At 39.2% G+C, this 243,793-nt stretch overlaps 1 protein-coding gene across 1 annotated transcript; it reads left to right on the top strand.

The window, feature by feature from the left end:
- The first annotated feature begins 226 nt into the window (after positions 1-226).
- On the top strand, positions 227-220,879 carry SH3GL2 (SH3 domain containing GRB2 like 2, endophilin A1). Its single transcript, XM_054502135.1, has 9 exons — positions 227-463; positions 172,539-172,607; positions 186,881-186,953; positions 210,088-210,231; positions 211,082-211,215; positions 213,142-213,300; positions 214,988-215,091; positions 217,124-217,254; positions 219,297-220,879. The coding sequence occupies exons 1-9, from the start codon at positions 419-421 to the stop codon at positions 219,494-219,496; spliced, it is 1,059 nt and encodes a 352-aa protein (XP_054358110.1). The 5' UTR covers positions 227-418; the 3' UTR covers positions 219,497-220,879.
- The last annotated feature ends 22,914 nt before the right edge of the window (positions 220,880-243,793 follow it).

The following is a 243,793-nucleotide window of genomic DNA, read 5'->3' as shown; positions in this document are numbered from 1 at the left end:
GCAGCGACCCGTCCGCAGCTCCCGGGGGCAGGAACACCAGCCCCGGGACAGGAGGACGTCCTCGGCCCGCTCACTAGGGATCCGCCAGCGGGTGCTGCTGAGCCACATCTCCGCAGTGGGCGCCCGCATCCAGGTACTGCGCGCCACTGCACCTGCCTGGGCGTTCCCGCGCTTGGGGCGGGGCTTCCCGCGTCCCCTTTAAGAGGCCGCATCACCCGCCCTTGACGTCAGAGTGTCTCTCCGCAAGAGCCCGCGTCCCGCTGGGCTCCGCGCCCTCGCGCCCACAGCCCCGGCGGCGGCACGACCGGCGGCGGCACGACCGGCGGCGGCCAGGCGAGCGCGCCGCGCCGCTCGGCCCTCCCGTCCCGCTCCGCCGCCTCCCTCCCGCACAGCAGCCGCCAGCGCGGCCTCCTGCACCATGTCGGTGGCCGGGCTCAAGAAGCAGTTCCACAAAGCCACTCAGGTAAGGCGCGTGGCAGGTGTGTCCCGGGGCAGTCCGGGGCGAAGCTGCGAGGGGCACGCTCGGCGCTGGCGGTCCGGCGGCAGCTTGGGGAGTTCGGCACCGAGCCTGGCCCGCGCCGGCCGCGCCTCGCCTCGCAAACCAAGGCGGCGGCTCGGGGCATCCCGGGTCTGGGCGTCCGCCCTCTGTCCCCCGCCCCCGGCTTGGTGCGCGCTGCCTGCCCGCGGGTCCCCGGCGTCCTGCCTGGTAGCGCTGCTCGCCGCCCCCGCATCATCTCGCGCCCGTGCTGCAGGAAGGGGACCGCGGCTGCACTGCTGCCGCGGCGCGCAGGTGCCCGGGCGGCGCGGTGGGAGATTATGTAAAGTCGCCTCTTCACGGGTGACCTTGCGGAGTCGGTGCACCCGGCTGTCCCGGGATGTGTTGGCATGAGCGGTGGCCGCACTGGGGGTGGCGGCGCGGAGGCCGGCGGTTTGCGCTCCTCTCCCTTTCCCTGTTGTCAGAATCCTCCTTCCCCGCCGCCCGCCGGCTCCAGAGGAATGGAAGGCTGGGGGTCTTCCTTTAGGGACCCGCATACATTAACTTTTACCTGGAGAACTCGGTCGTGAAACTCCTTTGAGGCCAGGGCATGACAGGCAGTCTGCGGGTCTTAGATATTTCCCTTCAACAACCACATTGTTGAAGACTTAAAATCATCATGTATTTTAAATTGTTTTTAATGAACCTTTGGCATCTTGGATGTGCCCATTTTTCTTTATGGGGTTAATAAGCTGTGACTGTAATAAAACTGATTTAGATTCTAATAATTAAAATCATTGGACTCAAAGAATTTTACATGGGGCGAATAAGCGAATACTTATGCTGTGACCTATTTCTTACATAATGTGTATGATTACTAATTTTTTATCCTTCTGAAATAGGTTCAAATTTACGGGATCTTTAAGGATTTTGATGACTTATCTCGAAATGTTTTTCATGATTTAGTGTTAAATAGTTTTTCATAGGTTAGCCTTAATTAATGAGCTTTCTCATAATTTCTCGGAAGCAGTGAGGTTTTTCCTAGGCTACCACAGTGGCAGCCTTGTTATGAACCACATCCAGAAAAGTTGAGGGTTGTGTTTTACAGAACCTTGGTTAACTTAGGGTGACAGATGCAGCATGAAATTCCTGTCGTGTGTGTGTTTGCACGCGTCTGCATCATCTTCATCACACAAACTTGCCTTTATAGAATCAATTATGCCTGTCAACTTAGGAAATCAAGAAAAGTAAGACTATTTCTGTAAAAATGTTTCTTAATGTAATTATTTTTGCTTTTCTATTATAATTGGAGTTATCTGTGACCTCTCTGCCAGACATGTTTATGAAAGTAAGTGCTTTGTTTGTTGATGTAGTTTGGAAGGCTTCTAATAACTTTATACTGCAAGTTCTTTCAGGTTTACAGAACCAAGCATATGTGCTGCCCAGGAATTCTCTGGCAGGACTTCTTCGATATTACTAACCTTTTTGATTGCTCTACTGGTCACTTCTCTATAGCATATCTCAGCACTGCGTTTACCAACACGACATCTTTTTTCCACTTAGATTCTAAAGATTTCTTTTGCAAAGCTTAGTGCCCTCAAAGGCAATTAAGAGTCTTGGCTTTGGAGTGGGAAAGGCCAAGGTTTGAATCCTGCCTCTGCTGCTTCTGACCTTGAGAGAGTGTTTAACTTCTGAATCTGTCCTTGCTAAAGTGATGATAATTTCCGTTTCTCAGGGTTGAGGTGAAGAGAAACGAGTGTGTAGAACACACGTAAAAAGTGTTCAATAAATTATAGTTATTGACATTAAGGATATTTTTATTAGTATAAAATACTATCCCTAATGCTATGAAGAAGTTACCCAAGCTAGACTTTTTAGTTTTTCCAACTTAAAAAATAGAGGGCTCCATTTCAGCTAAATCTTGAAGTTCTATGTAGCTCTAAAGTGTAGAAAAAATAATTTAAACTGTGTTAGGAAAGAACTTAAAAGGTTGGAGAAGGTCGGCATGTGATGCGATACGGTTACTATTTATCACACCGAATCCAAATGCAGAATCACTGCGTCATTGTCTTCCTTTTACTGAAAAGCCTTTTATTTGAAAGGTGAAGCAGCACATAGTCTCTTATCCATAATTTAGTGTAGCACACTCTTAGAAAGTCTAAGGCACAGGTTACTGTTCTGTGCATATGTATATTTAGGAGAGTATGTAAAGCCCATGTTAATGTTTGCATGTGACAAAAAAATTTAGAGAAATAGTCCTGTCCTGCTTTTGTAGCCATTTTTTTCCATGCAGGTCCGTGAACCTGACGTTATCTACAGAGAAGCTTTAGACCTGGAAATACTTCCTTTTGAGAACTGATGTGCTGGATAATATAGCCTGGGTTTGTTTGTTTGTTTATTTATTTATTCATTTGAGACAAAGTTTGACTCTTGTTGCCCAGGCTGGAGTGCAATGGCGTGATCTCAGCATACTGCAACCTCTGCCTCCTGTGTTCAGGCGAGTCTCCTGCCTCAGCCTCCCGAGTAGCTGGGATTATAGGCATGCACCACTACGCCCAGCTAATTTTTGTATTTTTAGTAGAGACAGGGTTTAGCCATGTTAACCAGGTTGGTCTCGAACTCCTGACCTCAGGTCATCTGCCCGCCTCGATTACAGGCTGAGCCCCCGCAGCTGGCCTATAACCTGGGTTTATAAGTGGAAGGAGTCTGTTCAGGCAAACGTTTCTTTCTATGGAATTGAGCTTTTTTGCTTGTGTTAGTAAGGGATGATAAATAAAACAGTATATTGTTTGTACTTGGAATTTCTGATTAAATGTGTCACAACTGTTGTCTTATATTAGAATTGATTATTTCTACCTTGTTGCTGACAGTTATTTTCAATATATTTACAATTTGGAGGTAAAAAAATGCTTTTTCCAAGTAAAATTTATTAGAGAAGAAAATCCTTTCAGCATGAAAATATATAATGATACCAAAAATTGATCATCTTATTTTCATGTACTTCGTTACTTTATTGCTCATAAAGATACAATTTATGTAATTAGAATAAAGTATTCTTTTTTTTACTGTAATAAAGGGCAGATGATCTTGTGTTGCTCTTTTAGTGAGTTTTATTCATATTGAGATTTCATTTTACAAAAGTCATGTCAATTTTTTTACACTTGTTTTAAACTGGCAGCAGCTTAGTTAAAAATAGCTGTTTCCAGTGAACATGAAGCTCCTACAAAATCTGTATTTTTAAAAATTCACTCTATCATGCATATGATGTGGACACATTTTGCCTTATAATATGTACAAGTCTATTATAAAGTAAAATATATTAGGTCATTTTATGAGTTTGCTGGAGCTGCTGTAACAAAGTACTACAAACTGAGTAGTTTCAACAACAGAGTTACGTTGTTTCCCACTTCTTGAGACAGGCACACTTGAAGTCTGAGACCAAGGTGCCAGTAGGGTCATGAGCCCTCTGAAGGTATGAGACAGGATCTATTCCAGGCTGCCTTTTTAGCTCTTGTGCTTTGTTGGGAATCTTTGGGCTTCCTTGGCTTGTAGATACGTCACTTTGGTCTCTGCCTTCATGCTCACATGACATTCTCTCTGTGTGTGTCTCAGTGTCCAAATTTCCCCATTTTGTAAGGACCCCAGTCATATAGGATTGGGCAAGCCCATCCTACTCCAGTATGATTTTATCTTAAATAATTACCATCTGCAAAGCCCCTATTTCCAAATAAGGTTGCATTCTGAGCTATTGTAATTAGGACTTTAATATGAATTTTGGGAGGGGCACAGTTCAATCCATAACAGTCATTATTTGCATAAAAGGATTAACCACAGTATTCTATATTTGATTCAACATCTAAGAGGACAGTTCAGCCTGTAAATAACATATAACTTTCTATTGCATCAAAAAGATATACTTTCTCCTTTTTTAATGAGTTGGTTAGTATATTGCTAAGGTCTGAATGTGTCCCCCTAAAATACATATGTTGAAGCTTGACTGCCAATGTGACAGTATTAAGAAATGGGGCGTTTAGGAGGTGACTAAGTCATGAGGGCACTCATGATTAAGTCATGAATGGGATTAGTGCTCTCTTAAAAGAAGTTGAAGGGGTCACCCTGTCCCCTTCCACCGTATGAGGGTTTAGCAACAAGGCACCATCTTTGAAGCAAAGGGTGGGCCCTAGCCAGGCACAGATCTGCTAGTGCCTTCATCTTGGACTCCTAGCCTCCAAAACTGTGAGAAATAAATTTCTATTATTTATAAATTACCCCGTCTAAGGTATTTTGTTAGTAGTCTGAACAGACTAAGTCAGAAATATACCTATTATAAACTGTGTTTTCTGATTTTTTTAATTCAATTTATTTATTTTTTATTTATTTATTTATTTTTCTGGAACTCTCCATATTTTATTCTGTATGGTAATAGTATGTAATAATTTTTAAAAATTTTCTTTTTTTTTTTCTTTTTTTAAATTTTATTATTATTATACTTTAAGTTTTAGGGTACATGTGCACAACGTGCAGGTTGGTTACATATGTATACATGTGCCATGTTGGTGTGCCTCACCCATTAACTCGTCATTTAGCATTAGGTATATCTCCTAATGCCATCCCTCCCCCCTCCCCCCACCCCACAACAGTCCCCGGTGTGTGATGTTCCCCTTCCTGTGTCCATGTGTTCTCACTGTTCAATTCCCAGCTATGAGTGAGAACATGCGGTGTTTGGTTTTTTTGTCCTTGCCATAGTTTGCTGAGAATGATGCTTTCCAGCTTCATCCATGTCCCTAAAAGGACATGAACTCATCATTTTTTGTGGCTGCATAGATTTTTTTTAAATGATAAAATTAATTTGGGTAGGCTGGGTTTTATGATACGGTCTGGTATATGTTTATTTGTCCCACTCAGATTCCTTAACTGGGAAAATTTCATTATGTTTGTGTTCTGTGTCTTTTTGTTTTACCTAATTTCCTCTTTGAGAATGCTGTATTTTAGATAGATGCTTTGCTCAGGAGACCATTACATAAATCTTTTCATGCATTTGTTGATTTGGTGAGATGTTAAACTTACTAAGGTATTGGATTAAATATCTAATTAGTTATGACTTTATCTCAGTGAGATTTTCAGTTTCTTAATTGCCTTTAAGCAGTCAACTCTCTGCTGCCTTTAAAATCTTGGCTGTGGCTTGTTGCTTGACCCAGGATTTCTACACCTGTACCCTTTCACATTCTTAGCCAGTAGTCTCTAATAGGCTGCAAGGGGCCTATATATTTTATAAAATTATAAGTCACATTTTATACATGCATTTTTCTGAGGGAGAATGTCCTTAGCCTGTCACCAGATTCTTAAATAAATTCATAATTGCTGCCCCTTCCTCCCCTCAAAACGTAAAAATAGGGCGGGGCGTGGTGGCTCACTCCTGTAATCCCAACACTTTGGGAGGCCAAGGCGGGCGGATCACTTGAGGTCAGGAGTTCAAAACCGGCTTTGCCAGTGCGGTGAAACCTCGTCTCTACTAAAAATACAAAAAGATTAGCCGGGCGTGGTGGCAGGTGCCTGTAATCCCACCTACCCGGGAGGCTGAGGCAGGAGAATTGCCTGAACCCAGGAGGCGGAGGTTGCAGTGAGTCAAGATGGCGCCACTGTACTCCAGCCTGGGCAACAGAGTGAGATTCCGTCTCAAATAAATAAATAAATAAATAAATACATTCATCATGTCATCAGGAGAAAGTGGGTGTTTCTTACAATAATCACTCTAACAGTTCTGTTACTGGGCTTTAGGATGCCTGATCAAAATGCAGCCTTCTCTGCATTAATTTTAGCAGCAATCAAATATAAAAAACCTTTCCACAGGTGTCGGGATTGAATGAGATAATGCTTGTGAGAGTGCCATGCTTGCATAATAAGGATCACTTGAACCATGTAAAACAAAATGTTGTTAATGAGCTTGAAGTCAATGATACGGGCCTGTGGGGTATATGAAAAGAAAGTGGTGACTGAAAATGATTTCTCTGTAGACTGAGAGTCCTGTTGATTGAAGTTTGTGTTGTTGAAACAGTTATATTTTTGCAAGCTTTTTTCCCCGTAGTGATTCTTTAATGTTTTAAATTGAGTTTATATGAATTTTGGTTTCAGTCTACTTGGAAAATTTTAAAGTAACCTGCAAATTAATTAGAAGTACCCTAGAAAATGGCAAGACTTGGTTGGGGCAAATGGTGACTGTTTTGAGACAGATGTCATTGTGGAAGGGAGAGGTTTAATATTCAGGGGAAGGGAGCTGAAGCTTGCAGAGCAGATTCCATTCTGCCAAGCCTCTTGTGCTGCATACAGAGTCTCAGGGCATCAAGCAACCCGAGGGCTTTCTTCAGAGGAGTAGCTTGAGGCAGCGGTGAGAGAAGGGCAGGACACACTGACAAATGAATAATGAGAATTAGGTGAGGAGATGGAGTTTAAGACCTGCTTCATACTTTAAGGTGGATACCTGGTGGGGCTTTCTAGGGATGAGCAATTCTTCTCAATTTAAGGCCAGATAGGGGAGATGCTAAGTGGATAAGAAGTCAGTGGATTTTTTGGCCTCCTTTTTTCTCTTTTTGTTCTTTTAATCCTTTGTACCCTTGTCCTGTGTTCTTTTAGGTAATGTTCAGTGAGGTGTAGCCACAAGAGGGGACACAGGAGAGGCTCAAGAAAACAGAGTTTATTACACTCACACATCTTAGAATGACAATCACTGTACAGGAGGATGGGGGGACACGTGGGGTGGAGGTGACAGCTCTGAGAGCAGGATCAGCTAAGCAGGTGGGAAACAGGTGGGAGCAGAGAGAGAGCAAGGACTGTGGGCAAGTGCCTTTACTAGTGTTCTCAGTGCAGTTCACAGCTCAGTGCAGTTCACAGTGCGTTGCGTTGGTGCATTGGTAGGTCGTGGTCAGAAGAGGACAGAGAGGTGAACTTGTGGTAGGGGCCAACCTTATCAAACTTGTGCACCTGGTTGCCTGGGTGGGGTGTTCACAGTTAGTGTATGTGGGAATGAATGTTGACGCAGCAAGAGACAAAATGTGAAGTTTTGAAACTAATACAACCCTTCTCAGTGTTTTTGGTTTAGAATTTATTGTTTCCATAATCACTTAAGGAGCCTAAAAGCTTAAGAATGATGTACATGGTATCCGATGGATAATAAAGACTAAAAAGAGAGCTATAACTCTACTTATTAAAATGCCATGATTGTGAGACCCTGCCAAGTCTTTTGCATTCTACCAACAAAATATTTTCCTGCTATACTAAATCATTAGCTGATGACAAATGCTTCAGGAAATATTTTCACTCTTTATAAAGGTTTTACATTTAGTACAACTTCTAAATGCCAAATATGATGTTGTAGTTGCTCTACCCTAATCTCCCTCCGCCATCCCCTGGGTCAAATTGTATGGAGTAGTAATGAATATGGAGAAGCTGTCTGTAATACTTGTGAAGAACCCACAGCTCCACGGAGGTTTACTTGGATACTTAGGACACTGAAGGACCTCTAGGCAGTGTTTTCTGCCTTTTTTTGAATTATGATATATATAAAAAATAGAAATGTCTTTTTTATAATTCAAACTAACTTTTCCCCATAGATACTAATGGAAGCAGTTTTATAATGCTGAGAAATATCTCAATATCAAGCTATGTATTAGTCTGTTCTCATGCTGCTAATAAAGACATACCCGAGACTGGGTAATTTATAAAGGAGGGAGGTGTAATTGACTCACAGTTCTGCATGGCTAGGGAGGGCTCAGGAAACTTACAGTCATGGCTGAAGGGGGATCAAAAATGTCCTTCACATGATGGCAGCAAGGAGAAGTACAGAGCAAAGTGGGGGGAAAGCCCCGTATAAAACTCAGATCTCGTGAGAATTCACTCACTTCACGAGAACAGCGTGGAGGTAACCACCCCCATGATTCAATTACCTCCCACTAGGTCCCTTCCATGACACATGGGGATTGTGGAAACTACAGTTTAAGATGAGATTTGGGTGGGGACACAGCCAACCCGTATCACAGAATAATGCTTGAAAGAAGCATAAAGCAGATAGCCTATGCTTTTAAATGTACAGGAAATTGCCTGGGTGCGGTGGCTCATGCCTGCAATCCCAGCACTTTGGAAGGTCGAGGCAGGCAGATCACTTGAGGAGTTTGAGACCAGCTTAGCCAACATGGCAAAACCTCATCTCTACTAAAAATGCAAAAACTAGCCAGGCTTAGTGATGCACATCTGTATTTCTGGCTACTCAGGAGGCTGAGGCAGGAGAATTGCTTGCACCTGGGAGGCAGAGGCTACAGTGAGCCCAGATCACACCATTGCACTCCAGCCTGGGTGACAGAGCAAGACTGTCTCAAAAAAAACAAAAAAAAAAAACAAAAAATACAGGAAATAATGTCCACAGTGAATGATACCAGTGAGGAAAGGAGAGAAGGGGAGTCAGGACAGTTATTGTTCATAACAGTGATGGCATCCCGCAGGGGACATTGTGAAATCCCCTGCCTGCCGGTAGAGGAAGTTCCTTGGTTTTACAATCTGGCTCTGCAATCTGGGAAGAACTCTTTTGTTCTTTCCTATATATATTTGGCCAGGTCTAAGGAGGGTTACAGGAAATGTGCCCTCTTTGGGAACGGCATAACTTTTTCAGTCAACTTCCTGTTTATTTAAATTTGGGGATTGTTTTACAGTCACAGGCTTTTAACTATCCATGGTTGATTTGAGTAATGAAATTTCTTCAGAAACTTAGTAGGCTTCTGGCCAAGTGTGGTAGCTCGTGCCTGTAATCCCAGCAGTTTGGGAGGCTGAGGTGGGTGGGTCACTTGAGGCCAGGGGTTCAAGACCAGCCTGGCCAACATGGCGAAGCCCCTTCTCTACTAAAACTACAAAAATTAGCCAGGCATGGTGGCCTACGCATGTAGTCCCAGCTACTTGGGAGGCTGAGGCTTGAACCTGGAAGAGTTCCTTGAACCTGGGAGGCAGAGGTTGCAGTGAGCCAGATTGCACCACTGCACTCCAGCCTGAGCAATAGAGCAAGTCACTGTCTCAAAAAAATAAAACCCAAAAAACAAAAAACAGAAAAACTTCAACTTAATAGGCTTCTGATCTGTTTCCTTGTGAGTTTCATTTGCCAATTTCTATGATGGAAATTATTTTTTAGACCTAATTTTCAACCAGTAGACTTGGTTGTGTTACTCTGAACTTAACAAGAGGGCCTGATACTTTGGCTTAACCAAGAAGTCTTAATGGTACTTTGTTGCTCAAAGTCTTTTTCATTTATATTTCCCATTATTTGCTTCAGGGACTCAGGATGACCCTGGATGGGTTCTGCCATCTGTAACATATGGTTTTCAAGGTTGCCAAAGGGAAAGAATATGTTTGAACAAGCATGGGAGATGTTCATAAGCCAGGCCTGGAAGAGGAATACGGTAGACAGAATGCTATGATTGTTGGTGACTCTTGCTTTTGTGTACTCTCCTCCCCTTTGATTGTGGGTGCAATATTCAATTTGAAAAGATGTTATTCCTGAGACTTTTAACTTTGTAAGACAAAAGGGAGATTATATGATTGGACTTAATCTAATCTCATGAGCCCTTTAAAAGCAGGATTTTTTTCTGGCTGGGAGCAGAAGGAAAAATCAGAGAGATTGGAAGTATGAGCAGGACTGGACATGCTGTTGTTGGTTTAAAGAGGGAGGGACCACGTGAGTAGTAATGCAGGCAGCGTCTAGGAGCAGAAATCAGCTCTTTGGTGACCATCAGCAGGGTAAATAGGGATCTTAGACCCACAGCCTTGAAGAATCTGAGAGGAAGGGAATTCTTCCCCCAAGCTTCCAGATAAGAGCCCAGTCTAGCCAACGCCTTCATTTTGGCCTTGTGAGGCCCTCAACAGGGAGCTCACTTAAGCAGGCCCAGAATTCTAATTTATAGAATTGTAAGATAATAAATGGGTATTGTTTTAAGCTGCTAAATTTGTGGTAATTTGTTACACAACAGCTGAAAATGGAGAGAAGGAATAGTTCCTTCTGTTTATGTTTGGTTGGCTGGAACTTGTAACATGGCCCCTCTGTGGTACACCTAACAGAAATGGAAGAAGGCAAGTGTAGCCTAGCTATGTGCCCAGGATGTAAAAGTGGATTTTTGGTTAAAAAGCTAGCGGTTTTGCTATTACTGGTGCCTATAATTAATTAATTGTGTGTCTGTGTATTAATCTATTTATGAGCTTGTAAGTGTATGTATATGTGCATATGTCCATATGTACATACACAACATACATATGCACATATGAATTTTAAGTCTAGTTTACTGAATAAGTCTTTTCTTAATACATAAGGCTCAGTATGTTCCATGTGCCTTTTGAAACAGCATTTCACTCTGTCACCCAGGCTGGAGTGTAATGGCGCGATCACAGCTCACTACAGCCTCAATCCCCTGGGCCCAAGCAATCCTCCCACTTCAGCCTCCAGAGTAGTGGGACTATAGGCGTGTGCCACTATGCCTGGCCCATATGCCTTTTTAATATATTTTTTATTTTATAGATTTTTTTCTACAGTGCTTTGGCGTTTTGATATTTAGATGTTTTTCTTTGATGAGGCACGAGTTTATTTCTGTGGCTCCTGATCAGTTTTTTTTTTTTTTTTTTTTTTTTACAGTGGCAGGCACCGTTAAGTACTTGCTGAGCAGTACCTTAGCTTGGTGGGCTGGTGAAACAGTGACAACTTCACTAACCTTGGAATAGAGAGACTACAGATCTGCAAAGAGGTTTCTGAATTCTTTGTCTCTGACAGTGTGGCAGGGATTTCAGTTAGAGTAGAGGAGTTGACTGTTAACCGTGCATCTGTTTTTGTGCTTGGGGGGAAGGCTGAGGCCAACACAGACAGTGAAATGCCTTACTTAGTGCAGGCACATCAGATGGCTACATGGTACTTTGAAGTTATTCATTAAGTTGCTGAGGATTGCAGATTTGTGTAGCACATTTGAAGTGTGTTGTGGTGTAAGCAGCAGGGGTGAGGGTGGTTGTGGGCCCCATAACATGTGGGCCATTGTCTGTGATCCATTAGCCCCATGCTCTTTGACGTGATTCATGGATCCTTAGCCCTGAATGGTTTTCTAGGTACATCTGGTAGACGGTGCCAGACATAATTTGGAAGGCATGAGGTCTGGCACCCTGAAATATATTTTAGGGACTTGGTGTCAGTTGAGCAGCTTGGCCAGGGAGGGAATAGTGAGGCCTGATTTTGTATCTGAGTGGTAAGTAACCTGAAGGAGAGGTGTCCTGTAGAAATTGATTACAGGGTGGACACACCTCTCACTTCTGTTGTTATTTTCTGCATATACTGCTTACTGAGGTGACCCTAATGTGCTTCTTTCTGTTGAGTTAATGTTGTGTGCAGTGGCTTGATGGTTGAATTTATACCATTCATTATTTTACTGCTTAAGTGGCCGCATCTGGGCAAGAAGGACCTACAAACCCTTTGCCATGGCCGTTGCACATCATCATCGTACAATACACTGGCTAAAGGAAGTGTTTTCTGGAGGTGTTCATCAATACTGTAGTTAAGAGTTTACTGATTAATATTAACAGCCTGTTATCCAGAGATCTTCTACTTCTTATGATCAACCTTGCACTGAAGTTCTGTCTCCCATTTCACTTTTTAGTTAAGTTTAACAAAGAGTAAAACTATTTTCCATTATTCTCTTTTCCATTCATCTCATCCATTATGCTCTATGTATTTTGGGCCATTTGAAGCTCATAAATCTAAAATCTTTGGATTTTTCACCTTTTGGTCATTATATTCACCTTAAACCCAGTCCAAATTTTCCAGATATATTTATAGTGCTCATCGTCCCTATGTTCTAGACATGGAAAGCTCCTTTTTCCTAGCTCCAAGAAAAGCTGGAAGAATGTCATTCTTTACACAACTTAAATTGTTCAGAAGATATTTTTGTGATCACAAAGATGTATTTAATTCATTTTTGTTTTATTTTGTTTTTGAGACAGGGTCTCACTCTGTCGCAGTGGCGTGATCAGGAATCACTGCAACCTCCTCCTCGCAGGCCCAAGCCTCCCTCCTCAGCCTTCCAGGTAGCTGGGACTACAGGCTCGCGTCACCACTCCTGGCTAAGTTTTTTGTATTTTTGGTAGAAACAGGGTCTTGCTACATTGCCCAGGCTGATCTTGCACTTCTACTCAAGTGATATGCCTTCCTCGGCTTCCCAAAGTGCTGGGATTACAGGCATGAGCCGTTGTGCCTGGCTAACATTTAATTCACTTTTTACAAGCTCTTTCAGCTACTTTCTGTGTCTGAAGACATAGACATTTAAAGCATTTTGATACATTTTCACCAAAAAAATCACCTTACATAAAAGGACATGTCTTAAACAGAAAGCTTATCATAAAATCTCTATATCAATTGTTTTCCTAAATTGATGACTGTTATGTCTTCCCCTTTTGTGAAGCAGTGAGTTATACTGATATTTTGTGATATGTACTGGCTTGCCCTTTTAATATCTAAATTACCTAAATTCTTAGTGTTGTCACCCCTCCAGTGCCCACCAAAAAAGGTCAACAGGACAGAGTTAAATTAGCATTTACTCTGGAATGGGGGTTGCAACCTGGCTAGCAGTCAGAGATTGCACCACCCGAGAAGGGCAAGGGGGCTATTTAAAATAACTTATTTAGATTACATAAATTGCTTGTCACATTATTTCATTGGTGTATTAAACAAGTCTTTAATCAGTAGTAGAAGGGTAAATTTGTATCAGTTAGGAAACACCTATATACAGAGTGTTTGTAAAGATTAGGACCAGTTTTACTTGTATTGTGTAGTGTTGAGAGCACGGTTGTTTGTGAAGGAACGTTTTTCACAGTTCCTTTTCGGGTCTCAAAGTTCACCAGCAGTTTAACATGGAGTAGTAGCCCAAGATGGAGTTACTGATATAAAGCCTGGAACATTGCTAAGCTCATAGTGTCCGGTAAAACTGTGTCTACTGGTTGCTGCTGTGAATGATTCAGGTGAACGTAGGCATTTTCTGTAGGCTCTTCCCACATGATTATGGTAGAATAATTTGATTGTTTCCTAAGTGTATCATTCAGTTGTATCTTCATGACATTTTGTCAATCTGTATTCATGTTTACTGACTATATTAGGGTTCTCCAGCAAAACAGAACCAACATGATACATAGATACATGAGAGGGATTTATTATGGGAATTGGCTCATGTGATTATGAAGACTAAATCCTGCCATATGCTTTCTGCAAGCTGGAGAATCAGGAAACCTGGTGGTGTAATACAGTCCAAGTCCAAAGGCCTGAGGCCCCGGGGAGCTGCTGGTGTAAGCCCCAACCCCAAAGGCTCAAGAATTTGGAATTCTGATGTCCAAGGGCAGGAGAAGATGGAAGTCTTGCTTAAGAAGAGAGGGCAAATTTGCTTTTTCTCTTCCCAGGCCCTCAAGCGATTGGATGTCTGCTGCCCTCAGATCTTCTTTGCTCAGTCTACTGATTCAGATGCTAATATCTTCTGGAAACACCCTGGCAGACACACACAGAAATATTTTACCAGCTATCTGGGTATCCCTTAACCCAGTTAAGTTGACACATAAAATTAATCATCACACTGACTTAATTTAAAACTGAATCATTGTACCATTTTCATAAATGGAAAAATCACTATCAATTATCATGCAAAACAAAATTAAGTCCTGGATACTCTTGCCTGAGTAAATCTGAGCTTGAGGTTTATTCTGCCTTTGTTAAAACAGGAGATTAACAAATAAACAAGTAGTAGATACTCTAACAATACCCTGAGATTTCCTCCTTCACTAAATTAGAATGGAAGAAGAATAAAATGGGTATTTTAATTTGGGGATTCAATGTTCTTAAGGACCATTATATTGTGAAATATGTATTTCGTCTCCCTGTTTCCTCACAGAAAAAAACCTCTAAAACCCATGGGATCATCAGAGTGGTAACTGTCTGTTCTCTGCTATGAGATGACCAGTGGCTGGGGACTCCTATAGCTTCAGGTTGGGGGCTGTTCACCAGAAAGACCAATGTATGCTTAGAGGGTTGGGACTTTCAGCTCCACCCTCCAGCCTCCTTAGAGGGGAAAGGGGGTGAAGGTTAAGTGGATCACCAAAGGCCAGTGATTTAATCAGTCATGCCTATGTAATGAAGCCTCCATAAAAACCCAACATCACAGGGTTTGGGAGGATTTTCAGACAGCTGAACATGTGGTGGTTCCTGAAAGACGGTGGGCCTGGAGAGGGTATGGAAGCTCCAGGCTGCTTCTCCCATACCTCGACCTATGTGTCTCTTCCATCTGGCTGTTCATCTGTATCCTTTTAATACCTTTCTAATAAATGGCTAAACATAAGTAAGTGTTTCCCTGAGTTCCGTGAGCTGCTCTGGCAAATTAGTTGAATCATAGGAGGGGGTTGTGGGAACCCTGATTTATAGCTGGTAGGTTAGAAGCACAGGACTGTGCTTGTGACTGGCATCTGAAGCCAGTTGTGGGACTGAGCCCTCAACCTGTGGGATCTGATGCTATCTCCAGGTAGTGTCAGAATTGAATTGAATTAGAGGACACCCAGCTGGTGTCCAGTGGAGAATCATCTGCAGAATGGGTTGCTGGTAGGGAGAAATCCCCACACATTTTGGTGACCAGAGGTCACAGAAATAGTCCGTGCTGGGTATTTTGAGGTATATATATATAATAGGAGAAACTGCGTTTGTTTTTTTCCTACATCCTTACAAGGACACAAGAATATACCAACTGTCTTGTTCAAAACATGGCCCTTCCCATACATAATTTGACTATGGAAATGGTTGACCTTTTTCTGAGTACCAAGGAGTTTTCTGCCCTCAATGGGGTATTTAATTATATTTTAGAAAAAGGAAGGTCATTAGTTTAGAGCAGCGCTGAGTCATCTGTTCTGTGCCTGATGTTCAGAAAGGAGGTAGACATGTTTTTAAGAGAAGCTTTTGAGATAATTTAGAAAATGATGCAACACCATCTGTCATCAGGCTGTGTGGCACAAGATCAGTAGGAGCCCAGAGACTTCAGATCTCCTAGTTTTCCCATTCTGAGCACTTGTGAGACCCCAGACCGGTCACTAGTCACTTGATCTCAACTTGTTCCTCCTCACACCCACATTTTCTCTGTTGCACAGCTGAGGTAATATGGTCCTGGGCATGATTTTAGGTTCTGACATTTTATGCTTCTGGTCTCGTTCCCTTCTGGTTCATTATCTAGTGTGGCTATAGTGACTTTTCTAAAGAGCAAATCTAGCATTGTTCTTCTTCTTAAAACTCTTCAGTGGCTCCTTGTGGTTCCCAGGATAAGTCCCTCTGAAGTCCTGTTCAGGAGTCTGAAGTGTCATCTGTGTCCTGCTCAGTGATCTGCTTTCACTCTCATGCTCTAAATGTGCTCTGAGTTGTAGCTGTGCTAGTTATCCTGACACCTCGCAATTATGCCATACAATGTTTCTTGCCTTTCAAGCCTTCGCACCATGCTCTTCCCTCTCTGTGGAAATTCCCTTCCTTCCACTTTGTATTTGATTAATCACCACTTTATCAGCTTCATATTTTCTCAGAGAGGTTACCCTTCCCTCATTTAGTGTGGGTTAAATGTCCTTCCATGTGCAATGAAAATTGCTTGTTGTGGGAGAGGAACAACATACAGCAGGGTCTATGAGGCGGGGGTGGGAGAGCATCAGGACAAATGGCTAATGCATGTGGGGCTTAAAATCTAGGTGACAGGTTGATAGGTGCACCAAACCACCATGGCACATATATACCTGTGTAACAAACCTGCACGTTTTGCACATGTATCCTGGAACTTAAAGTAAAATAAAAATTAAAAAAAAATTGTGTGTTATACCTCTGTGAAGTGTATTGCTTGGCTCACTGCTATACAAGCACCAGTCTCCTTGATGGTATCCTCTAGGGTGGGTATAAAGAGAAGGACCCTGCCATTCTATACTTCATTCTGTTGGCAGTTCCTAGCCTGTAGTGGGCATTTAATTGATAATTGTTGAATGAATACATAGTTCCTGTTTCTATTGATCCTTATGTATATTTAAAAGGGGGTCCTATGCATATATTTTTGATGTATTCATTTCTGCTTAAAATACATCACAGATTTCTAAAAGTTAATGTAGAATTTAAAGCACACCCTCATAAAATTGTAAGATTGTAAGTTTAAAATAAACTTCCTTCATTGTACAAATGGCTAGCCTAGGTACTATTTTAACTCGTTTATTACTCACAGCAACCCTATGAACATTATTATCCCCCTTTTACAGATGAGGAAGCTGAAGCACAGAGGTGGTTACACAGCTTCAGTGGCAGAGTCAGGATTGAAACCACACCACCTGGTTTCAGAGCCAGTAACTGCCAGTAGTTTTTAACCATGAGTCCTATTGTCACCTTATACATCAAACCAAGACATACCTAAAAGCTCTTAGCAATCACCAAGAAGAAGACATGAACACTTTAGTAGAAAAATTAGACAAAAATATGAAAGGCAGTATTTGAAAGAGCAAGTGGCCAAGATACAAATGCAAAAATCAAGGAAATCAAACAGTAATATCTGACATTTTTCATTGTTTAGATTGGCAGAGATGAAAAGGATAACATTCTGGGTTAGCAAGAGTGTAAGAACATGGGTCCCCGTTATGGTGGGAGTGTAAACTGTTAAAACACTTCTGGAGATCAGTAGTTCTCTTCCCTGTAATTCTGTTTTTAGGAAACTATTCACAGAAAATAAATGTATAAGTATGTACAACTTATGTACAAGATTGTTCACTGTAGTAGTTATTGTGGTGAAAAATTGTAAACAACCTAAATAAGGGATAAGGAAGTAAATCTGTATGTCAATATTATGAAATCTCTACAGCTATTTTATCTATAGGGCAATATTTATTGCAGTAGGGAAACATTCATGATTATTGCCAAAATGAAAAAAGCCAGCCATAAAGCAGATATGTAATATGTAGTAAGCCTGATATTGTAAAAATATAGCTATGATGGTAGCTAAAATGCACTGAGAATTTATAGACCAGACATTATGCTATATTGTTATAGTAAGATTATTTTTTAAATGAACATTTGAACAGTGATTATTCCTGGTCAGTGGGTTTATGGGTGAGTAGTGTTACTACATTTTCGTTCTTATCTTTGGTAATTTGATCTGTTACAAAATTTTCTTTCCACTTCATCTTCTTTACTTGTAACCCCACTTTCTCAGGATAAGTTGAAAACATGGAATCGAATAATTTTAGGAGCCGTCACGGGGACTAGGAACAAACTCAGTTTCTAGCCAAGTTTTAGAACTATAAATAGATGTCAGTTTGCTTCATTAGGCATTTATCTTAAAACTATTGGAACACCTGCCCTGCCCTCCATAGAGCCCTGAATTAAATTGTGCTGCTTGGGTTTCTTCTGAATGCATGGCTACTTTTCTGGTTTCACCAAGAAGACGTGTACAAACATTATAAATAAGCAGCTGCTAATGACTTTTGCTGGCATTTCTTTTAAATGAATTTTTTTTTCAGTTCCCTAGTCTTATCCCTAGGAAAAATAGTGTCATAGCATTGACACTGTTTTTTCGTAAAGGGAAAGAGGGCAGCTAAGACATGTATAGTGTATTGGAGTTATCCTGTAAGATGTTCTTGGTAATTTGGTGTGAGCTGTTCAACCTCATTCTCCAGCCCTTAGGCCACAAGTCTCCTGGGCATCTGTCGCTTCTTAGCTTCTCAGTAAAAAGCCTATGGGCAGTGCCATTCTAGCAAAAAAAGAATGAAGTGAGGGAGAGATGCCCGAGAAGATAGGAGACATTTGCAGTGATCCCTGTTGAACTTGAATGCAGAACATTGTTAATAGTCTCTGGCAGGCTTCTATTTTGAAGACAGAAAATACAAAGTTTAGGAAGCCATAAATGGCAAAATAATATATTCTTCTCACCAACCCAAACAAAATAGATCAAAATGGAAAAAACACTACTGTGAAACATAGCCTCAGTAATGAGATGGGCAGGCCACTTTTGCCTTTCTCCCAAAGAGGACACGTCTAGCAAGATCCACTGGACTGCTGACGGTGGTGGATTGCTGGGCACAAGCATGGCTTTATGGATGGTCTGGCTTTCTCTGGGGCCTGCCACTCTTTGATGGCTTCAATGGCAAGTGCTTCCACCTCTGAGATGAATAATTTCTGTGAAATCATTTCTAGAGTGAAGCTTACTTTTCTAGCCTCTGCAGCATCTTGTGATGTTTCTGGGGATAATATTAACTTGTAAGTTGAGAAACAGTTGAGACTGCTTCAAGAGATTTGTTTTTTTGTGTAGTAATCTGCTGAAGCATATACTAAATTGATGTTTTTATTTGCTGCAAAACTTCGGGTTTTGGTCCTTTTAAAGTAGTTTCAGATTTCAACATTTAAAAATAATTGTCCTGGCACAGTGGCTCACGCCTGTAATCCCAGCACTTTGGGAGGCTGAGGCGGGCAGATCACTTGAGTTCAGGAGTTCAAAGCCAGCCTGACCAACATGGTGAAACCCTGTCTGTGCTAAAATACAAAAAAATTAGCTGGGTGTGGTGGCACATGCCTGTAATCCCAGCTACTTGGGAGGCCAAGGCAGGAGAATCGCTGAAACCCAGGAGGTGGAGGTTGCAGTGAGCCAAGATCGTGCCACTGCACTCCAGCCTGGGCGACAGAGTGATACTCAGTCTCAAAAAAAAAAAAAAAAAAAAAATACTATATAACAATGATTTTTTGAATGAACGTAGATGTAGCATAATTGAACTTTGTTACTTATGTATTCTGTATTATGTGCTTCTTAGGTGGTTCTCTTAAGAGTAAGGGTTTTGCAAGATGCTTCTTTCATAATTGGACGCAACTTGTAGAAAGTGAGGTGTGAGTTTGTTTGATTTGTATGTTTTTCTTATCAGATTATGGAACTATCCGTTAATAAGCTACTCTATAAATTATTTGGATTTAAAAACTGTCTTTGGAGAGTTGCAAGGGCCTGCCTGATCTGACCCTGGCCTCTCCACCCTGATTGAGGGCCGGTTTTCCCCCTCTTTATGCTCTGGTCATCCATCTTTCTTACAAACAGTAGGCATTCGTCCATTAACCGCCAGGCTCTGTGCTGAGTGCTGAGTTTTAGGTATAGAGAGATGCATAAAATACTCATTCCTGCCCTCGTGGAACTGGCAGTGCAGTGTGGGAGACAGACCAATGATTATGCAAATATATAATTAGAATTTGTCACAGGTGCAGCAAAGAACAATGCTAGGGCACTCTCACATGGAGGTCATACCTGACATTCTGTTGTGGAGAGAGGCCATGTTCTTTTCAGTTGTAGAAAGGTTAAGGTTGTCTATGAGGTGCAGCTGGGGAAGCTCTCACCAGCTGACATCATTCAAAAAGTGAACAGGGTACTACTATTTGCACATAAAAAAGAGCAGATTATGGTTTCACAGATACTTTAGATTCTTATTCAGAGAGGATAGCTTTGAGGATAAATGACTGCTTCTCATGTCTTACTGAAGCTAGGGTCATGGAACATCTCCAGCTGGAATAGTTTCTGTTAAATAAGATTGTATGATATGATTTTACATCATTATCTTTCTTACCAAAGAGCATAACTCTGTCTCACAGAAATGTGTGGTCATGCAGTGTTTCCCTGAGGATGTGTCTTTAAACTGAGAAATTGAGGCTGAGAAGAAACCAGGCCTTTGCAGAGTTGCTGGCCAAGGGGTTTGAGCCGACCCCGCCCCCCGACCTGCCCACTTCATGTCATCTGGGAGCTAGTCCACTCCCACTCATCCTTTAGGCCTTAATCCAGATGATACTTATTGGAATCCCTTTCTCTGACCTAGTAGGTTGGATCAGGTTCCTTTTATTACATTCACCGTGGTTTGTGATTGTGCATTAATTTTATGGCCATTCGATTAAATGCCTGTCTCCTTCAATTGGTCTCTAAATTCCTGAAGGGAGGGATCAAGTCTCTGCTGATCTCTTGGGGTAGTTACCATTATGCCCATTTTACTGATGAGGAAACTAAGGCACAGAGAAGTGTAGTGACTCATCCAAAATAATACACGGTATTAATGGTGGAGGCAGAGTTTGACACTGGCAGTCCATCCTTTCGAAGTTGGAATAGACTTTAAATGAATCATTTAATTATTTAATCGGTCAATGGAACAAAATAGAAAGTCCAGCAGTAAGTAGTATGTTGTGGTGATTTGGTATACAATAAAGGCAGTATTTAAAATCATCAAAAAAGAATAGATTATTTAGTAAATGGCATTTGGACAGTTAGCTATTCATTTGAGAAATAAAATTTAATCCTTTTTGTCACATCTTAAAATAAATTTTAACTAGTTGGAAAATATGAAGGTAAAAGAGTGTAAAAAGAAAATATGGTTTCTTTTGAACTGGGGAATACTTTCTAAACATATCATGCAGAGACTATGCACTATGGATGAAGGCTGGTGAATTTTTGCTACTTGTAAAAATGAAGAACTGCTGAGTAGCAAAGGATCCTAAACATGGTTGAAGTGACTAATGGGATTAAGATTTACAGCATACAATTAAAAATAAAATTTACAAAACCCAGCCTTGGCAAGGGTACGGTGCCAAATGGCACTGTATTTCCTGCAGGTTGTTCTTTCTGGGATCCAATTAGGCAATATGTGTCAATATGCAGATTCCCTTTGATTAAGGTACTTCTTGGAATTTATCACAAGTAGGATAATTGGGGATGTGCAAAGATGTATGTTCAAAATTTATTGCTGTGTTAATGGTAGTGAAATATTGGTCCAGTCATATGATGGAGTTTTATGAGGCAAATGATGTGATCTACATTCACGTGGAAACCTTTCTTTGACATGCTTACGGTTGGGGGACAGATTCTAGCCAGGCATTTGTAGCATGAACCCATATGTAAAATTATGGGTGTGGCCTGTGTATGTACTTTTGGATGGGTGGTGGTTTGGAACTAGGGTCACAATGTTAATTATCTCTAGATGTGGGCTTTCAAACGTTTTCTTTTTCTTAAATTTTTTTTTGATGTTTCTTTTAAAAAATATAAACGGTGAACATATACCTATTGATAATAAACCTATCCAGGAAACGGGAATAAATATCTAAGACTGCCTATCTTTTTTTTTTTTCTAACCTGAACAGTTATTTTGCTTATGAAATATAAAATTAGGACACTTTGTCATTTTGTATTTAAATTCTTATAACACTTATTTTGGGCTCCTATTACATGCTCTTCCTGCGTTTGGCTTTCCTAGCCACTGTAGTTGGGATGTTTGAAATATTCAGAGTATTGAAGAGCAGTTTAGACACAAAAAAGTACCTGGGTGCAGAAGCATTTTCATTAAAATTGCATGAACGCTGGAGTTTATTCTACAGCACAAAGCCTTCCTGGATGAACTGGATTAATGTTTGATAGAAACACATCCTCTTAAGCATCAATGTTCTTAAACTCTTTGATTATTAATTAAATGTCCTATGTTCTTTAGCCTTAAAAGGTAGGAAAAACTAAGACAAAGGAGAAAAAAATCAAGATGTCAAAGATAGGAATGTAATGTCAAAGGGAGAATTTCAAATAACCCACCTTCACACATGCCTTTCTCAGAGAGAGACTGTTAAACAGAACAGCTGGCTCTGATTCTGATGTTTTCTCAGTTAGATCTTCAGAGAACAGTTTTAATAAAGCATTAATTATGGAGCATCCCTACACACACTGTAGACAGGGATCATTCAGCTGCATAATGTTGCTAATGATATATTTATGGAATGCTATTTCCATCCTAGTTTAAGGTATCTGTTGCTCTTAGTTACTGGGGCTATGCTGATTTCAGAACTACAAACAGCTTTTAATATTCAACACGCTAACTGGTTCAATGTATATGTTGTACTACTTTAGATTTTGTGGGGAATGGACTTTAAAGATTAGTTTCATGCTGATCCACAGTGTGGGAACGTGTTTGGTATTTTTAAAAACTCTTTGCTCATTGTCTGAGGTGAGAAATTGTTGGAAGACAGAGCAGAGGGGAGAAAGAGATATGTTATTTACGTAGGTGAAAAATACCATGTGAGTTTAGAGTTTAGAGTTTAGGATATGGCAACCTTAATGAATTTTGGAGCTGCAGTAGGTAATGGATCTCTAAATTTTTTTCTGCAATTTTTGTTGTTTTCCATTAGCTCAGTGACAATCACTGTGATCCCCTCCCTTAGTGTATCCCTCAGCATTCTCAACCATTGTGTATGTGCACTACTGAGTTTTTCCCTGGGTGCCTCATGTGTGGTGGTGTTTCTACAGCTTTATTGCAGTGCTTGACGTCTTCACCTAATAGGTCACGTGGTGGCTGTGCCTGACCTGCACATGGTCATTTCTTTTTGGTTGCTGAAGCCCAGGTTGTCTTAAGAGATACCGTTTTTTTTTTCTTTTTTTGGAAACCATTTTTTTACTAAAGGACATACAGCAAGATGGGTGAAAGGTGGAAAAAATAAACACAGGGCTTAATGTTGAGAGGGTATTTTTAGACTTAGAAGCAGCTTGCTGCTTTCCATGAAATAGTTGAGTGTAATTCATGACTCATGTTTCCGTTTTTGGTGGTTTTTCTTTAAAGGATGAAGGCTGGATTAACTGTATTTATGTGTGCCCCTGCAGTTTGGTTCTCTAGATTCATAGGAGTGGGTTTCTTTTATTTAGTAACTATGTGCATAATTTGCTTTTGTCCTTTGTAAAATATCTTTTTAGTCATAAAAATCAAATCATCTTCCCATGTAAGCTTCAGAAAAGGTGAGGTTATATATTGAAACAAACCATGACAGCAGTTAAATTTTTTATAGGGATAGCAGAGGAAGCCAGTGAGTGTTTCAATAACATTGTTAATTTTCAAGTTCTCTGGAATGCTTAAATAGAGCTGAAGTACGTTTTAGGTTATTTTGAGTTGGTACACTTTATTTGGTGACTTGCTGTGTCCCAAAAACTTGGGGTATGGTCACTGGGGGAGAGAATCCTGTTGGTGGGAAATCTTCATCTGTCTGTGGTGGGTTTGATGCTGCCAAATAGTTAAAAGTAATTACAATTCTGGTAGTTATGAAAGAGAAATGGTCAAGCTTGGGAGTCATGGATTGTACTTTTGGGCTGTGAATCTTATAGATTGCTCATATATGGAAAGCATTTTAAGGGCATTGCAGAAAGCCTTCTGGTTGAACTTCATGAAACTTAACTCTTCCTTCCTGACTGTCTCTCCCACCTTCTGAAAACCACAGAAACAGCTCTATTTATTGGGTTCTATGACTTAAAAGAAGAAAAGACTGAAGAGTGACAATCAGACGTCTTTAAAGTTCTCCTTTGGACCCAAGGCAGGATGCTCGTGGCATTTCAGCACCTTCCTCAGGATCAGAGTAGGGAGAGACAGAAATGATCTTTATTTTTGGGACCACAGCTTGAAATGGGGCTGCTGGGCTGTATTGGATTTGATTCTGTCCAAAAGGTGAAAGTAATGATAGCTGCTGGGCTCCCATCCTCCATGAAAACCCAGTCAGTTCACTGTCAGTTTAATTGTTTTCTGAGCTCTTCTGTTTTGAACATTTTTAAAAAAGACTTTTGCTTTCTTCTAAGTGTTTTGTATCATACCCCAATGCAGAGGCCACCAGCCACCTTGCCTCTTTCACCCCTGTCTCCAGGAGATTGGTAGGTCTAATGGCTGTCACTGTAGAACAGACCTTCCAGGTGACTCTTGACCCCTCGAATGAGGAGTAGCCTGATCCCGTGTAGACCTGGCAGTATAAAAAAACTTTAATATTACTGATTTGCAAAAGAAGGATTATAAACAAAACGCTAACAAGACAGTTGATTGTCAAATTTTCCTCTTTATTTCTCCATTTTTGGGGAAGATGGAGTGGGAATAAGGTAGGAAACACATGCACCAAAATGAAAACATTTCTTGTAGGTGGGAATAACAAGGACTTCTATCACTGAAACATTCTCTTTTTAATGTTTAACTGCAGGATGGTTAAAGAAATCCTATAATTATTGTAGACATTGATGTGCTATCAAGAAAAATCCATCTTAAATCCCCTGCAAAGTTCATTAAAATCTTCCTCATTGTGGTACTTTACTTGAGATTGATTTCTTTAGGTAGCATGTTTTTACTTTAGACATAGCAAAGAGCCACATTTACAACAGGAGCTTGGGCCCAGTCATGAAACAGTGCTGTGTGTGCACATTCTGTGGGGCTGATTCTGAGGACATGCCACTGAGCTTTTGGTCTGTGTTGGAGAGGTCATCTTCATTCCAGAGCAGCAAAGAGTTTTATTTATGAGAAATGTCCTGATATGTTAAAATATGTTTTTGAACATATTTTGGATCAGTTTGTCTTATTAAAAAGCCAGCATTATTTGTACGCCGGTGTTCATTGCAGCATTATTGACCATAGTCAAGAAGTGGGAGCAACCCAAGTGTCTGTGGAGAGATAAATAGATAAACAAAATATGGTAGATCCTGCCACATGCTACACCATGGATGAGCTGTGAGGACATTAAGCTAAGTTAAATAACACCGAAATAAAAAGACAAAGACTCTGTGATCCCACTTATAAGGCACCTAGAGTAGTCAAATTCATAGACAGAAAGTAGAACGGTGGTTGAGAGGGGAGGGCAACTGGGGAGTTGTGCAATGGGTACAGAGTTTCAGATGGGAGAGATGAAAAGGGTTCTAGAGATGGACGGTGGTGATGGTTGCATAAAACATGAATACACGGCTGGGCACGGTGGCTCACTCCTGTAATCCCAGCACTTTGGGAGGTCAAGGCCCATGGGTCACCTGAAGTCAGGGGTTCGAGGCCAGCCTGGCCAACATGGAGAAACCCCATCTCTACTAGAAATACAAAATTAGCCGAGTATGGTGGCGCATGCCTGTAATCCCAGTTACTCGGGAGGCTGAGACAGGAGTATCATTTGAACCCGGGAGGCAGAGTTTGTGGTGAGCTGAGATCGTGCCATTGCACTCCAGCCTGGGCAACAAGAGTGAAACTCCTTGTCAAAAAAGAAACAAACAAAAAAAACCATGAATAAACTTATGCCACTGAATTATACACTTACAAGTTAATATGGTAAATTTTATGTTACATATATTTTATTACAAATAAAAGTTAAAAAATAGAAAAAAGGGTGAGGCAGTCTCCGATGTGTTGTTTTTAGTTTCTGGTCATGGTGGGGTTTGGCTGCCCTGGTCCTATGCTTGTTACAAAACTGCTGGTGGGAAGGGTCCTTAGACCTGTCATCTGCTCCAACACTTTCACTTCATATGTGAGAAAACTGGGTCTCAGAAGTGAGGTATTTACCCCCTCCTGCGTGGGCTTCTTCCTTCAGTTTCCTGGAGAGGCTGTGCAAAGTGCAGCAAGAGCTGGACACTGGACTCTTAGTGAATCCAGTGAATTCACTAAGACGGTGAATCTTAGCCGTTTGTTATTGCTTTGTTATTGCTGTTGTTACTGGCATGTGCTGCAAAGAGCCTTTAGGGACAGAGGTTTGGGATTGAGGCTCAGTGGCAATTACTTGTTAGTTCTCTGTCCTTAGTCATGCTGCTTAATTTCTCCTTGTTACCCAGTGCATGAAGTAAGGATGGGTGAAGTACTTGTCTTGATGTGGTGCTTGTGAAGGGAGAGAGTGGAGTACCTGACAGAGCACTTGGTGAATGGTAATGATCCAGGTCAGTTTTAGTGGGTAAGAGGATGTCACTGCAGCCTGGAGGGCTGGCATCTACCAAGGCGTGGTCTTCAAGGGTGCTGAGAACAGGCATGCCCAGCTCTGACCTTGGGCTAGGGTGGAAGTGTGTTCTTCTAGGCCCGCTTTCTAGGGCCTCCTGAGAAAGGGGTCACCGGACTTCTCTAGGTCAGTTGTCCCTAAAAGTAGGTCGGGGACCTGCAGGTAGAGCCTCGTATAGTTTGAGTCAGTGACAGAGGTATTAGTGTTCTTTCACAAGTCACTTTTTTTTTTTTTTTTTTTTGAGATGGGGTCTTTGTGTCCCAGACTGGAGTGCAGGGGGACAGTCATGGCTCACTGCAACCTCAACTTCCTGGGCTCAAGTGATCCTCTCACCTTAGCCTCCGGAGTAGCTGGGAATACAGGCATTCACCACCATGCTCATCTAACTTTTTAAGAAAAATTTTTTGTGGAGATAGGGTCTTTCTGTGTTGCCCAGGCTTGTCTTGAACACCTGGCCTCAAATGATCCTCTCGTCTTGGCCTCCCAAACTACTGGGATTACAGACACGATCTACTGCAGTAGGCTACAGTTACTTTTGTTTCCCATCCCAGGTAATAAACATCCCCTCACTACTGACTCATCATCTTGCTGACTGTTTTTTACTAGCTTAGCCTTACCTACTTCCAGAGGAAGACTTCATCCGAAATTGTGATGACCAGGGAGGTCATTTGTGCTCAAGAAAAATTCGTCTAGCAGGCATGTATTGAGAACCAATATATGATGGAGGTAAGAGGCTAGAAATATAAAGGGTAATGAAATGCTCCTGGCATGCAGGGGCTCAGCACTTTCAGTATATAGTCCTAGTACCTGAGAGCTAGAAAAAAACAAGCAGAGATGTTTCTCTCTCAGCCCAGGCAGCTCCTCAGTGTGGGGGTCTGGTGCCAACACTGCAACTGTATTGTGTATTATTTAAATGTGTCTGTATGTTTGTGTTCAGTGTACATATGTTTTCAGATTTGTGAAAAATACATAATAAACTGCATGTCATAAAATTCATGGTGTGAGATTTGTCATAGTCTATTATATTCCTAAAGACTCTCAATATTGTGGACATTCAAACTAAATGATTCCAGAATGACTTTAAAATGCTAATGTCAGAGCAGGCAGTAGGGATGCCTTCCTGGATGGGTGTGGCCATATTCACCTGTATGGGGCCCAGGCAGTAACTGAACTGATAGTTCCATCAAAGTCAACACATTATTTTTTGAACTCTGACACTTCTATGCTTGGTATGCTTGAGCACATGATGCCTTTCATTAATGGCTTATTTTTTTCAAGTAGTCTCATTCTACCCTTCTCTACCTTGGTGGCGGGGTTAGCTTCACTTGTGTGAGGTTGGTTTGTTTGTTTATTTGTTTTTGAGATGGAGTCTCACTCTGTTGCCCAGGCTGGAGTGCAATGGCGCGATCTCGGCTCACTGCAACCTCTGCCGCCTGGGTTCAAGCGATTCTCCTGCCTTAGCCTCCCCAGTAGCTGGGATTACAGGCACCCACGACCACACCCAGCTAATTTTTGTAGTTTTAGTAGAGATGAGGTTTCACCATCTCGGTCAGGCTGGTCTTGAACTCCTGACCTCATGATCCACCTGCCTTGGCCTCCTAAAGTGCTGGGATTACAGGTATAAGCCACCATGCCCGCTCAGACCCCACAACTCCCAAGGCCAATTAAACCAGAAGCTTCCCAAGTGTTACCAAGATGCAGCCTGGCTTGGGAATCATTAGCCTATCCAAAAGTTTGACTAGTATCTCCCTTCCCTTTTAATTGATGTGAATGATGCTAATCTTGCTTTGATGGTCCGTGGCTGTACCAGTTCAGTTTCTTCTTTGTAGCCATCATGAGAGATCTGATCTAGGAAACAAGGCTAAAATCAATTTTAAAAGTTTTTACAGAGTTACTTGATGTTCTCTGATGAAGTGAAAGCTGGATATCCTTCCACTACCTGAGCTGCCTGCCACCTTCTGTTTTCTTTCTCTTTGCTTCATTAGGAGAGTAAAGGTGAAACTTAATGTTAGTTGTTCCATATCCTGCAATGCTGAAAACTACCACAACTAAGAAATAAAATTACGAAATTCAAGATGTATTTTGGCTAGCTTCACTCTTTTTCCAGGCAGCTTCAGTGAAGTGGCAATTTAGAAATAGAGGATCAGCAGTAGAAAGTAAGACCCCACTTGTGATTTACCCTGAGTTCTTCTGAAAGATGCAAGCCCTGCTACAAACACGCAGTGATTCAGAGGAGCATGTTTACTAGCTGAAGCCCTTTTTTTCTCCTCTTCTCATAAGGCCGGTTATCGAGGGAGTTTGTGTGTCTGGGGAAAGGACTACTTTATGATAGTTCCTTAAAATTATGACATACAGTCATACATCACGTAACAATGGGATATATTCTGAGAAATGCATCATTAGGTGATTTCATCATTGTGTGAACATCCTAGAGTGTAATCACACAGACCTAGATGGTGTAGCCTGCTGCAAACCTAGGCTATATGATGTAGTCCATTGCTCCAAGGTAATGAACCTCTACAGCATATTACCATACTGAATGTTGTAGGTAATTATAACACCAACATAAGCATTTGTGTATCTAAACATATTTAAATGTAGAAAAGATACAGTAAAAATATGGTATAAATGATTAAACATAGTATAACTGTGCAGGGCACTTTCCATGAATGGGGCTTGTAGGACTGGAAGTTGCTTCTGGGTGAATTGGTGAGTGAGTGGTGATGAAATCATCTAATCAATTATGACATAACTGAGTTTTTCAGGTCTTATAGTCTTATGGGACTACCATCATGTATTTGGGCCATCGTTGACCAAAATGTCTATGCAGCACGTGGCTGTATTTAGCTGAACGATTAAGTAGAAAAAACCTATTAAGACGTTTTTCCAAAGTATTTTTTACAGGGTTCATTGTTCACATTCTGTATATATTTACATCATACTGTATGGTCTGCAATTGTATTTTTGACTTTTTCTTCAAATTTTGAATGGCTAAAAATTCCGGCAGGGTTCAAGAGCTTGTCCTTTTTGATTGTGTTTGTTTCATCCATAGCAGAATTGCCTAGATTGAAATGAAATGAAAATAATGGTATGACACTTGGTATCATCACAAACTGATCACTCAAATGAATGAGTTAAATACTGTTCATGTCATGATGTATGGAATGCTTTCTTGTCCCAAATACTTGTGCTTGGTGCTAGGCATACAATTATATGAAATGTTTATTATGGTGAAGAAATTTAAGATTTTCCTTCACCTTACTTCATCTGTTCAAATGAAAATGGGATCCTTGTGTTTGGGGGGCTGATTTGCACTTGTATATAAACAACTGAGGAAGCTGGATATTTAGGAATAAAATCTCTTTTTGAATTTAGAATTTGTAAGCTTTCCTCTTTTTTTTTTTTTTTTTTGAGATGGAGTCTTGCTCTGTTGCCCAGGCTGGAGTGCAGTGGCACAATCTCAGCTCACTGCAAGTTCTGCCTCCCAGGTTCACGCCATTCTCCTGCCTCAGCTCCCCGAGTATCTGGGACTACAGGCGCCCGCCACCACACCTGGCTAATTTTTTTGTATTTTTACTAGAGATGGGGTTTCACCGTGTTAGCCAGGATGGTCTCGATCTCCTGACCTCGTGATCCACCCGCCTCGGCCTCACAAAGTGTAAACTTTCCTCTTAATGGTCCAATCTTACTGAAGAAATCTGTTAATGGAAACTTTGATAAACACAATGAACAGATTTGGTTCTTCCTCATCCACGTAGGTTGGAAGCAACAAGTATTTTGATTGTTGACTCATACTTTCTCAAGTGAAGTGACAATGTGTTGATGGATTAAGCACAGTTATTTTTAAGCTGCTTTGACATTCTCTAGGCAAAGTATTATCAGGAACAGAGCCCTGAGATTTGAGAGTCGCAGATGCTTTCATGATTCTTCACTGTCTGTCTCTCCTTACATAAGTGTTTCGAGAAAGCTAATAAAATTATTCCTCAAGGTTAAAAACAAGGAAGTTATGAACTGGATTTGAGGTTGAAATTAGGTGGGGGGAAACATGAATTATTTTCTGTAATGTACAAGTGGAAACAATTTAATCAATCCTTTTTATTTTTATTGAATGTAGACAGAAAATTTCGTGGAGGTGGCTGCGTTGCATTTCATTTACAATAATTAAAAAATGTTTGAGTAAAGCAGCTCTGTTTTGGTGGACAGAGATCCAGGAGACCCACTTTCACTTACAGGTGATCCGCTCTTTCACTGATCCCAGCATCTGCTGCTTCTGTGTCACACCACTGGGGGGGGATGGGGGATCCAGAGCTAATGAAGGCATGGTCCTGGCTCTGCTTTGTCCAGCTAGTGACAATGTTAGTAACCCGCATTATTGAACACTTAATAAACAATAATTCTCACAGCCTGATAAAGTAGTTTTTTATGGCATCCTCATTTCTAGATGGGGAAATAGAAATGCAGAGATGTGATAGCTTGCCCAAGATCAGTCTTTAAGAGGTATAATTAGAGTTTGAAGCCAGGTAGTCAGAGTTTTACAGCCCAGGCACCAAATAAATAGTTAAGGTATAATTTTTTTTTCTGGATATTTTGCAAAGAAAGTTTGAGGCTTAAGGAAAGAGCAAAGATGCTCTTGTGTTTAAGCAGATCCATTGAGCACTTTTTGGGTCATGGTCTCTCTACCCATAAAACTCTGAAAAGTACAGGGGTTGCAAATCATATGCGTGCGTAAGCCAAGCAGGTAGAATAGAGGTGTGAAGTTGGCCAGATGGTCTGTGGTGAGCAGGTGAGCTCTCCATGGGGCCACCTCCCTGCAGCTGTAGCCAGTGAGAAGGTGAGCCCAGTATGGCTGATCTGTAGAAGGGAAGCTAATTAAAGGTTTAACAAAACATCTCTGGGTCATAAAAATTGATCTTTACATCACGTCAAGTTTGTGAGTATACAACATGAAACCTTTAGATATGTACTTGATACAGCTTTGGGGAATTTATTGAGAATGTGGGAAAACATTTGTTCTCTAAAAGAAAGTTGCAGATCATACTGCAAAGTGACAGCTGAGCAAAGGCTCCCCCTTGAGAAGGGCATGTGCTTCTCAGCTCGTGGCATCTGGGCTGCCATTGATAAATGGGGGGTAGGTTGGAAGATTCTTGGAAGCCACAGCAAGACACACCACACCTGGGCTCTCATAATCATTTTGCCACCCTTGAGAGCTCCAGACACACGATTGGTCCTCTAACAGAGGAACATTTTAGTATAAGTGTGTACTGCTCAAGGACTCATTTGCTAAGTTAGGGGCAGACTCCTTGGTACCACCAAATCCTATTTTTCCTAAATTGGTCAATGTATTGTCATATTCCCTGTGTGCAGTTTTAACTCTGTGAGTCTGGATTTGAATGGAGGCCCAGCTTTATTCTAGCTGTGCAACTGTGGGCAAGTTCCATCTTCTCCAAAGTTAGCTTCCTCAGGGTATTGCAAGAATTAAATAGCAAAATGTACATAAGGGTCTGGTGTAGAGTAAGTGATAGCTTCCTTTCTTTTCCTCATTTTAATCAGTTACCCAGTTTGTGGATGTGATAGCAAATGAGCTTCCTGAAGATCAGAGCTGTGTGTTAGTGTAGGGCTCAGATCCTCTTTATGTATTCAGTGAACACTATGTTCTATCTAACAGGCACCTGCTCTAGGGCATTAGGGGCATTAAAGGCATGTTATATTCTCAAAGACTATACAATTTAGTAAGAGACACAGGAAAAACTGATGTTCGATTGTTAGGTTGGTTTAAGTGGTTGATACATACTTGGAATGACTAAGATCATTGTTTAACACTGGTGAGTGCACACTGCAATGGGAACTTTGCAATGGAGAAACCCTCAACTGTTAAACATATACTTAAAAAATCAGGGTGTAAGGATCCCTGGCTGAATAATGTTGAATTTTTTTCATTTTCCTTTTTTTGATGAAGAAATTTAACACAAAATTATTAAGCAAAGCCGTTCAAGAAGTACAGCAAGTTTTCTACAGTTTTTTTTAATAAAAGCTAATATCTTCTCCTATAAACTAGTTTGCTGACCCAGAAACTGAATTGTGATTAAAAAATAGGGCAGTGCCCCCTCAAAATGAGAGTTCTCTTATGTTGTGGGGCACTTTTTTGGTGAATACTTTATATTTAGTAATCTCATTCTAAAGGTTGTAGGCTCTCTATGCTAAAATTAATACAGTGAAAAATTACAGTCTGAGTATAGAGAAGATGTGAGTGCCAAAGTGTTAAATAAAACCCTTATTTCTTCTTAGTGAAGTTTCTTTTTTTCAATTGACAATTAACTGGATTTTTCTATATTTCTCTGAGAGTTATTCATTGTGACAGATTTTGTTTCATGAAAGATGTAAAGAACTTCTTTAATTTTTGATGTTCATAGAGTAGACATCATACAATAATAACCTTGCAAATAGGAAGTATCCGTCCTTCGTCTTTTTTATTTCATAAAGCCTAACAATTATTTTACTATAGGGAAATATACAGGTTGAATAACTTTATAGTTTTCATGATCATGGAGTAACTTCCAAGTTATTTCATAGGGTAAACGTGGGTATGTGATAGACATATACGACATTTTGGTTTCTTTTTTTTCATTTTTGCTTTTGGTCGAAATTGTTCATGGAAGCTCAAATGCATTCTAAGGTGAAATAAATTTTCACTTATCCTTGGGGCATTACAATTTAATAGAAAGAGAAGCTCATTTAGAACTTCATTGGCTTCAGTTCCTTCTGGCTACAGAATAATCAGAGACCTTTTCATGTCATTGCATTGGTGTGTTTGAGATGTGTGTGACTTGAATATGGCATGTATCTGAGACTCTGTGACTGGTAACTGAAGCTCCTTATTACTAAGTTCATGATCTCACATTACTGTTTTCATGAGAAGCCAGTGGATCCCTGAGACGTGGACTAAAGCTTTTAATGCCTCTCAGAATATGTCTGGTTAACTTTGGTCACTGCAGTCTTCTTGCTCTGGGAACTGGCCTTGCCCTTGCTACATCCTGTCAGGAGAGATTAGAGGTGATCATTGCCTTGGGCTCTGTCTTCAGAGCCAACAGAAGGAGACATCAGGACTTGCTGGCCCCAGGTCTGCCCAACTCCTCTTGTCTTTGGTGCCCATTATGGGAATCGTAATGACAACTTGCCTATCTCAACACTCTTTCCCACCATAAAGTAATAGAATGCTTTATGGTTCTGTAAGCTCTTTTTGTGTGCATCATCTTCTTTCATCCTGAAAATGACTTTGTGAAGTCAGTAGCTAATAATATTGGGACTAGTTGTACATGTGGGGAAATTCTCAGAGAGAGGAGGTGCCTGGGGGAAGGTTGCCCAGTGGCAGAGCTGGCATAGAAGGCAAGCCTGTGACCTGTCTCTATGGGGGAAAGTCCGGCTCTTTGAGGGTGGCATTGCCTGTCTGTCCTCTCTCTAGTTCTGTGCACAGGAGGAACAGGGAGGAAAAGCTCTTCCCAGGAGTGTGCCTGAGTGTGGCTTGTGGTGAATTTGTGGTAGTAGCTCTGGTCAGATTTTAGCACTTAGAATATGTTTTGAATCCATATATGTGGTACAGTCTTTTTGTGTGGGACTGACACAACCCTCTTAACCTTACCACATCTGGGAACTTGCTTGAACTGCTGAATCTCAGACCTTATCTCAAACCTAAGAGTCATAATTGCTCTTAAGCAAGGTTGTCAGGTGATTCTTATGTACATTAAGTTTGCAAAATGCAGCTCTATTGAAATACAGAGGACCAGAAATTGTATAATTGAGAATAAGGTGAGGAGAGGAAGGGGTGCACATGTGTATGTGTGAGAGACTGGGAGGATGCATTTCACTTGTGTATGTAATTGTGGGAGTGTGTTCTCATTTTACTTGAAAAAGCAGCTCACTGAGATATAATTCACATACCATGCAATTCACCTATTGAAAGTGTACTGTTTAAACCACTTATTGGTTTTAAGTGTGTTCACAGCCTTGGGCACCCATAACCACAATCAATTTTGGAATGTTTTTACACCTGGAAAGAAACCCCATGCCTATAAGCAGTCACTCACCATTTTTCCACAGTGCCTACCTTGCTTCTGAGAAGCCCCTGATTATCACTAATGTACTTCTGCCTCTGTCTTTTGGATTTGTCTATTCTGGTCATTTCTTGTATGACTGAAATAATGCAATATATGGTCTTTAGTGTCTGAATTTTTTCACAGTTCATCCATCTTGTAGCATGTATCAATGCTTCATTCCTTTTTTACTGCCGTCATTTTGTTGTCAAGTTTATTTTGAGCAAGAATGCAGAGATTCACCTTTATCCTTAGCTTTGATGAAGCTGAGACTTTGATGTCCTTAGGCTGTCTAAAGACAGTCTTTTGTAGTACAGTCCTTTGTAGTACAATACTATTCAATAAGAGTAATGTCTTAGTGTGACCATTGCTTTTCTGATGCCACATACTCTAGACTCCGAAAACTGACTGAGATGGTAGAAGTATTGTTAATTGCATTCAATTAAAGATGCGAAACATTAGTATTTTCCATATGTAAAGTTTTGGTTAGTTAATTTCCAACCACTTTCTCTGTAAAAAGCAGTGGTATGCCATCCATGCTCTGCTGAAAACTATGCGTGCCTTTATAAAATATCCAGCTGATGTTGCTGAAAATCAAAATGACAAAATATTATGTTTAGATAAACAACAACAATGGCAGTATTTTTGGCAAGAAATCACATATTGTCCCTCCCCCAAGCAGTCTGTTCCCTGCAATTCTGAATGTTTGGTAATTTTAAGCACCCTAGAGGAAGACAGCATTCTTCCCTTGGTGTCAGTGCTAAGCTCTGAGATTGTTATTTGTCAAATAAAGCACAAATGTGTTTTCCTCTAGTTACGTAAAGACCTTTTAAGAAATTTTTCGTGTGGAATGCCTTACTGTTTGGAGAAAATCTTGGTTTGGCTCTTAGGCTCTCTGGTGATCATTTTATAATGCTCATCATGGGGGGTGACAGGGGAAGAATGGTTAGCAAGATGCTCCAGCCTGCAGAAAAGTCACTTTAGCATTTCCCTACTTTGACTATGGCACACGGACGTTTGGAAATTCTTATTCTGGTTTTAGCAACACAAAAAGCTTTCCTTTTTCCCCTTCCCTCCTGGCTGACTAAGCTCATCTTAATGCCACTAAATTACCAGTGCCTTATTTGGCAGGCTGCCTGTTAAATCAAATGAATGACGACAGTACTGGAGATCTTGTGTGGTCACTTTCTAAAGGGTTTTGTGCCTCCTTTATACTCTTGTCTCCTTTTCCCTCTTTGGCGGGTCGACTCAGTTATTTGGCTCTGTTTGGGAAGGCTCTGGGAAAAATGCCATTTATCTATCTTTTCAACTTGAGGGGACATGCTTTCTTCACAGATTTCTTTGGGATGGAAAGTTCTTTCTTTAACCTGATTACTGTTTCTAGGTGCTGTAAATTGCTGATCATTCTCAGTAAATCACCAGCATTCTGTTCTTTCTCAGTTTTGACAAAGTTGCCGTTGTGCATATGTGTATTTGTGTGTGTGTGACAGGGAACATGCATGGTTTCTGAAAAGAGAAAAAATAAAAATCCTTGCCCCTTTTAGATTTGGAAATTAGCACAGCTAGGCTAGCCAGATCCCTCTTTTGGAGGAAATGGGAAGGATTGGATTGAGCCGTTGTGTCAAGGAAATTGACTTGGCTGGATTTCAGGGAGCAGAGTGGACTGGCCCACTAAGGATCTGTGTCAGTATCTTTAGTGGCACTGGAATTGGGACAGCGTAGCTATTTTCTGTCATAGGGCAAACTCAGGGGGAAAAGGGTAGGCACCCAACATTCCATGAGAACTTCCATGTGTCAGAGAGTGTTATGTAAATGCTATGTATATTCTTGTGTAGTATGACAACCTTGTGAGCTGTATATTACTACTATTGTTATTATTACCATCACTGCTTCACAAATGGAGAAACTGAGGCCCAGGGAGGTCGTATTTCCTAAAGTTCTACAGCTGAGAGGTGGGTTGTGGAGGCTGCTGTCCTTTTCTACCAAGTGAAGTTTGTCTTTGCTCTTTCTCTGCCATGTTCTTTAAAGGGGCAGATGTTACAAGGTTGATGTGGCTGATGGAAACACTAGCATAGGACAAAAATATAAAATCCCTTCACAGACTCAAGTTTCCCCACACCCAAAAGGCTCTACAACAGCATTTCCAGGTACAAGGGCAAGCTTCTGTAGCCTCCAGCAACCACAGAGGTGCCCAGATGCCAATGACACCCTGACTAGAGTGAGCATGTCCTCTCTGCTCTCAGAGTCCTCTGTCACTGGGCCCCTCCCAACTGCTGTGGACACCTGGGCTGTGTGCTGCCCGCTCCCAGGTGTTAAGTTACTGGTAGGACCCATGGCTGTGTGTTTATCGCACAATTCGGTGAATTGAAGGCTGACTTCCTGGTGAGCACTCCCTAGCAGGGTAAGGTATGGACCTTTCTGGAGTCTGTTTTACAAGAAGTGTTTACTGGGATATTTTAGGAATTCTCAGATAAATCCATATGATAGCCTACCTGTATTTCCTATGAATAAATTGGGTATTTAAGATGTATATTCTTTTCATTTGTCATTTTCCCTTGATTTTAAAATTTCCCCTCATTGGCCGGGTGCGGTGGCTCGCACCTATAATCCCAGCACTTTGAGAGGCCGAGGTGGGCGGATCACGAGGCTGGGAGATTAAGACTATCCTGGCTAACACAGTGAAACCCCGTCTCTACTGAAAATACAAAAATTAGCCAGGCATGGCGGTGGGCGCCTGTAATCCCAGCTACTCGGGAGGCTGAGGCAGGAGAATTTCTTGAACCCAGGAGGCAGAGGTTGCAGTGAGCCGAGATTGCGCTACTGCACTCCAGGCCGGGCGACCGACAGAGCGAGACTCGGTCTCAAAAAAAAAAAAAAAAAAAAAAAAATTCCCGTCATTAATACGTGTTTATTGTTAAAAAAACTTAGGATGAAAGTTAAAAAAAAAAAAAAACCTACACTACTTAATTACAGAGATCTTCATTAACATAATTCTGTATTTATTTTCTATAGGAAAATTTTTAATGCTAACCTTCTAGAGCTCAGTCAAAAAGTACTGTAATCATTTTAATCAGCTGATTAATTTGCTCTAGCAGCTTAAAATGTTTTTGCTCCATTTTACTTTTTCTACTGCATGATAGAAAAATTGTTGTTCTGTGAATGAGAAAGTTAAAATTTGTGCTCAATGGCAGGACCCCAGAGAGATGTTTCTGGGAATTGAGATTCAGAGGCAGCCTGCATTCAGCTTTCTCCAGGTTACCTTTATTAATGATGCCCTTGATCAGTAAGGTGGATTACTTACCCATTACACTTATTCTACATCAGCCTTAGTGTTTTAAGGAAAATATATTTACTAAGCTGTTTGTGTACAGGAGTATCACACAGTAGATGAAGCACTTATGTTCCTGGAAAAAAAAAAGATAAATTAGGAAGCTTTCAGATTTGTTTATAAAAGAAATACAAGGCTAGGAAAGAAGCATGATGACTTTTGTGATACACACAGTGAGTCAGCAACCCATTTTCCAGAAGTTAGCAGCTGCGTTTTTTTCCATTGAGGGCAAAACATAATATATGAGTATAACTTTAGTGCTAGCTAATTACTTCTATTGGTACTTAAAAAAATTAAAATCAACAAGGAGAAATCTACCCAAACTGATCCAATATACACTGAGCTAATGAAAGAAGGTGATGTACTTTTTGTGGGATGGTATTTTTATTTTGATTATATTGAAATGGTAGAGAAAGAAGGGGAGAGGTCTGGGGGTCTGAGAGTCAGAGGAGGCTACAAATGATATAGCAAAGCAAATAACTAGATTATGAATCTTTTGAAATCATGCAGGGGAACAAAATATTGTTACTGCCTTATCAAAAAGTATTTTCTCCTGTATAATTTAAAAAATCAAGAAGGTATCAACCTTAAAAATCATATCATTGAATATATAGTAAGTCCCTTATTTTTTTGTTAATATAGCCTGTTGGTTTAGTAGATTTTTGCATCTTATTGTCTGATTTTTATACCATGCAGACTGATAAAAATTAGTTTATGCACTTATTTGTTACTTTTATTTCTGAATATATGATACAGTCAGCGTAGTATAAAAGGTTAGACAGTGATGTCTGAATTCTACTCCTTCCCCTAGCTAGTTTCCTTCCCAGAGGCAACTATTGTTATTGTTACCATGTTTTTCTGAAGACAGTTCCTGCAAATGTTGGCAAATTTGTGTGTGTTCTCTTTCCTTGTCTCTCTCCCTTCCTTTCTTTTAGGAATGCTAGCATACATACTATAATATTCTGGGTCTGTCTGGTTGTTTTTACTTCATGTACTCTGTAGATTATTTCAGTACACCAAGAGCTTCCTCATTGTTTCATAGTTGGATAGTGTTCTGTTGTATTATTATGCCATGGTATATTTAAGGAATATGCTATTGGTGGACATTGAAAATGTTTCCAGTTTGCTCCTTTGAACAATGCTGCAGTATATAAAGTTGTACACATATGTAGGTTTGTTAAGAAATAAGTGGAAACCCATAGCTGAAAGATGGTTTTAGGATTGTCCGTGGGAGTTAGGTCTCTGTCATTGTTTCCCAGTGCTCCTTGGAACCCTCATCAGGGAAATAGGCATCATTGGAGCAGAAGGCAAATGGGATTTCATGGCCAAATAAATTTGGAAAATGCAGTATCCTTGATTATTCCTTGGAGCTTCCTAAAATAACTAGCATGTTAAAGGCTTAATGTGCTTATGCGGTTTTAACAACAACAAAAAAACTGCCAAAGATAAATTTTCAGGTTTACTTGAGTATCACATATTTGAAGATGCCTGTTAACATCTTTCAAGACAGTTTCTGGGAAAAAATAGTGTGGGAAATGTTGACCTATGTGATTACTACCTGTCTCACCAATTCCATAGATACTGGAAACTAGCTAACTGAGTTTTCAGCTGACAAATTGCTTGCTTTTGGAGTCAAGTTTCTTGACATCTGTAACTTGTTCACCTCTCTGGTCCTACTGCTTAAAGTGAGAAATAGTGTATTTGGAAGGTTGTATGTCAGGACCATCTTCTGTTTGTGAGCGTGAGAGAAGGTAGGATCAGGTATCTTGGGTGAAGCCCAGTCTCCAGCTCAAGACCTGAGTTGTAAAAATCGTGTTGTATTTTGGGGCAAAAATCAAGAAGTTCATTTTGGCTAGGGTTTAGGGGATAGAAATGGGTGGAGGAGAGTCGTAAGGCTTTCTAAAATAAGCCGCACTACAGCAGAAGTTGCAGTTTGGAGTTCTGTTGTAGAAAATGGAGAGGAAAGCAGTAGATTTTTTTCTCTCCAGTTTGCATTGGTTCTCAACCAGGGATGATTTTGCTTTCCTGCCAAAGGGGATGTTTGGCAATGTCTGGAGACATTTTTGGTTACCACGACTGGAAAGGTGCTACCAGCATCTGGTAAGTACAGATCAAGGATGCTGCTAAACATCCTGCAATGTACAGGACAAAAAACACCTCAGTAAAGAATTATCTAGTCCAAAATGTCAGTAGTACCTCCATTGATATACCCTTCTCTAATGGGATTCTACCAGGGTTGGAGAGTTAGGAAATTGTTACTTTTTTTCTTCGTACATGGAGAGGAGCGTAAGTGAGCCATGTGCCCTTCTGGACTGAGGTACCATCGTGATGCCAGCATTTGATAATAGTAAACTCATGACCCCTTATTCATAGTTTGGAAATTTAGAAAAACGCTGGAAAATGTGATGTTTCTTCATAATTCAGTTAGCAGTAAAACCTTGCCTGTGTTGATGTAAAGGTATTTATAGTCTTGATTTACCTGGTTTTGTGTGAATGTTAATGCGCTTGACTGTAGGGTGCTGGCCTAGACCTGGCTTGGGGTTTTAAATAGGAAATATGCTGTATCACTCTTCTAAAGTCTGTAACATTCTATACTTGGAGACACTTTGGTCCCCAAAGGTTTCAGAGAAGAGATAGTGAACTTATATATTGAACTAAATTTTTGCCAAATTTGGCTTATTTTTTTTGTGTGTGTGTGGTTTAAGGATTTGAAAGTTTAATAGAAGAAAGGAGAGAGGAGAGCATCTCCTTGCGAGAGAGAGAAACGTCTGAAAAAAGTCCAAAGTTGGCTTATTTTTAAAAATTCAGCACTTTTAGTAATGTTTATTGATTTTTTTTAAATTCCAAAAATGACATAAGATCATTGTGAAGAGTTTAAGTACAAAAAAGTAGTAATATTATCAACCATCTGTGTGGTACTTAACTGTGCGCTAGATACTATTCTCAGCACTTTATGTGCAGTAACTAATTTAATCTTACGAATCCCATTATACCTACTTTAAAAGTGCACAATCCATGACATAGTAACTTGCTCAAGATCCCCTAGTTGATGGCAGAGCTGGGCTTTGAACTCTGGCACAGAGAAGAAAGTGATTCATCATCTCCACAGCTGGAGCGGGCTGCTGTGTGTATGTGGGTGTATTTCCTTATAGCCTTCTTTCAGTCTCCCCTACTCAACTATATTTGAGAGTTTCCCCTGTTGTCTTAAATATTTTCAAAAAACCTGATTGTTGAATGGCTGACTACCTATTTAAAAGAATAGGTGAGGTGGGACGTGGTGGCTCACGCTTGTAATCCCAGCACTTTGGGAGGCTGAGGCAGGCAGATTACCTCAGGTCAGGAGTTCAAGACCAGCCTGACCAATATGATGACACCCCATCTCTGCTTAAAATACAAAAATTAGCTGGGCTTGGTGGCATGCACCTGTAATCCCAGCTACTCGGGAGGCTGAGGCAGGAGATTCGCTTGAACCCGGGAGGCGGAGGTTGCAGTGAGCCGAGATTCACCATTGCACTCTAGCCTGGGCAACAAGAGTGAAACTCCATCTCAAAAAAAAAAAAAAAAAAAAAAAGCGAGTGAACCATAAATTATTTAAACATTCTTTTGTTGTTGGGCATTTAGGCTCTGTCCATTTTTTCACAATAGAAAATTGACATGAACACATTTATGTATAAATACTTATCCATATCTGATTATTTCTTTAGAGAATGTTTTAATGGGGCGTTTTAATAGACTCTTCATATATACTGTGAAATGTACCAGTTTATTCTCTCATTAGAATTCATTGTCATCAGCCTGGAGTGTTAAATGCTTTTTCCTTTGATTTCTGATTCTGTGATGTAGTATCTTGAAGTTTTCTGAGAAAATCAGACAGATGATTGGAAATTTAGTATGATTTTTTTTAAATTGGTCAGGAAACAAGTAGATGGAATAACTGATTTTATAAAATTTTATATTTCAAAAAATTCAATTTTAGAACCATTTTATTTTCAGGTTGACCCATGAAGTTAAATCAAGGCTCCATTTCACATTGTTATGAAGAGCTGGTAGAAATAAGGATAGTGCAGCATTAAGAGATACTCTGACCTGAATCTTACTGGTATGTGATCAGTATGTGCCTAAAACAACCATTCAGTAAACATTTATGGAGGATCTGCTATGCACCATACACTGCATTTTGCACTGGGTATCCAGTGAGGAACAAGTTTGTAAAAAGAAAAATAGCAAATACTTACACAGTGCTTTTTAGGTGTCAGACACTATTTTAACAGCTTACGCATGTTACTTAATTTATTACTCCCAACAACCCTATGAGGTAGATACTATTATTGTATCCATTTAACTGATGAGACTCAAGCACAGAGAAGATAAGTAATGGGCTCACAGACATGCAGCTACTAACCAGGCAAGCCACTGACTGTTCTAGTTTGGAAGGGCAGACAGAAGAGGGTTGGTGCAGTACTCTGGGCATGAGAAACTGGTGGCTTTTGTCACCAGCAAATTGGTCAAGCACTCCAGCAATGGGATTGGAGAGAAATGGAGGCATCAGAAAGATTTTTCAAGGTAGAATTTGTCAGACGTGGTGATTGAATGTGGAGGGAGAGGGAGAAGTCAAGGGCAAAGCCTAGGTATCTTGGTATGAGTGACCTGCTAGATGATGGAGCCTTTCAGCGAGTCCAGGAACAGTAGGAAAGAATGAGGAGCATGTTTTAGATTGGTGATATCAGAGGGGTCTGAAAGGGGGAGGTAAGCAGAGGGGCATTATCTTCAAAATATTTGGAGTCAGTAGCTTTGAAGCTCACCAAATATACCCTGGTAGTTTACTTATCAGAAAATGAGTTTTTAAAAAATACTTATAATGCATAGTTCATGAGAAAGTTTTCGTGTTTAAAGATGTTGACAAAGTTTCAGTTGATTGCTGTGGTTTTCGTGTATGAAAAACATGTAAAATTTGTGTCATATTAATGCCCTTTTAAAGACTGATTTCAATGCCTATAGACAGCTTTCTAATGTAGTTGTATCATGATTTGGGTTATCAATAATCTGTGAATGTATAGACTGTTGCCATTTTCATTCATTGTAGATAATTTTACAATGAATGTCTTTATGCATAAAACAGTTTTGATATGCAGGATTATTTCTTTGGAGTTATAGCTGAACTACAATTACCGAATCATACATATCACGAAATTACTTTCTAGAAAGACTGTGCTAATTTATGTCCGCAACTACGTGCAAGACCTGCCTCTTAATCAGCCATTGAGTTGAATTGTCCTGATGATTTTTGTGGCACCTTCATTCACTTCCTGCTTTTTGTAACATATCCCATGATCACAATCATATGGTGACTTTGTATCCTGTGTCTTTATTTTATTGTAATCAATGCCTGATTCATACAGAATATTGCCAAGAAGTTTTACAAGTATAATCAGATAAGAGAGGAGAGATCAAGATCATGTTCTTTAACTGTTTAAAGTATTGATGTCAGGATGACACTTCAAGTTTGAGATGAAGTTTTTGTGCCAAAGCCTGGTTCATGGCTGTGAGGGCACCTAGCACTCACTAAAAGATGCCTGTTCTTCAGTGTGCACATTACCTGCCTCCATATGGTAAGTGGTGGAGAGTTAAAGCCATTACATGGATCACTCAGGACAAAAACAAATTTTACTTTAAAATTTCTGGTGATTTGGGAGCAAAACTAGGATAACTCTTTTGCACTTGCAGTATGCCATAAGTGCCGCAGGTTTTGACTTTTTCTACTTTGCCCAATAAAAATGTTGCTCTACAACCCTTAATTTTTATAACTGTTCTGGCCTCAGTTTTCCACAATGAACGTTCCTAGTTTGTGTATTGTTCTTTAGGTTGCTAATTTCTGCCTCCAGAACCAGGAGATCTGTCTTCTTTTGATTATTCCCAAAGGTAAATTTTGGGAAAACTAGAATCAGGCTATTTCCCTATTTTTCATTTGGAAATTTCTGCATTCATAAATAGTTGCTTGTAACCTTTTAATGAATATGCATTAGGAGTTGTTTTGAAAATTTATTATTTAGGGATTATTTATTAGCCTGGTTACTTGCCAGAGTGGTACACTAAAAAAAAGTTTGTCCACCCATCTGCTTCATCCTGTAATCCCCCCAAACAGTCATCAACTAGGAGAATCGTATATGCAAATAAGCCATCTGCAGTGTCTAAATGGGAGGATAGCTTCCAATTTTTAGTCAGAAACCTGCCAGGGGCAGGGGAATAATTTCAGTAGCATTCTTCCAAGGGGGAGGATCTCCTAAGAGGCAGCATGATTAAAAATGCTTCCATAGTAAATAAGGACACTAGAATATGGGTGTCCAGGCCACTTGTGAGCAAAAAACCTCGTATTTCCAGATTCGGCCCCACCTGTGGGATACTCATGTTTCATCATAGGTGTCCACAACTTTATTCTTTTAATACCTCAACAAAGACAAAAAAAAAGTGATACCAATTAAAAAATGTGGAAGAATATTAATTGGGACTGAACAGTACCTGTGGTTTTCTCATGTGACCCTGGGTTTGTCTTATTCTCTGAGAAAGTGGGCTGGTAGGTAGGTGCTCTCGATGTCCTTAATTTCAAAATGAGGAAGTCAGAGCAGGCACGGTAAGTAAAGAATAATGGATCCTGAACCTGACCTTTTGGTCACTCTGTTGGCAGGGTATGTGCTTGGGGAATGAAAACCAAGACTTAAAGACTGCCAATCCTCTGCCGCGGTTTTTGAGAGTAAGAACTGTGCTTGCTGTAATATGGCAGAATGAAATTATACCTGCTCCTTCCTTCCTTCTTCCCTCCCGTCCTCCCTCCCTTTTCCTTTCCTTTCCTTTCCTTTCCTTTCCTTTCCTTTCCTTTCCTTTCCTTTCCTTTCCTTTCCTTTCCTTCCCCTTCCCCTTCCCCTTCCCCTTCCCCTTCCCCTTCCCCTTCCCCTTCCCCTTCCCCTTCCCCTTCCCCTTCCCCTTCCCCTTCCCCTTCCCCTTCCCCTTCCCCTTTCCTTGCATTCGTTCTCCTTTAGTTCACTGTTTGGAAGGGTGAAATAAAGCCCTGGTTCTGTTCTTTCCCCTTGTCCTTCCATCTGAGTGGGCCCCTTAGTGGTAAGGGTGAGGGATGAGAGGTTAGTCTCTGGTGTTTAAGGTCCCTACGATAGTCTGAATGTTGCCAGATGTAGAAGATGTGTCCTGTCCATAGGAGGAGCTTGTGGGAAGCTAGCTGGCGAGGTTCAGAAAGTAGAGTTGTGGGATATACGGCCTTAGGTGTTGTATACGTATGTAGTTCAAATGGAATTAGATTCTATATAGGGTAGTGTGTAGACTGAGAACAAAATGACCTATCAATCTTAGGGAATGAATTAAGAAGAAGGTTGCCTGTGAAGGACAAGTCAGAGAGAAAGTAGGAAATCCAGAAGAGATTGATGTTCTGAAAGTTAAGACTGGACAATGTTTCAAGAAAAATGTAATCAGAGAATGAAGGTTCAATGTGTTTTTTGTTTGCATTTTCTTTTTGTTTGGAAATCATTTCAAATTTACAGAAAAAAATTACAAAGAATACCTGTTCATTTATTTATCTAATTCACCTTTTCTTATATTTAACCCTATTTACTTTATAATTTCCTACACACACACACACACACACACACACGCACACACACACCACCCACCATATATTTTTCTGAACCATTTTGAGGATATGTTACTATATCATGGCCGTTTACTTCTAATTACCTAAGTATTTATTTCCTAAGAATTGGGATATTCTCTTATACTATAACCACAGCACTATTATCAACTTGAGTAAATTTAACATTGATACAATTACAAAAATCAGATCTAATATTTATATTCCAATTGACCAGTTAACCCAATTACATTTTGAATAATATTTTTCTCTCCCATACAGGTTCTAGTCTGGGGTCAAATACTTCATTTTATTTCATTCATTTGTTTCTTTTAACCTGAAACATTTGCACAGCCTTGGTTTATCTCGTTTTTAAGACCGCATCCTGCCCGTTAAAAATGCAGTGGCTCTCAGTTTGAGGTTGTTACTGCCTCATGATTAGATTCAGGGTAATGCCGTCTCAGTTGGAATATTGCATAGTGATGTGCCCTTGCCAGGATGTCCAACCTGCAGGCACCTTATGCCCATTGGTGGCGATGATTTCGAATATCCCTTCACAGTGTTGTCTAGTTTCCTGATTATATAATTATTGTTTTCTCCTTCTTTCCTTGCAATAAGTGGTCTGTGGGGAGCTACTGTAAGGTCATATAGATATCCTCCTTCTCCTCAAAGTCAGTGCAAGATTTAGCATCCATTGATGATTATTACTGGGTTCAGTCTTTACAATGATAGGTGTGCAAACATGATTTTCCATCTCCATGCTCTTTCCATGTTTACCATTCAGCCTTTGACATTCTGCTCTAAGCAAGAGTCTCATATCATTTCTATTTATTTTTTGTGTGCACTCATGAGTTCCCATTTTCCGTTGGTTCATAATTTACCACAGTACTCAATTTGAGCCCTCAATCAAATTTGAGTTGGCTAGTGGGGGCCCCTTCAAGCTGGCTCATGTGTCCATGTGGCGTGTTCCCATCACTTATTTTTGACAAATTTTTCACTTTCTGGCATAACAATGTGATCAGGCTCATCGTGTATATATTCTAGCCCTGGAGCCATCCGTTCCTTTGAGGATCCCAGATTCCTTTTAGTGGAGAAAGGGTATAGGCAGTATAGTCTGTGTTTTCCATGAGCCTCTGTGTTGTGGGAAGTGTTAGGCCCAGGCTTTGGGAACTATCCATTTCTTGGTAGATGTTGGGTCAAGTGGAAATGTTGGGGTACTGAGGAAGAACAATTTTGATTTGCAATTGTTAAATGAGGAATATCTGTTCAGAGTGTGAGTGAGATGAAAATTGTTCTTCTATTTAATTTGTTTGTAAACCTTGGCTAGAGTTGGCCTGACAGATTGTGTCCCTTTCCCTCTGGCCATACTTTTTTGGGAGGGGGCTGGCCTGCATTTTAATGAACACGCACATTTTGGCACTCTCTCATGCTTGCATTTTTAGTTGTGTTCTTGTCTCACCATGCTCTGTAGGTGCCCCTTTAACATTGGTTCATCCTGTGTGAATGGGCAGGGGGAGGTGGTGAGTGGTTGGTATTCTGGTTCCCTTGGTGGGGGCAGCCTGCAGACGCCACATAGTCAACATCTGTTGTTGATTGAATCCTGGTCCAGAAGCCCCACTTTGTATTGCTGTGTGGAATGAGCAGAATTACTACTGTGGCAACACACAGTTCGTTTTTTGCAGTCCACCTCCTTTCATTGCCTCCTAACTTGCAAGTCACCTGATAATTTCCGACACTTTCTTACCAGTATGGAGCTATTGAAAACGCATTCCTCCTTTTCTCATCTCATGGGATCCTCTGGACAATACCTTGTGTGATAATCAGGCAGAGATCAATTCTATTTTACAGACAAGGAAACAAGGCAAAGAGAGTACGTTTCCAATGGGGAAAGTTAGTCTCTTTTCCTTAGTAGCAAAGAGCTAGTAAGTGGCAGAAGCAGAACTTCAACTTGGCACTTCTGCCTCTTTGTTCTTTCTTCTTGTCTTAGTCAAAAACTGAAGAAGAAAAGTGAGCCCTGTGGAAGCAGCTTAGGTACAGGAATTGGCAGGGTAGGAGGTGGGGTAGATTTCTTACTTCTTAATCAGTTTCCTGTCTGAAGCTTCACATATTGGGGATATCGTTTTTCAGTGTGAAAGAGAGGCTGAGGTCACTTTGTGTCTTCATGGGAAACCTGTCCCAGCAGGTATTTCCTAAACCCCAGGCTTACCTCAAGGCAGTTAGAGAAAACCGTGTGACAGCATCGGTCTCACTGACTGTGGTTGATGAAGCAGAGCAGAAGAGCTGTTTTCTTCTCCTTGTCCTTTACTTCAGTCTTCCTCATCTCATCTTCCCTACCTGAGCTGATGGACTGTCTTGTGAGGCTGGGGAGGTGTCCACTTGGCTCTCTGGTTTTGGTTCGCAGAGGGAGGCTCTGGCCGCAGGACACAGCAGATGGAGCCTGTGGGAGCCCATGTTTGTGCCTCGGCAGGTGTGGGTCCGGGACGGGTCTGACCTCCACCTGGCACCTGCTTCTTTTATTGCCTCCGTATGTCAAGGGGATATGAGCCCATGTGAGTGCTTTCAGATTGCTGTGGCCTGAGGCCATGGTGGAGAATGGCAGGAGCATGTTGCGGGGGACAGGGACCTTTGTGAGGGACAGTTGAAGAGCCAGTCTGAGGCTAGAGGACCACACAGCTGCCCCTTCTAGAAGCCTCGCTGGGCCAGAGGTGTGGCTTCATTAAGGTCCTAGTTGGACTGTGTCCTCATCTCTCTCTTATTTCCTGCTCTATTTTTTATTTTGTTATTTTGTTAAAATCTTCATGCTCATGGATTTTTTAAATGGCAGTAATGATTTTTACTTTTTTAAAGAGTAAAACAATGGCAGTCTAGTGCAGTTACTTTAAGACATATCGGGTAACCTTTACCAGTAAATCGAAGGCCATTGATTAAGGAATGTGTAAGGATCTGTGGACTCCCTGAAATTAGATGCAAAATGTTACATGTTTGTATGAATGCATTTTTTGGAGGAATGGCTCCCATAGCTTTCTGCAGATTCTTGTGGACATTTGACAGTCCCTCTCCAAAGCATGGCCTCCAGTATGTCTTCTTCACATTCCTTTGGAGAACTGCCTTTACCTCCTGTGTCTCTCATAGATATCTGAGCACTTTAATTTGTGGAAGAGTCGAGGAAGAGGAGGCCTTGAAAATAGTCTCCTTTCTAACTGCAAAATTTGGGGGCTGGCCCAGCGTCCCCTCCCCCATTACTGGTTCCCTGAGCAGGTCTGAGCCAGGATAATCTTCTTTAACCTCCACTTTCTGTCAGGCCCTGGTCGTGTGCTGGATGTACCTCTCCTCATGTAATTGTCACAACTACCCTGTATTGGAGGTGCCAAAGACTGAATAACATGTTTAACTTACTAAATAGAAGAATTGGGACTGCAGGTAAAAACTGCCGGATTCCAAAGCCAGAGTTCTTTCAATATGCTCAAGGAATAAAACGTCAGCTGCTGTTTTTATTAGCACTCACCAATGGGACACCATCCTGTCCTGTTCCCTCATTTCATCCTGCAGCGGCATATATTGCTCCAAAGCTTAGATAGTGCCCAGAGCCCATCTACAGCTCATCTTCCTATGAGGCAGAGAGCTAGCTTGATCTTTGGGGAATAATGGCAGAGCTCTCAGAAGGTGCTGGATCCCTAACCGCTTTGCTGGGTTCTTCATTCCTGGTCCACCCAAGAGCTCTTCTGGAAGTAAAGGCCTGAAACTGTGACCTTCTTGGCTACGGTGAAAAGTAACAGACGTCAAGTGTTAGCAAGCAGACCCTATCTGTTATTTGACTTTTAAAATTACAGATAATAAAGTAATCATTATTACAAGGTATTTTTAATGTAGTCACATAGGCATGAAAAATTTTAATTCTGAGAGTATAATTTCTATGAATTGCTATGAATATAGTAAATTAAAAAATAAATTGCTGTGGCAGTGCTCTGATGGCATTTCGAAAAGGTGTTTGTCATCCTACCCTGCCTCTTCATCCCTCAGTGATAACTGTGTAGACAAAGGATAAAACCCAGGTGAACCTCCTGAGATAGAGGTTCCAGATGGCATTAGCTGAAAAGACACCTGGCATCCACAGAGGCCGTGTGGCTCTTTGTACACAAACCATGGGGATTGTTTATTTTTACTGCTCTAGTGACTCAATATAACAGTGGTCTGGGAAGATTTGGCTTTAGCCTCCTCTCTGTTGTGTTTTAACCTCTTCATGTCTCAGGCTTCTTACTTTTCTCCTAGTGTTGTTGAGTGTAGAGTGGTTGTGATGATGAGTTCACAGAGATTTAAGAGCTCTAAGTTCTTTTGGGTCAGAGGAGTGATTTCTCTTTTTTGCAGTGTAAGGTACAAAACATTAAATATCTGAGACGTGACTGTGAGACCCTGTTGAAGTTACCCGGAGTCTCAGTTTCTTCTTTAAAACACCATTATATCATTCAAAATAATAGACTGTATCTTAAATGAGCCAGAATGGATCAAATGTTTAGCATTGTTACTGGCACGTGGGCATTCACGAAGTATCTTAACTCTTCTCTGTACCCCCTCACTTCTGTATACATGCCTTCTATCTAAATACAATCTTTTGATTGGCTGGAATTAGAGTAGGAACATTAATCTATTTCTCAAATGCAGTGCCAAGCTTAAAAATGCATCTCTAGTTCTGGAGATGCCCAGATAAATATATCTTGGGTGTGTGTGTGTGTATGTGCACGCACATTTACCTATTTGTGTAAGTATGCGTAACTGGGTCTACCAGATGAAATGTGGCTTGCCTTTGCTGACTTCAGACATTTTGATTTAAAGATCTTAAGAGAAGTAGAGTTAACAGCATGCATTTAGAGCTAGATGCCTTAGCAGCTGGCTTGGAGGCTTTTTTTTCTTCTTTTTAATGGATAGCTTATTTATTTATTTATTTATTTTAATGGGTAGCTTTAATTTCAACCAAAAAGTTCTGGGTAGATTTTTTTCTAGCTCAAGGGAGAACTGTATATTGGGCACTAAGTATTAACGGGTAAAATCCTGCCAGCTGCCCTTTTATAGATCTTCAGTGTGAAGGAAGACTTTGCATAGGTTGCCAGCCAAAAATTGATATTGTATCCAATTCTATCAGAGAAGCTTTAGTATTTTTAGAAGTAACACTCACCCTAGCACAGCATGCGGTGATACATAATACCAACTGTTTATAAAGATCCATGTTTTAGTTAATTTCTAGAAAATTAAATTACCTTTTTTTTTTTTCCTGATGCCTTCTATCAAACAGAAGGAAACTGCATTAGAGTTCAAGATGTGGCCTTTGCAGAGGACTTAGATGAATTGGGATGTTGACCTTTATAGTATGAGGATTGCGTGGAGTTTGGATGGCTGGGAGGCAGGAGACCTGGGTTCTAGCCCCAGTTCTGCCTTCCATGAAGTGTGTGATCTGGACTAGTCACAAGGCCTTTGTGGCCCTCAGATTGTGTGGTTATTAAACAAAGGGGTTGTATGAAATTCCCATTGTGTTTTAATTTTGATAAATTATTATAATTTCATGATAGAAATGAAATATAGTGTGCAAGTATTTTTCCTAAAATTGTGAGATCATGTCTGTTAGATCGATGCAGCTTGGGTGGATCCACCAGCCTTTTCTATAATGAAGGCTCTGAAATACTTATTGAATGAATGAATGTTGCTATTAAGGTGATGGAAATAATTTTTCATTCACAAATTGCTAACATACTGCCTTTCATTTCATAACATTCTTCCAAAAAACAATATTCTTGTGACTATTATTGAGTATAAACTGGATACTTCTGGATACGGCTCTGGTTGTACATAAGTGTTTTCCTGACTAAAGGATAGTTTGGGGAAAATGAGATTTAAAGAACCAAGATATTGATTTTTGGTTATTTAGCACTATATCCTTGCCATTTTTCATGGATTCCCTTGTCTTATATTCAGAGAACATTTCCAGATTGCCTTAAGCCTGTTTGTTTCCTGTTTATCCAGGTTTCACTTTTCATTGATGGGCTACTACAAGGCCTAACTTCGGCATATACCTGTGTCCAGGTGTCTCAGTCCAGGAAGTTCTGTAGTCCTGTTTATGCCATGGATTTGGACTTTCAAATATTCAGCAACTATTTTTTTCTGTGTATATTTCGGGTTCTCTTACATCACTGTTTAAAATGTGGTTCCCAGGCCACCTGTAATGGAATCACATGGAGATGCTTGAAAAAGTGGCACGTTTCTGGTTAATGTGCCATTCTTACTGGAGCAGAATCTCTTGGAGACAGACATAAAAAGCCTCATGTTTTGCAAGTGACTTTCAAATTTAAGCTGGCCTCATAATCACTGCTTTTGGAAATCAGGGTTATAGCTTTGTTCCTGTTCTTAGAATCTAACATATAATTAGAATTCAATGAATATTTTTGAGCAATAAGTGAGCACATGAGTTGCTGGGTTTGTGGTAGTTAGAAAGCTATACAATACCTTTACCAGTCTTTTTATAATGAAAGCTCTGAAATATTTATTGAATGAGTGAATGGTGCTGATAAAAAGGTGATGGAAATAATTTTTCATTCACAAATTGCTAACATACTGCCTTTCGTTTCATAACAGTCTTCCAAAAAACAGTATTCTTGTGACTGTTACTGAGTATAAACTGGATACTTCTGGATACTGCTCTGGTTGTACATAAATGTTTTTCACCTTGTATTACACACACACACACCCCCCACTCCATTTGTTGGAAGCCTGCAAGTGATCACACGTATCAGTGCTAGGAGTGACATCAAGTAGACTGTCTGGGAAGGGCAGAATGTGGTAGGCGGTTAAAAAGCAAAAGGCACATGCTGTATGACTTTTTGCCTTTTCTTGTTGTCTTAAGACTTTCGTGATGGTTACATAACACCAGTGGACCAGAGACTAGGGCAGGCCAAAGATGCACTGATTAAGGATATTACTGCTACCTAACAGTTATTCTGGTGCTCAAATATTTCCTGTTTATTATGTAATAATGTAGCCTTTCGAGTCTCCAAATCCTATTTGGTAGAAGAGGGTGGGGGAGTTGGAGGTAGTAGGTTGGATCTGAGGCTCAGTCTCTTGCCTGCTGTTTTACGGGCAAGGTGGGGCAGGACCTGTAAAAATTGCTTCACCCATGGCCCTTTTCTCCTACAATGACTGTAGAAAATTAGAACCCTTTAACTGTTTAGGAATGTGAGTGTTCATCATAAGGATCCAATTAGGATGATGGGGAGGAGAGATAAGTAGCAATAGATTTAATATGTGATGTTTGATAGCATTAAAAATATCCCGAGCCTATGCATGCAGTGATTGCTTGATACTCTAGTTTTAATTTGAGTTATAGCATAGAGATGGTGACGCTATAGAGGAAAAAGCCCACAATTACTTTTGCACCAACCTAATATTAAGTTTTATATTTCACATTTGTAGGCTTCTTTCATCAACAGAGCGGTTTCCAAGGGTTCAAGGAAACATTGTTGTATGTTTTCTCTCATCCATCCCCCTGTGGAGGGATGTTGAGAGGAGAGTTGCTTTTGAAGGTGCAGTTCTTGCTTTCATAGCATGTAGTTAAAATAAAAACCACAGTGTAGTGTTCTGACATCCTCTCTTGCTCAGGCATAGGGCATATTTGGTGAACCTTGGCCATTCTAACAACTGTTCCTGCAGCTGTTTCTTGTGTCATTCTTTTCTGGGCTTTATTGTAATGTAAACCCACCAAACAAGCTTTCTGGCAGTTCTGTATATGGAAAATATAAGGACTCAATTTGTAGGTAAGTGGTTTCTATCCTGGAGAAAGCAAAGCCCATCATACTGGATGTTCACATCAGCTGGGCTATATGACAGTGTTGGTGAGTCATTGCTTTGAAGGCCCTAAGGTTAAATGTTTTGAATACCACCTCCATGCATAGTATTTTGGCTTCAGTGGGGCTTTAAAACATCCTTTATTCTCCCCACGTTCCATCATCTTCTGCAAACTTAACAATTTTCTATACTTTTTCTGAAAATGAGCCTTTTAATCTCCCAATCCGTAGCTGGAGGAGGCTCACTTTGAAAAGTAAAGAGGTTGGCTTATTGATAACTTCAGGCCTGCTCCTTGCTTACATGCTGATGTTTACTTTTTGAAATCGACCTAAAAAATGTCAATACTTTGTTATGGTTTTGAAATGTATCTGATAATTCCTTTCTGGGCATGTTAAAAGTCCTAATTTTCTTGGCAAAAGAATTTTCCTTTTAGGGTTCAGTATCTGCTTTTCAGGGTTATTTCTGGAAAGATTTTAAGATAGCTTCAGGGCTTTCTTAACCACATAAAACATAATTTCCTCAATACATTTTGGGGGAAAAATCAATGATTAGTGTTAGTGTAACACTAATTAGTGAATGCGATTTGCTTTAATGCTGGGTTAAAATTGTCCTTGAATTCAAAAATTAGTTAAATCTTAGTACCAAAAAATAAAGTGAAATATTACAAAGAAGTTGGTCTTTTGTCATAATAACAACCTATCCATGGCAGTAGAGAAAAATAATTAAAAAATGCACAATCTCTAACACAACTATTTTTAGTTTTGCATGTTCTTTCCATCTTGGCCAACATAGCTACAAAGCACAATTATTGGAACTACAGTAATTATTTTGATTTTTGATTTTTATTATGTATGTAATCACTGTTTTCATTTTCCCATATACTATACAAACGTCACTGTCAAAGCTACATATTGGGCTGTCCAGGTGATTTACTGTGAGCATGCCCATATTCTTAGAATTTAGATGCCATCCAGTTATTTGAAATGGTAGATGATGTTATAGGGAACATATTTTTGCCTATGTTTTTCTTTTAATGATTACATCCTTTAATTAAATTTGGACTTTAAATTTAGAATTTCTGGGTCACAGTTGTTTTTATGGCCCTGAAATAATATTCTGTTTTATACTTGTAGAAATAGTTTTTGTTCTTCTAACCAACCAGAGCACAAGTGACAGGCAAGCTTTTAGCTTTAGTGCATGGATGTTCTTAACGCATCCTGAAGATTTTGTGCTCTCAATGTGTCCCTGCTATTTGGAGCTTCCCTGAAAAAGATTCTGTCAGGAGCTTCTGCTAATTAAATTGAATTGGTCCAGTTTTGTTGTAAACAGGTAACGGATTGTGGTGTTTTATTACTTGATACTTACTGCTGAAACAAGTTTTATGAAAAAAGGAGAGTATTAGCCTGAGGACAAAAGTAGTTTGGAGTTCTGTAGAGGAGCTGCCAGTATTAATGAACTATCACTTGGAGCCTGCAACCTGTCAGCCTTGACTTTTCCTCTCCTGGGTCAGCCATCATTGGTCTTCCACATTGCCTTTCACTTTGCCAACTAAGGCTTTTCAGTGGCTTCTGATATAGGTCTTGTTTCTCAAGTGAGTGTGCCCTCAGGAGGGGAACTGGGCAATCTGGGAAGAGAACTTTGATTTCGCAACCACGTGGGAGTGCCAGTAGAATGAGACGACATGATGAGTGTGGGTACCTGCCCTTCTTGGCAGGAGTGGACTAGAAATCACTTGGTGTTACTGCAAGCCCAGTCCATTGATGTGCACATCCAGTGTGGGAGGATACTACTCTCAATGGCTGCACTGCTGCCAGTGATGTTAAAAAGTCATCCATGTAAAAGCATGGGTAACTGCTTAACATGTATTAAATGAAAAAGCAAAATACGAAATGATCTAGGTACTGCACAAGTGTCCTAAATTTTTTGCATATGGTCAAAATAATATAAGAAAGTGTAAATAGCTATAATAAGTTATGGTGAGATTAAAAGCCATTTCTTTTTCTTTTTTGCACCAACGTGTTCTTTAGTGTTTTAGCACATTTGTAGTAGAGTTTTGAAGTTATTTTTACAAATCAGATATGTAGGATTCTAGGTCTATGAAATGAAATTGAATGAAGAGGATTGGACAGTCTTAAACTTCTGGGAAATAAAGGCTGAAAACAGCAGGCTTTCATCTGTGTATCTTCTGAAGCTGAAATGAACACTGTGCCCATTTTGCTGTATGTCCATTTGAGTATTTTCTAAAACCTTTTTGGGGAGTAGCTGTATCTTCAGCTGAAAGAATATTTCTAAGTATCCAAGTCCTTAAGGAAGCTAAAAGTTTTGAGTTATGCAAGTGTGCCTTCAGTGTCCTTTGGCAACCCCTTTCTGCACTTTCTCCACTGCCGTGATGTGTATCTTGAATGACCATGTCCCTCTTCCTGCTCACAAAAGCCTTGAGCTTAGTTGTGTATACCTTGCATAAAGCAATAGAGCGCGGAAGTAAAGAATGCCGGTTCTGGACTCAGACTCTTGATGTGGAGTCCTGGCTGGTTTTGGGACTTTGGGCTCTTGAAGGGAGTATCCTCATCTGTACGGTGGAGACCACTGTTATTCTCAGGTGGCTGTGGAGGTTGCATGGGTTAACACTAGTGAAGTCCTGAGTGCAATGCTTGGTCCATACTAACTCAAAACTGCAGTGATGATGACACATATGGTACATCTTCTTGGGTAGTTACATATTTTCTTCTTGTTACAAGTATTCCTTTTAACTATGAGAAATCAGAAAATACAGAAAATCACAAAGAAGAGAATAGAAATAACCCAAACTCCACAACAGGTTTTGCTTTTTGTCTTCTCTGATGATGAAGTAAAAGATGTTGGCCATTTGGAGAAGTAAAGATGTTTGTAAGTGGGGTGTTTCCAGACCCCCTGAAATATATGCCTCTTTTCTTGTTATGCCTAGTATAATACCTCACTCATTGTCAACCACTAGAGACTTAGCTTCTTGTTCTTGGTTCTACTACTAAATTTTTTGACTTGGGCAAATCATTTAAATATTTCTAGGTGTTCTTTAAGGCTTAAAAACCAAGGTTAGTTTAGCTTTGTCATTCTTTCTTCTCTTAACCTGTGACTTGGTTTATTTATTGTTTGTTCATTTCCTTTATATGTCTTCAGTGAAAGGAGCACAGAAGATGACTTTGGCCACGTCAGTCAGCCAACAGCTTTTGAGCAGACACTCTTCTGGCCCTGGGAATTACAGAACCACACAATACATACATGATCTGTGGCTCTTGGAGCCTGTGGCAGGGCCCTGGATAGGGAAGGGTAAGCATTCTGATGCTATAGTGTGATGGAAACTTCTGTGGGGAAGCATAGGATTCAGTGCCAGTACTTGTGATGCAAATAGTTATTTGAGAGTTCCTTTTGTTTGTTTTTAATTTTAAAGTTCAGGGATACGTGGGCAAGATGTGCAGGTTTGTTATGTAGGTATATGTGTGTCATGGGAGTTTGTTGTACAGATGATTTCATCACCCAGGTATTAAGCGTAGTACCCATTAGTTATTTTTCCTGGATCTTCTCACTGCCCCCACCTACCACCCTCCTATAGGCCCCAGTGCATGTTGTTCCCTCTGTGTGTCCATGTGTTCTCATCATTTAGCACCCACTTACAAGTAAGGACATATGGTGTATGGTTTTCTGTTCCTGCATTAGTTTGCTAAGGATAGTGGTCTCTAGCTTCATCCATGTCCCTGCAAAGGACATGGTCTCATTTTTTTATGGCTGCATAGTATTCCATGTTGTAGATGTACCACATTTTCTTTATCCAGTCTATCATTGATGGACATTTAGATTGATTCCATGCAAGTTCTTAGAGACCTTCAAAGAATATTTGAGCATTTCTAACAGGAAGGAAGTGAAAAAGAAAGGTGTAGTGAGTTGAGCACGTGGCTGACTCATTCAGGAGCCCTGTGTTTGAACTGCTTTATCTGTAAGAGCTCAATTTAATTCAGAGTTAAGTGCCTAAAAGGTATCCAGCACATGCCTTCTGGGGTTCGGGATGCACTGTTCTTGACCTCACAGAGCACCTGTTTAAGCTGAAAGGCATGTGCCTGCTGTGAGATTGGGTGCTCTGAGTGTACACAACAGAGGAAATCTGGCTGGTCTATGTTGTCTCCTTGGAATGTCTCTTGGAGTCAGCTGTGATGCTCCCAGGGGTTCAGGCACAAGGGAGAAAAATGAGTGGACATCCTAAGGCTCTCTGAGGATTTCCTGGTTGCTTCCAACTCAAGTTGAGGAGTATTACTGGAAGGTTTGGAAGGATAAAAGCCACGTAGATGGCAGTTTCTATTTTCTCTAACCTCCATTTATCAGCCTCGTCACAGCAGCAAGTAACCAAGAGGTCCTAAATGCAGTGTCCAAACTGTATGTGGGCCCAAGACCTGCCAAGGTATTCAAGTAGAGCCACGCTGAAGCTTTGCTTTCTAGGCACAAAGTTTGATTATCTTATATCTGCTTGCCTTGCTTTTTAATATAACTGGAGCTAGATGTTGGAGTTTCTCAGTGTGTGGACAAATATGCAGGTGCTTGTGTATGGAATATTAATGATGGAGTTTAAAAAAAGTTACTTAAGAAGAAGTATCTAGCACGGGATAACCTTGGATTGAGAAGCACCAAGTGCATCTTATGACTGCATTTCTAGGTCCTAGCACAGAACCTGCCACTGTGGGCAGCATGGGAATGTTAGTTAATGGATGAATGGTCTGTGTTCTAATAACCTGCCTGACCTATCTGGAATTTCCAACATTTATCCCACACCCAAAACTCCCATCTTTCCAAACAATATTATATTGCCCTTCCTGCTAAACTGTTTGTGTAAGGAAACCTTATGATGTATAACAGCATGGCATAACCTGATCCATCATTCCATTCTCCACGTTGATCATAGCTTTACAAAATGACCTTCTTCACTACTGGAGTCATGCCGCAGTACAACTTCCAGCAGTGTTGCTGTTTTGATAATGATAAAGGAAATTAGGTATCATTTTCTTTTGACCCAGGAAGATTATTTTCCCATTGTGCAAGTTTACTAGCCGTAGAGTTAATAACCCTCACCTTGATGTCAACTGGAATTTTTATATTATTCTTGGAAATGATTTTAAGTGGATATTTGATTCAAATCTTGTTACTCTTGTGTCCACTGAACGTACTACTTACCTAATCCTTGGTTTAATCTTTAATGCCCAAACCAAAATTAAGGCCAGTTCTCTACTTATTGTTATAACAATTGCCTGCCCTGCGTTTCCTGGGTGGTTTTCTTTATTGTTTAAAATTCATTACAGTGATCCTAGTGTGTTGGATACTAGCATAAAAAGAAGTCCCTTCATGTGTGGTGTGTTGTTATTGCTAAATTTTCTTACAATTTGCTTGTAGTAGGATACTTGCTCTAACCTGCCAGTTGCCTGGCAGGGAAAGGAATATCAAAGGTGAACGTAGTGCATGAAGTATTTATGACTCAGATGGTCTCTTCTGGTCTGAGAAGAACTGAAGTTGTTGAGTCGAGTTTGCAGTAAATGGTGGTATCTTGGTTTGATAGCTTTGGGACAGGAGCACAAACATTTAATGGTGAATTCACGGTATGATATATTTCAGCCCAAAGTTAAGACCAAAGCACAACTTTAGCCACACATATTTTATTAATGAAGCTTATTAAGTGAGTAAAGGAATGAAAATGGAAATGGTTGGAATATGATCATCAGATTCAGGCCCAATGAGAGTATTCTTAAATTCCCAGTCTTACATAAGAGGCTGTTTTGGAACTCTGGGGACATTGTCTGAATTCCCATAAACGTCTGGTTATAGCTCCCTTGTAGCACTTGTGCTGTTTATTATTGCTTTTATGTCTGTGTTCTTAGTCGGGAACTCCTATAGCTAGGAACTGCATCATAACATCTTCGAATGAGTAAATTCATATAAAAGACAGAGTTCCACCCTGGCCTTCCTCAGGACAAGGAAACAGTGGCAACAACATTATCTTTGGACACACAAGTGTGGTTTGAATCCTGTTTCTTTTGTTTACTAGCCATGTGCCTTTAGGCAAGTGTCTTGTGCTTTCTGAGCCTTAGCCTCCTCACCAGTAAGAGTGGGATAATAACCTCAGAAGTTATTAACATATTCAGAACAACCTAAGTGGGTGCTTTATGGAGTCGTAGCACGTAATGAAGTGCCTAGCATAATGTCATGATTACTGATAAACTCAGTCAGACACTTGATATCTATTCCTCCATCCAGCTTACCTTTTGATCTTAAAACACTGATTTCATAGCACTGATGTTTTGCAAGATATCCTAGAGAGGCCCTTAAAAATTTATCATTTTTCATTTTCAAGTCAGTATCAAAAAAGTCCTATTTTGTTAGCTATTCATTTATGTATCTATTATCCAGATATTTATTGGGTTCCTGCTGTATTCCAGGCCCTGTGCTGAGTGCTAGAGGTATGTAAACCAGCAAAACAGATAATGTTTTGGGTTGATCTACCTGTATCTTACTTACAGTAGAGAGAGACAAAAAAGTCAACAAGTAAATGAAAACATTGTTGTGAAAGTATCATGAGGAAAATCAAATGATGAGGTGAAGACTGGTTGGGAGTGATAGAAAATTGTTTTGGATAGAATGGTGAGAGAATGCCCCTTTGAGAAATGATGTATAAGCTGAGGCTTAAAGAATGAGACACTGCCACCAGGACTCTCCTCTTTGTGGGCTTGGGGGATGTGCAGAACAAGGACTTCTTGCCTTGTGGGTTAAGGCCATACCACCGGCCTCTACTGTGGTTACCCTGCCCTTGGAGCTAATATCAACAGGTAGGTGGGCCTCCCCTCAGCTAAGCTGCCAATCTCTCCTCATCAGAGGGTCCTTACCACCCACCCCTCCTTGATGTCTTATAAGCTGATCCCTTCAGACTGGGAGAGGGGTAGTGGTGTCTGACTTCTCTCCATTTCCCTGGTTCTGGAACTTTTAATGGACATCTGAATTACAGGGGTTTTGTGAGAATTACATTGTTGGATCCCACCTCCAGAGTTTCTGGTTTAAGGAGGCCTGAGAATTTTCATGACTAGTAAGTTCACAGGTGAGGTTGATGCCCCTGGTGTAGGGACCACACTTTGAGAGCTACTAGTGGCTTTTTGCCCTCAAGTAAGTTATGTCTGTCGTCCATTTTATCTATCTATAAAGTAAATATTGGGGAGGTCAAAATTACCTAGTGCTAACTTTACTACAGGCACTGTCCTAAGTGCTTTGCACATGTTAGGTCACTAATGTTTGTGGGATCCTTTGAGGTAGGTGAGTTATTAATATTTTTCTCTGTGTTACTGATGAAATTGAGGCACAGAGAGATTGCAAGTCTTTGAGGACACTTAGCCAGGAAATGGTAGAGCTGGGATTTGAACAGGGGCAGTTTAGCTCCAGAGTCTGTGTTCTTAATCATTAGGCTAAAACAGAAGTAGTGATAGTATCTACTGCCTATGATTTTAAAATGATGATTATGTTAGATAATCTAGATAGTAGGCTGAGACGTGTTTTTTTTTCTTTTTTTTGGGGGGGGGTTTCCTTCCCTTATCATTATGCTATATGTAAAAATGGAGGCTAATCTATCAATTATTAACCCTAGTTGTACTTTAAAATTCTGATTAAGAAATGATTTTTGGCAGGAGAGGCTACTAGTCAAGTATAATTTATGTAACACTTACTTTATAAAGGTATGTTGAATGAATGTATGAATTCTAAATTGTAAGATTTGAAATGAAACCATTGCCATTTTCTCTCATGACATTAGATTATGGAAAGATTTATTTTAAAAGACATGGAAGGCATGAACTGCAAAAGAGAAAAGTGGTAAATTTTAATCCAAATTTAAAACTTTTGTTCTTTGAAAGATAGATCTGGGGGAACAAGGCAAGTCATAGACTGGGAGAAAATATTATTGTAAAACAAAAATCTAATGAAATGTGTGTGCTTAGAATACGTGAAGAACTCTTACACCATACAAAACAGACAACCCGATAAAAATATGGACAAATGGTTTGTATAGACCTGTTATAAAAGAAGATACATAAATGATCAAAAGTATGTGAAATTTCAAGGAAATGCATATTAAAGCCACAATGCGATACAACTGTATACCCATTGGAATGGCCAAAGTTAAAAAGAGAATACCAAGTGCTGGTGACGATGTAGAGCAACTGGCACCTTTATACATTTTTGATGGGAATGCAAGTTGGAAAACATTATGGTTGTATAAGATAACATAAAATTGCCATGTAATTCAGCAGTTCAACTCCTTGGTGTTAGTCGAAGAGAAAGGAGAACATGTTCATACAGACTTTATGTGAATGTTCATGGCAGTGTTATTCATAATAGTCTTAAAAACTGGATGCAACCTAATTATGGTATGTCCGTACTATTGAATATTATGTAACAACAAAAAGAATAAAATATTAATACATGAAAAGACATGTTGAATCTTAATGAAACTTTTTTTTTTATTTTTTGTATTGCTCTAATACTTGAGGATATTTTATTTTATTTAATTAATTTATTTATTTGTTTTTTATTATTATACTTTAAGTTTTAGGGTACATGTGCACCATGTGCAGGTTAGTTACATATGTATACATGTGCCATGCTGGTGTGCTGCACCCATTAACTCATCATTTAGCATTAGGTATATCTCCTAATGCTATCCCTCCCCCTCCCCCCACCCCACAACAGTCCCCAGAGTGTGACGTTCCCCTTCCTGTGTCCAGGTGTTCTCGTGTTCAGTTCCCATCTATGAGTGAGAACATGCGGTGTTTGGTTTTTTGTCCTTGTGATAGTTTACTGAGAATGATGATTTCCAATTTCATCTATGTCCCTACAAAGGACATGAACTCATCATTTTTTATGGCTGCATAGTATTCCATGGTGTATATGTGCCACATTTTCTTAATCCAGTCTATCGTTGTTGGACATTTGGGTTGGTTCCAAGTCTTTGCTATTGTGAATAGTGCCGCAGTAAACATACGTGTGCATGTGTCTTTATAGCAGCATGATTTATAATCCTTTGGGTATATACCCAGTAATGGGATGGCTGGGTCAAATGGTATTTCTAGTTCTAGATCCCTGAGGAATCACCACACTGACTTCCACAATGGTTGAACTAGTTTACAGTCCCACCAACAGTGTAAAAGTGTTCCTATTTCTCCACATACTCTCCAGCACCTGTTGTTTCTTGACTTTTTAATGATCGCCATTCTAACTGGTGTGAGATGGCATCTCATTGTGGTTTTGATTTGCATTTCTCTGATGGCCAGTGATGATGAGCACTTTTTCATGTGTCTTTTGGCTGCATAAATGTCTTCTTTTGAGAAGTGTCTGTTCATATCCTTTGCCCACTTTTTGATGGGGTTGTTTGTTTTTTTCTTGTCAATTTGTTTGAGTTCATTGTAGATTCTGGATATTAGCCCTTTGTCAGATGAGTAGGTTGCGAAAATTTTCTCCCATTTTGTAGGTTGCCTGTTCACTCTGATGGTAGTTTCTTTTGCTGTGCAGAAGCTCTTTAGTTTAATTAGATCCCATTTGTCAATTTTGGCTTTTGTTGCCATTGCTTTTGGTGTTTTAGTCATGAAGTCTTTGCCCATGCCTATGTCCTGAATGGTATTACCTAGGTTTTCTTCTAGGGTTTTTATGGTTTTAGGTCTGAGGTTTAAATATTTAATCCATCTTGAGTTAATTTTTGTATAAGTTTTAAGGAAGGGGTCCAGTTCAGTTTTCTGCGTATGGCCAGCCAGTTTTCCCAACACCATTGATTAAATAGGGAATCTTTTTCCCATTGCTTGTTTTTGTCAGGTTTGTCAAAGATAAGATTGTTGTAGGTGTGTGGTGTTATTTCTGAGGGCTCTGTTTTTGTTCCATTGGTCCGTATATCTGTTTTGGTATGAGTACCATACTGTTTTGGTTACTGTAGCCTTGTATAGTTTGAAGTCAGGTAGTGTGATCCTCCAGCTTTTTTGTTTTTGCTTAGGATTGTCTTGGCTATATGGACTTTTTTGGTTCCATATGAAATTTAAAGTAGTTTTTTCTAATTTGTGAATTTTCTAATTCTGTGAAGTAGAATTTTCTAATTTTGTGAAGAAAGTCAGTGGTAGTTTGATGGAAATAGCATTGAATCTATAAATTACTTTGGGCAGTATGGCCATTTTCATGATATTGATTCTTGCTGTCCACGAGCATGGAGTGTTTTTCCATTTGTTTGTGTCCTCTGTTATTTCCTTGAGCAGTGGTTTGTAGTTCTCCTTGAAGAGGTCCTTCACATCCCTTGTAAGTTGGATTCCTAGGTATTTTATTCTCTTTGTAGCAGTTGTGAATGGGAGTTTGCTCATGATTTGGCTCTGTATTTGTCTATTTTTGGTGTATAGGAATGCTTGTGAGTTTTGCACATTGATTTTGTACCCTGAGACTTTGCTGAAGTTGCTTATCAGCTTAAGGAGTTTTTGAACTGAGACAATGGGGTTTTCTAAATATACAATCATGTCATCTGCAAACAGACAGTTTGAGTTCTTCTCTTCCTATTTGAATCCCTTTATTTCTTTCTCTTGCCTTATTGCCCTGGCCGGAACTTCCAATACTATGTTGAATAGGAGTGGTGAGAGAGGGCATCCTTGTCTTGTGCCAGTTTTCAAAGGGAACGCTTCCAGCTTTTGCCCATTCAATATGATATTGGCTGTGGGTTTGTCATAAAAAGTTCTTATTATTTTGAGATATGTTCCATCAATACCGACCTTATGGAGTGTTTTAGTCATTGGTTCTGTTTATGTGGTTTTTGTCATTGGTTCTGTTTATGTGATGGATTACGCTTATTGATTTGTATATGTTGAAGCAGCCTTGCATCCCACGGGTGAAGCCGACTTTATCGTGGTGCATAAGCTTTTTGATGTGCTGCTGGATTTGGTTTGTCCATATTTTATTGAGGATTTTCACATTGGTGTTCATCAGGGATGTTGGCCTGAAATTCTCTTTTTTGTTGTGTTTCTGCCAGGTTTTGGTATCAGGATGATGCTGGCCTCATAAAATGAGTAAGAGAGGAGTCCCTCTTTTTCTGTTGTTTGGAATAGTTTCAGAAGGAATGGCACCAGCTCCTCTTTGTACCTCTGGTAGAATTCAGCTGTGAATCCGTCTGGTCCTGGGCTTTTCTTTGGTTGGTAGGCTATTAATTACTGTCTCAATTTCAGAACTTGTTATTGGTCTGTTCAGGGATTTGACTCCTTCCTGGTTTAGTCTTGGGAGGGTGTATGTGTCCAGGAATTTATCCATTTCTTCTGGATTTTCTAGTTTATTTGCATAGAGATGTTTATAGTATTCTCTGATGGTAGTTTATATTTCTGTGGGATCAGTGGTGGCATCCCCTTTATCATTTTTTATTGTGCCTATATGATTCTTCTCTCTTTTCTTCTTTATTAGTCTGGCTAGCCATCTATCTATTTTGTCATTTCTTTCAAAAAACCAGCTTCTAGATTCATTGATTTTTTGAAGGGTTTTTTATCTCCTTCAGTTCTGCTCTGATCTTAGTTATTTCTTGTCTTCTGCTAGCTTTTGAATTTGTTTGCTCTTGCTTCTCTAGATCTTCTAATTGTGATGTTAGAGTGTTGATTTTAGATCTTTCCCTCTTTCTCCCGTGGGCATTTAGTGGTATAAATTTACCTGTAAACGCTGCTTTGGCTGTGTCCCAGGGATTCTGGTACACTGTGTCTTTGTTCTCATTGGTTTCAAATAACTTATTTGTTTCTGCCTTAATTTTGATATTTACCTTGTAGTCATTCAGGAGCAGGTTGTTCAGTTTTCATGTAGTTGTGCGGTTTTGAGTGAGTTTCTTCATCCTGAGTTCTAATTTGATTACACTGTGGCTTGAGAGACTGTTTGTTATGATTTCCGTTCTTCTGTATTTGCTGAGGAGTGTTTTACTTCCAATTATGTGGTCGATTTTAGAATAAGTGTGATGTGGTGCTGAGAAGAATGTATCTTCTGTTGATTTGGGGTGGAGAGTTCTGTAGATGTCTATTAGGTCTGCTTGGTCCAGAGCTGAGTTCAAGTCCTGAATATCCTTGCTAATTTTCTGTCTCGTTGATCTGTCTAATATTGACAGTGGGGTGTTAAAGTCTCCCACTGTTATTGTGTGGGAGCGTAAGTCTCTTTGTAGGTCTCTAAGAAGTTGCTTTATTAATCTGGGTGTTCCTGTATTGGGTGCGTCTATATTTAGGATAGTTAGCTCTTCTCGTTGCATTGATTCCTTTACCATTATGTAATGCCCTTCTTTGTCTTTTTTGATCTTTGTTGGTTTAAAGTCTGTTTCATCAGAGACTAGGACTGCAAACCCTGCGTTTTTATTTTTCTTTCCATTGCTTGGTAAATCTTCCTCCATCCCTTTATTTTGAGCCTATGTGTGCCTTTGCACATGAGATGGGTCTCCTGAATACAACACACCGATGGGTCTTGAATCTTTATGCAATTTGCCAGTCTGTGCCTTTTAATTGGGGCATTTATCCCATTTACATTTAAGGTTAATATTCTTATGTGTGAATTTGATCCTTTCATTATGATGCTAGCTGGTTATTTTGCCCATTAGTGGATGCAGTTTCTTCATAATGTCGACGTTCTTTACAATTTTGTTTGTTTTTGCAGTGGTTGGTACCAGTTTTTCCTTTCCATATTTAGTGCTTCCTTCAGGAGTTTTTGTAAGGCAGGCCTGATGGTGACATAATCTCTCAGCATTTGCTTGTCTGTAAAGGATTTTATTTCTCCTTCATTTATGAAGTTTAGTTTGGCTGGATATGAAATTCTGGGTTAAAAATTCTTGTCTTTAAGAATGTTGAATATTGGCCCCCACTCTCTTCTGGCTCCTAGGGTTTCTGCTGAGAGATCCGCTGTTAGCCTGATGGGCTTCCCTTTGTGGGTAACCTGACCTTTCTCACTGCTTGCCCTTAACATTTTTCCTTCATTTCAACCTTGGTGAATCTGTCGATTATGTGTCTTGGGGTTGCTCTTCTTGAGGAGTATCTTTGTGGTGTTCTCTGTATTTCCTGAATTTGAATGTTGGCCTGTCTTGCTAGGTTGGGGAAGTTCTCCTGGGTAATATCCTGAAATATGTTTTCCAACTTGGTTCCATTTTCCCCATCACTTTCAGATACACCAATCAACCGTAGGTTTGGTCTTTTCACATAGTCCCATATTTCTTGGAGGCTTCATTCATTCCTTTTCCTTCTTTTTTCTCTATTCTTGTCTTCATGGTTTATTTCATTAAGCTGATCTTCCATCTCTGATATCCTTTCTTCTGCTTCATCGATTTGGCTATTGATGCTTGTGTATGCTTCACCAAGTTCTCGTGCTATGTTTTTCTGCTCCATCAGGTCATTTATGTTCTTCTCTAAACTGGTTATTCTACTTAGCAATTCCTCTAACCTTTTATCAAAGTTCTTAGCTTCCTTGCATTGGGTTAGGACATGCTTCTTTAGCTCAGAGGAGTTTGTTATAACCCACCTTCTGAAGCCTACTTCTGTCAATTCATGAAACTCCTTCTCTGTCCAGTTTTGTTCCGTTGCTGGCAAGGAGTTGTGATCCTTTGGAGGAGAAGAGGCATTCTGGTTTTTGGACTTTTCAGCCTTGTTGCGCTGGTTGTTCCTCATCTTTGTGGATTTATCTACCTTTGGTCTTTGGTGTCGGTGACCTTTGGATGGAATTTTTGCGTGGTCATCCTTTTTGTTGATGTTGGTACTATTGCTTTCTGTTTGTCAGTTTTCCTTCTAACAGACCCCTCTTCTGCAGGCCTGATGGAGTTTGCTGGGGGTCCGCTCCAGACCCTGTTTGCCTGGGTATCACCAGCGGAGTCTGCAGAACAGCAAAGATTGATGCCTGCTCCTTCCTGTGGAAGCTTCATCCCACAGGGGCAACCGCCAGATGCCAGCCAGAGCTCTCCTTTATGAGATGTCTGTTGACCCCTGCTGGGAGATGTCTCCCCATCAGGAGGAACAGGGGTCAGGGACCCCACTTGAGGAGGCAGTCTGTCCCTTATCAGAGGTCGAGCACTGTGCTGGGTGATCCACTGCTCTCTTCAGAGCCGGCAGGCAGAAACGTTTAAGACTGCTGAAGCTGTGCCCACAACCACCCCTTCCCCTAGTTGTTCTATCCCAGGGAGATGGGAGTTTTATCTATAAGCCCCTGACCGGGGCTGTTGCCTTTCTTCAGAGATGCCCTGCCCAGAGAGGAGGAATCTAGAGAGGCAGTATGGCTGCAGTGGCTTTGTGGCGCTCAAAATTCTTGTGTTCTAATGATCTGAAGTTAACAGAATGCAGATGACATATCTAAATTGACTCGTAAACATTTATTTTAGGAAATGATAGTATATTCTCTCATCACTAATGTATTTCTGTTGCTTCAATGTGCAAAACACTATGCTAGATATTGGGGGGAAGACCAGAATGAATAATAGCTAATGCTAGGCAAGGTCACATTGTATGCCAGATGCCATGCTAAATGCTAGATGTGGGTGATTTCATTTAGTGCTGAAACAGCCCTGTGACAGAGCTCTTGTTAGTTTCTCTCTCTCTCTCTCTGTGTCTCTGTCTCTGTCTCTGTCTTTCTCTCTACCATTTGAGGAAACTGATGCTTTAGGAAGACATAAAGATACAAATGGTGGAACTGGGATTCAAATTGAGACCACAAAGCTGTTGTTCTTAAGTCGGTAATGTACAAAGCCTCACCTTTCTCATCTGAAAGTGAGGATAACAAGCTAGCTTGTTGCAAAGGTTAAATAAAGTAATGCTGTAAAACACTTGGTACCACAGAGTACTACCATTACTTCTTAATGGTAGTAATTATTATGGCCACCGTAGAGGAGGGATTATAAAGATTAAAATAAATGATATGCATAAAGGATTTAGCATGGAGCATGGCATGTAAGCACTCGCCAACTCAAAGAGGCATCCTTTAAATTGGACTGTGAAAGTTGACAGAATTTTTACAGTTGAACTTTGAACAACACAGGTTTGAACTGTGTGGGTCCACTTATGTGCAGACTTTCTTCCATCTCTGCCACCCTTGAGACAGTGAGGCCAATCCCCCCACCTTCCTCTTACACCTCAGCCTACTCAACATGAAGATGAAGATGAAGATGAAGACCTTTGTGATGATGCACATCTATTTAATGGACAGTAAATATATATTCTCTTCCTTGTGATTTATTAATATTTTCTTTTCTGTAGCTTACTTTATTGTAAGAATACAGTATATAATACATATAACATACAAAATGTGTTCATAACTGTTTGTGTTATTGGCAAGTCTTCCAGTTAATAGTAGGCTATTAGTAGTTAAGCTTTGGAGAGGTCAAAAGTTATATGTGGATTTTCAAGTACTCAAGGGGATTGATGTCCCTAATCTCCATGTTGTTCAAGGATTCCACTTGTATATAGAGAGATCTGTGCTTGAGGGAAAAGAACATGATCAAGATTAGGGGAATGCATGTACAAAGGTGCTGTACAAAGATGAGATTAACGCTGTTAAGTAGCCAGTTTATATGTACACAAAGGTACAAAGGAAGAGTAAAATGTTGGGTTGGAAAGTAATTTGGGGCCAAATCTTAACAGATCTTCAAGGCCTGGCAAAGAAGTTTGGCTTTGTCTATCTTTTGGAAAGCCAGTGTGCTGAGTTAACTCACTCAAAAACATCCCGGGTTTATTTCTTAGCATTGGTGAATGAATTCTTTAGACACTGAAAAAGGAGGGTTCCCTTTGAATATTTTCTTGTTGTCATTATTATTTTAATAAATTTATTTTCTAAAATGTACTGAGGTAGTGACTTGACAGAGTCAAAGCATCTCAGAAAATGAGTCATTGGCTTCTTTCTAATAGCTGCTTAGGATTCTAAATTTTTGTGTTGGCAGATCTCACATAATTTTCTTAAGTCTGTGTGAAATGTTCAAAAGAGTTTCCTGTGATAATGTTTGGTTCATTCAGGTTGAAAATGATGAAAACAACTTCTAGAAAGAGATGACAGTGTAAGTTACATCTGACAACCCAGAAACAAAGTTCTGTAGACTACTCATCATATCAATCATTTTTTCCCAAATTATTATGGTGAAACCTAGATACAAAGAGCACTGTTCCATCAGGGATCTTATGTATCTCTGAATAGAACTGTGTTTCCTGTATGATGTTGTGTGTGAGTGCATGTGTATAAAAATAAGTCTGTCAATGTGGGCTTTTTTTCCTTTTTCTCTTAACTCAAGGATTAATCGTAAGGTTCTATAGTGTACACTTTTCATTATTGTTTTGAGAAAGAGTCTTACTCTGTCACCCACACTGGACAGTGACATGATCTCAGCTCACTGCAACCTGCGCCTCCTGAGTAGCCGGAATTACAGGCATGTGCCACAACACCCGGCTAATTTTTTGTATTTTTAGTAGAGACAGGGTTTTGCCGTGTTGGCTAGGCTCGTCTTGAACTTGTGACCTTAAGCGAACTACCTGCCTTGGCCTCCCAAAGTGCTGGGATTACAGGCGTGAGCCACCATACCTGCCCTGTTGCGTACATTTTTAAAGGCACAATTGAAACCAGTGTTCTGAATTAAACCACTCACATTAGCTTACAAATACTGCATTCTGATTTGGTTGGATCTCTGTTTTCAGTATAATTTAAGTGAAAAAAATAATAATTGTATGATAAAGATACATCGATGTTACCACAGTATATTTAAAAGGGCATTGGGAAATGCCACAAAACTTGTTTTCTATTTTAGATGGAAAAAAATAGTTTACTATGTGCCTATTTAACTTACACAAGTGAGTTTGCTTTATTAGAGTAACTGCAAATGAGGCAACAAAATTTTTCTTTTGGTAAATACATGTATTAGGTCTCATTTCAGGTTTGAGGAAAATAGTGAATGTTTTTAGTTATTTTGAATACAAATATATAATATTCTTTTTCTGAGAAGTCAGTTTCTTGCTATTCCTGAATTTTGGCAGATAAACATGTCAAACCAATTTGTTATACACCTGTTGTAACAGAAGTGACAAAGAAAAACCACAGTTCAGAGATTTGACAGGTTTGTACCAAAATGGTGTTTAGTATATCTAGGTGTTCTATCTAGAAAAAAAGTATAGAATGGCTCAACTTTAAATTAATTAATCTAAAAAGAAAAGCCTTCATAACCACCAGTTTTTATTTAGTGTTCCACACATTTCTAATATTCCAACAAGGATATCTTCCCTGGAGAGAGTAGAGTTGAGATCATACCAACTCTGATTAGAATTTTCACTTAAGAACAGCAGTTGAGATGATGTTATCTACATTCAGATTCCCAACTTAGTTATGGAATAAAATATTGCACATGCTGTGTTTGATATAATAAAAAGTAAGTGAAATGTGAGTATTGTCAGGATTTTACTTAAACTAGAAATAAATGATATCCTTGTAACAGTTTGAAGTACACGAAAGAACGTGATATATCCTCTTTCTCAAGCCTTAATAATCATGTTATGGATTGGTTGAAGATTATTTGAGGTGATATCCACTTGAGGTTTTTTTGTTTGTTTTTTTAAGACGGAGTCTCGCTCTGTCACCCAGGCTGGAGTGCAGTGGCGCAATCTTGGCTCATGGAGACCTCTGCCTTCTGGGTTCAAGGGATTCTCCTGCCTCAGCCTCCTGAGTAGCTGGGATTACAGGCGTGTGCCACCACGCCCAGCTAATTTTTGTATTTTTAGTAGAGACAGGGTTTCACCATGTTGGCCACTGCTGACCTCGTGATCCGTCCGCCTCAGCCTCCCAAAGTGCTGGGATTACAGGCATGAGCCACCACGCTCGGCCTTCACTTGAGGTTTTTATGGCTGAAGCATATTTTTGTAAATCACGTTATTGGTGATATGATGGCTAAAGCAGACCTGAATACATTATACAGTCTTTCCTATTGTGAACATATTAATTAACTTGTGAGTTTGCTCATGATAATTCTTTTTAGAGCATCTTGAGACTGCCTTCTGCTGTATTAGGAGAGTTTATTGTTTTATGAAATACGTGTTTTCTGCCCATCACTAGTCATCCTATGTCCTTAATGCTAGAACAATAAGAATTTTCCCAGGGCTGAATTCTGGCACAATTTCATACTAGACCTTTTCTCTATTTCTCCCCTTTTCGTTGTGTGTGTGTGTGTTTGCATGTGTGCACACATGTATGTGTGGTGTGTGTGTGTGTGTGAGAGAGACATAGAACACCTATTTTGTTTCTTGGCTTTCCTTTTGATTGTTTTTTCATTAGTTTTTACTGTTCTTAATTCCTAAGACATAATTAATTTTAATATCTGGCAGGATAAACTTTCAGCTTTTGCTTTATTTTCTTGAAAAAAAAGTCTAAGCCATTAATTTTCTTTTTTTCTCCATGTATATTTTTAGATTTACTTTGTTAAGCTTCCTCAGATTCCTGATGGGATGTAATAGGAAATCCTCTGAGACTATAAATTAATTTTACAGGGATTTGACATCTTTAAAATGTTGACTCATCTCATCCACGAGCATCTTCTTTCTCCATTTATTCAGGGGATTTTAAATGTCCTTTAACGTTTTGACATTTTCTCCTTGAGAATCTTGTGTGATCTTTGTTAGATTAATTCCAAGATGTATTGTTTTTGTTGCTCTTATAATTAATGCTGTGTTTGCCTTTTTTCTGGTTATTGCAGAGGAATACTCTTCACTTTGTGTATATTGGTTTTATATTTGACAGCGTTGCAGAATTGTGTAGTTAGTTCTCCATTACCTTATTAGCTGTATATCTTTGTTTTAGCAGTTTGTGGGTGATAAATTCTTTTTGCTTTTGTCTTTTTAAGGAAGTCTTTATTTTGCTTTTTATTTTGAAAGAGATTTGTGTTGGCTAAAGAATTCTAGGATGACTTTTTTTTCCTTTCAGCACTTTAAAGATGTTGTTTTCATATTTCCAATATTTCCTCATCTTTAGTATTGATATTGCTTAACTTGTTTTAAATTCTTATTTTGTCTGTTTTCTCACTCATTACTTCAGTAGTTATTTTTCCTCTATTTTTATTCTATCTTTAAACTGCCTAGGGTTTGCTTTTACTTATGGTGTGAGTCAGGGATCTTTGCCAAATCATTGCCTCCTCTCTCTTGTCAGTCTTGCCTGAGACTCTTCCAAATTATTAGCCTTTTCAAAATACCACTTAGTGGTTCATTAATCAGTCTGAGTGATGAATTGATTGACTAGTTTTTTTTAGTTCATTGATTTCTGCTTGCATCTTTATTTTCTGCTTTCTCATTTCTGGCTTTATTCTCTTGGATTTGTCCCCTTTGGTGGATTTAGTTATCAGCTAATTGTAAATCATTATTATTTTCTATTGAAGGCATTTAAAGCTCATAATTTACCATTGTTACTGTTTTAGGTGCATGCCATAAATTTTGGCATGAGTTCTTCCCTTCTTATTATACTTTAAGGATTTTATAGTTTCCCTCATTTCTTCTTTAAATCATTATTATTCATTATTATTTTTACATATATGTGTTTTTATTTTATATTTCAGATATGTGCAGTCTCTTCTAGTCATCTTTTTTATTGTTTCTACCTTTATTATATTGAGGTAAGAACATAATTTGGTGGAGTTTTTGTAATTTTTTGAGGCTTCAGTTTTGGTCTATGAAGTGATTAAGTTCTGTGACTGCTCCATGAGTGCTTCAGAAGAGCAGCTAGTCTATGTCACAACACTATTAAGTAGTGTATTTACATTTTCTCTGTCATTTCTGAGATGGGTGTCTTAATACTATATATTATATAGAGTGAGTATCCCTAATCCAAAAATATAAAATCCAGAATGCTCTGAAATCTGAACCTTTTTGAGCACCAACGTGACACTCAAAGGAAATGCTCATTGGAGCATTTTAGAGTTCAGATTTTCAGATTACAGATGCTTAACCTGTATTATTAATTGATGTAAATTTTCTGTCAGTTGCTATGGGAAACATACTGAATTGTCCAATGAAAATAGTTGAATTTGTTATTCTAGTAGATCTGTTACTTACTTACTTCTATATTTTGTGGTCATATTTTCAGGTACATATACCTCTGTGATTGTTGTATTTTTGTTCTACAGCATTTCCTGTAGGTAAATTTCCTCTTGGTCCTTTATGATGTTTTTGGCTGCAATTCTATTCTGTCTGATAATAAAATTGCTACATGGGGTTTCTTCCATTTTATCCCTCTCTGACGTAATACTTTACATACACTTAACGTTGACTGGTTGAATCATGGTTTTCTCAAAAATCCAATCTGAAAAGTCTTTCTTTTGGTATTTAGTTTCATCCATTTATAATATTTTCATCATGATTACTTTTCTATCAGGCTTATTTTCACTGTCTTGTTTTCTGTCTTCTATTTATCATAACTATTTTGTCTCTTGCTCACATTGCTATTTTCTTTTCTGCCTTCCAGTGGAAACTCTTTAAATCAGATGTCTTATTTTTTCCCCTCAGTTCTGGGAAATATTTGAGTGTTATTTCAATGCTTTCTCCCATCTGTTTACTTTCCTCTATTCTTTTGAGATTCCTAATACTTCTAGCCGCCAGATTTTTTATCTTATATCTCATTCTTTTTCCCTTTTAGATGCTGTCTGGAGAGATTTTTGGCCAGGTTTTCTAAGATACTGTGTAGGTTGTTTGAGCTGTTGTCTTTTATTGATGGTGCTTGTGCTCCTCCTTTGCCTCATAATTTTCTCTGGACTCATCTTTAATTCCCCTGGAGTTATTACCTGCTTCTGTGGTTGGAATGTGTCCCTTCCCAAGTCCAAGTGCTGCCGATGTGATAGTACAAAGAGGTAGGACCTTTAAAAGGTGATTAGGCCATGAGAGTTCCTCACCTTGTGAATGAGACCATTCCCTTGTGTGCTTAAATGATTTGTTGCTCAGAGGAACTTAACTTTTACATGGAAGCCTGAAGGGTGAAAGCAGTTCAATTTGAGGGTGGCCGAATTGGGCTAGTCTTATCAAAGAAGAAGACAGATACTGCCTTGGTGAACATTCATGGAGACATTAACAAGGGGCTGATGCAGAAGGTATGTGATGACCTATCTTCAAACAGGTAGAAAACATCACATCTGTAACAAAAGAAATTACTAGGCAGATCTTCTTTTAAACTCTGGGAAGAGCAGTTGTGTGCTGTATTCACACAGCAGCTATCCTGTCATTATTCCTTCAGCATTTTAAGCTTTGATTTTACTCCCCTCTCTCATTAGCAGCTAGCTTCTAGAAGGTGTCAAGACACGGAGAGAGCTGCAGACTGGGGGAGGGCAAGAAATCTGGAGTCAAATGGTCATCTTTCCCAGTTAGAAGAAAACCAGATTGGAAAAACTAATACTTTGGCTGCTCCTTCTTCTCTCCACTGACCACTCCTGTGCTGCCGAAGACTGAATCATCCTTTCTCTGTCTTTGCTCATGTATCATTCATAATATCGCTTTACTGTGGTGATTATAACATATTACCCTGTGGTTTTCTGTGCTGCTTCCCCTGAATAAATGGACTCCTCGAGGGAAGGGGGATTGTCGTATTGTTTTGTGTGTTCACTGAAGATTTGTTAATTAAATAAATGAATTAGCAGTCATTGAAAATGTAGCCGTAGATATGAATCATGCCTGTTGGCTAGACCATTGAGAGTTTTAATTTATTTATAGGAGAACTCTGTTCTGAGCCAGTATGCCTGTCAGTAAGACTAGTCTGTGAAAGCATAGATTAGGGCTTGGAATGAATAGAATTTAAAGATGAAAGTTAATCTTTATCATCTATCTGTATCATGTCTAGGAGTCTTAGAAAATCAATGCTTAGAAAAAATTATGAAAATAAATTTGTAGAGAAAAATGAGTTTAATTATCACTGACTGTATTAACCAGTAGCTAGTGTGAACAAGAAATAGCATGCTGGCAGGAATGAGAACACATTATCACGTGACAGGAGTATAATACCCAACTGCAAAGGTGCTATAGGATCAACATGCATAGAGGAAATTGAGTAATAGTACAAAATAAAAATAACCAACTTCTGGTAACATGTAGACATTTTCCATCTAAATTGTTACTTTTAGTGACAAAGTCATGCTGCTCCTGGAGGATGTGATGGGAGCTGTGCAGTGAGATTAAATAGGTCCTGGAAGAAACCATAGTTTGGTGTTTTGCAGTTGTTCATAGATCAAATAGTTTTTTGCTTTGTGTGAAAAATCCCTCAGCAGAGAGAGATGAGGAGGAGGAATTAGATCAGCATGAATTTTCCTTTTCCTCTAGAAATGCTTGGGACACCTAAGGGCCTCAAGCCATGGTCCATAAGTGGAAAGCTGTAAGGGAAAAAAGAAACTTCACAATCCAACAGGTGAGAAGACTGTAATTTCTGATCAAATAAATACCTAGGTGTTTCATTGTCTTGTCTTTTTGAATTCATGTAGTACTTCCTTTCTGAAATAACCCCAGAAGGATGGCAAGGAGCGTACATGCTATCTTTTGTCCCTCCCTCTTCCTATGCCCAACTGGTAAGGAAATTGGATGTTTTACTACAATCTCTGGCTCCCCACCCCTGCCCCCTGCTCATATAGCTTGGGAAGTGATGATATGCGCTGAGTCCATTCTAATAAAACACACAACATGACTTACTGCTTCATGATATGTTTTATAAGATGGATTGATTTATGCACCTTTATAAGTTGAGTCTGAATAGTCAGTTTTCGAAGTGAATTAAGAATAAATTTTTGTTACATTGCATCTTATCAATAAGCATTTTTAAAACCCCAGGCGTATTTATTTAAACATACAATTTAAAAATAAATGTTTTGAAATGGTGGTTGAAGAACCTTTTCTTTATTTTTCACATTTTCTGATGTACTTGCTGTTCTCATCTTCTGGTTTCATGCCCTCTGGCCTTCTAGCCCCATGCATCGTTTTTGAGCACATTTGAACATGTCCGATCCATGTAGTCTGAACCTGTTGCTCTCTGAGGGTTACCCTACTCATCCCTGCATGCTTGCCTTCATCTGGAACCAGCCTGATGCATTCCAAGAAGAGGACAGAGATGGGTCCAGGTCACTTTGCACTGGGATCTGCACTTCGTGATCCAGAAGAAAAGTGCTTTTAAAGCCCAACTTGGCACACTTTAAGTCAAAATTAGGTTTGTGGCAGTTGGCACGTCTCTTAAATTCTCTATTTTTTAGTCCCCTGAAATCATATTTGGAGTGAAAGAGCTGAAAAAGTTAAAAATCAGTCCCTTAGATTGGCTTTCTATAATTGATTTATCGGCTACTTAGGCAATACTCCAATTTCTTTATTTTCTATGTAAATTGTGTTGATGGATCAGTACACAATATTATATCATTTATCATTTCTATTGGAATGTTTTTATTTTAATTACTTTGGTAGACTGATTTGCACTAAGAAAGTTACCCATGGATAAATATATTAGGGGATGTTTTAATATTCTTTAATATATAATATTCTTCAGAAGATTAACTGACTAATGTATCATAAAATCAGTAGAGTAACTGACTAGCTTTATGAAATTGTAAGTTTGTTGAAAATTGATTTTTTTTTTTTACTGGAGATAAGAATTCCGTAATTGAAAAAATATCCCATGCCAGTGCTTTGTAGATTGCAAGTAACGTGGATAATCTTGCCTGTAGTTCCTTGATGAAAATGATCTGTTGCATTTACAATATCACAAGTAATAAATTATTAAAGTATATGCCTGTGATTGGTATGTTTTATCTTAATTCTACTTATTCTCTTAGTCATGCAAAGAAGAAATAACTGCCAGTGGTAGCTGTTGAAATTATATTCAGATCTTTTGAGGAGCATGTTTTGAACATCTTTTATGCTTATTTAGAAAGAGACGGAGCTTGTAGTGAGCCGAGATAGTGCCACTGCATTCCAAGCCTGGGTGACAGAGTGAGACTCCATCTCAGAAAAAAAAAAAAAAAAAGGCTTTTCTATGAGATTCTCATTTGTTTAAATTATACATGTGATTACTTGACAAGTTAAAGTGTACACAATTTAGGAAAATGGGATTAAAAATCTAGAAACACTTAAAAAGTTCTTATAGTGAAGATTAAAAAAGTGATTTCATTTAATGACTTTCAGAAAAAAAAATCACTGGGTGGAACATAAATGTTTGAAGTATTCTTGAACAAAAGTGCTCTCTGATACTATAGACATAAAAATTCTTAAATTACCCATGAAATGTGCTGTTCCTAGGGAATGGTTGAGAAATACTTTTTAGTCACTCACCTCATAGAGAAATGTAGTCTGAAAAGCTCATACACACTGAATTACTACTTCAGTTTAACTTTTTTTGTGCCTACTAGTTAGTTGCCAGGCACTTTACATTGAGTAGTGAATAACAGACACCTGCTTTTCAAGAGCTGCTTCTGTAGTATGAGAAAGAGATACATGAACAGACAATTTTTAATATACTGTAGTGAATGCTGTCATAGATGTACATGCACATGACCTGTTGTAAAATCTGGAGCATGATAGGAGAGAGAGAGATTTGGGGGCAGGTTGTCTTTTAGGTCACCCTTCCCTCAACACCATGTAGATGTGAGCTCTCTGGTCTTGGCAGTAGTGTGGTTGTACCACAAACAGGGGCAGGCTGATGAGGTTGACTTGGATTTTGATGTTATTCTAATTATTCCTTTAAGCAAGTCATTTATGTTTCTAAGTCTATTTCCTCTCTGTGAATTAAGGAAAGTAGTAAAACTACGCTGCCTCCCAAGGCAGGTATGAGGACTAGCTGGGGTCATGTGCCTGAATGAGCTTTGTATATAGGGAAAATGTATACAAGTTAATCGTTAGTATTTGTGGCACTCACTCTGTGATTTGGCCTATTTCACCTCCCTATGCTCTGGATTTATTATCTGTAAGAGGGAGACAATAATGGTTGTTCTTACAAATGGTAATTGTGAGGATTAAATGAGTTAAAATATGTGAAGCCCTTAAAACAGTTTCTGGCATACAGTAAATATTAGCTCTTATTTTAATATTTTTATAGCAGAAGAAGTTGACCCTACCTCTCTGTTACCCTGGCAGAAGGTTTTCAAGATACTCATTTTCTGGTGCCCTGGACATTAAGATTCCATGTAATTTTGATGGCATAATGAAAACTTTCTGTTGTTGGACAGTTGTTGTAGATAAGCATCCAGAATTGGATTAACTGATCCACTGCAGGTAGGAACTTATGAGGTGAGCAGGTGCTCCCTGTTAGCTCACACTATTTGATGAATAGTTTGGAAATGCCTCTTTCTGGCATTCAAATAATGTACTCTTCTTTAGTTGCAGAAAGTCAGTTTAATGAGCAGTGATTAAGATGCTGCGTTTTGGACAGTCATTAATAAATGTTAATTAAAAACCCTAGTCTAGAGCATCTGCCGTTGTCCCCTCAGATGGGTAGCTACTATTTCAGATCTGTTTTGTTTAGAGAACTACAGCAAGCTGAGTAGCCATTTCTGATACCTGTTTTAGTAGCAAATTATAGTGCTTCCTGTTGGTTTGATTTCTTCCGGGGACATATTTTATTTTCCTTCCTCTTTAGAATGTCTGGCAAAAAGCTTTATTTCATCTGAATTCTGCTGGGTCATCACATTGGACTTGTGGAAGAAAATGGATTTATAATAGCAATTAATAAAAAATAGTAACAAATAATATTGCTTAATAGTAAATGTGTACTATATGTGCCAGCCACAGTGCTAGGCATTTTAATACAAAAGCTCAATTTAAATCATAAAATAACATTGTGAGATTTCCCCTAGCAATTTTAAACTTAAACTAGATGTTTATTTGAGGGCAGCTTTAAGCTGCATTTGCATAGCAGGTTTTTTGCAGTGTATTTATTGGGAGGAGAGCTGTTGGGAATTACAGAGCTGTTGGAAATAAACCCTATCTAATTCTCAGGGTTTCTTCCAGTATTGAACTTGTCTGAAAAGCTGTTGGAAATTAGTGTGCACTGACTCCCCTAAGATGCCCCTGGAAATCACCACCGCTTGTTCTACCAAGGTACCAGAAAATCTGCCCTGGAAAATGAGTCCTTTGGATTAAATCTTTCCATCTTTAGGACCTGCTTGAAGTGCAGGTGTCCCTGGAGAGGAAACTAATTAAATCATTTACCACTTAAATAGGGATTCAGTGATGAAATTATCTTCTGAGGAAGAAAGGAGCTGAAGGCTCAAGTGACTTTTAATGGGAGAAGAAAATGGTGATGGAAGATTTCTTGCTAGTGGTACTTCCTAGGGAATTAACTGGAGATAGAACTGGGAGGCCAGGGAGAGAATATAGAGTGCAGAAGAAGAATGGGAAAGGGCAGATGGGAGTGAGCTAAGCGGCCACTAAGGTCCCTTCCTGTGTTTACACTGGGATCCCATATTATAGAGAAAGTCCATTTGGCTCTCTTCCACATCTCAGACAAAGCTTTGGTTCCCTTTGGTCTGCAGCGTTGTCTGTGTTCCTGGGAGAACTCTTCAGTTCCATTTATTGGCTCAGCAGTAGATGCTGTTGCTATAGGATGATGGCTGGCAGAGCCGTTCCTGAGAATGGCTCATTCTATGAGCTGGTGTCATAGAATTGTCCTTGGAATGTCAGCCATTGAAGTAAGTGGTGTGTGTGTGTGTTTTCTCACGCCAGTGTATCTTGTATTCCTGGGTTGGAGAGAGATTAATGAATTTGTGGAGATGAGGAAGATAGTTAACCTCTAGATTGTCTCATTTAGGTTCAGGGAGAGAAGTCTTCATCCTTGTAACACAGTGTTGTACTTACACGCTCTCTGGAATTTGAGTTAGAAACTGGTGGTATAACCCAGAAATGCATTTACTCTCAGAGTTTACTGATTATTTCATCAGATGTGGTTCAGAATTAGTGTTCCATAAAAGTTGAAATTGGTTCACTTTAGAGGCACAAGAGTCTTGACTTTCAAGCTGAACAAAAAATAATTGGGAAGGTAGGAAGTATCTTCTAGTTTAAGACTCACTGCTTGAGAGTGCTTCATCACCATTAAAATGGGAAGACAAAAATATTTCAATTTTCATAAAACTGGGTTCTTGATATGACTTTTGGCTGGAATTTACTAATATCTGAGATTACTTTCCCCAGTCTGTAAACATGGATAATGGTAACTGCCTGTAAGGGTAGTTGTAAGTATAGTGGAAGTATTAAGTAAACAGGCTTAGGTTATGACTCTACCACCTATTGGCTATGCAGACAACTTTATTTAGTGTCTTTGAGTTAGAGTTGCCTCATCCAGTAAAACCCTGGCAGGGTGAGAATTTAATAAGATGTATGCTAAATGCCTGGCGTGCATTAAGTTGGTTTGCCATTCACATGTGCTTTCTTTGGCCAGGGCTGTGTTAAATTTGAAATAGTTTCTAACCCTTAAGCATCAGATGATTCCACTGTAATAATCTGGATTTCAGAAAGCAGAAGATCTGGCAGCTTTGTGTCTGTCCCTCTGGCTGCCTGACTCCTCAAGCTGTGTGTCTATGGACCTCTTTGGGTGGGATGTGTTCTCCAGTTTTCCACAGAACTGCTGCTGCCTACAGCCTTCTACCCTGACTGTTCATTCCCATGTGTTCTGTAGCTGAGCCCGTAGACATTTATTGTTCTGCCAGTAAATGAATGTTTTGGTTAAAAAGTATGTTGCACTGGGTGTGATATTTGGTACACAATAGATGGTCATTAAATATTTCCCTTTTTCTCTATTAGGCTGCTGCTGATGTAGTGAAGAGAAGGTTTAAATCCAAATGATTTCAGGCCTTAACTAGAAAGTTCTGTCTCAGTGGGCTGTATGATCTCAGAAAATCACTTAATTTCTCCAATGCTCAGTGTTTTTCTAGGGACACTAGAGAATTTGGACTAGCTGATTCTCAGGGTTTCTTCCAGTACTGAACTTGCCTGAAAAGTGATACATAACCACACGCAAACTTCCATGGGGTGTTTGAATAAAAACTTATATCCTAAAAATAAAATCGTGAAGTATGGATTGTAAGAACAATTAGATTAATTACAAAGTGGCTTCAAATTAATGTTCAGGCTGGGCACAGTGGCTCACACCTGTAATCCCAGCACTTGGGGAGACTGAGGTGGGCGGATCACTTGAGGCCAGGAGTTCGAGACCAGCCTGACCAAGATGGTGAAACCCTGTCTCTACTAAAAATACAAAAATTAGCTGGGCATGGTGGCAGGCACCTGTAATTCCAGTTAGTCGGGAGGCTGAGGCAGGAGAATCGCTTGAACCTGGGAGGCAGAGGTTGCAGTGAGCCGAGATTGTACCACCACACTCCAGCCTGGGCAACAGAGGAAGACTCTGTCTCAAAAAACAAAAGCAAAAACAAAATTAATGTTCAGCGTTGTTGGTTAGTACCAATCTCGAAAACTGAAGAATTTAATCTTTTAGCCCTGTGCTGTTGATTTGGATAAAGCTATGGAGGGCAGGGATATCAATATAGGAGCATTTGTGAAGCTGGGTGTGACAGTCATATGATAGATGACAGGCTCAGGATGGAGAGACATCTTGATAGCATGGAGCAGTGGACACAAAATTGAACAGAGATATGTACACAATGGTGTAATTTGGTTTGAATAAACCAACCGAAAAAGTAAAGATGAAGAAGGAAATAACAGGTAGAAAAGAGCTAGGGTTTTAGATGAAATGTTCAACCTCAAGTGATATATATACATGGCCATCAATGTGTCATATGAAGAGAGTATTAGGATTTCCATTTATATTTATTTAGATAAGCAACTTTTCAATTTGTGTGTGTGTTGAATTACATAGCAGTATGGTACTACATAAATAAAACAAAACATGCCCTTGGGGTATTTATGTAATCTTTTTTTAACTAATAGGAGAGTGTGATCAAAAGTTTGCAGGCTGCTGGATTGGAAGTTCTGTTTGTTGAAAGGTAGCATAGTATAGTGGAAACTACAGGCTTTAGAATCAGATAGTCCTGAATATAAACTTTAACTTTAACATGTAATATTTATGTAACATAACTTAATGATCCTCACTTTCATTGAATGTAAAATGTGTGTTATAATGCTTCTCTCATAGGTATGTTGGATGGTTGCAATGGGATGATTTTACTGCTGTCTTTTGGTTAATTTCTCTGTTTTTTGTCTTTCATGTTTGATTCTTTAGGGCTGGAGAATATACCTAGTATAATTTTACTCTTTTAAATTTGTTGAGTTTTAAAAATGACCCTTAACTGTCCAATACAAAGTGTATCTTGCTGAATATTCCGTGAGTGCTTGATAAGAACGTGCGTTCTTTGTGTTCTGTAAATGTCAGTTAGATCCTGTTGATGTCTTATTCAGTTCTTCTGTATCTTTGCTAATTTTCTATTTAGTAGTTCTATCAGTTGCTGAGAATGGGATGTTTGGTCCTCATGGAGAGATGAGTTTTTACCATTAATTTTTAAAAATGTACATCTGTGTCTGGCCTTGTGTGACCCGGAGTGGTCAGCATAGTATGGAAGGAATGCAAAGAAGCTGTAGTGAGAGAATAGCCAGCTTCATACAGGAGAAAATGTTCTCATGCTATGATTTCCCATGAATTCAGAAGCAGAGTCTGTCACCATTAGCTTTCTGGGGTTTGTAGAAATACTGTCATGCCTTTGGCCTCGTTGTTATTATTGAGCAGCCTTGCATAGTGGAAGCTCCAGTGCCGCCTTTATACAATGAGCTGGATTAGGTTAGTTTTCTAGTATTTAGTGACTCTTTCAGTCAGATACAGACTCATATTTGAGCCCCTCTTTTGGCATGTTAGCATGCAGAATTAACCTGTTTTCACATTTCGCAGCAGCACGTGTAAAAATACATGCTTTCAGTTTTTTGGCCAAGTCCTTTTTTTTTTTTTTTTTTTTTTTTGAGACAGAGTCTTGCTCTTGTCACCCAGGCTGGAGTGCAGTGGCACGACCTCAGCTCACTGCAACCTCCACCTCCCGGGTTCAAGCAATTCTCCTGCCTCAGCCTCCCGAGTAGCTGGGATTACAGGCATCCGCCACCATGCCCGGCTAATTTTTGTATTTTTTAGTAGGGACAGGGTTTTGCCTGTTGGCCAGGCTGGTCTCCAACTCCTGACCTCGTGATCCGCCCGCCTCCGAAAGTGCTGGGATTACAGGCGTGAGCCATCGCGCCCGGCTGGCTAAGTCCTTTTTAAAAGTAAACCTCTTGGGGAAGATATATTCTAGTGGAAAAGGAAGGACGTTAAGTGACAAAAAATATCCTCAGGCTTTGGGTCTTGAGAAAGCAGTCATTCTTGAAAAGTCACTTTTTATTTCTCTGTTCCTCATTTTCTAGAGTAACTCATCAAGTTCTTTTAAATAAATGTGTCTGTTTTAAATAACAGATGGCTGGAAAAATACCCCAGCTGAGAATTGATCTTTTAGTTGTTGATTTTAGTATAAAACAGTTACATTTACTGTGATGATTGTTATGTTGGGATTTATATCCTTCAGTTTTTTTGTATTAGATTTGCTTTTTTACTGTTTATTAATGCTTTCTTTTTTTCTGCTTTCCTTCTATTAAAATTTTTTAAAATTATTTTCCCTCTACTGGTTTGGCCATTATGCATTCTGTTAGACTGAAATTTTAACACACATACTCTGATTAATTTTACAAAAGATGTATCTGGGTTTTAGTAATTTTGTGAATCAAAGAACTAGGAATTTATTATCATATCAGAAAACATGACCACTCAGGGTTCTGAAATAAGGATTTATTGTTGTTCTTTGACTCTAGTCCGTTTCATAGCTACCTGCGAATTGCATTATTATTAATGGTTCTGGAGAATGATCCATCATAGAGATGTCAAGGCTGGTATAAATTTACTGAGGAACAATTTAATCCATGCTTTAGCACCGCAGACTTTTTGTTAACAGATCCACAATTAAAGTGAAGCTGCTGCCAGTTGTTGAACTTGAGTTAGAAACTGCAATAAGCCACAGGAAAAGAAGCAAAAATAAACCTCTTTTCAGATGAAATTGAAAAATATCTATTGGAATAACATGAATTAAAGACTTGTCACTTCATGAACTTACTGTTCTTTTTTTCTTTTTTGTTACGGAGAGAGACACTTCTCTCCATTTCTTGGTTACTGTCACCAACAGTGGCAGTTTTAGATAAAATAATGTCAAGGGAGAAGAATACTGAAACGTAAAAATGTGATGGTGGTAGTTATGTTTTTAAAAAATATATATCCTGTGGAAATAGTTTTCAGTTTTAGCTTCACTGTATCCACCCTCCTAGCATTAATTCAGTATGCCTAAATGAAGTTGCTAGCTGCTAAAGAAGTAGTTGGAGTGCTGTGAGGCTAAAAATCTTGAACTAAAACATGGAAATTGTTTTTATAATTTCATTTGGGTAAAAATGAACTCCCGTGAATACATGTTAGCAAAGCAGTCTTCCTTTTATTGTTTCTCATACCACAGATACAATATCCAGAAATGTGTTGATGTGAAATAAAATCAAATCAAGGTGATTATCATGTGGACATTGGATCAGGATTCTGGAATGTTCATTTTGTGGGTTGCTTTGCATTTCTCACTTGGAGATGCACTCACAACTTTATATCTCTTTGCCTTAGTTTTTTGCACTTTAAAAATGAAAAGTATAATGATCTTCAGCTCACATGGTTGTCAGACAGTGAAGAACTTTGAAAAAGGCAAGTTTTTCATTTAAGTACATTACATATTAAGAAATTCATATCAAACTTTTGAAAAACAAGTTTGACAAAAAAGCAAGTGATATTGGCTCTACAAAATGTACTTCTGAACTTTCTATATTATGTATTTCTATAATATATAGAAGTATATAGAAATATTCTATAATATAGAAATATATAATCATATAGAAAATTCAGAAGTACATTTTGGAGGGAGTCTGGGGATATTTTTCAGCCACTTTCATGTATAATCTTTCTTTCCTAGCCCTTCTTTTTTCCCCTTTTAATTCACTCGTCTGTCCTAGAGGACAGTGATATTTTAGGGGAAATTTATTCAAACCACAAGGGAATATTTACGAAGAGTTTCTTTGCTTGAAAAAAAATTCTTTGCTTTGATATTTTAAAGAAATTGATACTTTTAAAGTAACTTTTAATTTTAAAATGATATCAAACTTACATAAAAGTTCCACAGGTAGCGTGAGATACTTCCATGTGTACTCTTTACCTTGATTCACCAGTGTTCATCTGTTTGCTTCATTGACTTTGTCATTAGTTCTGTCTCCCTTGTACACAAACTGTTTTTCTCTGAACCATTTAAGAGTTCGTGTAGACTAACCCTTAACTGTTTCAATGCATACCTCCTAAGAATAAGGACATTTTCTTATATAACCATAGTACAGTGATAAGAAACAAAACTTTTTATATCCAGTCCACAATCTGAACTTAAATTTTATCAGTTGTCCCAATAATAACTTTTATAGCATTTCTCTCCTCCACTGGGTCCAGGATCCATCTACATGTATTGTGTTTAATTATTATGTCTTAAGTTTCTTTTAATCTTGAATCATTCTTCATCCTTTTCTCTTTCGTGACCTTGATGTTTTTGATGAGTACAGGCAAATTATTTTGTAGAATGTGTCTTAACAGATTTGTCTGCTGTTTCTTCATAATAGTATTCAGGTGTTTATTTGCTTATTTATTCATTAACATTTATTATGTTCTCTTGGATTCTCATACAGTGTTATAAACTATTACTGTCAACATTTATTCTGATGCTCAAATTGTTACAAATCTGGCCAGTAGGAGCCCCGTCAGCTTAAAGAATGATGTCATCATCGTTCTTTACATCATACATCATCTTGTACTTTTTCTGCTGCATCCTTGGAATCAGCCAGTACTCTAAGGACCCCTTGGTGCTAGATGTGCTTATTTCTACCAGAATGTCATAACTTTTAGGTCTTCCTGGAGATCAAAGTGAGGGGAAAAATACACACAAATAAATATGCATCTGTCTGTTCATCCATCCGTCCATCCATCCATCTAGTTGTCCGTCTATCCATGAAAAACCATGACTTTATACTGATATGTTCAATTTCAGTCTAGTACCGCAGGGTTCATTGCAGTAGTCCTCCTTTCCATATCTGTAACTCCACCACCTAAGAAACATGGCTTTATTATTCTTAATATACCTACTTATTTGCTCACTTTTAACAAAAAAAATTTGAAATTTCTACCCTATAGCACCATGAAAAAATAACCTAATGACTAGAGTTTAGTGTTTGCATATGGTTCTTTTTGTCTTAGGCTGGGGGTATGTAGTCAAAGTACTGCATTCACAAGTTACTTGGGTTAGTTCCTTTTTTCCTCTCTTCAATGTTACTGTGTTCTTTATTTGAAATACAGTAAAGTTCATATGTTTCTGTTGTATTCCTTTTACCATTCCTTCACCCATGCTTGTTGATTTTATTTATTTGGATATATGAAACAGTATGGTTTCAAAAATGAAAGATGTCCCCAGAAACATTATGACTCTAATTCTTTCAGTTTATCTGCTCTGTTTATGCAGCTCCCACCCTAGTTCCTGTTACCTATAGGTAACTGGTATCATTAGTTTTTGGTTTATCCTTCTTGTACTTCTTTTGCAAAAACAAGCAGATTCATGTGTTTTCTTTTCCCAGTCTTTCATACACAAAGGTAACATTGCGTGTGTGTGTGTGTGTGTATATATACACACACACACACACACACATATATATACACACATACACATATATATACACATGAAGTTTGCTTTTTTCATCAGTTCATAGAGAGCATTCTCATTCATCCTAACAGCTTATTCAGACAGTTTTCTAAATATTGGCATTTCACTTGTTTCCAGTAGTTTGCGATTCAGAAACACTGTAGTGGATAACCTAGTGGATATATATGTTTATAATATTGGAGGTGAATATTTTGGGTAAATTCCTGGAAATAATATTGCTAGGTCAAAAGGTAAATGTAAGTACTTTTGTTAGATTTGTCAAATTCCCATCTATAAAGGCTGTACCAGTTTTCATTTGCACAAGCCAAGTTGTGAGAGGACCTGTTTCTCCACAGCTTTGTCAACAGAATGTGTTGTCAAATGTTTTAATTTTTGCTGATCTGAAACATGAGAAATGGTATTGCAGCATAGTTGTAATTTGCTTTTATTATGTGTTAAGTTGAAGAGTTTTCACGTGATAAATACAGTTTTTAGATCTTCTTTTGTGAATTGTCTGTGTCTTTTGGCTGTTTTTTACATGGTGTTTTTTTATCTTTTTTTTCTTTTAAACATTCTTGGTATATATTATTAGTGTTATTGGCTTTTTAACTGTGATACATGTTGCAGTAAATATTTTTTTCTAGCTTGTCATTTATTCTTTTTTGATTAGGATATAATTCACATACCATAACATTAATCCTTTAAAAGTGTACAATTCAGTGATATTTAGCATATTCACAAGATTGTACAGCATCACCACCATCTAATTCTAGAATATTTTCATCTTCCTAAAAAGACACCCCATGCTCATTAGCACCACTCTCCTCAACTCACAGATCCCCTGACAATCACCATACTTTCGGTCTCTAGGGATTTGACTACTGTTTTTTATGTCTGGCGTCTTTCTCTTAGCATAGTGTTTCAAGGTTCATATATGTTAAAGATGCATCAGTACAACATGTGTTTTTATGGCAGAATAATATTGTATGGATATAAAACATTTTCTCATCAGTTGTTGGACATTTATAATGTTTCCACTTTTTGGCTATTAAGAATGATGTTGTCATGAACCCTTGTGTGTACATTTTTGTGTGGACATAAGTTTTCTTTTTTTTGCATATACCTTGAGGTGGAACTATTGAGTCATATGATAAATTTATGTTTAACCTTTTGAGGTACTGCCAGACTGTTTTCCAAAGCAGTTGTACCATTTTACAATTTTGGCAGTGCTTGAGAGTTTCCATTTCTCCACCTCCCTACCAACACTTGCTGTTGTCTGTCCTTTTGACTATAACCATCTTATTGGGTGTGAAATGGTATCTTATTGTGATTTGATTTGTGTTTCTCTTAAGACTAAGGATGTTGAGCATCTCTTCATGTGCATATTGGTCATTTGTATGTTTTATTTAGAGAAACGTCTTCTTTAAATCCTGTGCCCATTTTAAATATTGAGTTGTTTTTATTGTTAAGTTTATGTATTCTGGACACTAGACTCTTGTCAGATATATGAGCTGCAAATATTTTCTCCCATTCTGTGGGTTGTCTTTTCATGTTCCTGATGGTGTTCTTTGAAACACAAAGTTTTTATGAGGTCCAGCTTACCAGGGTTTTTGTTTTTGCTTTTCTTCATATCTAAGAAGCCACTGCTTAATCCAAGTTTACAAAGACTAATAACGATGTTTCCTTTTAAGAGCTTTATAGTTTTAGCTTTTACATTTAGGTTTTAAATTTACTGTGAGTTAATTTTGTGTAAAGTATATGGTAGTGTCCAGCTTCATTCTTTTGCATGTGGATATCCAGTGTCCCATCACCAGATTTTGAAACGACTGTTCTTTCCTCATTGAATATTCTTGGCATCCTTGTCTGTCAACAATCAGATGCCCAAAAATTTATGGGTTTGTCATTTGTCTTTTGAGATTGCTTATGATTTTTTTTGGCCATGCTCAAGTTTGAATATTCGTGTAGCTGAATTTATCAACATTTTGCTTATCTTAATTTTGAGTCAAAGTTTTTTCCTACACTTAAGTTATGGAGGAATTCACCCATGTTTTCCCCTTATAATTATGTCATTTTCAAAATGGCTGTTCTTTTGTCTTAGAACCATTTATTTTATTTTATTACTTTAGAAGCAGGGTCTCATTTTGTTGCCCAGGCTGGAGTGCAGTGGCACAATCGTAGCTCACTGCAACCTCAAAGTCCTGGACTCCGGTGATCCTCCTGCCTTAGCCTCCTGAGTAGCCAGGACTACAGGTGCATGCCACCATGCCCAAGTAGTTTTTAAAATTTTTAATAGAGATGAGGTTTTGCTATGTTGCCTAGGCTGGTCTCAAACTCCTGGGCTCAAGCAGTACCCCTGCCTTGGCATCCGAGAGGGCTGGGATTACACAGGTGAGTCACCATGCCTGGCCAGAATCATTTATTAAAAATCCATTTGGCTCAGTGATTTCAGGTGTCACTGTAGCATATACTAAATTTGCATATGTATGTGAGTCTATTTTTGGACTTTCAAGTCCGTTTCTCTGTTTATGTAATACCATGATTTTTTTAATTAAAAATTTTATTTTGTGTTAGTTTTAGATTCATATGCAGTTGTTAAGAAATAATACAGAGATTTTCTGTAATCTGTATCCAGTTTTCCCCAGTGGTAACATCTTGAAAAACTGTAGTATGGTATCAAAACCAGGATATTGACATTGATAACAGTCTACAGGTTTTTTGCAGTTTACTTGAACTCATTTATGTATATATGTGTGTATTTACTTCAGTGCCATTCTGTCACATATATAGGTTCAAGTGTTCACCACCACTGTCAAAACATAGAGCAGTTTCATCACTGCAAGGATTACTTATGTTGCTCTTTTATAACCGTACCCACTTCCTCTTTCATCTTCCCTAGCTTCTGGCAACCACAGAAATGTTCTCCATTTCTGTAATTTTGTCATTTTAGTGGCATTAGAAAAGCAGAATTATACAGTATACAATCCTTAGGGATTGGCTTAAAAAATCTTTTCTCAGTGCAGTTTCTTGGAGATTTACTCAAATTATTGCGTGTTTATTGTTGAGTAGTAGTGTATGGTATGGATGGACCAGTTTGTATAATTGTTTAGTTTTTAAAGGACATTGGGGTTGGTTCTGGGTTTATACTCATAAATAAAGCTGCTGTGATCACAGGTTTTTGTGTGAACATAAGTCTTCCACATTCCTCTGAGATAAATGCTTCTGAGGGTGATTGTATTGAAGTGGCCTTGTTTTCTGGGGTGATGCTCAGAATTCTTGGTCTCATAGCCAAGGAAATCAAGGACATGGATACACCAAGGGTGAAGTTCAGAGCAGAAATTTAATAGGAGAAAGAAAAAGAACAGCTCTTCGCTGTAGAGAGGGGTCCCAGAAAAAGGGTTGCCATCCTGTAGTGAAATACAGGAATTTTTACAGACAAGTTAGTGAGGAGGTGGTATCTGAACATAGGGTGTGAAAAACCGGTTAGGATCAGGTGTGTCATCTGCATAGGGTGCAAATCTCTGGAAGCCCCTACCCTAATCTTTTATCATACAGGCAGGTCCTCAGCCTGAGCTACTCCATGTTGCTTCTTTCTTACTGTACATGTGCTCAAAAAGGGGAGGTAGAATCCCCATGGTGGACATGCCTGGCTCCAGCTAGCCCTTTCTGTCCATGCAACTGCTGGCATCCCCCAGTGCAAGCTTCCAGGTTCCTTATCTATGTTTGCAGCCTAATCTTCCAGGCTACTCTTTGTTAGAAAATAAGTAATTTCTTGGGCTGCTTTTTGTTAGAAGGGAAGTTCTGTCAAGGATGCTGTGCCCTCACTATCTGCCTAAATAGTTTTTTCTACCTCCTGTATCATGATAATGGCATGTTTAGTTATATAAGAAACTGCGAAAGTGTTTTAATTATAGGGGCTTTTCAGCATGTTTTAATATCTGGTGGGGCCAATAGCTCCTAATAGCTTTTCAAGTATTTTCCAACCTTTTACACAAAACAGTTGTATTATGCCAATGATATGTCTTTGTCTAATTTATCCTACTTATAGGATTGCAGATGGAACAAGTAGCATTTTCTTTGTTTTCCCAACTTTAGCTCTTGACTATCTTTAGTCCAATTTGGCTGGCAAATTGTCATTTAAGTATGTCGCATTTGCTTGCACCTTTTCTGAATTTCTCAATTATTCTTTTTAAGGAACTAAAATTATGAAAATTTTATTCCTCTTTTTATTCATTTCTTATCTACTTGAAATAATGGGACTTATTACATATATACATCAGTGATTCTCAAATGTTAGTGGGTAACAGATTCGCCTGGAAGGCTTATTAAAACACAAATTGCTAGGCCTTAGCCCCAGAGACTTTAATTCAGTAAGTGTGGGTTGGGGCCTGACTATTTGCATTTCTGCAGCACCAGATGATGCTGAGGCTGCTGGCCTGGGACCACATTTTGAGGACTACTAGGCTATATTAGTAGAATGGCTTATGGAGTGTCTCTGGGAAGATTGCTGGGTCTTAAGATTGACACTATATTTGAATGATTGTGTAGGACAGATGTCATTATATCTGTACTGCTAAAGAAACAAGATATATGATGCTGGTATCTAACAGACTTTTAAATCTTAGTACTGAAAGGAGATAGAAAAGTTCAGCTTTTAAGTCATTCATTTATTGAATCTTTCATTTATTCATCAGATTTTATTGCTTCCAACTACATTTGCTAGGCAGTGAAATGGATTCTGTTTTACACAGTGAGGAATTTTTTTAAGAAGAGTTAAATATATTTTCTAAAATTCTATATTTAAGAATCAGAAAGTTACTAGAGATTAGGAAGGGTAGTGTGTGGCAGGGTGAGGGGAAGGTTACAAGGCGATAACACAACAAGGTGACTGTAGTCAATAATAACTTAATTGTAGATTTAAAAATAACTAAAAGAGTATAATTAGATTGATTGTATCACAAAGGATAAATGCTTGAGTGGATGGATATTCTATTTTCCATGGTATGATTATCACTCATTGCATGCCTGTATCAAAACATCTCATGTACCCCATACATATATACATCTATTATGTACCTACAAAACTAAAAAAAATTATAGAAGCAAAAAACAAAAACGAAAAAAGCCCTTGACTTTCAGAAGCCTCTGAATAACCTTTGCAGTATTGTGCCTCTGTTCTACACATAATTAACTGTGTTGAAACTGAGAATTAAAGCTGAAATGTAATTTCACAAACTTAATAATGGCCTTTATAACTGATAATGACATCTTGGTTGCCTTGAGACAACAACCAAGGACTTGATTTCTTTGAGATAAGGACTTTGGTTGAATCAGTATTTCTTTAAGTATTTAATCTTGTCTCATAATAATTGTGTTACCTCAACAAAGATTGTACTCATACCTTGACAAATGAAACCATACCAGTAAATTAATTCTGTTTAAGTCAGAGTAGAATCAACTAGTGGTTACCCACTGACTAATATCAGAGCTCAGTGTATTACATGAAACTAAACTGGAAACCGACCTCTGGAACTCAATGTTTTGTTTTGACCTAAATCTACTCTGCAGTGTGAGGTACATACAATGGTTTAAAGATTCTTAAGCTGTCGATGTTGAATTTGCTTATTTTGTATTTAATTAAAAAGGTACATACAGATATGTATGTAGTGTGGTTTGGCAACAGTTAAAATTGGGAGCAGGGAAGGAAAATTTTAGAAATCTTGGTTTCCAAGCAACCAAACACACAATATCAGATCCATGTACCAGTTGCTTCATGTTAAGATGCGCTAAATGTAAATAATTGATTGAGCAGAGACTAAAAGAATCGTTATAGTCAGCTGAATTCCAAGGTCCTTGACCTGAGCTCATTATGCTCAGGTTAGAGAATAGGGTGGCTGAATTTTCTTAGAAAAGGAGCCCAGATAATTTCTGGCATATACATAGATCTCGAAAATTAGCTGGACTTAAGTAAGCATTTAGTTTTCAAGCTTTAGTTTAGTGAATGTGGGGATCCTGATCTGTAATCCTTCAGGAGGCAAATGAGCTGCAACAGAGCCATGGTTTCTCTCCCTCTTTCTGGGAGCCACCCACCCCCACCACCCAATACAGAGGACCTAAGGAATGATTGATTTTATAAAAGATAACAGAGTAACACACTCTGTATATTCATCAGACCGTGTAAATAACTCACTTCTAGACCTCTCAGATATAAATACATCTCTTTTTACTTCAGAAGCTTTCCACGGGTGATTTCGTCCTTGTTCGTGGTTTTAACTCTTGTGCTTATATGGATGACTTCCAAATGCATACCTCCAGCCTCATTCTGTTTCAGAATTAGATTTTCATACATTCATAGGCCCAACTCAAAATGTCTAAAATGAATTAATCTCTTAGCTGTCTTCTCCTCCAGAGAAGACTATACTGCCTGCTCTGCTCTGTCCTGTCTTGGGTAGTATTTGGCAGTATCACTCGGCTCTTTCATTTCTTGCCCTGTTACCCTTACATGTGGCTGTTTGCCATGGTCTGTCAGTTCTGCTTCAGTAGTCCTCCCCAATAAATCTTCCCTCTCTTCTACTCTTAGAGTCTCTCACCTTGACTTTTTGTTTGTTTGTTTTTGAGACAGTCTCACTTTGTCACCCAGGCTGGAATGCAGTGGTGCGATTATGGCTCACTGCAGCCTTGACCTCCTGGGCTCAAGCAGTCCTCCCACTTCAACCTTCCAAGTAGCTGGGACTACAGGCACGCACCACCATGCCTAGTTTTTAATTTTTTTTTTTGTAGAGGCGGGGTTTCACCATGTTGCCGAGGCTGGTCCTGAATGCAGGCTCAAGCGATCCGCCTGCCTCCCAAAGTGCTGGGATTATAGGCATGAGCCACCACGCCTGGCCTTCACTTTGATCTTGACTCATCTCCCTGTCCCTGATCTTTGCCTGCTCAAGTCCGTCTTCTATACACAACCATGATTTTCTTTAGAAACACGTTTCTGACCACATTGTTCCCCTTTAAACACTTGGATGATGCTTGGTCACCAGCAGGATAAAGTCTAAGCTCTTTGACTTGACCTACTAGCTGGCCATGATCTCCTTCTCCATCTTGATGTCTTCTCATTCCCCAAACATGACTTTAGAGTACAGCAATTCAGAACTGCTTTTAGTTCCCTGAAACCACCATAATGCTTCACACACCCTCACCTGTGATTGTGCTATTCTTTCTTACTCACCCTTGAGTCTTTTTTAATTCTTTTGCTTTCAAGACTTTGCTCTGGCTTTTCTAGGATGCCTCCCTTGATTTCTTTTGCTCACCCATCTGCTGCCATCCCAGATTATGTCAGTTGACTCTACCCTAAGGTCTCCATAGGGCATCTTGTGTCTGTCTCTGTGGTAGATCCTTGCCCACTTTATTGAATTCATCTTTAAGCTCCTTGAATGGAGGGTCTGTGTTTTATTTCTCTTTGTTGCCCTCTTTCCTTGTGTGGCTCTTGAAATCATTATGAATTGATCTAAGCACTTCCTTATGGAGGTATGCAGAATTAACAGCATAATTGTGGCAAGAAATGTCTTTGCCTTTTCTTTTTAATGCACGTGAGAGTTAGTAACATGTTCTTTGTATTTATCTTGGGTATCCATTGCTGACTACCAGATCACCAGATCACCCCAAAACTAAGCAGCTTAAAACAATAAACATTTTGTGTGTATGTGTTTGATTTTTTTTTTTTTTTTTTTTTTTTAAGACGGAGTCTCTCTCTGTTGCCCAGGCTGGAGTGCAGTGGTGTGATCTCAGCTCACTGAAACCTCCGCCTCACAAGTTCAAGTGATTCTTTTACCTGAGCCTCCTTAGTAGCTGGGACTACAGGTGTGGCCCACCATGCCTGGCTGATTTTTGTTTTTTTTAGTAGGGACAGGGTTTCACCATATTGCCCAGGCTGTGTCAAATTCCTGACCTCAAACAATCCGCCCACCTTGGCCTCCCAAAGTACTGGGATTACAGGTGTGAGCCTGCCCAAAACAATGAACATTTTATTTGTTCATGATTTTGTTGGAAAATCACGGACTCATGATTGAGTTGGGCTCAGCTGGATGTTTCCTCTTTTTGTCTTTTTAGGGGTCACTCATGGGTCTTCATTCATCTGGTCGCCCAGCTGAGGGTAGAAGGTCTAGAATGACCTTACTCACATCTCTGGCAATTTGTTGCTGGCTGTCAGCTCTGCCTCCCTCTCTCATCCTTAAGGGGACTGGCCAGGGTTTCTTTCCATGGCAGTCTCAGAGCAGCAAGAGACTAAGGGTGAAAGTTGCAAGGTCTTTAGAGGCCCAGGCCCAGAAAGTGTACAGTGGCAGTTCATTAACATTGTCTTGGCCAGTGCAAGTCACCAGACCAGCCCAGATTCAAGGGGTGGGGAGTAGACTTCATCTAGATGGGAGGAGTCACCAAGTTACATTGCCAAGGGGTATGCATACAGGGATGGCAGGAATGAGATTGTTTGTTGTTGTCAGCACAGTATACCTTACTAGAACTGAATTGACGTCTTTACTTTTTGAGCATTTTTTGTACATTGTAGTGTTATTTCTCTGTGGTAGTCGTCCCACATGCTTTAAACTTCGTATGTCTTATTTCCTTCCTTAGTAGGTCACATTGGGAGCTCATCTTCCCCCTCACTTAAGAGAGTGCAATAAACATTTATATCTCTCATAGCACATACCAGATTTTTAAAATTTGGCAGGTTTTAAATCAGGACTTAAGGGGTAAATTATGTTATTAAATAAATAATTCAAGTATACAGGGAAGTGAAAGACAGTCATTTACCTAATGCTCTGAGCATCTTTCTTGAGATAAAGTAGTGCTGTGAACTGATAGCTAAAATAACATTACCAAATTTAGTTGAGTCATAATTTGGGGCTTGCCTTTAAAGCTAAAGAAATTCCTTTATATATGAATATTACAGGCATTTGTGTAATATCAGTATCTGTCTGAAAAGAATGCATTGATTACAGAACTCTTTAAGTTGTACAGAGGTTATTTTTCCCTAGAACTTCAAAAGTCTTTGCTCTGCAAGAGAGGGGAGAGTAAAAAAGGTGCCTTAAGGATGTAGACATGCTGTATCTAGCACTGTTATTTATCAGAATAAATACTGATAAATAACAGTATATTATTTATAAATATATCAGTATAAATATATCAGTATATTATCAGAAATATACTGATAAAAATGCTAATGCCAGGCCGGGTGCAGTGGCTCATGCCTGTAATCTCAGCACTTTGAGAGGCTGAGGTGGGCGGATCACGAGGTCAGGAGATTGAGACCATCCTGGCTCTCACGTGGTGAAACCCTGTGTCTACTAAAAATACAAAAATTAGCTGGGTGTGGTGGCGGGCGCCTGTAATCCCAGCTACTGGGGAGGCTGAGGCAGGAGAATCACGTGAACCCAGGAGGCGGAGGTTGCAGTGAGCCGAGATCGTGCCACTGCACTCCAGCCTGGGCAACAGAGCGAGACTCCGTCTCAAAAAAAAAAAAAATAAAATAAAAAATAAATAAATGCTAATGCCTTTCTTGCATATTGGATTTGTTCTACTGATGACTTTTTTTTCCTGGAGTTCTTAGAAGCTGTGTGTAACCAAAGCGGGCTGGAGAGTGAGAGAAAGCAAAAGATTTGGCTAGAAGAAGGGAGAGAAATACATTCTGGTTTAGGGGCTATGGGTAGACCTAAGTTTTTACCCTGCATTGTATCTGAAAAACATAAATCCCTGCTGTTAATCTTAATATCTAACTTAGTCTTTAGTGTCTCTTCCTTTTCTTTTTTCCTTCCCTTCTCCTCAACTTTGCTATAAAAATATTTATGCATCTAAAATGGGAAGAATTATTTTTGCTCAAACTTTAAAAAGTATATCACAGGCTGGGCACGGTGGCTCACGCCTGTAATCTCAGCACTTTGGGAGGCCAATGTGGGTGGATCATTTGAGGTCAGGAGTTCAAGACCAGCCTAGCCAACAGGGTGAAACCCTGTCTCTACTAAAAATACTAAAATTAGCTGGGCATGGTAGTGGGCACCTGTAATCCCAGCTACTCTGGAAGCTGAGGCAGGAGAATCTCTTGAACCCAGGAGGTGGAGGTTGCAGTGAGCTGAGATTGCACCACTGCACTCCAGCCTGGGCGACAGAGCAAGACTCTGTCTCAAAAAAAAAAAAAAAAAGTATATCACAAATATTGTTACATATTCTTCTTTAATACATAATTATGCATCCCTGAAAGTGGCATTTTGCTACATAGCCTCAATATAGTTTTCACAACTCAATTTTGCCCTCTTAAAACAAGATTGTTGGCACCATCTTCAATGATGAAAGGCTTGTGGCTAAGAAGGTCTGAGTCATAACAGATGCTTCTCCATCTTGCTTTCCCATCTTTCTTAAGTTTCTTTTTGTCCTTTTTATCTTGTTATATTATTTTTCTCTTCTCCATAATTCTGCCTTCTACCCTCTTATTGGGATGTCTGCTCTATGTGCCAAATATGCCTTAAATTCCTTCATCTTGGCTCCACTCGGGAGAGACTAAGAGAAGACACTGCAGAACTAGGTCTGCTCAGAGGAGATCATGGCCTGCCCTCATGGGACCATTTGGCGATGTCTTCCTCCATCACGCCTGCAGTCACTCCTGTGGACTTAGAGGTTGAGCAAGATCTTCTGTCCTGAGAGAACCCACGTTCATATTCTGACTTGGTCTCTGTGAAGATTTGAAAAACACTTTTTTTTCCTGAAAAGGTACAGCTGTACCAATTTAAGCAAACATGGAACTCTGTTCATTATTTTCTCCTTTTTATTCATTCTCATGTTAACATTCACTGTATAATCTTGTTTTTGGCTTATCTTCGACTTTTATACATACTACATAGATTGGACAATTTTCCTGATGATACGGTACTCTGACATTGTGAAGGGATGGCTCAATATTAATTTTAGAGTGGATGCTTTGAAATATTATCAATGACAAGATTTTAGCATTTTATAGCCTTCAACCAAGCACTTATTTGGGGGTCTGCAACATTCCCCTTATGCATTAAATGAATGAATGATTATTTTATACAACTCGTACCAAATTTTTTTTTAACTCATGTTTTCACTTTTATTTTTTGCTTACTTGTAAAGGAATTCTATTCTTGATCTACTATTACGTACTGTTTAAATTGTATAGTTTTTATATATATATATTTTTATTATACTTTAAGTTTTAGGGTACATATGCACAACGTGCAGGTTTGTTACATATGTATACATGTGCCATGTTGGTGTGCTGCACCCATTAACTCGTCATTCACATTAGGTATATCTCCTAATGCTATCCCTCCCCCCCTCCCCACCCCACAACAGGCCCCCATGTGTAATGTTCCCCTTCCTGTGTCCATGTGTTCTCATTGTTCAATTCCCACCTATGAGTGAGACACATGCAGTGTTTGGTTTTTGTCCTTGCAATAGTTTGCTGAGAATGATGGTTTCCAGTTTCATCCATGTCCCTACAAAGGACATGAACTCATCCTTTTTTTTATGGCTGCATAGTATTCCATGGTGTGTATGTGCCACATTTTCTTAATCCAGTCTATCATTGTTGGACATTTGGGTTGGTTCCAAGTCTTTGCTATTGTGAATAGTGCCACAATAAACATACATGTGCATGTGTCTTTATAGCAGCATGATTTATAATCCTTTGGGTATATACCCATTAATGGGATGGCTGGGTCAAATGGTATTTCTAGTTCTAGATCCCTGAGGAATCGCCACACTGTCTTCCACAATGGTTGAACTAGTTTACAGTCACACCAACAGTGTAAAAGTGTTCCTATTTCTCTACATCCTCTCCAGCACCTGTTGTTTCCTGACTTTTTAATGATCGCCATTCTAACTGGTGTGAGATGGTATCTCATTGTGGTTTTAATTTGCATTTCTCTGATGGCCAGTGATGATGAGCATTTTTTCATGTGTCTGGCTGCATAAATGTCTTCTTTTGAGAAGTGTCTGTTCATATCCTTTGCCCACTTTTTGATGGGGTTGTTTGTTTTTTTCTTGTAAATTTGCTTGAGTTCTTTGTAGATTCTGGATATTAGCCCTTTGTCAGATGAGTAGGTTGCAAAAATTTTCTCCCATTCTGTAGGTTGCCTGTTCACTCTGATGGTAGTTTCTTTTGCTGTGCAGAAGCTCTTTAGTTTAATTAGATTCCATTTGTCAATTTTGGCTTTTGTTGCCATTGCTTTTGTTGTTTTAGTCATGAAGTCCTTGCCCATGCCTATGTCCTGAATGGTATTGCTTAGGTTTTCTTCTAGGTTTTTTATGGTTTTAGGTCTAACATTTAAGTCTTTAATCCATCTTGAATTAATTTTTGTATAAGGTGTAAGGAAGGGATCCAGTTTCAGCTTTCTACATATGGCTAGCCAGTTTTCCCAGCACCATTTATTAAATAGGGAATCCTTTCCCCATTTCTTGTTTTTGTCAGATGTGTCAAAGATCAGACGGTTGTAGATGTTTGGTATTATTTCTGAGGGCTCTGTTCTGTTCCATTGATCTATATCTCTGTTTTGGTACCAGTACCATGCTGTTTGGTGACTGTAGCCTTGTAGTATAGTTTGAAGTCAGGTAGCGTGATGCCTCCAGCTTTGTTCTTTTGGCTTAGGATTGACTTGGCAATGCGGGCTCTTTTTTGGTTCCATATGAATTTTAAAGTAGTTTTTTCCAATTCTGTGAAGAAAGTCATTGGTAGCTTGATGGAGATGGCATTGAATCCATAAATTATGTTGGGCGGTATGGCCATTTTCATGATATTGATTCTTCCTAGCCATGAGCATGGAATGTTCTTCCATTTGTTTGTATCCTCTTTTATTTCCTTGAGCAGTGGTTTGTAGTTCTCCTTGAAGAGGTCCTTCACATCCCTTGTAAGTTGGATTCCTAGGTATTTTATTCTCTTTGAAGCAACTTTGAATGGGAATTCACTCATGATTTGGCTCTCTGTTTGTCTGTTATTGATGTATAAGAATGCTTGTGATTTTTGCACATTGATTTTGTATCATGAGACTTTGCTGAAGTTGCTTATCAGCTTAAGGAGATTTTGGGCTGAGATGATGGGGTTTTCTAGATATACAATCATGTCGTCTGCAAACAGGGACAATTTGACTTCCTCTTTTCCTAATTGAATACCCTTTATTTCTTTCTCTTGCCTTATTGCCCTGGCCAGAACTTCCAACACTATGTTGAATAGGAGTGGTGAGAGAGGGCATCCCTGTCTTGTGCCAGTTTTCAAAGGGAATGCTTCCAGTTTTTGCCCATTCGGTATGATATTGGCTGTGGGTTTGTCATAGATAGCTCTTATTATTTTGAGATACGTCCCATCAATACCTAATTTATTGAGAGTTTTTAGCATGAAGGGCTGTTGAATTTTGTCAAAGGCCTTTTCTGCATCTATTGAGATAATCATGTGGTTTTTGTCTTTGGTTCTGTTTATATGCTGGATTACATTTATTGATTTGCGTATATTGAACCAGCCTTGCATCCCAGGGATGAAGCCCACTTGATCATGGTGGATAAGCTTTTTGGTGTGCTGCTGGATTCAGTTTGCCAGTATTTTATTGAGGATTTTTGCATCGATGTTCATCGGGGATATTGGTCTAAAATTCTCTTTTTTTGTTGTGTCTCTGCCCGGCTTTGGTATCAGGATGATGCTGACCTCATAAAATGAGTTAGGGAGGATTCCCTCTTTTTCTGTTGATTGGAATAGTTTCAGATGGAATGGTACCAGCTCCTACTTGTACCTCTGGTAGAATTCGGCTGTGAATCTGTCTGGTCCTGGGCTTTTTTCGGTTGGCAAGCTATTAATTATTGCCTTAATTTCAGAGCCTGTTATTGGTCTATTCAGGGATTCAACTTCTTCCTGGTTTAGTCTTGGGAGGGTGTGTGTGTCCAGGAATTTATTCATTTCTTCTAGATTTCCTAGTTTATTTGTGTAGAGGTGTTTATGGTATTCTCTGATGGTAGTTTGTATTTCTGTGGGATTGGTGGTGATATCTCCTTTATCATTTTTTATTGCATCTATTTGATTCTTCTCTCTTTTCTTCTTTATTAATCTTGCTAGCAGTCTATCAATTTTGTTGATCTTTTCAAAAAATCAGCTCCTGGATTCATTGATCTTTTGAAGGGTTTTTTGTGTCTCTATTTCCTTCAGTTCTTCTCCGATCTTAGTTATTTCTTGTCTTCTGCTAGCTTTTGAATGTGTTTGCTCTCGCTTCTCTAATTCTTTTAATTGTGATGTTAGGGTGTGAATTTTAGATCTTTCCTGCTTTCTCTTGTGGGCATTTAGTGCTATAAATTTCCCTCTACACACTGCTTTGAATGTGTCCCAGAGATTCTGGTATATTGTGTCTTTGTTCTCGTTGGTTTCAAAGAACATCTTTATTTCTGCCTTCATTTCGTTATGTACCCAGTAGTCATTCAGGAGCAGATTGTTCAGTTTCCACGTAGTTGAGTGGTTTTGAGTGAGTTTCTTAATTCTGAGTTCTAGTTTGTTTACTGTGGTTGAGAGACAGTTTGTTGTAATTTCTGTTCTTTTACATTTGCTGAGGAGTGCTTTACTTCCAACTGTGTGGTCAATTTTGGAATAAGTACGGAACTCACACCAAATCTTTTAACTACCCGTGCTTCTAGAAGCTTTCAAGGAATCAAAAAGGGGCTATATTAAAATGGGAAAAAATAGGAAGAAGCTTAGAAATAATTTTAGGGAAGGTATTACCTTTAAGCATAGAACTAGGGAGGAAGAGGTAAGTGGCAAAACGACAATAACAACAAGAAAAGAGTCTAATCAGTATGTGGTTTGGAAGACTGTACTGCAGTCAGTAGTACTTTACAATATTACCAATTAATGCTTGTCCTTTTTTGTTCTCTTTTTCTTTGTTGTCATTGTATTTTCCGCTGTCTCTTGATTTAGCGGCAGAAATACAGGCATATTTTTAAATTTGTGTTAGGGTTTCCTGTAGCATGGTCATATGTCACCTGTGAGTCCACTGACTCTGAATTAAGAAAACATGGGCTTAATATGCAGAACACTGAAACTGGACCCCTTCCTTACACCTTATACAAAAGTTAACTCAAGATGGGTTAAAGACTTAAATGTAAAACCCCAAATCATAAAAACCCTAGAAGAAAACCTAAGCAATACCATTCAAGACATAGGCATGGGAAAAGACTTAATGACAAAAATGCCAAAAGCAATTGCAACAAAAGTCAAAATTGGCCAATGGAGGATCTAATTAAACTAAAGAGCTTTTGCACAGCAAAAGAAACTATCGTCAGAGTGAACAGGCAACCAAAGAATAGGAGAAAATTTTTGTAATCTACCCATCTGCCAAAGGTATAATATCCAGAATTTACAAGGAATTTAAACAAATTTACAAGAAAAAACCCCATCAAAAAGTAGTCAAAGGATATGAACAGACACTTCTCAAAAGAAGGCACGTGGCCAACAAACATATGAAAAAAAGCTCAGCATCACTGATCATTAGAGAAATGTAAATCAAAACTACAATGAGATACCTTCTCACGCCAATCAGAATGGCGATTATTAAAAAGTCAAGAAACAATAGATGTGAGCCTTTGGAGAAACAGGAACGTTTTTACACTGTTGATGGGAATGTAAATTAGTTCAACCATTGTGGAAGATAGTATGGCGATTCCTCAAGGATCTACAACCAGAACTACCATTTGACCCAGCAATCCCATTACTGGGTATATACCCAAAGGATTATAAATCATTCTACCCTAAAGACACATGCATGCATGTGTTTATTGCAGTATTATTTTCAATAGCAAAGTCATGGAACCAACCCAAATGCCCTCAGTGGTAGACTGATAAAGAAAATGTGGTACATGTACACCATGGAATACTATGCAGCTATCTAAAGGAATGAGATCAGATCCTTTGCAGGGGCATGATGAAGCCAGAAGCCATCATCCTCAGCAAACTCACACAGGAACAGAAAATCAAACACTGCACGTTCTCATAAGTGCGAGTTGAACGTTGAAAACACCTGGACACAGGGAGGGGAACAACATGCACCAGGGCCTGTTGTGGAGAGAGGTGAGGGGAGGGAACTTAGAGGATGAGTCAATAGGTGCAGCAGACCACCATGGTACACATATACCTGTGTAACAAACCTGCACATTCTGCATATGTATCCTGGAAGCTAAAGCAAAATTTAAAAAAAAAAAAAAAAAGGGAAAACATGGGCTTCAGTAGGACACAAGATCTATTCCTCCTTTTAAAAACCCATTAAGTTTGGATAAATTCTAAGAGGTAGCATTTTAACTAGCATCCTAAGCACCTCTTCACATTCTTATAGTTTGCACGTTAATATGATGTATGTTTGTATTTATGTATTTTAAACTCCGGAAACTTTTGTATTATTGAAACCAAAACTGACAAGAAACCTTCTGTGAACATGCTTCTGCTGGGGTGTAGAAAGCTCATAGAGTGTTGCCTTCATGCTTACAATAGTAAAAAATCCAGATAGTATACAAAATGACTTTTCTTGGTCTCATCAGAGAATTTCGGTCATAGAGCAACTAGCCTGAAATCTAAGGAAAAGGTGTGAGTTTCCAAGTAGACAGGACATTTGCTTAACTGGAGTAAATGCTGATGCTGATGTCACATAAGCTAGTAAGAAAAAAACTGAGTTACGTTTTAAGTACTAAAAGCTGAATGTATCTCAGCATGGGACCTGCAGCTGCAAGGAGAGTTCAGTTACATGCAGGCAGTTCTCCACAGACCTCACCTTGTGCTTATGGGGAAGACTGGGGGCAAGGCAAGTGATGGAAAAATGGCATTCTTATGGAGGCAAGCAGCAACCACTGCAAGAAAGGCATGAAGCCCTCTGGATCCTTCTCTAACCCCGTTTCTCTTATGGAACAAAAGCCTTAAGCTCCTGGGGGAAGGGCGGCAAACTCTAGGCTCAGGGGACAGGTGGAGACCTATTTCAGCTGGGGGAAAGGAACAGGAAAATTGCTCTACATTTGGAGGAGGGTCAAAGAAATATTATCCACTGGGACTACTAGAGATCTCCTAACGTTGTGGGAGGGGGTAGATCACTTGGAACATTCTACCCCTATACCCAGGCAAATGGATCCTGCCTAAGACTGAGGTTGAACCAGAACAAGAGAATACTTTCTCTCCACACACGCAAGGATGCTGAGCTCAGAGTAAGAAATGCTGATGGTCTACTGCTAGGGGAGTGGGGAGAACATGGAGAAAGACCTCCCTAAGGTACAGGCACAAAGGGAAGACCTAAAGCTGAGGGTGAAGCAGACATTGAGAAAAACACTGTGGCAAACCAGCCCCAACTGAAGAACAAGGGTAATGCCAAGGACACATGAAACCTGTGATGTGCAGAGGCTAATAAGCCTAAATTCAGCTCTCAACTCCTGACTCCTGACTAAATTGAGTCAACTCCCCACACTTAAGACTAGCAGGATGCGAGACATGTTCATTTCCAGGCACAAATACTACATACCTCAGTCTCTATAGTTCTGCACAAGAGGGCTGGCTTTTAACCAGAAATTACTGAGATGCACAAAAAGTGAGGTAAAACAACACACATAAAAGAAACAAAGCAATCAATAGAACCAGACTCAGATATGAACCCAGATGTTAGAACTATCCGAGAATTTTAAATAACTACAATCAATATATTAAAGGTTCTAAGTGGGAAAAGTGGGTAATATGCATGTACAGTTGGGGAATTTCAGTAGGAAAGGTGAGATTATAAAAAAGAATGAAATGGAAATGCTAGAAATGAAAAACTTAGTAACAGAGATAAACGATGCTTTTGATACCTCCTTGGTAGAATTGATGCAGTTGAAGAAGTAATCAGTATATTTGAAGATTGGTCAGAAGAGATTTATGGGAAATCTGAAACACAAAGAAAAAAGAGGGTGTGACAAAAGATCCAAAAATATTAGAGCCCCTAAGAGCTGTAGTACAATATCAAAAGTTCCAGTGTATAAGTAATTAGAATCCCAGAATGAGAAGAGAGTGAATAGTGTGGTATAAAATAGTGCAATACAAAAAAATATTTGAAGAGATGATAGTACAGTTTTCCCAAACTAATGACACATACCAAAGAACAAATCCAAGAAGCTCAATAAACAGAATGAATACCCCGTAACACACATACAGTCAGACATAATCATATTCACACTGAGAAAAAACAAAATTTCAAAGTCAACCAGAGAAAAAGACACATTATATACAGAAGAAGAAAGATGAGTCAAAGCAGACTTCTCATCAGAATTAGGTAAGATTATAGTGCTAACAGAATAAACTGTCAACCCAGATTCGTATGTCCTGCAAAATATCCTTCAAAATGAAAGAAAGCAAATATAAGTGATCTTATTACTCTTCATTTCACTGCCAACATTTAAATATCTATGGAAATGAAGATAAGGCTCTGGTCTCAACCACACTGATCTGAACTGACAACTGCTATAAATAAGCTATGTGTCTTGATTTATGAATTTGTCTGTGATGTTTGAATTTTGTTTAATCCTAGTCCATGGTGTAGCTTTGATGGTTTTTAAGGGTGGTGTACTTGGTACCTATATCAGCCAAGGTTTTCTAGAGAAACAGAACCAGTGGAATGGACAGGTGTGTGTGTGTGTTTATGTCTGTGGGTATATGTGTATTTATGAGTGGACGGAATCAAGAGATTTATTTCAAGGAATTGGATCCTGTGATCTTGGGAACTGACAAGTGCAAAATTCATAGGACACGTTTGCATGAAAACCCCTCAGGCAGGAATTGATGCTGCATTCTTGAGGCAGTTTCTTCTTCTTCAGGGAAAATATTAATGCTTGCTTTTGAGGACTTTCAGTTGATTGGATGAGGTCCCCCCACATTACTGACAATAATCTTAAAGTTGCTGAATGTAGATTTTAAGCATATCTACAAAATACCTTCACAACAGTACCTAGATTAATGCTTAATTGAATAACTGGATACTATTGCCTAGCCAGGTTGACATATAAAACTAACCATCACAGGATCCATTATTAGAATTGTGGGAAGATCGACAGCGGAATCTTTGCAAAACAATGGAATTGCAACTGTGAACTACATTTTGGTTGTTTGTATTTTTAGCGTGGTGGTAAGAATGATCCCAGACTGAAGATGCATATTAAATAAGCTGGTAATAGTAAGAATTTAAGATGTAAACTAGCTTTAAAAAATTCTAAGCCTTTAAATATGCTCTCTCACATTAAGTGTATGCTTGATTTTTCTTATAATCATTTCATCAGCTAGAACCATTTAAATTTATTTTGAGTTTTTTCAATCCAATTTCACTTAAGCGGTTACCTTTTCATTGAAATCATTGGATTAACAGAATTGGTACCAGGTATTGAAAGTTTGCAGTTCACTGTGACTTCATTTGCAAGTGAACAAGTATTGGGATTTTGTGAGAACAGGAGAGCCTTAAAAGTCATTGAAGTACAGTATTGTTGCAGATATTGGAGGAGGAGTATGCTGAATGGTAACACTGAGACTGTTTTTGACTCTGTTTGTAACAGGGTACATAGGTTCAATACAAACTTTTTTAAGTGCAGCAAAAGAAATTTCAATTGTAAATACAATTGTAGACATACAGTGTAGTCGAGTTAAAAAGCGTGTTCTTCATAGTATAGCCGGAAGTTCTAATGATAAAAATCAGAATGTTAAACTATAACATACGTATAGTTGAATTGAAAATCATGTTCCCTATAGAAAATAATGATATTTCTTTGTCCTGGTGATAAAGTTTGAATCGAGGATTTGTCTTTGCCCCCCGAAAACATTATTTTGCTGACTCTAATAATCATACTTGTTAAACCAGAGAGAAACAATGATGGATGTGAATCTCAAGGCAGTATGGGGAAAGGGTCTCAAAGACCACTTATGATCTGGGGCATATAATTTAGAAAGTAATTTTCATATTTGGTACCATGGCAAGGATTGCTGCCTACAGCCAGTTCTGTTATGTAACAAAATTAATTTAAGAGATGCCTGACAGTATGTTTCTGTAATGCTCTAGTGTTTAAAAAGTAAGGACAAAGATTGTGTTGCATAGTTCAGTATGATAGTAGCTGTTTTTCTAGTATACAAGTTAGCCTTCTGCTCCCTGCTTTCACCTAGGTTCATCTTTTCCAGTCTCTGTCTACTTATAAATTTAAAATACCTCTGAACTTGTTTTGAATTTGTTATGCTACTTAGCAATGGGTGCTTCATGTCAAGGTGTACCAAGATTATCTGGTTCTAACCATTGAGTTCAATTTTATGGGAGACTTAGAATCACAATGTGGCAGCCTTTTTGGCCAAATTTTCAACCAGTAGAATTGCCTTTTGGGGAGTCATTTTCTGTTTATGTAGTATTTTCTATAGCTTGCTTTGATCAACAGTGAAAAAAATGCAGTTTGGGATGGAAAATGGGTGAAAGGAGAATATTAGATATAAGGAAGTAACATACTCTTTAACAGGTGAAACTCTGGATACATTATTTATAAGCAGGAGAAGACAAAGGAAAATAAGACCCAGTGTGAAAAAATAACAGATCGTGAGCACACCTAGTGCTCAGCTCTGGTTTCCAATATCATCCTTCAGTAAAAGGAACCAGGGCACCTTGGAGAAATGGCTGATTCTAGTATGGGGGCAGGAAGCATGCAAGATGAGCCTGGAGCATTTTGTAGTGCAAGAAAGGAAAGAGGTGCTAAAGAATAAAAACTCCAGAGAACATGCTGATGGGAGTATGTCAAAGGGATACAGAAGCCAGCTCAAAGAGCTCCTAATGGCCAAAGATAGAAAAATTTGAACAGAAAAATAACATAGTATTGGATCATAACCTGATGTATCAAATAAATATCTGTGAGTTCATACTGATGGAAGTAAATGATGGGATAAATTAATAAATGGGGGAGAAGACACATATTTCCTGTGCAGAGGAATTGCGAATTATGCACTCTGTTCTAGCATACCTGCCCACTCCTTAAGTGTGAGATGCTCATAGAGACTTCCTCTTGAAGCATACAGAAGGGAGAGGGGGTGCAGTGGGAGAGTCACTTTACAGTGGAGAAACCCTCACACACTACCCCAGCCAGGTGATCAAGGTGCACTTCATCAACAGTGATAAATCATGTTTATAGTGTGTTCCCTTAATATGATGTGATGAAAATGGCAGTTCACCTCTGTGGTCTTCCTCCTTTAAACTCCCACCTCTAGTCTCATCATGAGAAAGAAACACCAGAAAACCCCCAATTGAGGGTCATCCTGTAATATACCTGATCAGTACTCCTCAAAACTTTCAGGATCATCAAAAACAAAGAGAAGTCTGAGAAACTGTCAAACCAAGAGGAGTCTAATGAGATACGAAAACTAAATATGTGGCACCCTGAATGAGTTCCTGTAACAGAGAAAAAAAGGCCACTAGGTAATAAAGAAGCAAATCTGAATAAACTGTGCACTTTAGTTCATAATAATATATCAATATTGACTCGTTGATTGTAACAAATATGCCATATTAATGTACAGTGCTAATAAGAGGGGACATACACATTTTAAAGCCCAGTGCACATGATCCCTCCTTTTGAGTGTCCTCACCATAGCCTACAAGGCTCCATGTGATTTGGCCCCTTCATCTCTCTTTAATTGCATGTCTTAGCCCCTCCTCCTTAGCACTGTTCCTGCTACTCTGGCCTGGTTGCTATCCCTTGAATATGCAAGGTTATTCCTGCCTTTCATTTGCCATTTCCTCTGCCTGAATCTTCATGTATATTGTTTATTTCATTTAGGTCTTTGGGCAAATACCACCTCATTAGAAAAGCCTCTTCTGACCTTCCTGATTATAATAGTATCTCCTGCAGTCTATAACCACAAAACCTGTGTACTTTGTCTTCATAATACTTAGTTACTGAAATTATTTATTTATTTTAACTTCTTATCCCACTAGAATTAGGCACATGAATTCGGGGACTTTGTTAATTCTGTTTGTTCCTTTGTCTGTAGCAACTAGAACAACCCCAGGCAAGTGGTAGGTAGCACTGAGTAAATATCATGTGAATGAAAGAATTCTCAAATTCTGCCCCTTCGTTTCCTCTGAATGCTTAACCGCACATTCTGTGTGACTCTTGGAAAGATTGTTCTCTGCTGTGTATTATCTTTTTGTGCATGTATGAGACTTTGTTTCCCTTCTGGATTGCCAACACTGCAGCAGTTGTATACCTCTAATTTATGTCTACACCCCCACAATATCTAGCTGGGTGCCTGGCAAAAAGAAGTGACTGCTCAGTAGCGTTTATGGGATAAACGTGTTTCTGCTTTCGACCTGTCCTTTTACTGCATTCAGCATTCCCCTGGGAGAGGCTTCAGGCACTGAATAAAAAGTTGAATATGTCTGACTTTGTTTTTATGGACTCCTCCAAGCTTTACCTCCCTAACCACTATCTGAACTTCGTGCTGCAGCTCCCTTGATTTTGACCTCTTTGGCTTTGGTCTTGGTTTCCCCCACATCACATGTCCTCTTTAGACTTGACAACATTACTCCCATTTTTAAAAACAAGGCCCTGACCTGGAAATCCCATAGGATCTTGCCTCATTCTGCTCAAAAATTATGTTGATGAGGCCCACCAAGCTCCTGTGGCCAGCTAAGCCCAAGACAGGTGTTAGCACCTGTGGGTGGAAGCCCAGTGGTAGAAATGTATACTGTGGCTTGCATGTGGCAATCTACCTAATGTGAGAATTACTCTCTTTCCATTCTTTCCTAGCCCCTCACATTTGTTAAGAATAACATGAAAAGTGCCGGGTACTAGGGGCACCTATGTGAATAAAATACAAAGGCTGAAGAACTCATAATGGAAACACATGGTCCCCATATCATAAGAATCATTATTTGTCCTCTAGAAAGCCAGGGAATTTGCTTATGAAGCTTAACCCAGAGTCCTCTTGTCTACTTAGAAGATCTTGCCAGAATGGGTTACAGACATAGTGATTAGCTGGAAGTAAACAGACTTCTGCAACCTAGCCTTCAAAACCTTACTACCGAAGTGATGGCAAATATTATACTTTTAAATAATTTCTTCCAGTGGAGAAAAGGGCATGCTTTGTGAAACAGAGACTTCTGAAACCTCTCATTACCAATTAGAGCCTTAGCATGCTAGGGTAAAGTTTTTTTTTTTTTCTTCATCCATGTCCCTACAAAGGACATGAACTCATCCTTTTTTATGGCTGCATAGTAGTCCATGGTGTATATGTGCCACATTTTCTTTTTTTTTTTTTCTTTCTTTCTTTATTATTATTATACATTAGGTTTTAGGGTACGTGTGCGCAATGTGCAGGTTAGTTACATATGTATACATGTGCGATGCTGGTGCGCTGCACCCACTAACTCGTCATCTAGCATTAGGTATATCTCCCAATGCTATCCCTCCCCCCTCCCCCCACCCCACAACAGTCCCCAGAGTGTGATGTTCCCCTTCCTGTGTCCATGTGTTCTCATTGTTCAGTTCCCACCTATGAGTGAGAATATGCAGTGTTTGGTTTTTTGTTCTTGCCATAGTTTACTGCGCTAGGGTAAAGTTAATGATGAATTGGTCTCAGCAGGTGCCACAGGCTAGACTTTCTGCCATTTAATTTTTGTGTTTTTCACTTGCCAAGGGGTGACTAAATATTTTTCATTGTTTATTTCCTGTTCCAGTTATTGCTTTATAGCTTTTTGCCAGTTTTCTTCTTTCTCTTAGAGATATAAATTGGTCTTTTAATTCCTACTAACCCTAATTCTACTTTTATTTTACCTATCAGAAAATATTGCCACAGTTATCAATAAAAACATGGGAAAGATGTGTTTTGTTTGTCTCTTTTTAAATTTGTTGGACAGATAATAGAAAATTAGATAGTAATATATTGCTTAGAAAAATGTACTTAGGACATTTCTTGCTAACTTTAATTTTTTGGGCAGCCTACAAACAAATCCCTATCTAATTGATTTTTGTCAGGGTTTATAACATTCTAAGCCTGATCTTTAGTTGATTTGCATATGACTCCCACATGTTGAAACCAAAACACTCAGTTTATTGAACATATGAAATAAGACTGGATTTTAAAAAATCTGCAGATTGAGTTGCTTTCTTCTAGCTCTCAAAAAATTGATGGGATTTGCAGTCAGAGAAGGTTTTACGCTAACATAGTTGGTATTTTATTAAAAGCAAATTTGTACTATTCAGTAACAATATAGATTATAGATTTCCTTATTTTTCCTGGAACATTGCTCTTTATCTTGTCAGTATTTGATTTGGACTTTAAAATTAGTGGTTTTGTACACTTTTGACAGCTATTACAAAGTACTATATATTCCACATAAACTGCCTGATGTTCTTTGAGAGTACATACTGAAAAGTTTTTATCAGCCAACAGAAGAAATGGAAGAGGAGGACCTAATTTGACAATATCTATAAAAATTACAAATGCAGTCTGTTTCTCAGAATTCATTTCTGAAGTATTCTTTCTTATGTGTGACATGACCTATGTGCACATTTATTAAATACAACATTTTTGAAATCGTAAAGTGCTGGAAAGAGACCAAATAAGTATATATTAATAGAAGATAGACTAAGGGATGGTACATCTATATAGTGGAATATGCAGATGTTAAAAAAGTAGAGGGTGCTTGCTATGTATGGATATGGGGGACAGCAAGGTGCAGAACATGCTTATCTGAGCTTTTGAGTAAGAAGGAGTGGTATATAATGGTATTCTTATTTGCTTTTTTTTTTTTTTTTTTTTTTTGCCTGAAGAAACCCTATAAAGATATTCAAGAAACTATTAAATGTGCTTGCTTGTAAATATTACTTGGAGAAGCCAGGTGTGGTGACTCACACCTGTAATTTCAGCAATTTTGAGAGGCCAAGGTGGGTGGATCATTTGAGGTCAAGAGTTCGAGACCAGCCTGGCCAATATGGTAAAACTCCATCTCTACTAAAAATACAAAAATTAGCTGGATCTGGTGGTGCATGCCTGTAGTCCCAGCTACTGGGAGGCTGAGGCAGGAGAATAGCTTAAAGACAAGAGATGGAGGTTACAGTGAGCTGAGATTGTGCCACCGCCCTCTAGACTGGGCAACAGAGGAGACTCCATCTCAAAAAAAAAAAATTACTTGGAGAAAGTAGGGCAGCTAGGAGGGGCAGAGGTGGATAAGAAATATTTTTCACTGTATACTTTTTATTACTGTATTAGTTCGTTTTCACGCTGCTGATAAAGACATACTTGAAATTCGGAACAAAAAGAGGTTTAATTGGACTTACGGTTCCACTTGGCTGGGGAGGCCCCAGAATCATGGTGGGAGGTAAAAGGCACTTCTGACATGGTGGTGGCAAGAGAAAAATGAGGAAGAAGCAAAAGTGGAAACCCCTGATAAACCCACCAGATCTCTTGAGACTTATTCACGATCATGAGAATAGCAAGGGGAGAGACCAGCTATTCAGTTACTTCCCCCTGGGTCCCTCCCACAACACATGGGAATTCTGAGAGATAAATTCAAGTTGAGATTTGGATGGGGACACAGCCAAACCATATTCAATAGTGTTTTGGTTTTTTGAGCCATGCCACTGTATTGTCCATTGAAAGTAAAACTTTTTTTAAGTATTGGGAACTTGCATGTATACTAATATTGATAGTAGGTTTTGGAAATTTACTGAGTGTCTGTTTTTGAGCAGAAAACGTGTGTCTGTTTGGACACATGGATCAGGATCCTCCTTTTGAGACTTTTGGTTGCTGATGATTTTTTCCCTATTGGCAAGTACTTGAGCATTTCTTCTGCAACAGAAACCCTACCATTAGGAGGCTTAATGGATGCTCTTTTGGTTGCATTAGATGGATGAAGAAACAAAGATGAACTAAATATCCAACTTCCACTTTCTAGGAGTTGCCGTTACTTCTGTGTAAAATAGGGATAGAAAGTTTTTGTTTTATTTTGTTTACTTCTGTGTAAAATACGGATAGAATGTTTTTGTTTTATTTTGTTTGCAGAAATGTGAATGGTGTAAAGCTTTTTCAAATACGGACAGACACACACACACACACACACACATAAAAAGAAAGGCTGCCTTTTATTCTGCCATTTTATACAAGAATCTTTCTACACATAAAACTGGACAGCAAAATTGCTACCTGAAAATTTGTAATTCTTTTCCTAGATGATATTTTTCAAGAATCGAAGTTGCTAAGAACTCCAGTTCTCTGCTGGATGAATCAAGCGAGCAGTGAACGACATGCCTGGCAAGGCTGTTGATGGGAGAGGAGTGTCATTTTGCTTTCAGGATAGACACTGAACATCAGTACATTTGTAATCGTGGTAACCACCCCTGTCTTGGTTAGAGCTTTCATGATAATAATTTAATTTCTATTGATAAAAGAATTTATTACTGAATGTATAGTGGAGAAGAGGAAGCTTATTGATGATCTGAATTTATGTGAAGTGTACGCTATGTTTTATTTTCCCACTTTCTCCCATGCCTAATAATATTTTTCAAGATTTTTAGTGGCAGTGCTTCTCTCATTTTGCTAGTTGGAAACATTCATATTATTCAGAAAGAAAAAATCCTGGTAAGGAAATTGGAGACCAATTTTCTGTATTAGTCTGTTCTTATACTGCTATAAAGAAGTACCTGAGACTGGTAATTTATGAAGAAAAGAGGCTTAATTGACTCACAGTTCCACAGGCTGTCCAGGAAGCTTGTCTGGGGGGGGCCTTAAGAAACTTTAAACCATGGCGGAAGGTGAACTGGAAGCAAGCACATCATCACAATGGCGGAGCAGGAGAGAGAGAAAGAGAGAGCAAAGCTTGGAATATACCAAGAGTCTGGTGTTGATTGCCTATTTTTTAATGCTAGTAAGTAAGTGTTCTTTTTCTCTGGGGGATTTCTTAACTGTTCTATTGTAAAAACAACTACTATAATTGCCTTTTATAATACCCAGATCACTGGATTTGCTATATACTAGACTTGATGTATCTGAAGCTGCTAACAGGATTGACTGTCATTTAGCTTTCAGAATTCAATTTATAAAATGTCATTATTTTTCCCCTTCCACTGCAATAGTAGAGCTGAAGACAGGGAAAAGCAAGCAAATATTTGAGAGTGTGAATCGTATAAATTGAGGGTGTGAATGTTGGAAATGAACATATTCACCTCTAAATAAAGTGAGAGAAACCACTATTCTTTCTAAATTTTCCATGTGCCAGTAAAATGGGAAAGGTATTGCTCTGGAGAATTTAAATAATTGAGTTAAATGCCAAACTTCTCATTTGTAGAGCCTACTAAAACCTTCACAAGTTGGGGCTTACAGACTAGAGTTTTATTTTTATTTTTATTTTTTCTGTAGGGAATGGAGTAGGGGAGGCAGCAGCACACTTAGGTGATACCTTGCACAGCAATCACAATGTTGAAATTTGAAGAAATCTAGTGAAAATTATAAAATTTTCACTAGACATGAATAAATAATTAGGAAAGAATATAAAAATAGCCAGAGATCACTAGAGGGGAAGGGGAAAGAGGCACTGCAGAAGTTACTGGAGGGAATACAAGAGAAGAAAATAATTAGAAAACAGTCAATAAGAAATGTCATCCCATTTTCTCCCCTGGCTGCTTTTTGTGGCTTTGTTCAGTGGGTGAAAATTCTGCAGTGTTTATTGGTGTCTTGTAGCACAACATCTTATCAAGATATTTTCATTTTCTCAAAGTGAAATGCAATCCCTTTACCTTCTTAGGATGACAGGTACGTGTGGAAGCATCAGAGAGGAACTCGGGATCCCACGAGCTAGCCTCTGCTTGATACACAGTGGAGTAGATGCCTGAGGTGTCAGCAAATATTGAAGATTTTTATTTCCAGGGGGTTAGAAACTTCACGTAGCTTCTCTGCTCTGCACACATAAGGAGTAATTGGATTATTTTCCCTGAGTCAGTAAGGTTTTCGGTGTCACATAATCTCAGGGGAACAAATGCAATTGCTTAGATCTCAATATACTCCTCAGATGGCAGCTTTGAGGAGGTAACCAGGAGGTATCTGCACTCCCTCTGTGCTTGCCTGGGGCCTTCTGACCTTCTCTGTGAAAAGCCCTTTCTGTATTGATGCTCCCGGGTTGTAGTGGGTTGGATGGCCATTACATAATCACAACCTCTTTTTTTCAGTCAGGGTAGCTATTATGCAGAGAGCTAGGAGTGGATTACTTCTTGGCAGGAATAAGCACAGAAAAATCTATCCAGATTTTTTTAAAATGGAAACATTGTGAAAAAAATCTTGATGTCTCTGAAATTGGAGGATGGTATTTTATCTGAAGAAAATGGGTAGGGAATGTTGGGGTCATTTCTTAGATCTGACCTTAGTAAGTCATAGAGGCCTTTTTATACTGATGTTGCATTTTTAAAAGGCATCTTGACATGATGGGAGAAACATAGTAGACCAAAAGAAGGCAGACCTGATAGTTCTAGATAAGGCTGTGTTGTTGTCTGAGTTGTCCTGCAAGCTGATACAAATCACAACTTCCCCGAGCCTCTCCTTTCTCATCTCTTCAGTGAAGGCCCTCTATAATACCCAAGTCCTTTCCAGTTCTGAAGTCTGTTCAAAGTGGGGGCAGCTGGAGGACTCAGGGAGGTCCACACTAAAGAGGACTTTTTTTTTTTCCTTTTTTGAAGAGAACATTTTTAAAATCTGGCTTTATAACTCAAGGATATTTTAAATGCAGATAACTATTACATTTGTATTTTGTAATGAATATTTCAGATTTATGTTTGTGCCTTGAAGCTAATTGACTGTGAAGAAAACGGTTTTATAAACAAAGCCAAAGAGAAAGTATGCCTGGATGTATTACAGCAGACAAATCATCACTTTACTATTATGGTATATTAGTCTATTCTCACACTGCTATGAAGAAATACCTGAGATGGAGTAATTTATGAATAGAAGAGGTTTAATTGACTCACAGTTCCACATGGCTGGGGAGGTCTCAGGAAACTTACAGGCCTGGCAAAAGGTGAAGGGGAAGAAAGGCACCTTCTTCACAGGGCGGCAGGAAGGAGAAGTGCCGAGCAAAGGGGGAAAAGCCCCTTAAAAAACCATCAGATCTCATGAAAACTCACTCACTATAATGAAAACAGCATGGGGGAACTGCCCACATGATTCCATTACCTCCTACTGGGTCCCTCCCATGACACATGGGGATTATGGGAACTACAATTCAAGATGAGATTTGGGTGGGGACACAGCCAAACCATGTCACATGGCTTTGGATTATCCCTTCCTTTTTTTGATTTTTCATAGCCCATTTTTTGTGGATGCTAAAACCAAAATTGCTCTCCACATGCATAGCATATCCATAACCCTCTTACCTTCCATCACTTTCTGGGACTTGTTCTTATTTTAGAGTGACTTTTAAAGACTGAACATGCAGAAGCCTCATTGCCTCTTACAGATAAAGGATGCACTTCTGGGAGGATGTACTAAGTCCAGTGTTGGAACCTTGACACTGTCATGGGCTGACATTTCCTCTTTAAGGATCAGCTCCCTCACACCCCAGGGTATTAGAGAGGCCACATGGGCGGTGAAAACCGGGCACTCAGGGCTGGATAGATTGATTGCTAACAAACATATAGATAGTCTGCTTTCTTCAGAATTAGTAGCTGGCTTTGCACCTTCGACTTGAGCATGAGCTCAAATGCATTTCTTTTTTTTTTTTTTTTTTTAAGGTGGAGTCTCACTCTTTCACCCAAGCTGGAGTGCAGTGACATGATCTCGGCTCACTGCAAACTCTGCCTCCCGGGTTCAAGCGATTCTTCTGCCTCAGCCACCTGAGTAGCTGGGATTACAGGTGCACGCCACCATGCCTGGCTAATTTTTGTATTTTTAGTAGAGACAGGGTTTCACCATGTTGGTCAGGCTGGTCTCAAATTCCTGACCTCATGATCCGCCCACCTTGACCTCCCAAAGTGCTGGGATTACAGGTGTGAGCCACTGTGCCTGGCCTCAAATGCATTTCTATACAAGGTCCAATCAGAGTAGTGGCCGGTCCCACTCATGTGTTCAAAATATAACCTGAGGAATGCAAAGCAACATTTTTAGTCTTTTGTCTTAATAATTCCTCTATTAGCAACTTCATTAGACATCCCCTAGTACGTAACTTTTGTCACTGAAACCATATCATTGCCTCCCGAATAGCCTTCTAGACTCCTAACCTTGGAATGGACCGAGGAATATTTAAACTGTCTCATAGTTTTGCAGAAGCAGAAAATGCTAGGATTGTAACCCAGTTCTCCCTGATGACTTGGCCTGTGTTGCGCCTACTAAATTCTTGTCTTCTCATTTGCTCTATTGTCATGATGTTGGTTGAAGGGAATTAATCAAATCAGACTGGCATTGAATCTTTGGGAACTGGAAAATGGGCTAAGATTTAGATGGCGTATTCACTTTCTGCATTCCGTTTGTCTATGTGCTTGTTCTTATTCATTCCTAATTTTTTCCTGTAGCTGGTCTTTTAGGATTTTGGTGTCAACCTTACATATAATTGCCTGGGTGCTCCCTGAGGTGATCCTGCTGATTTTAGAAGAACTGAAGGTGAATATTACATATGGTAGTAGAAGGAGTCCTGGATAGGAAGACTTTGCAGTCCTGGCTTCAAGTCCAGATGCAGGCAGTCACCTGTCACTTAGGTCAACATCTTAAGGCCTCGAGACTTCATTTATCTTGTCTAAAACAAGGCACCTTCTGCCTCTGAATTTCTGACTCATAAAATTGTCCAAGCCATATTGTCAGTGTTTAGTGCTTTTAATATCAGCTTCATACAGAGGTAGCTTTCCAGGCTGCTCTAACTTTTGGATTACATAACAGAGATAGAGTGGCTGATGGATGGATATCTCGATATCTGGCATGTTATGGTGAGTGGGAGAGAGCCAGAAGAAAATCCTTGGAAAGTATTTTTTAAAATCTGTGTGAATATGTTTATATTGGGATGGTTGTGAATTCTAGACTTTAGATAAACTAAGAAAATTGGATGTAATATCAAGAGATAAAATTCCATGAGCTGAAGTTGATGAGTAATATACAACTAAGAGAGGAGAAAAGGAAATAAGAGATTAAATGAGATAGAGAAACATGATGTTGGGCAGGCCATTTAACAAATTCTCTGACTTTGTTTCTGCTTATGCAAAAGTGTTGAACTAAATTATACCTGAACTCCTCTGTTCTGTGAAGGTCACGAGTACAGATGTTTCTAACCTTTGAAGTAAGATGTTTATTTATTTTTTTCTTTTAGTTTTTGTTCTTTCCCTAAAGATATAGAATATGCAAATTATTAAAAAATCAAATACAGGCCAGGCGCGATGGCTCACGCCTGTAATCCCAGCTCTCTGGGAGGCCAAGGCGGGTGGCTCATGAGGTCAGGAGACTGAGACCATCCTGGCCAACATGGTGAAACCCCGTCTCTACTAAAATACAAAAAACTAGCCAGGCAAGGTGGTGCGTGCCTGCAGTCTCAGCTACTTGGGAGGCTGAGGCAGGGGAATCGCTTGAACCTCGGAGGCAGAGGTTGCAGTGAGCCGAGATCATGCCACTGCACTCCAGCTAGGCGACAGAGTGAGACTCCATCTCAAAAAAAAAAAAAAAAAAAAAAAATCAAATACAGAAAGACATGGGGGAGGAAAAGCCAAAATTCTCTGAAATATTCCTCTCTACATAAAACCATGATATTCCTCTCTATATGAAACCAGTCACTGTCAGTCATTTGGTAAAGATACTATTAGACTTCTGTGCAAGCAGCATGAACTGTTGCATAACATTCAAGGTGAAGGAAACAAGCAGTCACAGCTTATATTTTTCCAAACTAAATTAAATCCAGCTGAAATGTATACTTGCCAGATTGACAGGAATTTCAATATCACCCTCCAGGGATATTCTTTCCTGTGCCTAGTTTGTCAGCCCCCTAACCCCAGTCCCCACAAGTGTGTACAGTCTAGAAAGGAATTTCGCTGAAATCTGCTTTCAAGCAGAGAAGAGCCTTACCATCCACCAATCTCCTGCTGCCATCCCTGGCCTGCCCTCAGCCTTACTGCCATGTGGCACCGCTATTGAGCACAAGCCCCTCTTGGCTGTCCAGTAGTGCTTGCTTTTGATACTGTGAAATATCATGAGTTTGAGCTCCCAGCAAAGACCACGTGCCTCTTTGAACAAGGGCAGCTCTATTAGTTCGGTGCATCATCCATTTTCTGTGTTACATAATATATCATTGATGGCATGTGCCATCATTTATTCAGCCAGTCATCTCATGGTGAATGCTTAGATCAGCATCATTTATAAAGTGTCACGATGAACACTTTACTTATATCTTTGGCCACTTATCTGTGTTTTTAGAGCTAACACTCAGGAGTCATGTTGCTGTATCAAAAGGTTTACCTGTTACGTTTGGACCCCTATTGCAAGTTTGCATTCTGGAATAGATGCACCAGTTTATATTCCCGAGAGTGCATTGGAGTGCACTTCCTTGTGACGCTTGCTGATGATATCTGTGCAAGAAGAAAATAGTTCTGGCTACCACAATCTCAGAAAACGAACATATGGTCATACACATGGCAACATTATCTCTAGAGAACTTGGGTTCCTCTGGTATTCAGGATCCATCTGCTAGGGATTTATTATTTTTCTTGTTTCCCCTCTCTAAGTTGGTGTTGAATTGGTCATGTTGACCCACTTAAATTCAGACGATGAGCTATTTTATTTATCTCATGTTCTCTTACCATATTTGAAGGAATGGCCAGATTTTTCTCAGCCTTCCAACCCTTTCACTGTGTTTTGTCGTGTATGTAGGATTTACCCAGTATCAAAACTATAAATTCAGGGTCTTCAAGCTAAAACTTCCTAAAGCAATACCCTAAGACTCAGTTGTGAACTGAAAAATCTATGGGAGTCTAGAGGAGCGGAAGATCTCCCGCTTGGCCTCTTGGTTCCCTGGATTCCTGTGGTTAGGTTAGCTGGAACTAATTGCTGAATATTTCTTGTTTTCTGAAGATAACCAGTTATTGTCTTATCTTTTGTTCTTTAGCCAGATTCATTTGTCTTTCTGACTTTTTCATGATTTTTCTGTATTTTACCCTTATTCTTTAGAAATATTTCTCTATTCTGTGCTTGTGATTGATTTCTAAGGTCTCCCAGAAGTTACAAAGGGCCTGTTTTAAAATCCTGTCAGCAATAACGCCATATGGTTTCCTAGATGTTCTGCAGACTAAAGGAAACACTTATTCTGATATTTTAATCAAACTCTGAGGACTTAAACATATGGTATAAAGAATGCTAGTTAATAGCTTTTTGTGTTATTTTAATGGCAAAAACTGCAATTACGTTTGCACCAACCTAAGTAGAACCATATCAGAGTAGCAGAAGAACTCATCTCAAAGCCTGTCTTAGAGAGATGGGTGGACCTGTCCACCGTGTTTCATCATGCTAATATGGAATGTGCCTGCCTTTGGGCAACTCATTTCATATTAGGCCTTAATCCCAATTGGTAAAATGAACTATAACCTTTCATCATTCCATAGATTCAGCTTAAAGTGGGCCCACAGAAGAAGAGAGGGTAGAGAGTGAAAATGGAGTCACAAACCCAGCAGAGAATCCTCCCTCTGGTTTCTGAATAAACATTGTATACACAGAAGAAATCAATATGCAGAACTTTCCCAGAGGAATCAGACTGACTACAAAAGTTGAAAAGCTCTTGCTACAAAATACTTAGAAATGATGGATAAAACAAAACAAAAATGTGTTTTCATTCATAGCAAAACTAACCAGAAAGTGTTATCAGGAGCCTAAAATGAAGAGGGAAACTGAAGACCTGAGCTGCTTCAGGAGGAGTAGTGAGGGGAGCGGTGGTAGCGGGTAGGGGGTGAGGGTAGGACTTGAGTATATCATGTATCATTTGGGGCCTCTTTGTGGGGACAGATTGGAAGTGAGTCACAAGCATGAGTATAGAAATTGGGGAAGAGGTAGTAAAATAATTACTGTTGTTGGATGATATGATTGTATACCTAGAAAACTTTACGGGAGCAATTGAAACAACATGACAAACAATAAGCATGTTCATTTTAACGTACAGAAATATTAGCATATGGGAATAGCCTACATAGATGCAAACAGCCACCAATTAGAAGATATTGTGGAAGGAAAGATCTCATTTGCAGTAGCATTAAACAAAGATAAAATTCCTAGCTATAAATGATATAATTTTTCTATTTAAAAAATAAATATACCACATGTATATTTTTTCCTAGAAAAAGACATAAGAAACAGAAAAGCATACCATGTTGTTTTTATGATTGAAAAGACTTAGCATCATAAGGGAGTCAGCTTTCTTTAAGTTAAACTGTAAATGTAATGTGATACTTATACAAAAGATACTATTTTTAGAAAGATAAGCCTATTATAAATTTATGGAAAAATAGTTAAGTATAGCCCAGGAAAATATAAGGAAGGATAATAAGGAAAACTAGCCCTAATATATATTTAAAAACATTAAAAAATCTTTGATATTTAAAACAGTGTATTACTCGTTCATGAAGAAACAGATTAATAGTTTAACATAAGATACAAGTATATTTCAAATCACTAAAACAAAATAGATAATAAATGGTTTTGGGAAAGATGGATAGTCCGCTTGGAAAAAAGGTTGGATCCATAATTCACATCTTGGATCCATAATTCACATTGGCAGGACGAGGAAAAGTTTCCAGTGCAATAAATAAAGATTTAAATGTTAATGAATGAAATCGTAAAAATCACTTGAAACCATTGAAGAAATTTGAAAGTAGTTTTGATCTGATGGAAGCTTTTCTAATTATGATCCCAAACCTAGAAACTATAAAGGAAAGAATCAGGATATATGTACCTATATAGAGAAATCATGTTGCACAGCAAAAAAAAACACCCATGAGCTGGGTCACGAAAAAATTTAAACAGATGGAAAAGCAAGGAGCAAAACATAGTGAACCCTCTTGTTTCCATCTCCCAATTTCAACCATTTCAAACTCATGACTGAATTTCTTTATTTTGAAGGTAATCCTTGCTTATCATATCATTGCATCTAAAACAATCTGCATGTGAACATAAAAGAGTCCTTTTTTCCCTCAGCACATTAAAATGCCATTATTACAATTAGTAAATTAGTGATTCCCTAATATTCATGATGATTTTTAAGGCATAGGAAAAATGAGTCTTCCAGTAAGTAAATAATGTCCACTGAAATATCTAAAAGGCACAATCTGTGATTTCAGAAATTTTTTTTAAAGAGATTAATATACTGCAGAAATTTCTATTAAACTAAATTCAGACATGCTTCCCCCTTTCAGTGTTCCAAATGCCCTGAATCTGTTAATGCCTTGCTGTCAGCTGGTTATGCCACTTGATTATGCTTTTGTTAATCCTGGATCTTGCTCTGACCTGAATGAAGCCCATTACTTTATCCTGCCTTAAAAATCGCTTAGGACTGTGACAGATGAAGGCCCAGCAGTCTCTAATAAATCCCTCAAGATGGGGACACATCAGACATTTTCAGGACCCTCAAGCTCTTGAAGGAGGATTCAACAGAGATGAAATGTGGAGGTAGTAGTAGCCTGGGTGCAGCCAGAATTTCCCACCCTTTATCAAATGAAAATGAGCTGCCTTATTTGGGTAGGGAACGATTTTAAAGATTGTATGGCTCAGGGAAAAAACAATAAGAATATTTTATAAACAACTAACTTGAGTGAATCTATTTTCATAAAAATATGTAAGATGCATATGACATCAATAATGAGTGATAAATGTTGAATTTTGGTGTAATAATCACAAGTTTGAATATTAAAATTAGTGTGTTTAGAATAACATGGCAGTTTCATTTCCAAAAGTTAAGGAGGAGGGACTCCTCCTTAACTCATTCTGTGAGGTCAGCATCATCCTGATACCAAAGCCTGGCAGAGTCACAATGAAAAAAGAAAACATCAGTCCAGTATCCTTGATGAACATAGATGCAAAAATCCTCAGGAAAATACTAGCAAACCAAATCCAGTAGCACATCAAAAAGCTAATCCACTATGATCAAGTAGACGTTATCCCTGGGATGCAAGGTTGGTTCAACATATGCAAATCAATACATGTGATTCATCACATAAACAGAACTAAAGACAAAAACCACATGATCATCTCAATAGACGCAGAAAAGGCTTTTAATACAGTTCAGCATCTGTTCATGTTAAAAACCCTCAACAAACTAGACATCAAAATAATAAGAGCCTCAAAATAATAAGAGCCATTTATGACAAGCCCACAGCCAGCATCATACTGAATGATGAAAGCATTCCCCTGGAAAACTGGAAGAAGACAAGGATGCCCTCTTTCATCACGCCTATTCTACATAGTATTGGAAGTCCTAGTCAGAGCAGTCAGCAAGAGAAATAAAAAGCATTCAAATAGGCAGAGAGGAAGTCAAACTGTCTTTCTAGACCATATGGTTCTATACCTAGAAAATCCCATAGTCTCTGCCAAAAAGCTCCTTGATCTGATAAATAACTTCAGTGAAATTTCAGGATACAAAATTAATGTACAAAAATCAGTGGCATTTCTGTACACCAACATCATCCAAGCTGAGAGCCAAACCAAGAACACACTCCCATTCACAATAGCCACAAAAAGAATAAAACAACCAGGAAAACAGCTAACCAGGGAGGTGAAAGATCTCTACAATGAGAATTACAAAAACTGCTCAAAGAAATCAGAGATAACACAAAGAAATGGAAAATATTTTATGCTCACAGGAAGAATCAATATTGTTAAAACGGTTATACTCTCCAAAGCAATTTACAGATTTAATGCCATCCTATCAAATTACCAATGACATTCTTCACAGAATTAGAAAAAAAATATTAAAACTCCTATGGAATCAAAAAGCCTGAATAGACAAGGCTAAGCTAAAAAGACAAAGCTGGAGGCATCGCATTACCTGACTTCAAATTGTGCTACAGGCTATGGTAACCAAAACAGTATGGTACTGGTACAAAACAGACACACGTACCAGTGGAACAGAATAAAGAGCCTAGAAATAAAGCCACACACTTACAGTCATCTGATTTTTGACAAAGCTGACGAAAAGAAGCAATGGGGGAAGGTACTCCTTATTCAGTAAATGTTGCTGGGATAACTGGCTAGCCAACATGCAGAAGATTGAAACTATACCCCTTCCTTACATCATGTAAAAAATTAACACCAGATGGATTAAAGACTTAAATGTAAAACCTAAAACTGTAAAAATCCTGGAAGGATAACCTAGGACATACTGCTGTGGACATAGGACTTGGCAAAGATTTCATGACGAAAACGTCAAAAGTAATTGCAACAAAAACAAAAATTGACAAAATAGAGATCTTCTGCACAGCAGAAGAAATTATCAGCAAACAGACAATCTAAAGAATGGGAGAAAATATTTGCAAACTATGCATGCAACAAAGGTCTAATATCCAGAATTTATAAGTAACTTAAATTTACAAACAAAAAAAATCCCATTAAAAAATGCGCAAAAAAACATAAGCAGACACTTTTCAAAAGAAGGCATACATGTGGCCAACAAGCATATAAAAACATGCTCAACATCACTGATCATTAGAAAAATGCAGATCAAAATGACAATGAGATACTATCTCACACCAGTCAGAATGACTGTTATCAAAAAGTCAAACAATAGCAGATGTTGGTGAGATTGCAGAGAAAAGAGAATGCTTATACACTGCTGCTGGAAATGTAAATTAGTTTAGCCATTGTGGAAAGCAGTGTGGCAGTTTCTTGAAGAACTTCAAACAGAATTACCACTCAACACAGCAATCCCATATTGGGTATATTCTTAAAGGAATATAAATAATTCTACCATAAAGGCACATGTATGCATATGTTCAGCACAGCAGTATTCACAGCAGTAAAGACATAGAATCAACCTAAATGGACTTGATATAGAAAATATGTATCATATGTACCTTATTCAGGCCACTTAAATTGACGTAGATTCAACCTAAGTGGACTGGATAAAGAAAATGTGGTTTATATTCTTTTTCACTACGCAGCTGTGAAAAAGAATGAAATCATGTCCTTTGCAGCAACATGCATGGAGCTGGAGGCCGTTATTCTGAGTGAACTAACACAGGAACAGAAAACAAAATACAGTATGTTCAGGTATAAGTGGGAGCTAAACATTCAGTACACATGGACACAAAGAAGGGAACCATAGACATTGGGACCTACTCGAGGGTGGAGAGTGGGAGGAGGGTGAGGGTCGTAAAACTACCTGTTATGTACTATGCCTATCACCTGGGTGACAAAATACACCAAATGCTCATGACATGCAGTTTACCCATGTAACAAACCTGCATGTGTACCCCATAGTGCTAAAATAAAAATAAAGAACTTGGTAGTTCCATCCGATTTGTTTTAAAAAGTGTGTAATAAAAAAAATTTTGGAGACATAGGGCTAAAAACTGATCAAAGTAATATATACAGAGTATTAGTTGATGATATCAAAGTAATGTCGATATATCTAATATAAGAGATCAAAGTAATATATTCTAAGTAAAACTTAGATTTGTGTCATTTGAGAGTTTACTCCTGTTATTCTGGAGTGGCAAAGGGACATGCCCAAGGCCACTAAGTAGGGCCTGAATCCCATGTCATGATCCCAGTGCCTTTTTCCTTTCCGTGTGATCATACTTCTTCCTTTCATACCTTTAAATTGATTATCTTCCTTCCTTAGGATGTGTGTTGAAGTTTTGAATAAAGCATAATGGACATGAATGTATTTTTATGCTTTCTTTTTTTTTAAATTTTATTATTATAATACTTCAAGTTTTAGGGTACATGTGCACCATGTGCAGGTTAGTTACGTATGTATACATGTGCCATGCTGGTGTGCTGCACCCATTAACTCGTCATCTAGCATTAGGTATATCTCCCAATGCTATCCCTCCCCCCTCCCCCTACCCCACAACAGTCCCCGAAGTGTGATGTTCCCCTTCCTGTGTCCATGTGTTCTCATTGTTCAATTCCCACCTATGAGTGAGAATATGCGGTGTTTGGTTTTTTGTTCTTGCGATAGTTTACTGAGAATGATGATTTCCAATTTCACCCATGTCCCTACAAAGGACATGAACTCATCATTTTTTATGGCTGCATAGTATTCCATGGTGTATATGTGCCACATTTTCTTAATCCAGTCTATCATTGTTGGACATTTGGGTTGGTTCCAAGTCTTTGCTATTGTGAATAATGCCGCTATAAACATACGTGTGCATGTGTCTTTATAGCAGCATGATTTCTAGTCCTTTGGGTATATACCCAGTAATGGGATGGCTGGGTCAAATGGTATTTCTAGTTCTAGATCCCTGAGGAATCATCACACTGACTTCCACAATGGTTGAACTAGTTTACAGTCCCACCAACAGTGTAAAAGTGTTCCTATTTCTCCACATCCTCTCCAGCACCTGTTGTTTCCTGACTTTTTAATGATTGCCATTCTAACTGGTGTGAGATGGTATCTCGTGGTTTTGATTTGCATTTCTCTGATGGCCAGTGATGGTGAGCATTTTTTCATGTGTCTTTTGGCTGCATAAATGTCTTCTTTTGAGAAGTGTCTGTTCATGTCCTTCGCCCACTTTTTGATGGGGTTGTTTGTTTTTCTCTTGTCAATTTGTTTGAGTTCATTGTAGATTCTGGATATTAGCCCTTTGTCAGATGAGTAGGTTGCGAAAATTTTCTCCCATTTTGTAGGTTGCCTATTCACTCTGATGGTAGTTTCTTTTGCTGTGCAGAAGCTCTTTAGTTTAATTAGATCCCATTTGTCAATTTTGGCTTTTGTTGCCATTGCTTTTGGTGTTTTAGGCATGAAGTCCTTGCCCATGCCTATGTCCTGAATGGTAATGCCTAGGTTTTCTTCTAGGGTTTTTATGGTTTTAGGTCTAACATTTAAGTCTTTAATCCATCTTGAATTAATTTTTGTATAAGGTGTAAGGAAGGGATCCAGTTTCAGCTTTCTACATGTGGCTAGCCAGTTTTTCCAGCACCATTTATTAAATAGGGAATCCTTTCCCCATTGCTTGTTTTTGTCAGGCTTGTCAAAGATCAGATAGTTGTAGATATGCGGCGTTATTTCTGAGGGCTCTGTTCTGTTCCATTGATCTATATCTCTGTTTTGGTACCAGTACCATGCTGTTTTGGTGACTGTAGCCTTGTAGTATAGTTTGAAGTCAGGTAGCGTGATGCCTCCAGCTTTGTTCTTTTGGCTTAGGATTGACTTGGCAATGCGGGCTCTTTTTTGGTTCCATATAAACTTGAAAGTAGTTTTCTCCAATTCTGTGAAGAAAGTCATTGGTAGCTTGATGGGGATGGCATTGAATCTATAAATTACCTTGGGCAGTGTGGCCATTTTCACGATATTGATTCTTCCTAGCCATGAGCATGGAATGTTCTTCCATTTGTTTGTATCCTCTTTTATTTCATTGAGCAGTAGTTTGTAGTTCTCCTTGAAGAGGTCCTTCACGTCCCTTGTAAGTTGGATTCCTAAGTATTTTATTCTCTTTGAAGCAATTGTGAATGGGAATTCACTCATGATTTGGCTCTCTGTTTGTCTGTTATTGGTGTATAAGAATGCTTGTGATTTTTGTACATTGATTTTGTATCCTGAGACTTTGCTGAAGTTGCTTATCAGCTTAAGGAGATTTTGGGCTGAGATGATGGGGTTTTCTAGATATACAATCATGTCATCTGCAAACAGGGACAGTTTGACTTCCTCTTTTCCTAACTGAATACCCTTTATTTCCTTCTCCTGCCTAATTGCCCTGGCCAGGACTTCCAACACTGTGTTGAATAGGAGTAGTGAGAGAGGGCATCCCTGTCTTGTGCCAGTTTTCAAAGGGAATGCTTCCAGTTTTTGCCCATTCAGTATGATATTGGCTGTGGGTTTGTCATAGATAGCTCTTATTATTTTGAGATACGTCCCATGAATACCTAATTTATTGAGAGTTTTTAGCATGAAGGGTTGTTGAATTTTGTCAAAGGCCCTTTCTGCATCTATTGAGATATTCATGTGGTTTTTGTCTTTGGTTCTGTTTATATGCTGGATTACATTTATTGATTTGCGTATATTGAACCAGCCTTGCATCCCAGGGATGAAGCCCAGTTGATCATGGTGGATAAGCTTTTTGATGTGCTGCTGGATTCGGTTTCCCAGTATTTTATTGAGGATTTTTGCATCAATGTCCATCAAGGATATTGGTCTAAAATTCTCTTTTTTTGTTGTGTCTCTGCCTGGGTTTGGTATCAGGATGATGCTGACCTCATAAAATGAGTTAGGGAGGATTCCCTCTTTTTCTATTGATTGGAAGAGTTTCAGAAGGAATGGTACCAGTTCCTCCTTGTACCTCTGGTAGAATTCGGCTGTGAATCCATCTGGTCCTGGACTCTTTGGTTGGTAAGCTATTGATTATTGCCACAATTTCAGAGCCTGTTATTGGTCTATTCAGGGATTCAGCTTCTTCCCGGTTTAGTCTTGGTAGGGTGTATGTGTCCAGGAATTTATCCGTTTCTTCTAGATTTTCTAGTTTATTTGCGTAGAGGTGTTTGTAATATTCTCTGATGGTAGTTTGTATTTTTGTGGGGTTGGTGGTGATATCCCCTTTATCATTTTTTATTGCATCTATTTGATTCTTGTCTCTTTTCTTCTTTATTAGTCTTGCCTGCGGTCTATCAATTTTGTTGATCCTTTCAAAAAACCAGCTCCTGGATTCATTAATTTTTTGAAGAGTTTTTTTGTGTCTCTATTTCCTTCAGTTCTGTTCTGATTTTAGTTATTTCTTGCCTTCTGCTAGCTTTTGAATGTGTTTGCTCTTGCTTTTCTAGTTGTTTTAATTGTGATGTTAAGGTGTCAATTTTGGATCTTTCCTGCTTTCTCTTGTGGGCATTTAGTGCTATAAATTTCCCTCTACACACTGCTTTGAATGTGTCCCAGAGATTCTGGTATGTTGTGTCTTTGTTCTCGTTGGTTTCAAAGAACATCTTTATTTCTGCCTTCGTTTCGTTATGTACCCAGTAGTCATTGAGGAGCAGGTTGTTCAGTTTCCATGTAGTTGAGCGGTTTTGAGTGAGTTTCTTAGTCCTGAGTTCTAGTTTGATTGCACTGTGGTCTGAGAGACAGTTTGTTATAATTTCTGTTCTTTTACATTTGCTGAGGAGAGCTTTACTTCCAACTATGTGGTCAAATTTGGAATAGGTGTGGTGTGGTGCTGAAAAAAATGTATGTTCTGTTGATTTGAGGTGGAGAGTTCTGTAGATGTCTATTAGGTCCGTTTGGTGCAGAGCTGAGTTCAATTCCTGGGTATCCTTGTTAACTTTCCGTCTCGTTGATCTGTCTAATGTTGACAGTGGGGTGTTAAAGTCTCCCATTATTATTGTGTGGGAGTCTAAGTCTCTTTGTAGGTCACTCAGGACTTGCTTTATGAATCTGGATGCTCCTGTATTGGGTGCATATATATTTAGGATAGTTAGCTCTTCTTGTTGAATTGATCCCTTTACCATTATGTAATGGCCTTCTTTGTCTCTTTTGATCTTTGTTGGTTTAAAGTCTGTTTTATCAGAGACTAGGATTGCAACCCCTGCCTTTTTTTGTTTTCCATTTGTTTGGTTGATCTTCCTCCATCCTTTTATTTTGAGCCTATGTGTATCTCTTCATGTGAGATGGGTTTCCTGAATACAGGACACTGATGGGTCTTGACTCTATCCAATTTGCCAGTCTGTGTCTTTTAAGTGGAGCATTTAGTCCATTTACATTTAAAGTTAATATTGTTATGTGTGAATTTGATCCTGTCATTATGATGTTAGCTGGTTATTTTGCTTGTTAGTTGATGCAGTTTCTTCCTAGCCTCGATGGTCTTTACAATTTGGCATGATTTTGCAGTGGCTGGTAGCAGTTGTTCCTTTCCATATTTAGCGCTTCCTTCAGGAGCTCTTTTAGGGCAGGCCTGGTGGTGACAAAATCTCTCAGCATTTGCTTGTCTCTAAAGCATTTTATTTCTCCTTCACTTACGAAGCTTAGTTTGGCTGGATATGAAATTCTGGGTTGAAAATTCTTTTCTTTAAGAATGTTGAATATTGGCCCCCACTCTCTTCTGGCTTATAGAGTTTCTGCCAAGAGATCTGCTGTTAGTCTGATGGGCTTCCCTTTGTGGGTAACCCGACCTTTCTCTCTGGCTGCCCTTAACATATTTTTCCTTCATTTCAACTTTGGTCAATCTGACAATTGTGTGTGTTGGAGTTGCTCTTCTCGAGGAGTGTCTTTGTGGCATTCTCTGTATTTCCTGAATCTGAATGTTGGCCTGCCTTGCTAGATTGGGGAAGTTCTCCTGGATAATATCCTGCAGAGTGTTTTCCAACTTGGTTCCATTCTCCCTGTCACTTTCTGGTACACCAATCAGACGTAGATTTGGTCTTTTCACATAGTCCCATATTTCTTGGAGGCTTTGTTCATTTCTTTTTATTCTTTGTTCTCTAAACTTCCCTTCTGGCTTCATTTCATTCATTTCATCTTCCATCACTGATACTGTTTCTTCCAGTTGATCGCATCGGCTCCTGAGGCTTCTGCATTCTTCACGTAGTTCTCGAGCCTTGGCTTTCAGCTCCATCAGCTCCTTTAAGCACTTCTCTGTATTGGTTATTCTAGTTATACATTCGTCTAAATTTTTTTCAAAGTTTTCAACTTTTTTGCCTTTGGTTTGAATTTCCTCCTGTAGCTCAGAGTAGTTTGATCGTCTGAAGCCTTCTTCTCTCAACTCGGCAAAGTCATTCTCCGTCCAGCTTTGTTCCGTTGCTGGTGAAGAGCTGCGTTCCTTTGGAGGAGGAGAGGCACTCTGCTTTTTAGAGTTTCCAGTTTTTCTGCTCTGTTTTTTCCCCATCTTTGTGGTTTTATCTACTTTTGGTCTTTGATGATGGTGATGTACAGATGGGTTTTTGGTGTGGATGTCCTTTCTGTTTATTAGTTTTCCTTCTAACAGACAGGACCCTCAGCTGCAGGTCTGTTGGAGTTTGCTAGAGGTCCACTGCAGACCCTGTTTGCCTGGGTACCAGCAGTGGTGGCTGCAGAACAGTGGATTTTCGTGAACCGCGAATGCTGCTGTCTGATCGTTCCTCTGGAAGTTTTGTCTCGGAGGAGTACCTGGCCCTGTGAGGTGTCAGTCTGCCCCTACTGGGGGGTGCCTCCCAGTTAGGCTGCTCGGGGGTCAGGGGTCAGGGACCCACTTGAGGAGGCAGTCTGCCCGTTCTCAGATATCCAGCTGCGTGCTGGGAGAACCACTGCTTTCTTCAAAGCTGTCAGACAGGGATATTTAGGTCTGTAGAGGTTACTGCTGTCTTTTTGTTTGTCTGTGCCCTGCCCCCAGAGGTGGAGCCTACAGAGGCAGGCACGCCTCCTTGAGCTGTGGTGGGCTTCACCCAGTTCAAGCTTCCAGGCTGCTTTGTTTACCTAAGAAAGCCTGGGCAATGGCGGGCGCCCCTCCCCCAGCCTCGCTGCCACCTTGCAGTTTGATCTCAGACTGTTGTGCTAGCAGTGAGCGAGACTCCGTGGGCGTAGGACCCTCCGAACCAGGTGCGGGATATAATCTCCTGGTGCGCCGTTTTTTAAGCCCGTCGGAAAAGCGCAGTATTAGGGTGGGAGTGACCCAATTTTCCAGGTGCCATCTGTCACCCCTTTCTTTGACTAGGAAAGGGAACTCCCTGACCCCTTGCACTTCCTGAGTGAGGCAATGCCTTGCCCTGCTTCGGCTGGAGCACAGTGTGCTGCACCCATTGTCCCTCGACCACTGTCTGGCACTCCCTAGTGAGATGAACCCGGTACCTCAGATGGAAATGCAGAAATCACCCATCTTCTGCGTCGCTCATGCTGGGAGCTGTAGACCGGAGCTGTTCCTATTTGGCCATCTTGGTTCCCGGGATGCTTTCTTAATTTAAGCTGTTTTTCTCCACATTGCCTGTGATGCTAGCACCTGTTCATGAACTTTCCTGTCCTCCATTTGTACCAGGCTTTTGCTTCTGCCAGATGCAGCGGGAGAGCAATTGCTCTTCCTAAAGAAATCCATAGTTGGCTTTATTTTCCTCTTATCTTTTCTTGCCATGGTAAACTTTTATGGTCATTTATCTCTGTCATAAAAATGAATGTTGTACGTGTAATCTTTCCTGTCTTAAATTATATGACATATACTGTTTATGTCTTTGTTCTAGTTTCTTTTATGTAAATGGGCATTTTGGTTTATGAAGAAAGATTTGTATCTTATTTTTTTCCTCCTGGCTTTAGACATCTTATAGGTGAGTCCCTTAGAGTTTTGGATCTTCCTTGCAGGTCCCTCTATTCCTGATATCTAAGACTAATCTTATACCATTAAAATGAATAATGACCCTTAAAAAAATGGAATTCTGCTTCTCACATAGGAGAGTCAGGAGAGGCTAGAAAAAGTTGCTGTAGGGTTTTGCCTCAACAAAATAGAAAGCATTTGAAAGGAAATTCAAGCAGTGTGCTTTGGCCAGAGAAATGTAGCATTTCAGAGTAAAAGGGATTTTTAGGCAATTTGTATATATATATGCACTTGACATATAAAGCCCTTACACTGCTAACCAGTGGTCAGCCAGTCCTTGCTTAACCCATGCTGAAGACCAGAAAATCAGGAGAGCAGCCTACAGTAATAGGGGGAACTTGTGCTTTTAATCAGGCAAATTTCCGTATCCTGACTGCAACACACACACGTTGTGACCTTGGGCAAGACCCTTGACTCTCTGATTCTCCATTTCCTTATTGTGGTCTCATTAGAGAATTAAATGACCTATCAACTACCATTATTCTCATCTATCACATCTGAGCTGAAATATCTTCCACTAGCTCTCATGTCTTTCTTCTAAATCTTCCTCTTGGGGTCATACAGAACACGGTTGTAATCTCACTAGCTATCTTCTAGGTGTGTTTAATTTCAAGTCTCAACTCTCTGTAGGGCTGTCCATTATCTTTTATGTGTTTGAAAGCTGTGCAATCAAAGGACAGTGGAGACAGAACATTGGTAAGCTGATGTCACCTTCTAGCATTCTCTGTGATATACCTGTATTTTACTGTGCTGTACTAACTTTGTGCTATGCAACAGTCACTTTGTGAACTTGTGGTATTTGTGAACAGGAGCTCAAATTAAATATTCCATTTCAGTCATTAACTGATGTGAAAAACTCTTCCTTTTCTGGATGAAAATACAGATATGTTTTGGCAAAGGAGAGCGAAAGTTGATATTGATACCAGACACTTTACAGCTATTAGACCTTACACCTAAACCCTTACGTCTAAGATTTAAAGCACGGTCCTTTACATAAGCCTATTTCATTTGCTACCAATAATAAAAATTCTGTCCTAACACAGACAAGTGAAAAAGTAACCTCATATGCATATTCTGTTTCACACTCATCTTGTGTATTTACTCTTCACGTGTCTCCCAAATCCAAATAAAAGGTGAGACCTAGAGAGACACATGTTCACACTTGTCCTCTTAGAAGCATGTAGATTTTATGCATGTCCCCATTATTGTAAATGGAGTGTACAAAGATAATTCAGCAAGTCCTTATCTCTCAGTGTCTCAATTATGAATAGTTTTTGATTCAGTGTTGCCCTTAGGGCCTCTGAGATGGGTAGAGAAACTGTCTGTCTCCAGATTCTGGACTGTTCCCAAGGTCTTGGCTTCTTTTCTTCCCATCGTGGTCATTGCTGTTCCTAGGTTCTGTGCCTGTTTCTGGACATCCTCATCACTGTCCCCACTCCTTTCATTTTTCCCTTCATTTTTCTACAGTCTCACTCGTATTTGTGTTTGGTTTTGATAGTGAGACTGAATTTTGTTTCAGCTTAAATGATTATCACACTTTATATATTTCATTTTTTGATTTTGACTCTTAGCATTCTTTCATGTCAAATGTTTCTAGAGAAACTCTACTTTACGTAATTTAGGGACCCCAGAGTAGAGCAATTCCAGTTTGAAAATATTCTAATTTTGGGTTTTAAAAACAGGTAAAGTGTGAGGATGAAACCATTAGAGCTTGACTTTCTTAGAAATTTGTCAAGTATATATTTAACAAATATGTACGATTGCATTATATTCCATTTATAAATTAAATGTTCTTTAGCCGTGAACACCTTGTCAGGTCTCTCTAGTGGCTTTAAGTAAAGACCACTTCATTTACCCTCATGTGGCTAAGATAATGCCTCTTGTTGTACTTCAGGTTTGTTATGTGAAAGCAGTTCTGAGATTAGTTTAAAATGTTCTATTTAAAGGCTGTTTGCATGGCCCCATTTAAGAAATTAGGCTATGCAAATCCAACCTGATTACGAGATTCAGGTTTAAAGAAATTTGAAGTGCATTTGAGGTTCTTTGTTACCATCGATCTTAGATTTTACTGGAATGAAACCACTGGGTTTCAGGCTTGTTAGGTTTTACTTAAGAATTCCATTTCCAGCACCAATATTATTACCTTTCATTCTGAGTCCTAAGTGACCAAGCTGTTATTTTTCTCCCTGTTCAGCAATTGATTTTGTTGCCTTGATATACTTTTGTCAGTTTATTTCCTGCTGCCATGATTCTTACTCCTATCAAGACATTCGTTTTTGTTTCTAATGTGGGTAAAATGTTTAGGCCAGAGGTTCTGCTGATCTATGATTCTCTAGATTCTGCAGGTTGAAGTGTTTCCCAGGGCTTGCTCATTTGGGGACCATGAAGAATCCATTTGGCCTGAAAAAATCTTGGTTTATTTGTGTACTACTTGTAAGATAAGTCAGTCCTTTACAAAATCCTGTCATGGATGGAATAGACCACTCATGAATAGAAAACAGAGTGTATTAAAGCCTTTAATCAAGAAATCCTACCAAATTCCTAATCGCAGATGTAAGAGCATATTTCTTGTGTGGCAAGTCCATGAAACCAAAGGGCTGATCCATACATAAATGTGTGATACCCCTCAGCAGAGAGAGATGCTCCATTTATTAGGCTGTTTTTGGTGCTGTCTCTAACATGCAAGTGGGCTGTGTATCATTGGTCTCTTTTCCTCCAATGTGCCTAGTAGAGCATCCTATAGGAGCTTACAACTGAAGATGGATACTATCATGTGAATAATTACGTGTTACATATAAATAAAACGTTTCTCATGTTAACATAAATATTATATATATATGTGTATATATAGTTTAACCTATTTGTATTACACACACACACACACACACACACACACACACACACACATTTAACCTGTATTCTGTCTCCCCTGTTACTTTGCTTATTTTAGAATATGGCAATATTTTAATATTTTGGACAGCTGAACTGACATTTATTCAATATATTGAGTTCCTAGTATGTTCCAGGCACTGTGGAAGGATGCTGAAGATACAAAGAGGAATAAAAATATGTATCCTTTTCTTAAGTAGTTTGAAGCCTAGTGAGGGAGATGGAAATACATACCATTAACAATAGAGTGAGGGCAGTACTCCTAGGGGCCCTATAAGTACAAAGTGCTTTGAATCCTTAGAGGAAGGAGTGGTACTTATGGTTGGAGTGGAATTGTCTGGGAAGGACTTGCTATGTTGAAGAGTCTGAGTTTCACCCCAAAATCAGTTAGGGAACTGATATGGTTTGGCTGTGTCCCCACCCAAATCTCATCTTGAATTGTAGTTACCATTCAATTGTGAGTGAGTTCTCACAAGATCTCATGGTTTAAAAAGAGGCTTTCCTCCCTTTTGCTCTGCATTTCTTCTTGCTGCTGCCATGTGAAGATGGACATGTTTGCATCCCCTTCTGTCATGATTGTAAGTTTCCTGAGGCCTCCCCAGCCCTGCAGAACTCAGTCAATTAAACCTCTTTCCTTTATAAATTATCCAGTCTTGGGTATGTCCGTATAACAGCATGAGAACGGACTAATACAGGGACCATTAAGGAATTTTAAGCCTTGGAGTGATATGGTCAGGTATTCCTTCTAGAAAGTTGATACTGTGGACTGCAATTTAGGAATGAGAGGCTAGAGGAATTTTTCAACAAATTAAAACAATTAATTACTATATGTTGCAGGGATTCTACTTCTAGATGTAGACTCAAAAGAACTGAAAGCACAGACTTCAGCAGATATTTGTACATCCATGTTCACAGCAACATTATTCATAATAGTCAAAAGGTGGAAAAACCCAAATGTGGATAAACAAAATGTGGTTTATATATGTGCAATGGCATATCGTTAAAACCTTAACAAGGGATAAAATTTTGACATATCCTACAATAGGGATAAACCTTATAGACATTATACCAAGTGAAATAAGCCAATCCTCATCTTCGAAGTGTGATAATAATAGTACAGCTCTCCCCTGTTATCTGCAAGGGATATGTTCCAAAATCCCCAATGTATGCCTGAAACTGGGTATTACTGAATGCTGTATGTATTGTACTATGTTTTTCTCCTATACTTGCAATACTGTAAGGTTTAAGTTATAAATTAGATACAGTAGGAGATTCACAACAATAACTAAAGTAGAACAATTATAACAGTGTACTTAATACAAGATATATGATTGTGCACATTCATTCTCTGTCTCTAGCTCTCTCAGAATAACTATGGGTAACTGAAACCATGGAAAGTGAGATCACAGATAATGGGGAAAAAATTGTATCTATTTAATAAAACGACAGGGTGGTGGCTCTGAGGAATAAATTGGCTAACTCAAGTAAAGTGCTTCAAAGGATGCCTGACACAGTAACTCCTCAGTAAATGTGAGCTGCTACTGAAGTACTTTTGTTACCACTACTACCATTAGTGTTTTTTTATTTGAAGAACTAACTTAAATATATGGCATATTAATCTTGTTTCCTTGACTTTGATGGGATGTCTTATTTTTAATAGCTTTATTGTGGCATTCTTCACTACAATAACTGTACTTATTTAAAGCATATAGCATGATAAGTTTTGACATATATGTACATCTGTGAATTGATCACTGAAATCCAGAAAGCGAACAGAATCCATTACTTTCTCAACAGAACCCAATGCTTTCTCAAATCCCTTGGTAATTCCTCCATTTCCCCAGATGACCAATGTTAGTCTTTCTCTTACCATAGATTAGTTTGAGTTTTTTAGAGTTTTGGATACCTGTAATCATATAATATTGTATTCCTTTTTGTCTGACTTCTTTCAATCAGCATAATTGTTTTGAGACTCCATGTTTTTGTGTATATGAAGTTAATTCCTTTACATTGCCAAATAGTATTCCATTGTATGAATATACCACAGTTTGTTTATCCATAAGCACCTGTTGATGGATATTGGGTTGTTTTCAGTTTTAGAGAATTATAAATAAACCTGCTATGAATATTCTTGTACAAGACATATTCTTTTAATGGATGTATGTTTTCTTTAGGGTAAATCTAAGAATGGAATAGCTGGATTATGTAGTAGATGTATGTTTAACTTTTAAAAACAGTACTCAACAGTTTTACAAAGTGGTTGTTCTATTTTACAAGCCAGCAAGTGTACAAGAGTTTCTGTTGCTCTACACCCTCACTAATACTTGGCATGGCAGACTTTTTAATTTTTTCCACCCTGATAGGTGTGCAGTGGTATGTAGTTGTAGTTTTAATTGGCATTTCCTTAATGACCAGTGATGTTGACTGTCTTTTTATGTGCTTTTTTGCTATTCCTGTTTTCTTTGATGATGTATCTGTTCAAATCTGTTGCTCATTTCTCTATTGGGTTATTTTCTTATTATTTCTTTAGATTTGAGAATTATTTACATACTGTGGATACAAATTCTTTATCATAGATATGCTTGTAAATATTTTCTCCAAATCTATGGCTTGACTTTTTATTTTCCTAACAGTGTCTTCTGGGGAGCAGAATATTTTAATTTTGATAAAAATCCAGTTCATCTAATTTTTCACTTATGATTTATAATCTTGGAGTCATCTCTAAAAAAAATCTTTGCCTAACCCAAGTTTACAAAGATTTTCTCCTATCTTTTCTTTCAGAAGTTTCATAGTTAGGTATTATAAGTAGACCTGTGATCAGTTTTTGCTAATTTTGTATATTACTGAAGGTGTGGATTGAATATTGTTTGTTTCTACATATGAACATCCAATTTCTCTAGCATCATTTGTTGAAAACTCTGTTCTTTCTTCACTGTATTGCCTTTCTATCTCTGCAAACAATTATTTGTCCTACATGTCTGTTTGTTTCTAGATTATTTATTCTGTAGCATTGATCTATTTGTCTTTTCTGATGCCAATACCTCCTTGATTACAGTAGCTTTATGATAAGTCTTGAAATCACATCCATCTAAGTTGTTTTGTCCATCTATGTCCTTCACAATGTTTTCAGATGGATTTAGAATCAGTTAATCAATCTATTTGTCTATCTATATATCCATCCATCCATCCATCCACCCACCGACCCACTCATTCATCTCACTACCTATAACCTTGATTACAATGTCCAATAGAAGTAATAAGTGTGAACATCCTTGTGAACATTCTTGCTGTGTTCCTGATCATAGAGAAGAAGCATTCAGTCTTTCACCATTAAGGATGAAGTTAACTATACATTTTTCTTATAGGCCCTTTTTAAAGTTTAAGGGCATTCCTTTCGCTTCTTAGTGTGCTGGTTTTTGTTTTTTTTTTTAAATCAAAAGTAGATGTTAGATTTTGTCACATGCTGTTGAGATGATCATGTAGTTTTCCTTTTTAGTTTTTTAAATGTGTTGATTGATGTTTTGAGTGTTAAGCTAACTATATTCCTCGGATAAACTCCACTTATCCCTTTAAAATTTGTAGAATCTGTAGTGATATCCTCTATCATTTGTAATATTGATAATTTATGTATTCTTTTCCTGTGATAAGTTTTCCTAGAGATTTATCAATTTTATTGATCTTCTCAAATAACATGCTTTTGGCATCATTGACTTTTCTCTATTGTTTTTCTATTTTTTATTTCACTGATTTTTTGGCTTTGAGCTTTATTATTTCCTTTCTTCTGCTTACTTTGGTTTAATTTGCTTTTCCTTTTTCAGTTTGTTAAGGTCATTCGTTTTGAGACTTTTCTTCTTTTCTAACACAGATGTTAGGTAGTATAAATTTCTTCTTGAGTACTATGGTAGTGTCATCCCACAAATTCTATGTTGTATTTTCATTCAGCTCAAAATGCATTCTAATTTTCTTTTTATTTCTTTATTAACCGGTAGATTATTTAGAAGCGCATTATTTACTTTATAAATATTTGGAGATTTTCCAGAGATCTGCTTTTTTATTTCTGATGTAATTCCATTATGGTTAGAGAAAATACGTTATAGAACTTGAATCCTTTTAAATGTATTGAGAATGATTTTATGGTCAAGAACATTGCCTGTCTTGTATACATGTTTCATGTATACTTCAGAATAATTTATATTTTGTCGTCGTTGGATGGAGTCTTTTATAAATGTTAATAAAGTCAGTGTGGTTGATAGGATAGTTCTAGTCTACTATGTATCTGACAATTTGCTGTCCATTTGTTTTAATTATTGAGAAAAGGGTACTGAAATCCTCAACTTTAATGTAGGATTTTGTCTGTTTTACTTGTATTTCTGTGTTTTTGCTTCATGCATTGGAAGAAATAATATTGGGACGTAAATACTAAGGATTGTTATATCATCTTGATTAATTGAGCCCTTTATTAGTATGAAATGATGGTTTTGATCCCTAGAAAGAGTCCTTAATATGGTGTATTTTTTACTTGTGTTGACTTGTGTTACTGTGTGTGTCTTTTTCTATTCTATTACCTTTTTTCCTAAGCTATTAGTGTCTTTGTGTTTAAAGTGTTTGTAGGTTTGTAGTAAGCAAATATTGTTGGGTCTTTATCTTTTATCCAATCTGAAAATCTCTGCCTTTTTTGTGGATGTTTAGAATATTTACATTTAATATGATTATTCATATCTTTAGGTTTAAACCAGTCATCTTGCTATTTGCTTTCTATTTGTTTAATCTGTTATTTATTCATTTTCTTTGTTTTTCCCTGCCTTTTTTTAGATTGAGTATTTTAATGATTCTGATTTATCTTCCTTGATCTTATATTGTTCTTAGCTATTTGTTCTGCTACTTTAGTGGTTGGTAGTGCCTAGATGGTCTATAACATTCATCTTTAACTTATCACAGTTTAAGTGATGTTTAGTACTTCACTTATTGCATACAAACCTTAGAGCAGTATACTTCATTTCTCTCTCTCGGCCTTTATGTTACTGTTGTCGTATATATATTTTACTTTTAGCTATATTATAAATCCGTGAGTACATAGTTGTTGGTTTTGTTTGAATAGTCAGTTATCTTTTAATTAATTTTAACAACAAAAAAAACTCACATATATAACCTGTAACATTTTCTATGCTTTTAATTTCTCATGTAGATCCAGATTTTCATCTGGTATCATTTTCTTTTTGCTTGAAGGACTTTCTTTGATATTTCTTTCTCAGTGGTTGTTGAGTGATGAATTATTCCAGCTTTTATATGTCTGAAAGTAAGTTTTTATGTTGCCTGTGTTTTTGGAAGGTGTTTTCACAGGATATAGAATTCTTGGTAGACATTTTTTGTTCTTTTAGTGCTTTAAAGATGTTATCACCCATCTTTTTGTTTTGTATTGCATATGCAGTATTCATATCTCTCATCCTTTGTATATGTCTTTTTTCCTCTAGCTGGTATTTAAGATTTTTTTCCTTATCACTGGTTTTGAGTGTTTGATTATGATTTCTTTCTTCCTTTTCTTTTCTTTTTTTTTTTTTTTTTTTTTTTGAGATGGGTTCTCACTTTGTTGCTCAGGCTTGTCACAAATTTGCTTTGTTGTCCAGGCTGGTTGTGAATATGATTTCCTTTGATGTAATTTGCCTAGTGTTTCTTGTGTTTAGGATTCATTGAGCTGCTTGGATTCATCAGTTTGTTGTTTTACTCAAGTTTGGACATTTTCAGCCATTAATTTTTCAAATTTTTTTTGGTCCCTCTCCAATTCTTCTCTCCCTCATGAACTTCACTTACTCTTCTGTTAACTCACTTGATATTGTGCCATATCTCACTGATTATTTTCTTTCTTTTTTTGATTCATTTTCTCCATGTGTTTCATCTTTGGATTGATTTTATTGCTAGGCTTTAAATTTCAGTAATCATTTTTCCTGCAAGACCTCCCGTGATTAATACCATCCAGCGTATTATTTATCTCAGACATTGTATTTTTTTATGTCTGGGAATTATACCTCATATTTATGTGTATATATAAGCAGCTGTTCCTCAACTCATAATGGGCACCACATTATGTCCAGATAAACCTATCATAAGTTGAAAATATCGTAAATTGATAATGCATTTCATACACCTAATATACCAAACATCATAGCTTAGCCTAGCCTACCTTGAACATGCTCAGAACCCTTACGTTAGCCTGTAGATGAGCAAGATCATCTAACACAAAGCCTATTTTATAAGAAAGTGATGAATATCTCGTGCAGTTTATTGAATACTGTACTGACAGTGAAAAGAAGATTGGTTGTGTGGGTGTTCAAAGTATTATTTGTACTGAATGTGTATCACCTTTGCACTGTTGTAAATTTGAAAAATCTTAAGTTGAACTATCATAAATTGGGGACTGTCTATGTTTGTATGTGTGTATGTATGTATTCTACATCTCTATTTAACTTTTTGAACAAATGGAAAGTAATTATAATTATTTTAATATCCTTGTCAAACAATTGTATCATCTGTGGCATTCTGAGTTGGACTTAATTGGTTGTTTTTTGTCATTTGGATCTTTTTTTTTGCTTCTTTGCAATGCCTAATAATCTTTAGTTGTACGATATTGTGAATTTTACTTGACTTGGGGGGCTGGATATTTTAATTTTTCTGTAACAATTCTTGGTCTTTGTTCTGGGACACAGCTAAATTACATGGAAACAGTTTTATTCTTTTGGGTCTTGCGCTTAATATTTGCTAGGAGGGACCAGAGCATCATTTGGTTTATAGCTAAAGCACCTTGCCTTGCACTACTGAGATGAGACCTCTCTGAATTCTCTGCTCAATTCCAGGTCAATTATAAGGTTTTCCAGTATGTCCAGTGGGAATAGGCACTCTTCCTGGCCCCATGTCAGTGTGCTGAGTGCTGTTGCCTCTACTGTTTTTGGATGGTTCTTTAACCAATTAGTTTCCTCACATGCACGTGTTGATCAGAACTCTACTGAGTAAGGGAAACATTTTATAGATATCTTGGGTTCTCTCTCAGTGCAGCTGTATTCACTCTGGTACTCTGTCCTGAAAATGCTAGTCACCTTGGTGGTCTCAGATTCTGATCTCTCTTCACTCCATTCACCTGTGTTCTCTCTCTTTGCATTGTGACCTGGAAAATCTCTCAAAGCAGTAAACTGGGACAGTTGTAGGGCTCATCTCATTTGTTTCCTCTCAGTCAGGGATCTCTGTCTTTCATGTCTTGATAGTCATTCTTGAAAATGGTTGTTTCTTATATAGATAGATTCATACATACATATGGTTGATTGGTTGGTTGGTTTCAGGCAGGAGGTTAAACCTAGTCCCTCTCGCTCCATTTTGCCCAGAACTGATGGCCTGCTTTTTGTTTCGTCAGAACCTGGTAGCTATCTATATCTTTAAAGGCGTTCATTATGGTCCAGTGGGAACAGCAATATAAAGCTGAAGGTCTCATCCTATTTCTACCAATTACCAGCTGTCTCAAGGGACAGACTTGTGGAGTCTCCTATTCGGAAGGTCATGTGGCTGATCATCCAGTGCTGCATAAATCGCTTTCTGTACAGTCTCTCTTTTATGCTGTCACATGTTGGGCAGCTCTCCCTTTTGAAGAACACATTTCCTATTTTGGGTATTTCTCATCATTCGAAACATCTTTTTCATATTAGCTGAAATCGGTCTTTTACTAACCTCCATCCAAATTTATCTAGCAAAGTCATGTGAAATTAGTCTAATCTTTTTTTTCCACACAGTAGCCCAACTCTTGTTTGAGGGGTTTTGCCCTCTTCCTTCCCAAGTCATCTCCCAGAGTAACAACCTTTTGATCTCTGTGAGCTTCAGTTGTCTCATCTGTAAAATGTGCTATTTATTTTAAAAGGATTCCTGTATCTGTGAGTGCCTTCTTTACTGAGTCAGATACCGTGCCAGATGCTCAGGATGTAGAAGAGAATATGCCCTCTCTGCCTTCCAGGGACTCAGACAAACTGGGGGAAGAGAAGTTAAATGATACAGCACACAGATAAAATTGCTAATAGAAGTATGCCAGGCATGCTGGGCAATTCATAGGATTTTATAGATGAAATTAATGCAAGTATGTGAAATGTACTCTGTGTGCTGTAAAGGACTGTATGTTTGATTATGTTTGATATTAGTAGTAATAGTCAAAGATGTACTAGCAGCTGCTCCATACCCATTATTGTTTTCTGGAGTCTGTTATGCTTTGACCTTTTCAGTGTTAAGATTCTGTGTGAATCCTCTGGGTTCCACATAATTAATAAGTTTTAGTGTGTGCCAACAGGGGGTGGAAACGTGACAATGAGTTCATTTTCCTCCTGCTGTTGCAGGTTATTTGGGCTTGGCTCTTGTAAAAGACAACTTGTACTCAGTGAATTCTCACATGAATTCAAATCTTGTAAGCTAGGAACACTGTAAATCTCTACTGATGCTTTACTGAGTAGGACTTTACAACTCCAGATGGCAGTTGTAATACTTTAGCATTTACCATACGGAGAAATAGAAAACAATTTTCTGAAGAAAGCAGTGACAAAATTCCAATATCATGGTTTTGTAGCACTAGTTCATGCCATCCTCCCTCACACAGTGTTAGAACTTCTTATCATGATTTATCAAGCATTTCATTACATTGCCAACAATACGAAAAACAAAATTAAGAACTGCTGTATACTGGTTTGGCATGGGGCTGAAGTCAGGCTTTGGGAAAGTACACAATGTGGCAGCATTTCTTAAAGGCCTGGAGACCATTTTAAAAATGCAGATTCTGGCCAGGTACAGTGGCTCACTCCTGTAATTGCCGCACTTTAGGAGGCCAAGGCTGGTGGATTGCTTGAGCCCAGGAGTTCGAGATCAGCCTGGGCAACATGGTGAAATCCCATCTCTACCAAAACAACCCCACAAAAATTAGCTGGGCATGGTGGCACGCACTTGTAGTCCCACTGACTCAGGGGGCTGAGGTGGAAGGATCACCTGAGCCTGGGGGAGGTCAAGGCTGAAGTTGGTTGTGATCATGCCACTGCACTCCAGCCTGGGTGACAGAGTGAGACCCTGAATGAAAAGAAAATGCTAACTCCCAGGCCTCACCTCCAAATATTCTTATTTAGCAGTTCAAGAAAGTGGGGGCTGCATTGTACTTTTAATTAGTTTCTGGATGATTCTGGTTCAGGTGGGTCCTGCTTTGAGGAACACTGGTGGAGGGAGTGACTGTGTGATATAAGGAGAATCAATTTTCCTTCTTCTGCCTGTGACCTTGCATTTATTCTGCCATCCACTGTAACTTCTGAGGGTTTACTTTTTATCAGAAATTTAAATCCCAAGGTGTCATAAAGATGAGTTAAAATGGTTCTGTTCTTGAAGTATCTTCAATGTGGCCTGTCTGGTTTAGTCAGGGTAGCTGCCTGATCTTGAACGGGTTACTTTTAAGCTCACTGCATATAATTGGAATAATATGGTCTACCTAATCTTCAGGAGGGTTGTTGTGAAAACCATTTGAATGTCAAGTGCCTTGCAGTAGTCATAGCAAATACTACTTAGTCCTCTCTTAGCATTAATTGTGCCAATATTACTTCTTTCCAAAGCGATTCAGGTATCTAAATAAGATTCTGAACTCTAAAACTTCAGACATTGTAAAGTGACACATGTGAGTTAACTATTTATAGACTGTTTCTAGGAACTGCCAGGCCTAATTCCAGTCAATGTTTTCATGATCTGCCAAATTCAGAGCAGCTTATAAATATGAAGAAGGAACAGAATCTTGTCTAGAGTATAAAGTTAAGCTATTGGAGTCAGGTACATCATGTCCTTCTCAGTACATTTGAAAGTTTTTGGCTGGGCACAATGGCTCATGCCTGTAATCCCAACACTTTGGGAGGCCAAGGTGGGAGCATAGCTTGATTGAGCCCAGGAGTTTGATCCCAGCCTGGGCAACATAACAAGACCCTGTCTCTACCAAAAAATAAAAAAAATTTAGCTTGGTGTGGCGGCATGCACCTGTGGTCCTGGCTATTTGGGAGGCTGACGTGGGAGGATCCCTTGAGCCCAGAAGTTAGAAGCTGCAGTGAGCTATGATTGCATCACTGTACTCTAATCTGGGTAACAAAGTGAGACCCTGTCTTAAAAAAAAAAAAGTTGTAATGCCCTTGTGCTATTGGTATTTAAAATATGATACTGTGTGAAGAATCATTTCCACATTTGATTTCATGTATCACCTGTGTATATATAATAATAAACTATAAATTATATATTATTTGTGATAAGTAGAATTTCTTTTTATTTCTATTTACTAATTTAAAAAAAACTCCTCTTTATTTTTGATGTGTTGAATATCCTGTTTTTTTTTCTTTTTATTTATTTATTTATTTATTATTATTATTATTATTATACTTTAGGTTTTATGGTACATGTGCGCAATGTGCAGGTTAGTTACATATGTATACATGTGCCATGCTGGTGCACTGCACCCACTAACTCGTCATCTAGCATTAGGTATATCTCCCAATGCTATCCCTCCCCCCTCCCCCTACCCCACAACAGTCCCCGAAGTGTGATGTTCCCCTTCCTGTGTCCATGTGTTCTCATTGTTCAATTTCCACCTATGAGTGAGAATATGCGGTGTTTGGTTTTTTGTTCTTGCGATAGTTTACTGAGAATGATGATTTCCAGTTTCATCCATGTCCCTACAAAGGACGTGAACTCACCATTTTTTATGGCTGCATAGTATTCCATGGTGTATATGTGCCACATTTTCTTAATCCAGTCTATCATTGTTGGACATTTAGGTTGGTTCCAAGTCTTTGTTATTGTGAATAATGCCGCAATAAACATATGTGTGCATGTGTCTTTATAGCAGCATGATTTTCAAGGGTTGAACTAGTTTACAGGAATATCCTGTTTATAAAGTTGTAGTTGACCAAAACTAATACACAAAATAATCAGTGACAAAGTAAGTAGTATTAAATTTTATCAATAGAAGGAAAGATGTTTACTTTATTTTGCTTGATTCTCAAATTTTAATTTTAGCAGCATCCCCTCTCCCAAAGAAATTTAGTACCGGAGACATGATGCGTCAAAGAAATTGTCCCAAAAGAGAATTAACTGCATTATCTTATGCCTCTTTACAGACAGGAGGGGACAAAAGAAGAAAGTTACTTTCTAACATGCTTTCGATACTTAGATTGTTAAAAGAAAAACCTTAGACAAATTAAATGTAACAGAGTTTAATTGAGCAAAGAATGATTCGCGAATCAGGCAGCCCCTGAACCAAAATACGTTGAAAGAGCTTTGGCCTGCCTTGTGGTTGAGGAAGATTTATGAACAGAAAAGGGGAAGTGAAGTACAGAAAACAGAAATGAGGTACCGAGACAGCTGGATTGGTTACAACTCAGCATCTGCCTTATTTGGACATGGTTTGAACAGTTGGCAGCGCTTATTGGCTGAACCCTGGTGATTGGCCTAAGAGCTGGTTATAGTCTGTTTGCACATCTAGTTAGGTTACAGTTCACTACCTGCTAAGAAACCTTTAGGCTGAATCTAAATTATATAAGGAGGCAGTTTTAGGCTAAGCTCAATTTAACTAGGTGAAATGAGATATAAGGAAACGTAAGAAAAATGAAGGACTTACCACTCAGTTTTCTAAATTTAACTTTTCAAAAAGCCTAATGGTCTTGGTATTGAAGATGCATACCTATCTAAACTGGTGGTTCTTGACTTATGAGCCATGATGTGCTTTTCTTCCAGGACCTCTTCATAGGTGAGCCACCAAAATTTGATGAATGTGAACAATTAGTGTTTGCTGCAGTGGTCACTACAGTGGCTTTCCAGAGGAAACATTTTGCTTGGATTGAGTGGTAGTGTGTTGTGGAGCAGGGTACGACTTGTGGCACATAAGACATGGGAAGCTTTATAGACTGGTAACAAAATGAGGTCAGTGTTTCAGGCCACATCTGCTCTGGTTTCTGAACTCTCGCACTCTCCTCTGGCTAGTTCTTGCCTACTTGGTCCTGAGTGTCTTTGTGGCCCTCTAGATTGGCAGCTTGGTTAAACTGACTGCTCGGCTTTTGATTTTGGTTTTGGCTCCTAGAAGTGGACCCACCCACTCCAATGTGATTGAGAAAATTAACATTGAAATGGCCACATCCAGGGATTTTTATGGAACTTGACCATTTCAGGGTTTATTTCAGGATTACGAAAGTAATGTATATTTATTGGGAAAAGTATAAACAAACAAAAGGAAATTTAAACAATCTATATTCTCTCACCAGAGATAGTTTTGATATATAAGGACTTAGTTTTCTGTTAATCTTTTATATATGTATATTTTAACAGGATCATACTATTGTAAGCCTGATTTCTTTTAACTTTACTACATATAATATATTTTCCATCATTTTAAATGGTTGCTGTGTGTTCCATTAAATGAATGTACCATACCATATTTTACTTAACCAGTATGGTTTTTCTGGTAATTTCTTGGAAAATTTCTCTTTAATTTCCCATTACCATTCCAGCTAAAGAAAAAAAGTGTATTTTTATGGGCAGCTATCCATGCATGCACTTACCATACATATTCCTCACTATATATTTGTAGCTTTGAATCCCTGGTTCTCAGGCCTTAAGAGTTGGACTGAGCCATACTACTGGCTTTTCTGGTTCTCCAGCTTGAAGAGAAGCCTTCCCAGCCTCCATAACACGTGAGCCAATTCCCCTAATAAATACCCTCTCATTTATCTGTATGTGTATATCTCTTATTGGTTCTGTTTCTCTGGAGAACCCTAATGTAACCACTAATAGGAAAATTAGGACAATGAGATGGGGGTTAGTTCTGGAGAGAACCCAGTGGAGGTGTCAGTAGTGAGATGAGGTGAGGTTGATAGTTACGCTGGTGCCTGAGACACATGTATGATTTTCATAACAGTAGCTAAGGATTCACTCTCTCTACGTTGTTATATCCACTTGTAAGTACAATTTGTAGACTCTACTTTGGAGGAATCTGAAGGTGGTGAGGAAGTGAAAGACCTGCCCAAAGTGACATACCCAGGAAGTGGCAGGACTCATACCTAGGAAGTGTGGCTTTTTGGGCTTCCTCTCTTTAAGTTAACCTCAGATCTGTTCTGTGCCTGCCAAGAGAAGGTAAATATGATTATGAAAATCTTCTATTTAGTAAGCTTTACTGGTCTCTACTTTTAGACAAAATGTCAGTTGTCTGTATATGCAGTACCAATATATTGCATATACAGAAAACTTGCATATACTGACGTATAGTTAATGTCTCAATACTCAAGAGAAAATATTTTCTCCATGCAATCATGAACATTCATTTACTATTGGAAATAGTTGTTGCATGTTTGCACTCTAAACCTTTCGTGATTGAGTGTGGCAGTGAGTGTGCAGTAAAATTTTTTTTTTTAAAAAGAATTCCTCTATTTACCAAATAGCTCATCGGAGTTTACATACCTCTGGACCACTTCCCTTCAGCATCTGATAAGGCTTATGCATACGTTGTCACTTATTTTCTTCATAAATTAGCCATTTTCTTCTGTCAGTAATTTATGTCCATATCTGACTATAACAACTAGGATTCCAGTAGGATGTGGCAGATACAGGTGAGAGATGCATATCCAGGGTGCCCTAAATGGAATTAGCTGGTTCTCTGTGTCAGCTCATTATCTCAGCTTCACTGCTGATCCTTTCTCTCACAGATGCCTTGAATCTAAATCACAGTGCCTGCTTAGTAATTTTACTTAAATTGTAAAAGATGAATAGTACTATACAGTCAAAGCACATTTAAAACACACTCACAGTTTGTTTTCTGTGACAGAAAACAAAACAGAAAAATGTTTTCCAGATGCCAGTGCAAGCTTATTGCATTGGTGTAGATAAATGGTCTTTGTGAATTTTATTTGCTTCATATTTTTACAAAGCTTTGATAATGTACTGTCACATTCTCACCTTAAGTATTTTTTATGTTTTTTAAATTAGTGTTCAGGGAGCCTTCTAACATTTCTTCTATGTTCACTATTTTTACCGAACTTCAATATATTATATTTTCAATTAAAAATTAGAATGAATAAGTTCTCCGGTTGTTTTATGTAATTAATATCACATTATTTTTGCCTTCAGTATCATGTACATGATACATGTTTATGAGCTGTTATTAATAATTTAGCAACTTCTTTCTAAACAAATGATTTTATACATCTTTCATATATGAACCTAAATACAGAGCAGTTCACTGCCAGGTGTGGTTGAGAAATGTATCTCAATAATTTGTTGAGATGAAATCTGTTAACTTCTCCTAAACTTTCAAACTGTGTAACAGGAGGGATTGCCTCTATTTAACCTTTAATGGAAAGGTCAGTTTCCGATAAAGTCTTTTGACAAACAACAACTTTTTCATCATGACTCTGTCTCAGAATTTCCTTGCTACCACTTTCATCTTCTTCCTCTATTTGCCTGAGGATTTCTGCTACCTATGAAGACTTGCCTCCATTGATTTTTGTGGTTTTTTTCTCTCTCCCAAAATGAAAAGGTACATGCCTTTCCTGATTTCTTTCAGCACTTTGAACGTGTCATCCTAGTGTCATCTGGCCTCCATTGTTAAAGATAAGAAGTCATCTGTTCATCTTATTGTGATGCCATCATTACATAATGAAATTCGTAATTTTTCTCTTATTGATTTCAAGAGTTTATCTTTCAACATTTTGAAGTGTCTGGTGTGGTTCTCTTTGAGTTTTTCCTACTTGTAGTTCATTGAGCTTCTCTGAAGTGTAGATTAGCATTTTTCATCAGTTTGGAAAATTTTTAGCTATAATTTCTTTGAATATTCTTTCTACTTCTTTCTCTCATCTCCTTCTTGTATTTTGATTATGTGTTGGTTTGCTAACCACTATCCCCCATTTCTGAAGCCCTGTTTACTTTTTCTTCTTTATTTTCTCTCTTTTCTTTGGATCATTTCATCTGCCTTCATGCATCATCAGGTTTGCTGATTCATTCTTTTGCCCATGCAAATGAAGTGCTTAGCCCTTCTTGTGAATTTTTCATGCAAATTTTTATACTCTTCAAGAGTCCCATTTGACTCTTTTAAAAAATAATTTGTCTTTTTATTTATATCCTCTATTTGATAAGACATTGTCATCATGCCTTACTTTACTTCCGTAGGCATGGTTTTCCCTTAGTTCTTTGGACATATTTAAAATGACTACTGCCGAGCCATATCTGCTAATTCCAACATCTGGGCCCTGAAAAGGAAGTGTCTGTTGCCTGTTTTGCACATCCTCCCTCCCCCCGTGTATATGTCACATTTTCCTGGGGGTGTGTGTGTGTGGATGTGTGTGTACATGCACATGCATGTGTATGTATGTCTTTGAATGTCTCATAATTCCTTGTTGAAACCTGTACATTTTAGATACTATGGTTACTCTGGATATTGATCCTCTCCCTCTTCTAGGGAAAGTTTCTTGAAGTTGTTGTTTGCTCATTTGTTTATTTGTTTAGTGACTTGGCTGTACTAATTATTCGAAGAATATTTTTCTCACTCTGTGTGGCCCCTGATGTCCCTGCTCAAATTTGTTTCTTTGTGTTTATCTGTTAGTGTGGGTCCCTAGGAGTCATCCCTGGGTCTGCCTAAATCATTTATTGATCAATATTTGTGCTTAAGCTGGCTTAGCCAGTTGGATGTATGTGTGGCTTTCACAGTTCAGGGAATTTATACTTTTGTCCTGAGTTCCACCAGGCTCTAGTAGATAAGTGGTTCTTTCTCCATTCTCTCCTGAGAGGGTGCAGCATGGACATCCATACAGTCTTCCAGACCATGATAGGTGAATGAGATTTTATTTTATTTTAACTCCCTTCCTAGGAGTCACCCCTGGGATAGAGTAGCTTAATGTTCAGCAAGTATTTGGTCAAAGGTTGTGCTTAAGCCCCTCAAGTTAGTAAGGCTTTTGCATTTTGCTGATGGATCTGTGTACGACTTGGGAATTTTTTTTGAGTCTGTTCCACATTCCACTTGATTTACTCCTGAGTAGAAATAAAAGAGGTGTGCATTCCAGGGCATGTGCTTAGCCTTCTGAGCCCTTAGGGGTGAGTATGATTCCAAGAGCACTCTTCTTTGGTGTCTCTCAGTTTCCTTGGTCCACTGTTTCACTTATTGTTACTGTTATCCTGAAGCTACCAAGCCCTGCATAACTGCGTGCCACCAAAATCTCCATCGTTTTTGACAATGCTCTTAGGCGTGAACTTCTCCCCTCTTTGTTCCAAATAAAGTCGGTCTCCTCAGGCAGCAAGGCAGAGGGGCGCTCCTTCTGTCCTCAGGGCATGCCATTTCTCCTGCACAGAATCTCTGTGGCACTGAGCCAGAGTTTTGGTGATGGTGGCTCTGGTCTTTGTAGCCTGCCTCTCTTGGTGTGGAATGTCTACCCTATGAGTGAGCTGGAGTTGGGGTATTAAGGGCCCCAATATTCTCAGACTTTGCTTTTGGCATACGGCTTTGCTGCACAAGTGGGAACTGAATGGGGAAAGGAGACAGAGTCCTCTTAGCAGCACCTGCCAAGAATTGTGCTTCCACAACACATGGCTGGGGGTTGAATAGGCAGCCAGAGGCACTGGCAGCCTGCCCCTTTCAGGTGAAACTCTAGCCCTAGACTAGGAGCTGGGGAGAGTGGGAACCCCTGTGTTCTTGGCCATATCTTCCCATAGCAAAGTTTCCATCACAGAGCTGGCAGTAGGGGTGTAGGGAGGGTATGGGAGCAAGTCATTGCTCCAGTGCCACAGATTCTTGCCTTTCTTACCTTTCTTACCAAGATTTAGTACATTTTCCTGAAGAGATGTTTCTTCACTTGCTGTATGCCCTTAGGAAAATTTCCAGAAACTTTAAATGTTTCTTTAGTTTGTTTTAAGTAATTTTTACCAGTTAAATAAATGGTGGTTGCACCAAGAGAGGATCTGCTAATCTCACACTGCTGTTCCAGAAGGCTCCCCTTCTTGGCATGGTTTATTAGGGCTTTTCTCCAGCAGAGTAACATTTAGCTTATCTGATGGGCTAATCCTTCATTGTCGTTGAATGTGTTCATCAGGCTGTGACCTCTTAGGTCTTTGTGTTCCCTGTCTCCAGTATTATGAATGCTACTTCATAGTAAGTACTCAATAAATGTCTGAATGAATGAATAGATACTACATTTTTCAAGTGATGTGTTGATTTTTATTCAAAAGGAGTGATGCAAACAGTGTGGACTTTGGGTGCTGTGGGGCTTTGCTGGCTGTGGAAGTAGGTTTTGACTCTACTGACCCAGCATAATCAAAGTGAGCTCGAATGTTTAAAAATAGAAGGGGTATGAAGAAGTACTACACAACACAAGAATAAGAAGAGACAACCCAATAGCAGAACAAACAACAGTAGCAGCAACAACAAAAAATAGATGCATGATATGCCTAGGCAGGCTATAAAATAGGAAGCAGAGAAGATCAATTAGCATTAAAGATATTCCACCTGTCAGGAATATGACATTTAAAACAATGATGTAACATAAACTTATAATCATCAGATTTGCAAAAATTAAAAAGTCTGACAAAGTATTGGGGAAGATGTGGAGAAACAGAAATTTTGGTAAACTGCAGGTAGGACTATAAGTTGGTGTAACTCCTTCGGGGAGGAATGTAGCAGTAACAAAATAGGTTGAATATTATATAGTCACACACTAGACACAGTAATTGTACTACAAGGCATAGATTCCAGGGAAAACTGTCACTCATGAGCAGCAGGAGACATTAATAGAGAGATGCTTGTTGCTGCACTTTTTGTAATGGTGAAAATCATAAAACAACCCAAATATATATCAGTGGGGAAATGGAGAAGTAAATGTTAATATAGTCTTAAATTGGAACACGATGCAGCAGTTAAGATGAATAATCTGCCTCTACAGAGAGCAACATATATAAGTTTGATGGGTAACAAGTTACAGAAGGTTGTATAAGGTTGTATACGGTATATTTTATACTGTTTATGTAAGTTAAAAAACAGCAAATAAGTTTTTGTTGTTTATGGATACCATAGCACAGGTGTCAGCTATGTAAAGTATGTAGGCTGTTTTTGAACAGCTTACAAGCTAAGAATGATGTTTACATTTTAAAAGTGTAAAAACAACCAAAACATGTTACATAGACTCCACCTGACCCTCAAGTTTCAAAATATTTCTATTTGCTCCTTTTTACTAAAAAAGTTTTCTGGTTTCTGCAGTACAGATGATCTGTGTGCCCAGGGCCATGCCCTCCAGCCCAAGCTTGGTGGACAGCTCCCGGAAGGCCACCTCTGACTTTCCTGCCCCAGGAGTTATTCCTATGTCTTGGAACTTCAGCTCTTCCTGGGGGCAGCCTGAAACATCAGGGATTGACACACTGGAGGCACCCACGACCACTGGGAATGTGAATCAGTGGATGATGATTTCCATATCTTCCTCTTCAACCAAGGAGCAGGGCTGAGGCATGTTCTTCATGGTCCCTCACAGGGACCCAGCAGAATTGAGCCATTTTGCCTAACCTGGTGACCGGCTCCAGAACATGCAGTTTACTGACCTTCCCTTTCCCTGCCCCACCCCTCTCTTCTGGCTCCTTCCCTCTGTTTGCTGGAACCATCACCCAGATAATCTGCTGTCCCTTCGTCCTCATTCTAGGCTCTGCTTTGGAGGACTCCAGACTAAGACAGACATGTGGGCAGTAAAAGAATAAGACTGCCATTGGGAAGGAGACTGGTTATCTCAGGGAAGACAGGAAGCATAAAAGGGGCTTTCATTGTATTTGTTACATGTTATTTCTTTATTTGAAAATATCTGCAATAAATATGGCAAAATGTTTGCTTTTTAAAAGCTGGGTATTTACATTTTTGAGTTTGAAATAATGTAACAGATTTCTATGTGAAACTAGTCTTCCTCTTTGACTTTTCATTCTTCAGGAACCTGACTCTTGTGGTGCTTAAAATCTGGTTTCTACCTTGGCACATTCATCATATCCTGAGGAAAATTGATTCACTATGAGAATAAAGGAAAGGTGTATGTATTTAACTAATAGAAAAGATGAAGTACCACAGCAATTAAATCAAAAGTGGCTTTTCCTCCATTATTTTGTGCTTCGTAATATAACTTACTCTTCCAGCAGAATGGTGGTGGTATCTAAAACCTTCTACTTACAGATACTCTTCTGAATTTCATTTTTAAATTTTTAAAATTATTTATGTATGTATTTATTTTTATTATACTTTAAGTTCTGGGATACATGTGCAGAACGTGTGGGTTTGTTACATAGGTATACATGTGCCATGGTGGTCTGCTGCACCCATCAACCTGTCATCTACATTAGATATTTCTCCTAATGCTATCCCTCCCCTTGCCCCCAACCCCTGACAGGCCCTGGTGTGTGATGTTCCCCTCCCTGTGGCCATATGTTCTCACTGTTCAGCTCCCACTTATGAGTGAGAACATGCGGTGTTTGGTTTTCTGTTCTAGTGTTGGTTTGCTGAGAATGATGGTTTCCATCCTCATCCATGTCCCTGCAAAGGACATGAACTCATTATTTTTTATGGCTGCATAGTATTCCATGGTGTATATGTGCCACATTTTCTATATCCAGTCTATCATTGATGGGCATTTGGGTTGGTTCCAAGTCTTTGTTACTGTGAATAGTGTGGCAATAAATATACATGTGCATGTGTCTTTATAGTAGAATGATTTATAATACTTTTGGTATATACTCAGTAATGGGATTGCTGGGTCAAATAGTATTTTTACTTCTAGATCCTTGGGGAATTGCCACACTGTCTTCCACAATGACAAATTTAGACTCCCACTAACAGTGTAAAAGTGTTCTTGTGTCTCCATATCCTCTCCAGCATCTGTTGTTTCCTGACTTTTAATGATCATCATTGTAACTGGCATGAGCTGGTATCTCACTGTGGTTTTGATTTGCATTTCTCTAATGACCAGTGATGATGAGCTTTTTTTCATATGTTTGTTGGTTGCATAAATGTCATCTTTTGAAAAGTGTCTGTTTAAATCCTTCGCCCACTTTTTGATGGAGATTTTTTTTCCTTGTAAATTTGTTTAAGTTCCTTGTAGATTCTGGATATTAGCCCTTTGTCAGATGCATAGATTGCAAAAATTTTCCCCCATTCTGTAGGTTGCCTGTTCACTCTGATAGTTTCTTTTGCTGTGCAGAAGCTCTTCAGTTTAATTAGATCCCATTTGTCAATTTTGGCTTTTGTTGCCATTGCTTTTGGTGTTTTAGTCATGAAGTCTTTGCCCATGCCTATGTCCTGAATGGTATTGCCTAGGTTTTCTTCTAGGATTTTTATGGTTTTAGGTCTGACGTTTAAATCTTTAATCCATCTTGAGTTAATTTTTGTGTAAGGTGTAAGGAAGGGGTCCAGTTTCAGTTTTCTGCATATGGCTAGCCAGTTTTCCCACCATTGACTAAATAGGTAATTCTTTCCCCATTGCTTATTTTTGTCAGGTTTGTCAAAGATCAGATTGTTGTAGATGTGTGGTGTTGTTTCTGAGGTCTCTATTCTGTTCATTGGTCTATGTATCTGTTTTGGTATGAGTACCATGCTGTTTTGGTTATGGTAGCCTTGTAGTATAGTTTGAAGTCATGTGGCATGATGCCTCCAGCTTTGTTGTTTTTGCTTAGGATTGTCTTGGCTATACAGGCTCTTTTTTGGTTCCATATGAAATTTAAAGTAGTTTTTTCTAATTCTGTGAAGAAAGTCAATGGTAGCTTGATGGGAATAGCGCTGAATCTGTAAATTACTTTGGGCAGTATGGCCATTTTCATGATATTGATTCTTCCTATCCATGAGCGTGGAATGTTTTTCCATTTGTTTTTGTCCTCTCTTATTTCCTTGAGCAGTGGCATGTAGTTCTCTTTGAAGAGGTCCTTCACATCCCTTGTAAGTTGGATTCCTAGGCTTTTTATTCTCTTTGTAGCAATTGTGAATGGAAATTTACTCATGATTGGACTCTCTGTCTATTATTGGTGTATGGGAATGTTTTTGATTTTTTGCACATTGATTTTTTTAATCCTGAGACTGCTGAAGTTGCTTATCAGCTTAAGGAGTTTTTGGGCTGAGATGATGGGGTTTTCTAAACATCCAGTCATGTCATTTGCAGGCAGAGACAGTTTGACTTCCTCTCTTCCTGTTTGAATACACTTTCTTTCTCCTGCCTGATTGTCTTGGCCAACACTTCCAATACTGTGTTGAATAGGAGTGGTGAGAGAGGGCATCCTTATCTTGTGCCAGTTTTCAAAGTGAGTGCTGCCAGCTTTTTGCCCATTCAGTATGTTATTGGCTGTGGGTTTGTCATAAATAGCTCTTATTATTTTGAGATACATTCAATCAATACCTGGTTTATTAAGTGTTTTAGCGTGAAGGAGTGTTGGATTTTATCAGAGGCCTTTTCTGCATCTATTGAAGATACTCTCCTGAATTTTAAGTAACAGGTCAAACAGGATCTAAGTTGCTCTAAATATGACGTGAATTGATGGTAATTCAACAAAGTGGCAAAATTTTCAGGAAACTATAATTCGTTGGGAAAATTTCTGTTGGACTTCAGAAAATTATATCTCACTGAAGATTTTAATATGCTGTGTAAGGAGAGGAACCAAAACAAAAGGACAAAAACAATTTTTTAAATAAGTGCACACTTAGGCTTACTTAGAGAACAGGATGTTTTTATTAGCAGATTTGGGACTCGAGGCATGCAAAACTTTCAGAGAGAGCCATATGTTCTTGTGCATGCCAGCCTTGCGACAGTCACGATTCTGTGGTTCTGCAGATGAAAGCAAAACGTTGTATAGCCCTTGTGGCAGGAATGATACCTTTTCCTAAAGCAGCGTCCTTTGGTTATGCCAAGCTGTTATTTGGCTGAGTAGCTTTGCACTAAGTATATCTAGAGTGATGTTTTAAAATTATAAATCTTATGTTTCTCCGTGCTACGGACTGAATGTTTGTGTTCCCCCAAATATATGTTGAAGCCCTAACCCCTAATGTGATGGTGTTTGGAGATGGGGCCCTTGGGAGGTGTTTAAGGTTATATGAGTTCATGAGGGTAGGACCCTGCTGATGGAATTTGTGCCCTTATAAGAAGAGGAAGAGGAAAAGGGAGGGAGGTGGGGGGAGGTGGGGAAGAGAGAGAGGGAGAAAGAGAGAGACAGAGACAGAGAGAGAGAGCGAGCATCTTTCTCTCTCCACACAACCACAGAGGAAGGTTTATGTGAGGACACAGTGAGAAGGCCAAGGCAGCCGCGTGCAAGCCAGGAATTGGGCCTTCACCAAAAACCAACCATGTTGGCACTCTTATCTTGGGCTTCTAGTTCTAGAACCACAAGAAGGTAAAATTCTGTTGTTTAAGCTTACCCGGTCTCTGGTATTTTGTTATGACAGCCCAAGCTGACTGATAGACTCCCTGATCACTGTTAGGATGGAAGCCTTTGTTTAGTCCAAAGGGGCTTGCGGGTTCTGGCTTTTGCCAGTGTCTTCAGCTTCATCTCAAGTGCTCTCTCCCTCCCTCTCTGATTTTCATCGGTGCTGGTCTCTTGGAGGAGCTATGCTTTCCCTATTTACCCCCGGGCTTTTGGACATCCTCCTCACAGTATCCTCAGTGCTGGACATACAAAAGACATTCAGTGACTATTTTTAAATGAACAAGTGGCAGAAATTAGAAGGTAGTCAGGTTCTGACCTGTGATGGAAGAGGAGGAGATACTGTGATAGGGAAACAAGCATATAAAAAAGGCAACACATTTGACTGTTGTGTCTGATCACGACTGTTTTAAATGACATGAGTGTCGAGTAGGCCAACTTACTTTCACTCTTTTTTTGGACTTCATCATATTCTCAACAACAATCATACCAGCACATTAATATTACCCTTTAAAAAATAACCTGTTTAAGGTAGTACTGTTGGAGATGGTGACCGGAGTTGTTGCTAATTACTCTTTTTTCTGTAACTGCCTTTTGCCATCAAGGTTTGCCACTGGAAGAGTCATATCTGGTGGGAAAGAGGAAAAGACAAATACATGGTGGTTCAGGGGAATGATATCAAAGAGAATTAATTAGAAATTGGAAGTTAAAGGAAGGATAAGCAGATCAAGTTAGTATAGAGGTTGGTATAGTGTTCCACTGCCTCCTTGTCTGTTAATATATTCTGGAGCATATATCAGGCCTACATTAGGCACTGGGAAAGAGGGATGAACAAGATCAAAATCACTGCCTTGCAGGAACTCAAAAAGTTTGTAGAGGCATTCATATAAACAATGATAGTTTAAAATACTGTTTAACAAGTGCTGAATAGTTAGGCACAGGGGCCATGGGAGCCCAGAGGGGTTTGGAAGTCTTCATGGGGAATGGTATGATTGGCCTAGTGATAATATGATTCAATAGGCCTATAGGCAAAGGAAGGAGATTATGGATTTATTATTGAAGGACAGTAAAACCTAATTGATTTTAATCAATTCTTGTTCATTTCCAAGAAAATGTTCACCAACAGCTTTTAGCAATATAAACAGTTATGAGAAGCAAATTTTAAAAAATTTAAAAGCTTTTTGCACACTGAAGTTGCATATTGATTATAGCCAACCCAAATAGATCCTTTCCTGGGAACAGAAGTTTGATTGGGTTTGGAATCAGGGGACCTGGGTTTCAATCCTCTCTCTGTAACACCTGGCTATCTGACCATAGCATACCTGATCACTTCACTACCCACGTCTTCGGCAGTTCTTACTGCTGCTGCCTTCCCCACTCTTCAGCACAAGTGTGTACCCGTGGGATGATATCTTCCCATCAAATCATAAGTTTAATTCTGCAGTGATTCTTTTTTGATGGTTGGTCAGACCTCCTCTTTCCTACAACCCTCACCCCATGTCAGGAATATAATCCTTCATTTTGCGAAAACAAAACAAAGTTAGACTGCATAGGCTAATGAATGTGTTTATTTCCCTCTCACATTCTCTTACTTAACCTCTGCTTGCCAGCTCAGTGAACCAGTGTACTAAAGAATTCTGGTAACATGAGTTGATTTGATAAGAAAAGTTAATATAGGTCCCTTTTAGAAAATGCACTCTCAGTAGAGAATTGCATTTTGAAATATAAATTTCAAGTTCATCACTCCAGTTCATCACTCCATAACAGGTGCCCACAGGCACATTATTTTGCTTTTCAAGATCATCTGGAATGATGCCATTTAGACTAATTGCCCTCAACCTTTTAATTTACCTGGATTTTTGGAAAGTATCTGTGTTTCCTCATTCAGCCACATGTTTGTCTGAGGTAGAAGCATTTTGGAAGTTTATAGTCACCATATCCATGAGTTTTCATATGATGTCACCTTGTTCTTAGGTAACAGGACATATATTGGTGCTCATATATTGACACTAATCTCTTGCATTGGTGAAGTACTTTACAGTTGACAAAGCACTTACTCAATTATACTGTACAGTCTTCACATAATTTCATGTATAACTGTCCTGTGAGGTAGCTTTTAGTTATCCACATATTAGAAAAGTTAAGAGGTAAGACATTTTGCCCACAGTTATCAACCTAGTAAGTAGCACACAGTGTCCATTAACAGTTGAATGAATAAACAAAATATGGATTATTCATACAATGAAATATTATTCAGCCATGAAAGGAATGAAGCAGTGATACATGTCACAACATGAGGAACCTTGAAAACATAATGCTATGTGAAACAAGCCAGAGACAAAACACCACATAATTATATTATTTCATTTATATAAAATGTCCATAGTAGGTAAATCCACAGAGACAGAAGTATATGTGTGGTTACCAAGGGTGGAATGGAGTTGGGGGAAGGAGCCTGGGTAGTGAAGGCTGTAAAAAAAAATTCTTTTTGGTATGATGAAAGCAATCTAATATTAAAGTATGGTGATGATTACATAACTCTGTAAATACACTAAAAATCACTGGATTGTATACTTTAAATGGGTGAACTTTATGGGATATAAATGATATCTTTACAAAGTAATGCATTCTTCTTTCCCCTACATTCCAGAGCTAAAGGACAAGTAACTTCAAAAGTGCTGCCTCTGGGCTCCTTTCCTGGTACATATTCTGCTTCACTTTTGCCACATCATGAGAAGGGGTACCCAGTCTCTTGAAGTCTTTTCTTTCTAAATATTCCTCTGTCTCTTCCTCTCAGGTCTCACTTGATCAACTAAAGGGGCAGCCAGCTAGAATCCTGGTATTCACTACCTACCACTCACTGGCAGATGTTGACATTAGCACATTACTAAGCCTAGCAGAATTAAGAGAAAAGGAAGCCATTAGTGCCAGGTTGGAATCCTGCAATAGCACTTAGCACCTGTCCTCAGTTTAATGTATGAGTATAAGCACCCTGAATCTATAGAAAATCCAGAAATGTCCGTTATTTATAAAATGCTCCCTATATATTTGTGTTTGTGCATGTGTGAGATTTGTATTTATGTAAGAGTATGACATATAGCTACAGTTGACCCTTGAACAATACTGATTTGAACTATGGGGTCCACTTATACATGGATTTTTTTTTTCAACCAAACGTGGATGGAATGTAGAATATTCATGGGATGTGAGCCCTGCCTATGCAGAGGACCAACTTTTTGTACATGTGGGTTCTACAGGGCCAACTGAGGGACTTGAGCATGTAAGATTTTGGTAGACACAGGGGTTCTAGGTTCTAGAACCAATCCCCTGTATACACTGAGGGACAACTCTATTGGCACAGAGTTGATTGAGGCAGTAGGAAATGGGAAGATAAAGCTGGCAGCTCTTTCCACACATGGAAAGTGTAACAGGAAAGAAGGGCTTAAGTTAGCAGGTAGGTGGTGTGGGATTCAGGGACATTACTCTGCGTATATGTTTCATCTATTGCAGCAGCCTTTCCTGTTACATACTTATACCCTGTGGGGGCAGAGGACAAGTACAGTTCTGATATCTGAGACTGTGCGAAGAAAGCAAGCCAGGAATTTGTGTGATAGGGGAGCCTCCACAATTTGTTGCCTGATTCAGCATAAGCCTGCATTGTTTGAGTATCTCTAGGAAGTCAGCAGCAGTGCAGGCAGCAGACCTCACGGCTTAGGGTGGAAGCAAAGTGGAGCATCTGTCAGCGCAAAGCCTTCTTAAGCAGTGATGAGCTGCTTAGCATTCAGGACATTCAGCCCAAGATTATAAATGAAATGTGTTTGTGTGTTTGTATGTGTGTATATGTATGTATGGATATGTATGTCTGCCCTGTCACTAGGAGGCTTTTTAAATTTTTTGATTTAGAGCATAGAATTTCTAGAGATATTAATTTTCAAATTTCATACCTGAGGAATCCATCTTTCTGAGTTTTGTGTGGTTATATTTTTGGTCCTAATTTGTCAGTAAACAAGACTTTTATTTCCTCCATAGAGAAGTCAGTGATTTTTCTGTCTGGGGTCTCTTCTTGCATGCCCCCTGGTTGTCCATCCACTTTCATGACTACCTCTGCAGTCTCTTCATATCTCTTCCTTATTGTTACCTAAGGTAAAGCTTATGATTTATTATTGCATCTGTGCGCATGGTGCCAGTAGCTTCCTTTGGCTTAGGAAGGAAGAACATTTATCTCAGGATAGAGCTTCACTGCCACATTTGGTGACATAAAATGCTATATGGAGAACTGACTATACTGAGGTGTGAAATACATGTAGGAAGTCTCTCAAATATATTCAGATATCCATCAGCTTGCAGTTTGTCCCTGATGTTGGCTTTCTGCGAAGCTGAAGTGCCTACCTTGAATGGATGGAAAAAAACTGTCCAAGTCTTTGTGCCCTGCAGCCATCAATTACTGTACTTTTCATGAGCATTTCCTGTGGTTCCAAATGATATATCTATAGGCAGAAAGTGAGATGGAAGAGGGAAGTATTGTACACAAAAATATGAGGATGTGAACAGAGCAGCACTGTTCACAATAGCAAAGACTTGGAACCAACCCAAATGCCCATCAATGATAGATTGGGTAAAGAAAATGTGGCACATATACACCATGGAATACTATGCAGCCATAAAAAAGGATGAGTTCATGTCCTTTGCAGGGACATAGCTGAAGGTGGAAACCATCATTCTCAGCAAACTAACACAGGAACAGAAAACAAAACACCACATGTTCTCGCTCATAAGTGGGAGTTGAACGATGAGAACACATGGACACAGAGAGGGGAACATCACACACTGGCGCCTGTCACGGGGTGGGGGGCTAGGGGAGGGATAGCATTAGGAGAAATACCTAATGTAGATGACAGGTTGATGGGTGCAGCAAAGCACCATGGCACATGTATACCTATGTAACAAACCTGCATGTTCTGCACATGTATCCCAGAACTTAAAATATAATTTTAAAAAATATGAAAAAAAGTAAATGAATAAATAAATAAAATTTATCTGAGGAAAAAAATGAGGATTTAGTTCCTATTATCTGATTCCTAGTGTCCTTTGCATCATGCTTATTTTGTCTCTGAGCCCATTGTATTAACCTACATCACATATATGCAGTTTGCACTGCTGGAAGCTATCAGACTCTGTAATTCTAATGACTCTGAAATGATTGTTTCAGCCGCACCCTACTGCTACCTCTTTGCCCATCCTCTGGGCTTGCTTATACTCATTAGGGAAACTTCTTTGACTGTTATGACCTCTTTCTTTCCTGATTATCCCTTTACTTTCTGTTTTTTGGTTTTGGTCGTTTTCATTGGTTCTTTCCCTGCCTCGTCTTTAATTGTTGGTGATGCTCAGGGTTCCTTCCTTGACTCATAGCTGTACTCTGGATGCAAGTTCTCCCTGAGCAGTCGCCTTTGAGCTCTGGCAACACTGAAATATATGCACTCTCCTGTGCATATGCCACATTTGTTGCTTGTTTGCTTTTTGTCATGTAGGAACTTCTGTGTAATAAAGCTTCTTCCCTAATCCCATGTCTGTTCATCTGGCTTACTTACTCCTTTCAGAATCAGCCCAGCCTACAGGAAGCTTTTCCCAGCCTACTCTTCTCTCTCAACTGTGTTCTAATTGTCCATGAGGGTATTCTGTACTTTTGTTAATGTATGTACACCGTTGTATTGAAATAATTTGTTTATATATACAGTCATCTAAACAAAACTGCAGGTTCCCAGACAGCATGTGCTTGTTTTATTTGCATTTAAAACCTTCAGTGCTTGCAAAGTCCCAGGTATATAGAAGGCATTCAATTTGAGTGCTGCTATATTCATTCCATTTGGTGGATTTAATCTTAAGATGTTTTTGTCTCTTTTTTTCTAAAGAATGGAACTTGCACCAAAATAACCTTCCTAATCTGAAAAAAAAATGTGTTATAGCATTTTCTTTTTAAGCACCTTGCATAGTACTTTCTCTTTTCCTCCCTTTCCTAATATATGGTCTGCCTGTGTTGTACTATAAATAGTACTGCAGCAGGTAGAAATTGTAGCAGTTAGGGTTCTCCAGAGAAACAGAATGGTGAGACATGGATATACATACATACATACATACATACATATATATACATGCACACATATACATACATATATATGTATGTGTGTGTGTATATACATATATATAGAGAGAGAATTTTATTTCAAGGAATTGTATGTGTGTGTGTATACATATATATATATATAGAGAGAGAGAATTTTATTTCAAGGAATTGCCTCACGTGATTTTATATATATATATATATAGAGAGAGAGAGAGAATTCAAGGAATTGCCTCGCGTGATTTCATATATATATATATATATATATATATATATATAGAGAGAGAGAGAGAGAGAGAGAGAGAGAGAGAGAGAGAGAATTTTATTTCAAGGAATTGCCTCAGGTGATTATGTTTGAAAAGCCAGAAATTTGCAGGTCAGGTCTGCAGGCTTGGAAACTCTTGGTCAGAAGCTTGATGCTTCAGTCTTGAGGCAGAATTCCTTCTTCCTCAGAGTCAGCTCAGCTTTGTTCTTAGGGCTTTTCCATTGATTGGATGAGGCCCACCCACATTATGAAGGATAATCTTCTTTACTTGAAGTCAACAGATTGTAGATGTTAACCATTTCCACAGAACAGCTTCACAGCTATTGCATTAGTTTGGTTGAATAAGTGGATACTGTAGACTTGCGAAGTTGATGCATGCAACTCCCCATCACAGAAGTAAGCATGAAATTTGTAGTTGTAACGTATCTTAGAACTCTTCTGATTACCCAGGTCTACCCTGTTGTGGCTCCATTTTGTGGATGAGGAAACAGGCCCAGGGTAGTTTGTAGTTTCGATTCACAAAACTGGTTAGTAGAAAGGGGCTAGCCAGAAATTTTCTCTTAACAAATGAGAAGTCCTGATTGACTTGCTTTGGCCTTATCAACAGAGTCATCAAGCATTAGGTTCTAGACCACTTATTAACCAGCTCAGAAATCCCAAAGTAATTATTAGCACTTTTTTCTTCTCTTTATGAGTTGCTTTTTTTTTTCTCAAGGGGATTTATGACTAGCTTTAAATAGAATTCGAAAAACTACTACATGGCATAAATCTGACCTCAAGTCTTAGAGTCTGTTATTAGCAGATACTGTCTTTTTATATTTTCTGTAACTTCAATGGCTTATTGCAGTGGACTATGAAAATGTATAAAATTTTTTCCTATTGCCAGGGATGGGAAACTATGGAAATGTCATCCCTGCTTACAGAACTGCCCTCTTAAATTGCCCCTTATCTGATGATGAACTAAATTATTTGGGGGAGTTGAAAAATAGAGAAATGCCAGTTATTTTTTATTCAGCACATTGTATATACTCAAAACATTTTCTGTAAGACAAAAACAGGAAACCTTGCAAATGAAACTATGGGTAATATGTAGTTATAAACCATCTTTCCAGGAAGGAGCTGAAAGCTCTGCATGATCCCTCTTTTATAAATTTTTCCAACTCCTTTTGAAGGATGTAAGTAATTTGCCCCATAGTCTGTGGGAATTTTTCACTTTGGGGAAATGGGGCTGAGAAAGTTATTACTTTTAACCCCAGTGAACCACACCAGAAACAATTACAGCATCATACAAATCAATTTCTGCATTTTCCATGAAGTGTTTGGCAAGGAACAAAATAGGCTGGAAGCTGGGAAAAAGGCCGAGTACTTAACTCACTCAAACTCATTTTAAAGTTTTTAGCTCTAGATATTCAAAGAAAATCAGTCTTCATCCTGTTGAATTCATGGGAACATCACTGTTTTTTATATTATATAAAAGGAAACTTTCCAATTTTCTTAAATATACAATTTTTTGATAGTGAGAAATAAAATTATCTCAATTTAGATAGACAAAATGCCTTTACTCATTTTCTAAGAAAATCTTAAATTTCTGGATAGGAAAATAAATATATATTTTTTGAAATCCATTTTCAGAATATCATGGCATTTAAGCATTCCAACTTAATGACAGCTGAGAAAGGCTGGTGTGAGACATATACTGCGTAAAGTGAATCCACCCTGTCTATTATACATGGGGATACCACCATCTGGAAAAACAAGATCCATGTATATTTAGCCAAATACCAAAAGAAGACTGCTGAAATTTCACTCTCCTGTTTCCCTCTAAATATTTGATATGTCATCAAGTATTGTATTGTATTTTTTAAATGTTTTGGCACTTTACTGAATAACACAGAATAACAAAGAACTTTCGCACAGAGTCAGAGGGTGGTCTTTTGTTTATTATCAGAGGTGATGCCTTTCTATAAATATTGAGAATACAGTAGTGTCCTACAGGAATAGCTATTTCGTTTTTCTAAAGAGCTTGTGCATTAAGTAATGTTGTTCTTTAATAATGCACTTAAATTACATTTAGATTTTTTTGCTAAATGTGTGAAATCAGTTTAAAATTCCATCTTTCATTTAAGACTGCTTATTAAGGAATAATAATCCCTTATTTAAATTATGATTTTTGATAGTTGACAAAGTGCTTTTACACATATTTTCTCATCTAATTCTAAAAACAGATCTAGTGTTAGATGATGTTGGTTTTCATTCCTGAGGTGAAGAAATTGAGGCAACAAGAGGTTAGGCATTTTCTTTTTCACGCAACTATTAGGCGACATTTCCAAGACTGGAATTCATGTCTCTTGACTCTAAATCCAATTTTTAAAAACCCTTGCCTAAAGTGGCTCTCATTTACTGAATTGTCAACGGTATTTCTTTGTACATATAAATAATTTTATGGATTGCCCCATAATGCAGATTAGGTGGGATAATTTATGAATTCTGATTTCTACTCTTAAAACCTATGCATACTTAATTTATAGAATGTTAATTAAAGTAATTCTGTTTTAATATGAGTAAACAAATGGTGCTATACTTAAAATTATGGTGATTTTTCAAAAAAGTATTTTGGAAAAGTATTGTGTTTATTTTCTATCAAATGTATGTGGGTATACACACAAAAACACATTTGCCTACATATATGTGTGTTTATATATGCAAATATGTGCATATGCATATAAACTAAAATACATGTATTTAGATGGCAGCAAGATTAAGAAAATAATTAGGTCATTAATACTAATTGCAGTTGTAATGAAAGTTGTATAGTGGATGAATGCAGAGTAATTAAAATGAAGATAGAATTTTCTTTAGCCTTGGCTGTAAGTAAAATGTAATACATCATAGTTTGTTGAATTTTCGTACTCTTTCCCTGTTTTTGATAGAGTAAAAGATATACTTTGGAGTGGAGATTAAACTCTTAAGAGATACAGACCAATGCTGATTCATAGTTGAGGGTCCTTATTTAATTTACATTCAATTTTTGGTTTTAGAATAATTCATTGAGATATATATTTTCTGCTCTGCTCTTCAAGCGCTATGTTAATTACTGAAGTCTCAGACATTTTCAAATAAAAGAACCTGTGATATATGATCTCTTCCATTAGCAGCTTACAATTCAGATAAGCAAATATGCTCAGCAGTTTTACTCAACGAATAGTTCTTTACAGGTAATCCAACAGATGATGTCTCATTAAGAGTACAGAGGAAGTCCAATAACTCCCAGCTCAGATGGGGAGTCACAGGTGATGGAGAAGGTGTCATCTGGGTGAGCATTTTTGGCAATTGGTAGAATTTGAAGAGTAGGAAAGGAAATAGTTTCAGGTACAAAGCAAAGGGAACAAACAGCACATTTGGTGGATGGTAAGGAAACCTGGCTTTGCATCATGAATAGTGACTGAACAAAATCAGGGAAATTAAGAGGTAAATAAACTGGCAATATGGGAGGTATGAATAAATTTGGTCTTAAGTCTATTGAATTTCACTGATGATGCGGTTTTCAAGGAGACCTTTTTAAATGGCATTTTGGAGGCACAGTAGTTGGCTCTTAAGCATTTAGTAAATGAAATGCAATGCTGGGAAGAATCAGAGCCACCCCTAGAGGATGGAATGTCTTCTGCTTAGAGGTGACAGCTAACTGGGGGAGGATGAGTCATTATTGGAAAGCAGGACAACATCCTTTGGGCTGAGAACAGTGGCCATTTATTTAAGCTGTCTCTGGCTGGTGGTCCTCTTTGACATTTTTCTTATTTGGTATATGGAAAAAATATAGCATGAGACATCCACTACTGCAGGTTTAAAATTAAGACTTTTAATTTAAAACATGAGTTGATTGTATTATTTATTTTCTTTTTTGAAAGTTGAGCTGTTTGAAATACCATCCCAGAATGAGGTGGGCAGTCTTACTTGCCTCGGTTTATGCCACCTCTAAGTCATCTTAACATTAGTATTCACAAAACTACATTGCAGTGAAATTCAACAAATCTTTACTGAATATCTCTTATGAGGAAGACGATAAAGAATAAGAGGAAAATGAGATTTTTAGTTTGTTTGGAATACAGAGTGTATGGGAAGTATAATAGATTAGAAGTATAAAGTCTCAATGTTGTACTAAATGGGCACCATTAAAGGTTTTGAACCATCAAAGTTTTTAGGTTTTTAAAGGGTACAGGAGAGTTGTTTTTAGGAGTTGTTTTTAGTTTTTTGGATGATATAGGGGGACATATTGGTTCACTTGTTCTGTTTGATTCGCATATCTTTTGCTTTTAAATAGGTGAACAGTTTCTCAAATGGCAAATATGTTAGTCAAAGTATACTAAGTGGCATCAGATAATATTCAGTACTGTGAAGTGTCAGTTTTAGATATCACCTCACTGGAAAAATAATAGCATCAAATAAATAGTACCAGGTAAGGAAAAACAGAGCTTTTCATTATTGGCCAGATGGACTCAGCAAGCCTGTGTTCCCCACCTTGATCGTTATGCATAAAACAAAAGGAAGTTTTAATAACATTATTTAAAGAAAAGGAAGAAAAAATGTTTGCCATACTCCTGAGGAATGAGTCAGTTGTTACATAGTCCACTGTTAAATTCAGGGCCTTGATATATTTAGCTCGTTTGTGACTTGGAAAAATAGCCCAGAGAATAATATAGATGTTATTTTTAATATTACTTTTTCCCCCAGGAATCTAATTACGTAAGAAATTTTTTATATCAACCAACCATTCAGGCCAGTATCAGTGTATCAGTGCCTAACTGCTAACATCATTCGCTATATTTGGTGAACTGTCTCTCTCAGCAGCTCAAATGTCAGTTTTTATAGAGAAGAGAAAAGCTCTCTCTTGTTCTCATTCTCATTGAGGCACTCCTCCCTCCTCCTTCCTTTCCATCTCTTCTTCCCTCTCTCTTTTTTGAACACACACACACACACACACACACACACACACACACCCCAAATAGATAGTTAAAGCCAATGGATTGATGACTTGACCTCAGTGTGTTATCAAGACTAGTTCTGAATTACTAATGGCCAGTGGGATCCAAGTATCTCATTTGATAGAGTGATGCAGCTACTGTGGTGCTACGCTGTTGATGGATGCAAGAAGAGGGGAAATTAAAATCACTCTATATTTAACAGTATAGGATTGAAAGTGTGATGTAGGCCCTTGTGCTTTTGATAAGGGAAATGGTTTATTCTTTAGAGTTGGTCAAAATGTGATTAACACAGGGTTACCAGGATTCTCTATTAATGAAAGCATCTCTCAGCTATATATTTCCTTGTGTATCTGTTTTCTAAATGAAATTAAATATCACAGGTCACAGGTCACATGAGGGGTCTGTCTATAATGATTCTCTTTGACAACAAATGGAATCTTGGAATATAGTGAGTTTCCTGACATTGGAGACAGCCGTGTAGAATGGAGACAACAATTGATTTGGGGTTTTGTAGAAAATATTTCTTTATTGTGTGGGAATGCAACTAGATTAGAGTTTCCTAGCCCAAATTTAATGGTAAACCATGTACTTGAAAAATAAGACACAAGAGGGGACTGACATGTGAGCTAAAACTGTTGTCACTGAGCAAAATGAGAGATAGGGAATCAGTGTGACAGTAAAAATTGGTTTGATGATAGGGACAATATTAATAACCTTTAAGACCCCCTCTATTCATGACTTTCTGTTACTTAAACCTGAATATGCTGGTCAACTCACTGGCACTTGAAAAAAAAATTTTTTTTGAGTCTGAGTCTCACCTGTCACCCAGGCTGGAGTGCAGTGGCACAATCACGGCTCACTGTGGCCTCAACCTCCTGAGCTCATGCAATTCTTTAACCTCAGCCTCCAGAGTATCTGGGACCACAGATGCACACTACCATGTTCAACTAATTTATTTTTATTTTTGTAGAGACAGAGTCTTACTATGTTGCCCAGGCTGGTCTCGGAAATCCTGGGCTCAAGCGATCCTCCTGCCTCAGGCTCCCAAAATGCTAGGATTACAGGTGTGAGCCACTGTGCCTGGCCTAGTAGGTTCTTAACTGAATTCTAACCCCCGCACCCAATTTCTAGTTTGCTAAAAACCCTTAAGAATGCAGACCAAGAAGCTGGCTGCCAAACAAGATCACAGTTGGTACAGGCTTCAGGTTAGGTGGTATTGATGTCAGACAAATCCTAAATCTTTGAAGACTGCTGAAATAGGGGATCATCAGTGAGCATCACTCAGGGCACAAGTTAAGTGAGACGGCTGATATCAAGGATTAAGAGTTAAGGCAGTGGGTACACCTCTAGCCTTCTGAGTCTAATGGAATGTGAGACAGAGACATCCAGCACCACGGACAGCTCTTCAGAGCTGTTGGGTGGATGTAAAAACTCCTAGGGGTTTTTCCTGGAAAAACTTCTACTTCTTCCTAGCTAAAGATGTCTACTATACACAAGTATCGTACTTTATGCAACCCTCAGTTTTCTCATCTGCAATGTAGTAATAATAAATGTTCTATATAGTTCTCCGGGTACACATATTAAATGATAAATTGAAAGTGAAAGTATGTGTCAGTGATACAAATTTAATAACTTTTCACTTTGAATCATTGCCCTTTATCTACCTAAGATTGTATTATGTCAAGGAAATTTGCCAGCTTCTTCTCAAAGTATCAAATAACACTTAAATAAACTGATGGGAGAAACCGTGATATGGTAAATAGATATCTACATTTTATTGGTGAGAGATAGGAACTAGGTTTTATTGTATACCATGTAGGTTCAGACATATGCTCTTATAATTCTTATGACATTTAATTTTCATAACCACTCTGTGTACCTATCAAGGAATGGAGGGGTCAGTCCATGTCATGTTCTTCCACTGCGCCATATTTCTCCTATTTGTACTGATGGGATGGAATGGGTGACATCTGGTATGCAGGGCCAGAGTGATGATAGAATTCCAACTCGTGGCTGTCTTAAGAGTGGTCTCTTCTGAGTGTTTTCCTGATGGCAGGAAGTGGGAGTGAAGGACAGATAGAGGGGGTAAGCAGCACAGCTCAGGTTCCCCAACAAGGAGATATCAGAGCATTCCTGGCCAGGAGATGGAGCAGGGTATCCAGGGGCCCTTTGGAATGAGGTGAACCAGGTTGTTGCTGAGCTTACTGCGGGTTAGTCGTGGTAGGAATCTTCTCAAAGACCCTCAACCTAGCTGCTATTGAAGGAAATGAAAAACCATACTTTGATATCTGTGTGCGGTAACTTTATGTAATACAGTGACAGCTTAGGGAAAAGCATCTATCTATACAATTAGGGTATTTTAAAGGGAAAGAAAAGGTCTTGTGCCATTAACATTTAGTATTTGTGTTTTTCATAAAACCAGAGTATCTTTTGTGTGATCCGTTTGTATTTAATTTGAACCATTATTTCAGAATATAAAAGTGTATATAATTTTTTTTTTTTTTGAGTCAGAGTCTCGCTGTCGCCCAGGCTATAGTGCAGTGGCGGGATCTCCGCTCACTGCAGGCTCTGCCCCCCGGGTTCACGCCATTCTCCTGCCTCAGCCTCCCGAGTAGCTGGGACTACAGGCGCCTGCCACCACGCCCGACTAGTTTTTTTGTATTTTTAGTAGAGACCGGGTTTCACCGTGTTAGCCAGGATGGTCTTGATCTCCTGACCTCGTGATCCACCTGCCTCGGCCTCCCAAAGTACTGGGATTACAGGCGTGAGCCACCGTGCCTGGCCCTAATTTTTTATGAACATGAATTTTACATGTGGTTAGTGACTGTTTGCAGTTGTTATTTGACAAATATAAAATGTGTCATAATGGAAAATGATCAAGTAGCAAAGAAATGCCTTCAACAGCTTTCTATATGTTTTGTCTCATGTACATAAGGATGTAGACAGCTTTATGAGACAGACTATACTATACAAGTACTTTTGTCTGAAGATTAGCTGGGCTGAGACTTTTTTTCTTTTCATAACAGTTTGATAGATGTTTGTGATTATCTGTTCAATAGCCCATTTAGGACTACGTTGAAGAAGCAGCAATTTTCTGCATAGGTAGCATTTGAGATCCATTATCAGAGGGAAATGATTATTGTATGATGCTGTTGTCCCTTAGAACTTTCAAGAGGAAAATGTTAGGATTAGGTAGTTATATAATGATTTGTTTGATAGAAGGAGCACTGAGGTTGAAATCAGAAGATACAAATTTGAATGCTTGCTTCTATACCCACCAGATGCATAACCTTTAGTAAGTTGTTCAGACCCTCAGAGCCACAGTTTGCTCCTATAAAAATGAGACTCTCCACCTAAGTCAGGGAATGGTTGTGAGATTACATTAGATGACATTTGTGAAAGTGCTTAAAATTTCTAACACATTTTTTAAAGAAACTGTTTATAATAATTCTCCTTTGTGGTTATTTTCTACAGAAAGTGAGTGAGAAGGTTGGAGGAGCTGAAGGAACCAAGCTAGATGATGACTTCAAAGAGATGGAAAGGGTAAGCCTTCACTACTGCCTAGTGTTCCCTTTGACATAAAAATATCTACCATAATTAGAGGAGAAGAGAAAATGGGAGAGGGCAACTGTTTTCCACTGGTCTCTGAGAATACATTTTGTTATTTAAAACTACTTTTCGTGTATATTTTAAAACATAAAATGTAAAATATTCTGTCTTCCCTTTGTATTGTCCTGAGGACAAAACCTTAGTGAAGGTGAAAGGTCACGATGAACTTTTTCTGGTGGGTGGGTTTCATCATCATTTTAAAAAAATAAGGACAGTGTTGAGCTGATGTTTGAATTAGGTTGAGATGGGTAGAAAAGAAGCTGCAGAATGACATCCCAAATGTTTTCGGAAGAGTTTAAGTCACTTTCTGGCTTTAAGGACCTTCCTTACTGGTTGATTGGCCAGAGGCAGCCATGTGTAGTGGAGAGAATACAGTTTTAGAGCCTGTCCAACCTTGGCCCAAACTCCCCTTCCTACCATGTGTCGCAAAAGTCCATCTATTGATCAGAGCCTGTTTTTAAAATTTTATTATTATTATTGTTATTATTTTTTGGGATGGAGTCTTGCTCTGTTGCCCAAGCTGGAGTGCAGTGGCATGATCTTGGCTCACTGCAACCTTCATCTCCTGGGTTCAAGCGATCTCCTGCCTCAGCTCCCTGAGTATCTGGGATTATAGGCACGCACCACCACGTCTCGGTAATTATTGTATTTTTTGTAGAGATGGGGTTTTACCATGCTGGCCAGGCTGGTCTCGAACTCCTAACCTCAGGTGATCCTCCTGCCTCAGCCTCCCAAAGTGCTGAGGTTACAGGCGTGAGCCTCTGCACCCAGCAGAGCCCCTTTTTAAGTGAATGTAAAATGAGAAGACTAATACTCATTTGGGGGATTTTAGTTAAGGCTTAAAAATAATGTAGATTATTTAGCTTTCCGCTTAAAAGGTAGGTTCTCAGCAAGTGAGGGTAGAAGTGATGAATAAAACATCTCATTTTATTTTTCTTGGGACATGAGCCATATTTTCGCTTTTACTTTTCTTTTACTTTAACGCTCTTCAGAGCAGGTGATATTTAGGCTTATGATTAAAAGTGTGTGTTACATTGTGCACAGAAACATTTTAGGTCTTAAGTGGGTGGTGGGTAATGGATCTGAGAGTAGCAATCCTGTACTTGAACAGAAGAGGATGTTGCAAACCTATGGTACCTAGAAACCACATTTAAACATTGTTAAGAATATTGCTTTTGTACTTCATTGTAACAGAGCAATTTTTTAATATTCTGATTTTGATTCTACCAGAAGTTTTTTAGGGACTGGATATTGTTTTAGTCTACATCAGATCCAACAGGCTGCCTCAGTTTTGCTGTTTTTGCTATGTTGGCATGAAGAGTCAAACAAAAAATTCCTGGGTATACATTAGTGTAGTGTGGGAAATTAAAAAAAAAAATCCTAGGTACTTTCTACCTTGTCTTTTTTAGTTTTTCTCTTGGTGAGTTTATTGATGAATTCAATAAATATTTTCTTTGTGTCTTCCATGAACCAGGAGGTAGGATATAGACAAGGTTCCTGAGTGCATGAAGTTCATAGTCTAGTGGGGAGGGCAAACTTGGGGCAAGTAATGACCAGCGTGGCAAGGAGGAAAACTCATGGAGCTACAGAAGCCCAGCACAGAGGAAACTCACCTATACTGCATTGTCAAGGAGAATAGTTAAGTGAAGATGGGAAAGAGTTAGCAGAGCCTGGTAAAGGAAACAGCATGCAAGCATGCAAGCAGGCAAGAGGGAATGGTTGAGTTCCTGAAAAAAAAAGATAAGTTGCCAAGAGACAGGGTCTTGTGAAATCAGACTGCATAGTATTGACCCAGCTGGTCATTCTGGCTAAGTTCTTGAGATAGGCCTCACTGATGGGTACCCACTGGTGAGGAGATTTTATACTGGAATTCTGAGTCCCAGCCTTCAGAAGTCTGGAAAACCAGACTCTTACAGCTGAGGCCTGGCACCCACTTGCTCCAACTGGACCAAAGTCTGCATTGGTTCCTATTTCTCATCTCTGGATGGTTCTAAATACCACCTGATCCTCAACCAAAGCTGGTAGCCACTAATATCCATAGTTCTGGAAATAGTATTTTACCCATCCATCTTCTACAGCATCTGAGACTCCAGGAACTGACACACATTTCCAGAAATGTCTTGTCTTTGACTCTTCTACTGCCCATAAAATTGGAGTTCCTCACGCTTCATTTGAGCAGCCCATGGGTTAATCAGCCTCAGTCTTCACCCAATCTTGCTTGATCCCTCCTTGTGCTTTGATGCTCCTCCTTCCCCGCACCCCTGGAGAGCATTTATAGTATGCCACGTGGCCAATGTCGTGTAATTAATGAGAGATTAGGCAGGTATTTAGGAATTTGGAACTAAGTACCAGGAATCAGAATTTGATACTTCCTTTTAGCATCTGCCAGGACTAAAGGGAATAAGCTAGGCAGCTCACTGTCTAAACTGAGACAAACTAACTTTCTGTTTCTTAAATGAGACTAAAAAGAACAGGAAATTTGGAGAACTGAGTAGAATTTATCACTGAGCAACTAATTAGACCTTTGGAGATTTATTTTGGTGAGAAATAATGCCAGTTTTGCAAACTAATTGAAATAAAAGAGAATCCTCTAAGGATTTTACTTTAGGCAAATACCAACAGACCTTCCTCTGAGTATGAAAGTAAGGTGTAATGATTATTTCTCCTAATTTATAGAAATGTTTCTGAAACTTTTATTTCAAAATACAGATATTCCTGCAGCAAAGTAAACTTCTGATTGACTGAAGAACACACTCATGTCTCTTTACTTGGGTTTATACCTGAATAAATTGAGAGATTTAGGTTTCAGTGCAGTGTGGCAATTGTTTTACTCTTTTTAATTCCGTATATCTTTTGTTTCATCTGTGTCTCTATTGCAAATTTTGTACCCTCCACCCATGCTAAATTTACATGAATAGTGTAAGATTTCTGTGGTAATTGAAAAGCACTTGCTGTGGATTTAGACTCTCAAATCTTTTCTCACCTGTTAATTGATTATTCACACAAATGTTTGAGCTCAGTGTTCGCAAGCAGACAGAAGAATTGCCTTTCCATAGTTTGTTTTCTGCTCGTCAGGCATTTGGGGTAGAGAGACCTTTGCTCATCTGTATTCTCGGAGGTGCAATTAGATAACAAAATGAAATAAATTAGAGGTTTGCTTCAAGCAGCATTACTGGGAGAGAGAAGTGGGTTTTCCTAGGGGTGTTTCTCTAATCAGCCGCCCCAGCCACTCTGTGGCTGAGATGCAGTAAAATCATCATGTGTGTCCCTTAGCTCTGCAGCCCTCCTCTCCCTGAGCTGATTGGATAGAATCCTGCGGCTGTGCTGTCTCTGTAGGATCCCTGCCCATCATTATTTCTCTCCTCTTAAGTGCCTTGCACGGAATTCTTTTTGTTTTCATTTTAAATGCTGTCTGTTGCTTACAAGCTTTGTTAAACACAGGCTAAATGTCTTACTCTGGTGCAACATTGGAGGATTTGTTCTTTGAAAAGCTATAGGTTTTTTGTTAAGAGGAAGTTCTGAAATTTGAAGAACCTCTGGTTCCTTCTCAAATTTTCCTCAGTTGCTGCAATGATTATGTAGTTTTTTGTTGGGTGTACAGTTACATTCATTAATTTACTTGGAAAGTTCCTCCATGTTAAGGTAGTATCCCTGCCTTCAAGGGGCTTCCAGTTTTGATTTTTAAAAAATTGTACGTAAATCAGTACCTTACAGAACATAGTGCTTGGTGTCCTGGGGAGGATTCCCATGGAATCTTCAGGCTGGGTGTATCAGGCTTCCTAGAAGAGAGAGGGCGTCTGAGCTAAATCCTGAACATGTCTCTTGTCCCTGATTACATGGTTAATTCAGAATTCTAAGCTGAGGAATATAGTATCTCTTTTGCAGCCTGAAAACTATCCTGGGAAATCCCTTCTGTTGAACCCAGAAGATGTCCTAGGGATAGAAACATGTCTATAGGCCCTTTAATAAAAATGGGGTTCTTTTTAAGGAGCAGCCTTGAGTTTTAAAAAGAGCAAGTTGTTGAGAAAGAATGCCATTTCATGTGAGAGTGAGAGAGGATTATTGGCAGGTTCAGGTGTGGAGAAAGTCCAATAGGAAAATGTCCATGGTCATTATCTTCATACACTGAGTCATTGGGTGGAGAGGGGTTCAATTTTTCTATCCAGCCCAAGTGGTAGAGCTAGAATTAATGAGTAGAAACCATGGGGAGATAGATTCTGGCTCAATATAAGAAAAACTTTTGGCTGTCAAAGCTGGGTTTTTGGTGTGTGTGTTTTTGTTTGTTTGTTTGTGTGTGTGTGTGTGTGTTTTGCCTCAGGAATGACTGAATTCCCTATCACTGCTCATGTTTGACCCCGTCGTTCCCACTGCCCATGTTGGAACACAGACTGACCCGCTAGTTCCCTTCCATCATGTGAGGCACACCAGTCATCTCTTGTGAGTTTTGTGGTTAGTAATTTGTTACTAATAATGTTACTTTTTAATGATGTCCCTCTTACTTGGATTCCAGTGATGTCTCTCAAGTGGGGAGAGAAAGGAGTGGAGTTTCAGCTAGAATGCTCTGAGCAACACATGTCCCCGAGTGCACCCATAATGTCTCCTTCATGGTGTGATGGGAAAGGAGGAGGTGTGGAGCATTGTGCTAAGACACACACCCCCTGGTGTGGGGATGTAAGAAGGGCCAGAGCTCCAAACAAGATGAGCTTTAAAGACATCTTTTTCCTTAGTCTGAAATTCAGTGATGACAAGCTTCCTCTGAGCTACGTGTTTGCAATATAGTTCCAAGCTTATATTCATTAAAGGTAATGACCAGGAAGATTAACAACAACAACAAAAATACATTGGAGCAATCACAGCATTGTAATAACCTTGTTTATTTTTGTTTTTTAACACGTTGTCAGTTGGGCTTTCTGAATACATAAGATAATGCTTTAAATCAAAGCAGCTTGGGGACAGATGCATTAACTCTTCTGAGTCAGTAGGGGACTATTAAAAACATCACTCTTGGACCTGCCTGTATCTCGCTGCCAGACAGACCTTCCCAGGACACGGTTTTCATCATGTCTCTGTGATTGTTTATTTAGCTGTTCTTGTTCAGGAGTCTCAGTATTTTAAGTGGGTGTGTATGCATTATTAATAGTTGTATTTTCTTAACTTCAGTGACAGAAAAGTTAAGAATTTGAAAATATTTTAGTTTTTCATGTGCTTTTTAAATATTTCTTTTATGTTACCACTGTGAGTTACCCATTTTCAAGTGGGTGTGTAATTCATCTACTTATTTATCTAATTTATTTATTTACTTACTTATTTGGAGATTGAGGTCTCACTCTGTTGTCCAGGCTGGAGTGTAATAGCTCAGTCATAGCTCACTATCACCTCAAACTTCTGGGCTCAAGTGATTCTCCTGCCTCAGCCTCTCAAGTAGCTAGCACTACCAGCACACACCACCATGCCTGCTTAATTTTTATTATTTATTTGATATTTGAGGTCCAATTTATGTCTTTTTTTAAACTTTTATCTTAACTTCAGGGGTACATGTGCAGGTTTTTTACATAGGTAGACACGTGTCATGGGAGTTTATTGTACAGATGATTTCATCACCCAGGTATTAAGCCTAGTACTCATTAGTTATTTTTCCTGATTGTCTCCCTCCTCCCGCCCTCCACCTTCCAATAGGTCCCAGTGTGTGTTGTTCCCCTCTGTGTGTCCATGTGTTCCATCATTTTTGTCCCACCTATAAGTGAGAACATGTGGTATTTGGTTGTCTCTTCCTGCATTAGTTTGCTAAAGATAATGGCCTCCAGGTCCATCCATATCCCTGCAAAGAACCTGCTCTCTCTTTTTTATGGCTGCATAGTATTCCATGGTGTATAGGTACCACATTTTCTTTATCCAGTCTCTCATTGACGGGCATTTCGGTTGATTCCATGTCTTTGCTATTATGAATAGTGCTGCAGTGAACACATGTGTGCATGTCTTTATAATAGAACAATTTATATTCCTTTGGGTGTATATCCAGTAATGGGATTGCTGGGTCAAATGGTATTTCTGTCTTTAGGACTTTGAGGAATCACCACACTGTCTTCCATAATGATTGAACTAATTTACACTCCTACCAACAGTGTATAAGCATTCCTTTTTCTCCACAACCTTGTCAGCATCTGTTATTTTTTGACTTTTTATCTCATTGTGGTTTTGATTTGTGTTTCTGTAATGATCAGTGATGTTGAGTATTTTCTCATATGTTTCTTGGCCACATAAATGTCTTTTGAAAAGTATTCATGTCCTTTGTCCACTTTTTAATGGGGTTGTTTGCTTTTTTTCTTGTAAATTTGTTTAAGTTCCTTATAGATGCTGGATATTAGACCTTTGTTGGATACATAGCTTGCAAAAATTTTCTCTCATTCTGTAGCTTGTCTGTTTACTCTGTTGGTAGTTTCTTTTGCTGTGCAAAAGCTCTTTGGTATAATTAGATCCCATTTGTTAATTTTTGCCTCTGTTGCAATTGCTTTTGGTGTCTTCCTCATGAAATTTTTGCCCATGCCTGTGTCCTGAATGGTATTTTGCCTAGGTTGTCTTTCAGGGTTTTTATGATTTGGAGTTTATACATTTAAGTCTTTAATCCATCTTGAGTTAATTTTTGTATATGGTGTAAGGAAGGGGTCCAGTTTCAATCTTCTGCATATGGCTAGCCAGTTATCCTAGCACAATTTATTGAATAGGAAATCTTTTCCCCATTGTTTGATTTTTGTCAGATTTGTCAAAGACCAGATAACTGTAGGTGTGCAGTTTTATTTCTGAGATCTCTATTCTATTCTGTTGGTTTATGTGTCTGTTTTTGTACCAGTACCATGCTGTTTTGGTTATTGTAGCCCTGTAGTATAGTTTGAAGTTGGATAGCATGATGACTCCAGCTTTGTTCTTTTTGCATAGGATTGCCTTGGCTATTCAGGATCTTTTCTGGTTCCATATGAATTTTAAAATACTTTTTCCTGGTTCTGCTAAGAATCTTAATGGTATTCTAATAGGAATAGCATTGAATTCATAAACTGCTTTGAGCAACATGGCCATTTTAATGATATTGAGTCTTCCTATCCATGAGCATGGAATGTTTTTCTATTTGTTTGTATCATCTCTGATTTCTTTCAGCAGTGTTTGTAGTTCTTCTTGTAAAGAACTTTTGGCCGGGTGCAGTGACTCACGCCTGTAATCCCAGCACTTTGGGAGGGTGAGGTGGGTGGATCACGAGGTCAGGAGATCGAGACCATCCTGGCTAACATGGTGAAACCCCGACTCTACTAAATATACAAAAAATTAGCTGGGTATGGTGGCAGGCGCCTGTAGTCCCAGCTACTCGGGAGGCTGAGGCAGGAGAATGGCTTGAACCCAAGAGGCGGAGCTTGCGGTGAGCCGAGATCACTCCACTGCACTCCAGCCTGGGCGACAGAGTGAGACTCTGTCTCAAAAAAATAAAATAAATAAATAACTTTCACCTCCCTGGTTAGCTGTATTCCTAGGTATTTTATTATTTTTGTGGCAATTGTGAAGGAGATTGTTCCTGATTTGGCTCTTGGCTTGACTGTTCTTGGTGTATAGGAATGCTAGTGATTTTTGAACATTGATTTTGTATCCTGAGACTTTGCTGAAGTTCTTTATCAGCTTAAGAATCTTTTTGGCTGAGACTGTGGGGTTTTCTGGACATAGGATCATGCCGTCTGCAAACATGGATAGTTTGACTTCCTCTCTTCCTACTTGGATGCGCTTTATTTCTTTCTCTTGCCTAGTTGGCCTGGTGAGGACTTCCAATACTATGTTAAATAGGAGTGGTGAGAGAGGGCATCCTTGTCTTGTGCAGGTTTTCAAGGGAAATGCTTCCAGCTTTTGCCCATTCAGTATGATGTTGGATATGGGTTTGTCATATATGGCACTTATTATTTTGAGGTGCATTCCTTTAATACCTAGCTCATTGGGACTTTTTAACATGAATGAATGTTGAATTTTATTGAAAACCTTTTGTGCATCTATTGAGATAATCATGTGTTTTTTTTTCTGTAGTTCTGTTTATGTGATCATATTTATTGATTTGCATATGTTGAACCAACCTTGCATCCCAAGGATAAAGCCTACTTGATGATGGTGGATAAGCTTCTTGACATGCCTCTGGATTTGGTTTGCCAGCATTTTATTGAGGATTTGCATCAGTGTTCATCAAGGACCTTGGCCTGAAGTTTTCTTTTTTGTTGTATCTTTGTGGCTAATTTTAAAATCTTTCGTATAGATGGGGTCTCACTTTTTCCCAGGCTAGTCTTGAACTCCTGGCCTTAAGCAATCCTCCTATCTTGGCCTCCCAAAGCACTGAGGTAACAGACATGGGCCACCATGACTGACTTAATTTATTTATATATTAATGATCACTAAACTCACAAAGTGTTGGTGCTCCCTTTAAGGTGTCTATGTTTTCCTTAAACTTTTGCTCTGCTACAGCATCTGGTATAATGTGGTATCTAATAGTATGAAATCATATCTTTCAGTCCTTTTGTTGCTCCACAAATAGCGCCATGCTGTTCACGAGTCCTTACACCTAAGTTTGGGAAACACCAACTTTTCTTTTCTTCAGGGAAGAAAGGTAATATTCACATGTCTCTGGAAGAGTAACCCCATTCTAGTCATTTCCATGCCGTCTGTTCTTTAGTATCTTGTCTCTAAAGACTGAGACAGCTGGTGAAATAATCAGTATCATCTATAGATTCAGCATGGCATTATTATTAGTGAAGCTAGCACCTAGCACAGGGATCAAGATTTTTTTGTAAGTGCTTTAGGTTTTTGGGGCCAGAAGGTCTCTGCGGTCTCTTACAACTCCTTGCCAATGCTGTTGAAACACAGAAGCATCCATTGACAGCGTTTAAATGAATGAGTGTGGCTGTTTTCCAACAAAACTTTATCTAAGGATGCTGAAATGTGAATTTGAAATTTGAATAATTATTTTGTGCAGTAAAATAGTAGTCTCATTTCAAATTTTTTCAACCATTTAAAGAAGTAGAAATGGAAGTTTTTATTACCTAAAAAACATGCCTGTGTCTGTATATATTTACAGTTTCACTTTCTTTTTTTATGTTTATTTTTTATTATACTTTAAGTTCTGGGGTACATGTGCACAGCGTGCAGGTTTGTTACGTATGTATACATGTGCCATGTTGGTGTGCTGTACCCATTAACTCGTCACTTACATTAGGTATATTTCCTAATGCTATCCCTCCCCCCACCCCCACCCCACGACAGGCCCCCGTGTGTGATGTTCCCCTTCCTGTGTCCATGTGTTCTCATTGTTCAGTTTCCACCTATGAATGAGAACATGCAGCGTTTGGTTTTTTCTCCTTGCGATAGTTTGCTGAGAATGATGGTTTCCAGCTTCATCCACGTCCCTACAAAGGACATGAACTCATCCTTTTTTATGGCTGCATAGTATTCCATGGTGTATATGTGCCACATTTTCTTAATCCAGTCTACTATCATTGTTGGACATTTGGGTTGGTTCCAAGCCTTTGCTATTGTGAATAGTGCCGCAGTAAACATACATGTGCATATGTGTTTATAGCAGCATGATTTATAATCCTTTGGGTATATACCCAGTAATGGGATGGCTGGGTCAAATGGTATTTCTAGTTCTAGATCCCTGAGGAATCGCCACACTGTCTTCCACAATGGTTGAACCAGTTTACAGTCCCACCAACAGCATAAAAGTGTTCCTATTTCTCCACATCCTCTCCAGCACCTGTTGTTTCCTGACTTTTTAATGATCGCCATTCTAACTGGTGTGAGATGGTGTCTCATTGTGGTTTTAATTTGCATTTCTCTGATGGCCAGTGATGGATGAGCATTTTTTCATGTGTCTGTTGGCTGCATAAATGTCTTCTTTTGAGAAGTGTCTGTTCATATCCTTCACCCCCTTTTTGAAGACTTAAATGTTAGACCTAAGACCATAAAAACCCTAGAAGAAAACCTAGACAATACCATTCAGGACATAGGCATGGGCAAGGCATTAGACTTCATGTCTAAAACACCAAAAGCAATGGCAACAAAAGCCAAAATTGACAAATGGGATCTAATTAAAATAAAGAGCTTCTGCACAGCAAAAGAAACTACCATCAGAGTGAACAGGCAGTCTACAGAATGGGGGAAAATTTTTGCAATCTGTTCATCTGACAAAGGGCTAATATACAGAATCTACAAAGAACTCAAACAAATTTACAAGAAAAAAACAACCCCATCAAAAAGTGGGCAAAGGATATGAACAGTTTCACTTTCTTTAAGCAGCCTTCCCTAATGGCTTCTCACACCAATCCCAGGCAAGGTTAGTTGAAGATGGAGGCTCAGGAGCTTATAAGATGAGAAATTCTTATAATTTAGGATGCATCAAAACTTACTTTCAAATAGTAATTGGAAATTTTGGACATTGAGAAAAATAACAGTTACATGTCATAAGTTCAAAGTTAAACGGTGCTGTTCTCAAATGGCAATAAGCTCAGTTCTGGGAGCTTATGGGAATTGCTAGTTATAATAAATTACTTAAGTGGAAATCTTCTTTATGCTAAGTTAATCAGGACTGTTACTAAGAGAATATGTACTTGGATATTACCAGCTTAGGTATATAAATAACTCTTCTGGCAAGTGCATAACAAGGCACATTCAGGAGTCTCGTGGGGTTATGGCCCTCAGCTTGTCTCTGGCTGACACAGTGTAGTTTAGCAAAAGAGTCCTGGGCATTATTATGGAGGACAGAGGTGGAGAGAAGTTAGCAATTAGTCAGCCTCCTACTGGCAGATGACTTCAGAATGTGACTCATCATTGGACCATTCAGTTCTTCTGGTACTTTTTTAAAGAAAGCCTCTGATTCATGGCCTTGGGAACTACTTTTCTCCTCATAACACACTTAAAGAGCTCCTTTCCCTTCTCTAGGCCACAGATGTGGACATTTAATAAATTAAAGCATTAAACAGAATGCTCTCCTGGTCTCTTCCTCTTATGTCCATGGAGTCTATCAAGTAATTATCTGTAAGAATGCAGCCATGCCTGGTGCAGTGACTCACGCCTGTAATTCCAGCACTTTGGAAGGCCAAGGCAGGTGGATCACTTGAGGCCAGGAGTTCGAGACCAGCCTGACCAACATGGCAAAACCCCATCTCTACCAAAAAATACAAAAATTAGCCAGGCGTGGTGGTGCGTGCCTCTAGTCCCAGCTACTTGGGAAGCTGAGGAGGGAGAATCGCTTGAACCCGGGAGGCGGAGGTTGCGGTGAGCTGAGATTGCTCTACTGCACTCCAGCCTGGGGGAGAGAGTAAGACCCTGTCTCAAAAAAAAAAAAAAAAAAAATTGCAGTCAGTAGCAAGGGCCTAGGAATGGATTTGCCAAAAGTGGGTCCCTGTTTAGTATAATTCCTGATAATGAAATACAAATGTAACTATATTGAATAAAGTTGTTTTCAGAGGTGGTGGATTTCAAGCGAAGGTTATTTTATGCTGTAGTCAAAAGGGTTTTGGTAGAACTTGCTCTGTAATGATGCCTGGACTAGGTAACCAAAAGTGTTGAAGGAGTCTGCCTCAATGGGCACAAAGTCAGTAAACATCTGGGTGGGATGAGCTCTTTCTTTAGACAAGTCAGAAGGGACACTGGAATAGTTTTTATTCCTACTTCTCTTTTAAGATGGAATCCTGCCCCGGGGACCAAATGTAATAATCTAATATTGGTATCCCCAGGGTCTCTGGGTCTTCCGTGAGACCACTGGCTTTAGCCAAGCTAGTGGCGTCTGTTTACACTACATGAGTGGTTGGGCTGCCTACACAGAGCTTAAAAGGGAAGGGGGTTCTGTAGCCAAAATGAGAAACTAGCTTTCACAGCCTTCCTTGCTCACCTCCCTGTGGGCCAGGTGGGATAGACACTGCAGGTACCAGTCTCTGTAGGGAAACCCATGAAACTGAGGGCCTGTGGTTCAGCAGGTCAGCATGGCAGAGCCTCCCTTCCAGAGAGGCCCAGGATGGAATAGTCTCGTGGATGAAGCTCCCACAGACTTTGAGAAGTTTCAAAACAAAAACAGAATATGGGATGGCAGGTACCTCCCTGCTGATCCTGTTTCGCCGGCTACTGCCAGGTCCCCAGCCCCATCTTGGGGAGGGAACGAAGCATATTCCAGCTCTGACTTGGCCTCTCTTTCAGATTGGGAGATGCCTCTGTTGCCTGTCTTTTTAGGAAGGGCTTTTGCTTTCAAGGAGTATAGGATGGTCATTAAGAACACACCCCCTGGAACTAGAACTGGGGAAGTTTCTTAACCCCTCTGTATCTGTTTTCTCATATACATTACAGAGTTTGTGAGCATTGAGTGTGTAAAGATATTTATAGTCCTTAGAACAGTTTCTGACAAACAGAAGACAGCTTATGGTGATGATCATTATAATTATTAAGGACAGAGATGGGGGAACCTTAGAAATTGGTCAGCCCCCTAACAGCAGATGACATCAGGATATCAAACAGCCATTGGAAAATTTAATTCCTATGGCACTCTTTTTTAGAAACCTTGGCTTTTTTAGTGATTTTCCTTCTCATCATAACTACAGGATATTTAGGCACATTTGTCATCTAATTCCTTAATTCCCATCACATAGCCAGCAGGAGATCTACATTTGTACTCCTATCACACACGTACCATGGAGTTTCAGCATATTTATTCCATACACACCTTTGATCCATTTCCCTGGCATAAGACATTCCATGACTTCAGTACCTAGTGGTTGTTTGAAATTTTGTTAATACTAGGACCTTCACATATGGCTTCACAAGTTGTGTACTGCACAACTCCAGGGGGCCACTGAGCACTTTAAAGCTAATCACTACCTAGTACACACTCAATCTTAAAGATCTTTGAAATTTGAATCAATCAAAAGGATATTTATACAAGGTTTATATGTAGACAGGCACATTTGAAATTGCATCCTTCTAAAGATAATTTTATATCATTATAACATCACAAGAAAACATTCGTTTTCCTCTGTTGATCCTAGTAATAGCAAACACACACAGTAATATGACTGCCATGGAATGGAAAATTATTAAGTATTGAAAAACTGAACTGAAAGATAAAATCTTTTAATGCTTGGATTATGGAAAAGGAGGAGGCTTACTTTATGCAAGGCTGATGTTATATACCGGTATATATTATATACCGGTATATATTGGTATATACTGATATTTTACTGGTATATACTGATATTATATAGTGGTATATATTATATACCACTAGGTACAGCAGGTTATGGAAAAGTTTCTAATAGTTGAAGAGGCGGAGCCTTTTAACAAACAGAAAATTTCTCCAGTGGACTTAATTGATACCTAAATTTCTACATTAAAATTTCATCACTTTCATTTATACCTATGTCATATATTACATGTACATACCTTGAATAGGAGGATGCATTTATTCTCACTAGTCATTTACCGTGTAGGGTGAATAGGAGGCCCACACATGCTGATAAGAAAAGGATTTCTTGGAGAAAGACAGAGCACCGCAGTGAGCACCTTCCATGACCTCTTTCAAGTGGGGAGAGGGGCCTGACAAAGAGAACACGGCGAGATGCTGAAGGCAAACACTGACCATTCCAAATTTAGAAATTTAGAGGATAGAAAAAATTTAGAGGATAGATCCAGCATCAAGATTTTTGTTTAGCATTAACCAAAAGTTCAAGGACAGACTAGAAGTCTTTGTTCAAGATTTTATATTTTTAGGATGTTCTTAGAAGTTAAATAAAAAGCTCCCCACTTCTTGAATAAGCAGAGTTGATGCTGCATTATTCTTTCTTGAGGGCAGCAAAATCTGCCTCCATGTCTGACCCACTCTAGGCATTCATTAAATGCCTCTGGGACAAAATATGTTTCATTTTATTCACCTTATTTTTACCAGAAGGTAATGAATTATATTTTGAAACAAATTTTAGGAAACTATGAGCTTCTTTGGATAAACAGGCTTTCCACATCTTGGCAGACCACTGCTGAGTACAGTGTCAGCATGACTTCCAGCCCCGTCTCAGCCTCCCTCACCTACTGCGGGACTTGTCCGGGGCTCTGTTGCATACCCCGCCGTTGTATACAGACTCAACCAAAAACCGACATTCTAAAGCTCATCATTTTTGTCATTTAGAGCACTTATTTTCTCATTTCAGAAAGTGGATGTCACCAGCAGGGCTGTGATGGAAATAATGACTAAAACAATTGAATACCTTCAACCCAATCCAGGTAAGGCATCATCTTATATGTTTAAAGGGTCCCTCTAGGTAACTTTTAGTTTCTCTTTGATAGACATTTTAAGTTTGGTGTGTTTATTCTTTTGGTGTTGCTTCCTCAGTCCACTTTTCTGAGAGGTTAGCGACTTCATGGATAGCACATTTTAAATGGGGAGAAGGGCTTTTTAAAGCTCACATTGAAGTAACTGGAAGATCTGTGGTATTTTATCTGACTGTGGTATATTTAACAAATAATGTATGCAAACAGTTCAGGTGACACAGAATATCAGAGTGGCTATAAACTGTTATCGGTTGACCTTGAACTTTCAAGAGATGGTAAGAAGGAAAGTTAGGATAGTTTAAGATAAGATATAATGATTCCCAGAAGATGTGAAAAAGTAGGGAGGTGAATCGTTTTCATGAAACACAGAGAGTTTCTTCATAGGGCATCACCAAAGTCTTCAGAGAGTTGAATTTGATTCTGATTCTTCTCCAGGCACATCACAGATCAGCATTTGTTCCTGCTAACTTGTTATACTCTAAGAAAAAGAAGTGGTAAATAGAGATAATGGAGCTATATGTTGATAAGAGGACCAGGCAGAGTTGGGGAAGTTTCAGTAGGCACTAGGTATAGCAAAGCAAAGCAGCCTACCTGATAGACCTCCTCATTACCATTCCTGTGTGTCAGTTTCTAACCACAGGGCATGGAAACGGGAAGCGAGGCTGGTTGTATTTAAGTGAGATGTGTGAATATTTTGAAGACCCCTTAATCTTGAGGCTAGTTTCTTTGCAAGTTTCAGGTTGGGGTTCCATGTATTTTATGGTCCTAGAGAGGATGGTGCAGACAACTGCTTCAGCCCCGATGAGTTTGGATACTGAGCAATAGTGGACAAGTGATAAAAAAAAGGGGGGGGGCAGGTGTGGGATGAGAGGAAGCAGGTGTGTGCTGTAGTAAGTGCTGGCTCCTTCTCTATGCCCCCTGCTGCTGGCTGCAGCTTCCTTCCATCCTTATTCACCTATGGCCAGCCCAGCTGCTATTCTGAGGATGAGCAGACTATGTAGGAATAACTTTCTGGATTTTTGTTGCTGTTGTTTTTGTTCATAAAACACATTAGAAATGAGCTTATGTGAGGGAGGAAAATATGGAAGAAAATGTAGTAAGCTATAGGAACCAGGAATTTAACTGACAGTGATCTAGATAGATTTTCAAATGGTTAGCAAATTTGTCAAAGAACTGCAAAAATCAAGTTTCTTATTTTTACCCAGAACCTTCTTGGTAACCACTGTTTTTCACAGAGATGCAAAGATCTCTTGGATGCACATTTATTCCTTAGTGTTTAAACCACTGTCATAGGTCAAGTTCTGAAAGAGAACTGCTCGCCCTGCTTCCCCGCAAGAAATCATTATATAGGGACAAGAAGTTTTGGTCTTTATCTTTGCCTAGAACCTTGAAGTACTCCATGATTTCCTGGGATTTTCACATGAGTTGTACTTGTAACTCATGGTTGTAGGGCTAAGAGAAAGGCAATGGGAGGAGGAATATAGTATTTATTGAGCACTGATGCATTTTCAGTGCAGTGCTAGGTATATGAGGCACTGTCTCATCTTTAAAAGTAACTATTTTTCTCCATGTAAAGTAAAAACAGTTGAAGAATTTCTAGTATGAAAATAGACTAAAAATTCAATGTAACACAAATTATCAGTGGGAGCTCATCAGTTTTCCTGCGTATAATGGAACTGTATTCTGTTGTGGGTAGGTGTGGTGGGTTGAATAGTGCGTCTCCCCAAATTCAGGTCCATCCAGAACTAAACTTATAAGGAATGTGACCTTATTTGGAAATAATCCTTGCAGATGTAAGTAGTGATGTAGGATCTTGAGATGAACTCTTCCTAGATTTAGGGTGGCCCCTAGAACCAATGATGGGTGTCTTTATGAAAAGAGGAGAGGACACAGAGAAACACAGGAAAGAAGGCCACATGAAGAATGAGAAGAGGTTGAAGTTACACGTCACGAGCAAAGGAATGCCAGGAGCCACCACCACAAGCTGGAAGACATAAGGAAGAATTCTCTCAGAGCCTCCAGAGGGAACCAACTTTGCCGACACCTTGATTTCAGACTTCCGGCATGCTGAACTGTGAGGGAATCAATTCTTTTCTTTCAGGCCACCCAGTTTGTGGTCATTTGAAATGACAGCTCTAGAAAACTAATCCAGTAGGCTAGCCTCATTTTATTCAGGAAAAAACAAGGGTCAGAGAATTTAAGGAACTTTCCCATTCATACACCTAGGAAGGGATGAAGACAAGATTGGAACTCAGGTCTGACTACCTCCTAAGTCTCTGAACTTCACGTTGCACGATCCTGCCTCTGAGAAGGGTAGGCGCCATTTCGTTTAGGTGTGAAGGGTCCTTCCCTTTCAAAGTGAGTACCAGAGAAATTCAGAAAGGAAATTGTGGGATTAAGGCTTATTTTTATTTTCATAAAAAACATCAAAGGAGGAGGTAATTGAGAAGATCTGAATGTTTAGAAATGACATTTTTAATACAATATTGCATGTGCTGATTGGCTGCCAATATAATGCTTTTGTGACTATTTGAGAGTTGAATGGACATCTGCCACTAAGAACAATGAAGGCCATTACAGGCAATTCGAGGTTGGTTTCAGAAAAACAGTTATGTATGGGCAGGCCACATACATATATGAGTAAGTACTACCCAGAAGAGTCCAGAACAAAACAAAATTTTGTGTAATCATTCCACAGAATTTAAACAACCTGCATTTAATCGTTTACAACAGGTACAATTTCATCCCTCCACCAGCTTCTTGCCCTGAGAGTAGACACTGGCCATAGAGCCAGACCAGGTAACTGGTAAAGTTCAGAGTTAGGCAAACACCCAGAGAGACAGTCCTTGGGCACAAGAGAGCAGAAAGAATATTCCCAAACTCATGCAGTTTGCTAAATACTTTGCCCACTCAGCCTTTCAGTGAACCCTAGAGCTGGGCCAACCAGTGTGGATACTGAATGCTGGTTCTGAATAAGCAAGATGTGGCTTGGGTTAGGACAGGGCCTGATGCCAAGTAACACATTTACATGGACAGGCCAGGGGAATCAGTAGGATTTGATGCTTTGAGGGTACTTTGGGAGTACATCTGTATTAGATTACTGCTCCAGGGTGCTTGCTGACTTTCACATCTTGGGGGTATGGAGCTTACACATGTTTTCTATTCTTAAAACTCAGTTCCTATTGAAGTGATGACCAAAGTGATTTTGTTTACCTTTTAAGAATACATGGCTATGCTCTGTGAAGGACCTACATCCACTCTTGCCCATCTCCAGAATGATATTTTAAAAAGCAAATTTGGTCATATTATGTAAAACCCTTCCTTGGCTTTTCATGCCTTGAGGATTAACTTTCATTTTTAACATGGCTTAAGGGGCCCTCCCTGCATGGTCATCCTGCCCTTTCCCCAACACCTTGCTAGGCTAACAGCTCCCTCAGGTCCAGCGTAAAGGTCACTTATTGGCCTTCCTTGGCTCCAACCACATTAGGTTCCCCTGTCACTGTCCCTCTTGTAATCCCAGCTGCTTTTCAGTGGGGCACATGCCACACTTGTGATTTTGTTTTTCATCCCCTGTGAGTTCAGCGCTGTGCCTGTCTTATTCACCACCACATCCCCAGCCCCCAGCTCAGTTCCAGGCAGCCAACAGGCACTTGGATATTGGAATAAATGAATTATGAAGCACAGTTGACTGTCAGCGTCTAATGTACTAAAACTTCTCTAATAAAGTAGGAGGAAAAATTCTTCCTTTTCCCTAAATCATCAGATATTCATATATAACCAACATTTGTCACATGCATTTACTTTTATGCAAAGAGCAATTCTAGATGCTGTCAGGCAGAAATGAGACCAAGACTGGAGGCTTGTCCTCTGGAACCTCACAGTCTTAGTGTGTTACACACAGTCTGAGGAGAAGGAGCCCAGAAGGCTTCACAGCTAATTCCTCCTGGAAAATCCAGCTAACTGATGAGATGTGGAAGTGTGAGTGGGATCACAGGCTTAAAAGTCTGCCCTGTGAGGGTGGGCTTTCAAGAACGCAGGACAGACAGCTGTAAAGTCATCCAAACTTGAACTGGAATAGCATAACCAGTACACATTCCTAAACTGCTTAAATAAGAAATAATTTGAATATAAAAAGTACTGTGCACAAATTCCATTCTACTGGTTGTAAGTGCCTATTCTTACGATATCTTTGAGCAAAAATCACTGAAGAAGATATAAGTCAGTTTTCTTTACATATTCTGATGCCTTATGGGGAAGCAAAAACTAAATCAGTGTTGTCCAATAGAAATAAGATGCAAGCCACATATGTAGTTTTGAATTTTCTAGAAACCACATTATAAAAGTAAAAAGAAAGATGAAATTGTCTTTAATAATATATTTTATTTAACCCATTATAGCCAAAATATTAACCACTGTTAACAATTATTGAGATATTTTATGTTTTTTTCATACTCTGAATTTCGGTCTGTATTTTATACTTACAGCACGTTTCAATTTGGACTAGCCACATTTCAGGTGCTCAGCAGCCTGCTGTGGCCAGTGGTGCCCATAATAGACAGTACAGCACTAGATAGTTTGCCTTTCTGTTCGATATATGTTTCATGTTTACCTCCTTGGTTTTATGTTTTATCAGTGGGGTTTTTTTTTCAACAGAGAAATGGACTCTTGATTTAGAATTAAGATATCTTTAGGCTCTGGATTTTTTTTTAAAAAATTCTGAAAGTGTGTTTCATGACACTTGAATGGAATTGTAGACAGTTGGACTGTGGACCCTTTCCAGACTTAGCATCCTTGTTATGAGAGAGGCCTTTTCAGTTTGCACTGAGAAGTTGCTCTTACCCTGATGTGATAATCTAATACAAATTTCCAAACTGCTTACAAAAAAGCAGCTTGAATGTGAAAAATGTTGTACACAGTAGGGGTTTGTTTCTCTATGGAAATGCTTTTCCCTCGAATGCCTATATGGTCTAGATTTTTCCAGCATTTCTGAGATTTGGGTATCAAATTGGGGTCATTCGATGTCTATTTAGAATTTTTTAATAATTTCAAATCTCATTCGTGAAATACTTCCTGTGGAAATAAAAGCTAGCTGTATTAGTTTCAAAATGTCCCATTAGTCCCTGGAAAGATACTCTATTAAAATTAGTGTACTTCTTTTCCCACAGGCTGTGCTCTTAATCATCTCCTTCCAAAGATGAATAAATACACTGATTATATTTGTTGACTGTGGAACTGAAAATGAATACATGTATTACTTGGCATTCATGTAGCCAAATCCTTGGTCTCACAACACACTGAATTTGCTGTTTTTCCTGGAGGACAGGATAACTTGTATTCATCTTTGCATCTTTTAGAGTCCTTAGCATTATGCCTGGTACATTGTTTGCTCTCAATATGTCTGGTGAATAGGTGTATGAATGAATATATCCATCCTTCACTTAAAGAATAGGATGTGTGCTGAGTCTAGTAGCCAGAGCTTTTCCATTTCCACATCCTGGCAATGAAAAATAATCAAAATGCATAAAGGACAGATTACAAAAGCAGTTGTGAGGAAAATGTTCTTAAGCTTCAAAGGAATAGGGTATTTCAAGGATAAATATATTAAGAAAGAAAATGTAAGTCAGGTGATGGGTGATATAATTCATATACTAATGTATTGAAAGGCTGGAGGGTTTCTACTTCTACATCTTTGGGGAAAATATTGAAAATTAATAGGTTCCTAAAATATTTGAGACACTGTAAGTGATTCAGAGTTTTAAGTCAGCTAGAACTGATGGAATAATGATATTCTTTACTTGTGTGTCTAAACAATGAATGCTAAAGCCAGATCTTATTTAAAAGATTCTTAATCAGGGCTGGGCACGGTAGCTCACGCCTATAATCCCAGCACTTTGGGAGGCCGAGGCGGGCGGATCACGAAGTCAGGGGATAGAGACCATCCTGGCTAACACAGTGAAACCCCGTCTCTACTAAAAATACAAAAAATTAGCCGCTCTTGGTGGTGGGCACCTGTAATCCCAGCTACTTGGGAGGCCGAGGCAGGAGAATGGCGTGAACCCGGGAGGTGGAGCTTGCAGTGAGTCAGGATCATGCCACTGCACTCCAGCCTGGGCGACAGAGCAGGACTCTGTCTCAAAAAAAAAAAAAAAAAGATTCTTAATCATAACAAATATAGTATACATTTAAAATGCGTGTGTACATATATATTGAGAATTAAGCTAATGGCACCTCACGTGAATAGTCCCTAAATACTATAAATAAATACCATCCCTAAATCCTCAGCATGGCCTTCAAGATCCAGCATGTGGTGGCCCCTGTGCTTTCTGTCTCTCCTGGTTCCTTCTCCCTCTTGTTCACTCTGTGGCCTTTAGTTTCTTCAGTTCCTCAAGTTCTTTGTTGTATCAGGAGTTTGCAGCGGCTGTTTCCCCTTCTGGTGGAATATGGGCCCTCATCTGCCCCTTCTTCGACAACTGTCTTTGCACCATCCCTCCTGTCTCAGCGTATATATCTCGACTCTGAGTGGTGTCTCCTGAGGGCCAAGTCGAAATCATTTTTACTCCAGTTTTATATTCTCATGCTACCTTCACATCACATGAGTTGCCCTCCACAAATCTCTTGAGAGGTTCCTCACTTAGAATAAAATTGAAAGCACTTATGTGGGTTACAAAGTCCTGAGGATCTGAACTCATTCCCTATGTTCCTGGCCATCTCCATCTCGCTCCTTCTGAGCTAGCCTTCCTCAAACACACAGACACGTTGTTCATGGGGCCTGGCCAGCCACTTTGCCTCAATCACTTCCTCTCCATGTCTTCTCAAAGCCTTCGCTGGGGTCTCTGCTCAAATGTCACCTAATTTGTGCAGCTTTCCTGACCATCTTGTTTAAAACATCAGTCCTTCTAACTTCCTAAGCCTTTTCTTGTTTTACTTTTCTTCAGAGCATTTAGCACCACTTCAGATGTACATTTGCTTGTTAAAGTGTTGCTTGTCACTGCCACCGAAATGTAGTGACTTGAGCATAGGATTGTTTGTACACTGCAAAGAGCCCAATTCTATTCTTTTATTGCACTTTTCATAATATTTACTTTATGCAACTTATGATTTGTTCACTATACTGCCTTTTTCCATTATTACTCTCCTATTTTACATTCTTCACATAGCAGCCAGTTCCATCCATTAAAGATGTAAATCACATCTTGTCACTCCTCTGCTTGTAACTCTCCACTGGCTTCCATTGTACTGAGAATTATCCTCAGCCTTGTTCCTGCCTTGGGGTCTTTGCACAGGTGTTTCTTCTGCCTGGAACACTCTTCTCCAGCTCCTGTTAATGTCTGCTGCTTCTCATCACTGCACCTTCAGTCAGATGCCATCTCCCTGTACAGTCCTTTCCTGCCTCCACCCCTATTGAAAATAGTTTCTCCTCATCCCTCTTATGAGGGATCCCTTATATTATTTCCTATCAACATTTGGAATTATCTTCTAATTTATCTTTTTGTTTATTGTTTTCACATCGCTCCCATTTCTCATATAGAACACAATCTCCAGAAGGGTAGAGTCTTGTCTATCTTGTTTACTATTCGTAATAATGGAAGCAGTGCCCTCAGTAAATATTTATTGAATGAATGCTTTTCATCTCTTCCAGTATATTGTAAACACAGTCATTGAAGACAAGGACTATGTCTCTTTTACTCCTTTATATATACCCAGTTCCTAGCACAGAGTTTGGTGCTAGCAATTGATTAATTTGCTTAATGCATGAATCAAATCATGTGAAGCACATATAAGCTCCATCTTATAGGAGTAGCTAACTTTTCAGGTAAGAGTCGTGGTCTGCAGACTTTTACAGATCAGGATCAGAGCTGTTCTCTGTGTAATATCTATTTGGTGTCATGCACAATTAATATATTTCACAATGTATTTCACAATTGCTTTGGGAAAAGTGTGGATGTGCATACTCTCATGTATAAAATCACTGGGCTGAAGCTATTAATAGACATTTATGTTTATATACATAGATAATAGTTGTATCTATTTTTGGATGAGAAAACTGAAGCTGCAAGGTGATTTGCAATTTGCCCGAAGTATACAACAGAAGAGCCAGAATCTTTATTCAGATATTACTGTCTCCAAAGCACATTCTGTTTTCAAAACAAAATGTTTTGTCAAATGTCTTGTGCTACAAAGTCTTAAACTACAAAGATACCTCCAGGCTTGGTATGTGTGGCAAGTATACTCTAGGGTGACTCGTACAAATTCACACCCTTGTATAATCCCTTCCCGTTGGGTGTAGATGGAACCTGTGACTTGCTGCTAACCAGTAAATATGGCAAAGGTAATGGAATCAACTACTCACCACTCCCTTGATGTGATTCCATTATATGGCAAAATCGATGTTGCATCACTCCCATGATCATGTCACATTATGTGAGACAGTCTTAGCAGACTAATACGAGAGACATTCCCTTCCTTGTCTAGAAGAAGCACACTGCCATGTTATGACAGCCCAAGGAGAGGACCACATGTCAAGGAACTGGGGGTGGTCTCTAGAACCTAAGGGTGGACACTAGCCAACAGCCAGTGGGAAGCCAGAGCTCTCCATCACACTGCCACAGAGAAGTGAACAGCCCGGACTCAGGAAGACAGCAACCCACGTGAGCCTGGATGCAGACTTCTCCCCTCTCCGGCCTCCAGATGGCAAAGCAGCCTGACTCCACATTGTTTGCAGCTGGCGAGACCCTGAGCCTAGGACTCAATTTAGGCATGCCCAGACTTACCTGCGGAAACTGTGAGGCAATGTGTGTTGTTTGAAGGCACTGAGTTTGTGTTACTTTGTTATTCTATGTAGAAAACTAATAGTGTGGTTGTTCCCAGCCAGAGCTCCTATTTCAAGCATACAACTGTCTGCTTGGGCCATCAGGCTATTTGCCCAGTGGCTTTAGGCTCCTTGGATACCTTACATTGAAGCAGGAGGTAGATTGGGAACACCTGTCCCTGTCTTTTCAGCTTAGGATGAGGTTTCCTGAATCCCCCAGGGAGTATAGGTCAGTCCAGTTCCAGCAAAGACTGAAGATATCTTTGTGTTTTGAAACATGATAGCAAAGAACACTTGGCACAGTGCCTGACACTTAGTAGGGACTCAAGAAATATTATGCACCTTCCTTTCCTGGGGTACTGCAGCTCAACCTAGGGCATCTCAGATGCTAACCCAGCAATTCTTCCCTGGGCAAGTTCTTTAGAAATCCCACTGCAGGACCCTTCTTACAATAAGGATATATTACTTACCACCACCCTCTATTTGCTCTGAAAACCTGAGAAAGCAAAGGCTGAAGATGTTAGTACACTGAGGGTTGTGTATTTTTCAAATTTCACAAACTGCTTTATGCCCCTGAGGGGGACAGTTGCCTACTTTGCCAGGGCATTCTGTGAGACCTGTGTTGGCACCTTGCAGCACCCCATCTTGAGGTGGGAGATGTTTGCTGCCCCATGTCACAAGTTCTTAGGGCTGCTGACTGTGTGCTACAGCACAGGGTCTTAATATCCCTCCCCGCTGTTTCCTACTTGAGGCATAAAAGAGCTTTGTCACCTTGGAGAGAGGTGTTATATAAATACCATTATTTGGGTTGAGAGTAGCATGATCCAGTGCTAGGGTTGTCTATTTGTGTAAGTCAGTAGGCAAATCTTCCTCTTCCCTTTTCTCGGTCTCTTCTAATAGTTAACTACAAAAGAAACAACATAGATGTGAGTATATTTACCTAAGTTCTCATTACAATATAACTCTTTCTGTCATTTAGTAATTGTTAGTGTGCAAAACAGCAGAGCACATTGGTATCAGTGCAGGAAGCATCAGAGGGCCATGTTTCAGACTTGTAGATGCTCTGAGACTTCACCTAAGAAAACCAGGCCGTAATATGCAATAATCACATGTTGCCAAAATGAAATGCGTGCTAAGATGCTGTTTATTAGATAAATTTTGTTGCAAGTATTAAGCCCCAAATCTTATTTAGTGTGATTTGAGGATTTATACTCATATTACAATTGTAATCTCTATATTAGACTTCACAAATTTAGTTAAAATAATTTAGAATTAATTTTTCTTATTTTTCATAGTAAAACATGCATAACATGAAATTATCTTAACTATTTTTAAGTATACATTTCCCTGGTATTAAATACATTCATAATGTTGTGTAATCACCACCACCATCCATGTCCATAACTCTTTTTGTCTTGTAAAAGTGAAACTCTGTCCCCATTAAGTAGTAACTCCCCCTTTCCTACTTCAGCCCCTGGCTACCACCATTCTACTTTCTAGCTCTATGATTTTAATTATTCTAATTACTTCATATAAGTGGAATCACATAGCATTTGTCTTCTTTGTGACGGGTTTATTTCACTTGGCATAACATCCCAAGGTTTACTTATGTAATAGTGTATATAAGAATTGCCTTCCTTTTGAAGGCTGAATAATATTCCATTGTGTGTAAATAGTGCAATTTTTATATAGGTTCACCTGTTGATGGACGACTGAGTTGCTTTCACATTTTAGCTATTGTGAATAATGCTTCTATGACCATGAGTATACAAATATCTCTCTGAAACTCTGCTTTCAATTATTTTGCTTAAATATCCAGAAATGGAATTGCTGGAACTTAAGGAAATTCTATTGTTTATTTCTGAGGTACCACTGTGCTCCTTTCCACACCATTTTACTTTCTCACCAACAGTGCACAAGGGTTCGAGTTACTCTACATCTTTGCTAACACTTGTTATTTTCTGGTTTGGTTTTTTGATGTTTACCATCCTTATGAGTTTGAGGTGGTATCTTATTGTAGTTTTGATTTGTAATGACCTAATGATTAGTGATGTTGAGCACCTTTTTATGTGCTTTTTAGCCGTTTGTATATCTTCTTTGGGGAAATGTCGATTCAAGGCTTCGCTCATTTATTAATCCAGTTGTTTGGGTTTTTTGTTGAGTTTTAGGAGTTCTGTACATATCAGATATGATTTACAAATATTTTCTCCCATTCTGTGGGTTGCCTTTTTACTCAGTTTATAGTGTCTTTTGATGCACACAATTTCTTAACTTTCATGAAGTCCAATTGTGTAATTTTTTTGTTGTTGCGTATGCCTTTGATATCATATCCAGAAATTCATTGCCACATCCAATGTCATGAAGCTTTTGCCTGTGTTTTCTTCTAAGAGTTCTAGAGTTTTAGATCTTACAGCTAGCTCTTTAATGTATTTGGAGTTAATTTTTGTATATAGTATTAGAAAAAGGTCCAAATTCATTTTTTTGCATATAGATCCGTTTTTCCCAGCACCATTGGTTGAAAAGACTATTATTTCTCATGAGTGGTCTTGGTACCTTTGTCAAAAATCATTTGACCATGTATGCAAGTGTTTATTTCTGGGCTCTCTACTCTGTTCCCTTGGCCTACATGTCTGTCTTTATGACAGTACCACTTTGTATTACCATAGCTTTGTAGTGAGTTTTCAAATCAGGAACTGTGAGTCTTCTAGCTTTGTTTTTTTAAGATTCTTTTTTGCTATTTGGAGTCCCTTGAGATTCCATATGAATCTTAGGATGGGATTTCCATTTCTACAAAAAATGTTACTGAGACTTTGATAGGGATTGCATTGAATCTGTAGATTGCTTTGAATAATACTGACGTCTTAATAATATTAAGTCTTCGAGTTCATGAACATGGGATGTATTTCCATTTATATATGTCTTTTAAAATTTCTTTCAGCAGTGTTTGGTTAGTTTTCATTGTTGAAGTCTTTTACCTCCTTGGTTAAATTAATTCCTGAGTATTTTATTCTTTTGGATACTATTGTAAATGGAATTAACCTTTTAATTTCCTTTTCAGATTGTTCGTTGTCAGTGTATAGAAATGCAACTGATTTTTGTGTGTTGACTTTGTGTCCTGCTACTTTGTTGAATTCATTTGTTAGTTCTGACAGCTTTTTGTGGGAAATCTTTAGAGTTTTCTGTATGTAAGATCATATCATCTGAAAATACATAATTTTAGTTGTTTAGATCCAATTTGGATTCCTTTTTCTTACCAAATTGCCCTGGCCAGAACTTTCAGTACTGTGTTGAATAGATGTGGTCACAGTGGGCATCATTGTCTTGTTACAGATCTTAGAGTAAAAGCTTTCAGTCTTTCACCATTTAGTATAATGTTCATTGTGAGGTTTTCATATATGACTTTTACCATGTTGAGGTAATTTCTTCCTATTCCTAGCTTATTGTTTGTATCATGAAAAGGTGTTGAACTTAGTCAACACTTATTCCTGCATCAATTGAGATGATCATGTGTGTGTGGTTTTTTTTTTTTTACTCTATTTTGTCAATGTGAGGTATTAGATGGACCCATTTTTTGTATATTGAACCATATGCTTGTATTTCAGGAACAAATACCACTTGGTCATGGGGTATAATTTTTAAAATATGCTGTTGAATTTGCTTTGCTAGCATTTTGTTGAGAATTTTCACAACAATGGTCATAAGAGATATTGGTCTCTAGTTGTCTTGTAGTGTCTTTGTCTGGCTTTGCTGTCAAGATAATGCGGTCCTCATAGAATGAGCAGGAAGTTTTCCTTCTTCAATTTTTTGGAAAAGTTTGAGGAGGGTTGGTGTTAGTTCTTCAAATATTTGGTAGAAGTCACTGGTGAAGCCATCAGATCCTAGGCTTGTCTTTGTTGGGAGATTTTTGATTACTGATTCAATCTTCTTACTAATGATAGGTGTGTTTAGATTTTCTATTTCTTTGTGAGTTAGTCTTGGTAGGTTTTGTGTTTCTAAGAGTTTGTCCATTTATTTAGGTTATACAATTCATTGTTGTGCAGTTGTTCATAGTACTCTCTTAATAATGTTGTTTACTTGTGTAGATCAGAATGAATATCCCCACTTTTTATTTCTGATTTTAGTAATTTGTGTCTTTTCTGCTTTTTTTTTCTAGTTCAGTTAGCTAAATGTTTGTCAATTTTGTTGATCTTTTCCAAGAACAAACTTTTAATTTTTTCCATCAATTAAAGACATCCTTGGCTCTTGATAGGTGATGAAGAGGCAGGTATATTTTTAGCTGTTGGTTGCCATTTCAACGAAATAGCCGTCAACTGTAATTTTCTCCAAAAGTGGGAAAATAGAGAAAAAAACTAACATTTTTCTGTACTTCATTTTCCATCTGTAAAATGGAGAAACAAAACCCATCTCTTGTGTTTTCCAAGGCTGGATGATGTGTACGCATTATATATGTACTAGATACTTCTGAAATTATAGTTAAAGGATGAAATCTGGTTATGGTCTTCAGTTTTTCAGGTATTTCAGGGCTCTTTCTAAGTTTCCGGACCAGATAGTAGCAATTAATGAATACTACTACAAATTATTCGGCATTTGTCCTGCTCAAGATCTCTGCTCCTTTGGGCAATGAGGCTTGGTTTCTGTAAGACAGATAAGGATGACAAAGGAATTAAGTCACTAAAAGCAGTGAAAGACTTCAGAAACCATGTTTCATGTCTTTGGTCTTCCCCGGTGGATGCTAAAGCCATTAGGTTTCCCCCAACAGTCAGAACACGAAGATGTGACTTGGAGTACTGTGGCCACCTGTTCTGCCCAAGTGCATCAACTGTGTTCATCAACTCACACCAAGGGTGGGGGTTGGATTTTCTTCTTCCCTGTTGTGATAGACAGATGCCCTGTCATTATGTTTTTATTTGAAATTTCACAGTGAAAGAAGGAAGCCACTCTTGAGAAAACAGCAATTTAAATCAGGTTGTAATTTTTAAAAAGTGATTTACAAAAGGTCTTTCCCCAAATACTCCCATCATAATCATCTAGGGTGGGGAGAAAAATGGGGTGCGGAGGGCAGACTCACCCCTCATCCCTGCTCTTCCAGCAGGGAACACTCATTTTTACACCGTTGTGCCTCTGCAGTTCCTCCCTTTGTTCAGGTTTGTGCTGGGCATCTCCGTTCCACAGAGACTACTGGTTTCCAGTGCAACAGAAATCTCATTTGTGATAAACCTTGATTTTGAATTGTAGTAAATGAAAGTTTAAAAAAAGCAGGCATTAAAACTCTCTATCTTTTTCCCTAGGAAAAGTAGCATTCCATCTTCTGGCATCACTGTCCTTGGGACTAAACCCCCTTAGAAAACACCGCTTTTGCCTAGCCCTCAGAGGCTTGGTCCCCTAACAGTTTACACCTTTCCAGAAAAAGAATCTCAAGGGCTTTCCTACAAATGTCTGTCACAAGCTCAACAACCTCACAACCTCAAGTCTGTCCTGTTTTAGAGACACACACACAAAAATGCTATAAAGGAAGCATTAATACTTGTTTAGAGAGATTATCAGGAACATTGTACTTAACAGTGAGAAATCTGAGTAATGTATATATGAGTGTGTTATGTTATTCTTTGTACTTTGCATTTTCAAAATGTCCCATCTTTTTTTTTTTTTTTTAAGCCAAGAAGTATAATAAAACTTACCTGGCCACCGCAGATGAGAATTGGCATGCAATAAAACTTGCCACAAGCTGGGAGGAACCAGCAGTGTGCTGCTATAGGCTTAACAACCATCTTTCTGGAAGAAAAACCTTGATTTGTAGCATGAGCCAGTTTCTGTGTCTCACATGGCCATTTTCAAGCTACCAGTGTGACATCACTGAACTCTGACTTGGAAAAAGAGGCTCACACTTGGCTCCCCCGAGCAGTGCTGGCCTAACTCCAGCACACCACTGGGTTGAACTGCCAAGAAAGAGTAGTTCCCACAGATAGGGAGGAAGCAAATGCTCTGTAAATACCTGTAGGCAGAGGCAGGGAGACCTTTGTAGAATGAAGAGTGTTAGGGACTTGGCTCTTCTTTATTTCGGAAAATCTTAGATTACTCATTCATTGGTTGATCTCATGCTTGTGTGCTTATGGAAATAAAGCATTTAGTCAGTAAAATATTGTTACCCAAGGACTCAATAACCATGCAGTCAAGAAATTGTATATATTTTTAGAGGCTTCTTTCAAACTTAACTTTTTAAGGTGACTTTATTCAAAAAGAGTAAACCCACGTGGAATATTTATAAAGATAAAAGCTTCAGAAATCCATGTGAAATGAAAATTATGTAATAATTGGTTTGCTCACAAATATAGGAATTCAGATAGTTTTAAAAAATTACTTTGATTTAAAGTTTGTTAAAATAATCAAGTTTAAAAAGAAAGTATATGGGTTGAGTGGTATCGCTCCCAAATTCATTTCATTTTCCCCCGGAACCTCAGAATGTGACCTATGTCAGCTCAGGCTGCCGTAACAAAATATCATAAACAATAGAAATTTATTTTCTTGCAGTTCTAGAGGTTATATAGTCCAAGATCAAGTTGCTGGACCGTGTTTTAATTTCTGATGAAGCCTCTCTTCCTGGCTGGTGGATAGCCGCCTTCTCACTATGTCCTCATGTAACCTTTTCGTGGTGCATGTGTGTGGAGAGAGAGAGATTGTTCTCTCTCTTCCTCTCTTACAAGGTCACCAATCCTATTGGATTAGGACTTTGACCTCCTGACTTCATTTAATCTTAATTATTTCCTAAAAGCACTATCTCCAAATACAATTACATTGGGTATTAGGGCTTCAGCATATGAATTTGGGGAGGACAAATAGCAGTCTTCTTACCTTTTATACATTCATCACTTACCAACTCTATTCCTTTAGCATAGGTTGGGCTGTCATCCCTCTCTTTAGTTTTATACTGGAGGCAAACTAGATATTTATAGCCAAACCCACCAACTCTAAGAACTTTCCTCTTGTCCATGACAATCTGGGAGTGACATATTTATACATTTCAGTATACCTCTTGGTTAACCTACTTCCATAACACAATTTACCATATTGGTCATAGCCTCCATTTTATTGAATAGTTCTGTAAGTGCCAGGCATGGTGCTGGATACTCTAAAACATCATTTCTAATCCTCACAATAAACCCAGCAAGGTAGCTTTGATTTTCTCCATTCTGTAGATGAAGAAATTCATTCATTTTTTTCAGTTATCTTCCACATTTACCCTAAGGCAGTTCTGAGCCCTGGGCATGTATGAGTGAATGAGGCAGGCAAAGCCCCTGCCCTCATGGAGCCTATACTCTGGAAGGATGAGACTGATAGAGAGTAATACCTAATGTCAGATGTGATCAGTGCAATGAATTAAAATGAAGAGTAAGAGGGGGAGAGTGTGACCGGGTCCAGGAAGTTCTCATGTATATGAGAACAATAAAGTGCCATGTTGGCTGGGGGAGGTCAGAGAGGCAAGAGCACATAGGACCTTGTCACCATTGTTGGGACGTTGGTTCCTACCCTGAATGACATGGGAACACATTAAAGTGCTTTGGGGAGAAGAGTGATGTGATCTGAATTACACTAAATAGGACTGTCCTTACTCTTCTATTGAGAGTAGATTATAGGGGGCAAGCATGGAAGCAGGGAGGCCAGTAGGAGCTTATTTTAATAATCCAGGCTAGAGATGGTAGTAGCTTAGACCAGAGTGAGAAACAGTCTGATCCTAGATGTGTTTTGAATGTAGAGCTGACCAAATTTGCTGACTAATTGCATATTAGGCAAGAGAGACATCAAAGACAACTATGAAGTCTAGTGCCTGAGCAAGTGGAAGAATGAATGGAGTTGTATTCATTAATATTGAGAGTACTATAGGAGGAGCAGGTTTGGGATGATGACGGGAAATCTGGAGTTTAGTTTGAATATGTTAAGTCTGAGAGGCCTACACATCCTAGTGCAGTCAAGTAGGTATTAGAATGCTTGAGTCTGTAATACAGTGTAAAGGGCTAGCCTGAAGAGATACATGAGAATCATCAGCGTGCCAACTCAAGGAGGTGATACAATTGGCCAGACCTGATAAGAGGTGGGACTTCAGGGCCCAGGCTTGCTTGCTTATATCCCCAAGGCCCCTTGGACACACGCTTGGTGGCCTAACCCACTGGATATTCTAAATCATCAAGATAGAGATGGGGTCCTTAAATCTATGCTTTTAAAATGTTTTCTGAGTAATTCTGATATGCATCAGGATGACCACCACTAGTAAAAGCCTTTAGACAAGGATTTTGTTTTTTGGAGACTTAGGGGTTTCCATCTGAAACTTTGAGTCCCACAGGAAATTTGACGGAATGGGAAAGAGAATGGGTTTGGGAGTGGCTCAGACCTGAGCCTGAATCCAATCTTTGCCTGTTACTATGAGAACTTGGATAGGCTTTCCAGGCTCTCTGTGGTTCCATATCCTTTCTTTATAGATGCAGCCCATCCCTCTTTCTGCAAGTAGGAATAGTTGAACCACACCCACAGAGTTGTGAAGATTAAGGTAAATTGTTTATATAAAGCTCCTGGCTTAGAGTAGACACCAATTAAAAGCTAATCTCACCTGCCACATATAAAACCACTGGAAGAAAACTGTTCTTGAATTTTGTTTCATCTTCATTTGGGGCCTTTTTCTTCTGCTTCTTTCTGTTATCTAATGGCCTAGCCTTCAGGATTTCAGATGTTGTCAGATAAGTTGCTTTTCTTTACCCCCACCACCATCCTTTGAGCCCAAGACCAATTTGCTTGGTTGTCTGCTATACAACCACATGGATATTGTTATACTTTGTGTTTTTGCAGTTGAAGTACACACTTCCACTCTAAAATCTTCTCTTTGTCCTGCGTTCTTTATCTCACATTTGTATCATCACCTCCCACGTTTTCAGTCTAGAGACTAACACAGTGGTTCCCAACCTTGGCTGCCCATTAGAATCGCCTTTGGGATTTTAAAAACTGCCGTGTCCAGACCACATACCAAACCAATTACATCAGAATGTTTAGGAGTGAAATTTCTGAATCTGTTATTGATCTGTAACATACAAAAAGTACAACACATATATCGTAAGTATATTGTTCAATGAACTATTATAAACTGATACTTCTGTTTAAAGGTACATAGTTCAAGAAACTGAACATTGTCAACATCCCAAAAGCTCCTTCCACAGATGCTAGCTGCCCTGACCTTTAATACTATACATTTTTATCTGTTTTGTAACTGAAATATGATCATAGAACCTGTATTCTTTTGATCTGGCTTATTTTGTTAATCTTTCTATTTGTTCTACTTCTTTCATTCTCATTACTCTGTAGAATTTCCCTTGTGAGAATGTAGCACAGTTTATTTGTCCATTTTCTCCACTGATGAGCATTTAGGTGTTTCCATTTTCTAGATACTTTGAGTAGCACAGTTTTGTACATGTCTGTTATGCATGTACACATTTCTGATGGATATACACCTAGAAGTGGAGTTACTGGGTTGCAGGGTGTGTGTCTGTTCAGCTGTAGTAAACACTACCAAATTGTTGTCCAGAATTTTCTACCAATTTATCCTCCTACCAACAGTATTTGAGAGTTCTGGTTGTTCCCAACTCTGAACACTTGATCTGTCTCTGTTTTGTATACTTTACTCAGATTCTCCAGGTACCTAGAATGGCCTTTCCCAGGTCTCTCCCTTTACGGTTCACTCTTTCAGAAAGCCCAGTTCGAGCATCACCTTTCATTAGCCTCCCCGGCCTTACTCTTTCAGTTGGAATTTGTTGCTGTGTCTTCAGCAGTGTAAATATTAATACATTACAGCCTTGCCCACACTCTGCCTTACAGCAGTGAGTGAGCGCTCTGACTCTCCAACCTGGATAATAAGCTTTTTAAGAGCAGAGGCTGCACCTCACTTATTTCAGAGTCTCCCTAGACATAGCACTTGCACATTATAGGTGCTTCATGAATATTTCTTTTGCTCACTTTATCACAGAGAAAATCTTTTAAATATAGATTATTGGTAAATGACTATTCAACCAGGCAGTGAAACTTCACATTTCTTCTGTATAGGGAATGCATAATTGTTTCCAGTGTAAGCTACTTATTGATTTTAATCAATTTCATCTTTTTTAAACTCCTTCGTGTGGGACTCATGATTTATCTTGGGAGCTCTTTTTCGGGGAAAATAAGAGCCTTTTTTCTGATTCTGGGAGAGCATGTGATCACTTTTTGTCATCCTCACATAAAGCAGATTTTCATGGCGTAATTTAAGAAGGAAGTGCTTCCAAAGAGCCAGATTCCTAAGGGAAGATTGGAGTGAATGATGGCAAACCATATAGCTTTTTAGCCTACCTGAGAAGTGGAACTGTACTCTTCTGTACTTTATGAAATGGAGTCAGGAGAAATGAAAAGACTCAGTGGTAGCCTTGGAATCCTTAACATTTAATTAGTGTGAGGGAAAAGCAGGCCTGGTGCCAAGGAGACCTGCTCTCAAACCATCCTATGAGACCACAGAGTGAGTGGTGTGATCAGATTGTATCAGCAGCCTCTAGTGCCATTCCAAAGCACAGCGGGCGGTCATGGTACTTTTGAACAGGAAAGCTTTACCTAAGGGTTTGAAAAAATGATGTATACAGAAGCATTTTATAAAAAATTAAAACGTTTAAATGAAGTAATTCAGCACACAGTGGGGAAGAGCAAGGAAAAACTGGAACCCACAGGCACCTCTGCATCTTTCTGTCGGCCCCTCTAACTAATGCCAGCCTTCATAGTATTAGGGCTGCTGCTTCAACTTCACCTCCCAAATCTTGCACAACCTCACTTTGGACCAATTCTGACTTTTGTCCATGGAAACATGCAAGGAAGGGACTCTCGGCAGTGCAGTTCTCTGTGCAACCAAGTTGTCAGTAGAGCATTCCAGAACACACATTCAGACAGGGGAGCCTGGAAGGGGGAAAGAAAGAATATTTTCCCCAGTATCCAGTGCCTGTTGGGTTGTCTGTGCTGGTTTTTGCTGTTTATCATTGAACACTGATAACAGTCTTACAAACGAGAGATTTCTCAGGGATTCACAGCTAACTAGCAAGATTTATAGCCTGGATTTTTAGCTATGTCTGTATGCGCTCAAAGCTGATGTTCATTTTAATGGACTCTGCTGTTTTCCATGGAAAGCAAGACCTAGTGGTTTTCCTGTTTGTTTGTTAGGATTAGGAAATAAAAACTAAGATTTAGCAGAAGTACTGAGTTTATAGCATCCTCGGCTAGTTGCCACACTAGATAAGTAGCTGTAGGACAGACCAGGCAGCGACTCACATGGACACTGCTTTTAGGTCAGAGGAAAATAACTCAGGCAGGACTAGCAGAGCTTCCATTTTATTCTCAGCAGAGCTTAGACCTCCCTTTGGCTGTTCCCAGAATTAGAAAGCTCATCAGGGATGCTACAGATTATGCTTTAGAGTTGGGAGTTAAGATTGAGCCTCAACTGCCCCCATTTGTCCTCCTTAAAAGACAGCATAAATTTTAAGGTCAAAAAAGAAACTGCTCATTTTAGCAGAGGACAAAACAGTGGGGCCCTTTTGGGAATAGGTCAGCCTTTTATGGTCATCCTAATTTTACTTCCTGCTGTTTTTGTTCACCCAATACATTTCCTTTTGGGAATCACCTAGAAGTAGATTCATAAGAGTTTGAAGGAGAGGAGTTAGGTAGTTTAGAAGAGAAGGGACGTAGATCTCTAATGGCACATACAACTTGGTAAAGCAATCCAGGTTGACAGTATATAATAGGAATTTGAGTGCTTTAAATTTGTATTTTCCAAGCTCACTCTCAGTTTCTTAAAGTACTGCTTTAAACAGTCATTTAAAGACGATTATGTTAACATTTAAAGATGGTTAATTCGGAGGTCTGATGATATTTTTAATAACACAGAAGTTTCATTAACCCAAGATTCTTAATATGTAATAAATTTGTGAATGAATTTAAAAGCTAGTCTCTTCAGATATGTGGATTAATAGGCTTTTTAAAATCATTTGAAGTAGATAAACTAGTAGAAAACGGCTTTCTTCCTCCTTCTTATGAAAATATAGAACATATCCAAGATATTCTTAGTAAAAGAATAAAGCTCTTCATAATTGAACAACATTCAAAATGATGTATTTGAAAATCAGCCACAATGTATTAAACTGTTTAGAATTACTTACCTGGAGACAGCCCTTAATAGAGCCAAGATATAAGCACTTACCACATCCAGCTTTTATAAAAGGAATGCATCCTTAAATGTAAAATGGCCTGAATAGGATTTGTAGGGATTAACTCATGTGTCGTTTCATTACTCTGTTTCTCCTTTCCTTCTATTCATTCTGTGTGTTTTAGGTGTTGCTTATTTTGTTTGCACTGTTTTCATTTTATTCGTGCTGTCGTTCTTCAGTGTCCCCCTAGTACCATGATATCAGCCATGATAATATTTATCATACTTGTTGCCACTGTTTACCTTACTCCTCACTATATTGTGAGCACCTTGAGGGCCGGGACTGTGTCCTTCCTGGATCTCAGATATGGCTCACTGCAGAAAATAATGATATTGTTCCCTTAAAAATGATTCTGTGGCATTTTCTCTTTTTGAAAAAGAGACAGGCTCTTGCCGTGTCACCCAGAGTGGAGTGGCACCATCATAGCTCACTACCGCCTCAAACTCCTGGCCTTGAGCAATCTTTCCACATCAGCTTCCCTAGTAAGTGAGACTACAGGTGGGCACCACCATACCCTGCTAACTTTTAAATTTTTTTGTAGAAGTGGGGTCTTGCTTTGTTGCCTTGCTGGTCTCAAACTCCTGGCCTCAAATGATCCTCCTGCCTTGGACACCAAAGGTGCTGGGATTATAGGCATGAGCCACCACACTTAGCCTGCATTTTCTATTTTTCAAACTTAACATATGATCCCTTTTATATGAAAAAGCAAATAAGAAGTGAATTTTATATTTTTCCAGTCACCACCAGCCTTTACATGTGCTGTTAGCCTGACTCACTGCTACATACAGTTTGGTTCTAAACTTAAAGATACTTCCCTCCAGGAATCCTTTGCAATGCCCCTCCCCCACAGATGAGGACAGTGCCATATATCTGGGACTCTCCTCAATCCCCTGTCAAGGCACTTGGCATATATACTTCACTCTAATTAATTTTAAAATCGACTCTACCCTCAGTTCATTATAAACTTTGTGAAAGCAGGGACCATAATTGTCTTGCTCATTGTAATATCCCTGGGACAGGGTTGCAGGATGTCCTCTCCTGATAACTTTTCTCATCTCTATTCAATGCCTCTAAGACTCAAAGTTTAAATAAAAGGCTTATGAAATCAATGTCAAGATTGTCAGCCACTGAATGCTGGAAGTACCTTAAGCTGTGATTCTATCTGGGGTTTCCATGAAGATGGGATTTGGGGTATAGTCCTAGGTTAATGTGTAATCCCAACTCTAATTTTGAACCTGAGGAACCTAGGTATCCTAGCATCAATTAAGTCATAGGCTTTAACAATTTTTTTAATAAAGCTGTTTTTGCCACTGACACTGGAATTGCTTTCTAGGCAGCTTCTTTTATAAAAACGAAAGCAAAGAAAGAGAAATTGAAATGTTCTCTTTGAGGCACAAAACTAATTTTCTCTAGTTATGTGCTAGAGAAGTGATTAAGTCTTTTAAATGAACACAGTATTTTTGCTCTTCATGGGTCTGTTTACCATCAGAATCTTAGTTGAGAAATGATTTTGAAAATAGTTCTATTTCATACATGGTATAAGTGAAACAAGGCTAAGGCCCACTCTGCCAGAATTTACCATTGGTTCCTTACTTTAATCCTTAGACTCCTAGAATTGAACTATAAAACTAGAATAAAATTTAGAGATCATCGCATAATCCGAGAGTTTCTAAAAAGCTCTCCATGGAAGCACCCAGCTCCACAGAGTCACTGCAGGGGCCACCACAATGAAGGGAGGATGGGGAAGGGCACACAGCGATAGAATTTGAGCCTGTAATCCTGCTTCATCCAGAACAGTGTTGCTGTAATTCATTATAAGATCTTAAGGAAAAGGAAGAGTTTAGTGCTTTAAAAAAGTGATTGATTAGACTGACTGACGGAAGAACATTGGAGCATACTGAAGGTACACTTATCGGTAGCTGAGCTACTTTGTAGGCTGCTTTGGGACCTGATCCTCCATCCAGCCCTATTTCCGCAGTGTCACATTGCCTACTCTGAAAGCTTGTTCTCTCTTCACCTTCAGCTTCCAGAGCTAAGCTCAGCATGATCAACACCATGTCAAAAATCCGTGGCCAGGAGAAGGGGCCAGGCTATCCTCAGGCAGAGGCACTGCTGGCGGAGGCCATGCTCAAATTTGGAAGAGAGCTTGGAGATGATTGCAACTTCGGTAACAAGTGCTTCCTCACATTGTAATTCTTTCATTTGTCCATGGGGATTTTGGTGCTGGTAAGAAATTCTGTAGGGAATCGGTCAAATCATTTTATATTTTGGTTTTCAATTTTAGATCTTATACACATGGGCCAAAAATTTGTTTTCAGAATTATTTCATCCACTCTAATGTGATTTATCTTACAAGTTTTCTTCCCACCCCCCCACCATAAGACCTCAGTCTGTACAACAGCTTTGGTTGACATATCCAGATGCCTCCTCGGCACTTTCTGTTGGGTGTTTCTGGCAGTCATTGAGTATTAAAGCAGAGTGAGTAGGCACAGTCAGCATGATTCAAAGCCCTGCCTCATGGCCTTTTTCATAGATCTTTGCTCTCTTGTATATGGTACCTAGTTCTACTGCCCAAGGTGAGACATGATTTATTCCTTCACCCTGTCTCCCCCAACACTCAGCTACCACACCCAACATCTTCTATTTTCACCCCCTTGTGATGTGGGATCTCCTTCCTGGTTGAACCCTGCTATTTCTGTTACTTGCTTTTGCTAATAGATTTGCCTTAAGCTACTCCCATATTAGGGAAAGCTGGTACTTACAAGAGAGGGCAGGGAGCTTCCTAAATTGCTTCTTAAAGGAAAAAGTAACTGTTACATTCTTGATGAGAGGTATTTACCCTCTTAGGGGGCATTGAGTCTGTTGCCTGGAGTGAACTGAAGATACCTATTCTCTCCTGTCTGTTGTCTTTAGAAGACAAGTGGTAATCCTTTGGGTTTTCATCTGTGAAGGGCCCTGTTATTGCAAGTGCATTTCATGTTTATTCTGTAACATGAAAGAGCTTTATTCTCTCCTAGGCCCAGCACTTGGTGAGGTCGGGGAGGCCATGCGGGAACTGTCGGAGGTCAAAGACTCTTTGGACATAGAAGTGAAGCAGAACTTCATTGACCCTCTTCAGAATCTTCATGACAAAGATCTTAGGGAAATTCAAGTATGTGCAATGAGTCTTCTGGAAAGTGGGCAGTTGAAATCATACAGATGCAGATGCCTTTTTTCTTTAGAAAACATTTTTTAGCTTACCCTGTGTGTGGTCAGCTCTGGGCACGTTAATTACAAAACAACCCAGTAAGACATAATGAGAGAAACCAGAAATGTGATACTTTTCAGCCTGTTATGACTGTGCCATTCATGAGGGGTGTCTCTGGCTTCTCTATGTTTGATTTTCATATTGAATAGTTTTTTTCAGACTTCTTCTCCAGAGGATAATATTATTTATTATTAACAATTTTTTGTTTGTAAATTAACAAAATACACAGTTTTGTTAATCTATGGTTTGCTGGGGTGATTTCACCCACTAAAGTGTTAGTTGTACTGGTTGTTAGCTTAAATAAATAGTTATTCTATCACTTTATGAGCACATATTTTCTTTTTTTTTTTTCCAAGTCCAGAAATTAGATGCGTGCATATGTTTTTATATTAATATTTTCATATGGTTGTTAGGATTGAGGAAGAATACCAACTAGCCACTTTCTAAAACACGTAGAGCAGTTGAGCTATTTATAATAAATAAAGTTCATATGTCTTTGAGTGTGGAATGTTTGCTCACTTTTTTTTATCTAACACATATTTGTTGAGCTTTTTTGAAACTTTGTTGGGTGTAAAATGGATTGCCATAACTTGAACTAGGGCCTCCTCCTCCTTATTCTAGCTTAAATCTCCTTTAACAGTACCATTTGCTCAAGATTATAGAGTTAGTAAGTGACAGACTCACCCTAAATCCAAAATAGAACTGTGACTCCAATGCTGTACCCTGTAGCTAACTGTAAATTCAAATGTTTAAAAAAGAAGGTTCCTTCCAAATGAACATTTAGTTTGGATCAGGGTATGGACTGAGGGGCAGGGGATGCAGTATGAGGGAAGGTCTAGAATATTATTCTTCCTCCTTTCCTTTTCATTTTTTTAACCACTCACTACTTTGTTTTCATTTCCTTTCATTCTGCTCCATACATACCTAGTAACAAGGGAAAATCCAGGATTTTCCTTCATCCATTAGTAGTGAAAGACTAGCTATCGGGGAAAAAAAAATACTTTTTAGCTTTGGAAAACTACTTTGTTACCTGGTCACTAGAGATGATGGGTGGAGCCTGGGCAGCCGTCTACTAGGGATGGTGCAAGGAGGGGATTGAAGCTCGGCATGGAGCATTAGATATAATCCCTTCGAAGGTTCCTTCCAAGTCAGACTTTGTTCTTGAGTTCAATTATATGTCAAGTGGGAGGCTTAAACTAAATCACTGGATTTAGTTTCTCTGGTGACAGCTGCATCAGTCAGCTGAGGCAAGTGTTAAGATATAGATACCTAGGCCCCCACCCTAGATATTGATTCAAGAGCTCAGGAATCCATATTGTGATGAGCAACTTATGTGATTCTAACAGACTGGATGATTTGAAAAGCAAGAATGCCATTTCTATCTCACTTAATTTCAAGGAGAGTATTTTTCCTCTGGCTTCTCATGAGATACCATTTCTCTTGAAGATAGGGACTGTGGGGCCTGTGAGTGTGTCCTTTCATTGTGTGTAGGACATGTGCATTCCTTCTCTGTTTCTGTCATGGGCTGGAAAGGCTTAGTCCAGCTTGCCTTTGGCCTCACAAGGCCAGAAAATAAAGGGCACTGACATTTCCTATAATTTATCTTTTATTCTTAATTATTTTTAAAGATATTCCCCCATATTTAGCCTTTGAAAGCCTTGGCCCCATTGTTGCATGTTTCTTTATTTCTCTGGTGATTGTTGTATTTTAAAACTTAGTCTATCTTAATTTGGAAGTTAATGGACGTGATGGAGAAGTGAGCTCAAATAAGCCTTTTCCATCCTATGGAAAAGCCCTTTCAAAGCCTATTCCTGCCCTTGACTTTCTCAGCATCATCTAAAGAAGTTGGAGGGTCGACGCCTGGATTTTGATTATAAGAAGAAACGACAAGGCAAGATTCCAGATGAAGAGCTTCGTCAAGCTCTAGAGAAATTTGATGAGTCTAAGGAAATTGCTGAGTCAAGCATGTTCAATCTCTTGGAGATGGATGTAAGTGACTCCTGTGGTTTTCAATCTAATCTTATCATCGAGGCACAACATTAATGTGTTAGAGGCCATAACCCTTAAAAGCATTAATATCTGATTACACTATGTGATAAGAACTTCAATAGATAGGTATTTCTTTTAAATAATTGTCAGTGATAAAGTAGACTGAGAAATAGAAAAGTTTTTTTCTGCATTCCTGTAGTTTGATTTAACTAGATTCTCATCTAATGAATCTTGAAGTACAGATACTCCTTAACTTATGATGGGGTTAAAGTCTTTAATATATCATGTAATTTATTGAACAGTGAATTAAAAGTAAAAAACAGAATGGTTGTATGGGTACTTGAAGTATGGTTTCTACTGGGTGCATATCAATTTTGCACCATTGTAAAGCCTACAAATCGTTAAGTCAGGGACCATCTCACTTATCAATCGTAGGAAGATAAAGGATATTTCTGATGATCTATATGTAAATTCAATAGAGCCCTGAGAACTCAGTTGTGGAGCAGGGGGCATCAGTAGTACTGGTGCAAGTCCCAGCGTCCAAAGGCCAGAAAGCCTAGAGCTGTGACATCCAAAGACAGGAGTGTATGGGTGTCCCTTCCCTAGAAGAGAGAGAGAACAAATTTGCCTTTCCTCTGCTTTTTGTTCTATCTGGGTCCTGAGCTGAATGGATGGTGTCCACCCCCATAGGGAAGGGCAGCTCTTCCTTATTTAGTCTACTGAGTGAATGCCAGTCTCTTCTGGAAACACCGTAACAGACACACCCAGAAATAATGCTTTACCAGCTATCTGAGGATCCCTTAATCTAGTCAAGTTGTCACCTAAAATTAACCATCACATTGCCTTCTTGCCTTACTCCTGACTGTGGCAGGGGAAGCATGTTGAACATATCCAGACTTTCCTACCACCTGGAGACAGTGTAGGTTTTTGTTTATGTAAAATAACTTGTGTCCACTTAACTCCTCGAGAGGAATACTGTGGGCATGAGGGGTGCTCCAAATCACAGTGCTCCTTCCTTGCAACACAGCACCCCTCCCCATCCCCAAATTCATGGGACAACACTGCCTCTGTTGACTTGGAGGCTGCTACCCAGCTGGATCATAATGTGAAACATAAAATCAAGAGAAATCAAGCTTAGAATATTAGAGCAGGAATGAACTCAAGATGTCACTTGATTTAACCCTTTTACATTACAGACAAGGCTCAGAGAGCACAGAAGATTTTCTGTCATACCTTGTCGCCTCTCGGGTACATTATGTGAGATATTGTCACATTTTTATTAATAACAGTACCAATATTAACAGCCTGAAAAGTATAGGGAACAAAGAGTCCTTTGGCCAGTGTACCTTCTTTTCTATAGGAAATCAATAAAAGAAGTCAAATCCCAGATACAAGACTGTAGCTAAGCATGAGACTCTTTAGAGCTATGTGGTCTTCCTGAGGGTTACCCGTGTTGCTTCTCATTGTGCTGATATGCGTGATTCTAAGCATAAGGATGCTTTCTTTTATCCTTGATGGATTTGAAACCTGCAGAACTATCTATCTTAGTTGGCTTATCACACAGTCATCAGCACCACCAACCAGGGGCTGTGTGTTGAGGTCAGCCCTGTTGTATGTATGAAACAGTAGTGGCTGCTTAAGGATGGTAACGTGTAAACTAAGGCATGATTTTCCCATCAATCTGCAGATTGAACAAGTGAGCCAGCTCTCTGCACTTGTGCAAGCTCAGCTGGAATACCACAAGCAGGCAGTCCAGATCCTGCAGCAGGTCACGGTCAGACTCGAAGAAAGGTATTCTACAGTTCCCTGCATTTCACATTTGCATTTTATTGCTATAAAATGATGTATAAAGAAATGGAAATCATAGAATACATTTGGAGACAAACGTCTGCCAAAATTCCTGCTTATCCTACACAGGCGCCTTGTGGATTGTTTTGATTTTATTTTTTCTTGTGCTTTGTTTTACATTGTCTGTTGAATCTAATTTTCTGTTTATGAGAGATCGATACTTGGATTATATTTTGGCTGCCACAGGTGGAACACCAGGATGCTACTGCTGATAATGGATGCCATTTGCTGAGCAGTTATTCCATGTGGGTACTGGATACATATCATCATCAATCTTGTAACAGCCCTGTAACCTAAGTGTTTTTAGCCTCGACTAACAGATGAGTAAACTGAGGCTAAGAGAGGTGAAGTAACTAGCCCAGGGTCACTCAGTGGTACGAGTGGAGTTCACAGCCAGCCATAACCTGTTTGAAACACTTGTTTCTTTTCACATCTTGTGTTTCTCTGAATGGTGGTCAAGTCCTCTGCCATCAGAGAGAGCTGCTTTCACCTCGTTAGATGTACCTCACAGCAGGGCTATAGTAGTAGGAAACTACCCTGTGAATGTGGCTCTGTGGAGTTGTGGGGCACAGCCTGTGTGGCTGTATACCAGTGGCCCTGTGTTATAATGTGTGTGATTTTAATTTAGCTAGATTAAACAGGATGATTTTGCTGAACATGTATACCTCAAAAGGTCACCTCAGCAGGCTTTTTTCTTAGGCCACATGGCCAGATTAGACTCTCACAGCTGATCACATGGCTGCCTGCATGAAGAAGAGACCAATCATACGATTCCACACCTGTTTTCATTGTTTTCCCTCAGGCTGATCTCATCTCAGTATTTTCTTTGATTCATGGTTTAATTGAGCATTTTCCTTCGGCACATCCTTGTGGAAATTTACGTAATGCTGAATCCTCCAGAAAGGTTTTAAAACCATATACTTCAAAATACTAAAGAAATATTATGTGTCTTTGTAATGTCTCTTGAGCATGAAGGGAGCCCTTTCCTTTTTTTCCTCTGAAATAAGTTCAAAGTCAGTATCATTCTACAGTTACCATACCCTAAACCCTCACCCTCCCTTGCAAATCTCTTACATACTTTGTTTATTGAATAACTGAAACTGTGGAAAATATTTAGGGTTATGTAGAAGACAATTATTAGCCATACCTTTCCAATTTCCTTCTGTCTTCCCTCTTTCCTTTCCTCCTCCCTACATCTCAAACTGCTCATTCTTCTAAGAGCACACAGTGTATTTCCTCCTTCCCTCTGTCCAAACCTTCTCATGTTCTGAATAGAATAGCTCCCTTTCACATTTTCATCTGGAAACAACTCCTGTGTATCTTTTAGTTCTTTCCTTAAACCTCCTCCAGCTTCCTTATGGAGAGAGAGACTCCTTCCCACCTTCACCCCAAACCACACCCCTGTGTTCCTGTGGCACTTTGTAGATATCTCTGACAGTGCTTACTAAAATTTATGGTAATCAGTTGTTTGTGTTCTGTCTCCCTTACAGACCATAATCTGTTTGTGTCTTTTTTAAAATTGAAAAAATTGTGGGTACATAGGTGTATATATTTATGGGATTCATGAGGTGTTTTGATAGAGGCATGCAATGCATAATAATGATATCATGGAGAATGGGGTATGCATCCCCTCAAGCATTTATCCTTTGTGTACAAGAACTGTGTTTTAATTCATTTTTGTGTTCCTGGTACCTAGCACAGTGCATATTTGGATAAAGGACTCTGAATAAATGAGAGAGGAAGTGAGGGATTGAGAGAGAGAATGAAGACAGTGAGGACATGGCCCCATAAAGGGACATCACCAAAAACTCAGACATACACATACAAGAAAACTAAGGGTCCTTTTTTGATTTCCCACACTTCATCATGGTAGCATGGTGGGTGACCGAAGCATTTCCTGAATCTTTATATTTGCTTTTCATTTTACTTCTTAACTGGCTACATAACCTTTCCACCACTTTTCTTTTTACTGCAGAATAAGACAGGCTTCATCTCAGCCTAGAAGGGAATATCAACCTAAACCACGAATGAGCCTGGAGTTTCCAACTGGAGACAGTACTCAGCCCAATGGGGGTCTCTCCCACACAGGCACTCCCAAACCTTCAGGTAAGAGCTGAGACTGCAGATCCTATTGCATAGGCCTTGGCATATCCATTGGCACTCTTCCAGAAATTTTAGGAATAGTCCAATCTGGCTGCATAGGAAATATGCAGTAATACTTTTCTTATGGAGTGGTTTGTCAGGTAGAAACTCTGTTAAAGGAATCCTTTTGTCTTTTTTTCATTTACCTTTTCTTTCCTTCCTTCTCATTCTTCTCTATAAAACTTTCTTTGTATATCCCATTTTCTCTGTCAATCATCAGCACACATGAACACATTTTATTTTGACCCTCCTTTGTGGTTGTAAATCGCCTTTCCTTGTCAGTTTTGTCTGCGAGTGTCATCTTTTCTCCTGCCTGTTCGCTCTGAATCCAGCCTGTATGACAGTGAATGCCCCAGGACAGTTTGTCCCCATATGCATTCACATATAACCCACAGACAGCAAGCGGCTCCAGAAATGTGCTGATGAGCTGGATTTCTTGAGTCACAGAAGCGTATGGTTAAATATATTTGCAGAAGAAGATATTTTGAAACTCGACACTTGCTGGGTTTTCTTTCCCATGCTCACCTCTGATCACTTTATCATACTGTGGCACTGGGGTTGATATAATAAAAGCTAGATGACATTTTATCTCAGGAATATCCATGCATACCTAGCAGAGCATTCTTTACCTTGTCACACTTGCTCTCCACTCCTACACACAGATTACACAACAGCCTGTGCTGGAGACATTTTCAACCTCCACATTTGCTTGTTTGAAGTGGGAACTGTCTTATACTGGATGTGGATGTTAGAGATAGGCAGCTTTCTTTTATTTTTCCTGTATCCCCAGTGCTTGATGTTCTACTGTAGAAAACTTTTTATAAGATGCTCTCAGGAGACTTATTAAGAAAAAAAGTGAGGTCTGAGCTGGCAGGTGGCGCTCTCTGTCCTTTGCGCTCAGCACTTCAGGGCATGACATAAGCAGCTGTGGCTCCTGGAGCTGGCCACCAGGACTAGTCACAGAAATTGTGTATAGCTGTGCTTCTCCCCGTCTGAAAACCAACCATATATTTCACTTTTCATCTGGAGACTCAGTAATTTGCTTCTTTCTCTAAATAAAAAAATAAATCACATTGTTTCCTTTCCAGCCACCTAGATGGCATGGGAGCTGTGTGCACTTGTCTGAGTCTGTATCTACATGTGTATGTATGTAATATTAATACAGTGGGTCATTTGGAATAGATCCCTCTTAAGATATGATTTCATCCTTCATTATTTTACTCAAGGTGGAGTACATTATTTTTGTATGCCATAGCTCCAGTGCACTGCATATATTTATATGTGCAACAGTTTACCTTACCAAGTATAAATTCCATAATTTTTTACATAATCTCAGTAGCCACAGTACTAATGTGAAGTTAAGTCCTACTGTTACATCCAATTTCAGACAGTGAAACTGAGAGTGAAGTACCATGTGCAAGGTCACAGAAAGTAAAAACTGGAACTCAGCGTTTTATATTATCCTGTTTTCACCACATTACAGCAGTTTTCCAGAGGCTGGGGTTATCATTTTAAAGAGTGATAACCGAAATGTTACTCAAAAGCATTCTCCATGTAATTCACCATACTTTTTCAGATATGCAAAGGTTTTAAAGTGCTCAGATGAGAGAATTCTTGCCATGCTGTGTTATTAATCTACATCATTATATTCTTCTTAAGCCATTGTCCCTCCTATTTCTGGGCATTGTCACGAAGGCAAACTATAATGAACTGTGTTGTTTGTATCACAAGAATAGATGTCACTGCTTTTCATACTGGAAACAGAATCAGGAATATACAGCAACTTCCAAAGGTCCGAGAAAGCTTCTGAGGACTGGTAGAGGGCAAGATGCCCAGTGCAGTGGACACTAAGGTCCAGTAGTCAGAAGAAGCTTCAACAGGAAGAGGAATGAGGGAGGAAAGACGGGGAGCAGCAAGCCAGGTGGGTACAGCAGGCAGCAGATTCTGTGAGTTAAATACCCCTTATCCTTTTGTGTTCTTCTCTTCTCTCCTGCTCTTACTCCCAGGTGTCCAAATGGATCAGCCCTGCTGCCGAGCTCTGTACGACTTTGAACCTGAAAATGAAGGGGAGTTGGGATTTAAAGAGGGCGATATCATCACACTCACTAACCAAATTGATGAGAACTGGTATGAGGGGATGCTGCATGGCCATTCAGGCTTCTTCCCCATCAATTATGTGGAAATTCTGGTTGCCCTGCCCCATTAGGATGTTATGCTGGCTGGCTCGCCTCCTCTTGACCCAGATAGTTACGGTTAACCACTGCTTTGGCAATGCTGCTTATAACACATCCCAAGTGCAGGCCGCAGTGGTCCACATCATCCAGCCCCACCAAGTGACTTTGGTTGACTTGTGGGCTCCCACAGGAGTCATGGTGATGGATGATATCCTCTTAGCCTGGTGGGCATGGCATGTGCTTTTTAAAACATCATCTGAGACCAGCCAGTAGTCACAGAACTGCTGTTTACACAGTTCTCAGGAGGCTGTGGTTTCTTAGAATATGACCATGAGCCATTTCACAGAAAATCCATCCCACTGAAGATATTGTCTATCACCCCAGGGGCCATCTGAAGGTCTCTTTGCATATCTCCATGCAAAGAGGAGAAAGCTTTTGCTTTCACACTGTCCCTTCCCAAATATGTGAGTCGTGGAATTGTCAAAGTAAGCCTTCCCTCACCAGCAAATTGTCTCCTGATCTGAATGAATTTGTCTCTTAATGCATCCATACAAAAGTGTTAATTGTGGGTTCAAAGCATTCTCTGCAAATAGGCATCTCAGCTCCTCACACTTACGGCTATTTCTGAGGTATAGCCAGTTTTCTTCCTTCCTTGCTATTAAAGCCAGAGCGGTAATTCCAAATTATTTTTTCAGTAAGACAGTTAATCAGCATTATTGTGAGAGAGACTGAAAAGAAATTCTCCGTTATGAGGAATTGGGAAGAAGTCTGGTATCCAAGCTTAAATTTCTTGCTGTACAGAAACTATGTATGTATTTAGGCTATTTCTGAAGGGCACAGGGAAGGGGGAACAAATATCTTCACTTCAGTTTTATTTGTGAATTACATGTTTCATGAATCCATTTGGCACAGAGACACAAGGAAGAACACACTAGTAACCATCTTTCCACTAGTTCATAGACTGAGAAACAGTAAATACCTTTCCTTTCCACTTTTACCCTGTGTTCTTTGAACATCATTTGTGCAGATTCTGCCCTCAATGAGGACCAAATAAAGATGATTTTTGTGCTTAGCAGTTTAAGGTATATGGCTGCATATGCAAAACTCTTTCCCAATTCAGTCGCTACTTTTACTTCTGCCCCTTCTATCCATCATCTTCATTTTGTGTGTACAGTGCTGTGTGTAAGCTTATCAGTGTGTTTTTTTTATTTGTATCAGTCATGAAAGTCCTGTTAGGTATCCAGAGTTCTATTTATCTAGCTGTACAGACTCTTTCAGAGGTTTAACGTGCTGCTTCTGATGTGCCACCTGCAGTAGTGGATCATGTGGAGTGAAAGGCAAATCTTACTGCTTAATGTATAAACTCTCACCACAGGAAGCATCGCTGTTTCCAATAAATATTGCTGAAGACAGAACCAAAGGCTCTGCTCCTTCATTTTGTGTCAGTTCTTTGGGTCTAACAATGGGTGGATGGGGGCTGGTTTCAGTCTCCATTGCTTTCTCATGCAGCCAAACAAGACCTGGCTCCAACTTCATATCTGTCTCTTTATACGTAGGAAAAGTTTCAGCAGCAAGGAAGTAGCTAGCCTGGACATGGGGACCTTCCTGGTAACCCCAGGAAAGAGGAGAATTTGGGAGAGAAGAAAGTAAGGAGAATTAGGTCTCATAGATGTTAAATGATGTATTGCTAAAAGTAGTATCATCTGAAGAATATAATGTTAGGAAGAGGAAATAAAATATATCTCTTCAAGTAGCCTCTTATTTTCTTTCATAATTGAAGATAAAGAAATAGACATGGAAATATAGTTTGATCGAAAGCCAGTATTAGGCCAGGTGCAGTGGCTCACACCTGTAATCCCAGCACTTTGAGAGGCCAATGCAGGTGGATCAACTGAGATCAGGAGTTCGAGACCAGCCTGGCCAACATGGAAAAATCTCATCTCTGCTAAAAATACAAAAATCAGCTGGACGTGGTGGTGCATGCCTGTAATCCCAGCTACTCAGAAGACTGAGGCACGAGAATCACTTGAACCTGGGAGGCAGAGGTTGCAGTAAGCCGAGATCACGCCACAGCACTCCAGCCTAGGGTGACAGAGTAAGACACTGCCTCCAAAAAAAAAAAAAAAAAAAAAGCCAGTATTATTTTCTCTTGATGTATATATTTGGGGTGTAGGTGGGAATAAGGGAGCAGCAGGGCACACAGAATGTGTATTTTCTGAGTTCCTAGGAAAATAAACATGTTCTTTGTGTATTAGGGGCCGTTTCTATTATTTTGTGCTAAGGCCAATAGTCCACATTTTCTAATCTAACATGAATAGTTGTAATTAAATATACTAAGTTTCTATTAGTCCATTTTCATACTTCTATGAAGAAATACCCGAGACTGGGTAATTTATAAAGAGGTTTAATGGACTCGCAGTTCCACATGGCTGGGGAGGCCTCACAATCATGTGGAAGGTGAAGGAGGAACAAAGTTACGTCTTATATGGTGACAGGCAAGAGAGTGTGTGCAGGGAAATTGCCTTTTATGAAACCATCAGATCTCATGAGAGACTTATTCACTATCATGAGAACAGCATGGGAAAACCCACCCCCATGATTCAATTACCAGTTACCTCCCACCTGGTCCTTCCCACAACATGTGGGGATTATGGGAACTACAATTGAAGATGAGATTTGTGTGGAGACACAGCCAAACGATATCAAAGTTCTATAGGTGAACTAGTCTAACGTGAAAATATTTTTTTCTAGCTGTATGAATTCTAGAGTATTACAGATCAATTCTCTGAAACAATTTTAAGAAAGAATCCAAAGATAAACTATTAGAAAAATCAGTGAATTTAATAGGATCACTAGATATGAGGAATATACAAAAATCTATTTCTGTATATCAATAGCAATCAGAAAAAATGCAGTTTAAAAAAATGTCTTCACAAAGCCATCAGAAATCAAAACTGGCTGGGTGCGGTGGCTCATGCCTGTAATCCCAGCACTTTGGGAGGCCGAGGCGGGTGGATCACGAGGTCAGGAGATCGAGACCATCCTTGCTAACACGGTGAAACCCTATCTGTACTAAAAATACAAAAAATTAGCCAGGTGTGGTGGCGAGTGCCTGCAGTCGCAGCTACTCAGGAGGCTGAGGTAGGAGAATGGCCTGAACCCAGGAGGCGGAGCTTGCAGTGAGCCAAGATCACACCACTACACTCCAGCCTGGGTGACAGAGCGAGACTCCGTCTCAAAAAAAAAAAAAAAAAAAAAAAAAATCAAAACCATAGATACAAATCTAGCAAGATTGTACATGATCTCTGCATAGAAAATTATGGAACATATTTGAGAAAGTAATTGAAAGATATTCTGTGTTTTTAGATTGGAAAACTCCGTCTTGTAAAGGTATCATTTTCCTCCAAATCTAGCTGTTTATTAAGTGCGATTTCAACCAAAAATCTCAGGAAGTTTGTTTCCATGTGTTCGAGAACTGACAAGTTCAACTTTTAAGCCTGTCATAAAATTTTTGTGGAAAAGCAAGAAGATGTTTTTTTCTCAAAGAAGAACAAAGTTGGAGGACTAACTCTTTCTAGATATAAAACATTAAAAAGTTACAGTAATTAAGGTAGTATGGTTTTGATACAACGATAGCAGAATAGATGGTCTATACAGAACAGCGAGTCCAGAAAGAGACATAGATGCATTCGACCGTATTTGAAGGAAAAGCATTCCATTATGTTTAATGTGATGCACTCATATCAACTGAACCTTTTTAATATTAGTTCCATAACCCCAAAGTGAAAACAGCAAGACTTTGTGCCAAATACAGTAATCTCACTATGAGTCAATGTCACATGAAACAAGTGTCATGACCACAGATTCCAGGAAGAACTTACTCTTGATTTAAGGAAGACTTTTGGAGACCATTACTAATGCACTCACCAGATACAGGACTGTTTGAATTCTTTATTTTTATTGAGGTATAGTTAATACCTTAGTACAAAACCTTACGTATGGAAATTACTCAGTGGACCACCACTAGAAGTTGAACTTGCCAGAAAGCACTTGTTCTTCTAAGTCAAATCATTGGAACAAACTGCCTGAAGTGGAAACAGAAGCAGAATTAAACTGAACTAAAATGATTAATAAATTCAGTGGGGCAATAGGTCTACTAGGTTTAATAGGTCTTAGAAAACTCAAGGAGTATAGTTATTTTCACGTAGTTTCTCTTTGCCGTAAATCAGTAGACAATAAGAATGATATGACCTAGAATGGAAGTTTCCCTGGGGCTGTGTATAGTACACAACATATATTCCGGAACGTGCCAAGTCCTGTTCTGCATACATTATTTAGGAAATTGAGATTAGCCCAACACTCCATTTTCAAGATAGCTTCTAGTGTTCTGGATGAAACTATTAATATGTGGGCACTTTTATTTTCTTTCGCTGAGATCCCGGGAAACAGTATGTGGGCACTTTTAAAGCCTGTGTTTCATTAGCCAGATTAAGAACTACTGCTAAACATGCAGACTGCCTTCCATCCCACGGGGATGGGGAAGTGATGAAGGAGGGACGTTATGCTGAAGAAGGAGGCAGACAGCTGCCATTAGAACTCTGGGTGGTGGTTGGTGGAAGAGACTTAGAGTGCTGCAAGGCCATACCAGCAATTTCTAGGCCCAGCTTTTGGGGACTAGTTATGAGCCCCTTGGTTAAAGGGGCTGTCAAGGAAAAGAACAAAGCTATTTTTTAAGGACCCATTGAATGCTAACCGCTTACAGGTCAGGCAGTTGAATGTTACTCTGCTATCATGTATGCCTAAGTGGCGGCAGCCTTCCACTTAAGGGCAGGAGACAACTGTGATTCTTGACAGCAGGGGAGCAGGCTGTCAGCTTCGGGAGCAAAAGAATGGAGCACAGCATCTCACTACCACTTTTTGAAAAGGAAACTGAATATGATGATTTGCTAGTTTGGGAAAAGGCCAAAGAATCCATTTTTAAAAAGCTCTGTCAGTGATTTTTATGTGCATCCCTTATCAAAACATCTGCCTCCAGGACTCATGGAGATAAGAAATCAAGAACCTAGAGTTTCTTAAGCTTACCTGATAATAAGAGTCACCTGGAGATAACTGTACAAATTGGATTTCCAGGTTCTCATTACAGCTGCTCAGAATCAGAACTGCCCATAGAGGGGCCTCAGCAAGTGGTATTTACCATTGAAAGATTTAGGAAAAAATCTACAGGGCATCTAAAACTGATATGCACTTTATCACCTGGGTCTTGTTAAAACATGCCTGGCCTCCATCTCCAGATGTTCTCGTTCAGAATGTCTGGAGTGGGGCCCAAGAATGTGCATTTCTAACAAGCTCCATAGAGATATTGCCAGTCCCTGGACCACACTTGAAGTAGTGCTGCTCTACCAAATAAACTTAGGAAGAGCCCTGCCTTTGGTGTTGCCTTTGGCCCTGCCTTTGGTGTTGAGAATGATCAGAAAACAGACATATTCAGTCATTTTCCTCAACTGAAATGTTCTTTGGGCTCACACACTGAATAAAACTTTTGTGGAGAATGATGGCTTAGGGAAATCCAGGCATTTTTTGCAGACCCAAGAAGTCCCACTTGAGTTGTGCCCCGGTAGCCTCTTAAACATGCCCTCGAGGGTCAGCATCAGGTTTTTTAGCAAGCTTCCCAAGCAACTCTCCCATTCACGCAAGTTTGGGGAGCTCTTGTGTGTATAAAAACTTTTTAAATAAGCAGCCAACTGCTCACTGACTTTCTTATCTACTGTTTTTGCTCTGAGACATTTGCATTTATTGATTGATCCAGTAACTTCAATGCATGTTTCCACTCAGAGTGATCTTGCAAATTCAGGACATCCTGTGTTTTTCCAACTTTGCTGACGACGTTAAAGATGCGCTAGATCTGAGTCTGTGCTGACTTGGAATTCCCACTTTCTTCCTGGTCATTCGTTTCCGCTTTGCCGCCCACTTCCCATCTTGGCGAGGGAATCAGAGAGAGAGATATGTCTGCAGTTAGCCCCACATTCCTCAGATGGGCTACTCTTAGTGCTCTTGCTTTTTTTATTTCGATCAGTGGGTCACACCCTGCAGTTCATACCAGAACCCTGAGGGATACATGCGAAAATGCAGATTTCTGGGTGCTGACACCAGACATTCTGATTCCATTTTCTAGAACAGGGCCAGGATCCACATGTGTGACAGGCATCCTGCCCCACCCCATGGTTCTTACAGAGGCAGCATTCAAAGCCACACTCTGAAGAACCCGCCTTCAAATTTGGGACTTCTTTGATTTGTGAGTGCCATGGAAGAAGATCATTTAAGAGATGGGTTGGCAACCAAGAAGGGGATATGAGGAACCAGCTTCCTCTCACATTGCAATACAAGTGCTTCCCATGAAAAGAGAAAGTTAACAGTATTGCAGAATGCACAGGTTAATCCCTGACATTAACAGTAACACAGACTTTTCTCTTGATTTTTCTGGAATGAAAAAAGATCTGAATTTATTATGTATGAAATAGGGATGAAGAAGGAAGGTGGTTCGAGTCTGAGGAAACATAGACTTACTGACTTCACATACCCAATCAAAATTTTGGTGCCATCTAATTATGTATTGTCTTTTATGTTCTTTTTAAATTTTTGTTCTTTTATTTTTCCCAAAGTATTTTTGTGGGCCCTAGATTGCCCTCTACTGGCCTGCCCCAAAATTAATCAGTTGCCAATCTGACCAGTTTTCCTGGTGGTTATATAGTCATCATATACATAAGCTGCATTTAAGATCTTTCTTTCTCACACAGCATGCTGCTTAAACTATTGCTCCTTTAATAAGTTAGTCATTTTTAGCAAGTATTGGTGTCAAAGTGTTATCCAGTAAATAGTATGTGATCTTTGGGAAAATAACCAAATTCCTGTTCTAATAAAAAGCATGCTTGTGGATCAGCTGGCATAGTTACCCAGTGACTGTCAGCTTTACTAGGGCTTCATGTTTGCATTATAGGAATTACCCAAACTCCTTGAACTGCTTGATGATCTGCAGTCTCACCTCAGCTTTCCGAAACTAAGGTGAAAAGGTCTAGGTCACAGTATTTCACCTTGGACATCAGCCCTAGAAAAATGCCATATCTAAAGACAATAGTAAAAGTTATAAACAGTATTCTTATGAGTAATGCTTAGAGCAGCTTTATTAGGTACAATTTACCTACCATAACATTCACCCATTTGAAATGTACAGGTTAATGGTTTTTGGTAAGTGTATAGAAACATGCAAATAGCGCCAAACCCCAGTTTTAGAACATCTCCATCACACCCTAAGAGTTGTGCCCATTTGCAGTCGACCCTGCTTCTACCCCCATCTTCAGGCAACCACTAATTTGTGAGTAATGTTTTAAATTACAAAAATTGAGATATTTTAGTTAAGTGGAAATCATTATAGTTTCATTGATAAATAGCACTGGCATCATTAGCCATCTGTCTTGAAAAATATCCCAACTAACGTGCTCACCTCCATGAAACCTCTCTCCATATCCTTACCAGTCTGATAAGGTAGCTCCAGCATCTGTACTTTGTTTACTTCAGGCTGTCACCATATCCAAGTTTCAAGGGGCTATCCCAGCAACACATTAGGACTAGCTCCAGGTGTTGAATACTGAGTCACAGGAGAGTTCTCCCATGCCAATAAATTCTCCAATTCAGCCTTAAATTTCTCTCATCCATCCCCATTTCAACACTCTTGAGATTCACTGCCACGAGTCTGCCCCTAGTCTCTGCCAGTACTTATGAGCCTGCTCTTCCTACAGTGCATAGACTGTTTCCCTCAGAGCAGGCATTGTGTTTTTCTGCTCTGGATGTACTAAGCTCTGTAGCTTTATCAGCCGAGAGACAGCAGGGGCTGACCTTGGGAAGCAGGACCCTTAGGTGAAGGCTTTGCAAGGTCTTCAAGCAAGGGGAGGCTGCTGTCCTCTAGCAAAGTGGAGGAAGGATTTGCCTGTGTCAGATGGGATGATTCAGGAGAATCCGAGTTGAAGATTCTGAGCCTTGTCCAGCTAGACAGGTCCATGACAGTTTGTGGGTCCCACTGTTCCTTGTTCTGACATAAGAGAACTGTTGAGATTGTACCTTCTATTTTCTTTTCCTTCTTCTTCTTCTTCTTCTTTTTTTTTTTTTTTTTTTTTTTGAGACAGGGGTCTTACTGTGTCATCCAGGCTGGATTGCAGTGCCACAATCTTGGCTCACTGCAACCTCTGCCTCCCAGGTTCAAGTGATCCTTCCACCTCAGCCTCCAGAGTCGCTGAGACTACAGGTATACACTACCATGCTCAGCTAATTTTTGTAGAGATGCAGTCTTACTATATTGCCCAAACTGGTCTCAAACTCCTGGGCTCAAGTGATCCTCCTTCCTTGGCCTCCTAAGGTGCTGGGATTACCGGCAAGAGCCACCGTGCCTGGCCTCCATTTTCTGTCTAGTTTTACCTCTGTAACAAGTTCTGAGTTCTGAGTTTGATTTCTAGTATAGTGTGCTCTGTAGCTGCAGGCAATAATCTGCAAAGCCCATTTGTTTCACAGTAGGAGGGATTTTCCAAGTGTTTTCGTAGCTGCTAGACCGGTTTTATCTCATTTAATCTACGCGACAAACCCAAGAGAAAGGTGTGGTCACTTTTACATAGGAAAAAAACCTAAGGCTTAGAATTCTAGCCAAGTTTTTCTGACTCCAAAGCCCATGCTCTCCATGCACCTTAGCACACAGGATTTCAAATAACTAACATTTTGTGGATGAGGCATTCAAGTCCCCAGATTCAAAACACATCACTTCTACTACCTGCCATTTACTAGCTCTGTTATGTTGGGTAGATTATTTAAACTCTCTGTGCCTCAGTTTCTTTAACTGTAAAGTGGGGATATAATAGTACCTACTTAAGTGTTATGGTAGGTTGTTGAGGTGAAGTGTTTAAGATAATACAAGACGTAGAATAGGCATGTCTTGTGATTTAATGAAGCAAAACCAGTCCAAGGTTCACAGATTCTGGGGCTAGAATCAGTTCTTCTGACTCCAGCTATAAAGTCTTCCTCTATGAAACATTTCTGTAATGGTAGTTTAAGTCAGTGGAAAATGAGTTGCATTTTCCAAAATACTCGCTGTGCACCTCTTTTCAGAAAATGTAACATTGAACTGTGACAACGTATGGCTTTTTAAAATTTGGAGGCTGCATCCAGTATAGAATAATTCAAATTCATCCACCAGGACACTAGGGAAAGAGCAGAAGCTCATAAGGTTGGAGCCACTGGAGCTTTAATGAATGAAAGTAGTGGCTGGGTGTGGTGGCTCACACCTGTATTCCAAACACTTTGGGAGGTTGAGGCAGCCGGATCACTTGAGGCCAGGAGTTCAAGACCAGCCTGGGCATCATGGCAAAACCCCACTTCTACCAAAATAAACCAACCAAACAAACAAAATTAGGTGGGTATGGTGGTGCATGCCTATGGTCCCAGCTACTTGGGGAGCTGAGATAGGAGGATCACCTGAGCCCAGGAGGTTGAGGCTACAGTGAGCTGTGATTGCACCATACCCTGTGAGGCTTAGGAATGGGTATAGAGCTTACCTGTCCTACATATTACAGTAGTGAAAATCTTGGTTGTAAGTGACAATAACGTAACACTAAAACAAGGACAAAGAAGGAATGAGTTGGTTCATATAATAGGTAAACTCAAGGATGGAACTCACTTTGGGCAAGACTGGATCTAGGGCCTCAAGCAATGTTGTTAGAGCTTGCCTCACTCTTTTTTTTCTTCTGTTTTTATATCTCAGCTGTGCTTATTTCCATTCCTCTTGATGTGTTGGTTTAATTCTCTCCTGCCATAGACAACTGTTTGCACATCATGGGAAAGATGATTGCTGATAGATGTGAGTCTTCATACATAAAGGTAGAAGGTGCCCTTTCTTTTTAATGTCCAAATAGGAAAATTTCATGGAAGAAGCCTGATTAGCCCTGCTTGGATCTGTGTCCAACCTTGGACAAGTCACAATGGTCCAAGCACTGTGGTGAGGTGGATAGGGCCCCATAGTAGTCCCATGTTGGTCATCGCCCCTCCTTGTGGAGGAGGAGGGCCAAGGCTTTAGGATGGAGTCAAAGCAGCTCCCAAATCAAAGTGGAATACTGGACAAACACAAATCAATTGATGTCCACCCTGTTGCTTATATCCATTCTTAGGGTGTCTTAATTGATCTCTTTCCCTTTCCCCTCGAGTCTAGGTCCCAGCTGGTTCTTGGCTCTTGGTTTTATTATGTTTTATAATCTCATCTACCCTTAGACTTAATGTTTATATTTGATTCCCTTGCTGAACCTCAAGGATTGTGGCTCAGATGTGCTGTACTATTTCTGCTTTCGACAACTACCTTGAGTAGGATTTCTTTCTGTGGCCAGCCCTAAAGACCTAGCTTTTAGCACAAGTTTCACCTTTTCAATCCCCTCGAGATCCTCAGAACCAGAGATCTTGTGTGACATCAGAGTTGTAGTGGATTTAGGATTCATGTGGCTGATAGCAAGTGGTAAGTCTTCAGTTAACATAAATGCATTGGCAGGAATGAGGGGTGGGATCTCAAGAACATGGAGGTAGAAGGAGAAATATTAAGGTAGGAGTTAGGACCTGAGGACTAACAATGTATCATAATGAGAGCATTGTCGTAGTCACATCTTGGGAAAACTGTGGGGCTTTGAGGTTAAAGAGGAATAGATCACTCCATGGTCAATGAGAAACCTTGGGAATCAGTGACTTCCTTTTATTTGGGAGAGGGTTGATATGACTTTTAACACTCCATTCATTGGTTTCCTTTCCATATTTTTTTCTTGCAGTTTGTTGAATTACAAGATCATTCATTCCATAGAGTTTCCTGCAGTCTGGATTTTGCTTATTGTATCCCTGTGGTGTTATTTTACTTGTTCCTAATATCCTTTTCGTTTCCAGTGATTTGGTAGTTAGATCTAGGGAAGTGCCTTGAGTTTTTAGCAAGACTACCTTTTAACTAGTGTGTGCTTCCTTCAGGAGGTATTTAATCTTTGATAATTTATCTTTTTGTGATTTTGGCAGCCGTGGATGGTCATTCCTTAGATGCATTATTTCATTAGAAGTTGCAAAGTTGTGACATTCTAATTTTATCATTTCTTTATTTGCTAGAATGCTTCTATAAAGAAACTTTCATCATCTACTTTTTTCGGCAGTATGGTCTATAGAGCAAAGATAGAATAAAATCTTGATTTTTTAATTCTGTTTTTGTTTTCAAAATAGTTAACTGACTACCATCTCCAGTGGTGACCAATAAATATTTTTAAAGTATTATGAATTCACGGATCTAAACATACCTAGTATGCTTTTAATCCGTTGGAGTTATCCTTTGATACTCAAATTGTCCCTACTTTGGCCAGTGTGAATCTATTCAAGTTGAATTCCAAGTACTTTGAATACAACCCTAGGTGTCACTCCAAACTTCATTGCTTTCTGGTGAGGTGAGAAATGCCAGGCTCCTCTGATAGATTTCTTACCCCAGAATTGGAATTGGCCATTTCTTCAAGGAGTCTTGTTTCTGTTGAGTAGGAGGTAGAATTTGAAGACCACAGCCTAGGTGCTAGGGTATTATTTTATTTTCGGAATGAGCAAGAACGAGAAGTTATTCAACTACAATTAACGTAAGTAATATGTAAGCGATGACTGGTACTAATTCCATGAATAGGCCCTACAGATTTTCAGAAAAATTGCAAGGTGTGTTTATATAGTTTTATGACGTGCCCTCTCCCCCATTATCTTTGGAAGGTCCTTGGGGGCTTCTCAAACACATAGGCTGTTCCTCTTCAGAGGAGCTGATGCTGAGGTCTACTGATGGGCCTGTGAAACTGCCGATCACGTGAGATATGCTAACTGAACAGAGAAATCAAACTGTGCTTTCAAATATAAGCCTAAAATTGGAATCACTGGGCCAGATGCTTCAAATTTGAGGCACTGATTTGTGTGAGCAAGCTGTTTCTCACATGGGCAGCCCTATGTAATAGGCCTCAGGAGGGCTAGCAGCAAGGATCTATTTATTTAATGAAGGTTAAACATTCACCCAAGCAGTGTGGGATGCCAGCTGGTGGGGAAGCTATCACAGAGGCTGAAAGGCTGTATCATCCAATCTGTGTGTTCTTTATGCAGGTGAACTCTGCAGAAAGCTAAATTTGAGTCTGTGTGCTTACAGCCAGTTGTTAATTGTAATGTTCAGTTTCACCATGCGCTGATAGCGAGATGCGATGTTTTCTGCCATGGGGCCATTCCTACCAGGAGGTCTGGAATGCACCTTTCCACTAGTCAAACTCCCCCTTCCCTGGACATTGCTGGAGGCTGTTCAAGTTGTATAAAGAGCAAGACTCCTCTTTATAAATGAGTTAACTCCACCACCTCCCCCTTTTCTCTTAAAAATATGACATTTTATGCATTTCATGATGCAGGTCTGCTAGATGGTCTGGGTCTTTAGCTGGGGGAATTTTTACTTGCCTTGTACCCAGCATTTGTTTAAATGCATGAAGACATGAGTGGCCCTTGTCCACACATCTGAAGAAGTTTGCTGACTTTGCTTTCCAAAATTGATTCACTTTATTCTTCCCACCTGAAAATAAGCAGTGGCATCTCCAGAAAGAACATCTGACACACAAAGATGATTGGCTTTTGGGTGAGAACATCAAATTACAGTTGCATATTTGGGCCTTATGAATATGGAGCCACCAAATCCAGCTGATAGTCAGAAACTGAGATAGTATGATGTATCATTTTCTGGCTCATGTTAAAGCAATGCACATCTTAAGTGGTGACAATGCCATGTTTCAAAGTCCCTTTAGTACAAGCATGAGAAAACATATCCATATGATGTTTTTATTAAGGAGTTTGGTTATAAGATTTTGTCTCTGGGGGAACACAAAACTTTCTTTCACCTTCACCTCACCTTCTTCTTTTACCTTTTCTTTTATGGGGGAGAGGGAGCATATTTGGGTCCAAAAAATGACACAGATAGGCCACCATAAATATGAATGTAACGATTTTCTGCATATGAGGAAGAGGCTGGAGGTGGAGGAGGAAGGGGAATTCTAACCTGTATTGTGGACTCAGTGGCAGTACCCTGGGAGATGCTGGGTTGTGTATATGATAAATCCTATGATACTTGCTCCCAGGCCTATGGGCTTCCAGTATCTCCAAAGCAGATGGGCCCTGTAGACTGAAAGAGTGAGCATCTCTGTGGTAATCACTGTGGTTAACAACTGGAGTGCTCGTCCAGATGTTTTGATGGTATGCTATGACCCTTCGTAGGAGAGCCCCAGTGTTGAGTGGGATCGAATTTTCCACCCAAGAGTTGGAATTAAGTGGCTTTGGAAAGAACTGTGATCTGAATTTGTTTGCAAGGCTTGTGCCTACAACTCCCTCCTGAAACCTCAGGGATCTTATGTCATCAATTATCACCTGTCTCCCCTCTCTCTGACCCACTTCCTCTGCTGGTTTTCCTCTTCAATATGTAAATACATTCAAATGTACCACATCTTGAAATGATACCTTTACCATGCGTTCCCTAACTGTGCCTCAATCTTTCTCCTCCCTTGCATAGCCATCTTCTTGAACAAAGCATCTACTGCTCATATCCATTTCATCTCTCCAACTTAACTGGTTTCGGCTTCTGTACTCAGCACTCCACAGAACTGTCCTGGTTAAAGGCACCAAAGTGTCGTTTCCTGACCCTGCTTCACTGAAGTGGGAAGTTTCCATCTGGAAACTTTGTTACTTTGCCATTGGAGAGGCTTCATTCTTTGCTTTCTCCCTCTGCTGTTTTGTAGTCTCTTGTCTCTACGTAGCTTTCCTTTCTGTCTGTCTGTGGGTGTTGGTCATTGTGAGGGCCTCTCTTCACACTCTTTTCTTTTCTCCTTCTCTGTATATATGTTCCCCAAAGAGTGACCAGGTCGACTTCCATAACTTCAATTACCATGTACACATTAATATGTTGAAAATCTTTCTCTTAAGTCCAGATTCTCTGATTTTCATAGATGAAATTCAGCTTCTTTAAACTCAGTGTGTAAAAAGAATTCATCATTTCCATTCTGTCCTAAATCTAATTCTCCTCCTCAATTCTGAATATCAAGAAGTGACCCATCTACCTACCTCATTATTTAAGCCCCAAACTTCGGATTCATTCTTGACTCCTCCCTTCATCTCATCTTCTAGTTCCCACACGAATGACCAAACTCTGTCCATTCAACTTTCTGATTATTTTTTAGATCTCTCCCTTTTGTTTTATTCTTAGGTCAGACCCTAATCTCTGCCTTTCTCCCCCATCCTCGCTTATACCATTATAGGTATCCTACTTGGTCTTCTTCCCTCTTGTCTTGCTGTCTTTCAATTCATTCTCTGCTTGTTTTCAGCCTGATCTTTTTTTTTTTTTTCATATGTCGCAAATTTTATTTATTTTTTATTTTTTTTCTTTTTATTATTATTATTATTATTATTATTATCATTATTATTATACTTTAGGCTCTATGGTACATGTGCGCAACGTGCAGGTAAGTTACATATGTATACATGTGCCATGCTGGTGCGCTGCACCCACCAACTCATCATCTAGCATTAGGTGTATCTCCCAATGCTATCCCTCCCCTCTGCCCCCACCCCACAACAGTCCCCGAAGTGTGATGTTCCCCTTCCTGTGTCCATGTGTTCTCATTGTTCAATTCCCACCTATGAGTGAGAATATGCGGTGTTTGGTTTTTTGTTCTTGCGATAGTTTACTGAGAATGATGATTTCCAATTTCATCCATGTCCCTACAAAGGACGTGAACTCATCATTTTTTATGGCTGCATAGTATTCCATGGTGTATATGTGCCACATTTTCTTAATCCAGTCTATCATTGTTGGACATTTGGGTTGGTTCCAAGTCTTTGCTATTGTGAATAATGCCGCAATAAACATACGTGTGCATGTGTCTTTATAGCAGCATGATTTATAGTCCTTTGGGTATATACCCAGTAATGGGATTCAACCTGATCTTTCTGAAATGCAAATTTCATTGTGTTACATCCTTGCTTAAACCTTGCACTGGTTCCTCACATCAGAGAATGTGAGCATATCAATGAGTATGCTTTAGCTAGAAATAACAGAATACATAACTGGGAGTAATTTAAGCCATAAGGGTTATTTTTTCTTTCGTAACAACAAGGACAGAAATAGGTGGTCCCAGAGGTGGGTGGTTCAGCAGCTCTGTAATGTCACCAAGGACGGCCGGCCTCACAGTGTTAGTGGTGCTGCCATTCATGTTCACCAGAAGGCTGCAACAGCAACAAGGATCACCTCTTTTCACAACAAATTTGACAGGCAGTTTGACATGATGTGTCGTCTCCACGGGTGTCTCCTCTTTTATCATCAAAGAAATTCTATCTCAGCCATTCCTCTGGCAAATGTTCCCTTATATCTCATTGTCCAGAATTTGTTCACAGGGCTATTTCTAGCCATAAAAGCAGTCAGGAAAGTCAGTACCTGGCACATTCAGCCACCAACAGGAAGTTAGACCAGAGGGAAAAAGAAGTCAGGGGACGGTTGGTGAGTAGGCAACCAAAAGTAATTGTCACAACTTTCAATTCCTGAGGTTCTTTCTCACTTCCATGTCTCTCCATCTGTGGCTCCATTGCCTGGAACGTCACTGCCCATCTACACCCCCTCCGTTCACATAGCTCACTCCTACCCCTTTTCAATCCTCAGCTCAGGCACTGCCCCACACCCCTTCATGCTGGACGAAATGCCCACCTGGTGTTCTAGATGGCATCATTTATCCTACTCTACTGTAATTCCAAATTTCTTTTCCTCATACTAGTCTTCAACTCCCTTGAAAACAGGGACTGAATCTTTCTCTCTTTTGTAGCCACAGCTCATTTTCTTTGCAGGGACTAAAATATTTTTTAATAATCCCGTGAATGGATTTGAATATAAAGCAGCTTCCTCTGTGAATTTTTTCCCCATGGTTTGTTAGCTATCAATAGCCAGTAGAGGGCACTGTCACCTTTGGCTAGAATGCCCTTTGGCTGTAGTTTGATTCCTGTAGCATTAAGCTGGCTTTTATTTTTATTTTCTCCGAAAGAAGTTCTGATTTTTAGTTTTTTAATCAAAAGTTTGAAATAATGCAATAGTTATTTTAGAAATTTGAGTTTTTTCATCAAAAGATTGAAATCATGCATTTGTTATTTAAAGTTATACTTTGTATAATGTAATGTATCCATGGAGTATTTTGAGGTCATTCAGAGTTATGGCAAACGTTCAGAATCCTCTGAAGTTTATTACTCAAATGATGTACTCTTTAAGTTCCCCTCCTTAGGCAGAGTGGCTGCAGCTGCTGAGTTCTTGAGAATAGCTGAAGTGGTCCGAAGAGCATCTTCTGGTGTCTTAAAAATGTACCAATTTTTTCACTTGTTCAAACACTGTTTCATTTCCTCACTTTGTGGGAAATCACTTAGGCCAGGTTGGCCTAGGATGTTGTGTGGGCAAAAGTGGGTGTTACTTCAGGACTGGAGGGAGAATTAGTCTGATTTAGGAAATAAGGATAGTGTATCATTCACTCATTCATTCAGTCTTACATGCATTTGATAAATACTTGAGAAGCTGCTATGTGCCTGGCATTATTCTAGGCACTGGGTCGCAACAGCTAAATGAAGCAGATTAAATCTTTCACTTCATGGAACTTAACTTCCAGGGAAGGAGACAAACAGTTAAATAAACACATGTATAATAAATGCCAGGAAATCTGGAGACAAACAACCAAATAAACCAATGTATCATAAAACAACAGGAAAACTCCTGTGGAAAAAAATAAGACACAGTAAGGGGTTAGAGTGATGGGGAGGGTGCTGTTTTAGGTATGTGCCATAAAGGAAAGAACGTTCCAGACAGAGGGTTCAGCAAGAGCAAAGGCCCAAGGCAGGAGAGTGCCTGGCAAGTTTGAGAGATTCCAGAGAAGCCCCGGGAGCTGGAGCCAGGGGTGTGAGGGGCATGGTGGGAGATGAGATGGGAGAAGTAGGAGTGGATGACGAAGGGCTGGAGGGTCCCCGTAAAGACTGGGATTTTCTTCTTGATGTGATGGGAAGCCGTGGGAGGACTTTGAGCAGGGGAGTGGCTTGATCTGATTTACTTCTTTAAAAGAATACCCTGCTGACTGTGAGAGAGGGTGGTCAGCAGTGAACGACTGGCCAGCCGGGAGGCCAGTGCGGGGGCCAGGCCTGAGGCACTGCTGGTTGGAACACAGTAGCAGTAGTGGAGTGGCACACAGTGGTCAAATTAGGCTGCATTGGAAAGATCTTAGAGTTGCCAAGATATTCAATGGATTATATAAAGTGTGTGAGAGAAAGAGAGTTGCCAAATCCAGAGTCTCTATTTTTTTCTTTTTCTTTTTTTCTGAGGATGCAATTTAAACAGAGGCCAAACCATTCATCCATCCTAAGCTCTTCTGCACCCTAACAGCAAACGTAGTAACAAACAACTATTGTTTATGTTGTCGTTGGCAATGAGGATCTCTGATTTCAGACAATAGGACTGCAGAATGGAGATGTCCTTCATCGCTCTTGATTGACAGCTATCTGTCAGTCAGGTCTGGATGATCTGCGGGCATTACACACACATGAGGGACCTGCCCGTACTTTCAGTGTCCTCTGTTTTCTCTCATGCCCTGCTGCCTGCTTTTTTTTTAATCTGGAACAGCAGCATTTCATTTTGTTAGCTGAAGCAAACCACCTTTTTAATGTTCATCTCTGTAACACAGAAAAGAACATGTTCTATCCCTTCCGATAAAGTGCAATGAAACCTCAGTGTGGCATTTGTTATTAGCGCAGGTTGGCCAAATCCCTTGATCAGGGCTGATTATAATACTTTTGAGTCTTGTGCCTGTAATTCAGTGAGCTGCACCCAGTGGCGCCTGCAAAGAAAAACAGGCTTGCCTCCCCGCCGGCAACGGAGCCAGTAGGAAAAGAGCATAAGATCCAGTCATGGTCAGGCGCGGTGGCTCACGCCTGTAATCCCAGCACTTTGGGAAGCTGAGGCGGGTGGATCATGAGGTCAGGAGATCGAGACCAGCCTGGCCAACATAGTGAAACCCCGTCTCTGCTAAAAATACAAAAATTAGCTGGGCATAGTGGCACGTGCCTGTCATCCCAGCTATTCGGGAAGCTGAAGCAGGAGAATCGCTTGAACCCGGGAGGCGGAGGTTGCAGTGAGTCGAGATGGCGCCACTGCACTCCAGCCTGGGCAACAGAGAGAGACTCCATCTAAAAATAAAAATAAAAAATAATCTAGTTACTTCTTTTATCAAAAAAGAACTCCCAATGTATAGACATGAACCTCATTAAAAATTATGCCCAATACTTTGGGAAGAATATTTGTGTAGCAATTCATAATGAAAAAGCCTGTCCTGGCCAGGCATGGTGGCTCACGTCTGTAATCCTAGAACTTTAGGAGGCTGAGGAAGGTGGATTTCCTGAGCTCAGGAGTTCAAGACCAGCCTGGGCAACACGGTGAAACCCCGTCTCTACTAAAAATACAAAAAATTAGCCGGGCGTAGTGGCATGCACCTGTAGTCCCAGCTACTTGGGAGGCTGAGGCAGCAGAATTGCTTGAACCCGGGAGGCAGAGGTTGCAATGAGCCGAGATCATGCCACTGTACTCCAGCCTGGGTGACAGAGCGAGACACTGTCTCCAAAAAAAAAAAAAAAGAAAAAAAAAGAATAAAAAGCTTGTCCTTCAGTGTTCCTGAGTATCTCACCTTCTCTGCTGCTCCCTGCCTGTTTTGGGTCCCCTCTTCCTATCTTCCTCATTTCCACAAGAGCCTCCTAATTGCAGTCCCTGCACCCACCACCTGTCTTACTCAGTCCTTCTTTTTTAGAAACTCCTGTTGTGATCTTTCAAAATCATAGGTTTGATAACGTCACTGTTCTTCTCCAAAATTTTGCCCCCATTGTGTACAGAATAAAGCCTGAACATTAAAGTCCTTCATCATCTGGGCCCAACTGCCTTTTAAATTTGCATCTTCTCCCATCCCATCTTTCAACCCTCTGTTCTATGGACAATATACACCCTCAGGATTCCTTTAGTACCAATGTGAATTCAAGGCTTTGCTTTTCTCTGTGCTGTTGCTTCTGTTTGGAATGCTCTTTCTTTTTTCCCTAGGAAACTCCTTACAGATCCTCCAATGCTCAGCTCAAAGCACCTCCTCTGTAAGATCTTATACCACTTCCCCATGTCATTTCCTCTCTATGAGGTCATAGCAGTTTCTAAAACTTCACATGCCGTTATCCTAAGTGAATTAAGGCAGAACAGAAATAGATACTGTATTTTCCTACTTGTCAGTGGGAGCTAAACACTCGGTATGCAGGGACACAGAGATGGGAACAATAGGCACTGGGTATTCCGAAAAGGAGGAGGGAGGCAGGCAAGGGTTGAAGAACTACCTAATGGATACTTCGTTTACTACTTGGGCAACAGCAACAGGATCATTAGAAGCCCAAACCTCAGCATCTTGCAATACACCCATGTAACAAACCTGCCTTTACCCTCTGAATCTAAAAACAAAGCAAAACCTCATGTACCTCTATTATAGTGCAGAAGCTAATAACTAAAGCTGTTATTAAGGGATTTCTATGTGTCTGGGACTCTTTTAAGCCTTTTTTATGTGTAGTAATATGAATCTATGTCTTCCACTCGAGACTACTTGAGGATCAAGTTTTGCTTACATTCTGTAATGTTTCAGGGCTTAGTAATGTACCAGAGGTATAATTCATGTTTATGCATTATCCACTGAGTAAAGACTCAAAGATTTTGTTTTTGCCTTTGCTGGTTCTCAAGCACCTCCTGATGGTTGTTAGAATTCCTATAAGAATTCTGAGAAGACTAAAAAAAAAAAGTCCTTTTTCACTAAGATGAAGTTTGGGGATGCCTCACTTTATAAACCATGGGCTATGCCTCAATTCACCACAGAGCATAAATCAAATTACCTCCTCTCCTATCAAGAGCACTTCTCACTTTCTGACATTAATCGTAGATGTAACATGTTTTAGATAATAAGATGAAATGTAATTAATTTGCTCAACATGTTGTAAAGTTCTATTCACATATGCGCTAAATAAAGAACTCAGATTTGTCTTACCTTTCCCTTCTCCCTTGTGCAATTTAATGGCTTAGGAGTTCTGGTATAAAAATAAAGAGCAAGTGGAACATTTTCCCTTTACTCTGAAAAGTTTCAAGGGTCACTAGGAATTTCTATACACTCTGAATTAAGAATACTACAAATATGAGAAACTGTATGGGTTCAGCTTTGTTCTGATGCTGCTTTGGACTCAGAAGGGTGGAACATCTGCAAACACCTGCTTGGTCCTATATCTTCAGGGGGAAGAGGCTAATCTAAATGCTACCATGGGAGCTCAGGGGTGTGAAAGAATGCTCTTTTCATGAGTGAAAGAGCGAAAAAAAAAATATAGGTAGTTAGATGATTGATTGATAGATAAGTGTACAGTCAGACCCTTTGATACCTGGATTAAGACTCTTACACAATGTCGGGGGGAACCACAGTTAATGCCTGCTTCTGACTGAAGTCCTCTGAACAGGCAGAGACATCCTCCTGACAACCAGGGTGGCATAATCTAGTTCAGGATCTGGGGAAAAGCTATTTTGAATGTAAAACTGGGTACAAGTAGTACCATTCCAGTGTCTTACATGAAGATCCCAGGAAACTTGGACCTAAGCCTTTCTCAAGAGGGCAGACTAAAATACAACCAGGGGCATATGCCGGTCCTGCAGCCTAATAAATAGCCCCAAAGACTGGTGTAAAAGGAAGCCTTTTCCATCAACTACAGAAGAGGAAAATAGTGGTGGACAAAAATCAGCAGCAGCTACCAAAGGAAGCTCCCAGTGGGCACGCGCAAAAAAAAAAAAAAAAAAAAAAAAAAGACATCTGTGGTGCCAGGAGCACTTCATTGGCCACTTTGGGGAAAGTGAGACCTGACCTGGGATGAGAGAGGTGTCCAAGGGAAACTGGAGTTGGGTTTCTTATTTAAGGATTAAGGAAGCATAGGAAATGTGGAAAAGCACAAAACCACTAAAAAACTTCTCCATGAGGTGTGCTGCCCAGCCATTTTGCCTAGATTGGTCATATTGACTGATCTGATGTGTGTGTGTGTGTGTGTGTGTGTGTGTGTGTGTGTGTGTGTGTGTGTGTACGCATGCGCGCACGTGTGCATTAGGAGAAGGTATAGCAGAAGCATTTTCTTTATGTTGGTAGCTGTGTTGTACTATGGTTTGTTGTTTGGTGTTTCTCTTTCTTGCCAGATTGTGAACTAGGTGGGAGAAAGCAGCATGCATTATTCCTTGTTGTACTGCTAGAACCTAACTCAGAACGTGGACTGCTGATTTATCAATAAATCTTGGTGAATGAACGAATTTATGAATGAATCAATGGATAAATGGATCAAGCTGTGGTTTGGCTTTCTTTCACTGAAGGCTGACTCCATATGCCTCCATATGCTGCTTTTTAAAAAATATTTCAGTCATCTCTGAGAAAGTTTACCACTAGCATAATCTGCATTTTAAAGGTGGAGTACTAAGAATATTTTCTTATCTATGCAGGCATGGCTGGAAAGAACAGATTCATGGTTAACAGTCTCTTTCAGTGGGTGTGAGACAAAGAGTTGTGCCTCCAAATGCACTCTGCAGATTCAGCCCAGCCTCCCAGAGCTCTAATAAAGGGCCAAAGCACCATTGTCCTCTAATTCAACTCTTTCATCCAATAGTTAACATGATTTTCAGGCTGTGGGAATAGGTAGGCCAAAGGCAGCGTGAAGGAATGCATGTTCAGGAAACATGCAACAATTTATTGTGTGGAATCATGGGCATATGAAATTCAGTACAGAACAAGCAGGTTACCAGTGTTTATTTTGTTTGTTCTGCTTTGTTTTATTATAAACTTATATTCATCATCATCACCATTGAAACGCTTTTAATAGCAATTTAAGTTTCAAATAAGCAAACCCCAAAACAAGCAAACACATAAGAGTATTCAAGAACAGAAAGCTGATGGAGATAGTTTCCACACTCAGGCCCAGTCTCCGTGTGGATGGAAACCAAAGGAAGAGAGCTTAGGAGAAGTGTCTTTTCATTATGAGCATCTTGTATTTCCTCAGTAACTTGCAGATAACTTACTGCTACAGATGGGCTGTGGAGAGTTCCTAAATGAGACCTCTGTTGGCAAAAACAAAAATATAAAAACCTTATTTCTAGGATAGTTATAAATTAGTTAACAAGTGTTTTTGATTTCAAAATAATGAAAACATTTTATCATGCTTCAGTTATTTTAGCATGTGCTACAGTGAAATTGTCTTTGTCCACAGCTGTTTTTCAGCTCTTTACAATTACCCTGCTATACCAAGTTGCTCTAAAAGTAACTACGTTTAAGTGATTTAATTATGATGCTTAAGGTTTCTATGTGTTTTGAAGTCTTTAACATCTAAGCTTTTAGGAAACACTGTGGGACTTGCATTTTGTGGAGAAAGATTTATAGGTAGTTAAGGTACCTAGGGACTTCAGACCACATCTCACCCCAGCCTCTGATCCCCCTGAAACTGAGACAGGAGAGGATGAGGATGGGTAAAGGGCCTGCTGGGGCCTAACCCAGTGTCTGGCTAAGCCAGCTTCCATGGGCTCTGAGAGTCTCTCCCCTGGAGTGCAGTAGCCTAAGGTCTGGTTCCATAGCAAAAGGAAAGACTTCTTGGACTCTGTTTACCCAGGCCCACACTGAAATCTCAGGTCTCTGAAGTTTACCCTTCAGAGGGAAGAGGAGAATATCCAAGGAAAAGTATTCCAAGAAAGAGAAAGGGCCGAATGATGCAGAAGCTTTATAAGCAAGAGATCCTCATTCACCTGAAGAAGCCTGTTGAGTCAGCTCACCATCTAAGAAGTCCCCAGTGCTGCCAGAGTGGTGGGAGCTAACAGAGACAAAAAAAGAGGCACAATATGCCACCAGAAAATAAGCAAGAAAGAATTGTGCCTTCATCTGACTTTTTCATAAACATGGTGTTGTTCCTGAACTTACATTCTTGTAAATAAGAGAAAGAATTTATATCATCTAATCAATTATTACCATAGTTGGTGTTGTATTCATAATGCACTTGGTATAGTTTTTTATGAAATATGCTTTATAGGAATCAATTATGTGGAAACAGCCAAATGTTGTTGCACAGTTATTGAATCAGTCAACATGTATTAAACTTGTTTTAACCTGTGGCTACCCAAACCTGGCTAATCATTGCAAACACCTGGGGAGCTTTCTGGTTGGCCCTTAGAAATCTGTAGTTTCCAAAGTTACCAGGTCTTTCTGATGGTCAGCCAGATTTGAGAACTGCATCATGCCATGTTGTGCCTTTCTCCATGTTCACCTTCTGTATCCCAACTGTTCTTTAGGCCCATTCTCTAAATACCCGATCAAGCAAAGTACTCTCTGTTTTCTGATCACTTATAGAATCTATGTATTACCTTTTATTCTTAGTCATCTTTTGAAGTTTATAAATCTGGTTTCCTACTTATGAGTGAGAACATGTAGTTTGGTTTTCTGTTCTTGTGTTAGTTTCCTGGGAATGATGGTTTCCAGCTTCATCCATGTCCCTGCAAAGGACATGAACTCATCCTTTTTTTATGGCTGCATAGTATTCTTGGTGTATATGTGCCAGATTTTCTTTATCCAGTCTACCACTGATGGGCATTTGGGTTGGCTTCAAACCTTTGCTATTGTGAACAGTGCTGCAATAAACATATGTGTGCATGTGCCTTTATAGTAGAATGATTTATAATCCTTTGGGTATATACCCAGTAATGGGATTGCTGGATCAAATGGTATTTCTGGTTCTAGATCCTTGAGGAATCTCCACACTGTCTTCCACAATGGTTGAACAATGAGAACACATGGACACAAGGAGGGGAACATCACACACTGGGGCCTGCTGGGGGGTGGGGAACTAGGAAAGGGACAGCATTAGGAGAAGTACCTAATGTAGATGACGGGTTGATGGGTGCAGCAAACCACCATGGCACGTGTATACCTATGTAACAAACCTGCATGTTCTGCACATGTATCCCGAACTTAAAGTATAATAATAAAAAAAAAGAACAATGAAATCTTTAAAAAAAAATCTGGTTTCCTCAGACCTGGAGGCAATTGAGTTTAGAACCCTTAGATATTCAAGAGATTAATGGCCACACACTCAATGTACATTTGCTGTTTTCTTTTGTTTTTTGTTTTGACAGAGTGCTA

This window comes from Pongo pygmaeus, chromosome 13 (assembly GCF_028885625.2).
Source record: "Pongo pygmaeus isolate AG05252 chromosome 13, NHGRI_mPonPyg2-v2.0_pri, whole genome shotgun sequence".
Classification (NCBI taxonomy): Eukaryota; Metazoa; Chordata; class Mammalia; order Primates; family Hominidae; genus Pongo; species Pongo pygmaeus.
This window is presented reverse-complemented; position numbering and strand designations above follow the sequence as displayed.

Coding starts and splice junctions, on each gene's coding strand:
- SH3GL2 (XM_054502135.1), top strand. CDS start 419: ATGTCGGTGGCCGGGCTCAAGAAGCAGTTCCACAAAGCCACTCAG. Junction 172,608..186,880: donor ACTTCAAAGAGATGGAAAGG/GTAAGCCTTCAC, acceptor TTCTCATTTCAG/AAAGTGGATGTCACCAGCAG. Junction 213,301..214,987: donor TCAATCTCTTGGAGATGGAT/GTAAGTGACTCC, acceptor ATCAATCTGCAG/ATTGAACAAGTGAGCCAGCT.